This window comes from Scyliorhinus canicula, chromosome 18 (assembly GCF_902713615.1).
Source record: "Scyliorhinus canicula chromosome 18, sScyCan1.1, whole genome shotgun sequence".
In the NCBI taxonomy this organism is placed as follows: Eukaryota; Metazoa; Chordata; class Chondrichthyes; order Carcharhiniformes; family Scyliorhinidae; genus Scyliorhinus; species Scyliorhinus canicula.
In genome coordinates, this window is record NC_052163.1 from 45289353 (window position 1) to 45577710 (window position 288358).

At 44.7% G+C, this 288358-nt stretch overlaps 2 protein-coding genes across 2 annotated transcripts; both read right to left on the reverse strand.

Moving 5' to 3' along the window:
- Positions 1-8698: 8698 nt before the first annotated feature.
- LOC119953058 (heparan sulfate glucosamine 3-O-sulfotransferase 3B1-like) lies at positions 8699-33580 on the reverse strand. The gene is made up of 2 exons (XM_038776862.1): positions 32810-33580; positions 8699-10006 (listed from the first exon to the last, which is right to left on the reverse strand). Exons 1-2 carry the CDS (start codon positions 33361-33363, stop codon positions 9388-9390), a joined length of 1173 nt encoding a protein of 390 aa, XP_038632790.1. The 5' UTR covers positions 33364-33580; the 3' UTR covers positions 8699-9387.
- Positions 33581-72062: 38482 nt separating this feature from the next.
- Positions 72063-228681, reverse strand: LOC119953193 (protoheme IX farnesyltransferase, mitochondrial). Its single transcript, XM_038777185.1, has 7 exons — positions 228521-228681; positions 204794-204933; positions 180382-180697; positions 163874-163998; positions 93357-93427; positions 78420-78652; positions 72063-73974 (listed from the first exon to the last, which is right to left on the reverse strand). Exons 1-7 carry the CDS (start codon positions 228549-228551, stop codon positions 73550-73552), a joined length of 1341 nt encoding a protein of 446 aa, XP_038633113.1. The 5' UTR covers positions 228552-228681; the 3' UTR covers positions 72063-73549.
- Between the last annotated feature and the right edge of the window lie 59677 nt (positions 228682-288358).

Consider the following 288358-nt stretch of genomic DNA (forward strand, 5'->3'; position numbering starts at 1 on the left):
CCAATACTTTTCACTGTACCTCAGTACACATGACAATAAACAAATCCAATCCAATCCAAAATAAAACAGCAACCTCTTAATGCACCCACATGCACGGTTAAATTGAGACGTTGCTGTCACAGATACCCCAGCCCTCCACAGGGGGAGTTTGTCCAGTCCTTGTCAATAGACTCAAAATTGAAACGGATGTGGAGACATAGACTTGCATCTGATTGGTTGAAGAGTTTTGCTGTTATTGCTTACAGATAACCTGTAGAATCCAACCATGCTGTATCAGACACCAAATTCGATGAAGTTTCTGCCATAAAGTCTGAAAATTCTTTGCAGCCAGCTGTCAGTGAGATGAACGTTGAGAAACATTCCTTCACTGCTGACCACAAAATCCAGGCCAGGATACTTGATGGGTGTTGCAGTGTTATTCAGCAGTGAGTTCTTCTAACCTACCCCATAACTGTTAGAAAGATCATTAAACCCTGTTCTCATTAAAAGGAAAGTCGAGTGGGAATATTTTCTGATCAAACTTCTCACTCAGAATATATCTGGGGGCAAAAAAATAGCAGAGCAATCAGCAGCCGGTAACGTTTGCCCCAGAATGAGGCAGCTCTAAAGACCAGAATCAAGTGTCAGCACACATGGAAATGAATAAGGCTCATCTGAGGCTCGAGTAATCCTGCAACTGTTCTGATAAGAGGATGATTGCAGATCCAATTGGTGGATCTCTGGGGAACCAACAATATCGATGTCAACATAATGGTCTAAGTAGGTATATTGAAGAACCAATTAGAAAATAATTGCTGAGAAAAAGTTTTTTGTAGAATGCCAAACGCTTATAAATCCTGGGTTCCTGCCAATGGGGAGTTTATTATAGTCAGAACAGCTTCTGGTATTGCCTAAGGCACTTCATTATTTTGAAATACTTTAGACACTTTGAAATGCACAAGACAGATTGAAATCTCTATCTGTCTTGAGTGACTTAAGTCAGACAAACACGAAGAGTGAGAAAGTGCTTTGAGCCCAAATGTGGCTCCCTGCACTTTCATATTCTCTGCCTTTTCTTTCTGTGAATTTTCCGAACTTGCATTTGCCTTTGTTGAACTTCTTATTTAAGTAGAATCCCTATATTGTAGAAGGAGGCCATTTGGCTCATCAGGTCTACACCGACCATCTGAAACAGCATCCTAACCTGGCACCCTTCCCCACCCTATCCTTGTAACCCCATAACCCAACCTAACTTTTGGACATATTGGCAATTTAGCATGACCAATCCACCTAACCCACACATCTTTTGGTGTGGGAGGAAACTGGAGCATGCAGATGAAACCCATGCAGACACAGGGAGAACATACAAACTCCACACAGAGAAGTTATCCGAGGCTGGAGTTGAACCCGGGTCCCTGGCACTGAGGCAGCAGTGCTAACCACTGTGTCGCCGTTCTTCTTAGAATTGTTCTTCGAATTATTTTACAAGATGACAGGATGCAGTGTGAATAGTAAGCATCCCATCCTGTGAACTAACAGGTATCAGACTGTATGAGTGCAGATGACTTTCCAGTGTGTTTTATTCCTTTCAGACACCTAACCCACAGTGCACAGTGTGTTTGGTTTACTTTGCAAAATAGTTTATGTTTATCTCAGAGTTAATTTGGTGTGTTAGACTATCTTGCTACCAGCTTGTACTTTTAATGAGAGTTTGACATATGGCTGTATCGTGGAGAAGGGAGATTATGTAGGTGTGGCATCGTTGCGCTTAGCCCTTGGTAATAAAAGCATTGTCCCACAGTCACAAGATATTTATCACTTGTTTGGTCATATTGAGTTATGTTATTTAGAAATATTATTCTTGCTGATTTTGGGCACTGAGTTTGTGATTCCTTCATACAATTTCACTTTTGAAAATTTCAATTCTCAAAGCAACAGAAACGTCACCCTGGCTGTCTATTTAAAGAATTATATTGAATGATCAGTATACAAAAAAACAAATCAAATAGTTACACATTCACAATAAAATTCCAGAATAAAAGAATATCTGACCTAAAAATCTAAATGGAGCCATGAAAGAATTAGAAACTGAACCAATTACTAAAATCTGTAGGTATTTGAAAATTGCATTTTAGGCTCTGTTTCAAGCTTCATCCAAAGACAATACATCCACCATCATTCTAACAGGAAATATCTCATATAAACACTTGGTTCTAGCCAGCTGTCAGAGTCAATGCATAATAACTGAATTTTAGCTATTAAATCAAAACTTCGAAGAAAGTATCTCACTTTTCTCACTATTCTATCTTTAGTGTTATTTTATTTCATTCTCTCAATATATTGATGAAGTTCTTGAGCAAGATATAGCCCTATACTGGTCAGATAGTCCGCTATATTATCTATGATTGATTGTAATTATGTAATTGGAATCGTATACAGATATTATTTTGAATATTTTGATCAGTACGGAGAATGGGAACACACTCCTGCTTTGAACAAACATCTTTGGTTAACGGACCCTTTTTCAATTAGATGAATAATCACAGACATCAATCTAAATTATTGTCATGATAGGGAGGAACTTGGGTCGAGAAATGGAAGTGGCAGATAATTTTGGGGTTAAACAGACTGAGGGAACAGACTGCTAGCAGCAGAGTCAGAGGATATGCCCACAGCCTGAGTTACCTTGTCCCATTCAAACTTAACCTCGTTAGTGGGAATACACAGAATGCCCCTGTTCAGCTGTGATCATCCACTCAAGATCCATTGTCATTCAGGACAACCACCCATCACAGTCTGAGGACCCACTGTCCATTAATAGAAGGTTAGTTGCATATGAATGCATAACTCCGTTCTTTTGTAGAAACAGGAGTGGGAATTCAGACAGCCAAGAAAGCAAGGGTGGAGAGAGCAAGAGAGAAAGAAAGTGAGAAAGAGTGACAAAAAGAGAGAGAGAGAGAGAGAGAACACTGTTTTGATCAGTTACAGGCAGAAGGCTGTGGCAATTGACCAACAAGGTCGTGAAAGTTACCACTAAGGTAGACCTCTGAAAAGGGTTCTGAATAAATCTCCCTAACAGTAGAAAAATGTATTCGTAAATGCAAGTATTACCTTGGCCTGTATTTGTAAGCAGCATGTTGTAAGTGGAGGCATGGTTATTTAAAGTGATGTTTAATGGGTACTAGTGTATTCAGGTTAAGGAACTGCGTGCAATCTGTTAGTTTTAGAGCTGAAGGAAAAGTTTAACTATTGTTTTCTTTCCTTTTGTTTTAATTAAGTTTGTTTATAAAATAACCAACCGTATATTTCATGTTACCACTCTTGGAATGAATCGATCTTTCAGCACCGCATTAAAACTTTAAAAAAGTTATGACATCTGGTCCAGACTCTGTTGAGAGCTGACGAGGGGCGGAATTCTCTGACCCCCTGGGGGGTCGGAGAATCGCCCGGGGCCAGCGTCAATCCCGCCCCCGCCGTGGCCCAAATTCTCCGCCACCCGGGAATCAGCAGGGGCGGGAATCGCACCGCGCCAGTCGGCAGGCTCCCCACGGCGATTCTCCGGCCCGTGATGGGCCAAAGTCCCGCCGCTGACAGGCCTCTCCCGCCGGCGGGAATCAAAACACCTCTGGTGCCGGCGGAATTGGCGGTGCGGGCGGGTTCCGGGGTCCTGGGGGGGGGGGCGGGGGACGATCTGACCCTGGGGGCTGCCCCCACGGTGGCCTGGCCCGCAATCGGGGCCCACCAATCGGCGGGCGGGCCTGTGCCATGGGGGCACTCTTTTTCTTCCACCCCGCCATGGCCTTCACCATGGCGGGGGCAGAAGAGACCCCCTCCCCTGCACATGCGCCGGGATGACGTCAGCAGCTGCTGACGCACCGGCGCATGCGCGGACTTCCGCCGGCCGGCAAAGGCCTTTCGGCCCCAGCTGGCTGGGCGCCATAGGCCATTCACGCTGGTCGGCAGTGCGGCAACCACTCCGGCACGGGCCTAGCGCCTCAACGTGAGGGCTTGGCCCCTAAATGTGCGGAGAATTCCGCACCTTTGGGGAGGCTCGATGCCGGAGTGGTTGACGCCACTCCAATACGCCGGGACCCCCCTCCCCCACCCACCCACCCACCCCGGGTAGGGGAGAATCCCGGCCCAGGTGTCCACAACATTATAATATCACATCATAATACAGTACTCATACAATGAGAGTTCTGAATGACAGGTGTATTTTCATAATGCTGTTAAGAAACTAGTATGTACTTCACCATCAGTGAGGTGTGTACACGTTTCTTACTGCAGAGTTTGTCTATCCTTGCATACTGGTTTCTCGGTGAGAAAGCCAGTCCACTCTGTGCTGCACATGTCGAGCCATACTCTGCACCCACGTTACATTTTGCTTTATTTTGTGGACCCCCTGGAAAGTAGACCCCAGTTTGAAACCATTGGGGTAAAGTATATCAATCTGCCCCAAACCACAGAAATGTACATCATATTGAACCTATTCAGCTGCTCTGAATGAATGCCAATTGGGAATAAAATTCAAGCTATGCTTCTTAGACCTGGGGAGACAAAATTCATCCCAATATTTGAGACCGAGTTCAAGGCTCGAAGACTCGACACTCAAAGGTCACAGAAACCAGAAACGAACTGTACCACCCAATTATCCTTTCATCCGCAGAAACATTCAAATCCTGAAGAAATGTCAATGTACAAACAACAGTTAGAAAATACCATCCAATGAATAGTTTTAGTCACACCCTTGCAGTAAATACTAACCTGTTAATTATTTATCTAGCTTCCAGACTCTTGCCAGTGTAAACATGCTTACCTCCAAAGCCACTCCTAAATTGTCCTTTGGCTGTAAGTCAGAAGGTTTTGATGTAACTTTGACTTTCTTTTCCTAATCTTAACCCTTCAGGGTAATTCTTCAGCACCAATAATAAAATAAAGCTGAATTTGAATGACGTTTTAACATTTTATTCAAAAATACCAGGAATTAAGAAAAATTCTTTGGTTCAGTACAGTTCTCCAATTTTACTCCAATAACATTTCAACATTAGGGTTTAACATTGTCTTTAAAATACACAACAGACTTTACACATTGACAACTGTAAAGTTATTTTAATATTTAAAGGGTTGAGTGTTTACTCCTAATCTGAAGTCTTCCAAATGAAGAGATGAATAGCAAACATAAATATGTAGATGTTTATACAATTGACAGTGGACAACCCTTGATTACCTTGAACAGGAAGAGACTTGCAATACTGATTCAATTCATAGCATACGTCAAAGAACATAGTGTGCTAGAAAAAGGACCTATTTGTCGGCGTGCTCTAATAAACACGCATTGCAAAGTAAACACGTAAAGAAATCTTTAAAGGGAGTCTCTCTGTCTCAAACACTTGAATATATAATTGGAGCTAACTTTACATAATTTCCTCTTTCAATCAATCTCTTGTATAGATAGATGATTAGGTTTGGAGGGGAGTCACTGGTCCTGGAAATGCAATGGATCTGAATTAATACTTGCAAATATTTGTGGAGATGCAAGCAGTTAATCTCAATAATTCCTCAAAGCTACAAACACATAGCAGAGAAATTAAGCATAAAATGCTTTCAGATCTAATACTTCACAATTAATTATCTTTTAAATCTGTTTAAAAAACTTTTTTTTTTGTTGTTGTGCAAAATTGAACCGCTACTAGCTTATTTCATCCATGCTCAAAGTCCATCCATTTTTGTTTGGCTAGCCATTTCTCAACTCTGATAAACAATCCCGTTCAGTGAAAAGAAGCATTTCACATTACTAAAACCGTCTTTTGTTAGGGGGAAAACAGTGATAAAACCCAAACCTTCTTGTAACTAACCAGGCACTCAATGCATAACAGAATAATATTTAGCAACAGCTTAAAAGCCTATTTCTTTTTCAGTAAGCCAACTCCATCATCTCCCTTCTCAACACATCCTTTATCCCCTTCACTTTTTAGAAGTGAAGTCAATGATAGCCTTAACTTATCAGATCTAATGCCTGTTTTACATCCTGGCCCATTTTACTTTGTTTATTTCAGATAAGGGTATAAAAGAGGGGTAGATCCAATTCTGTCCATTTCCCAAGGGGTTAAGATTACCCTTCTGAAAGTGCAGCATACGAGGTTCAGTTTGTGTAACTTCTCTTCCCCAGACTACCAACAGTAATGTCGGGTATTATAGCTAATTGTTTTTGAACTTCGAGGCCAGCATTCATGGTCTTTTTGATTAACTTTTTCCGCAGCAGCGCACTCCCGCCAGTTTGTTTCCCAGAAGCATGGAGGGGCTTCAATGGGAAATTCCATTGACAAGCAGCAGAGTTATAGAGTCCCACCGCCAGCTAAGGTGTACCGCCAAGAAACACGCGGTTGGGGGATTGGAGAATCCAACCCAAAATCTCACTTCACCAAATGCTTGGCAAACATTTCTATGAGTAAACTTCACTGAGCAATACTACCACATTAAAAAAAGAGGACTTTAATGAGCTTTGTTCACGAAAGTGTCTATTTATTATTATTTTTTTAATTTCAGCAAGGAAACTGCTGGTGAAAGTGGAGATCAATTAGGTTGGAATTGAGTTGGATTTGGAATTATGACATTGGCATTGGAATACTATATAATATCGCAGTAACTTTGATTTATTCAAGTTTTTCTTCTTTGAAATGGAGGCAGCACACATCAAAATGTCAGGACAAAGAACTAGTTTTTAAATAATTGTACATCCTCCCTTTTACCTGAAAGTCTATGCGCAAACTTTTCATATTCAGAAAAAAGAAAGACCAATGGTTTGGTAAAATATATTTTATTTGTTTCTTCATAATAAGAAACAGTATGCTTTTATTCAATATCCTAGAAAGAAATATTTTTATCTGTGTAAAATTAATTTTCTGTTGTACATACCACAAAATACTTGATTTACTTTTTTTTTTACACATTAACTATTCTAAAGTACAATATTATCAGAAGAAATTTGCTAATATCCGTACTTTTGAACGCAGGCTGAATAAAACTCAACCACATATTTATTATTACAAACTGATAGCTAACCACCATTTTAAGGTATAAATTTACCCTTCGGAAGACAATGGATTGGATATGCTGCGACATTACGCATCGGGCAGAACTGAACAGATGTGTGATTCATTTCAATGGCAAAACTGCTACAGAGCACTTTGCTGCTGCCTCAGTGCATTCGACACCATAGCATGTTACAGATAGCTTCCATTTTGTACAGAAACAATTGTTGTCACTGAAAGGTGGCATTTTGGACAAGATTTTCTGCTTGAAAAGCAAGAATGATTTTACTTTCAAAAGAGAAAACCTGAATCTATGGGTTAAAAGAGGATAGCATGCAAAGTGAGAATCCTAACAAAATTAAAAATGAAAAAAAAAAAGACGTGAAAAATTGTGCTTCGTTCATTAACAAAAATATTCTAACTAATCTTAATAGATCAGTGTGGTTGTAGGCTAAATAACAGACATGTGGATTGAAGCTCCCCTTTTTTATAAAAAAAGGCAGCATATTATTCGTAGCACAACACAGAAATGAGTTTGAATAACATTGTTGCAGATCTCATCATCGTGATCCTTATGGTTTTGGTTTCATGCCCAGAACCCAAACAAGGCACTCAGATCCAGTAAAGGTTTGAAAATAGCCAAGACCCACAGGAACACACAATGGACGAGATCTTCCGGCTGTTCGTGCCAGCATGATCATCCGGTCCCGCCGATGGTGGACTCCCGTCGTGGGTTTCCCAGCGGCGTGTGGTCGATTCAATGGGAGATCCCATTGACAGCAATGGGACCAGAACATCCCACCGCCAGCCAATGGCGGGCTGCCTCGGGCCACCGAGAAACACGCCGCGGGGAAGCCAGAGAATCTCACCCCATAAGTCATGTTTTAGTACAGTTTGTCCTCCCGGTTTCAACTTTCCTGCTTATGAAAATGTATGGACACAATTTGAGCTAAAGTTCGAGCCTGAAAAGAACATCTCGATTACCAGTTGCTAAAGTATTTTGAGTTGTTTTGTGATCAATTTCAGAAAATTTCTATTCCTTTCACTGGTGCAGATCAATATTTAGATTTGAACAAACTGTTCCAGCCAGCAAATGGCTCATGTTTCATTTTGAACTTTCGGTACCAAGTCGTCCTCTTATTTCAAAACCATGTAACATTTTAGAATTGTTGGAAAAAAATAGGTACATCACCACACCCTAGAGATGAGGGTGCCTGCAGTACCAGAGCTGGACAACTCTGTTTTTCCAAAATCATACAGGCATTTATGGCAGCCCCATTGCTGGCCATTAGCAAATGACAATATCTTCCTGCCATGGGGTCAAGGGTATTAGGGTTAAAGAAATGAGGATTTTTTTTTTTAGTTTACAAGTCACAACCCAACTGATCAAAGTTAGTGATGTGGATGTTGAAATACAATCAGGGAAATAAATGGGTGCCTTTCCAGACTTAGCCCCAGGTTTATGACAGAGGGAGTTTGGAACCAGTATGTAGATCTCCATTTACGCAAACATCACAGAATGATCATCTAATCTGCAGTAATTCATTTTGTGAAATGAATAGAACATGGCTGTCTTTATGATCTTAGTAAGAAGTCTTACAACACCAGGTTAAAGTCCAACAGGTTTGTTTCAAACATGAGCTTTTGGAGCGCAGCTCCTTCCTCACCGGAGGAAGGAGCTGCGCTCCGAAAGCTCCTGTTTGAAACAAACCTGTTGGACTTTAACCTGGTGTTGTAAGACTTCTTACTGTGCTCACCCCAGTCCAATGCCGGCATCTCCACATCATGTTTATGATCTTAAAGAGAGAAGACAAAGCAGTGGACTCAAGCAGCAGGATACTGGTAATTATCTGTTCATTAGAGAGGCCTTGAATACAGTTGCTCGTGATTTAAGCAAAGTATGGAAATGAGTTGATTACTTTTACCTTCTTGTTGTCAAGAGGTAAACAAGATTTTCTTAAGTTCAATGGCTATGTGTAGGTTCTGCACTGACTCGTACCATGTGACCACTGTTTCCTTTTTTGATGGACTTTTACAGCAAGAACTTTCTACCTGAAGCCAATGTAGACAGGCAAGGAGCCAAATGCCAAATTGTTAAACCATATGAATACTGAATACCCGTAACAAAAAGTTGTGCTTTTGGATATTAAATCTTAATTGATGAGTGACAGCATCATCAATGAGTAATGCAGTTAAAAACAGTGGAATGTTAGAAGATATGGGCTGATCTATATACAGTGTGGTTAGGCAGCTTAGTGAATTAATTGCTTAAGAATTAAAAATAAATTATTATAAAATAGATTTCTGTACAAGTTACATATATATATAGCAATAAATTCACATGTCTTTGTCATAATTACATGAGGTTAAATTGACCTTAGTCCCAGCCAAAGTTCTGTCCCGTCATTTGGTAAAATTTCATGTTGAAAGGCCGGTAGAAGTCTCTCAGCCTCTGAACCACCTCTGGGTCAATGTTGGGATGGGTTCTGCCTTTTGTTTTGCCCAGGCAATGGGGTTTGCTGCTGCCCTCTGGCTTCTTCAAGCAAGGGAAGCCCTTGGTCTTGTTGAAATAGAAATGTTTGTCTGTGATGATCCTTTTCAGACCCAGAAAGTCTTGAACTTTGCCGAGTTCTCCTGCGGGGTCACTGATCAACCTCTCTCCACTCACAAACAGAATCTGGTGCATTGGGAAATACTGTAGCCAATTCTCCAAGTGCTTGGCATAGATACCAATCTGAATCGCACTCCATGACGTGTCAATCAGGCCTGTAGTCCTGTTTTTGAAGGTCAAGCTCTCAAAGCTCGGGATATCAGGTTTTTTTGAGAGAGTTTGCGTGTAGTCAGAAATAGCTCGAGTGACGGGGTCCCGAACCACCACTATTAGCTTGGCATCCTTGGACATTGCATAGATTCGGGCAGCTACCTCCTTGGTAACAAAGTAACTGGGAGTTTTCTCCATGGTAATTTGTCCATCCAGTGTTTTAGGCATCAGATCTCTAAGTAAAAACAAAGATACTTTGATGAACAAAATTGTCTGAGGAAAAAGACCAGAAACATAAAAAGTCATAAAACTATCTAAACATTTATGGCAAATTTAATCATACAGAATATATGTAGTGCTGTCAATACGCAGAAAAGACAGCATCTAACAGACTGTTAGGCAATTGATAATTTATTAACCTCAGAAATTTAATTTGCAGGTGTCTCAATGGACACAAAAGTATGAGATGATCAGGCACAAATAAGTACCTAGTAAAAATGGTTCTTGTCTAAATCATCTGGAGAGGGTTAAGCACGAGTACACGGACCATGCACAATTTCAATAACTTGTGTATAAATTTTTACAGACTGTAAAATAGCAAAACATCCCAAGGTGCCCAATCCAAAATGCATGCAATGTTATTTGCTTCATATGGTAAAAAGGCAACTGCTTGAGATTCTCTTGGAGTTTACTGGATTATCAGAAGGCCCTTGATTCCGAGACTGCCTCATGTTATTGAAAGATACGAACACATATTAAAACCAGAACACTGTTGTACCAAATCACATTGTGACTATCGTGGCTATTTAAAATCAATAGCAACTACAGCAGTTCAACAAAAAAGGCTAAAGGGATTTAAACAATTCTGGTCCCTATTTTCAATGTCCAGATTACTGTAGAATTCTTTCCTGCCCAAAAAATGAAACTTGAATGCTCTGACAATGCCATTGTGATCTTTTTTAAAGTTCCTGGAATATGACTGTTAAAATATATTCTCTAAGTATGTTCGCTATTGGGAGTTCACACATATTGCCAAACCATTGAGACTGTATAACCAGTAACTGCTCTTTTGTAACAGAAAATAGCCATTTTTGTTCAAATAAATAAGATACAACTTATGGAAATATTATGCTGAAATGAGCAACAAAACGTGTTTATTCATGTTGTCTGTATCACTGCTGAAAGTTTTAGTCCTTACTGTGTGCACACATAAGTGATTGGGAAGATTGTCGAACATATGTGCCTGGAATTTTCTGGTGGCTAATCATTGGAACTTCCTGAGGAATGGCGCAAGTAGCATTTTTCACCAGGATTTCTACTGATCTGTCACCAAAATTATAGCAGGAGAATTGCATGGAAATTCAGAGTCATGGTACCAGTCGTTCATTTTTTCTGGGTCAAAACCCTAGAACCCCCCCTGCCTAAAATCTTAATGGGAACACCATTAGTGTAACCATAGCAACTCAAGGAGAGTCCACCACCACCTTCTTAGGACAACTAGTGATAGGCAATAAGTGCAGCACCCACCCTAATATTGTAACATTCTGTCGCTGTTAAGTACATTTGGATGAGAATATCTATTCATTGGAAAGGTGTTTTTGGATTGGAGTTTTGGGTAATATACGAATTTCTTGCAGTTGGACTTTTCACATGCCCATGATTCGGTTATTTAGGCTTATGCAATTCAGATTAGGTACACACCATTCCAGTTACATCGATTAACAATTTGTATCAAAACCCAATCGTTTGAGGCAAGCAAAATGGGAATATAGCACCCAATAAAATGTAGTCATCAGAGTTTAAATTAAGCAACCTTGAATTTAGAGGAGTGGACTGCATCTGTATATTCCCAAAATGTTTTAATCTATCAAGGTAATTTATGCTATTGACTACATAGAGAGTAACGACTGGGACATGAGTTCTATTTCAATCATTATGATTATTCTATTGCACAATTTGTATTGCCTTTGCGAGGTTACTAGCTATTATATTTAGGGATCAGTCACATACTACTATCTTTCAAGAACAGTCTCATAATTTCATGAGGCTTTCTTTAAAAAAAACAGCTTTTCTGCCAATACCTGTAGAGACCTGTCTAAGAACAGATTGACCTGTTTTGCACATTTACCACAGTACTTGGGTTGGGCTCATTCCACATAAAGCCATAAAGTTTGGAGGAAATAAAATGCAAAGTTTAGGATGCAATATAAAATGAACAGTAAGTCCTGGATGTTTAATTACTGGAGAAAGGGAACAAGCATAGACAAAGGTCTATCAATTGCCCGTGGTCATTTTATAGTCCAATCCCTGCTCTTTAATTCTGTCTGTACAGAGGGTCACTGTGCTTAGCTGCTAACATGTCTCAGAAGAATATTCACTGACGATAGTCAACAGGTGAGTTGGGTATTTACAAATGTTTCATTTTTTAAATTCAACTGCAATAAGCCATCCCATATAGAACAACTTCTGCATGTGTTTAATGGACAGGTATTCACTGGCTCCCTCAGATTAAAGAAAAAACTAGCAAGTGAATTAATGTGGAAAAACTGATGAGCTTAAAAGTACTCCCAGGGACAAAGTTAGAAAAGAGTGGTTAAAGTTCAATGAGCTTATTTTTAGCAGTCACTTATATTTTAGAACACTTAATTCAAAGTAAATATCATTCTTACAGGAACACAATTATAGAATTTTGCACAACCTGAATTAGCTGAACTTTAGCAAACAGAAGATCACTGAGAAATATTCCACTTGGATAGTAATTCAATAAAACGCAGATAAAATTTGCCAGAGCTTTGTATCATGGTCTACTTGGTTCAGTGATTCAATCTAAACTAGACCACATACCGTGTACAAAAAATAAATTTGCTGTGGGATAACTAATGCCTGACTACTATTTAAAACAAACTGCAACATTTAATGCAAACAGGAATATAGAGGAAGAGTTTGTTAAGTTACTGCCTAGGATCTTTAGGCATTAAATATTTTTCTCATCAACATTGAAAAATATATTTTGTTTCAATCTTATTCTATTTATTTACTGAAATCTTGGGTTACAGCATGACCCTATGCAATGATATAAATTAGCTTTCTCAAAATCACTATGATCAGCTACTTAAAGCATTGGAATTTAAATTTAGGGTTCTGCATTACAGTAGATTTACTAATCTCTTTTAATGCTTCATCTCCACCCTACAAAATATTCCATGTAAGATGCCTTTCGACATCCAAGGGAGTGTTTTCATACCGAAGACTTGCTTGAACAGGAAAGGTTTTAACAAAATGTACAACTTAATTCACAGCCCTCTTACACAATCATAATATCAGTCCTCAGCACAAGTCGCTTCCCTTGCCATCCAGCTGTTACCCAATTCACATTGTTGCGAAAGAATTTCAGCTTTGCAACAAATGTGGCATTCAACTCATGCGTGACCACACCCAAATCAAATATTGACAGGCAATGCAAGACCATCTGAACATGGGCATTACACATAGTTCAATGTAATTCCTAGCACTATATAACAAAGCTTCCAAAGAGCTTCCATTGGCTCTTCCGTGATATTAAAACTGAAATGAAGTGCAGTTGGCAGCATAACATGAGCCTTCTGGCTCAAGTGTGGCACCAAGCAGCTAGCATAACTCAAGAATAAATTGTACATGAGAACCTCTGTTGTCTTCATAAGGCTCAGCCAATCCAACCAAGATTGTATTCTGAGGACACAGCAGTGACCCAGCATCGACGACATACAGGAATATTCACGCACCATCTGCAGCTAACACCAAAGATATTCGCTGTTTCAGGATAATATTCTTAAGCAACCAGAGAATATATGTTGTTCACAGTTGACTCAGCAATAAGCTATAAAGAAATTTTGTACAGCTTTCAGTACAGTATTGCAAAGTAGATGTTCTGTGTGCTGTGCACAGGCTAGGCCATCATCTCATATTACCCTGTTATTGAGAAGCAAATGGTCAAAATCGCCGTTGGAAGCAGGAGTTCTAGCAAAGCTAACTGTTCACAAAAATAACATCCTGTATCATGTTGGACAGAGTTCTTTTTAAACACAATGGCCATTTGAATTTAGATCAACACAAAGTAAATGATTGCATAGGGGATTGCGTAGGGGAAAATGCGTGTAGTCAGTAATATATGCCTGATTGTGATTTCAATAGTTTGAAAGCAACAAAAGAGTAAGCAGCTTGATTCACCGTTAAATGAAAAGGGAGATTGCATCAATATGATTTATATGGTATAGGTATTCTGAGATTTCATCAGCAAACAGATTTCCTTTCACATTACATGAAAACGTGGTGTTTTCAAGTCTTTTGTTTGTTCCATTTACTTTTCAACTTCAGCACACAAAGTTGGAAGATCTAGGGCAGGAAGCAAGCAGTAGATCTCATTATCCTCTTTTAGTCTGGAGTATCTTATACCTGTTTCCACCAACAATTGGGAGGCAGCGAAACCTCAGCCTATACCTAATAAGTGCCATGCACCATTCAGACTTCTAAAAAGATGCACTAATGCTTTGGAGATGTTCCCAAACCAACCAAATATCAAAAGACAATCTTCACAATCAGTGTCAAACAAAGGTTCTTCTAGCCCTAACCCTAACAAAAGCAAAGCATGGTTCTCTAAACATAGATTACAGCTTTAGTCAGCTGAACAGAAAGACCCGATTAATGGTTTTGCAGCCAAACCATCTTGTTGCCCGTTGAAACGTTAAAATATTAAAAAGGAAAAAATATTAGGATTCTTAACTCACCAGCTATTGTTGGTCCTGATTAAAATCAGTGCTCAGCCATTTTAATATAAATTATTAAAATTAAATCAGGTATGATACTCAATGAATCAAAGAGTCTAACGTAATCAGGATCTAGTTTCTAAATGAGGGAACAGTCCAGCCACACCATTGCCATATGGACCATTACACAAAGATTGTAAAGCATTTGCAATATACAGATGGTTTTGAACTAACTTATCTTTCAGACATTGCCAAAACAATGAAGTTGCTGCGTCATTCATTGATTTGTACATCTAACGGGAATAAGGAACCAAGTCTCCTGAAAGACACTTTACCATGCTAACCGTTCCCTCACAAGATCTTCAAGTCTTGTTGGTTCAACCAGTCTCCAAACAATAACCTAGCTTCCCCACTCCCCAAATTAACATATGAAAGTCAGCTTCATCTGAGCTCCTATTTTTACCCGAATCCTTGAAATCATTTCAACCACTGCACCATCCATGTGTGAGAATATTACTGACCTCTCTAGACCAATAAAACAGTACCACGGTCCTGTTTTTCCAAGTAAGAAGTCTTACAACACCAGGTTAAAGTCCAACAGGTTTGTTTCAAACACGAGCTTTCGGAGCACGGCTCCTTCTTCAGCCGTGCTCCGAAAGCTCGTGTTTGAAACAAACCTGTTGGACTTTAACCTGGTGTTGTAAGACTTCTTACTGTGCTCACCCCAGTCCAACGCCGGCATCTCCACATCATGACTGTTTTTCCAAATACATTTATCATTTATCTTTTAATGGTACTATCAGAAATATGAATTCACGTAATAGATCTATGGCAGCATTGTGTTTACGGAAAATCTGTCCAGACCACTTTGCTCTTCCGCTGCTTTAGAACATTGCTATCCTGGCCAATCAGAAAAAATGAACTTTAAATTAAATTCTTGTTAAAAGTAAACCTGCTTCATCAATCTATGCCCCAAATGCATGACATCAAACAGAGCATCGAAAGGGAGATTTATCTTTCTTAAATATGGTTTGAACGAAAGGTAACGATCGACACGTGAACAATCACATGGCGGCCACATAAGAAAGTCTCCAGTCATGAGGCACGGGTTGTATAAAATTAGAGCATGCCACAGCTTGTTCTGGAAAGAATCTGCAATGGATGAATATCTTGTGCTTAACTACTGTATAAATTCAATTAAGGCAGATTAGTCTTCCTCGATTCTGCCGTATTCAACTTGTACTGTCCTGTCAAACTTGGAAACACCTGTGCATTTCATTTATGTACATTGTTACCGGATTAAGTGTATTAATACACATTCTTTCTCCAAAGCAGATATGGCAAAGCAAAACGATTCTAGAGAAGCCGCATTACGAACCCCCATGTTCATGGGTCCACATGTTATATATTGTTAAAGTACAGAAACACATTCCCTCTCTTTTCATGATGGACACCAATAAATTAGTCCCTGTAGGTTCCAGCGGGGGTTGACAGACATAGTAACACCATGTAAACAGAAGAGGACTATATTGCAGGAACCTCATATGGCGACACTTGTCAAATTTTACCTCCCACCCTATTGGAGAGATCTCTGGTCTCCATGGGCTGAGAGTATTGATTTTGGAGGCAAATATGTTGGGGACACATCTGTCACAAGTGTGCCCCACCACTCTATGCCTCGTCTCTCTCTTGGGCAGTCTCTCACGGAAAGGGATAACTTCCTTCCACTCCGGGGAGGTGGGTTCTACAATGGCTGAATAGTTCAATCCTGGATTGGTGGCGTTTGATGATGGGACGCTCTGGATTCTGCGCTCCCTTCCCGATGTTTATGCTTGTCCTCCCGCGTGCTCCATCCTGTGACACTCGAGGTGATTGGCGCCTTCCCAGATACTTCAATAGTTTGTGTGTTCTAAGGCAAATTATTTCCTTATGTCGATGGGGATGGTGCATTCATTTAAGCCAGGATTTCAGGTCTCGGGTCTTTGAACACTGTTCCTCAGGCGTCCGAAGATATTGACTCCATGCTGCTGCTCTCATACATGGCGCCATGTGCAGATGGATTACTGATTGAATTTACAGCATATTTCTTGGAAAATTGATTGCTGCCAAATTCCAAATGATGAACAAGATTTTGAGTACAATGAGTTTGGATTTCTACAATGCTAAGCCAAGGTAAAATAAACTGTAGTTCCTCAAAATTTCAAGAGGATCCAATAAGAATTACTCTCAACTAGGTTGATGACTTACTGACATTTTTCCAAAGTCTTGGAGGGATTCTAGAAACTAAGCAGTATTTATTGAAGTCAAAAAATGTTTAAAGCGGTCAAGTGAACCATTGTCTGTTTCTTGAGGTAAACAGCTGTGTTTTAAACACTGACAGACCATTTTCTCAAGTCTATGTGTTTAATTGAAAGTTTCAAGGGGTTTTTCAGTCAATGCATTGAGGGAGGGCTCTGTCACAATTTACAATTGATGACTTCTAATAGAGTTCAAAAATCCATACTCCATTCACTGCTGGAAAGGACATTTTACTTTCCCCCACAGCGATGAGTTCCTTGCAGTAGTTCATAGCATGACTTGAACTCACTGAAGCATCTGTGAGGGGAATATCACGCCAGTGTTGTCCAGGCTGCCATATAGCAGTTATGCAACCTTCCTGAGGGAAAGGAGGAGGAAATAACTCAGCTGGATGTCTCACGCACGAGAAAATTACACCATGCGCTGTGGGAAGGGTGTTGACAGAGGCACCTATTGTACAAACAAGTCTCTCTTCTCACCATCCCCCATCTAAAGAATGCAAAGTGGCAGGGAGTTTCACATGATTGGAAAATGGGCTGAAATAAAAGCTATTAAGGATATTTATTTGTTGAGGAATCTTAAGGAAAATGTAAACAAACGTAAAACTGCGTGCACCGGTTAATGCTCTTGTCTACTTTTAAAATGAAATGCGCAGAGTGAAATTATCGTCCAGACCATTACGAGAACCAAAAGGTTCGGTTTGTGTGGTAAATCAGCAATACCTACTTAGCACTGACTTTTAAAGGTTAGGTGATCAATCTATTTATCTTGGGTGTTTGCCAGAGGTGTTAGTAACCTGTTACTGACCCATCTTATCGCTGAAGAAAAACAGGAGCGTATCAAAGTGACAGTATTTTGGGGCCTCAGTCAGAACAAAGCTCTTAACACTCTTTAAAAAAGGTTACTTTTATAGCACCTGATCAGTCTTTCAGCAGGTGTGCACCACCCACCTCAGGAGGCTACGATGTGCTGGTCATGCTACACTTTTGAGAACAACGTTCGGTTGACATTTGTTGAAATTCGATCTGCTGAAGCGCAATCTAGCTGCTCCAAACTGTGTGGCAGACAGTGCAGTGCAGCACCTTGTAGTTCTGTCACAGGAAGCCGACTTCAACTGCTTCTGCTTTTTAAAATGCATACCTTAGCAGGCTGTGCAATGAGTACATTTATCACGCTATTGGGTGTGAGCGTGAATTATTCCATAATACATTATGGAATTTAACAAAAACGCACTACCTGTCTTTGAGTCAATTTCAATGAATCCACTACTTTTTCTTCAGCCTGCATTTAATTAAGGAGTTTCAAGCAACCGCCGCCATTTTACCAATTTGTTCCTGTTTCCCACATTGCAGCACGGTAGCACAGTGGTAAGCACTGTGGCTTCACAGCTGCAGTGTCCCAGGTTCGATTCCCGACTTGGGTCACTGTCCGTGCTGAGTCTGCACGTTCTCCCCGTGCCTGCGTGGGTTTCCTCCGGGTGCTCCGGTTTCCTCCCACAATCCAAAGATGTGCAGGTTAGGTGGATTGACCATGCTAAATTGCCCCTTTGTGCCCAAAATGGTTAGGTTGGGTTAGGGGAGTAGGGTGCAGGTGTGGGTTTAAGTGGGGTATTCTTTCCAAGGGCCGTGCAGACTTGATGGGCTGAATGGCCTCCTTCTGCACTGTAAATTCTATGATTCTATGATTTGATATCTTTTCTGAAAATGAATTTCAAAAAATGGATTAATCCACACCTTGTAATCTTAAAAATTATGGTCACCATCTTCTCTCCAAGGAATGCTGTATGATAAATACCAAGTAATCAACTAAAATGAAAAATTCACACAGTGTAAAATAATTTCTACTGCTCACAATAGGAATTTCAATTCAAGTGCGTCCAGAGCAGAACTTGACACCATTTTGGAGCCTGGGCACCAAATATTATTATTATAATAGAATTAGGTTGAATAGAATCCGTTGCGGCTATCCACACAGGTAATTCCTGTGCAATCTTCTGATATATACTGATTTTGTTGGGCAGCACGGTAACACAGTGGTTAGGACTGTTACTTCACTGAGCCAGGGCCTCAGGTTCGATTCCGGCTTGGGTCACTGGCTGTGCAGAGTCTGCACGTTCTCCCCATGTCTGCGTGGGTTTCGTCCGGGTGCTCTGGCTTCTTTCCACCCGTCCCGAAAGATGTGCTTGTTCGGTGAATTGGACATTCGGTGTACCCGAACAGGTGCCAGAGTGTGTCGACTAGGGGATTTTCACAGTAACTTCATTGCAGTGTTAATTTAAGCCTACTTGTGACAATAATAAAGATTATTATTAAAGCCACTGATTGGGTCAAAATTATTTTGATATCAATAATTGGTCTGAATTTTAAAGTGCAACTGACTTCAATCCATTTCATGTCTTGAAACCCTCCTTAATATTGTAACTGTTCATAGGTTTCATAGTACCCATGAGCTGTAATTAAGTTTTGTGAGTGCAGAATCTCAGGATACTGTTCCCATTTATGGCCCACTGACACTATGGATGCCATGCAGTTTGAATTGCAATCGTATGCATTCATGATTTCTGAACAGTCACATTCAAAATTCCTCCTGCTGTATTATATGATCAAAAAAATTGTCAAAGTATTTTTATCATCCAAGATCCGAGAGTTAATTATCTCCTTTCAGACATTACTTTACAGATGCTGCTCCTCAGAAGGTTTCAGCTTTCTTGAGCCCAGCCAGGATTATTTTGGGAATGGGTCGGGTTAAGAGCTGAGGAATTCACTCCAGAAGTTGAAAGTAACCACATGAGCCAATATACTGAGGGAGCATTGTCCATTTATGCTTTATTTGGTGTGCCCAACTACTCCCCAAATTTGTCACTTGTGTCCAGAGTGGTCTCCTGAAACAGGCCTTATGTGCCTTGAATACACAAAACAGTGGGTCAAAAGTCAATTTAAGACCCCGTTTCAAATTTGTCATTAACCTGGTGGAGCATGGACCAGTTTTAGAGGATTAGTGAGCCTTCTTTAGAGATGTCACTGGTGACCGTCCTCAAAGATTTTTTTTAAATGTTATTCTTTGGTCTGTAAAGCTGGGTGGCAAAGGAGCACTGCTCCTGGCTCCAAAAGAAAACACCGCAGGCCACTGCCAGGCCAGGTTCACCAGCTGCAGTATATTCTCACTGCACTTCCTTGGACATTACCTGCAAGCCAGCTCAGGATCATTATTGCCCAAGGTCCTAAACCAGTGAGCCAGATTGCAACCCTGGATTTGTGCCCACAGCATGGCAGGATTTTGGAAGTGAGGCTCAAGGCCCAAGTTTTAGTGAAACTAGAATCACTTCTTCAGGGGCACATTCTGGATACGGCATGTATTTTGTGCTAGTTTCCAACATTGCACAAAAAGTCTCAGACACTGTATTTTAGACAGGCATTCCCATACACCAACGTGACAGTCAGAAATTGTTATTTTGCTTTTGGATTCCCCATACTTCATGCATGCCAACACATTCTGCTTATTAATTGGGAGGCACTGAAGGCATTATGACATGATTCAGTAATGTGCACTTACCTTCATTGCCAGTTATGAAACATATGATGGCATGATATTAAAGATGGCAGCAGACAAAACAATTTCTACAGCAGCCGTGTTCAGTTTTGGTAAGAATGCCACAGCAGTTCCATTTTTTTCCCCTTTCTTGTGCCGTAGATTTCTTACCCGAGAGTGTTGCAATTTCCAAGTCAAGCTGGAGTCTTGGAAATCCCTAAGTCCATGCAAAATCTTCCACATGTGTGGATTTATTCATTTACATCCTGGACCATTTTATCTCATGCTTGGAAGGTGGGAGAATTATCACAAGTCTATGGGATATTTTAACCGTGGTCAAACTGTGCTGGTGTCACAGTCAGAGGGAGTGTTGACGTTCAGAATCCGTTGTTTTAACAAGAATAACTTAAGATTATTCTCTGCTGCTGTTCCTTTGCTTGGCTGGCATTGCTGTGGAGAAGTAACCAATTAAAGTCAAATGTTTCCAGTTACATAATTGCACAACTGTCTGTTGCTTGTTAGGAGGCATTTCAGACTCTAAGAGACATACCGAAATGAGCTAAGGAAAACATTAACAGCCTGCCATACCTTCAATGTCAAACAGTTTGCAGTCAATGAAGAGTATCATAAACCAAATAAGTCATTAACTACCAACATATACGAGTAAAACCACACAATTAAAATGTTCTCATCTGCATCTGATTAAAATGGAGACCGCAGTATTTAATGGGAAAAAATTGAATTGTTCCTTGATGTATCTCAGATATTTGGGAACTATTGCGATGACAAAATTAGCGGGAACTAATTATCCACATTGGTTAAGCCTCAGTAGCAATATTTTACTTGGGAAACATCAATCTACACACAAAGTACTTTATCGACTAAGGATCTTCATGGGAAGAAGCCCTCAAGGTGTCAGATGCTATTATAACTTTATTGCCAAAATTAGCATGCACCAATTTCCTGGTAGAATAAAATAAGCTATTTATGCCAAGTCTGTGCCTCTTGGTGAATCGCTGGGTCACTGGAGCATTAAGAGTTAATAATTGATATGTGTAATGAAAGTAGTGTAGTCCTGGCTCTATTCTTTGCTCTGGGTGTTTCTTTCCTTCCTCCTCAATTTTGCCAATAAACATATTTGCAGGCTAGCATATTGTTAAATAAGTGTCTGACATAAAACTTAAAACCCAGAAAATAACCCTTCCATTTGGTTCAAAGCAAAAGGAATCTTGCTGAGCATTAGACCTACAAGATCAACTGGCTTCTTTTGATCCAGCTGACTTCAGCTACAGGGGAAAGAAAACCTTAAAAAGGAAGAAAGAATACGTGTAAAAAGAAGTTTGATGAGGGGGCTGTTTGAATGGCCCTGAACAATAATTGGCAGTACACCATGTGTGCAAAGCTTACTGCCAACATGGGTGTTTGACATGAAGTTCCTGTTGGACTGAATCGCTTTTGTTTCCACCTTCAGCAGGAGATTCCTATCTCGCTCAGCCATGTTTTCCCAACTGTTGTGGCCACATTCAGTGGTGGCCGGCAGGGGCCAGGCCACCCCAGTAGCCTCACTCCTCCCCTCTCCCCATGCCCCCCTTACAATTAGTCTCTGTAATTCAAAGTGAAAACAATCCACTGCTTCCCAGTGCAAGATGAAAGGAGTTTGTGCAGCAGAAGTAATTTTGCTGCTGTGAAGGGGCCACTCCAGGCATTGTGTCCGCTTAAGGAGTTGGAACGGGATTGGCTGGCAGGGGTTGCCATGTGATTCTGCTGCTACCTACTGTTTTTATGGTGCTTAGGTAGAGCTTGTTGGGATAACGGTTACAATAGAATACAGGAGAGAAAGTAATCTTTTAATGCACAGAGGAAAGTGTTTTATTTATACAACACAAGTTCCTCCAATGCTTTTGAACCTCATTACACTCACTAAAAAGTGCTCCTCATGCTGAACATCTTCTAAAGAAATCCATTGTCCTTTGCCTCACAGTGGCCTAATTACCTAAAACTTTAAACAAGCACATTTTATGGTTTGAGATCACAGCTTTTAGGACAATGATACGCTGAGCAAACCACTTATGCTTGCAAATAGTACATAAAGGTAGTAATGTTGTCAAGCAAAAAAGGGTAGATAGGTAATTCACAATAATTCTCATTTGGAATTTCAATCTTATATTCGTGATTTTGCAAAAATTAAAAATTATTACAAATAAAGGTGAAAAACATGCAATAGAAGTCATTTTGTATCTAAAAATCTGCCAGTTCTGTATATCAACATCCATAACATCTTTCAAAAAAAAAGTTTGAAACTCAGACGATGACCAAATTCACGCTCTACAAACAAGCCTAAACTTAGGCTTCTAATCATTTATCTCGGTGTGACATGTTTCAGATGATTCTGTTCTGGTTGAATCGTTCTACAATTTACATTGCTTTTAAACCAAAGTAACTAACTTTATTCTGCAAACATAGTCCCAAAGCGAAAGAGTAACTGTTTTGTAAACTAAATGCACTCAATGTGCCTCCAACAAACTATCAGAATGACGTTGGCATGTTGCAACCCCTGAATGCTTTTTAATGCAGTTATTTCCAAAGGCAGAGAAGCGATGTGTAACCTAACATTAAACCTGTCTAGCCTTAAAGTCTGTTCAGAGCAGAGGAGGTGGCAGTCAAGCAACTAAAGAGAAAACGAGGTTTGGTTACTTTGTTCTTTAAACTGCAGGATATTAGCCTGACCTTTCCCAGAGTGCTGCTGGTCCAGTTGTCCATTAAAAAATCCAGAATGTAAGGCTAATGAGGCATTTGGGTCAAGAGCTTGCAAACTAGAGAAACAGTCAGGGTCAAAAACTCCGCTAACATTTAAAAAAAATCTTCAGTTGGTGTATAACAAAGACAGAAATGCAGATCAAGACAAACAAAAATGGGCAGCTGCAATCATGTTTTGAACCCAAAAAGATCCTTTGCCTTATGGATTGACTGAATGACACAGAACTTGCACATCAATGGAAAATAGAAGATTATACAGTATTTGTATCATTACTTCACAGTTCCAAATTCAACAATATGTTGGTACCAATATCTGTGAAGCCATTTCTTCAATGGTCTGGCTAATTGTAAGAGGCAATAATCTTTACTTCACACTGAAACCTTGCATCGGTTTTCAAAATGCATGCCAATGCCTACTATAGTAATGCTGTAAATTTACTGGCTGACATTAAGAAAGCAGTAATTATGCTGATAATAAAAATGAAGCATAATTGGATAAAAATTAAAGCTCAATACAAAAACAGTAAGCCAAAGTAAGATGCAATATTGCATTGATCTCATTCTGATGGTCCTTGCCAAATAAAGCATTAAATGATAACAATTCATTCAGCAAAAGTCACTGGATGATAATGGTTATAGCTTTGCAATTTTGATATAATTCAATGTGATTAAATATAGTTGAATTGCATTAATCTGGCTGAAGACTTGGACACTTTATTATTAATAATAATCTTTATTAGTGTCACAAGTAGACTTACATTAATACTGCAATGAAGTTACTGTGAAAATCCCTTAGTCGCCACACTATGCCGCCTGTTCGGGTACACTGATGCAGAATTCAGAATGTCCAATTCACCTAACAAGCGCATCTTTCGGGACTTGACAGAGAAATGTGAAGCACCTGGAGGAAACCCACACAGACACGGGGAAAATGTGAGACTCTGTACAGAGTGACCCAAGCCAGCAATCGAATCTGGGACCCTGGTGCTGTGAAGCAACAGTGCTAACCACTGTGTTACCTTGCCGCCCATAGTAGCTTAATTGAAGAACTAAGGATGCCGTAACTTATTCCAAAATCTTTCCTAATGTCAAATCTGCTTTTTTATTTTAACAGTTTCACCAAAACTAACTACTTACCTTGGTGTGTTTAAGCAGGTTTAGCATTGGGACCAATTAATTTACAATAGAATTTCTCAAATTGGGCGAGTCGAATTATTAAAGCTTAACTGGAAAGGAAAATCCCATGATTAAAGTTTTGTATCATAGGTGACCTGGGTTATGAGGGCATTAGTGCAATAAAGTATGAAACCACAACAACCATTGTAATCCTCAACTGAGAAACTGCCACACACACAACTAAGTCAGAATTGCACTGTCCATTGCATGGCACCTATGCTAATCACAAAGTGAACATGAAGGCAAATGTATTATTGTGGGAACCTTATGCCAGCATTAAGTGCAGATCTGAGTAATAGATTTTCTGGTGCTGCACAAGCTTCAGATGTTTGATCAATTTTGGGGTAACTGCCTCAGGGGATATTCAGCAGAGTGGCATTGGACATCTACAGTTAGAAAAACACCCAGTAAGTCACTGATATGCAGATAGTGAAATAATTCATTCCTTTGGTTGCACAAATATTTTCCTGGTCCTTACACAAACTTGCAGATCCTGAGGTGGTGTCCTTCTGGTTGATAAATTGTGGTTGTTAATGGTAAGGCACTGACAGTTACTTTATCATCTACAGAAGGAAATCTGAAGGTTTTGAAAGTCTCTTTGCACTTCTTACCTCAATTGCGACAAGCATGTTTCCTTTACAGTATATATAGTTCAGTTGGTCATTAAATCAATACAAGAAATTTATTAGGAGGTATTGATCACAATTGGTGCACTTGATTGACTTATGTTTTGGTGTCTTAACCTAATCTGTAAGACACACGTTGTGAAAAGTTCTGAATGCACTGTCCAGGTAGTTATGTAAAATAAATGTTGTAGTCAGGGCTGCCTCAGCCATCACTAAGAAGTCTTACAACACCAGGTTAAAGTCCAATAGGTTTGTTTCGAATCACTAGCTTTCGGAGCACAGGTCCTTCCTCAGGTGAGCTGCACTCCGAAAGCTAGTGATCCGAAACAAGCTGTTGGACTTTGACCTGGTGTTGAGACTTCTTACTGTGTCCATCCCAGTCCAACAGCATCTCCACATCAGCTATCAATGGTTAGGAACAGGTATATGACAATTTAAACAATGGTTGTGGGGGAAAATGTGTTCAGCTACAGCTAGAAAAATTCCTCTGAAACATTTTTTAAATGAAGGATGAATTCTGCATATCAATTTCTCTTGCAAATTTGTTTTTAGGTTCAGTCACTACCTGTGTGCTTATTTCTTGACTATCAGGACAGTTCAGAAATACTGCGTGATCCTGTTTGAAATGCTGCAGCTGTCAAAAACAAATTTCCTTGATTTTGAAGGGAAATTTGTTTCACGTTTTATGAAAGGTCATTGGAAGTGCAGCAATTGAGCATTTTGTTCCAATGTCCTTCTGTCTCTTTAATTGCAACAGAGTTGAAAAACATTTGAATACTGTGCCAAGTGGAGTAATAAGAATGAGAAACAGCTTTTGCTATTCACATTCCCCCAGCAAATCCACCACAATTAATGATTCTGTCTCATTAAACAATTTATACATTCTTTGACTGGTTGTCCTCATCTTATCTATAATTTTGAAACCAGCTCATGTCCTGTATTTTACTTTCCCTGTCAGCAGAACACTGGTTCAGGCAGGTTAATTAATTATAACTGCAAATAGAAAAGCCTCAATTCCTGTAAAACAAACACCAGACTCACTCTGGTACAGATTCTTGATATGCAACTCATTAAATGGACAATATCTGGGCTTTTTGCTATAACCTGCAGATAATCCGACAGGCTAATTGCTCTGAAATATGATAAACTAAACTGAAGTACATTTCAACTGTCTTAGAATTGCTGCATCCCTCAAGATGAACCTCATCAGATTCTTGTTCACAGTCACAATGGAAACATTGCCACATCCAATGGTAATCATTGGGATTTTAAGGAAATACTGAATTTAATGAAAAGAAAGTCAATAGAACACTGCAATGGTGCAATTTGATGAAAAACTTAACGTGCAAAATTATACTTTGTTACCCCTTCTCGTTGAACAAATGTAAAGGGATCTCTAATCATTCAGGTGACTATAAAATATAGGTAAGTTGCCCAATGACCTATCTGCATCTATATTTACAAAACATGCATGCAACGGTACCTTCTGTAACTTCCTTGACAATTAATAGCAGGTACAGATCTAGCTTACTCTCAAGGGAGTGATCGTCTTTAAGTACAAGCAACATATTGAGCATACCTATTGTTAGTCTATAGACGGGCAACACAGAAGTGGGAGTATGGCAAGAACTGTGAGATTGCGTCGTGTACTGCTTTCTCAGGGGTACTCGCTTCAAGTGCTTTTCCTCGGGTGATTAAAAAATGAATGTTCGCTGAATCAATCGGGAAATGCTTGATTGGTTGACAAATTCTGCAGAGTTTCAAATCTTCTCTCTATTGATGTTAGTTTGTACAAGGATGTAGATCTCAATAAAATAATTGCCCAGAAATGGGTACAAAGATCAGTTTGGTAGTATTAAACGCCCCTCGGTGCAATCAGAAAACAAACTTGAGCTTAATTTCAAACAAAAACGCTTTGCTTCTGTGATTTTATACTGAGCACTTCGACTGCACACCAGGAACCTTGCTGGCTCAATACATTCTGACTTTCCTGTATCCCTTCCTCTGAGATTGGGGAGGGGGGGGGGGTGTTATTTGTGTGTGTTTTCGGACAAATTGAGTCAATCTGGGTATGGACCTGGTTGATGTAATCTCCTTGGGTCTAGATTACAATGGGAATCTGATCATGAATCGGTACAGAAAGGCTCCGTGTTCATACGCGTACATCCATTATTTGCAGAACGGAAATCCCTCAGGAGCAGATTCACTTATATGAGGTTCCTGGACAATAAGAATGGTGTCATTTGCATGGAGCCCGACTTGCGGGGGTTTATTTACCGACGGGATTCCAATCGAGAGATAGCAGCTGATCTTCCTAATTAAACAAGGAAGCCTCCCACTTTCTTTTCCTGGTCCCTTTGCTCCATATGTTAAGTGACAACCACAGCCATGTCTTATCAATTACAGCCCCCACCCCCATTCATTCACAGGGCACAGATTCTCCTTTCGGAATCTGTTGGGAGCAAAAGTGGACGTGGCTTTGTGAAAAATGGCTTCGTCCTCCCTATAAGACTTGGAAATTTTTAATTAAAGGCGATTATTTTTAATTCCTCCCTTCCCCATTGCCATAAAGAGAAGAAAATGGTCAGACAGGGAAGGAATAGCAACGGAAGAAAAGCGCTTTCCCCCCAAAGTAAAAACCTACATTTTGGTAGTTATTCAGAAAGTCTACACATGTTTGCGGGGAACATTCATGGCAAAAGAAAGCGTCGTTCCTTCCAACTGTGATAGTGCAGATGGATTAAATTAGACAGACACCGCTGAACACGACCAGTCATGTTTGTTTGGTTCTTGTCTTAAATCCGGTGAAGTTACTGTTTACTAATTCCTAACTCCTCAACATGAATTGAAGTTCTTCCAGTTCAACTGTTATAAAACTTCCGTGGGGTTTTTTTCTGTTTGGAATGAACTGGGTGTGTAGAAAGGGGGATTAGTTTTACATTGGGCACAGTATTTACTGAATGTTTTGACAATTGGAATCAATTGCACACGGTGGACCAGAAGGATGGGAACGAGAAAGTGGGTCCCGTTAACAATGGTGAAATCTACCAATGAAATACCAATTCTCTTGAGAAACTGAAGAAGAACTTTAACTGCAGATACGGTGGGTGGTTGAGTTCTAGTTGTTACACCAACGCTAGATTCACAGAATCCCTGCAGTGAAGGCCGATCTGCCCATCGAGTCTGCACCGACCCTCCGAAAGAGTACCCTACCTCCGACCGCCCCGCCCTTAAAAAGTTGAAGTAGGCGACAGAAAAGTTTCGAGCCGCACATTTGTGTCTTCCACTGGAATATTATATCAACGCGGCAGGATTAGGATCCCCACGTCTTTTAAATGCCCCCTGATGGATTTGTGTGGAGTGAGGTTCGAGGGCCCAGTCGGGTGAAGCAGGGAAAAGAAAACAGCCCCTTGTTTGCAATCTTGCTGAGATTGGGCCACCACTTGTGTGAGTTTAGCCTGTGAGACTGACATAAAGGCAGAAGAGAGGAGCCGGAGCTCGGGAACCTGGTGGTGGCAGCACTTCACACGGAATGAAGTTGACCATCTGTCTGGGCAACTCACAGAACCTGGCCAAAGATCTGCCTCTCCTCCCACTATCTGATCGTCAGCTATTTTTAAATATTGGGAAAAGGCCGAAAGTTTAACCCGCTTACACCCCCCCCCCTCCCCCAAAGCTCCGGAGCCTCAAAAAAGTTAGAATAAGCATTTCCTTTTTCATTGATTCAATCGACTGCACTTTGAATTTCTGACGAAAACTTCCAGTCCGCTACGAATTTTGATAGTCATGATTTTTTATATAAGAAATGTGGATCAGTAGTTACTTTCTGGGAGAAAATGCCGGTGAGTTGTCTCGAGTGGCGACTGAAACCGGATGGAGCAAACACAGGGCGATCTGCAAACTCTTCATACAGAAAAATCCTAAATGATAGGAAACAGCCTTCGAGTGTACACTACTGTGGTTTAACTAAACTACCATTGATTAACTTCAGGTCAGAGCACCCTGGACTTTCGGGTGTGGATTTATACTAGATTAGAAGCCCCAAAAAGATAAATGCTCATCAACATCGAGGTAGCCTTTTCGCTCTCTTTTTTTTTTGTCAAGTCGTTCCTTGAAACTGCAGAAGAATGACGCCAAGGGCTAAGCCATCATTATTGTCCTCACCCCCCCCCCCCCCCCCCCCCTCCCTCCCTCCCTCCCCTACCCCCGCAGTGTCAGAATTAGCCGGTGCTTGAGCCGCAGTTACAATTCTCTTCTGACCAAACCAGCCAGCGACCTCCTGGCAGATGGACTCTTGTTTGTTTGTTTTTGATTCCATCGTCCAAAACCTCAGGGGTTGGAGAGGAGAGTGTGGGGGGGACTGCAGATATTCGATAGCGAATGGGAAAGGGAACGAAGTAAACAAAATCATTTGCACCACTTTATTCGGTATATTAAATTTGAGCCCAGTGCTCAAGTCATCTGAATACTGAAGAGTAAAATTAACCAGATTCTCTCGATTCTATGGCGGGAATCAATTGGAATCTGAATTCATTAAAAAAAAACACAATTCAGAACCTGCTCAAGGTTTGTCATCGAAATTCATGTGCGGCCCTGGCTTCAATGTTAGGACATGGTCATTTTTCTACTTTATTGGTCAAAGGCTACTTGATAAGGACGGACATTTCAGAAACTCCTAAACTTGGCTCCCTTATTAACATTCTCTATTAAAGGGACGTTCAGGTTTCTTCAGTGTAAAACTGGGAGGTGTTTTTTAAAAATCCATTGACAGGACTGATAATTAGATGTTGCTTTCAGGAGGATCTGAACTTGTCAAACACTCCCCCAGGACTCTGCAGATTGGTTTAAGACAAAGTGCTGATAACACCGGGGAAGGATGCACACTTTTTTTTGTGAGTTTGTTTTAATTTCCTCTTGGTTAACTTTGATTTGTTTCCCACACGATCCAAACGGCGCAGTTTGAGGCCAGCGCCCAAATGAACCGGATTGAGAATAAGGGTTGCAGCATTTACAAGCATTGGGTGGGAGAAATCCTGAACATCTGTTTGGCTTCACTCATTGACTGTTGTGACTGAGTAAAATGCAACCCAGAATAAATAAAGGACAATCTATCCACGTTTAATATGCCCCAATGTACCATGTACTCAACGATCCAATGTCGTGTTCTAATAGAAATGCCGAAAAGAGAGAGATTTACAGAGACGTTTCGTGGCCAGCAATAAAATCCAGCATTGGAATCCCAACAAAATCATACACAAGCCACAAGCCTGTAAAAAGGTATGAAAAGCTCTTTCGGCCCCTGATCAACTGCTTCGTCGATTCGCTCTAAACGCTGGTTTGCGGTGAGTCACTGGGATTTTATGACTCATTATATACCCATTTTAAAGACGCTAAAATCATTGAATCGGCGGCACCAAATCTCTGGTTACATTTCTTCTTGATTTTTTAAAGATTCTTCCCTTCGGGTCAATTAAGGAAATAATCCATAAATCCATAACTGTTTAAAAAAAAAACCAAATCGGATTTTAACGACTTTTAAATTGTACAATTCATCACGACATTTTAGAAGGTTCCTCTTCGAGCCACTGCAAGGGTAGGGTAGAAGGATTTTTTTTAAAAACCTGACATTTTTATTGTCGAGTAGTTAAAAGCGGGGATAATTAAATCAAGAAACTTTTTCAAACTCCCCATTTCTTTGAAGAAGTGGAGTATTTTATCATCCAGAAAACTTCACATCAATGTCTTCCCTCGAGGCGAGGCAAGTCTGTGTGTGTGTGAGAGAGAATAAATCTCCATCAGATCTCGCCAGCTCGGATCTTCACACCTTTTTACCTTATCTCAATTGAAACAAATCTTTCAGAAAGAGTGCATCAAAGGAATGGGACATTTCATTATCAGGTGAAATTAAATTAGCTCTCCCTGCTGTTTTTTTTTTAAACGAACAATCTCTCATTCCCTTTATCGCCACAATCCCAAAGGTTGAAGAAATCCACAAAACACAAACGTTTCAAATAGGGAAGGAAACAATTCAACTTGATTCGTAACTCGCGCCCACCCGACACAAATGCCGGACCGAAGGAAGGAAAGCTTTAGAAGACCTTCTCAAGAGGATTAGCCTCACTGGACACAACTGTATTTTCAGTAATTATTGTCAATCATCTGATCAGGAGACACATAGAGTCATTAGCTGAGCTCATTCTAAAAAGGTGGGTGTTTAAGAAGTGTCTAATCAGGAACATGTGGATGAAAACTGGGCTATCATCGGTTCAACCTGAACTCTTTCGAAGTTGGGACATGGGGGAAAAAAAACGACATCCGAGGCAGTGAAGGGAATAATTGTTTTGTTTGAGGGTCGGTGAGGGTGAGCCGCCATGGTGCCTTTCTCTGTGCATGCATGTGTTTAACGTTAAACCATCCACAAGGTATACATTGCATTCGGTCATCCCACCAATTGCAGCGGGAGTCAATATCTCAAGCGGCAAATGGGTCGTTTGGAAGATTTTCCAACTGCTGCTGCCCCCCTCCCCCAAATAAGGATGGAAAGCAGAATTCTCTTACAGCCGGCAGTTACTGGAAAATCTCTTGTTTCTGTGCATCCCGGTTTATTCCCAGGGTTTGTATTACCGAGCCCTTCCCTGGCTTGAGGGATTGAAACTAAAAGTCTGCCGGCTTTCACCTTTTGAACCGACACAATATCCCCCTTTTCCTGGCCCACTATGGAGATCTATAAAAAATGAAAGCGCACTGCCCTCGGCTCCCTACAGTTTGAACCTGACGAATTTTGCCCCATAATTTATTTTAATGACCTTTCGTTCTTACACCATCCCTACCAACCCATACACGCTGCAGTCACTCGAAGATTAAAAGGGTGGCTATTTCAGATCAACTTGGGCTGAAATTCCAGACTGAAGCTCAAAATCAAGCAGTTATTTACCAAACTCTCACCCATCGTGTGTCAAGCGGTGCGATTTCCGTGTACTACACATGCTGACACATTGCAGTTCAAATTCTAATTTCAGATTCGAGTTTTGCAGTGGAGTTTAGGGGGTACATTGTTCAAAAGCGCGTGGCGGAGTTTCTCCGATCCCCTCTTTGCATATCCTGCAGCATATCTACAATAATTTTATTTAATGTCGCATTTCTTTTTTCTATTATAACTGTGGCCCCCATTCGCCAGTCGATTTGTAAAGTATATAACTTCTCTCGCACGGCTGGGTAGATCGCTTGGAATATTGTCAGAAGTGTACATTTATGTGAGCCTTGTGAAATTGAGACAGTGAAAATAATACACACACATGTGGTAGAGTTTACACACATTCTATATTATATATTCCAAAGAGGTCGCCCTCCCAGTGACCAAACCATAACTCCCCCTTGTGAGAGCGGACATATAAAATGCCATGCATCGTAAATCGGGTGTGAGAGGGTGAGGATCGAAGCTGAGCTGTTATTACAGCGAGCAGAAGAATGATCTGTTTAACTCATTTAAACTAAACCATGCTCTCTACTGATTGCTCAGGACAAGGTGTAATAGGTCGGCCTTAAAGCTTTCAATGATTTCTGTGGGGCTGTGTGTGTTTGGGGGGGGGGGGGGGGCGGAAGTTGTACATTCTAGGGGTTGGGGAGGTTACCAAAGAAATGGGAGTTTGCCCCCAGCTCTCTGAAATTCGGATTTTGCTTCTACAGAACCAGGCAGAAGCTCGCTGCATTTCACTCTGCGGTGAAACAGCGATTCAGGCGAATTTCGCGCGTCCAGCTCCCGGCGGGAATCACTCGTTGTCCCGTGTGGACAGGGAATTCCTCGCAACTCACTCTTTGGGAGCTGGGATCAGCCTCCTTTGATTCAGCATCATCCTACTCTCCCTCTCCCCACAAAAGAAAAAACCCAGCAGCAAACCCGCAGACACTTACTTGTACCACGCCATGCCCTTATCGTAGTGTCTGTCGAAGAAGTGCGGCTCTGCCCCCACCGCCCTGATGTCGGGATGGACCCGGAGGAACTCGAGCAGAGCCCGGGTGCCCCCTTTCTTCACCCCGATGATGATGGCCTGCGGCAGCTTCTTGGCTCCGTAGCTGCTCAGGTTGACATCAAAGGGTTTGAGCGAGTGGCCGCTGAGGGCGGTGGGGCTCTCCTCGGTCAGCTCGATGGTGTCTTCCTGCAGCAGGTCTCTGGAGGCGGATCGGAAGGCGAGTTCGTCCCGGGCCAGTGGCCCGTCCTCTGCCTCCTGCCGCTGGCCTCGGAGCAGCAGCTTGGCTTTGAGCTCGGAGATGCCGGCTCCTCCGGACCTGTGGCGGGCTGCCCCGTGCTCCTCCTGGCCCAGGCTGGGTACGGAGAGGCAGAGGGCGGTGCACGAGTAGAAGATGTAGACCCACAGCAGCAACATGGTGAAAAGCAGCAAAAGTTTCTTTCGGAAGGCGGCCGGGGAAGGGAAATCTGAAGGATAGCAGCTCAGGCTACATTCCATTCCGGGTGGAAGCGACTCATTGTTAACCAGCCACAACTCCTACACAAAGTGCCGGAAGATGATCAAATCCGTTCCCATTATCTACAAACCCAGCCTGTGAGCGCTGCTGAGACTCAATCCCATCAGAATGTTCATTGTGGCCACTTATTGAGAAGAGCTCTCCGCCTCTGCCGGCCCGCTCCCCCGTGTATCCACCGCTTGATGCTGTTAATTCCGAAAACTCAATCCCCGCCGCAGCCTCTCTTGATATAAAAAGTGTGCTGGCGGCTGACTGACACCTCCACCCACCACTCAGCAACCTTCCTGCCTATTGAGCCGCTCAGGGGCCATCCAATCAGAGGGGGCCGAGGGTGGCCCCGCCCCCCGGACGGCTTTCCCGCCTTCCGATTGGCTCCCAAGCCATGGGTCAGGAACATCAAAGGCAACACACCGAAATGTGAGAGAGGGAGAGATCCACCTGGTTCTGGATCGCCTCCACCTTCAGCACCCTGTCCCACACCCGGTAAATGACTGGGAAGGGGGAGATGGTCCAATTTGCTGACACTCTGGTTGACACCCCCGCCCCCTCCTCCCCCCCCCCCCCCCCCCCACCACACACACACTCAGCGAGCTGGTGCTAGAGAACGAGCGGAGAGTTCGAGAGCTGCACTTTTAACCCATAAAATGCCAGCCTTCAGCACCCATTCATTATTGGGTGGCGGATGATGGATTCGCTCCTGAAAGGTCATTTCGCCTGGGGCTTTCACCCCCTTTTCCACCTTGCGAAAGCCCAGACGGTGGGATTCCTCGCGGAGGCGTCTCAAAAGTGCAGACGCGTCTCGGGAATTGATGTGGAAACAGGCTGGCCGGGATATTATGAACAGGCTGGGGGTAAACAAGGTGTTTCAGTTCAATAGAACGGGTTGTAAAATTCTTTTCTGGTGGGCCCCATCAGAAGGACCTCTGACACCGCCATCTAGTGTACCCAGTGATGACTGTGGGGGAGAGAGGGCGAGAGATGAACTGTCTCAATCTTAACAGTTGTTGAAGTGGGCCACGGGGAAGAAGAATTGAAATTTCAGATTAAAGTAACATTGGCGCACGTTACAGCACAGCGAGAGGCTGTGACGCCTTTATCCAAATGTCCCTATTATTGAAACATAACATGCACAGTGTATTCAATGTTAATGGATTAACTGTGTCTGCGTGGACCATTCTAAATTGCCCCTTAATTGGAAAAAAATGGGTACTCTAATTTTTTCCAAATTAATCCGTCATCATTCTAGAGCCCTGGAAAATCTGGCTAGCCCCAGTGTCTGTGGTATTTGGGACAATCATTTCATAGCCTATATGAGCAGGTTTCGAAGTGAATTACATAGATGGAGAGTTACCGTAATATAATAAACGACATTGTGTGGAATAAAGTGGTGTGACTATTAACTTGTCAAATTGAGGTAGATTTACCAAGTTTGATAAATAAAATGTAAAAAAAAGTTTTGTGGTTTATTTACAAGTACTTGGGTTGGACGGCTATGAAAGAGATCGACGCTTTTGAACTTGTTATTAACATTTTGGGTGGTTCACGGTTCTCATGTTGTCGGCGGGTTACAAGGCAGGTTCGTCTCCACCTTGCAATCGTTAAATAATTTCCAACTCTTTAAAACAAAACGCATCCAATTTGAAATGCCCCTCAGTCACAGAGAGATTCGCGTTTTCAAAAAGCTCCCAAGGAAGACTCGAAACGAGTTTAACTCTAGTTTCTCTCTCCGCAGACGCTGCCGGGCTCGCTGAGTTTCCCCAACACATTCTGTCTGTATTTGTAATTTGGGGGAGATGGCTCCTGTTTCCCGCTTGGGGTGGGAGGTGAATTGAATCACAGTTTCGATAGGGCCGAGCCTTCGGAAATGTGTTCAAATTGACGCGAAGTCCACCAAGCCCAGTGTCCCGTTATATCCACCACCACTCCTCCCATGTCTGAGCTGTTTCGTTGAGGCTCAATGTTCTTGACAAAGTAAAGCTTCTCGAATAATTTAGCATCAATCCCATAACAGCGCAACCTGTAGATCGCCTTTGGGACGGTGTGGGTTATACTGACAAACGTTGCCCTTGTCACTTCCCCCTACTTTTTATCTACAGTACGGCGGTTGATAAAAAAATATAAAACCTTGTAACTTCGAAATTGCGGAAAAATAGTTGTAAATTAAATAAAGTTAAAACTTTCTTCAAAGTGACACTTAAGAAAATCTTTGACCGCCTCTGAACAGCTTCAGTGAATGCATTTATTCTTAGCTTCTGTTGGAGAGAACCGTTTTGTTGGAGTTACTGTTCCGGGTAAAACAGTGGTCAGAAACAGATCGTTTTATTGTTTAATAAGCGATGCGGGAACACATTGTACTGAAAAAATAAACTTCTAAGAATATCACAGTCGTTCTTTGGCATCAGCACATGGAAGAAACTCACAACCAGGAGACAAGTGCTGTTAACTGATCACCGTCCTCTTTGTCACTCGGGATGTCTCTGCTTGCGGGTCAATAAAATATTCATCCGACTGTACCCCTGTCCCGTCCCTCCTTTAACAGGCGTGCAATGAAAATCTACATGGAAATGGAAGCAGACACTCTCCGTTTTGTCTCTCACCCCCCCCCCCCCCCCTCCCCGTCGCCTCATTTAATTCCCCCAATGAATTTAACTGATTCCCCCCTTGCTCTGTGGATCCGCCGCGGCTGTACGGAAATCGCTCGCCAGTTCATTTATAATTCATGAAACTGACATGAAATTGACGCGTGGGCGCGAGAGCGACCCTGACGCCTTAACACGCGTGACTAATAAATTTCGGAGATTGGCGACGCATTTCCCGGCAAAGTAGACACTCGGTGTGGAAACGCGTGTGGCAGCCGTTTTCTCGGTAACTAGCAAACCCCTCCGCAGTTTTTATTGCAGTTCTTCGCCATTCTTGCAAGTGTCGCAACACTGTTTACTTGCTGGGGGGGGGGGGGGGGTTGGCCAGACGAGAACCAGTTTTTGCTGGAGCCAGTGAATCTCTCAATAAAGTGCAGTCCATGGAACGTTTAGTCAAACTGTTTGTCAAGTGGATACAGTAATCGGTCGCAAATTGATGAGTCTACGGGACAAGTTACATTTTCCCTTCATAATAATCCAGGATTAAATTAACCGGACATTTTTGTTTTGTAATTGATGCTTGGGGTTGAAGCAAAACAAGTGTTATTCTGCTGGTCCCCTGGAGCGAAAAGTTTGTCATCCTGGATGTGGAGTTTGCCACTTTATAAGATCTCTCTCCCCCCCCCCCCCCCCCCTTCGCCCAGGCGATAAGGAAGTGATAAAGTTTATTGAGACCTTGCTCCATCTCACGCCCCAGATATTTCACCGAAAAAGCCTTGGACTCCTGTCAACTCACAGCCAGGAATCGTTACAACCTCCTGTCAACCGCCGTTCCTATCTCTTTTTTGGTATAGAAATCAACAGAATGCAAGAGGTTGCAAACTTTTGATCAATTACATTTAAAGCCACGACGCAGAGCGACTGAATGCGTTGTTGGAATTCTGAATGTGTATGTTTGCGCGAGAGAGTGTGTGTGTATGTCTGCCTGCATATTAGGAACTGGAGGATGTAAAGTGGATCCAATTGAATCTCTCCCTGATATTCAAAGCAGAGTTACAGCGAGTCATTTTGCCCTGCACATTACGTTAGGGATTCACAGAGAATTTGATCAACTCCACGTACATCCCTCCCACAGTTAAATGAGGATGGTCCGAGCCAGGCCATTAAGTTATAGCCGAGCCTGTTTTAAATTCTGTATTTATTTGGAGCCCGCAAATCAGGCTGACAAAAATAGGACGCAAGGTGCCATGCTCTTAATCTCAGAGGAGCCCAAATTCGAACACTAGAAGGTTCTTGGCGTCGTATTTAACATTTCGAGATCGTGTTTTGCTGGGATTGAGAGCAGGCGTCCTAATAAACCTAAAAACAAGACGGACGAAGGCTGGCGGTGGACACAGTGCCGCGGCCCAGTGTCAGATATTCATTGTGAAATTGCAAAAAGCAGTGTTCCCGGTGAAATTGTGTTGTTTCCCTCTTGAAACACATTTGTTTACAATGGTAGAGGCTACTGAGATAAATAAAAGAGCAAATGTTTACTGACTGATGAGCAACGCGGCATTCAAAAAGCTCGGTTAATGACCGTCAGTTGGGGAGGGGGTTTTCTATCTCGGAATTTACAGCGAACAGCGCGTTCTCTGCGCCGGGGTCGTGCGAAAGTGTTTCAAGTTCGTTGGAGAGTGAAACTTTTCATTTTCAAAACACACGTGGCAAAATCAATCACGTTAACATAAAAATGTGAGACAAGAGTTATTTTGTTTCCTTCGGCTGAAATGATGAACTACCTGATGGTATTTACAACAAAAAAAACTTTTTTAATTCTGGGCTCAATATCAGAAAGGAACATCACTTCACCAGAATTTATACTTTACACATTTCACTGGTTTGCACCCCCCCCCCCCTCCCCCCAATCTCTCTAGGAAAGTATTAACATTCAGGAAGAAAGAGGGTTAGGCTTCAGTTTTCCGAATTTTCTGTCAGATTACACGGACTATTGTTTTTTTTTAATACTTCCGAAATTGTCAGCATCTACACGGTTAAACGTAAGGTCGGAAACTGGCGTGGAGAGTTCATAATCTGCTCGGGATGTGGTCAGGAACCATTACACACACACACAAAAAAACCTTCCTCCATTTCCCAAATTCCCCAAACACTCGTCCGTCTTTCTGTGCTCCTTTGGACAGATTCATTATTCCTTACAAACTCGACATCCATTCTAACCCTGAAATATGAAGTGCCGGTGAATGGTGGAGGTAATATTTAATATCCTCCAGCCTTCTCCCCCTGTTTTTCTTCTCACTGACAAGTGAACTACAACCCAACCAAATGGTTCACATCTGTGTGGGCGCTTCTTCAGTGTTTGCAAATTAGCATTAAAATATGGGTAAACAATACAGGGAAGCCGTTTCTAGATCACAGGGCACAGACAATGATTACTGGACTAAGAACCGTGCCAAAAGCATCTGACATGGTCCGACCAGATGTTTTTACATCTCCTATAGATTCCTCCCTCTGAAGAGAATAATAATCCACGCACACACATACACACGCACGCAAACTTCTAAATTTGGATTTTTCTTAAGGAAATTAGCAAAAGGCACCTAAAGTTAACTGTGACCCCTTCTTATCATCCATCCTTCTCATGCCTTTTCCATGTATATATAAATATATACACACACGCATAAAATGGTCTAGTGTTGAATGGTTCACCAGTGGTGGAAATTTTCCCACAGAACAGTGAATCTTAACAACCCGAACACCCATTTCACAAGCTAGGATGTCCACGGTGAATCATTTCTGTGCAGGCTGTCTAATAAATGTTTACATTGTCTCCATGCCAGTGACCCACATTAACTGGAATTCAGCTGAAAATTGATAAAGTGATAACCCAGTATCCCGAAAAATGTTACGCTTGGGGCTTGAATTCCTACGAATTGCTGATAAGGCCAGCTCATTTTCAAATCTCCGTCCTACCCGCTCATTCAACCTTCTGTTCAAGAACCGATGTGTGAATTAAAAACAAAACTCCAATAAAATCTATATTTGGGGTGGGGGGGGGGGGAGCATTAATTTCCGAAATGTGCTGTTATTACTCGGGCATTTGGCAGTAAATGGACCGTGGGCTGGCCATTAAAATGGGTAATCTGGGAACATCTTACATTTGCCTAATCTTTTCCTTTCCTGGACCCCCCCCCCCCCCCCCCCCCCCGCCCCCGCAGTGGGATTGAGCTGACCACCACGGGGCTGATAGAGTAGATTCGGCCTTTCTGGTGCTAAGATTATTTTGGCAGCTGTAATGTGAAGGGGGCTGAGAAATAAAAGGGAGAGTGTAGGCAGGATAGATGTGCTGTGATTAAACCGAAAAACTCCATATTGTAACCAGGCCGCCTGGGAGGGCAATGCTGGTAACTCTCCCCTTGGCATCAACTCTAACAACTGTGTGACAATCTCAGTTACCGGGTTGGCGGCATGCAATGTCTGTTCTTTTCCATTCCTTTGGTGTCTGTCCTACAAATTCACCGAAAAGAAACAGTACACAACTTGACTTGTTATAGTGGCGTTTGTGTGCCATAATTCTAATAATTTAATTATACATTTTCAAGTACATCGACCACCGGTGATAGTCTCTTCAGTTGCCACGCTCCGGGTTCTGAAAGTGTCTCCCCAGACATCACATCCTCTCTTTACTCTTTGATGACATCCTTAAACGCCGCTCTCTCCACCAAGCTTTTCGTCATCTGATCTAAGGTTGTATGTGGCTGGGTGCCGTACTTGCCCCCCTGAAGCGCTTCGGGACTGAGCTAAAGGCACCATACATATAAACATTTTTGTTGAGGGATAAATATTGGTCAGGACTCGGGTGTATCCTTATGTTTTTATTGCCGGGATCGTTTACATCTAGAATATCATAGACAACTCATAGTGCAGAAGGAGGCCACTCAGCCCATCGAGTCTGCACCTAACTTCCCCCAACCAATCCATCTAACCTGCACCCCCGATAAATTCACCTAACCTGCACGCCCGACAAATCCGTCTAACCTGAACCCCCGACCGATCCAACTAACCTGCAGCCCCGACCAATCCACCTAACCTGCATCTCCGACCAATCCATCTAACCTGCACCCGACCAATCCACCTAACCTGCATCACCGACCAATCCACCTAACCTGCATCCCCGACCAATCCACCTAACCTGCATCTCCGACCAATCCATCTAACCTGCACCCGACCAATCCACCTAACCTGCACCCTCGACCAATCCACCTAACCTGCATCCCCGACCAATCCATCTAACCTGCATCCCCGACCAATCCATCTAACCTGCACCCGACCAATCCACCTAACCTGCATCACCGACCAATCCACCTAACCTGCATCCCCGACCAATCCACCTAACCTGCATCTCCGACCAATCCATCTAACCTGCATCCCCGACCAATCCATCTGACCTGCACCCTCGGCCAATCCACCTGACCTGCACCCTCGACCAATCCACCTAACCTGCATCCCCAACAATCCATCTAACCTGCACCCTCGGCCAATCCACCTAACCTGCACCCTCGGCCAATCCACCTAACCTGCACCCTCGGCCAATCCACCTAACCTGCACCCTCGGCCAATCCATCTAACCTGCATCCCCGACAATCCATCTAACCTGCGCCCTCCACCAATCCATCTAACCTGCATCCCCGACCAATCCACCTAACCTGCATCCCCGACCAATCCACCTAACCTGCATCCCCGACCAATTCATCTAACCTGCACCCTCGACCAATCCATCTAACCTGCACCCTCGGCCAATCCACCTAACCTGCATCCCCGACCAATTCACCTCACCTGCACCCCCGACAATCCATCAAACCTGCACCGTCGGCCAATCCATCTAACCTGCATCCCCGACCAATTCAGCTAACCTGCATCCCCAACCAATCCACCTAACCAGCATCCCTGACCAATCCACCTAACCTGCATCCCCGACCAATCCACCTAACCTGCATCCCCGACCAATCCATCTAACCTGTATCCCCGACCAATCCATCTAACCTGCATCACCGACCAATCCACCTAACCTGCATCCCCGACCAATCCACCTAACCTGCATCTCCGACCAATCCATCTAACCTGCACCCGACCAATCCACCTAACCTGCACCCTCGACCAATCCACCTAACCTGCATCCCCGACCAATCCATCTAACCTGCATCCCCGACCAATCCACCTAACCTGCATCACCGACCAATCCACCTAACCTGCATCCCCGACCAATCCACCTAACCTGCACCCTCGACCAATCCACCTAACCTGCATCCCCGGCCAATCCACCTAACCTTCACCCTCGGCCAATCCACCTAACCTGCATCTCCGACCAATCCACCTAACCTGTACCGCCGACCAATCCACCTAAACTGCACACCCGACCAATCCACCTAACCTGCACCCCCGACCAATCCATCTAACCTGCATCCCCGACCAATCCCTCTAACCTGCACCCCCGACCAATCCATCTAACCTGCATCCCCGACCAATCCCTCTAACCTGCACCCCCGACCAATCCACCGAACCTGCATCCCCGACCAATCCACCTAACCTGCATCCCCGACCAATCCACCTAACCTGCATCCCCGACCAATCCACCTAACCTGCATCCCCGACCAATCTCTCTAACCTGCATCCCCGACCAATCCACCGAACCTGCATCTCCGACCAATCCACCTAACCTGCATCCCCGACCAATCCACCTAATCTGCACCCCCGACCAATCCATCTAACCTGCATCCCCGACCAATTCCTCTAACCTGCATCCCCGACCAATCCATCTAACCTGCATCCCCGACCAATCCCTCTAACCTGCACCCCCGACCAATCCACCGAACCTGCATCCCCGACCAATCCATCTAACCTGCATCCCCGACCAATCCCTCTAACCTGCACCCCCGACCAATCCACCGAACCTGCATCCCCGACCAATCCACCTAACCTGCATCCCCGACCAATCCACCTAACCTGCATCCCCGACCAATCCACCTAACCTGCATCCCCGACCAATCTCTCTAACCTGCATCCCCGACCAATCCACCGAACCTGCATCTCCGACCAATCCACCTAACCTGCATCCCTGACCAATCCACCTAACCTGCACCCTCGGCCAATCCACTTAACCTGCATCCTGACCAATCCATCTAACCTGCAATCCTGACCAATTCACCTAACCTGCATCCCCGACCAATCCAGCTAACATGAATCCCCGACCAATCCAGCTAACATGCATCCCTGACCAATCCACCTAACCAGCATCCCCAACCAATCCACCTGACCTGCACCCCCTGACCAATCCCTCTAACCTGCACCCCCGACCAATCCACCGAACCTGCATCCCCGACCAATCCACCGAACCTGCATCCCCGACCAATCCACCTAACCTGCAACCCTGACCAATCCACCTAACCTGCAACCCTGACCAATCCATCTAACCTGCATCCCCGACCAATCCACCTAACCTGCAACCCTGACCAATCCACCGAACCTGCATCCCCGACCAATCCACCTAACCTGCAACCCTGACCAATCCACCTAACCTGCAATCCTGACCAATCCACCTAACCTGCATCCCCGACCAATCCATCTGACCTGTACCCCCCGCCCAATCCACCTAACCTGCATCTCCGACCAAGCCACCTAACCTGCATCCCCGACCAATCCACCTAACCCGCACCCCCGACCAATCCACCTAACCTGCATCCCCAACCAATCCATCTAACCTGCAACCCCAACCAATCCACCTAACCTGCAATCCTGACCAATCTACCTAACCTGCACCCCCGACCAATCCACCTAACCTGCATCCCCGACCAATCCATCTAACTTGTATCCCCGACCAATCCATCTAACCTGCATCCCCGACCAATCCATCTAACCTGCATCCCCGAACAATCCATCTGACCTGTACCCCCGACCAATCCACCTAACCTGCATCTCCGACCAATCCATCTAACCTGCACCCGACCAATCCTCCAACCTGCATCCCCAACCAATCCATCTAACCTGCATCTCCGACCAATCCATCAAACCTGCATCCCCGACCAATCCACCTAACCTGCATCTCCGACCAATCCATCTAGGCTGCACCCCCGACCAATCCACCTAACCTGCATCCCCGACCAATCCACCTAACCTGTATCCCCGACCAATCCACCTAACCTGCACCCTCGGCCAATCCATCTAACCTGCAACCCCGACCAATTCACCTAACCTGCACCCCCGACAATCCACCTAACCTGCATCCCGACCAATCCACCTAACCTGCATCCCTGACCAATCCACCTAACCTGCATCCCCGACCAATCCATCTGACCTGTACCCCCCGCCCAATCCACCTAACCTGCATCTCCGACCAAGCCACCTAACCTGCATCCCGACCAATCCATCTAACCTGCATCCCCGACCAATCCATCTAACCTGCATCTCCGACCAATCCATCTAACCTGCATCCCCGACCAATCCACCTAACCTGCATCTCCGACCAATCCATCTAGGCTGCACCCCCGACCAATCCACCTAACCTGCATCCCCGACCAATCCACCTAACCTGCATCCCTGACCAATCCACCTATCCCAGGCCAATCCACCTAACAGGCATCCATGACCGGATGCTCCGGTTTCCTCCCACATGTTCCGAAATATGTACTATTAGGTAATTTGGGCATTCTAAATTTCCCCCGTGTACCCGAGTAGGCTCCAGAATGTGGCGACTCGATGCCTTTCACAGTAACTTCATTGTAATGTAAGCCTACTTGTGGCAATAATGATTATTATTGTTATTCCTGGCCAATCCACCTAACCTGTTTCCCTGACCAAGCCACCTATCCTGCATCCCTAGCCAATCCACCCATCCTTGGCCAATCCACCCATCCCGGGTCAATGCCCCTAACCTGCACATCTTTGGACAATGGGAGAAAATCCGCAGACAGGAGGAGAACGTGTAAACTCCACGCAGTCATCCAAGGTGGGAATTGAAACCTGGTGCTGTGAGGTAGCTGTGTTAACCGCTGAGCCGCCCATTTATTTGAGATGTTTTACAAAAATAATTGACTGTGTATGGACATCGCTGGCTAGGCCAGCATTTATTGCCCGCCCCTAGTTGCCCTTGAGAAGGAGATAGCGAGGTTCCTCTTTGTACTGCTAAATTGCAGCCAGGGCCTCGGTTTAACATTTCATAGAATTTACAATGCAGAAGGAGGACATTCGGCCCATCGAGTCTGCACTGGCTCCTGGAAAGAGCATCCTACCCAAGGTTAACACCTCCACCCTATCCCCATAACCCAGTAATCCCACCCAACACTAAGGGACACGAAGGGTAATTTATCATGGCCAATCCACCTAACCTGCACATCTTTGGACTGTGGGAGGAAACCGGAGCATCCGGAGGAAACCCACGCACACACGGGGAGGATGTGCAGACTCCGCACAGATAGTGACCCAAGCCGGAATCGAACCTGGGACCCTGGAGCTGTGAAGCGATTGTGCTATCCACAATGCTACCGTGCTGCCCACAATGCTACCGTGCTGCCCCACAATGCTACCGTGCTGGCCCACAATGCTACCGTGCTGCGGCACTGTGGAAAGATGGCATTGCTGCCAATGCAGCACCGCAGCGGAGTGCCAGTCTGAACAATGAGACCAAGTCTTTGAGGTGGGATTTGAACCATACAGAGCCCAGTGTCAAACCTGACATCTAAAAACAAATAATTCCTTGAACCATTTCACAAATCAAACATGCGTTAAATATGATCTAAACAAATTATTTGAAAAAAAAACAAGTGTTTAATTAAAACTCAGCTACACTACACTATTGTGCCCTTAATCAATAAAATGAATTCTTTGAATGTAATCGACAAAGATACAGTTAATTCTCCACAGGCACGTCTTAAACGGAAACTGAAATGTTAACGCAACATTGATGGGTCTCAAAGATAGTCGGTGACTAGAGTCACTTCTCAATAACTAACTGCGACCGGCGTCAATAACTAGAGGCAGTTTAAGGACTTTTAAAACGTCACCCTCAACACTCCCGTTAAGAGATGATGGCACTGGAAACGGGAAAATGTCAGTTTAAAAATATTAAATACCTAATTCAGAATCGTACCTCGTAAATGATTGAATTGTCTCTGTTTATGTGGCCATGAACATACACATTATTATGAGAGGGACATATATAGCCCTTGGGTCAAGCCCTCCACCTCCCCAAGTGTTAGCAACTTCTTCAATGACATAATCCTCGCTCAACAAGGAGTGAAAACCATAACCAAATTAAACAATCGATTGGTTGAATGAAAGCTTATAGATGGAAGGAGAGTTGTTTAACTGCTACAACAATTAGATGGGGGCGGCAGAGATTGTTTCTCTGCCCCTATTAACTAGGGAGATTTGTACAGTTACAAAAATAATTACCTGATCAATGGGTAAACTTCAAAGCCATTCTTTTTTTAAAATCGTGCTCACGTATTAGCCAACCAACCTTCCAAGATACAGTCCCTAAACTATGCGAGTTCTTCTCAATCAGCTAGTCAGGCACATCCTGGGAAGAGTTAGATAAATGGACGCGCGTTGAGTAGGTTTATACTGAGTTGCCTTGTTTGTATCACTACAGGTCCTATAGCATTACTGTTCAAATGATTGAATTTGAACTACGGCGACCAGTGTACCCGTGGATTAAAATGCTGCATCTGTCATCTATTACTGAGATTAGAATGCTCGCCCTAGGTCCCCTCTATTGCTACACCGATAAAGGGTTAATAGTGAAATAAAACCTCCCTTGGCCAGCTGCGTGCAGTCCTTTGCACCAACCATCCGCCCAGCTGTACAGAAACTAACCCTGAATGAATCTTAATTGTTGGTGACCTTCAACCTGAGGAGAGTTTAAATTTGGGATTAATTACCCTTTAGCAACTCCTCCAAGTATAATCCACACAGCGCTGCAAATTAATCAGAGAGCCAGTTGCTACCATCAAAGAGATTTATGTGCACATTGGGTTCAAGTCAGATTTTTACTTTCCAGCAGGACTGGGAATATTAAGGAGGCCGCATTCATTTAGCTTCTGCTATTCAAAACGTCTTGGGGTTTAGAATTTGCAGGGTGTTAGTTTAATAAGATTGTTGCATTCAGCTGTAACGACTGTGTGCATTTGGGCAACATCGGAGCAAGTGTAACTAACAAAGGGAAAATGCATCAAACAGTCATTAATAATGTTTCCAAAGTCAGGCTGGCTGAATTTATAGGCGGGACTGTGCTGTGACAACAGTTACATTCATATAACCTTCTAAAGGCGCCTCCTGGTGATACAATCAGACTAAAATTATCCAGATGTTGGATATGTCTCCGCTTGTGTGGAGATCCCAAACTAGAGGCCAGGATATAAGATAGTGAAGGGTAAGTGTAAAGGTGAATCCGACAGAAACATCTTTACTGAGGGACTGCTGAGGATGGGGATAGGATTGTCACAAGGAGTAGTTGAAGCATGGATACTTTTAAGGCAAAGCTAGATGTAGAGGTTGGCCACATTAAGGGGCGATTTTCTGAAGGCTCAAGTAACCCACTCATCTCTTCAGTAGCTAGAGCATGGGACTACCCGAGTAGAGTGCAGGCTTTTGCCCAGTTCAATCCAGGAGGCAGACTGGCAGCACTGAGGTTGCACTACATGTAAATAGCATGTTGTGCAAATAAACATGCATTGTTTATATCTTAACCAAGTCACTACATGTGCCAAAATTGGGAGAGCTGTCTCACATACCTGTCAAACAGCCTGCCATCCACCGTCAACTGATGAATCCGTACTCCTCCATGTTGAACACCAGTTGGAGGAAGCACTGAGGGTGGCAACGGTGCAGAATATGCTTTGGGTGGGGGACTTCAATGTCCATTACCAAGTGTGGCTCGGTGGTACCATGACTGGCTGAGTCCTACAGGACATAGCTGCCAGACTGTGTCTGCGATGTTAAGTAATGGGTTAAGAAACATTCCAATTAGATGTCTCATTGATCCAATAATTGGCACTGATATATAAAGAGGCTACAGGTGGCCTTGGGAGCGTGTGATGTGATGATAGAGTTTGGTGCTGAGTGTGTTCATGGAAAAATAAAGATGTTTGGGAAAAGGAGCAGAACTCTTGACTCTTTACTCAACAGCAGCCTGAGGCTAGCAGAGGTGGCAGGGGATGGTTGCTGTATAAATGTAAAAGGTTGAAAGATACTTTTCCAGGAAAAAAAAAAATTGAATGAAGGAGTGAGTGAGAAGGAAAAAGAAAACATGGCTGAACGTAGGATAAAGGTAGCCGGATATAACTATCCACCATTACTTTCTGAAAGGGGATTGTATGACCAACGGAGAAGTGCAGTTGTGATGTGGACAAACGTAACTGCTTTGGGAAAGAGGAAACAAGGTATGGCATTGGCTCTTTCTCTGCCTTATGAGAGTAAAATCAGAAGCAAAGTGTTTTCTGAACTTTAATTGGAAGAGATAGACTCGGAAGAAGGTCTGGAGACTCTATTACAGTTTATGGATAAGATTTAACGAAATTATTATTGTTAAGTGCGTATGAAGCCTGGTCAGAATTCAATAGATTCCGGAAAACAGAGGATATCTCTATTGTGGATTGTATAATGGAATTCAGCAGACTATACAAAAGGCTGCACAAACACTGCCTGGAATTTCCACAATCTGTGTCAGCATTTAAGTTACCACACTGTGTTAGAGTGTCCAATATGGATAGGCTCCTCATTTTGACAGGAGTTAAGTTAGTGGATAATGATATCTTATTCGATCAGAAGATAGAGGCCTTCAAGACGTTCCTGGGGAAACATTCAATTGCTATGGCTCTCATGTCACAAATGGGTCAGTCAGCGATAAAGCAGACTATGGAAGATACACTACTGACAGGATGGCGAGATTGTACGGTTATGACCATGTTACGAGAACATGGAAGGAGATCAGAACCCAGAAATTATGAGGACAGAAACTCATTTAAAACTTATAATAGAAGGAGGGACATGGAGAATAGAAATAGGAAAATGAACCCCAGAAATGCCCAGGGTATGGTAAATCAATGTTTTTGGTCTCAATTTTATTTGACTCTCGATACCATTATGCTTTCAACTGTCCAACATATTATAATAGAGTGTTTGAAGCTACATATGAGAGTCGGAAAAGGAAAAAGATAGTGACCAGAAAGAAGACATTGTCCTCTTAACAAGCAGTTTTACTCTGGTAATGAGGGTATTGGTTGCAGAATCCTTCAATTGTGCTGTATTGGACGTGGCTGCACATCTACTGTGTGTGGAATTGACTGGTTAAAATGTTACCTGGACTCTTTGAATGCTGAAAATGGTAACAAGGTTAAGGAATTTGAAAGTTCCACAAGTTTCAGGTTTGGGGATGATAATACTCTGAAGTCACTGAAAAGAGTGAGGATCCCTTGCAATATTACCGGAGTGAATCATTTCATTAGCACGGATGTTGTATCAAGTGAGATATCTTTGCTTCTGAGCAGACCGTTGATGAAGAAAGCACACATGAAACTGGATATGGAACAGGATAAGGCAACAGTTTTTGGAAAGATGGTGGACATACAATTTACACAGTCGGGACACTATTGTATTCCATTAATGGCAAATAATATTTCATGTGCAGTTGTTATGGATTTGTAATTGGCAGCTGGAAATGGGACTTTAGCCGATAAAAAGCATGTTGTATTAAAGCTGCCTAGGCAATTTGTGCATCCTTGGAGTCTGAAAAAATTATTAAAGGATGCAGGGGTAAGGGATGAAGACTGAACAAACCTGATAAAACAGGCTAGTGATCGCTGTGAGGTTTGTAGGAAGTACAGAAGGACACCACCATGACCGATAATAACCATACCTTTGCCCAGGGAATTTAATGACATTGTGGCCATGGACCTTAAGATCTGGGATAAAGCTAACAATATATTTATTTTGCATTTTATAGATTTAGAAATCAGATTTAGTCAATTAATGATTGTACAAAGTAAAGAAAAGAGAGTAATCCTGGATCAGATTGTGGAAAAATGGGTAGGGACAGGAATGGGCCCACCGGCAAAATTCCTTACAGACAACGGGAGGGGGTATTTGCTCATGATGAGTTTAGGGATATGTGTGAAAACCTAAATATCACAGTTATGAATACAGCTGCGGAAAGCCCATTTAGTAATGGTGAGTGTGAAAGAAACCGTGAAAGAAGCAGTAATAGATGACATGCTCCGGAAACTTTTGGCAGAGAGACCAAATTGCAAGTTAAATTCAGCCTTAGCATGGGCGGTACATGCAGAGAATTCATTGCAAATGGTTGGGGACTATAGTCCCTATCAATTAGTGTTTGGTAGAAATCCTAAAATTCCATCCATTTTGGATGACTAGCCTCCAGCTTGGGAAGGGACTACAATTATCTCTACCTTTGCTGAGCATTTAAATACATTACATAGCAGTAGAAAAGTTTTTTTTGGAGGCAGAAGTCTCTGAAAGAATTCGCAAGAGCTTTAAGGCATAGCGTACGGCCATCAAATACAGTTTTCCAGCAAGGAGACATGATATACTATAAGAGAGACAATTTTAATGAATGGAAAGGCCCAGGGAAGATCACAGGCATAGATGGCAAAACAATTAATTTGTAACATGGCAATCAGACTGTTAGGGTCCATTCATCAAGGATAATGGGTACAGATTACAAATTTCCAAGTTTTGACAGAGCTGACAGGCATGATAAGAAACCAGGGCCATCTGGTACACATGTGTTACAGAACTATGAGGACCAGTTAACTGATATAGACAGGGTTTCTGTAGAGGAACACAATACTTCTGATGAATTAGAAAAGGCCATTTTTCTGAACGGACAACTGCCAAATGTTGGTACAAAAGTGACATACTTGCCTGAAGGGTCTAGTCAATGGAAGGATGCAACTGTTGTTAGTAGAGCAGGGAAGGCCATTAGAAAGTATAAACACTGGTTGAATGTACAGCATTCAGGGGAGGGTGTCAAGACAATGGATTGGGAACACAAAGTTCAAAAATGGAGGGCACAGAAATGCAGTGCCAGTTCAGATAGTACATCGGATAGTGAACAGGTTCGCAGGAAAAGGTCGAGAACTATTGAAAGGACATCCCATAGCAGAAGGGAAAGATCAAGCAGTAGCAGTACAGAATGAGGTACCAGGTGGGATAGGGGACATAGCTTATCAAGGACTCTGAACATGGGTAAGACTATGAATGCTACTAGGAGTAGAAGCCCACATGCACGTGAGATTTTGGTGGCCTCCAACAAATTAGATGAAAATGTTATCAAAGATGGCAAACAGCAAGAACTGCATAGCTGGAGTGAATTTGGGGTATACATGGAAATACCGGATAGGGGACAAAGAGCTCTATCCCACAGGTGGATTTGCATGGAAAAGGTTCTTCCAGGTAGAACTTATAAGGCAAAGGCCAGGTTTGTGGCAAGGGGATTTGAAGAAATCTTAGAAAATCAGGATTTAAGGGTAGATTCACCTACGGCAGGAAAGGTTATTTTAAAGATCTTCTTGGCTCTATTAGCCACAAAGGCATGGGAATGCAAATCTACAGATATGAAAGCTGCCTTTTTACAGGGGCAGCAGCTTCAGAGAAACATTTTTCTCCGTCCTCCTAAAGAGGCAGATAACACAGAAGGGGTAATCTCGAAGTTGAACAAATGTGTATATAGATTAAATTATGCGTCCAGGGTCTGGTATTTTTCGGTAAGGTCAGTTTCGTTAAATTTAGGCTGTTGCCAGTTGAAAGCAGATCCGACAATGTTTTACTGGCACCATAAGGGAAATCTTTCTGGCATCTTTATGATGCATGTCGATGATTTTGTGTGGGGTAGGAGGAGTGATTTCGAAGCTCTTGTAATCTCCGGGTTGAGGAAAGAATTCAGGGTTGGAAGTCAGGCTTCCGGTGCATTTAAATATATTGGACTGGAAATCAGACAGACTAAGTTAGGGGTAACTTTACGTCAACAGTCTTATTTGGAGAGCATCAGCCCAATAGCAGTTTGTCGTAGTTGGGTTTCAGAAAAAGATGCAATGGTTTCAAAGATGGAAAAAGAGCAACTGTAAAGTTTAATTGAGCAACTGAATTGGTTAGGTAGACAGACTAGACCGGACCTTAATTTTTGACGTCTTAGAGTTGAGTACAAAAATAAATGATCCTAAAGTGGAAGACATAATAAGGGCAAATAAAGCGTTGGTCAAACTAAAAATGCAGGAGTGTGTTTTGAGGTTCCAGTTTTAGGTGAACCTCATAGTTGAAAGCGATGCATCCTATGTAAATTGATGTGATGGGGTTTCAAGCGCAGGAGGTTTTATAATTTTCCTTATGGGGAACAATGGTAAATGTTGCCCTTTTGTGTGGGAAACAAAGAAAATAAAGAGAATGGTCAAAACCATTTTGGCTGCTGAGACTTTAAGCCTTGTAGAGGCGGTGGATATGGTCTTTATACATCGCAGATATTGACAGACATTTTGGGATTAGGGGATTTGGGTAGCATACCCATTGAGTGTCACATTGACAATAAATCCCTGTGGAAAAATGTACGCTCTACAAAAAGTGTCAATGAGAAAAGGCTAAGGATTGACATCACAAGTTTGAAGTATATGTTTGACAGAGGGGAGATGGCAAAAATTAAATGAGTCAACAGTAGCTATCAAATATCTGACTGTTTAATGAAAAGAGGGGCTAGGTCACAGAAACTTTTGGATATTGTTAATGAAGAGCGCCTGTTTCTGTGACTCTTTTAGTTTTTTACCTTCCAACAAAAAAGAAAAAAAAAGGGTGGAAATTGCGTGTATTTTTGAATTTCTTGCAATTTTGTTTTCACCAAATTATATTTTTTCTCCAAGGACGGGGAGACTGTTAAGGAATGGGTTAAGAAACATTCCAATTAGATGTCTGATTGATCCAATAATTGGCACTGATATGTAAAGAGGCGACAGGTGGCCTTGGGAGCATGTAATGTGATGATAAAGTTTGGTTCTGAGTGTGTTCAAGGAAAAGTAAAGATGCTTGGTAAAAGGAACAGAATTCTTGGGCGACCCCCCCCCCCCCCCCCCCGCAGGGTCGGGGAATCGGCCGGGGTCGGCATAAATCCCGCCCCGCCTGGCCGGAATTCTCCGCCACCTGGGAATCGGCGGGAGCGGGAATCACGCCCCGCTGATCGACATGCCCCCTGCGCCGATTCTCCGGCCTGCGATGGGCCGAAGTCCCGCCGCTGACAGGCCAATCCCGCCGACGTGGTTTAAACCACCTCTGTGCCAGCAGGATTGGCGGCGCGAGCGGGCCCCCGGGGTCCTGGGGGATGGCGTGGGCCAATCGGACCCTGGGGGTTGCCCCCACAGTGGCCTGGCCCGTGATCGGGGCCCACCGATCGGCGGGCGGGCCAGTGCCATGGGGGCACCCTTTTTCTTCCGCCGCCACCACGGCCTCCACCATGGCGGAGGCGGAAGAGACCCCCTACCGTGCATGTGCCGGTGGTGATGTCAGCGGCCGCTGACGCTCCGGCGCATGTGTGGACACACGCCGGCTGGCGAAGGCCTTTCGGCCAGCCCCAACGCAGGCCGGCATAGCGCCAAAGGCCGTTGGCGCCAGTCGGCGTAGTGGGAGCCACTCCGGCGTGGGCCTAGCCCCTAAAGGTGCGGAGAATTCCACACCTTTGGGGAGGCCCGACGCCAGAGTGGTTAGCACCACTCCGCTACGCCGGGACCCCCCGCCCCACCGGGTAGGGGAGAATTTCGCCCCATGATCTTTACTCAAAAGCGGTTGAGGCTAATATGTGACAGGTGGTGAGGGAACCAACAAGAGGGAAAAACATACTAGACCACGTCCTCACCAACCTGCCTGCCGCAGATGCACCTGTCCATGACATTATCAGTGAATGACCACAGCACAATCATTGTGGAGACAATTTAGGACACCATCCATCATGTTGTCTGGGTGTCTGCACATTGGGGTTTAGAAAGATGAGGGGGTTCTTATTGAAACTTACCAGATACTGCGAGGCCTGGATGGAGTGGACGTGGAGAGAATGTTTCCACTTGTAGGAAAAACTAGAACCAGAGGACACAATCTCAGACTAAAGGGATGACCCTTTAAAAACAGAGATGAGGAGGAATTTCTTCAGCCAGAGGGTGGTGAATCTGTGGAACTCTTTGCCGCAGAAGGCTGCGGAAGCCAAATCACTGAGTGTCTTTAAGGCAGAGATAGATAGGTTCTTGATTTATAAGGAGACTGGGGTTATGGGGAGAAGGCAGGAGAATGGGGATGAGAAAAATATCAGCCATGATTGAATGGCGGAGCAGACTCGATGGGCCAAGTGATTCTGATTCTATGTGTTCTGGTCTTAAGAACATAAGAACATAAGAACATAAGAACTAGGAGCAGGAGTAGGCCATCTGGCCCCTCGAGCCTGCTCCGCCATTCAATTAGATCATGGCTGATCTTTTGTGGACTCAGCTCCACTTTCCGGCCCGAACACCATAACCCTTAATCCCTTTATTCTTCAAAAAACTATCTATCTTTACCTTAAAAACATGTAATAAAGGAGCCTCAACTGCTTCACTGGACAAGGAATTCCATAGATTCACAACCCTTTGGGTGAAGAAGTTCCTCCTAAACTCAGTCCTAAATCTACTTCCCCTTATTTTGAGGCTATGTCCCCTAGTTCTGCTGTCACCCGCCAGTGGAAACAACCTGCCCGCATCTATCCTATCTATTCCCTTCATCATTTTAAATGTTTCTATAAGATCCCCCCTCATCCTTCTAAATTCCAACGAGTACAGTCCCAGTCTACTCAACCTCTCCTCATAATCCAACCCCTTCAGCTCTGGGATTAACCTAGTGAATCTCCTCTGCACACCCTCCAGCGCCAGTACGTCCTTTCTCAAGTAAGGAGACCAAAACTGAACACAATACTCCAGGTGAGGCCTCACTAACACCTTATACAATTGCAGCATAACCTCCCTAGTCTTAAACTCCATCCCTCTAGCAATGAAGGACAAAATTCCATTTGCCTTCTTAATCACCTGTTGCACTTGTAAACCAACCTTCTGTGACTCATGCACTAGCACACCCAAGTCTCTCTGAACAGCGGCATGCTTTAATATTTTATCGTTTAAATAATAATCCCGTTTGCTGTTATTCCTACCAAAATGGATAACCTCACATTTGTCAACATTGTATTCCATCTGCCAGACCCTAGCCCATTCACTTAACCTATCCAAATCCCTCTGCAGACTTCCAGTATCCGCTGCACTTTTCGCTTTACCACTCATCTTAGTGTCATCTGCAAACTTGGACACATTGCCCTTGGTCCCCAACTCCAAATCATCTATGTAAATTGTGAACAATTGTGGGCCCAACACGGATCCCTGAGGGACACCACTAGCTACTGATTGCCAACCAGAGAAACACCCATTTATCCCAACTCTTTGCTTTCTATTAATTAACCAATCCTCTATCCATGCTACTACTTTACCCTTAATGCCATGCATCTTTATCTTATGCAGCAACCTTTTGTGTTGCACCTTGTCAAAGGCTTTCTGGAAATCCAGATATACCACATCCATCGGCTCCCCGTTATCTACTGCACTGGTAATGTCCTCAAAAAATTCCACTAAATTAGTTAGGCATGACCTGCCTTTTACGAACCCATGAGTCTGCCCAATGGAACAATTTCTATCCAGATGCCTCGCAATTTCTTCCTTGATGATAGATTCCAGCATCTTCCCTACTACCGAAGTTAAGCTCACTGGCCTATAATTTCCTGCCCTCTGCCTACCTCCTTTTTTAAACAGTGGCGTCACGTTTGCTAATTTCCAATCCACCGGGACCACCCCAGAGTCTAGTGAATTTCGGTAAATTATCACTAGTGCATCTGCAATTTCCCTAGCCATCTCTTTTAGCACTCTGGGATGCATTCCATCAGGGCCAGGAGACTTGTCTACCTTTAGCCCCATTAGCTTGCCCATCACTCCCTCCTTAGTGATAACAATCCTCTCAAGGTCCTCACCTGTCATAGCCTCATTTCTATCAGTCGCTGGCATAAGGTCATAATCTACCATGCTAAATTGAATCGATTCAGAACAGATCTAGCAACTCAAGACTGAGCGTGCATGAGGCAATGTGGGCCATCAGCAGCAGAAGAATTGTACTCGGGCATAATTTGTGACCTCATGGCCCGGCATATCTCCCACTCTACCATTACCACCAATCCAGGGGATCAATCCTGGTTCAATGAAGAGTATAGGAGGGCATGTCAGGAGCAACATCAGACATAACGAAAATGAGCTGTCAACCTGGTGAAGCTACAACACAGGGCTACTTGTGGGCCAAACAACATAAAAATCAAGTGATAGATAGAGCAAAGCAATCCCACAACCAACCGATCCGATCTAAGGCCTGCAGTCCTGCCACATCCAGTTGTGAATAGTGGTGGACAATTAAACAACACAATGGAAGAGGAGACTCCATAAATATGACCATCCTCAATGATGGAGGACCCCAACACACAGTGCAAAAGGCAAGGCTGAAACATTCGCAATAATCTTCAGCCAGAAGTGCTGAGTGGGTGATCCATCTTGGTCCCCCCCAGAGGTCCCCAGCATCACTAATCCCTGTCTTTAGCCAATTGGATTCACCCCACATGATATGAAGAAATGGCTGAAGGCACTGGATACTGCAAAGGCTATGGGCCCTGACAATATTCTGGCAATAGTACTGAAGGCCTGTGCTTCAGAACTTGCCGTGCCCCTAGCTAAGCTTTTTCAGTACAGCTACAACAGTGGCATCTACCAGGCAATGTGGTAAAGTGCCCAGATATGTCCTGTACACAAAATATAGGACAAATACAACCCAGCCAATTACAATCCTATCGGTCTACTCTCAATCATCAGTAAAATGATGGAAGGGGTAATTAACAGTGCTATCAAGCGGTACTTACTTGGCAATAATCTGCTCAATGACATTCAGTTTGGGTTCCACCAGGGTCACTCAGCTCCTGACCTCATTACAGCTTTGGTTCAAACATGGACAAAAGATCTGAACTCCAGAGGTCAGATGAGTGAAATCAAGGCAGTGTTTGATTGAGTGTGGCATAAAGGAGCCCCAGCAAAACTGGAATAAATAGGAATGCGGGGGGAAACTCTCTGCTGGTTGGAGTCATACCTGGCATAAAGGAAGATGGTTGTGGTTGTTAGAGGTCAGTCATCCCAGTCCTGGGACATGCAGGAGTTCCTCAGGGTAATGTCCTAGGCCTAACCATCTTCAGTTGCTTGATCAAGACCACCCTTCCAACATAAGGTCATTTGGGCATGTTCACTGATGATTGCACAATGTTCAGCACCATTTGTGACTCATCAGACACTGAATCAGTCCATGTGCAAATGCAGCAAGACCTGGAAAATATCCAGGCTTGTGCTGACAAGTGGCAAGTAACATTTGCGCCACACAAGTGCCAGGCAATGACCATCTCCCTTTGATATACAATGTCATTAAGATCACTGAATCCCCCACTATCAACATCCTAGGGGCTACGATTGACCGGAAACTGGCCATATAAATACTATGGCCACACGAAGAGGTCAGAAGCGAGGAATCCTGCATCACATGGACTGTGGTTCAAGAAGGCAGCTCAACACCACCTTCTCAAGGGAAATTCGGAATGGGCAACAAATGCTTACCTAGCCAGTGAAGCCCACATCCCATAACAATGAATTTTCATCCGAACAAATGGAGTTGGAGGAGAAGGCAACATTGTTAAGTGAGTTTGGGACCCAAACCTATAATTTAATCATAACCCTAAATGTGTCCGATGCAAGCTCGTTCATAGAGATTGTGGATTTGGTAAAATTGCACTTCTACCCAAAGATCTCAGTGAAGATGCAATTATTTAAATTCAATTCCATGGGGAAAGCCCCATATATCAATGCCCTATATATCAAGACTTTGGTAAATTGGTACACACTGTGACTTCAGGACAACACTAAATGATATGCTGAGGATTGCTAGGTTTGTGAAGTCAATGATGAGGCCATGCAGAGGAAGCTGCTTGCAAAATTTTATAAGGACATTGAAAATAGTATTAGCAATGGAGAGCGCTGTGAAGGGCACCCAGGGATGTCAGAGCAAGCAGAATGATATGGTCAACCATTTAGTATGGGAGGCTGAGGACAGCAGTGGCGCCAAAAAGCAAATACACCAGTTTAAATGAGAAATAAATATAGAAGCTGGTAGAGTTAAAAGATTCAGGAGAATGAATCAACAGACTAGGATAGGTACAGAGTGTTAGAGGTGTGGGGAAAAAAACTCCCCGGAGATTTACATATTCGAAGAAGTGAAATGCTTCATGTGCCACTGGAAGGGCCATTTGAGCCACAGATGCAAGAATAAGCAGAAACTGCCTACTAGCAATAGAATGAACAGTTCAGCATGGGTACATAGTTTTGTAGATTTTTCTGCAAATTGATCGGAACGTTCTTCAGATGAATAATGCGAAAACAGGCAAGGTAGCCCCCATTACAGTTGTGTTATTCATAGAATCCCTGCTGCGCAGATGGAGGCCATTCAACCCATTGAACCTCTGAACTCCCCCACCTTCTCCCAGTAACCCACCTAACCTGCACATCTTTGGATGCTAAGAGTTAAGTTAGCATGGCCAATCCACCTAACCTGCACATTTATGGACTGTGGGAGGAAACCGGAACACCCAGAGAAAACCCATGCAGACACGAAGAGAACATGCAAACACCACACACACAGTCACCCAAGGCCACAATTGAGCCCAGGTCCCTGGCGCTGTGAGGCAGTAGTGCTAACAACTGTGCCACCGTGCCACCCATTATTGGTCAATGTCAGACCATTAAGAATAGAAGTAGACATAACAGCAACTGCTACCATAATAGGGGAGCTGACCTACAGATATCTTCAAGAAGGGGATCAGCCGCTGAAGTTGCAGAACAGATCAAATAGATTGGCAATCGACGCAGGAAGGCCATTAAGATAGTAGGAATGACTGTAGTGCCTACGAACTATGTACAACAATCTGTCCAACCGCCAATACTGTGGTGTCTGGGTGAGAACCAAGTCTAATGGGCCGTGACTGGCTCCAAAAAAATAGACTCAACTGTTTGGAAATTTTCAGAATTAAGGAAGGGGCCCTACATTAAGAAATCCAGAAGTATCAGACCATTTTTCAAGGTGAACTTGGAAAGTTTACAAGGTTTAAAGGCAACAATTCACGTAGACCCAGGAGCTACTACAATTTTTTTCAGGGCTAGACTTGTGCCCTCTGCTTTTTGGAGAAAGTCGAGTCCAAGCTGAAAAGGCTTGGTGAACTGGCCATCATCCAGCCAGTCCAGTTTGAAGAATGGGCAACCCCATACTGCCTGGGGTAAAATCAGAAACAACAGTCCACATCTGCAGAGACTATAAAGTAACAATAAACCAAGCAGCAAAGCTGGACAGATATCCTAACCCGAAGATAGAGGATTTATATGCAAGACTGGCTGGAGGGCACTCATACGAAATTGGATATGAGTCATGCATGTCAACAGTTGGAGTTAGATGGTGTTTCCAGAGGCTAAGTGACTATTAACACCCATAAAGGATTATATTAGTATACACGCTTTCCCTTTGGCGTTTCATCAGCTTGTGCCATATTTCAAAGAAGCATGGAAAGTGTATAACTGGTCTTGCTGAATGTCGTTGTATATTTGGGTGACGTATTGATTACTGGTGCAACTGAAGAACACTTGGCTAATCTAGAAGAAGTGCCTAATCTAGAAGAAGTGGGAGGCACAGTGGTACAGTGGTTAGCATTGCTGCCTCACAGCACCAGCGACCCCACGTTCCATTTCTGCCTCGCGTGACTGTAAGTGTGGAGTTTGAACTTTATTCCCGTGTCTGTGTGGGTTTCCTCCGGGTGCTCCGGTTTCTTCCCACAGTCCAAAGATGTGCAGGTTCGGTGGATTGGCCACACTAAATTTCCCCTTTGTGCCCAAAGATGTGCAGATTAGGTGGGGTTATGGAGTTACAGGGATAGGGTGAGGGCGTGGGTATAGATGGGGTGCTTTTTCAAAGGATCAGTTCAGACATGATGGGCCAAGTGGCCTCCTTCTGCACTGTAGAAAATCTATGAATCTATAATCCAAAATACTGAGTAGATTTCAAGAGGCGGAAGTTTGCTTAAAAAGGGAAGAATGTACTTTCCAGGCTAGCGAAATACCCCAGGGCTTGCATCCTATGAAGGATAAAGTAAGGGTAATAAAGGTGGCACTGGCCCCCCAGAAATGCCTCAGAGCTTAAATCATTCCTGGGGATGGTTAATTACTCTGGACGTTTAGTTCCATACTTGTCAACACTATTGGCTCCTTTACACGTATAACTGAAGAAACATCAGAGATCGTTCTGGAAAGCACCACAGAGAGAAGAATTTAATAAGTTCAAGCAATTAATATATTCATCTTTCCCAAGGGTATATTTTGACCCACCCAAGAAGTAAGCGCTAAGGTGAGACGCCTCCCCATACGGAATTGGGGCAGTTTTATCTCACAGAAGGGATGATGGGTCTGAGGGGTTATTGCATAATTGACAAGAAACCTTTCAGAAGCTGAGAAAGGTTATTCGCAGATAGAAAAAAGGACTGGTGTTTATGGAGTGAGAAAATTCTGCCAGTATGTCAATGGAAGGCGTTTCACCGTGTAACAGACCATAAACCACTGTTGGGTCTTTTCAAGGAGGACAAAGCTATTCCGCCAATTTCATTGGCTAGGATTCAGCACTGGGCATTGTTCTTATCAGCCCATGAATATAAATTTGAACACCGACCAGGACATAAATAGCCAATGCAGACGCCCTTATTTGCCTTTCACTGCCAGAGAGTACAACCCCCCCCCCCCCCCCCCCCCCAATCCTCCACCCTTGGCAGTGATGCAAGAAACCATGATAGTACTGAATTTTATAGACACTTTGCCAGTATCAGCACAGCAAATAAAATTGTGGTCCAGCAGATATCCGCTGTTATCAAAGGTAAGGCACAAAATATTGGCAGGTTGGCAGAATGAGATGATTTTCCAAGACATGAAGCCAGACCACATTAGGAAAAACAAGTTAAACTGTGAGGACAGCATCATCCTATGGGGAGTAAGAGTAATTGTCCCTATGCAAGGGAGGGAATTGCTCTTTGCAGAGTTGCATAGCGCCTATCTAGATCTGACAAAAATGAAGATGCTTGCCAGGAGCTATGTTCGGGAGCCAGGCATTGACGCCAATATGGAGAGATTAGTGCAGTACTGCGATCAGTGCCAGTTACAGCAACAGGTACCTGCTACAGCCCCTGTGCACTCTTGGGAATGGCCAGGTTGCCCATGGGTGCGTGTCCACATAGATTATGTAGGAACTTTTTTTGGCAAGATGGTTGTACTATTGTTAGGTGCCCACTCCAAATGGCAGAGTATTTGAGAGGAGTTCCTCAACCGGACATGCCGCAGTCAAGAAGCTTCACCGGTGTTTCACGCTCCATGGATTACCTGAAGTACTCATATTAGATAATGGAAGGGCTTTTACAAGTGCCGAATTTCAAAGTTTCATGTCTTCCAATGGGATAAAGCCCGTCAGAGCCGCGCCATATTATCTCTCAGCCAATGGACGGGCTGAGCGGGCAGTCCAGACTTTCAAGGTCGGCTGAAAGAAACAAACATCTTTGAAAATTCAAATATCTCAGTTCCTTTTAGTGTACAGGACCACCCTGCACTCGACCACAGGTATATCCCCGGTAGAATTATTGCTATGTCGACATTTAAGCACCAGACCGAGCCTCGTATTCCCAAAATTGGCGGGGAGGGTAGGAGCAAGAGAATGCAACCATGATACAACTAAAGATGCAAGATCGTTCCAGATAGATGGTCTAGTTTATGTGAGAAACCTCGGAAAAGGCCCTCGCTGGGTTTCAGGATTTGCCATGGCCAAGAAGGGAACATTATCCTACGCTGTGAGAGTACAGGACAGGATTTTGAGGAAACATGTGGACTATTTACATGAATGAGAGTCTCCCGCCCCCGCCAGTGTTACGGCCTGTTTTGTTGTTGCCAGCTGGAGGTGTTGTTGGCTGCTCGAGCAGTGACATTTCCAATCAGCTTGTGACAGGCGGAGTGTTGTTCGGACGGGAAGAGAGGAGGTTGAAGCATGGGTCCATGAAAAGAGACCCAGTGTGACAGTTTGTACAGTGCGCACCCTAGCAGAAGCACCCCAGTCGCACCGCTCTATGAAGAAGCGAAAGCCACCAGAGTGACTGAGTTTTTGATGGACTGATTAAAAACATTAATTGTTGTAAATTATGGGGAACTGTATAAATTAATCATCAGTTAGTAAGGAACTTGTCTAATTGGGAGCTAGCGCCTGGGATTGCCTGAACAGAGCGGGGGCTTTTACCCAGTTCGATCCAGGAGACAGACAGGCAGCATCATTGGATTGGATTGGATTAGTGCACGGCTGCACTACTTTGTAATGTTGCGCAAATAATTGTTAATTATTTGTATGTAACTGCTGGATCCAAGTTATTATAATAGATAAGTATATGAGGGAGAAAGTAATGGAATGATATGTTGATACGGTGAGGTGCAATAAGATGGGACATGGCTCATGTGGAGCATAAAACGACCTGTAGCGCCAATGACTTGTTATTGTACTGTCAACCTAATGTCCATTTCATTCTATTTATTTTTAAATGGCAGAGAACCAAAGGAGGAACTAGGATAAAGGGTGGCATGGTGGCACAGTGGTTAGCACTGCTACCTCATAGCGCCAGGGACCAGCATTCAATTTCGACCTTAGGTGACTGTGTGGAGTTTGCACATTCACCCCAAGTCTGGGTGCTCCAGTTTCCTCCCACAGTCCAGAGCTATGCAGGTTAGGTGGATTGAGTATGCTAAATTGTCCCTTAGTGCCCAAAAGGTTATGTGGGGTTATGGGGATAGGGTGGGTGAGTGAGCCTGGCTAGAGTGCTCTTTTGGAGGGCCAGTGCAGACCCAATGGGCTGAATCGCCTCCTCCTGCACAGTAGGAATTTATTGGGTCGATAGATATTTGGATAAAATAGGTTCTAAGTGGTGTCTCAAAGGATGAGAGAGTGGAAAGGTTTAGATCTGTAATTGCAGAGAGTGGCCTCCAGGCAGCTGACAGCAGAGCCACCAATAGTGAACAAAGGGAGCCCAATGCTGAATATTAGCAAGTTATAGGACTGCAAGTGGGCATAAAGTTAGGGAGGGGAGAGTTCATGGCGGGATTATTCACCATTTGAATGTGATGATGAAAATGTTAATAACAAGGATTTGGTGGACCAGAAGCCCTTTAGCACTGGGGATTGTGTGAGGGGCACTTGGTGTAATGGGCACAGAGTGTTAGATCAGCTTACATTTATGGAGCATAGCCAACCGAACATTGGAATAGTTGAGTTTGAGTAGTTGAATATTGGCTCATAGTTGAGAAATGTCTCAATTTTAAAATTCCCATCTTTGTATTCAAATCGCTAACTCTATAACCTCTTCCAGCTCTACAAATCTTTGCGACATCTGTCCACTCCACCTCTGGCCTTGTGCGCATCCCTGATTTATATTGCATGGGTGTCAGTAATGGACCACTTGCCTTGGAGGATCTGAACATGGTAGCACAGTGGTTAGCATTGTTGCTTCACAGCGCCAGGGACCCAGATTCGATTCCCGCTTGGGCCACTGTCTGTGAGAAGTCTGCACGTTCTCCCTGTGTCTGCGTACGTTTCCTCCGGGTGCTCCAGTTTCCTCTCACAAGTCCTGAAAGACGTGCTGTTAGGTGAACTGGATGCTGAATTCTCCCTCTGTATACTCGAACAGGCATCGGAATGTGGTAACTAGGGGATTTTCACAGTAAGTTAATTGTGGTGTTAATGTAAGCCCACTTGTGACAATAATAAAGATTATTATCGGCTGTTTCCCTCGCCCGCCCAGCCCCAACTCAATGCCTTTCTTTCCTGCTTTAGAACATCCCTTAAAACCTATTTCTTTGACCAAGCTTTTGCTTATCTGCCCCAAAAGCCCCTTATGCCGCACCATGTTATAGTTGCTTTGCTGATGCTCCTGGGAAGCACTTTGTGATGCCTATGTTAAGTGTGCTGTATAAATACAATTGGTTGAATAAATCTACCCATTGGCCCCAAAACAGCAGCTAGCATACCTAATATTTGAATAAGTTTTTCAAAGTGGAATCCTGATTTGTTTCTTTCTGGGCACTTACTGCCCTGATGGCTTTCAGTGATGTCTTTATGGAACAGTTCTTATTGAAGCCCCTAGGTGGAGCACTACCTGTTCGCTCCAGGAGCTCCCAGGCATTGTGTGCACTGCCGAATGGTTGACCAGTGCAGCAATGATGCTCGTTATCCCATTTCACTCCTTTCAATACTAAACAGACTTACAGGTATATTGAATACAGAATAGTAATGAGAAATATAAATCTTTTAATGTTGAGTTTTTCAACATGGTGTTTCAGCTGCATTAAAAAAAAACATGAAAAGAAATACCTGGGAATAATTCCTTTGGTAGAAATTGAGAAAATCGAAGCAGAGTACAACTGAATCAGACCACAGGATTCAATGCAAGAGAAAGCACAGGCGGAAACATTGAATTAGAGATGGATTGTTAATCAGTGGCATGTTGAGCTTCCAAAACTGATAGAAATAATAATAATAATAATTGTTTATTGTCACAAGTAGGCTTGAATGAAGTTACTCTGAAAAGCCCCTAATCGCCACATTCCGGTGCATGTTCGGGGAGGCGGTACGGGATGCAGAACAGTTCTGATAATGCAGAGGCATCTATTATTTTGCTTGATTTTTTTCCCAATCAAAATAAAACATTGAACAACACGTGTATCCAGAGGCATCCATTTATAGTAGCACTTGCCATTGCTGAAGGTGATATGGCTGATATAGCACTTAATGGTCAGAAACTCTGTTGTCTGAAATGTATTATTCTGCTGCTAAAATTGAAGAGTGTATTTCTAAGGTCACAAATACTATTAAGTAAATACAGGGTGAAGTTTGAGCTTAATTTTAGATTCAAAGGTTAATTTACGATTATGCCAATTTATCTTCAGAAAGATTCTTTCATATTAGAATAGTGATGTTTGATGTGAGGCATAGTTATGGTCGATAAAATCATTCTCTACCTCCTATATGTATTGCTGTAAGATGTATATTCTAAAAACAGAAGAAAAAGGAACACTTTTGTGTTAACCACCAAGTGGAGCCCTGGTGAGGATTGAACCTATGTTCAATAAAAAAAAAGAAATCCTGAAGAGTTAAGTGTCATGTGAGAGTACCTTTAAGAACTGGGTGTTTCATAAATAGCTGTAGTGGATATACCTTTAAGAAATGGGTATTTAGCAAATAGATGCAGTGATGTCAGAGTGTGGGTGGAGCTGGGCTGGCTGTCTTTCACTTTTGCTTTGAACAAAAGCTTGTGTGTGTCTGTGGGTTTTTTAATTTCGTTTTGAGAGCTGGATAGCTGCAGGAAAAGCAAGCAGCTGTATAAGGACCTCTCTGCAATCTAAAGATTGTCTCCAGATCATTTGGGTGATTTCAAAGTGATAACTGCTCTCAGTAGAGAATTTAAACCAGATCTGTGTTAAAAAGGGTCTTTTATCTTGTGCATGTTGCAAGAAAGAATAAGGGTTACTTATAGAATATTGCATCTGTGGGGATGATCAGTGTTGATAGTTGTTAAGATGTTTACGGTGGGTTTATAAAGTGTTAACTAGTTTCATAAATAAACATTGTTTTAGTTTAAAAGTTGTGGGTCAGGTGAACTCCATGATATGCTTTGGGGTTCTCTAAACCCGGGCCCATAACATGAGTCAATTTGATTATGCTCAAAGGACTGAGTGAAAGGGACGTAAAAAAAAAAGGATGCTGGAAGATTCACTCTGGCAAAGCAAGGACAATAGATCCTTTTCGAGTTTGGAAAACCTTTGGACTTTAATCACAAGAGTACAGTTATGCAGAGTGCAATTAATGTATAAATGCACCATGGGGCTTTTAAATATGTTAAGAAGTTACCAAGGAATACTTCTATGTAGTTTATTTCATCAGTTGGCCATTAAGTAATGTTTAGTCAATGTTAATTTTAATTTGTTGCAGTAAAAATCCTAAAACATGAAATCTTGTGATCCTTTGCATATCTTACTGGGAAATCTATATCTACTTTTTGAAAGTTACTGGTCTTTTCAAGGATTTAAACAATGTTTTGTATGTCACATGATTAGCTGAATTATTCTATCCAAAGAAGGGCATTTACATCCCCTTTTGTGTCCTCAGGACATTCTAAAATACTTTTCAATCGTCAAAAGTGTAGTGACTATTGTCATGTAGAAAACAGGGCAGCCAATTGGTGCACAGCAAGTTCCCATAAACAGCAGTGAGGTAATTACCAAATAATCTGTTCTTACTGATGTTAGCTGAGGGATAAATAATGGAGAAGGATACTTGGGTGAACTCTGCTGCTCTCAAATAACATCATGGCATCTCTCACATGCAACCGAGGGGGAAGATGGGACCTCAGTTTACCAGCTAATTGAAAAATAGCACCTCTGACAGTGCAGCACCTCCTCTCTCAACACTGGACTGTCAAGCCTAGAATGTGTGTTTCCAGTTTCTGAAGTGGAACTGAAAACATAAAACCTTGTGATATAGAGGTGAGAGTGCTACCACTTAACCAAGAATGGGGATGAGAAACAGATTAGCCATGATTGAATGGCGGAACAGACTCAATGGGTTGAATGGCCCAATTCTGTTCCTCTATCTCATGATCCAAGGCAGTAGCCAATGACAATCTAAGATAAATCATATGCAAATAATAAACCTACTTGTGGGGAATTACCGAGGAAAAACAAGAACAATCAAACAAGCATGGGACCATCAATAAACTGCACTTACAGGCGAACCTGTAAGAGGCAGGTTGTTTCCACTGGCGGGTGACAGCAGAACTAGGGGGCATAGCCTCAAAATAAGGGGAAGTAGATTTAGGACTGAGTTTAGGAGGAACTTCTTCACCCAAAGGGTTGTGAATCTATGGAATTCCTTGCCCAGTGAAGCAGTTGAGGCTCCTTCATTACATGTTTTTAAGGTAAAGATAGATAGTTTTTTGAAGAATAAAGGGATTAAGGGTTATGGTGTTCGGGCCGGAAAGTGGAGCTGAGTCCACAAAAGATCAGCCATGATCTAATTGAATGGCGGAGCAGGCTCGAGGGGCCAGATGGCCTACTCCTGCTCCTAGTTCTTATGTTCTTATGAACCACAAAACTCCATATAGATTTTGAAACTATTTTCAGCCGCCATCTTAGTTTTTCAGATGAGATAAAGATTTCCTCACCAGCTTAACAGAAAATGCTGAATTTACATGAAAATGCTAAAACGGACATGCATTTCCTGTGTTTGAAATGCCGCTCAACACATTTTTGATTGGAGGTCTGTGCCTCTCTTGAGAAGGGCGAGGCTGGAGTTCATGGCAGTTTCCAGACTTGACAATAGCAACTGAAGAGATTAAATGGCAAACGACAATGTGTGTGCCAAGTCTGACTGATACTAAGCTCTGTCTCCGGTGCTGTCAATTATTGAAGACCAATACCTCAATTAACCATTGTAGGGCACTGAAATCAGTTCAAATGTTATGTAAGAAAAGCACTGAAAAGTGAAGACTGACTATTTCAACTTTCCCCTGGCTAAAAGTAGGCAACTACCTTCAATGGGCTGCTTACCAAAGCAGCAGGTTATCTGTGGGAGAAATCACAATTTGACATTTGATTTTTATTCTTCGCAGTGTAATGGATATAGCAGTTTGATTTATTTATCTCCAGATTAGAATAGCTGACAACATCAAAAGTCTTGCCCTCACTGAAATTTGGTATTCTTGCCTTTGACCTGATGAGTGAGAGACAAAAAGCTTTGGTAACATGTTTCTCTTTTCCGCAATGGTCACGTTCTGTACCACCAAGTGATTGTTCACGCAAAGTACTGAGCACTAACAATATGTCCTGTTAGGAATGTGGGAAATTAATGAGATTAACAGTGAACTTGAGATGAAAGTAAAATAACAAGTTACAAGACGAGCAGGCATCTATGAATGAGGTGTGATTTTCCCAGTAACAAGAGTAGCAGGAGCCTAGAGACATTGGGGTGTGAATGACTATATCAGAAACATTGGGCTGGATCTCCCCTGCACTCCACTGGTAGTGGGTTTCCGATCGAGCAGAGAATAGAGTGTCGACCCAACACCTATCCTGTTCCGGTGCTCTGGTCCCCTACCGGCGGCCAGAGTGAGCTACATGCCACCCGCAGGTAGCACCATGCAAAACCACATTACATCATCACAAAGGGGCTGGGGGAGGGGGGTCGCGGTAGGACATTTTGATGGTGACGCTGCAGTCAACTCAGGGTGACCATGTAACCTGGTTGCATTGAATCGTCAAGGAAATCCTCATCAATGCCGATATTCTCAGTCTCTCCCTCCTCCCCCAATAGAGACGTACATTTCAGACTATAGCCAGCTATACTCAATATCTACATAGTGCTTCTGATGCCTGGACCGCTCTTGTGAAACTCGCCAATATAACCCCCTGAGAGTCTTCAGCATTGTGTGGCTTGCTGTATCCTTCATAACATCAGTCAGCAGAGGGGCGATATCCTAGAGGAAGAGGAAGAATAGCAGGCTTCATCTGACGAGGAGGATGAGGATGGTGTCCAGGAAGATCCGGGTGTGGAGTCTGAGCTAACAGGGTTGCCTGCCCAACATGTGATTCAGGGCCACCGCACATGGGACAACCTCATCACCACCTGATTTACCAACTAGGCTAGGCCACCAGCAGCTCTGTCACCCTGTCCCACCTCTTTCCTCCACCCCTTCAACACCCCCCCTCCACCCCACACAAATTCCACCTTCCCCCGAACCTCCCACCCTTTCCTTCTCCGTTAGTCCTTCCATCTCTTCCCTCTCCCTTTGTTCTTCACTCCACCTTCCTTCTAGCCTTCCACTCCCTCCAACTGGAGCCCCTGTCCTCACCACCGCCGAGGGTCATACCAGCACATTGGCAGTATCAGCAGGTCTTGTCCATGGGATGGAGGGTGATGAGGACTCACTGTGAGATGAGCTCTGGTGCTCCTCATTGTCTGACAAACTCTGACTTGGGAAGATAACTTAGCACTTTCCACTCAGATGGTCCCTGCATGTCTGCTGGTAATTCCTTCTAGCTGGCCCAAACATGTTGGCGGGGAGGGAGGTTGTTTGCAGAAGATGGTGAAAACATTCTGGGCTCGCCCACTTGGGATGCTGTCAAACAGGGCAGCCTCGCACTGCTAATTCTATGCTCTGCCACTTCTCGGTCATGGTCAACCATATGGGATTTTCATGTGTCATGGGTGCCTACTGTGCCCCACCATCTTTCACACCTATGAGACAGAGTTTAGAGGCAGATCAGACTGGTGGTGCAGAAGTGTTTAATGGTGAGTATTTATAATAAGTGTGCCCTTCCCCCTTACAATCGATGACACCCCTGCTAACGTGTCATTTATCTTCCTACCCTTGTGGCTACCGTTTCTTTTAGGCCTTAACCCAGACAGCACATCAGACGTGGAGGCGGCCTGCTGCCCCTCATGCCCTCTAATGCCCTAGGCATTAGTCCTCTGGAGGGTATGGGCCTGGATCAGCCCGGCTGATTTTCAGATGTCTCCAGGGTCCCAGGTTCAATTCCGGCCTCGGGTGACTGTCCGTGTGGAGTTTCCACTTTCTCCTCGTGTCTGCGTGGGTTTCCTCTGGGTGCTCCAGTTTCCTCCCACAATCCAAAGATGTGTGGGTTAGGTGGTTAGACTATGCTAATTTCCCCTTAGTGTCCAAAAGGTTAGGGGGGGGGGGGGGTTACTGGGATGGGGTGGATGCGTGGGCTTAAGCTGGGTGCTCTGAGGGCCGGTGCAGACTCGATGGGTTGAATGGCCTCCACCTGCACTGTAAATTCTATGATTTCACAGGTGATGTGCCAGCCTGTCCTGCCCATGAGGTATGCTAGTGTCAGGTAGCAGGAAAGGGTGGATTTGTAAGCGCTGAGGTGTTCCCATGCCTCCCATTATGGTACTCATTACTTCCTTTCCAATCAGGGTATTCACTGGCCAGAGGGGAGGCTGGAGTGAGCTCTGGATGCGCGTCCTTGTCTGAACCATGGTTTTGTTGCCCTCAGTCATCAGAGACGGAGATTGGATTATGTCCTTCAGTGAGCGAGCCATGTCCCTCATTTCCCTCACTGCCACAATAATGCTGCCCTTTGCCTGTGACATGGCCAGTCTAGCCAAGGTCAGCACCCAGCCAATGCTCTCAATGCCCCCACTTTGGAGAATCAAGGGTTATGGGGATAGGGTGGGAAAGTGGAGTTGAGGATTATATCAGATCAGCCATGATCTCTTTGAATGGCAGAACAGACTCGATTGTCTGAATGGTTTATTTCTGCTCCTACATCTTATGGTACCAACTATGACAATAGACGTGGAAAGATCCAGGGATAGGATTACACTAGTTTAGTTTCAAAACCAACGTTGGCCCCGGTGCAATGGACAAACTCCCTAATTGTAATCATTATTTCCATGATCCTTCAATTCAGTAATTTAGATAGAATTTACAGTGCAGGAGGCCATTCGGCCCATCGAGTATGCGCCGGCTCTTGGAAAGAGCACCCTACCCAAGCCCCCACCTCTACCCTATCCCCCATAACCCAGTTACCCCACCCAACACTAAGGGCAATTTTGAACACCAAGGACAATTTAGCATGGCCAATCCACCTAACCTGCACGTCTTTGGACTTGTTTGAAAAAAAAATGGGTGCTGCAAACATTTTTGACCTATCTTAGTTTGATAGACAATAAAAGTACAACGCCTCTCCGTGGTACTGGGAAATTTATTTATGTAACTGTGGTATGAGGGAAACAAAGGTATTTAGCTGCCTGCAGTGAGTGAAGGGAATAGGTATTTATTTTTCTGGAACACATCTAAAAACACTTACTTCACTGCTGCTAGAAACCGCTTACAAACCTCTTTCCAGAGAAATTCACCCTGCCCTCGGCAACAGTGTAACATCTGACTCAATGCGAGACCTGGTAGCAATTATGCATTGAATTACAGGTTACTTTTAATCAACGTATTTTGACAAAGGTTGCCAAATATCTGATCTGGAGCTAGTAGTTTTCGGCGACAAATGTTTACCCTCTCATTTCAACAAAATCCTCCAAACAATGCACGTAGTTCTAACAATGGTTTGGATTACATAACCACAATGAAATTTACGTGCTATAATGAATCTTTTTACACCATAATTCCCCTTGCCCTACTTGGCAATAAAAAAGCAGAATTGACTACTTGTTCTGTTTTACTCATTTATTATGGACTTTTAAAAAAAATCATGACAATATAAAACAAATATTTCATTTGTTTAATACATTTATACTCTGACTCCAATCTTTAATACAATCAATTGTTACAGGTCAAAATGGCAGTGAACAATAATTTGAGGATTATTCTGCACTCTGACGAACGACACTTTGCACTTCTAATTTTATTTTTATTCTTTCATGGGATGTGTGCCTTGTTGGCAAAACCAGTATTTATCACCCCCTTCTATACAATGGCATGCCCTGGTAGGCTATTCCAGAGGGCATTAAAAGTCAACTATATTGCTGTGAGTCACATATAGGTCAGACCAAGTAAGAAGGGGACATTTCCTTTCCTAACTGACATGAATGAACCAGATGAGCTTTTGTGACAATCCAGTCCGGTGTGCCAATTACTGATACTCACTTTTTAAAGAAATTCCAGACTTATTTAATTAGCTGAATTTTAATTCCCTAGCTGTCCAGGTGGAAAGTGAACTCAGACTCCAGGTCTCTGGACTACAAGTCCAGTAATATAACCACTGTGCAATTTACCCCCTAATACAACTACTGGTACATAATTATACATATACTTAAAAAAAAGTTCTGCATTAGGCAGCACTGTTGACATAAATAACATTTTTAGTCAAGTGTGATGATGAATGTGTACACCTTTTGTTGTATATCCACTTGGAAATATGAAATTAGACTAAATTGGGGGTTCAGTTGCAAACGTTACTAAAATGCCAGGAATAAATGCAGAAAATAATCAAAAAGGCTAATCGAATGCAAGTCTTTATATCTAAAGGATTGGAATATGAAGGCACAGGGGTTATACTGCAGATATACAAAACCCTGGTTAGACCCCACCTGGAGTACTGTGAACAGTTCTGGGCACCACACCTTAGGAAGGATATTTTAGCCTTGGAGGGAGTGCAACGTGGGTTTACAGAAATGATACCTGCACTACAGGGGAGTTACGAGGCGAGGTTACTCAAATTAGACCTGTTTTCGCGAGAATTTGGAAGGTTCAGGGGTGATCTGATCGAAGTATTCAAGATATTAACAAGGAAAGACAGGGCACATAAGGATAAACTATTTTCACTGATTGTAGATTCTAAAACTAGGGGGAAAGTCTAAAAATTAGGGCTGGACCGTTTAGGAGAGATGTTAGGAAGATCGTCTTCACTCAAAAGGTGGTAGAGGTTTGGAACTCTCTCCCACAACCAGCAGCTGAAGCGAGATCAGTTGTTAATTTTAAATCTTAGATAGATTTTTGTTAAGCAAAGATATTAAAGGGATATGGGTCAAAGGCTGCAGGGGCAGCACAGTAGCTCGCACTGTTGCTTCACTGCGCCAGGAACCCGGGTTCGATTCCCGTTTTGGGTCATTGTCTGTGCGGAGTCTGCACGTTCACCCCGTGTCTTTGTGGGTTTCCTCCCACAAGACATGCTTGTTAGGTGAATTGGATATTCTGAATTCTCCCTCAGTGTATCCGAACAGGCGCCGTAGCGTGGCGACTTGAAGATTTTCACAGTAACTTCATCGCAATGTTAATGTAAGCCTACTTGTGATACTAATAAAGATTATTATATGGAGTTAGGTCACAGATCAGCCATAAGCTCACTGAATGGCGGGACAGGCTTGAGTGGCTGAATGACGTACTGCCGTTCCTATGACTTATTTATACGTGGTGACCTTCCAAACTGTGCAGAAACAATCTTTGAGCTTAACTGAGGGGTTGGAATGGTTATGGCTGTTCTGTCCTTTGTGGTAGCAATTTCAGATGAAGAATTAAAAGTATCAGACATAGTGTACCAATTGAGCTGCAATTATTGTTTTGGTACAATGAATAAGCCTGGTGATAACAGGGCTCGTGATTGAGATACTATTTCTTTAACATAGTTCCATAATGTAACTCTCAACATGAGAATGGGATGTTTCTGGACTATCAGTTTCAAAGCGCATGTTCAGCAACATCAACTGTAGTTTAGTCAGACTTACTATGTGGAAAGAATGCAGTTTGGGGCACAGAGACATGAAATAATATTTCTAAACCAATACTGAAAAATTAACTTTAATGTGCCATATAAACTGTCACAACACTCCTGAACAAAGGTGGCATTGCTAACTGCAAACTTTGAATTGGAAGAGAAATGCCTTGAACATGCTCTACTGTGTGGCCGGAAGTCTCAAAGGTTCCCAAACAGCAGAATACCTTCACAATAAGTTCAATTCAATGACGTGTCACAATTCTAGGAGAATTTATTTATTTTTTCTTGAAGAGCGCATCTGAATAAAGTGTTTTACAATTAATTTTAAGAACACGCAACATTTGGTGTGCAAATCACAGGCCTTGGATTTTAAGAATTCTCCTTGGTGATGAAAAGTATTACTGACATTTTAATTTGTTCTTGGGTGTGTTTACTTCATGTGATTAAGGGCTACCTACAGGATCTAAGACCATAATATAATGTCAAACGGCATAATTTAGGGAGAAAGGGCACAACATTGGAGTTGAAAACATAGAACCTACTTGAGGTAAGATTGCATAAACCTGGCTTGTATTCTCTGGAGTGTAGAAGATCGAGAGCTGAGCTGATCAAGATATTTAAAATGTCATGAGGATTCCATTGGGTATTTACAGATAAACTACTTACCCTAATGAGTGAAGAACAAGGGGGCATAAAATTGGAGCTAGGCCAGTTTGGAGGAAAATCAAGAAGCATTTTTCCACAGAAAGGATAGTGGACATCTGTAATAGTCTCCCCCAAAGGCTGTGGATTCTCAGATAATTGGAGCCTCCAAGACTTAGTTAAGGGAATCAATGGATATAGAGTCACAGCGGTAAATGCAGTTGAGGTACAGCTCAGCAGAGATGTATTGAATGGCTGAGCAGGCTAGCGGGCATGAATGGCCTGCTTGTGTTCCTATGACAATGAAAAAAAGTTTTTTTTTTTATATAACATTACAGAATCATAAACAGTAGCACAACTTCCAGGAACAAATCATCCCACTGAAGGAGGCCATAGAAACACGATACAGAAATAGTCTTCATCACCGTCTGAAAATTTCTTAATAAAAATGAATGCTACGCTTGAACTTTTGTTTCTGCTTTGTGATGGGCTCCTCCCTCATTCGTAAATAGAGATTTCTTGCATGTCAGCATGAGGAGCAGTAACATAGGGAGATGCCAGAGGCTGCAAAAGAAAAGTTTTCGAGCGCTGCTGCGATTTGAATCCCTGTAAAATCGATAGCCGAGGTAGCTGATATACAAGTTGATTGGGAGCGAAATGAGTGGAAAAGTCCATGTGGTTACATCAAATACAGGACACAGTGTTGACAGTCCAATGAGAGCAATGCAGTGGCGGAGTGCCACCCGCTTGCATAGCAATGGATGTGTGACTGACATCATGCGGTAGCCACCTCGTGAGTAATCTTCTCGAAGGTTCCAGCTTAAAGCATTGAAATGTGGGAACTGCCAGGAATACAGAAGACCACCTAATAGCAAGGCACCTAAACAGAGGGACAGGGGGGTCAAGTATAAGTTTCCAAATAATGACAAATTCCGGTATTCCTAAAATGATTAAATTCAAAGTTTATCTACTGCACATTATGTGAAAAAAAAACATTAGAAAGCTTTTACACTCAATTCCTTGCAAAATAAATCCTCAATCTTATGGCATCAAACAAAGTGACAGGTAAATCAATTTGGAGCATTCTTTCACACATTCCAATGCCCATGTGCACATTGGTTTCGGCACTGACTAACATGCCATACTAGGATATGAAAATCAGAGAAAAATATACTACTAATTACAGTGCTTAAACGTGTGACTAGATCATTAATTGTTAAACCTTTAGATCCACAATTTAATTTTGGGGAAAAAAAGTCTCAAGGCGTTAGAGGAATTGCAGCAATGTGTGTGTTGGCAGTGCACCTTCGTCAATCCTCTTACATTTTGTCACTGGTGCAAGACCATTAGACAAGATAAACTGATGCTGCTCTGTTGAACTATTCCTAAATGCAAATGATTCGAAGATCACTAAGTGAGCATATCACATTTTGTTAACTATATTATCACTGCTGCAAAGATAAAAATATAGGAACAAATGAAGGTGGTTGTGTCTCCAGGGAGCTGTCAGAAGACCCTTACTGCACCAGTACCCTTATTGTGTCTGCAAAACATGGGAGAACCTGACCAGTCAGTATTACAAGAAAGGACTGTACATTGTAAATCATGACAATTTGTTTAGTCTGCCTGACTTGAACACATCTCCGAAAGATAAGGGTTCAAAGTCCATTGTCTCGTGTAGTTGGACTACCTCAATAATCTATTACAAAACTCCCAGCAGATAAGAGATCGATTACACATTAGATCCTCATTACACAAGATTAAATCTATTTCAACTGTCACAAATATCAAGGAATGATCCAGAATTATGGTAAAATATGCATTGTATCAAAGTGTCTTTAATTCTGCACACAACAGGCTCCCATCGAATTTGGACCCTCGGGAGAAAGCACAAGGCTCGAGGTCAAGTCTTGCTGCCTAGTGAGGGAGGGAAATCCAAATGCAGATTCAGTGTAGGCTGATCTTTGTGCTATACCTGGGCAGAGATGCAACTATCATCTAAGGCAAGGACTGGTGTGCAATATGATAGAGGCAGAAGCTAGATCAAAAGTAAATTATCACGGGTAATACAACACAAGCATGAACTGAAAATCTAATGGTTGACTTTAGGAAAATGTCAACATCCTGTCCAAGTTTCTGTCACTTAAGATATAGCGTCAGCAATACCAAAATGAGGACCTCAAGAGGCAGAACTAATATAATCCCCACTTTCGTCACATATATAAGAAATTCCCTAGACAGGATTTTGATTTTATGCTGACTTGCAGTCCCACATTTATTTTTGCGTCCATTGACCCAGCATGGAGAGCTTAATTGTACCCTTGTAAAGGTCTTGTAAAGAAACTAATGCCACGCGTTGGAACAAAGTGCAAACTTCTTTCTGTTGTGACGGATCTGTCGGTAGGCAAGGAGTCTAAAGTGCTAATACATTCAAGTGAACAGCTTTAGAATTCTGTTAAGTTAATTCTGAAATAACTCAATTTTAATTTTGCCCTGGTATGATTTTCAGTTCTAGCAGCCAAACATTTCAGAGTGTGCAGTAGACACCTCAGAATTTCATGGAGTATAGAATTCTAACTAATACGGTCTTAAGTAACACTTTTTAACATGAAATAAATAGTGGAAATAGAATGCTTGACGACCAATTATAGAAATACTGCACGTTTGAGGACTAATTTGATAACCCAAGTCATTTTATCATAACTTTCCAAAGGATATTCTGTTCGTACTCATGGACTGTCCTCTTTACAGCTCAGCACGGAAGTGACAGGATAGACAAGAGTCATTAGCCCTGTTTACATTAGCAGATGGAACGACTATCTGGTCAGTGGGGTTGACGGAGCCTGGAGCTGCCCTGTTTACATTACAATCTCAGATCAGGGCAGCTCTGATGACAGATTATGAGTTGCATATGCTCGTTTCACTTGGAAATGTGTCAAAGGCTACAATATGGCAGATACTTCCAACAGTATTCAGCTGGCTTCGCAGTTGCTAGGTAGCTCAAAAGGCCATCACAGCGAGGCCACATGAGGTAGCAGTTTATACAACGCTTATTTTGATGTCAAACTATTACAAAGCTCTAGGAAGGAGAATACTTGTGGTTTCAGAGTGATTATACCACACTTGTGGCATTGAATGGAAGTAGAATATGACCAAAATCAGTTGAAATTCAACCTTGATGTTAAACAATTTATATCTGCCGAGTTAGTAACAGTTTGATATTATTTTATTATATTTTTAGCGGGAGGTCAGAACAATGTCCCTACACTCTACTTGCTCTGTTCTGGTAATTTTAATTGAAACAAAATTTATGATAAACCATTTATACACATTGTTCAGGAGGCTTGTCAGGCTGAGAGACAGTACCAACTGTGATCAGCTCCACTCAAAACTTTCTGCACAATTTAAGTAGAGTTCCTGGGATCCCAGCAGAAGCAATTTCACCCAAGCTTGAATTCATATTGTATTCACTTTGCAACAAACATTAGAGCTCGAATGAGACAATTGACAATGAATGGCAAGACTGGGCAGGAGGTCCTTTATCAACGTACTTCAGGCTTGGTTCCAAGATTGAAAACTGCTGCATTAATATCAATTCACATCCGCAGTAAAACAGTGCCACTTGAGTACTGTTGATCTCAGGCCACCAAGGCAGCACACTATCTGGTGCTTTCCTACTGAGTCACCACCCACTATGAGAAAATCTCTTTATCTGATTAACAATTAATGATAAGGGCCATCATGTGTCCATTGGGACCACCTTAGATCAGTTACTGGGTGGTTTGTGCATTTGTTATAAGCCCTCAATTTGTGCCTCGCCCAATTCACTAGAGTTGGTCCAGCAATGACGTGACATTTAGCAACAAGTGGGTCAAGTGCAATCTATGATTTTTATTCATGCCAGGAGAATATTAATTCATCTGAATAGTCACATTGTTCCTTCTAAACCTCAACTCAGGAAATAGGCAGGTTAAGAAACAATTAAAGGATGACAATTAACTGAACGATCATGTTTATCCTCACAGGAACAGTGGTCTAATGACATCTGGCATAAACATCTGAATGTGAACTAATTGGTTTTATCATAAAACAGTTGGCTGTTGAATATACAGAAAAGGAAACCTAGAATTCAGAAGCTACAACCGTTCTGCTAAAAATTTGGGGAATGTGATTCTTTGCTGTGGACTGCAGGAATAAAAATCTATTCAGTCTTAAAAAATGGCTAAATTAATACAAACTAGATAACCATTTGCTGCTGCTAACTGCTTATTTTACTGAAATAAATGCATGTCTGCATGATTCTCAATAGATCTCAAGATAATTATGGATGAGGAAGGTTGTTTTTAAAAATTCAATCTTGTGATGTGGACATTACTGGCTAGGATTTATTGTTCTTTTCATTGCCTTCGTGAAGAGCTGCGTTCTTGCAGACCATGTGGTGTGGTACACCCGTGGTGTTGTTAGGGAGGGAGTTCCAAGATTTTGACCTAGTGACGGTGAAGGAACAACAAAATATTTTAAAGTCAGGATGGTGGAGCGGCTTCGTGGTGTTGCCTTGTGTCCTTCTAGATGGTAATAGTCGAGGGTTTGGAAGGCGCTCCCTAAGGAGACTTGGTGACTTTCTGCGGTATATCTTGTAGATGGTACACCCTGCTGCTGCTGTGCGCCAGTGGTGGAGGAAGTGAATGTTTGTGGATGGGGTACTAACCAAGGGGTTTCTTTGTCCTGGATGTTGTTGAGCTTCTGGGGTGTTCTAGAGCTACACTTATCCAGGCAAATGGAGAGTATTCCATCACACTCCTGACTTATATCTTGAAGATGGTGGACAGGCTTTGGTGAGTCAGGAGGTGAGTTACCCACCACAGGATTTTCAGTCTCTCACCAGCATTTATATGGCAGGTCCAGTTCAGCTTCTGGTCAATGGTAACCCCCAGGACGTGGACAGTAGTATTTCAGCTATCCATCATTAATCCATCCATAAAATCCCTCCACTGTAGCTTTTACTTGGTTTGTAAGTAACTCTAGGGGTTCTCCTCTTTAATCCATATGTTAATCGCTCTCAATATGAAGAATGTCCGATATAGGTTTAGTTGTGTTCCTAAATTATTCAACAATTATCCTGGGTTAGGTTAGTTTTACTGCCATGAATTAATGAACAGCTGTGTCCAGTTGTTTGAAAAAGAAATACCTGCCTTAACTGCTCTTCCTAAAATGATTATTCATATGTACAACTAACACAGATACGTTTATCAGAAATGGAACTCAACATATACTCAGTACACATCCTTGCTTTCTCCATATGCATTTTTTGTAGGATAGACTTACCTACACCCATGGTACCAGTAGCTGCTGTCCAGCCCATGACTGGGGGAATGGCTCCAACCACGGACCCCACCCAAGTGTTAAGTATGCTCAATCGTTTCATTGGGGTGTAGCAGCATGTGTAGAGGAAAATGTTAAAGGCTCCCAAAGCTCCAGTCAGTGGATTCACTCCAAGGGTCAGTAGAGCTATACCGGGCACACTGCAGGCAACGGCAAAGGACACTGCATGGAGAGGGCTGCGGGTTTAAAATAAAACATAAATCAGCAATTTGCATAAGTTATGCTCCTTATACAAATCCAAAAGTTTTACAGAAAAAAAAAGACATCAGTTAATGCTGTTCTCAGTGTTAATGCTTCAGATTTCTGTGCTGTAGTTAAACGTCTACATACCAAATGAAATGTTGCCAGCTCTTTCTCCACTACCACCTTCTCTATCCCCCACAATAGTGTGGTTATAGGTAAAGTCACTGGACACATTCGTGTCAGGTATTTTTGTCTCGTCTGCTATTAAAGCTGCCACATCACTTTGAGTTTATGATGGGGCAAGTGTATTTTTTGCACATCGATAGGTGGATTGGGTGGAATTTGATCAATTAATAAAACCAGCGTTATAGTCTCCTAAAGCGACCATTCAATCCCACCGAGGCTATGCTGGGTCTTCTGCAAATTTCTTACAGTAAAGATTAGCTTGGGATTAAAAAATATAACAATGAGAAGCGCTGACTGGATATTAACTCAATGGTGACTAAATGAATGATAGATGCCACTCACATGAAGGTATTTCTCATGCATCATGTTTTACTATGTATACTACCCGTAGGGCTTCAACAAAATCTAATTAAATTATACTTATAATTCCCAGTTGCATTGACTTGTGGACAGACTATTTTCACTTCCGTTGTTTTTCCATTGAAGTGTTACAAGTAAAGTTTTGATAGCCTCAAAAATAGTTATTCTCCCAATGCCTTGAGTTTACAAAGCGAGTGAGTGAACCATACAGACAGTCCTAGGATTAATTCCTGTTCTATGCTGAGTTAGCTTTTTTCAGTTGGCAGGGTTCACACTTTTCATCGTCACCCAGTGACCCCAGGTTAAGGGATTTGAGTGTTATCAGAGGGCAGGATACACCTCAAATATGAACCCTTGCAGTTAAAACCCTGTTCGCAATTAATGTTGAGGCAGATGTTTGGCTGGAGCAAAGTTTCACTAAAGTTGTTACCTGGGACGAGGGGGTTGGCCTGTGAGGAGAGGTGAAGTAAATCGGGTTTATATTCTCTGGGGTTTAGAAGAATTCGAGGCAATCTCATTGAAACCTTCAAAATCCTGGAGGGGCTTGAGAGATTGGATGCTGAGCAATTGTTTCCTTTGGTCGGGATCCTATAACATAGGGGGCCAGTCATTTAGGACTAAGATCAGGAGAAATCTCTTCACTCAAATGGTGTTGAATCTTTGGAATTTTCTACCCAAGAGGGATGTGCTTGCTCCATTGTTGAATATATTTAAGGCTGATGGACTGATTTTTGGCTCCTCAGGGAATTAAGGGATATGGGGAGTGGGCGGGAAAATGGACTGAAGCCCAAGATCAGCCCACTGAATGGCAGAGCAGGCTTAATGGAAGGTGTGGTCTACTCCTGCTCCCATTTCTTAGGTTATGTCCTTATGGAGTACTCAAATGCAATTAACTTTTAACAGCGGACAAAATATTTAAAACATAAGGTATGTAAAGCCACTGATATAGTAGTCACTGGGGTTTAACGAAAGACAATGTTGATTAATAACTTTTACAAAACTTCCACTGTAGCAAGCAAATTACTCCAGTTCAATGCAAATTTGGAAAGCTGATTTATATCATTGTCACTGATTCTTTTGGAATCAGTGGTGTGTATCCCCATAAGATTTCAATGCAATGATATTTGTGTGCCATCATGACATTTGAAGTGCACAGACCCAAACATTGAAAGAAAAAAAAAATTGAATTTCTGAAGCACCTTTCATAACCCCAAGAGCTTGGCTGCCAATGAAGTACTTTTGAAATTTTAAAGCAGGACACATGACAACCAACTTGCACCGTCCTCTGTCCCAAAAACAGAGATGTGATACTGACCAGATAATCCATTTTTGCGATGTTGATTAACAGACACACGTTTGCAATGCAGGTCAAATATGAAACCATTAGATGCCAAGGATTCGACATGAGTTTGGAACTCAATGTGACCTCAAAGTGCTTCACTCAAACTGCTAATGCACCTTTGGATGCTGGATTTAATATCATGTGCACTTAACTCAAAAGTAAATACAGAATTACATGCCTTTAATGTGCAAGTCAATTAAATGACTCAAATGCAGGCTTGTTACTCACTCAGCACATGTTCTCTATGTAGCATACCTTTAAAACATATTTCCCTACATTACAACAATGACTCCATAAAAAATGCAATGGTTGCAAGTACTTTGGGCTGGATTAAGGGCAGAAAAGATGCTTTGTAAATATATATTCTGTTATTCAGTCAGTCTGTCCTTAAGTACAGCAAAATATGTACGTGGCGGTTTATGATTGCAAGTCCTGCAAGTTATGATAAACTAAGTTGCTTTATCTTAATTTGAATTTTACTGTTGCAGACATTACTTCGGAGTAATGAACACACATGTTCTGCATAAAGCAAAAGACACTCACTATTACACAGAAAGGATATAAAAATTAATGATGATTTTGACATATATTGTGTAAAACTGAACAGATTAACTTGCAACTAAAGAAACCAAGAAGCAGCTTGCTTTCAAACTGTTTGCCCAAAGGTTGCTGCAACAATCCCAACACTTTTTCTGACAGTCTGATTCTTTCATTATAAAAGAAGTAGTTGAACATGAAAAGTAACAGAATGTGGGGTTAATGAAACAAAGAAATTGAGGCGGTAGAGCTCTCTTGTTGATGACAATATCTTTTACAAAGGTTTCTTGGGGGCAGATGGTGTTACTTCACAATTGCATAGCGTGAACAGGTTCTGGTGCATGGCCAGGCGTGATTCCCTATCCATCATCCCAGAATGAGCCAGGAACATTGTGGAGTTTCACCAACCTGTCAAGCTAGGATAGTAAGCAACTTGCAGCAAGTGAAGGATGGACACAGAGTGCTGCGATGATAGAGACTCAGTTCATTCAGAGCAGCCACTTATCCTTTATCATGCAAGATTCCAGAAATCACAGCGGGGGGAATGTTAACGTTTAAACTCGTCGACAGTCAAGTAACACTTCAACCCACTTAGTAACAGATCTTTACACCTGTAAGCACTTTATACCAGGACTTGCAGCATTGCAGTACCTTTACTGTTTTCCTTTTGAAGTTTATTCCATTAAAACTATTAGCAATATTTTATTTATAGGTCCAAGGATACCAAATCAGTGTGCAAATTGGTGCGCATTTTGATAAAACATTAAAATTCAATGTGGGAAGCTTGCAATTCCAGTGGTGCTGTAAGGGAGCGTCACAGGGTGGGATGGTGAGTGAAAAGAAATGTTCTCATGCAAAAAGTGAATCTGAGCCATTGTATCTCATACGTGGGTGGGGAACATCAAGATCGTAGCTTGGGAGCAGCTAGCTTGTTCACTCTTTCGGCTGGGAAATGCTGAGCAGGAAGAAACCGATTGAGATGGGGAGAGGGGTGGTGGAGAAAGAGTCTAAAAGTTACAAGAGTCAAATAGAACTTTCCGTTATAAATTAATCCGTTGTTTTGTTAGATCTGAAGTCATGAGGACATTTCAATAACTTGTAGCAATTCCAGTTGGCGACTTGTTTTGCTTAATCACACGTAATACCACAGGTGAAACACCACTTTTCAGGTGCCACACAGGACCTAGCTGGATCTGATTACATTTTCATAAACTTTGCATTTTACAAGATAGAAAATGCAAATCCATAAATTTTCACTGGATTTTTTAAATTTATTTTTTTATTTACACAATTTGGCCATCAAACCTTCTGCTGTCAACCGTATTTAGGGCTAACTTCCAATAGTTTACAGTACAGCTGTCATATCATGGCCAATATGGTAAAGAAACACAAATTATCATTACTGAAATGATTTGCTGACTCCTGCATGCATAGATTATCACTCAAAGCAATATCATTCAAAGCAAGACTAATCATTTTGGAATAACTGTTTTTGTGAAGTCTGCAAACGCTCATCTCGAAATGCCTTCCAACCCATCCATCACGTATCCACGATATTTGTAACTGAGACAGATAACTGGATTAATGCGTGTAAGGGGATAATATTTTCTGCAAATAATAATGGATGTGGAGTCAAAGTATTTGATCAAGTAGAAGGCATGTCTGGGGTCAGGCGGATGTTGAAATGTAGTGGGAAAATATCCGCGAAGAGGGAAAGGTGTAACAAAGCCAGGGATAAAATGGTCACTGAATGCTTCAACACCCATTCTTCCCCATCATCTCACCATATACTGAATAAAATAGTCTTCAAGACCAGCACTGCCCACTTATAGAGTCATAGAGGTTTACAGCATGGAAACCGGCCCTTTGGCCCAACCTGTCCATGCCTCCCAGTTTTTACCACTATGCTAGTCTCAATTGCCTGCATTTGGCCCATATCCCTCAATACCCATCTTACCCATATAATTGTCTCAATGTTTTTTTAAAAGACAAAATTGTACCCGTCTCTACTATTGCCTCTGGCAGCTTGTTCCAAACACTCACCACCCTCTGTATGAGAAAATTGCCCCTCTACATCCTTTTCTATCTCTCCCCTCTCACCTTAAACTTATGCCCTCCAGTTTTAGACTCTCCTACCTTTGGGAAAAAATGTTGACTATCTACCTTATCTATACCCCTCATTATTTTATAAACCTCTATAAGATCACCCCAAAGTGCCCTATGCTCCAGGGAAAAACTTCTTAATGGAAAGCAGATTGAATTGAACTACCATCCACAGAAGAAATTTCTAGGCTAGCTTCTCCTTAAAGAATTCTTGAAACAGAAGTATACGATATTATGTTTTCTATTCTATAAAATAGTTCATGCAAATACAATAATAATCTTTATTGTCACAAGTAGGCTTACATTAACACTGCAATGAAGTTACTGTGAAATCTGAATATCTTTAGTTTCTAAATGCAATTGACTGAGCAGAGTAAAAATACAGCATAGGCTTAATGAATAAAGTGTTCATTGAGAAATGTGCCAACTTACTGTATTCAGTGCTCAAGGCTATGAAATGGGATTCGACGGGAAAGTGGTGGACGTACTTGCAACAAACATTAAATCAGCAATATTTTCAACAGCTTCATAAATCATTTTTTTCAATAAGGTAGTTATGTTCTCTTCAATAAATCATTCTCAAGCATTATAATAATAGGTTACGAAATATGGCCTTATGGGAATATATAATGAGAAGATTTATCCAAGTTTGTGAAATAATTTTTCATTTATTTTGCTTTAATTGGTAATTTTTTCCCCGAAAGATGTTTATACTGATGTTGCTGATGTAACTGAACAATAAAAGTACTTAAGGACAGCACAATGGTACAGCACATTGCATGTGAAAAATAAAAAAATAAAGCTTGCATTTATACGAGTACCTTTCCTAACCTCAGTGGTCCTAGCGTGCTTCACAGCAATGTCTGAAGTGTAGTAATTGTTGTAATCAATGAAACAATCCCTGAAGTGTAGTAACTGCTGTAATATAGGGAAATGTGACAGCCAATTTGTGCACAGCAGGGTTCTGCAAACATATACAGCGAGGTGACTAAATAATTAGCTTTTGGAATACTGCTCGAGATAAAGAATAAACAAGCGATTGCGAGAACTCTGGTGCTTTTTTCTGAGGAATGTCATGGGATCCTTTGCATCCAAGAGATCGTGCATCAAGCAAAAAAATGTTCCGGTCTTGGGTGACTGTGTGCAGTTTGTACTTTCTCCCAGTGGCTGCATGGGTTTCCTCTGGGTGCGCTGGTTTCCTCCCACAGTCCAAAGATGGGCAGGTTGAGTGAGGTTACGGGGATAGGATGGGGAGTGAGCCTAGGTAGGGTACTCTTTCAGAGGGTCGGTGCAGACTCAATGGGCCAAATGGCCTCCTTCTGCACTGTAGGGATTCTATGGTTTTCGATGGTGGCAGATTGGGCTTCGATTTAACATCTCGTGCAAATGAGTAGACATGCATTTATATTACATCTTATGATCTCAAGACATGGTGAAGTGCTTCACAGCCAATGAAGTATTTTGAAGTGCAGTCACTGTTGTTATGTAAACAAACATAGCAGCCATTTGCACAGAAGGCTTCTTGTAGAGTAAAATTACATGTTAAGTTATTTTTTTGCTTGATGCTTAAGGGATAAATATCTAAACAGGTAGTTGGGACCTCAGTTTAGCAGCTGCACTATTGCATTAAAGTTTCAACTGTAATAAATGTTGAAGACCTGAGGCAGAGATGAGTGTGCTATCAAATGAATCCAGGTGACTCCAATTACAAGATAAGCCAGAGTGTGAAAGTTGTGAATTTTTTGGAGGACTGGACAAAAAGGAAAATAATTGCAATTTGTACAGTAGGGATTACACTCCCATTGAGAGATGATTCCATCCAAATATTCAAATATCCAGGGTAACACAGTGGTTCGCAGTGCTGCATCACGTCAGGGACCCGGGTTCAATTCCGGTCTTGGGTGACTGTGTGCAGTTTGTACTTTCTCCCAGTGGCTGCGTGGGTTTCCTCTGGGTGCGCTGGTTTCCTCCCACAGTCCAAAGATGGGCAGGTTGAGTGAGGTTACAGGGATAGGATGGGGAGTGAGCCTAGGTAGGGTACTCTTTCAGAGGGTCGGTGCAGACTCAATGGGCCAAATGGCCTCCTTCTGCACTGTAGGGATTCTATGGTTTTCGATGGTGGCAGTAAGCAAAGTCGCAATCAGGTACAGTGACCTCGCATGAACCACTGGGGAGCTCCCAAAATAATGTCTTACAGCTTCAGTCAACCATGTACAACTGCTGGATAGAACACAGGAAAGCAAAACAATTTGTTTGAAAATTACTTAGATGACACGGTCATGAACTTTGGTTTCCTATTTAAAATTTACAGTTAACAATGACTGAAGAGCTCAGTATGACATTTTCATTGTTAATGAGATGAATTTAAATTGGTTTTGAAATATAACTTCACTAATTCAGATTAATGCAAAACCAAAAGTGCTTCATGTTCAGGCTCACTACCAACCTCAGTCCAGTTTGTTTACTGTGAATCCTGTATAAGTGAGACAAGTAAAATGGGTAGCTAACAGGAATTGGGCATCTTATCCAGTGACACTAAACTAGCTAACTAACACTAATTAGACTTAACATTGAACTAATTTTAATTATTATTAGGAGGTATTTCCATTTGGAAGCAAGTTTTAGTCACATAGTTTAGTGCCACATTAACTATAAGATTAGACTACAATCCTCAGCAGTTGGTGAAATAATGTAAAATGGAATTTTAGGATTGTGACAATCGATACCTTCTCTACAAGGAAAATCAGAGATGTAGAATGGAGTCCTGGTAGAGCAGTGGAAATGAAAATCTAGCATAATTTACAAAAACAACAGGCTCCAGCAATGGGGAGCATTGTGGGGACTTTCCAGATGAACCAGTTAAGGAATAATGGCCTTCCTCATACCAGTTTGTCTTGTGCGGCTGGTGCCTTTGAAACATCCATTGTGCTGTTTAAGAGGGCGACGCAAACTATGTTACTTCTAAAGGAGTGGGGATGTAGGTGGAAAAAGGATATTCTATATCCAGGGCACTGAAAATAGAAATTTGGAACAAATGAAATCCCCTCTCTTACAGACAGTGGAAGTGGACGAACAGGTTACAGCTCTCTAGGTCAGACAGTGGTGACTTGCTTTCAAAGAAGAAGAATGAGGGCAATGTAAAGGTAAGATAAATGGAATGTGCCTTGGAAACCATCAAACTGATCTGCCTAGTCATGGACATATAAAAAAGGCTCTGTGATAACAGCGAAGCTAGGTAGCTGAATTACAATACATTGATGGCATTTCTCCATTTAAATACAAATCAAAGTTAATTATGTGAAATATCACATTTTTCTGTGGTTAAGATTTTCATATCATAAAATGTATTTACAAGTATTTTATCGGTCGGCTAAGTAATTTTTGCTCTGGATTGATGCTGATCTAATATGACACAATTCTGGAATTAGGGACTGACCTGACTCTTGATCTCCTTCGGTTTCATTCTGGAGTCAGGTGGAGCTCTGACCTTGGATTTGTGCTGCCATTATACACTAACTTTGGAATGGCACGAAGCAAAATCATTGGCTGAATTGATGTTACAGCAATAGCACGAGGCACCCTTAAATTGAATCAGCTTCAGGATTTAACATTTATCATTTGATGGTGTTTTGAGCTCTATGGAAGAAAACACTCAATCAGTATTGGGACCTAGCAAGTATGCAGCGATTCAATGCTGTAGGGTTTAAGTTTGCGATTATCCTTGCTGCAAGTTGTCAATTTAAGCTGTGCTAAAAAGGTAATGCAGGAAAAGGAAGAGATAAAATTGAACAGTGAGCCAATCCTAGCCTCCATTTATGCACTTTGTATCTTAACCAGTTCAAAAGAGACCTGACCCTGCGTCACAAAAATGGAATGTGCCTTGGAAACCATCAAACTGATCTGCCTAGTCATGGACATATAAAAAAGGCTCTGTGATAACAGCAAAGCTAGGTAGCTGAATTACAATACATTGATGGCATTTCTCCATTTATATACAAATCAAAGTTAATTATGTGAAATATCACATTTTTCTGTGGTTAAGATTTTCATATCATAAAATGTGTCTGCAGAGTCCAGAGTCCTTACCAGTCATGAGTGTCATTTGGGACTCATGTAACCAGCAGTGCAGTTTCCAGACTTTAATACTTAGAAAAAACAGGATCACTGCCAGTTAAGCATCTCTAGGGGAAGTCCGAGACCTGAAATAGCAGGTGTTATAACACTGCACTTCAGTTGGGCTGGGCACATTGGTGACATTGTAAACAATGATTTTTTTTTAAATAAATAATTTTTATTGGAATTTTTTACAGAAAATATAAAATATACCAACAAACAATGAAATGCAACAAAATAACAACTGTCACACCCCCCAGACCGTATCAACGCATGTATCATATCCCCCCCACCCCCCCAACCCCAACAAGAGAACTTAAAAATAAATTCAAATTAAATAAACAAACATAGTCATCGTTCCTCCCCTTTTCCCTCCCCCCCCCTTTTCCCTGCCCCCCCCTTTCCCTCCCCCCCCCCCCCTTTCCCCCCCCCCCTTTAGGGAGAAGTCCCTAAAGACCCCATTTACTTCTGTCCCCTTTTGCACTACATTCCCACCCCCATCTGTCACTCCACCAATTTCCCTAGCAGCATCTCGCCTACGGAGCTGATGCGCGAACATCCTGCTCACCTTCTCCCCATACTCATATACCGCGCCCTGCGCCCTCCTCCACTGTGTCTTCGCCTTTCTGGTGGTCAACAAGTCAAATTTGGCCTGCAAACTACGCCGTTCCCCCAGCAACCCCTCCTCCGGTGCCTCCGTGTATCTCCTGTCCACATCCAGGAGCTCCCCCACCAGTCTCTCCCTCTCCTTCCTCTCCCTCCTTTCCCTGTGGGCCCGGATGGAGATCAGCTCCCCCCGGATCACTGCTTTCAGAGCCTCCCAGACCATCCCCACCCGGACCTCCCCCGTGTCATTGGTATCAAGATACCCCTCAATACTTCTCCAGACCCTCCTACACACCTCATCAGCCAGCATCCCCACATCCAGGTGCCAGAGCGGGCGCTGGTCCCGCGCCTCCCCCATCTCCAGATCAACCCAGTGCGGAGCATGGTTTGAAATCGCTATGGCCGAATACTCGGCATCCTGCACCCTCGGGATCAATCCCCTGCTCAGGACGAAAAAATCTATTCGTGAATAAACCCTATGGACATGAGAGAAAAAGGAATACTCCCGCGCTCTCGGTCTCCCAAACCTCCAGGGATCCACCCCTCCCATCTGGTCCATGAATCCCCTCAGTACTTTGGCCGCCGCTGGTCTCCTACCTGTCCTTGAACGGGACCGGTCCAGTGGGGGATCCAGCACTGTGTTAAAGTCTCCCCCCATGATCAGGCCCCCTGCCTCCAGGTCCGGAATGCGGCCCAACAAGTGCCTCATGAAGCCAGCATCATCCCAATTCGGGGCATATACATTAACCAGCACCACCTTCTCTCCCTGCAGCCTACCCTTCACCATAATATATCTGCCCTCCTTGTCCGACACCACCTCAGCCGCCTCGAACGCCACCCTCTTCCCCACCAGAATCGCCACCCCCCAAGGATTAAAACGTTTTTTAAAAAAAGAGTACCCAATTCTTTTTCTTTCTAATTAAGGGGAAATTTATCATGGCCAATTCACCTACACGGCACATCTTTTGGTTGCGAGGGTGAGACCATCGCAGACATGGGGAGAATGTCCGTGTGGAGTTTGCACAGTCACCTGGGACCTGCATCTAACCCGAGTCCTCGGTGCCGTGAGGCAGCAGTGCTAATCACTGCCACCGTGCCACCCTTAATATCAAGGAAATTGGGTAACAAATGCTGAGCAATATACTCACAACTAACCTGAACACTGTGTATTCTTTAAGATGCTGCATCATTTACAAACATTGTCATTTTTCAGCCTACAGAATGTGGTACAAGATAGGTGGTATTTATTTTGTAAGACTGTGTAAAGGTGCAGTAGAGGAACCCAAAGAGTACTGAATTTGTAGCTTTACCAATGCAAGCCTTTAACTGAACACTTATACTGAAAAAGTATAAGTTGTCAGAGATAAAGGGATTCAAGAACTTTTAAACAGTGCATGATTTAGAATAGCTGCCATGAATTACAACTGCCTATCGAACGTCAAGTCAAAGCAGAATTATAAACTGTGGTTTGCGCTGAATAGGACATTAGTAAAAGAAATTTACAATGGTATCCGTTCCATCAAATTAACAAAGCTTGACCTCTGGAAGAAGACGGTAGCAACAGTGAAGACAGCTCCATTAGGAGTCCATCTCTCTTTGCAGCTCCCCACCAAAAGCAGATGGAGCCTCCTTTTAGCAAAATGCACCGTGACTCCAAGTTTATAGATGAGCATCTGGGATGTTTCCTCACGCAGTGTGTGGTACAACACAGTCAAATCTATCAAGTGCCCAGGCTTTTAATTAATGAGTTGGAAACCTGCATTGTACACCTCTAGATGCAAAGACCCCGAGCATCAAAAAAAAATGAAAGAATGCCTCGAGTTGTGAACGGTCAACAACATGTGCGCAAGAATAATGTTTAAGAATCAAAGCTCCTGAAAGTTCTCAAATTCTGCACCATAATTTTACAGTTTTATATGTATGAGACAGAAGCACAATAGAATATTGCAGAACACTGTGCTAATCATTTGGGAGGGCATGGATCAAAATAGAAAAGTACATTCAGTTAATGCACAGCAAGAATTCTGTCATGAATATCCGTCATAGCCCAGTTTACATTTTAACAATATTAGGTCTATGCACAAACATTTAATTGACTCTAGTTCCCTGTTGCGGGCGGGACTTCAACCATTAATTTCATTTTAACCAGAAATCATTTTTACAAAGCAGTACTCAGTCACAAGTTGAAGCAAATGGCTAAATTAAAGAGGCAGCAGATTTCATGTTGTCTATAATTGTCAAGTACCGACCCGTAGAATTATACAAAAAAAGTAAATATCAATATAAAATGAGGAATACAGTGACTTGCTCGCTGATCTATTTCATTAGAATGCATATGAAATATACTTTTGCTGGCCAGTTCTGGCTTTGTATTTGACCTCAGTGTAGGAACAGGAACTGGTCATTGCGTAACTTTGGAGTATTACTGAATTGCTAAATTACAGATTTATTTGTAAATATTACTAAAATTGTACAAATTCCATCCATAAAGTGGTTCAATGGTAAGGTAACAATATTACATATTTGGACAAAAAGTAAACTGGAATCAGTGTGGAAAATATTTGGGTTAATATCAGTAGCACTGATATTTGATCAAATGTTAGTCAAGGTAGGAGCTGGTGAAAGGAAGACAACATGCGCTTTTGCAGAAAATAAAGGGTCTCTTTGGAAAATAATCCCTGAACGAGAGGAACATTCAAAAACTACACTCAAAGAGATGGATGGTACTGGCAGCAACGTAAATGTGACAAGTTAAAAATAACAACCTAATGAACCACTGAAAAAATTAGTGTACATGCTAGAAACATTGCAATTTTCCAACATTTTTTGTGGTTTTGTACAGTTATTGCATTAAAACACAGAGCAAGTTATCACGTACTGTATGAGTTGCACAAACAATTGTAAAGAGCAGAAATGATCACTAATGGGTGCGTGATTCCAAAATTGGATGACATACACAATGCTCTATTTGAATGGAGCAAAACTCTGAGAAGACCATATTGTTTTTCAATTCAGTGAAAGTTCAATAATATATTTTCTAATTGAGTTGTCAAGTGACTGCTCAGGGTTGCATAGAATCAATGCCCCAAATGATCCTCAAGAAACCTAATCAGATCACTCATTTATTGCTTCTGCAGTCTACCCCTCCCGAGTGTTATACACTGTTCCATCAATGGCCTCTTCCAACGGTGCACTTAACCCACTCATTGAGGAACAGCAAGTGTGTCAACCAATGTGATTCATCCAGTTACTTACTCTCTCTCTTTTTCCATTTAATAGCACACGAAGCTCTTCAAATTATCCTAAGGGGAATTGCAGTTGCCAAATTATTCTGACAGTGGACATTAGGTACCACAGTGGTATGGTCTGCACAACAACATACTATAAGCTGCGAATACATGGAAAATATAAAACTGAGAGAAACAAAAGCTCCAGTGATTAAAATGGGTGCAGATCAATTTGAAAATACTGCAATAATTCTTAAAATATGTAAATGTAAAAACTAACATTGTTAGTTATTCTTAAAAAAAACAACAGGGACATTGGAACAGTAGTCGGCTCCTACTTTCGATCATGGCTGATCTGTACCTGAACACCACATGCTTTGATAGTCTTTCCTTAGCAATAATTTGTCAATCTCAAATTTTCAATTCCCCCAGCACCTACATAACCTTTTGGGGAACAGGAGTGTGGATGGGGGTGGTGCAGAGGGAGAAAGAGTTCTACATTTCTACTATCTCGCAAATGAAAAATATGCTTTCTGATTTCACTCTTACATGGCCTGGGAACAATTTTCAGATTGTATCTGCTTGTTCCGGAATTCCCTCACCAAAACAAATAGTTTCCCTTTATTTACCTTCCTGAATCTGTTCATTATTTTGGGGCTGTACGGCAGCAGTGGTTGGCACAGTTGCTTCACAGCACCAGGGTCCCGGGTTCGATTCCCAGCTTGGGTGACTGTCTGTGCAGAGTCTGCATGTTGTCCCCGTGTCTGCGTCGGTTTCCTCCGGCTGCTCCGGTTTCCTCCCGCAGTCCAAAGATGTGCAGGTTAGGTGGATTGGCTATGATAAATTGCCCTCAGTGTCCAAAAAAGGTTAGGTGGGGTTACTGGGTTACGGGGATAGGGTGGGGTGCTCTTTCCAGGGGCCAGTGCAGACCTGATGGGCCAAATGGCCTCCTTCTGTACTGTAAATTCTATGATTCTATCATTTTAAACACCGTAATGGTTTATGTGAGCTGTCTTCATGATTTAACATCGCAACAGTTATTAGAAGCCTAATATTCGAGCCTGCTCCACCATTCATTATGATCATGGCTGATCATCTAGTTCAATACCCTGATCCTGCCTTCACCCCCATATCCCTCGATTCCTTTAGCCCCAAGAGCTATATCTAATTCCTTCTTTAAATTACATAATGTCTTGGCCTCAACTATTTTCTGTGTTAGCAAATTCCATAGATTCACCTCTACCTGGGCGAAGGAATTCTCCTCACCTCAGTCCTAAAAAGTTTACCCCATATCCTCAAACGATGACCCTTAATTCTGGACTTCTCCACCATCAGGAACATTCTTTCTGAATCTACCCTGTCTCATGCTGTTAGAATTTTATAAGTTTCTAAGAGATCCCCTCTCACTCTTCTAAACTCCAATGAATATAATCCTAACCGATTTAGTCTCTCCTCATTTGACAGTCCCGCCATCCCAGGTATCAGCCTGGTAAACCTTCGCTGCACTCCCTTGATAGCAAGAATATCTTTCCTCAGGTAAGGACACTAAAACTGCACACAATACTTCCCCCAGGTGTGGCCTCACTAAGTCCTTTAAGACTTAGTGTTATAGTGTTAAATCGGTTGCGTACCCACTCACTCCAAGTAGAATATGGCCTTCATGAAGTGCAGTGCCCAAAACTGAATACAATATTACAGATAGGGTCTGACCAAAGCACTGTGCAACTGAAGCACAACTTCTTCCTATTTGTACACTAACCCCATTAAGATAAAGGCCAACATTCTCATCTGCTTTTCCGATTGCTTTTCATCCCTGCGTACTAGCTCTTAGCGCTTTGTGTACAAGGACATCCAAGTCTCTTTGCTCCTCCACCTCATCTAATTTCTCACCACTAAGAAAATGTTCTTAGTTTTCGAATCGTTTTATCCTAAAGCGGCAAGTTCATTATTTAGATTCACAGGGCCTAATGGCGTGAGGAAGTTGACCATATAGCTGAAGCAATAAAGGATTCTTCTACTTTCTAGCCTTCCATTAGCCCAAGATTCAGTAATTCAGCACAGATGGGAAACCAAAGCTCGTATTTTTCTAGTTTTTGTTGCTCAGTATCACGCTGTGCAGTTAATACGAACCATGTGCTAAAACCATTTCAAAGCTTACAAATTTTTTTAAAAACTGTTGACATTCTAAAGAAGTAACAAGTACAATATTGAACGGAGACCAACCTAATTTGTCCTCTGACCAGGGGTCTGTTCTTCGTCCTGTTCATGTTCGAGTCAAATGGCACCTCAAAGAACTATTAGAAAATACAATGGGACATAGTATTAGACACAGTCAATTTGATGAAGCAAGTTCAAGTTTGACATAATAGAGAAAAATGTGCTCTGACAAGATCAACCTTCAAACACAGCGAGGAGTTAAACTTGAAATTATGCCGAATATAGAAAAACACTTTCATACCTTTGAGTGCGTTCTCAAAAGGTTTAGTCTCTGCTTTAAGATAGCAATTGTTTTTATTGATTTCACTTGAGGACCACAGAAAGTCAAAATTATACTTATGTTTTCATATATTCCAACACTGCAACCTAAATAAAATGGTTTCTGAATCCATTAATTATATAAACAGTAACATTCCTAAGTTAACATCCTGCAATAGGAAAGGAAGAATATTATTTGCTTTCCCCTCTCTATCGAATTCTCCATTTAAAAATCACCATAGTAGACCAATAGAGGGCCTTCTGTGGTCAGGTGGGTTTGAATTGGATTCAGGATGATGCAAAACATTGCCTGTGATGACAGTCAATGTAAATCTATCAGGAAATGTGCAAGCCATGATTATCTCATGCAGTAGAATGGCACAGAAACAGAAATAGGTAATATGATTCTCCACAGGAAATTTTTACCATTTACCTGACCGTCATCGCCCCATCATCACCTACCACCTGGTGTCAGTATCCAGTATTGTCTGGATGGGAACCTTTCCAACCTTTGTTATTTCAGGCAAGAAATATATTGACTACAACGGACATCCATGACCTTCAGTTTGCGGATGATTGGGATGATTGCTGTGTGATGGCTCATTCTGTGCAGGGCATGCAAAGGGTGCTTGACCGCTTCAATGTTGAGCATCCCTCACACCGTTAGTGTAGATGGGGTAGCTCTGGAGTATGTGCAGCACTTCCCATATTTCGGCAGCCAACTCTCCAAGGAACTACCATCAATCAGGAAGTCCAGCACAGTCAACTGTGCCAATGCTGCCTTCTTCAAACTGTGCCAGGGTGTCTTGGACAACAAGGACCGTACGAAATCAATAAGGGTCCTGGTTTATAGGCCTTTGTGTGGACCACCCTCCTTTACTGTGGCAAAATGTGGATTGTCTGTCAACATAAGATCATTGAGCGCTTCCATCAGTGGTGCTAGCACTGAATTCTGGGGAACAAATGGAAGGACTGCCAGGCCAATGCTGAAGTCCTCCATGAAGTTGCATCTACCAGTGTCAAAGCACTGCTCCTGCGGAACCAACTCCAACGGATGGGCTATTGTATCTGGATGCCCGGAAACTGTCTGCTTCAGCAGGTTCTCTTTTCCCAGCTCTCCGCTGGTCAACACTTTAAGGGTGGTCAAAGGAAAAGGTATAAGAATTCACTCAATGCTGTCCTAAAGCATGGAAGCATTAATACCACTGATTGGGAAGAGAAGGTTGTGGACTGCTCAGTATGGCTTGATCTGGCTCATCAAGGTACAGGCTGCTCAAAGGCTCAGCAACTTGACAGCGAGGCTGTGTCAGAGGAAGGAGAGGGAAACCAACCTGGGGTTGCGAGCCTGACGGATGTCATTCTCGATTTCAAGAGGCGGCTGCCGCTGATAACCTAAGAATTATGATATTTCAGCTATGGTTATACACATTGATAGATAATTGGGATTGAATTCCATCAAATATCACCATCCCCCTCCTACACTGACCTTCCCCTTTAAATTTGCTGTATTTCCCTAAAATAGACCATGTTCTTTGGAAACAGGTGGTTTGCATTTAACGACTAATCGCAGCTCAAACCCAGTAAAAGATGAGACCAAATGCAAAATACCATGTTGTGTAAAATATGGAAGTGAAAATTCCTTAAATATTGAAGTTGCGCCATTGCAAGTAATGGTATTGGCACTGAGGTTACTTTATTTGAACTGAATCCAGGGCAAAAATGAATCACTGTAATGGACAATTCTCATGAAATATAGTGAAACAGACGGAGTGATGCTGTTTTCAACACACGCCTGATATTAACCTTCATGTGTACCAGGCTAGAGCCTGGCACACTCATGATAGTAGCATCTTCCCCAAGTCTCAGTAAGTCAACTTTAACTTGAGAGTAATCTTGCTACAATTTGCTATGATCAGTGACCGTTCGGCACTCAGGCTGCAGTCTGTGCAAAACCTGAGCAAGTCATAAGCATGGGTCTCAGTTCAAATGTAGGTGTTTTTATTATGAATTGTTTCAAAGAGTTTGCACATGCACGATGGACCAAAAGGGCATCTTCTGTGTTGCAAGGTTCTATGATTAACAATTTTCATTTCCTGGCATCGTTTTCCTTTGCTAAGCGCAATAAAAAAAAATCCACTAGAAACAATTCTGCAAAAAAAATGCAACAGACTAAATTGGAACACTGCTGGTAACTGCTCAACTCTTGCGCTGTCCTTTCAAGTCCTTTGTGGTGCGACAGGGGTTATTTATAAAATGCATCCTCCACTAGCAACACTTTGTATTTTCTTTGAAAGGGTCTTGGAGGACAGACTAAAGTAGAGTTCTCGGCATAGATAATTGGATCATGTGCACTGGATATTCAATGGTGATTGCTCTACCTCATATTACACTTGATATTAGTTTTAACTGAAATTGCATATATTGTGTGTTCGTCAATGCACTTTTATAATGATTCACTATGCATATTCAAGTTGGTAATGATCAAAAATTGCTTTCTAAATGCATGTTTCTTGGATGCATCTTAAACCTACTTTCCAGGAAGACTGAACATACAGAAGGATTCAGACTATTCAAGGGGCATATATAAATAATGGTTAAAATGTGCTTGTGGCGGCTGGTTTTGTTACTTCAAAGCCCAAATGTTAAATGAAAATCCCCCATAAAAAGGCACTCCCTTTGACAGCTGACCTAGTACAAGGCACAAAACTGACTTAGGAGCTGCTGTGCAATGTATTTGGATGTAATTGACCCAGAAAATTGCACAATCACTGACTGGGTTGCAGCTATACTACTGACACCAGGTGCAAGTCTACAGCATACTTTATTTTAGACATTGCTGCAAGCCACACCTCCGAGCTGTTCTGTTTATGTCAGACAGCTAATGAATCAAAGTACTTCCAGCACACATTGTTTTGGGTACAGCTAGAACAGAATTTTGTTGCTTTGAAGCCTCATTCAATGACAAGGACTTTGAAGGTATCTTTGTGAGTCTGTGATGCTTCATGTTGGTGTTACCATAAGTTAATGTATTGTTTCTTTCCCCAAAGCCTGTGTATTTTAGTCTCATTCAACTGAACATCTGAGTGTTCACGTCCACAAATGCCCAGATGTTGCTCAAGGGGTGTGGTGAAGATTTGCCCTTAACAGGGAGGGACGCAAGAGTAAAACATTAACAAGACAGCTGAAAACTGATGTTTCTTTGACAGCAAAGGACCAAAACAAGAACATAAAAGGAATTTTGTCCAAACATATCAAGCAGGAAGTTCTTTATCATCAGTAATTATATAAGAGCAAGAGTTTTGGCAGACAAAGGTCAGTGTAACAGTCTTGTACAATTTTAAATACAATAAAATGAAAGCCACATAAAAGCAATATACAAATGGCAGCGCCGGGGGGGGGGGGGGGGGGGGGGGGTGAGAATTGGTTGGTGGTGGTCCACCCAGCTAAACAATTTTTTACACCTAGTTTATAGTAATAATAGTAAATGGCTATTAACATGCAAGCCCTTTCATCATTACTGCTAGATGGAAATTTAACTCTCAGACTTTTTTCTATTTGCTCGAGACACGGATTCTCAGTTAAATAGAAAATTCAACATATTTAGAGTTAATGAAGTGTATCACAACTGTAACAGCTGTTTTCAAGGTGAGAAAATCTACTTATGCAGGTTTTATTTCAACATAAATTGACATAATCAGATGATCATACTGTAATTATGGAGAATAACATGGTTTAAATGTCAAAATTATTTCTGGGATAAACTTATAATTTATTTACACAAATCACTGAATAATTGAACAGGAAGGTTTGCTTGAAATTATGACCTAGGTATATTATCAGGAACTATATGATAATGGAAACATACAATGAGGTTATATGCCATTCCTTTATTTGGATAATTTTGCACTTGTCCTAACACGATGCTCTATTGCAAGTCAATATACTTAATGTTGACAAACTCAGTGCACCCTGCTGTAATTATTAACCACATTTCTCCCTCTTTCATTCAGAAACAGTGGAACAAAAGGTGTCTTAGTGGCGAGTCTCGACAAAGAGGCAACGCTTAGACCTTTAATCAAGACAGCAGGGTGAGAAGGTGCTGAATTTAGAGTACTACCTATTTTTCTGACTAACTTGGATTACCTCACAAATGAAATATTTCTTATTTGAATAGTTTTACTGCCACCATATACATCAGAAACTTAAAACAAAATTGTATTTGACTTGGTCAGCTTCCGAAATCACTCTGCTGCATTGCACAGCTGAACTTTATTCATCTAAATTGAGGCTTTTGGGGGGGGTGGGGGGGGGGGGGGGGGGGGGGGGGGGGGAGCAGGTGCAAAAGCATAAGGAAGATCAAAGGCATAGACTAGGTAGTGGAGAAAATGACAGATCAACACTTAATGCAACGGAGAACTAAAATGTGGTCCCATGAAGTGGAAGATTGCAAGTTTGATTCCCTCTCCCATATATTCTGATTTGCAGAGTTGCTTGTTCTTAATGTTAGGTAACTGAAGAACAGTTGCTACAGTAGCTTATGAGTCAGTTGCATGCCCATACACTTTGCCACAGGCATTTGCCCTGGCAAAAACTCAGGATTTTGTTCCTTTTGAATAGAAATTATGGCAGCTTCACAATTCTGAAAACGGATAAAACAGAGCTCACACAATCTTATAAAAAGAGTCAACTGTACTTAAAAGTTACAAACTTCACAAACTGGTTCAATCAGAACTTATGAAGCACCTTGCGAGGTCTATGTTGATGGTGCTACACATGCAAGTTGTCGTGAGACAAAATATTCGGTTATATTTGCTACATGTGAAACTACAATACACTTTATCTACCAGTTGTTTGGCAAACACATTATAAGTTGACTTGTTTCTACCAAAAAGATCGTCACTTCCATTTTTCTCAAAACTGTATTTGTCAATACAGTGATGATTAGAGGATTTTAGGAATTTGGATTATAAATGGGTTAGAAGTCTGCAAAAGGATTTTTTTTTAATCTTGAAGATATGGTCAGTGATGGTCGGTGCAGACTTGATGGATCGAACGGTGTTCTGCACTGTAATATTCTGTGATTCTGTAATGGGAGGAGATAAGAGAGCAGAGGGCCATTTTGTAAGAAGCCATGAAGATGGTCAGGGGCTGGAGAAAGATCTGATGATCTGGCAAGCCATGTTTTTCTTGAGACGACAAGTAAAGGCGGAGAGGAAGTGAGCTTAGGGAACCTTTGAGAAAAGAGAAGCCAAGTTCCCATCTGCCTGAGCGTGAGGCCACAATTCGTTTCCAAGTAAGATAAGTCACAAAGTGATACTATCTTCAAAACAGTGCTGCCTTGTCTGGAGACAAGGGAAAGATTGAAACAAATCAAGTGAAGCAGCCATTTGGAGAACTTTCAGACAGAGTAAGAAAGGATTTTTTGTAAGAGCCAGGATTTGCTTTGTAATGTGAGTATCACTGTAAGGGCCTTGCTTGTTCAAGCTGGATTGGGAGCTGTATGTGTATTTTCTTGTTTAATGGGAAATTAAATGGTAGCTTTAAGGTGCACGTGTGTGCTGTTCTTTTCAGGTTTGAAGTTAAATAAAAGGTTTAATATTGTTCTTTATAATAAAGTTTTCTTTTAAAATAATCAAGCCCTATTTCTTCATTCAATCACTCCTGGAGCAAAAATGATCTTTCTACACAGTCTTAAAAAATGAAATAAAATTTAGAAGTTTTCGGTCCATTATCCTAGCCACTGTTGGGGTCTGGTTAGGGATTGTAATAGTACATTATTGATTCTTTGCAGAGGAGCTACAAGCTGTGCCTCAATTAAACAGCAAGAAAAAAACATTTACAAAACTGCATTTCAGTGACACAGTAAGAGGTAGCAAGATGGCAACACATTAGGGACACAATTGTCTTTAGGTATATTTCTCTTTGATCTTGTAAAAAATTCTACCTGCTGGACTTTTATTAGTTTAATAATATAATAATAATGATAATCTTTTATTGTCACAAGTGTGAAGTTACTGTGAAAGCCCCCCTCGTCGCCACATTTCGTTGCCTGTTCGGGTAAGCTGGTACGGGAATTGAACCCATGCTGCTGGCCTGGTTTTGCATTACAAACCAGCTGTCTAGCCCACTGAGTGAAACCAGCCCTACATTGGTGATAATTTTAAGTCTTTATAGATAATTTCTACTAGGTCAATATTCATAACTTGTGTTCAGATATATTTACAGCTACTTTAGCACTCTTTAACCTGCTGCTCCCTTTCAGCTATAGTCTCAGCTGCTCTTAAACTGATACACAATCTGCAGTTCATACCCATTTCTAGCTCGAGAGTTCCTGGGCTGATGCCACTCATCCAGGTCCGGAAGTCATGGGTTCAGCCCCTTCGGCAGACGCACATATCTCGGCTGATATTGCAATACAGTATTCAAGCAGTGCTGCTACTGTCAGAGGTGCTGTTATCTTTCAGTTGTGTTAAAAGTATTAAACTATGGTTGTCTGCCCTCTCAGGTGGATAGAAAAGGGATTGTTCAATTCCCGTACCAGCTTACCCGAACAGGCAACGAAATGTGGCGACTAGGGGGCTTTCACAGTAACTTCACACGTGTGACAATAAAAGATTATCATTATTATTATATTATTAAACTAATAAAAGTCCAGCAGGTAGAATTTTTTACAAGATCAAAGAGAAATATACCTAAAGACAATTGTGTCCCTAATGTGTTGCCATCTTGCTACCTCTTACTGTGTCACTGAAATGCAGTTTTGTAAATGTTTTTTTCTTGCTGTTTAATTGAGGCACAGCTTGTAGCTCCTCTGCAAAGAGTCAATAATGTAATATTACAATCCCATGACACTTTCAGGAGGAGCACGGAGTTCTCCTGGTGTTCTGGCCAACATTTATCCCTCAAGCACCACCACCCATATACGGCTCATTTATCTCATTGCTGAGCTTTGCTATGTCTAAATTGTCTGCTGCATTCCCTACAGTTCATGTATGTTTGCATTGACAAATTCTCTGTTGCTGGTGAAGCACAGTCACAATCTCTGACAGTGTGAAAGGTGCTGTAAAATAATGCCACTGATGGGTGGAAAGGAGCAGTTTTACTTCAGAGTCAAGATAAATCGTTCTAAACAATTAAACAGGCACCCCGCTGAATGGACGACAAGTTTTTGATGTAACACAATGTGCGGGATTCTCCGTTTCTGAGACTAAGTGTTGACACCAACGCAGAATTCATGGACTTTCAGGATAGAAAAACGGGCACCACACCTGGACTGATTCCGTTACTATTGAGGGGCTAGCACCGGTGCCGCGTGGAACACAATCGATTCCAATGAAAAATGGTGTGGGATTCGCCAGGGCTGTGATTGACACTCAGTAGGCTGACAAGCTGCAGCCGCATATACACATTGCAATCTCCACACACACTTATCCCAGCCAACAAGATGGCACTGGTTGTGCTGGAGCACACCCATACAGCTGATGGGTCGGCTGGGGCCAGAAGGCACCTAGGGGGGTGCCCTCGGGGAACATCTATACGTTCCATGGCACTAACATCAAACTGGGCAGTTAGCGGTGCGCGCAGCTACACGGATGCCTTGCAGGCTGCGGCAATGGTGTTCATGCCCGTCCACCCCGACCCCACAGCCCACCTCCTGGCCACACCCCCCCCCCCCCCCCCCCCACCCCCCCTGTACCTGGCAGAAGCTACACGGCCAGCGACACAACTGTCAGCAAGCTATGGAGATGTTGGACACCTTCCATACCCGTACTCTCTCTCTCTCTCTCCCACAGCAGCTGCCAGGCCGGTTTCACAAGTTTTAAAAGAACAAGTGAACCGTGGCGTCGGGAACTCGGCCCATCGGAGGTGGAGAATCTCGGAGGCTCTAGAGAATGCTGGGTTGGGCCCGCTAATGATATGCAAACGGTGTCTACTGTACGTACTTTCCGGTACGCATTGACGCCACTGTCGAGGTGATTTGCGATTTGGTGTCAAATCGGCACATGCTGCATTTTTAGCATTGGAACTGATTCTCCGCCCAATCGCCTTTCTGAATTTTGCCGTCAGCCAATGGAAAATCCTGCCCAATGTATAAAATCCCCTCCATAAAGCACAAATGAACATAGCGGGCAGCACGGTAGCACAGTTGCTTCACAGCTCCAGTGTCCTAGGTTCGATTCCCAGCTTGGATCACTGTCTGTGCGGAGTCTGAACATTTTCCCCATGTCTGTGTGGGTTTTCTCTGGGTGCTCCGGTTTCCTCCCATAATCTAAAGATGTGCAGGTTAGGCAGATTGGCTATGCTAAATTGCCCTTAGTGTCCAAAAGAAGTTAGATGGGGTTACGGGGACAGGGCGGAGGTGTGGGCTTAGCTAGGGTGCTCTTTACAAGGGCTGGTGCTGACTCGATGGGCCAAATGGCCTCCTGCTGCACTGTAAATTCTACGATTCTATGACTACCCAACACTTTCCATTGAATCCTCACGGTTAGATCATCATTGAAACATGAAGACGCTAAATCCTGAAGCACATTGAAAGACCTATTGACTTTGTGATTGTGAGAACCGACAGTACATACATTGCTTTAAAATATATCTTGAACAGATGATGATGTTCTGACTGAATTATGTACTACAGTACCGTTGGAAACTTTATAATGCATTAGTGGATGCTTAATCAAATCAACGATCTGAATGCCTAGACAGTGACTATTAATCTGTAGTAAAAGCTGTTTTTTGCTTCAGAAGCCTTTTGTTTGTGATGTCATCCATGTTAAGAGACAACTTGGTGCCATTAGTGGTCAATGTGCAGCACTTAAGTCTGCATTATGTGGGCAAATAAAGAGGAGTAAAGCATTAGTAAAACATTATTTTAATATGTTCCTATCTTTGGATAAACACACCATTATTTCTGTAATCAAATCTACTGTCTAATTTCTTATTTATATCAATCTGTACTGACAAATGGTGTTGCTTATACTTTCCACGTTATTTGTTTCACTACTTCAAGCAATACAAATGTTTATCATGCACTTCTAAATGAAGCAGGCAAAGTCCAAAGAAACAAGATAAAAGTTCATGATGCATCAAATTTCTGACCTCCACTTCAGTAAAATATACAAGAAAGCTCACAACTGCAGAAGAACATTTCTATGGCCATATTTGATATAATAAATGTGAAATATCATAGCTGTTTTTGGCTGTGCGTTGCCCAATTTGTCTTTGCCATGTTTCTGTTACAAATACTGCCAGTGGAACGTGCGGACACATTTCACTCAACTCATTCCTGGGATGAAGGGCTTATTTTATGAAGAACGGTCGAACAGGTTGGGCCTATACCCACTGGGGATTAGAAGAGGGAGGATGTATCCTCCTGTGACACAGTTTAAGAATAAGAGGTCTCCCTTTTAAGATGGAGACGAGGAGAATTATTTTTCTCTCAATCATTACGCTGTGGAATTCTCTTCCCATGAGAGAAGTGGAGACTCCGTCACTGAATTTATTCAAGGCTGAGTTATAGATTTTTGACACACGAGGGAGTCAAAGGTTATGGGGCAGATAGAAAAGTGGAGTTCAGACCACATGTTCTCCCTATTTCTGCTCTTAAGCCCCATGTAGTTTGTGATCCATGTTAATCTTAAATTCTGTGTGTAATTGTTCAGCTAAGAGGGAGTAAAGGAGTATTGTATCATTGGGCAGCACGGTAGCATTGTGGATAGCACAATTGCTTCACAGCTCCAGGGTCCCAGGTTCGATTCCTACTTGGATCACTGTCTGTGCGGAGTCTGCACATCCTCCCCGTGTGTGCGTGGGTTTCCTCCGGGTGCTCCGGTTTCTCCCCACAGTCCAAAGATGTGCAGGTTAGGTGGACTGGCCATGATAAATTGCCCCTTAATTGGAAAAATGAATTGGGTACTCTAAATTTGTAAAAAAAAAAAAAGAAATACTCCTTATTTCACTCAAAACCCTGTGATCTCTCATGGCGCTGAGGATCTGTGTTCAGTCCCGGCCCCGGGTCACAGTCCGTGTGGAGTTTGCACATTCTCCCCGTGTCTGCGTGGGTCTCACCCCCACAACCTAAAAGAGGTGCAGGGTAGGTGGATTGGCCACACTAAATTGCCTCTTAATGAGAAAAAAAAACCATTAGGCACTCTAAATGTGTTTTTAAAAACTGAGATCTGAGAAACAAAAAAAAAGGGTCAACGTCGCAATTTGGAGGACAAGAAATTCAACACTGGATACCCCACCCCCCCACCCGACAATTCCTTGAAGTTCTTACCTTTTCTTGGAGCCAATATTTGCCCAGCCAAAAACAAGTCCAGCTCTTGCCTGAAGGAACACAGCGACTTGAGGCGTCCACCGTACAATCTGGCAGGCTATTCCAGAGCTCAATTATTCTCTGGGGCAACAAACAACTCAACATTTACACAGATCTGAGCTGTGCAAACATTTATTTCCTCTATCTCCTGAGTATTCTCCAAAGGCTGCTCTTTCTGGCTTCATGGGTGCACCCATATACAATCGGTGAGTTAAAAATCTTTTTTAAAAAATCATTATGGAATGTGGGCACCACTGGCTATTCCAGCATTTATTGTCCACCCTTGAACTGAGTGACATTCAAGAGTCAACCACATTGCTGTAGATCTGGAGTCACTTGTAGGCCAGACCAGGTAAGGATGACAGACTTTGTTGCCTAAAAGACATTAGTGATTAAATGGGCTTTTACGATAATCAACAATGGTTTTTTGGTCATCATTAGACTTTTAATTCCAGACTTTTTACTGAATTCAAATTTCCGCCCTCTATCTTGTTGGGATTTGGACCCAGGTCTCCAGGGCATTATCCTGGGTCTGTGATTACTGGTCCAGTGACAACACCACCACCTCCCAACTCCAGCTCTGCTCCCTCTCTCCCAGACGGACCTGAAAGCAACGCTCCTCAAAATGCTTTGTAAGGATTTCTGATCAACCCCTGAATCCAACAACCATCTCCATGTCTGATCCAGTCAGCTCCCGTCCATACAATTGAATTTCTAGTACTGGAACCAGTTAGCTACCTGACCAATTCTCTGTGCAAATTACCTCTCGAGTGCCATCTAACTCGAAGTAGGCAACATAAATATCAGGTAATTAGTTAAGATCATCAGAGACAGGAGCAGAAGTAGGCTATTTTGCCCATCAAGCTAGTCAATAAGATCATGGCTGACCTCATTGTTGCCTTAACTCCAATTTCTTGTCTGTTGCCCACATAACCCCAGATTCCCATGTCAATCAAAAATCTGTCCAAGTTAGTTTTGATTATATTCAATGACCCCAGCCCCCTCGGAGGAAGAGAATTCCAAAAACTAATAACCCTTTGAGAGACAAAATGCCTTCTCATCTCAATCGTAACAAATAGGAGACCCATTATTTTTAAACTGTGCCCCCAGTTCTAAATTGCACCACGAGAAGAAACATCCTCTCAGTATATACCTTGTCAAACTCCCCTCAGAATCAATGTTTCAATAAGAACACCTCTGATTCTTCTGAACCCCAAAGAGGCTAGAACACCTCACGAGATGTTGCAATCTGGATCTCGGCTTCACTTGGCGTGATCCAGATTCACATATTTAAGTGAGCCTAAAATGCGTTGGCGCTAGATTCTCCCAAGGCCCGGGAGCGAATGGCCGCGTCTAGGAGACCTTACCATGGCGGCGTTCAGCTCTGGTCCACACCAAAGTGGACCAAGCTAATGGCACCTGTGGGGACCTCCCAAGCCATCGGGGATCCCTGGGTGGTCGGGTTTTGGGCCGGGTTGTATCCTAGCACGCCATCACCTGGGCACTTTGACATTGCCACCTCGGCGCTGCCATGGTGTTCGTGTGGCACGATCAGGCTGGCTGTGGCACTGCCATGGTGACTGGCTGGTAGTGCCAAGGTACCCAGGTTGCCCTTGCTGAGGATCGGGCCCAGGGGCGTCCTGTCCTCATGAGGTGGGGTGGGGGCTCGAGTACCCTCTAGCAGGTACGTTTGGTCTCGTTTGATAGCGGGGTCATCCGTGGCTCGCTAGGCGGCGAGAAACACTCGGCCAAATGCTCCCAAAACAATAATTTTTTTCGTCCCCCCGTTAAATCGCGCCCCAAAGCTGTAAACCATATTCAAGGTGCGGTCTCATCAATGCCCTGCACAGTTTAGCAAAACCTCACTACTTTTATATTTCATCCCCCTTGTAATAAAGGCAAAAATTCAATTTAAATTACATGCATTTAAATTCTGTTTAAACTAAATAGCATTTATTTTAATTATTGATAATTTCTTTAAAGACCAACAATGTTTACATCCTTCTGGGTTAATATGTATTTATGTTCTTGGTTTACATTTTCTCAAATCAGTTTTCCATCCCTCCCCCAGCATCAAAGTGACCCGAGACAAAGTCACAAATTATATTCTGAATTGCCCCTCCTGAACTTACCCAAATCAACCTACTCCAATGCCCATCATCTGCTGCCCAGCCTGTTGGGACTGCTCCTGTTTGGTTCCACTTATACACGTCATTTAATCTTTGATGAATAGCAATTTCCTCTAACCAACAACCCCACACCTTAACCAGCACCTCAACTGCCCTCCTTGGTACTTGTAACAGGGTCAATTGAACTGTTCACAACCTCACCGGCCTATTCAAACCGGAACTGAGATTCTGTGCCAATATCTCATCAATCCCAAAAACCGCCTCAGCTCATCTGCCATAAAAGTCCTGTTCCATGGCCATGCCAGTACTCCCCAGGCCAATCATCCATCTTCCAGCACAAATCCAGTTCAGCTAATCCAGCATTCTGCTGCCCATATCCTCTTGTGAATGCCCATCTCCCCAAGCCTCAAATATAAAACTCTTATCATTGTTTTTTAAAACCCTTTATCACTTTACTGCTCCCCATCTGTAACTTCTTCCAGTGCCACAGTTTCTTCACTTACTTGTGAGAGTCTTTCATGTTTATTTCCTTTTGTTACCATTTTCTTTTCCTTTATTATTTGCGATCTGTGGACCCATAGCCAGAATGTGCCTTTAAGCAGAGGACTCAAGCTGAAGTAGCCCGCTTGTCAGGACATTGTGTTCCTAGGATTAATATTTTGGAGAGGAGAAACAGACTTGTCGGCACCGAGTGGAGCTTTGGAACTGGTTTTGGAGGACGTTGGCTCAATTAGCTAACTGACCACCTGTAGGTTGGCTAGGGACAGTGTTCTGCCTGACAGTCAGTGATTGGTTCCTGCATGATGTTTTTTTGAGAGAGCTTGGCAGAAGTGATTAGACTTTGGAAGGAGAAGGAACAGTCTCTCTCTTGCTGAAGAAACTGCTTAATTGTTATAAAACCAGTGAGCGCCAATGGCACATCTTTGCTGTAAACTTGAAATCATCCTGAATCTAGAGAGAAATTAGGTAACCTTGCCAGGGAAAACCATCTCAGGCCTAGAAAAAAATACCACCGAAATGAAAGCTGAAACTCAAAGACATTAACTCGAAGTCATCCCGGTGCATCAAAGATCCTTTATCCTTTTATTTTTTTTAAACCTCTCAACCACCCATTTCCCTGTTAGGAATTACGTTACATATGAAATCAAAGCACAATGGGTCGATTATTTATACATATTAAAGAAAATTTGCAGAGTCACCTTCATCAATATGCATTTATTTCATGCCTTTGGGGGGGGGGGGGGGGGGGGGGGGAAGAGAGGAGGAACGGATATTAGGTGAACTGTCGTCTTTTTCTGCTCATTTAATTTTCATACTGTAACACAATAAAACTTTTATTATGTAAAGTTATAAACTCGGTGACTGCAGTTTATTGGGCTCAGCCAAATTCTCAGGTATTTCAAAATAACATCTAATTTTCCATGTTGGGAGTCTGGGTCAAGTGGGGTTAGAATTGGCTGCGCACTAGCCCAGGGTGTCGTAACATACTGAACTCACTATTTCTCTATTTCTAGCTTCCTTGGTCTAAGTTTTGTGGGTTGAACATTTAGCGAATTAGCCTCTACATTCTACAAATGATCAAAATCGCCACAATTCTCTCTTCGTTTAAAACTACTCTGAAGCACTTTGTGCTATCTTTCTACATTAAAGACATGAAATAAATGCAGTTTGATGATGGTGATTCTGCAAATTTTCTTTAATATGTATAAATAATTGGCTCATTGTGCTTTGATTTCATATGTAACATAATTCCTAATCAAATAGATGTGGTCATTAACTGCCCATCATGTCCCACCAGATTAACTCTCTCCATTAGAGAGACACACACACACACACACACACACACACACACACACACACACACACACACACACACACACACACAATTGGGTATATAGCTTAAGAGGTACCACTCCATAAATGTGATCAAGGTGAGGAGGCTGGCCTCCACGAACCACCCCAGCTGGTAAGGGGGTTGAACCCATATTGTTGGCATCATTCTGCATCACCGCCTAGTCATCCAGCCAATTACCTATAATAACCAAGACAAATTCCACCCCCTCACTCCTGGCCTAACTGTTGTTCTGAAGGCAACCACTTCTTCCCAGTGCCTCCTAGCAAGATCCATCAAAGACAAAACTATACAACCGTCCACCCTGCTAGCTTCAGGCAACTTATTCCCTCAAAGGCACCGAACACTGAAGCCCCTGCTCAACTCCAGCCCCCTTTCTTGCTCAGCTTTCATTTACCCAGTCTCTCCACTCCTGTCCCCCTTTAGCTCTATCCGCAAATGTACCAAGATAGCACAAACCTTGGCCCCACTCCAAGAGGGCCACTGGTCCGTTCTGAAGCAATTAAAAATGAAGGGCAAAAAGAGCACGAAAGGAACAGATAAAGTCAGAAAATATGTGAGTGGCCAACAGAAGACAGCACACGAGTAATAAGAGAGATTTACGTAATGGGAGAAGTTGAGCAGGCATCACCGATAATGATACCAGAGACTGTCAAAGGAAGGAAGAAAAGAAGAAAAACAGAAAACAAACATAAAGACAGAATTTATCATAAAAAATGATTGAGAAAGCAAGAGCAGAGGAAAAATCACATTGTTTAAACATTTTTCAGACCCTGAGCAATGCTACAGAACAGGAGGAAATACATTCCTGATACTTTTATAATGAGGGGGCGAAAGGGTTTCACAAGCATGGATCTTTAAGTCTTCCCAACAAAAACTTAAGTGAGTTGAGGCAACTTTAAATTTGACTTGCAGCTGGCAACATAAGCTGCAATTGGGGAACTCGGTGAGGGTTTTGCACAACACAAACAGTGCTGTACAATGTCTATATTCTTAGTGTCTTCTTTTTAAAAAATAAATTTAGAGTACCCAATTATTTTTTTTTCCAATTAAAGGGCAATTTAGCGTGGCCAATCCACCTAACATGCACATCTTTGGGCTGTGGGTGTGAAACCCTCGCAGACATGGGGAGAATGTGCAAACTCCACGCTGACAGTGACCCAGGGCCGGGATTCAAACCCGGGTCCTCAGCACTGTAGTCCCAGTGCTAACCACTGTGCCACGTGCCACCCCATTAGTGTCCTTTAACTAGGCTCTGATGGACAACAAGCTCGTGACATACATAATAGCTCAGATTTTGTGGTGAATGGTGAACTAACAGTGCTCACCACACTTATACTTTCTTCCAAACCTTCTGTGGCCTCTTAACTGCAATTAGCAGTACTCTGTAAACAATGCAGTGCTGTCTATTGGGGATATGAGACTTGTGAACAAGACAATCAACTGTGTCTCTCTTCAGTCATCAGACTGAAGAATTCTTTACTGAGATGGGCAGGGCTAAAAGAATGGATACGCCTTGTTTGCGGGTATGGGGATCTCAATGTTCTATGCCCAATTGAGTTGCCACAGGCAGCGCCATGATGTTGCTGTGGAGCTCAAAGCTGCACGTGCAGTTGAGTGTCTGCACACTAAGGAGGGGGCCAAGGTTTGCGTGAGGCTAACACGATTTAAAGTTAGCCTGAAATACTCAAAGCCAACTTTATGCAGCTAAAAGGGAAGGTGCATTCTGGCTGCAGGTCTTGTAACTACTTCCGAAAGAGGAAGGATGGAACAGCAAGCCAGATAGACAGAGGAGTCTGCCTTTCTGTTTTTTCTCTCCTCTCTTTCCTCGTCCCCAATAGTCTTTCATATCTTTATTTGATGCCAGCTCACGTTCTTCCTTCATTTAAATCACTCTGTGACCTCTCTTCTGTTTGCCCCTTTCACATTTTCTGACTGCAGTCTTTAGTGCAGGAGGTTGAAAGGAGGAGAGATGTCCTGTTTCTGCAGGCGGCCCTGTTTCTGCAGTCTCTGGTATCATTATCGGTGATGCCTGCTCAACTTCTCCCCTCCCATTACGTAAATCTCTCTTATTACTCACGTGCTGTGTTCTGTTGGCCACTCAAATATTTTCTGACTGTATCTGTTCCTTTCGTACTCTTTTTGCCCTTCATTGCATACACTGTAAAGGGAGTGGAAATAGATAGCTACTGAGATCCATGCAGGGAATCTGGCCACAGGGATGCTATGCTGGAAAAAGCTCAATGCCCTCGTGTGTGTGGTTAAGGTCAGTGAACGTATCTTCAAATGCCACATTCTGCACACACCACCAAACTCAAACTTTTCGAAGCATCATCACCATTCTGCAACAATTCCGAGCAATCAGGCCTCATGCCCAACATTCACTTCCCTGTTCTTAATCTCGTCGTAGTGTATGCTTAGCGGGTCTTCTGGCCCTGTGCGGAAGCATGATACCTCTTCTACTTTCTACTTCCTACATCAAGGGCTCATTGGAGAACCTGGGAGCCCTCTTCTCTGGCTTGCTGCTCCACCACATCCTCAGTTAGTAATACTGCAAATCTCATACACACCTTGCAGCTTCTACATAAATCCAGCTATTTAGCCATGACAGGGACATCATTCAAACAAACTGTAAAAAAAACCTCACTGACATTCTTTCCTTTCTCTTGCAGGGTCGGCTGTCACATAACAGGAGGGAGCAGCAGCAGAGAACTATTTGGGGACAGCAATGCTGCGTCTCCTGGGCTTCTTGGAGGAAATGGTGCTCATAATTATTGCAGGGGCACTTCAGAAGGCCTTTACAACCACACTGCTAAAGCCATCCAGGATGACTAAATGTTCCTGCCTCGTGCACATTTTCACCTGTTGACCCATGCCCCGAAATCTGGTATTAAGAAGTGCAACTTGCAGACAGTGTGAACATGCACCTTTTGCTTCCACCCACTGCCTCTCCTTCCCTCAACTCAATCCCCCCCTTTCCATTTATGTTTTCAGATACTCAAGAACCTCCACCTGTCCAGCCAGTGCAGCATGAAGATGAAAGGCAAGAAGCAGATATCTGCTGAATAACTATCGTCACTGGATCTGACAATCACAGGTAACAGATAAGATACTGGCACTGTGCAATTTTTTCAAGAGTAGCACAGAAGCATGATCTGCACATGGGAAGTCACTGGGCACAAGTGGGCTAGGGGGCCAGTGGAAGGGATGTCACTTGTGCAAGCCTCAGCCCGGGGGATGCGGTCATGCGAGTTGCTCTGCAGAGAACTCAGATAAAGACTTTGATGAGGTGGTGTATGGGAAAAGGCTGATGAACATGCAAACAATAATTCTTGGTGAATTGGCAGGAGGGTCACAGAGCCTGCTGTCACAGTCAAGGAACAATGGGGGGGGGGGGGGGGGGGGGTTTGCTTTCAATGTTGCACAGAGTACAAAGTTTGTAGCCCATCCTTTCTAGTATGGAAAGGTCCTTGACAGCACCTGCAGACCCAGCAATAATACAGCATCTGGTTTCATAGCTTTCATTGCAGGCCAGGAAGTGCTTTTGACGGCTAAATGCTGTTGTGCAAGCTCAGACTAAGGTTATGGGATCTTTGTTTGTTTTCGTGCACGCCCAGATTGGTGCCACAAAGGCTTTGACTGCTGCCATTATGGTTCTGGATACTAATGCTCAAAGGTACTTGCAGGCTCCCACAGGAGTCCAGTTTTCTGTGCTCTGCTACATTACTAGAAGTGCTGAAATGTGGTGCATGGGAAGGAAAGCGGCTCCCTCATGCACAAACCTGCTGTCCGCTCTCAGGATGTATTCATGCTCTTAGCACTGCTACTCCACCTATGCCCTGACCACTGCCCAGCAGACAGCCAGCCCAGGCTGCCACCTCCCGCCCGTGTCAAGGTGGTGCAATCAGAAGCAGAGCACTCGAGGCTCAGAACTGCTTGGGGACGTCCTGCAGCCTTCTCAACTCAAATTAAACAATCTTCCACTAGCCATGGCCTTCCTATTTTTGAATGTTTAGTCCGTGAATAAGAAACCAGTGTAGCAAAGCTTCTGGAGCAGTGCAATGCAGACAACCTCCACATTTAACTGAATATGTGCAGACACCAAAAGTTGCTGTTCCATCCACCCCTTTACAACGATGGCCTCACTGTTATTCCCACTGTAAAATCCAAGCAAGCAGTATGCTCACCCCTTTCTGCCTCAGAAGGCTTTGGTTTGTCACAAGCAGCCTGCTTTTTGAAGTAGTAATTAGCATATACAGAGCAAAGATGTTGATAATTACCATGCTCCACTGTTATCCATGTTTAAGAAAAGATGGAGACATTTTTCTTCAGTTTCAGCTAATTTCTGTTTTTTTGTCTGTGAGAATATGGAGAATGCTCTGTTAATTGTTGGCCTGCGGTACTCACAAGCCTGTAAAAGTATAGAGGACTCTTATTTTGGGCACCAAAATGGCCAGAAAACAACTACCTACTTTACATACATTCATTGAACAGCAAGTATTCTTTTCTTTAAAAAACTGAGAAACCTAATTGAAGACTACGGGCCAGAACGTAGCTGAAGGTTGAAAGGAGCAAGTCCGAGTACTTTTGTAAATAATAGTGTTTTCCTGTAAACAGACAGCAATCAGCCACCCCCCCTCTTCGCCAAACAAACACATTAGCCTAATGATAACTTCTTTGCCACTCTGCCTGTGTAACACACCTTCTGCTTGGTGTACTGATGGAAAATTACTTCAAGGCAGACATTCTACTGCAAGGTTCTGCTGACCTTTTAAAAATGAACTTTGCTTTTTCAGCTTATGATGTCATTAAAGATGTCCAATTGAAGTAACAGTTTGTAATTCACTGCAACACACCACAAGTACAAGGTCAATTCCATCATGTTTATACTGTAGCCATTAAACGTAAAACCCTGCTTGATCGTACAGGTTCCTTTTAAGCCACTAAAGCTCCCTCTCATTGAATTCCATAGAAACCACATTTGCAGCACTTAACAGTCTAGCCACGTAATGTGCACTTAAAATACCAGATTAATAGCAGCCCTCATGCTCATCTTTTCAACCAATACTCTGCTAACTGTTTAATTATCCATGTTGATTCAAAATTGTATTATTTACTACCTACAGAGTCCAATTGCGTAAATAATATCCAATTTATTTACAGGAAAGTCCTACTGCAAAATAAAACTGCAAATACATTGTTGTTCTAAATTATAGTTTGGGTCCTTCCATGTAGTCCAAATAATCAAGCATACAAAAAGTGAGCCATACTGTTAAAACGCAATAACCAAGATAGGGCATTATACTTGCATTTTTCAATTTCTATGAATACATAAGCTTCATCCGCAATGGTGCAGATGAATGCAATCAGTGCATCTCTTTAAAGACGCAGACCATACAACACTAAAAGGCCAGTTTAGCTCACTTGTCTGGACAGCTGGTTTGTGATGCAGAGTAAGGCCAGCAGCACGGGTTCAATTCTCACACCGACATCCTTGCCCCCTCTCCTGAGGTGTGGTGATCTTCAGATTAAATCACCACCAGTCAGCTCTCCCCATAAAGGGGAAAGCAGTTTATGGTCATCTGGGACTAAGGTGACTTGACCATTCAATGCAATAACAATTCTTTCCTATACCAATTTGAAAAACAGCTTTTATTATATTTTAAATTAAAGCAGAAAATGCTGGAAATACTCAGCAGGTTTGGCAGCCTCTGTGGAGAGGGAAACAGAGTTAACATTTCTGCTCTTGCGATCTTTCAGATTTTGCTGGCCAGACCACATTGGTGAATATTCCTTCCTGGGGATTCTTTATATGGCCTGATCTGGAGCTTTGAACTGTTACCGCATTTGGTAGTAAAGGAGCTCTTTCCTTTCATTTGAAATGGATGCAAGACTGCAAAGATCTGAGAAGTCCTAGAAATTGTAATCTCTTACTCCAGGGCAATTCATAAAAATTGAGCAACTGGCTTGGTTTTCTCGTTCTTTCTCAAAGTTACCATCATTTAAACTAATGTTCTCCTATAAATATGAAGCCAGGAAGCTACACCACTGATCCTTGCCCAAGCGCAACCAAAAGGAACTCAATACAATGCTTCTGAACCTGTGTGCCAACAAGCTATAATGAAGGTGGACTCCTGCCTTAAACAAGCTGTCAAAACAAGCAAAACTGAAGATCCATTTAAATGCATCATCCTCTGCTGATAATTGAAACTGTAATTTCAGTTGAGCATGCACATCTTGGAATACATTGTTCACTTTCAGCCAGGTTAAATGAGAGTTCAAATAAATAAATGAATAAAAATAAAAAGAGATGGTAGGGGCAAGAGGAATGGGGATACAGGAGGTTATTGGAGAGGACGTAGGGGAGCAAAGGGGATAGGGTGGGATGGAGAGGGCATATCTGGATAAGATCATGGTGGCACAGTGATTAGCATTGCTGCCTCACAGTGCCAGGGACCCAGGGTCGAATCTGACCTTGGGTGACTGTTCGCCCCATGTCTGCGTGGGTTTCCTCAGGGTGCTCCGATTTCATATCACAGTGCAAAGATGTACAGGTCAATTGCCAGCAGGTTAGGTGGGGTTACGGGGACAGGGTGTTCTTTCAGAGAGTTGGTGCAGACTTGATGGGCCAAATGGCCTCCTTCTGCATGGTAGGGATTCTATGGTTAGAATGCTATTTATTCTGAAAGACAGAGAGGAGCTGGTTTAGCACAGTGGGCTAAGCCAGCTGGCTTGTAATGCAGAACAAGACCAGCAGCATGGGTTCAATGAACGTACTGGCCTCGCTGAACAGGTGCCGGAAAGTGGCGACTAGGGGCTTTTCACAGTAAACTTCACCAAAGACAATAAGCGATTATTATTATTGATCATTGCCAGTCAGTGATGACCAGTACAGGGACAGTGTCCAAAAACTGGCAATCTCAGGATAAGAGTTGGTGCCAGACTTTGGATCCTGCTGGTTTTCAGATTGGGTGGTTTGGGCTGGGTTGGGTCAACGGTCCTTCAGAGCATTCAAGAGAGTGGGAAAATACAGGTGTGCAAAAGCTGAAAAAGGCGGCATGCCATCTGGTCAATGTAGCACCTAGCTGAACAAGCCGGTATGTTATTTTGCTCATTTAGTAAGAATTAATATTCATGAATGACAGCGTAAAAAATTGGACATGGAAATTATGATCAACGCATGTTTTCAGGTAGCAGGATTTGTGTACCTGTATTGACTTTATAATAAAAACTCCTGAAACATGTATTGCTACAAATGTTTCACTGCAAAAATGCAAAATCAAAGGAGGTATTGGAAACATTTTATGCATTGTATTTCTTTTCATAAAAGCATATTTGATTACTCGTCCATATCAGCAAATAGAAATTTAATTTGCAGCTATTTATTCAATGTACAAATGCTACAATTTCAAAACTTGTTTCCATTTAGATTGCGCAGAACCTGAATTTGCCAAGAAAGTTAATCTGTAATAATGACAGGTACAATTGCACAATTCCAAGAACACTTGCAGGAAAATAATGCCTCAAGTTTATGCAATAATTACCTGAATTTGACAGGGCTTTTTGAGAGCTTAACAATTACATTATTTTTCTAATACAGACCTTATCATAAATATTTTGTTTTACAGCTGCAGTATTTTATAAGCTACTCAACATTATTTGACCCAGAATTATAGACCTCAGCAGACCCCCTCCATGTTAGAAACGGTAAAGAAAATGTAGAATTCTCCAAGTAGATCTGAACAGGCCTCTCCATGTAGAATCATTTGAAATGCTGGAGGCTGCAGAGAAGGTCTGTAATTTGTATCGACCTGTCCCACTTAAATATGCAATAATTGTGTAAGTTAAATTAAGAAAATGTTTTTGGGCAGACTCTGGTGTGCCAAGAAGACAACATTCTTTCTACCTTGTAAAGCTTAATGAATCATTTGCTTTTATTTCAAAACATTAATTAAAACACTGACACAGTTAGATGGGAAGATGCTCGTGTGACGCATGCACATCAACAGAGAGACCTGTTGAATTTAAAGACCGGGGCTGCACTCACTTTATTTACCTGCAACATTAACATGTATAAACATCGCCTGGATGAAAACCATGCTCATAATATCACACTGGCATTTATCTGATCAATGAATACATTCTTGTCACAGTACGTCAAGCTGATACATGGTTGTTTACTTGCGGTTCATGGTTGGGAGCTGTTATGCTCTCCACACCTCAGACGTTTCAGAGCAAAATGTTCAACCTGAATTTTGCGCAGGGTTTAAAAATTCACATCGAAATTTATACCCCATTTATTCTACTGCACTGCTGCAATTTAATTGAGGCAGTGCACATCACTCTAGAGGCACAGGGTGCCTCAAAAGGTAGTCTGCCCTTCAGAGTTAAGTTTAGGTAAATGCCCACCACCAATGGCGACTGGTACTTGGATCACCATTGTGATTTCCGCATTGTTGGCCCATATATCTGGAAAGTTTTTTTAAACTAGAAATGTAACTCATAAATGCAACATATGAGTAATTAAAACATATGAGTAAAATTTGGAAGACAGGCAGCTTCTGGACGATCCATTTCCATTAGAAGGTGCAATGTAAATGGGCATCGAAGGAGCGTGCCGATAACAGTTGACATTTTCCCCTGTGCAATTTAACAGTTCAGTTAATTCTTGGCTTACTTTTATTCACCTCAAGGGCATTTTGCTGTTTTTATATTTGGCTTTTAATTCAGATTTCAGGATGCTGGCATTGTAAACCAGCTTCCAGCATTTATGCCTTGTTCTGTAGAATAGCAGAGAACCGTAGATTCATAGAAGGTCACCCATTGCTGGAAAAAGGATTTAATTGCATAAACGCCATGAGCTTGTTCCTAGATGATGGATTTCAGAAATTGAATTAAGTAACCAATCAAAAAGAGACCCTTTAAAAGTCTATTATTATGGCTTAAATCATTTACTAGCAAATGGTTTGGTTGTTGCAGTGCAACAGCAGATAAGTTCTGAAAAACCAATCACCAACTGTTATATAAATATAGAGTGCTTTTGTTGACACTTTTTTTTGTAATTAACAGAACCCACATGGTGTACCGGAATTTCCTGGTAATCTATTGAAAAGTCATCAGTAAAGGTTGGTGACAGGCCTGGATCAAATTCCAATGACAGCAAATTGCTTTTGAAAAGTACAGTATTTATAGAAGAGCATATACAGTAAACATAAAGAATCATTCTTCACATACCACAATCAGCAACCATTTTTAAGGCCTGGTGGCTTTTTATCTCAGTCTACGTCTATTTGTTAATCGCATTATTGTGAAAAGTACAGAAAAACCAGATAGGTTTTGCTCATTAAAGGTCTTTGTTGCCTCGTAGCTATGCAGACTGGAGTCTGAATACAGGTAACTATCCATATCAATTTTGTTTTGGTCTAGGACTCAAAGTATGTGGGCATTGTCTGAACCGGGGTTAACTCCCAACTTATGTATAGAGCGAACTAAATTTTTAGCTACTGATCTACTCTGGTGTCATTTCGAATGATTCTGCCAGCTCAGTGCATGCATCCATAAACACACATGCAGAGTTTTGTTTGATAGTATCCAAATGCTTATCAAATCCTTATCAAATGTTAACAGATGGCAAACACCAGCAACTGATTTATCTATCGGCCCGTTACTGCGGTGGAACGTTTTAGCGGATTCGTTGGGCAATTCTGAATCTTTCAGTAAGAAATGTTGACTTGATAATGCAGTCATATTGGAAGTGGGTACTCCAGTGTTATTCAGTCATTGGTTAGGCTCCACAAAAAATGTACATCAAACAACATTGTGATACATTGGTTTCCAGCAATTCTGTGTAACTGTGCTGAAGGGATTTGGTACTTCTGCACAAAAGACATATCTAGTAAGGGGCTAATTTGGTCTTGCAGTAGCATATTATACTCTCATAGATCAAAGGTTTCTTAAACACCACTTTCTAAAAAATAACTAGGGTCCCAAGTTCACCTCCCAAACCTCAATTGTTTTTGAACTCTAATCTGAAGATAAATGTAAAAAATAGGGTTCACTAAATATAGCTGTGGCCTAGACCAAACCAACTTCTCACCTGAAAACGGAACAAGCAGAGTTGAGAATATAAAGGGCAAGAATATATGCACACAATACAAAAGTATGCTTTTGGCACACATACATAAATGCTATTATTTCTGTTTCTAGCTTTATGTAGAGGCAGGCAGGTGGTTTTGTTAAATGCAAAACAACTCAAAAGTATTCTTCTCGAATATACTAAAAATAGTCAATTTAGTTCACAAGGTTAACACAGTTACGAGCTAACCAACTAGATTTTTGTAGTTTTCAAAATTTGCAAGTGGATTTCAACAAACAGATGCTGAAGTAAAACTCGTACAAATTGCAATATCACATCATCGCACTCACATCAAAAGACTCTGTATATTTGAAATCCTGGCTACTATTAGTTTGGGTTGTGTAATATACTCCTGGACTTAACACCAAACAGCCCTTGCAGTATGAGCAGATAGTTTTAATAAAACTTCCATAAAATCTTAAGAGCTCTGATAGACAGCAGTTATTTCATTTTAAAGACAAATTGTTGACATATCTGCTCTGATCCAAAAAGCTGACTATAATCATCTGGCAGCAAGATCTGACAAGCAGCGAAGGAAGAGCCATGGTGGGCAGATAGGAATCTATGTATAGTCTACAGCAGACAATATCAGAGTGGCAGATATAATTTCTGCTGGAATCTTAATTCTCTACAAGTGTTATGCTGTCGTTTGCAAAGTTAGTGAAACATGAAAGAAGCTTTATTTTGTGGAAAGAGGCAAAGGAAAATGGCAGTAAAAGGAAAATAAAAAGAATGGTAAATGCATTTCACATGGCGTTGCAATATTTTCTCTACCTTTCTCCAAAACTCAAGTGTACCACACACACACACAGACACACACGTGGCATGTCATGTCGATTCCTACAAATATGATGGTACATGATAAGGACAATGTGTTCAATCCAATATTATAAAGACTTCAACAAAATAATTTTAGGGCACACATTTAATATACAAGAGACATTGGGCGCGATTTAACTAAACGGGAACAAAGTCCCATGGCAAGCACGTTGAGCTACGTGTTTCCCGGCGCTCACAGCGCTGAGAAACAAAACGCTATAAAACCTAACTTGCGTTCGATAAGGGGCCTCAATGGGGAACGCGCCCGAGGCTGCGCATACACTGAGGAGCTCTGCGCGCCAGAACTCCTCAGTGCAGGGTGAGATCGGGACGCCATTTTAAAATGGCGTCTGATATCCGAAGTCCCCAAAGCGAACCAGGCCTTCTACGAAGCCTGAACACGCTATGGCATCTTGACACCAACCTGGCAGTGTCGATACCAGCTGGTAGTGTCAGGCTGGCACATCCAGGTGGTACTGCGATGGTAGTGTACCACACAATGTGTCACTACATTTACTTATTTAGACTTAGTTCCTCTAATCCTGTGCAGGACAATCAATGGGCAGCAAGACTCTGCCACCAACCCTGGTCCCTCACAAATTAATTTCGCTCCGGCACAGATAGTGTCCCACTTTTAAAGGTGCTCCTTAAATGTACCTCACCAAGGGCAGGAATTTCCATTCCCTGCTACCAAGATCGGGCAGAAAATCCCACAGTGGGGAAAAACCAGGCGGAAAATCTGTCGCTAGTCACCGTGGCCCCCGCATCGGCCATAGCGAGTTTTGCGACAGCTCAGCTGAGCTTCCTGCCCCAACCTGGCGGGACCATGAAAATAGCCAATTAGACCTCATTACAGCTATTTTTCAGGTCATTGGTGGGCAGTGGGATTCACCAGCCGGGTGTGATGCATTGCAGCAAACCCCCACCCCGGGCCAAGAGTCCCGCTGCTATGGACCTGGCGGCTTGTAGCCTGACGTGTGGCAAGTACCTTCCCAACAATTGCTGCCAAGATGCGGAGGGGACTGCTTTATAGGAGGTGGGGGTTAGGGGGGCTTGTGGTAGGCTCGAAAGCTCAGATTCGGGGTCTACCCTAGGATAGGTCCTTTGGTGGCTCTCCAATCTGCAACCTTTCACCTGGCCATACGCTCAATCAGTGGGGTTGCATGGTGGCACAGTGGTTAGCACTGCTGTCTCCAGCTCCAGGGACCCGGGTTCAATTATGGTATCCTACAGTCCAAAGAAGTGCTGGTTAGCTGGATTGGCCATGCTAAATTGGCCTTTAGTATCCAAAAAGTTAGGAGGGGTTGTGGGGATAGGGTGGAGGTGTGGGCTCAAGTAGGGTGCTTTTTCCAAGGGCCGGTGCAGACTCGATGGGCCAAATAGCCCCCTTCTGCACTGTAAATTCTATGATTCTAAAACCATTAAACAGTTAGTCAGTATGCAACAGTTAAAGTTTTCCCATAATAAAGTGCAAATGTGCCCCTATACCATTTAAACAGCCACTCATTAGCTCATAAATACATATGGGATCAGTGGCCAGCTGGGACCAGTCACGATTCTCCGCTGGTCACAGCACTTCGAACCCGAATGAGTATCCCGGCCCAATTCTGCTCCCATGTCTTATGGTCTTATGTAATGTAACGGCAAAGTCAGCATAGTCTTAGATGACCATAGGTAGCTTTCACCTTTGAGGGGGACAGCTAACTGGTGGTGGTTTAACCCGAGGATCACCACACCTCAGGTGAGGGACAAGGTTGAGAACATGTAGAGTTGCAGCTTCATGGGCGTGTTGATGGGGATGGATGTTCAGGCCACGTGGAGCTGTTGGATTACTAATGCTGGTTTGGAGATTCTTATGTAGACATCGATCTCTGCATTATCATTCATTCCTGGAGATGTTACTTCCGAGATAGGAGAAAGTGGTCAATACCCTTGATGTTCTGCTGCCTGATGATGATATAAGGGTCTTGTCATCCAGTCATCGTTGTCTTAGTCTTCATTCAATTGACACGCAGACCACCCTTGGCACCGTTACTCTCAAGGCGGTTGGTCGGGTCTTGGAGCACAGGCACGATTCTTCAGCTTGCAAGACGATGACATCTATGAAATCTAGATCCGTCAGCTGCAGGTGTTGTAACAGGATCCAAATTCTGCATCCACCATCGTCGTCCTCATGATGAAATCAATAACCATGCGGAAAAGAAAGGGGGATAGCATGTAGTCTTGCTGTTCTTCTCTGAGGATGCTGAAGGAGACTGGTGCTGGTATTAATGCAGCAGCTGGAATCATGGTTCAAGGCCTTGAAGATGTTAATATATCGCTCTAGGGTGCAGTACTGTCTTGTGTTACCAGAATAACTACATCGCAAGACAGAATTTACTCAGATTCAAACTACATGGTCTTTACAGCTCTTTTTGGCATTGTGTTTTGCAGGGTCACATTCTGTGGGAGTAATGGATCAAGTCTCATTTGAGGGAATCTCATGTTGAACACAGGAAGAAAGTTTGGAAATGCCCAGGTGCAATATTCACAAATGGATTTTTTCCAAAAACAATATGATTCCAAACACTTTGAAGAGTTCTTGGCCACTCAGCAAGGCAATTTAATCTGCTTCCTATGTTAAGAGTTTTCTATTTCCTTCCCACCTCTCTGCTACACAATATTCCATGATTTGAGGAGGTATATAAACCATGACCAGTCCCTTGCAAATGCAACGTTGTAACTCGTCCTAGGATGTGCACAAGATATTCTGCTCAATTTGCCCTCTAACTTCCTCATCTGATGAGAAATGCCTTCCCCACCATTCATGACTTTGTTATGTCACAGTGGAAATCGGGAACTTAGCACAAGAGCAACTGGAGTCAGAAGCTGGGAGCACACTGCAATGGAGTGTCAACCGCCAGTAGCTTTTCATATTTATCCAGCAGAAATGGAGCAATATCCTTATTAGGGGAAATATTAATATATATGTGCAGGTTTCCTATTGTAAATGATGAAATCTAAGAGATGGTATTTTGTACCAAGTTCTGCTCTCCTGCCAGTATGGATTGTGGGATCGACAAGGCCTGCACTTCGTTATTTTATCAAGCTGCATGTCTATGCACAAGTTAGGGCGGCACGGTGGCGCAGTGGTTAGCACTGCTGCCTCGCAGCATGAGAACCCAGGCTCTATCCTGGCCCTGGGTCACTGCCCATGTGGAGTTTGCAGTTCGCCCCATGTCTGCGTGGGTCTCACCCCCCAACCCCAGAGATGTGCAGGGTAGGTGGATTGCCCCTTAATTGGGAACAAATTGGGTACTCTAAATTAAAGAAAATGCCTATGCACAAGTTACCTCTGGCCTACATAATAAGCTTTCTCCAGTAGCATCATGAGTAAACAGAACACCCACTAAGTCATAGTGGAAAGTCTGGCTTTGATTCCCAGTCTGAGTTAGTTGTTCGTAGTCGAGGAGTAAGGCTACCAGAAATAGTCTCAGTGTGCCTGGGTGAATGGATTCAAGAAAAGTCAATTGGAGTTCTAGATCCCGATTAGTATGATCGCAACTTCAAACAGGAAGTGTTATGATGCGGCAGGTGATAATTTGCCAACCAAACCAAATACAACAAGCTTATCAAAATTCTTTACTTTGTATTTTGACCACAAGGAGATATGTGTACTAAAGTCAGAAGCCAGAAGCCACAAATTCTAGGAACACATTTGGGGATTTAAAATGTTAGAATAAAATATTAAACAAAAGAAAAGAAAACTTAAACACACAAGATTACATTTACACAACTATAATTGGTCTTACAGAACATTCCCGCCAAAGAATTTCTCATTTGTTAGATTCACAAATAAACAACCCTTCATGCAACAATCCCTTGTAGATATTTAATCTAGAAAATTCCAGTAATATTACTGTAAGGCAAATTCAATGTTGCTGTAGGGAAGGCATGTCATCAGTTTCACTCCCTCCCACTCTGCTGCTGGTTGGAGTTGCATCAGTGTGTCTCTTCATAGCACTTTTCCCAACGCAGAGCAGCACTCCAGGTATTTATACATGGTCACTCCCACCCAGCTTTCAGCCTCTCCAGTAGTTTTCAACCTCTTTAATCTTTATTCCATTGTCCTTATCCTTCCTTTCCCAGAATATAAAAATATTTTATCTTCTCCCCACCGCTCCCAGTTTTAGGTAAAATCAAATTTACTTGTAGAAAATTGAACATGGCCATTTTTACTTCAAGTACCTGGTTTTCACACCCAGACCCCCTTGATGTCCTAAACCTTGCAGCCCAACTATCCTCAGTTTAATCAAATTAGTCCCATACACAGACACACAAACAGACAAACAATCGTGCTTCACAGAATAACACAATAAACTATTAAAAACAGTACCATTTTCCTTCACAAAAGCTTAATGGCAACTCTGGACATGAGGCAAGCAGACAAATAATTTGTCAGGTTTCACGATTTGTGGAGATCTAGACAGTAGAACTGACGAAGGATGGAGTAGGTGCAGCTGGACAATCTTGCCTGAGGGCTCAGGAAAAGGCAGAGGGAAAGCTCATATCTCACAAATTGAAAATTGCCCTAGATAAAATGTCTTTTTAACTTCAGTTAACATCTGGGAAGCAGGTCTGCACCACAACTTCAGCCAGATAAGTTAGCTTTCTGTGTCTTGGTTGCTCACTCCAAGTCTTCCCACAAAACACAGGTGGCACAGGGAACAACCTTGTCTGAAGGGATAGATTAGGTTTGAAGCCATTGGCAGGGACCCGAGGCGATTCGGCGGTGGGATAGAATTGAAGATGGAGCTGCTGCAGTGCCAGTAGCAGCACTCTGGTGAGTCACTGAAGAGAACTGTGGCAGCGGGAGGGTGGGGGGGGGGGGGGGGGGGGGGGGGGTGAACAGGCTATGAGGATATAAATGGTTGCGAGGCAGTGTGTTGTTGTGGTCATCAGAAAGGGTATGTAGCTGAAAAAAGCCAGGATCAGGAGTCAAGAGAGGAAATCAAGATAGAAGTAAGTCTGCAGAGTGACTGGGGTGTCATTTGAAGATGGGGTTGGGAGGAGCACTCCTGAACACGTTCAGGTAGATATATTTTTAACACTGACCTTGTTGATTATGACATGCAATGGTCCTTTCAAGGACCACATGGCTAGGCTGCATGTTTTCCTGAATGGAGTCAGCATGGCTGCTGGGTGTGTTTCAGGCAATCCAGTATGGTGGATGCAACATTTATGGCTCTGAGCGAGCATAAACCTCCTGTTTGCTACTTTAGAGACCTGGGAGATGGTTTAGTGCAGCATGGTTTACTGACCAAACTTTGCGCTCTCAGATAGAATCCACAATGAAATTTCACAAAGTATGGCCCTTTCTTCATTAAACAGTGATTGCACATAATTATTTTTGCCTTTTTTTTGGTAAACTGTTCCAAACATTGAACATACCTCAGTAAAGAGTTTATATTGCTGATTGTGTGTTTTAAATTCAACTTTGCTAGTTTCCATTTATTTCCTGATTCTCTCAAATCCTTTTTTTTTTATAAAGTAGTGCCATTAGATCAATCCTGTTGCTCTTTTCGGTTAAATTCTGATTCGACCGAGAGAACAAAACTAAACCGAGTTAACACAGCTTTTTTCAAAGTCTTGGCTCAAGCTCCTAATCTCAGACAAAACTGTCAAAAACGACTTTTGTGGCAAACTGAAACGGCTATTACAATACATTTCTAATTATACTCAGAGCTGAGGGGGTACATGCCATTAGATGTGACGTAGTTTGGACACATTCTGAAAAACCACATAAAAGGTGGCTGTATATTGATACTAATTCTAAATACAGTTAAGAACAAGCTCCGTTCATCAACTATTTCTCCAACAAATCAAACTGCTGCTAAGATTCCCGCTTTGCATGAAATATTCTGTACATTCAGTGCAAGGACTTTCCCCCCCATGCCTCAATTTTTTTGTCCAGGCAGAATTCCAAGTCAAAATGTTTTCGTTAACAACTTTCTGCTGGAAGTAACAAATGGAGCCAAACCAGGGTTCAATTGCCAAACGCGATTTATCTTTTTTCCAAGGCAACAATAGTTGCATGTCAAGCACTGCTCACAGTAGCTCATTGGCAGATACAGATGATTTTTAACACAAAGCAAAATGTAACCAGAAAATGTTAAAAGGTGGCAGAAAACGATACTGAAAAAATGATGAGGGTTGATCATTTGTAACAAGCATTTATTGAATCTAACAGTCATGTACGATCAAGTTCCTTTACATTCCCGGTGGATGCGGAATTATGGTCAGTGGTAGTCCAGCAGACAACCACAATTACAGAAATTTGTTTCAACATTACACACTTAATTCCCACACCACGTGCACATTTTTTGGGAAATCACAGCCAGATTAGCTGGAAATAATGCTGTTTTGCTGTAAATCACTTTTTAATTGTTAGTCAATGCCGGCAGGAAGGGTGAGCAGAAGAGATAATCGCAAACACTCTTAGCTCACGAAGTGATTCGTGGCTTCTGAAGTAAATACCCAACATGAATGCATTGCCAACTAAAGTAATTACCAATACTGGTCCCCACAAGCTACGGGTTTCAAAATCATGCTCATCCGGGTGAGGCAAAGCATTTAGCATTTTGGGGAACTTCAAAACATCAGTGTGATGAAGCCTTGGCCTGCAGATTCAAGGAAACAGTCCTCATCCTTTGGGCTTTCAACAATGTATTTCTATTTAAACGGGTTGGCCCAAGCTTTCATATTTTATTAGGGACTTGCTGAACACACACAAACATTTACAGGATCACACAATATGCCCTCTGTGTCTCTCCAGGCATACAGCCAATCAGCTCGGGGGTACCCAGCGCTTAAGCACCTGTTGATTTTATTGATAACAGATGCAATTCTGTTTTCCATGTCAGATGCTGAAGAAACAGTCCCTTCAAAAACCTGAATGCTGAACATATAAGGGACTAAATGTCTGCATGTACTCTTACGTTTATCTCAACCCGTCAGGAAAATAATTACAATGTGACTGGTTAATGGTATCTTTTCATTGTACAACATGGAAACGTTATTCAAATTGTAACAATGGGTGACATTTTCACAATACCAGACTTTAACGGTTCAATTTAGCTTTCAGGTAGGAGTCATTAATATAGTTGTGCAATGCAATAAAAAATGCACTTCAGACAACGTTCAGCTGTCACACTTGGGTAATAATATTCTGGCTGAATTATTACCTCTGGAAAGTATTGAAAACTTTACAGAACAACATCACGTCCTTTCACTGACCGTTGTAAATAATTATCTGCCCTTAAGGCTAAAAAACAAATGACTTGTTTCCAAAGCAAATCTCTGGTTAAGTTCTTGTATTTTCATTACATCATTGATACTTAATTTGAACTTTAAAGTTTTATAAAATAGCAATTTCCTGCAGCATTGCCCAGAACACAGAGTTCTTTTGGGGAGGGACAGGAGCCATTGATAACTAGGGTTAGATTCTCCTGGCCCCAAATTTGTGAACACGTTGCCGAAGGGATGGAGAGCATGAACGATAGCTTACCCGATAAAAGGACATTCATCTACTGGTTATGTTGCACAACCTTCCCACTTCATTTCCAGATGGAAGCTGGCTGGTCTGCACTACTAGGGGTGAGGCTGCGAGACACATGCTCTCACCTACTCTTGTTGCCACCCAGTCATCAAACAGGGCCTAATTTCTCTCTCTCCCTCTAACAGACTCACTACCTCTCTTCTCTAATGTAGTAGCAAAACCAGGGAATTGGTGCCAGGTTCAGTGCCAAGGGAGTGATGCAAGTCGGCCTGTTATATCAGCAATTGGGAGGCTGGGTCAAGCTGTAATGTTTAAATGAAGTCTGGGAACGTCAATACCCAAATCTGGAGTAAGGTGACTGGGGCTGCTTCTGAGAACAGGAATTAAGCAATGTGGTCTGGGACTTATCTAGCAAGACAGCAAGGCAAGTTGGCAGCCAACAGAGATTGACCTCCAATTTGAAAGCATGACTCGATCTCTGATTTAGCGGTGATGAGGAATCCATGGGCCAAAACATAGGCCGGAATTCTCTGGCTGTTTGCTGATGGCAGGATTCTCTGGTCCTGCTGGCAGCTCACCCTGCCCACGCATTTCCCTACGATGTCGGGTGGCTTCAAAGGGAACTCCATCGACAGCGACAGAAGCAGAGAATCCCACTGCCAGCAAACGGCGCACCGCCTCCCGAAGAACCCAGCCCATAATATGCTGAGAATATTATTATTTATTTTTTTTAAATCAAAACTGTTATGCTCACCAAGATGGTGATAATGTGTTGCCAGCACACTGTAATGAATAAGATTTAATTTATCAGCTTTAAAAGCTCAGTCATTCTTTTGCAATTTCTCAGTGCCTTAATTCAAAAACAAATTCGCTATATCCCCATTTCTTATTTGTATGCAACACTATACTGGCTACAACAGCAGGTCAGAGGCTGGGAATTCTGCAGAGGATAACGCACCTACTGACTCTCCAAGACCTGTCCACTATCTATGAGGCACAAGCTGGAAGTGTGATGGGATACTCTCTACTTACCTGGATGAATGCAGCTCCGAGTCAAGAAGCTCAAAACCATCCAGGTCAAAAGCAGCCCTCAATTGATTCATATTTCATCCATCCCCTTAAACATTCACTCCCTCCCACCACCAAAACACAGTGGCAGAAGTGCATACCATCTACAAGACGCACTGCAGCAACTCGCCAAGGCTTCTCTGGCAGCACCTTCCAAATCTGCGACCTTTGTCACCTTGAAGGACACTGTATGAGTTGCAACAACACATGAATTGCAGCAGTTCAAGAAGGCAGCTGACCACCACCTCCTTGAAGACAATAAATGCTGGCTCAACCAACAACGCCTGCATCCCTTGAACAAATAATTTTTTAAAAAACAGGCAAGAGAAAGTTTCCCCAGAATAAAAAATTAAACATTTTTCAGAATAGTTGAAAATTTTTAAAAAATCTTTAGTCCAACTATTCGCAGGAGAGAACAGCATATTAGAACAGTACAGCACAGAACAGGCCCTTCGGCCCTCAATGTTGTGCCGAGCAATGATCACCCTACTCAAGCCCACGTATCCACCCTATACCAGAAACCCAACAACCCCCATTAACATTATTTTTTTTTAGGACACTAAGGGCAATTTAGCCTGGCCAATCCACCTAACCCGCACATCTTTGGACTGTGGGAGGAAACCGGAGCACCCAGAGGAAACCCACGCACACACGGGGAGGACGTGCAGACTCCGCACAGACAGTGACCCAGCCGGGAATCGAACCTGGGACCCTGGAGCTGTGAAGCATTGATGCTAACCACCATGTATATGTTGTAAAAGTTGTCTGTGGTCAGGAGGATGAAAATGGGGCTATTCCTGAAATGATTCAAACTACAACATGGATTCTTAAGAATGTTACATGAAAACTCATTTCATTTACTTTGGCATCATAATGAACAGCTGCAGGTTAATTTAAAGAAAACATGTAGCCTTTTAGTTACAAGCGCACTATAATTGGTTGACATGTGACACAGTCAAGCAGTGATATGAATTTACAACACAATACCTGCATTACTGCCCGATAACACTGTAACGGACATGAGCTTACAATAGTGAGTAATTAGTTTTATGACCAGCATTGGTAAGTTTATTTAACAGTAATGACTTCAAAGCCAAGCATGATTAATACCTACATTTCAGCAGTAAAATTATTGTAACATTGCAGCTGAGGAATTTAAGAAAACGCCCATGGGTACTACTTCTTCTGGCCCCATTTATGGTCAAGATGAAATGTACTTGTTCCAATCATCTACGCAATCCTGACATACAAAGTTTATTACAATTATGCTTATTGTCCAAGATGAACAACAATGCAACTTTTAAAGCTACAAACATGATGTACTTCAAACATTTATTTGTTTATTCATTGTACTATATTGCCCAAAAACACTTTATTGCGGAACGACAGTTAGTTCAGTCTTTCAAACCAATTTATTGGAAAGCCTGTGGAAACAAAATACTTTAAACATCACTTTGCCCTCTCAGTATTCAAAAAGGAGTAGGCACATTAAGCATATTTTACCATTTTGGGTCAGTTCATTAGTAAGTCAGAAAGGCTGTCATAATACAAAACGGCAAGCACCGACACAGACTCAGTCAGCACAAAACGTGACACATTGTAAGGGACACCATTGTTATTAGTCAAATACCGTACTGAAACGGTAACCATATGGTAAATGGTACCATACTGATACAGCAGTCTTACAAGTGTTCTCCAGGTATATTCCTATTTCAAGTTCTTGGGGTAAACCAAAAACAAACAAAAAGCGGAGCACAACTATTCATACACAGAAAGAAGAACAGGGGACTTAGAAAGTGGCAACAAGTTCTAGTCAAGACTTTGAATTTGCTGGGCTGTTTTATAATTTGTGTAGATTAACAACTCCAATTCTTACATTTTTTTTTACAATATAATGTTATAGAAACTACAAATGCCTTGTTTGTTCTTAGAGGTGAAGATTACCAAAACAAATGAAAAAATGAATTGGGTACTTTAAATTTTAAAAAAAGATGACCATGTTTATTATCTGGGGTGTTTGGTTGGGTGCCATTGAGTAATTAGGAGACTGCCAAGGCCGATCTATGCCCGGAAGGTTCTGCTGAAAATAGGACAGGATACCGCAGACAACTGAGTTTTGGACAGGTTACTGGCACAGACTTTGTTTTCTCTCAACTTCTGTTGTGCTCTTGTTTTTGAAGGTGGCAACATAACTTTTTATTTGGTTGTACCAAGTGCAGCAACCCTGGGTGAGCTTCCCCCAGGACACAAAGTCAAAATTCCGAAGTGAAGCCTTCAGATTGTCCTTGAAGTGCTGCCTTTAACTGCCCTGAGAGCATACCCCAGACTCAAGCTCTCCATGGGAGGTTCAATTTGATAAGAGAGTGTCAGGCGTTCTGGTTACGTGACCAAGCCAACTCAGCTGTGACTATCTCAATATGGCATGGATGCTTGACATGCCAGCTCGGGTGAGTGCATCAATGTCTGGTATTTGGTCCTGCCATCTGATCTTCAGAAGGTTCCAAAGGCAACTCAAGTCAAAGTGCTTAAGCTTCTTGGCAGTACACCAGTACACAGACTAAGTCTTGCATTTGGATATGGTTGAGCTGCAAGCAGGTTTTGATATGCTGTGCACCCATTGTTCCCAATGATATGATCTGATCTTGGCCATTAATGTGGACCAATTGGAACCAGCTTAGTGGTTAAAAACTGGGAGGCAGGGACAAATTGGGTGAAGGGCCCATTTCCATGCTGTAAACCTCTGTGACTATCAGGATGAACCAGATGTCACTTTTTAGACAGTATGCACAGTCTCGCTGGTGTACCGTGCAAACATTCTGAAGATAAAGCACGCTTGGGTTTTGAAAGCATTCGTCAATGTAAAATGGTGCATATTCTTTGCAGCAAATTACACCAAATATACAGTTAGTTATACAGACTACATGCCCAAATGGCTTTTAAAAGCATGACAGCAACAGTAAATATATTTTTTAAGAAATCCTTTCCTTGCGACTCTTCTCTAGTGCTCTCAAGTCCACCCCATTCCAGGTGTTTATGGGCAGCAATCACTTAAGAATAGGCCTGAATTAATGTGCAAAACCGTAAAATGGGAGAAATTACCATTTTAAATGTGTTGGCATCTAAATTTGGATTTTAACAATAAAATAACCGCACTTTGTCTTTCATGTACCAAAATAATTCATCTTGGTCAAACTACTGACCAGCTTTGGCCAGCGATGTGGTGTACTGAGGGAATCAGGTTGTCTGCCCTGCACATATCAGACACATAGCTGCAAAAGGGAGACACAAATAAAGCTGTATTAACTTAACATAAACAATGCGGCCTCATTGGTGGATACAAGACAGTGGTGGCAAGTAAATTGGCAGAAGGCTTCACAGTCTAAAACAATTACTGCTGTGCACAATTAGGCCAAACTGCTTGTTTTTAACATTTTAGCTGATGCCTGCACACCAGGACTTCAAAGAATTCGCATTTACTTAAATTGACACTGAACACAGGGAGGCAATTTAAATTAGCTATTGTGGAAACTTCCATTTTAGAGAAAATATAATGCTGCTCAAGTGCTCAGAGATGGCTCAATCTTTACATGGCCTGCAGATATGCAAGCCATGGCCACGACATGTCAGTTCATGCATAAACTAAAACATTTCATTTTGTTTAAACTGCTGTCTCTTCACTGCAAGGGAATTCACAGTGTCAATTCAGGAGTGCTGGAGCGACAGAGAGAAGAAAGATAAATGTAAGAAAATGCTCACAGAAATATCCCGGAACGAGTAGGGGGCATTAAGAGTATCTCAATGACTTCCCTACTCTGTCATCCCTAATTATTATGGGAATAAGACACACCATTCTTGCATCCTTTGAACTATATCTGCCCTCCGCAGGATAATACAAAATAGTTTCAATTCATTTTCTGCATCGTGCTTCAACAGGGATTATAAATGTCGCTTTAGCAAATGTGTATATCACTGTTACGAGTATTAATCAGTTTTTCTGTAAACAGATAAAACACAGCAACCAAAGCTCAGGTGTAGTGTCTTAACTTTTTACTGGTGTCACAGTAGGCTCAAGGAGATCAAAGGAACTATTTTACAGTGTTTTACACTGAAAAAAACCTGCCTGGAACATCAGCAAGATATGCCACTGCCCATTGTATTGGATATACATGCAGCTCTTTCAAAGTTGTTGCCCTAAAAGGACCAACTGAATGAAATACTTGAACTGCAATAGGGCTTGACCATATTGGTGTACAGTGAACAAACATTTCCAGCTGTCCACAGTTAACTAAAGCATCCATTTTGACAAGTGACCATTTTCCACTAGAATTAATGTTAATTCAACCATACACCAAAGGCTCAAATAGAGAATTTATGTGCAATTGGGCACTCGAATTAAGATCCAAAGCGTGCGTGCTGAGCAATATAATGAAAACATCATAAAAGCATTTACTAAGTACTATTATGTTTATGAAGCGGAAGTACGAAATTGAGAGAGAAAATAATGTGTCATCTTCGGCTTTCCGCTACTCTGACTTTGTGAATCCAACAAGGATTTTTAAAAAAAAAACATGATCATACATAAGAATTTGAAGGGTTTCTTGAATAGTGCTGGACTTAATGCGATCATGGTCGAGTTGCCCCTTAATTTTTGATGCACCGTTTATAGATCGACAGAAGGGTTGTGCCTCACTGTCGTTTATGCTTCAGCACAATTCTACTCAAATAGCTCCAACCTTTACAGCTCCTTATTTATGTAAGTACATAACTTGCAATTTTCTTCACATACCCTCAATTAGAAAGGCAAAAATATACATATTTATGCTTTACTAAGGCCTAAAATCAATCATTTGTCTTTCAAATGGGCAAAATGGCTCAGTGGTGTGGATTCCAGCCCTGAAGCATTAGATGTGTTAATACCACAACCCACAAAAGAGTCAATCTCCATAGAGAAACATGTTGCTGTGATTTAAAACATAATATACTGGCAACCTATTATTCTGTGTTCACTGTCAGAACAGCAAAAGATAATTATGCAAACTCTCCTGGACATCACCTCAAGTGGTCGGTGGACACAATAAAAATCCCCGCATTGCACACTTTATAAGAGTTGACACCGCTCAAATAAACTCAAATAAATTTTGTTTGAATCAGCATTTCAATCAGGGATTTTTTTTTTAAAAACTGCTCGACAGTTCTATCACACGGTTGATTTTTTATTCTGCAAATTCAGCCAAACTTAAAAAGAATGTTATAACATCTATACGTACTTCATTTAAAATGCTGACTGTACATTTAATGTGCCAAGTATTACGTGTAAATTTTACTTGGGAACATTTCATGTGGATTCAATTTTTAAGAGAGAGATCACTGTAGCATCTTTAGTGTGGAGAACGATCCCAAATATATTTTATAGCACATGATGAAAATATGGGGAAACTGGAAGGGAGGGGCCAATGCTTGGCTGACAAGTTTGAATTGTCTTAAAGAAAGAGAGGCAGAGCAGTTTCGGAAGAAAGCTCCAAAACAACGGTATCTGCGTGATAAAACATAACCATGAATGGCAGGACAAGAGAAGCACAAGAGGCTAGAGGTAGAGGAACCTTTTTTTGTATTCATTTTAGGGATATGGGCATCGCTGTTAGACCAGCATTTATTTCCCATCCCCAATTACCCTTTAGGTGGTGGTGCTGTGCTGCCTTCCTGAAAGACAAGAGGAAAAGACAAGCCTTTCAAAACTCGACAACAAAGTAGCTGGAGGATGCTGTGGTTGATCATGTGGCTGCAAGTCAAGGAGGGATAATGCGCTATGACCACATTTACTGAAACCGTAATTGTTGAATTCAAACAAAGGAGGTAAGGAAGGAGGCTCAATGGAGGTACTCAAACAGCAAGTTGTAGGGGAGATGGACAGAGCTACGAGGCTACAACACCTGCAAAAAGTTTGGAAAGGAAGTGGCGTTTGAAGATAGGGATGTAGTTCACACTAAGTGTTTGAGGTGGGATTGAGAGTGGGTTAATTTAGAGTTGGAGGGAATAAGATCGAAGGAAAAGTAAATCCAAGAGGAAGAGATCCAAGTTAGAATGGGATACTTGAATCAAAGTAATGTTTGATCAAATTATCCATCTATCGGAGGGCGCACGGTGGCGCAGTGGTTAGCACTGCTGCCACATGGCACTGGGTACCGGCCCTGGGTCACTATTCGTGTGGAGTTTGCACATTCTCCCCATGTCTGCGTGGGTCTCACCCCCACAACCCAAAGATGTGAAGGCAGGTGGATTGGTCACGCTAAATTGCCCCTTCAAAAAAACATGATACATCTATCTGCACTGGACTATTTAATCATCCTTTTGGTGCAGGAATTGTAGAACATCAAATAATAAAGCTTTACTTTGCCAGCTAATTTTCATTCTGATTTAAATACAAAGTATTTATGATAAAACTCAATTTAACAAGGGAGTCAAAACCTATTATTAAGTATTGAACACCAATGATATTGGACAGTAGTGTGGTTGAGTTGCTTCCAACGAAGAGTGCTGTCCTTTCAGCTAATTTGGTCTGATTATGGTACGAGGCCCAATAGTAGATTAATTGTATCTGTCTAGCGCAAATCTCTCACGGTGCATTAAATGTCAGATTTCCTTTCAAATCAACTGGCCATAACCAATGCCACAGATATTGCACTACATTAACTGACTTTTGTTCCAGACTTGCTCATCCATCTTCCAAAATTGTCCAATTTCCTGGTCAGACAATAACTTGGCTCAACAGTTTCAGGTAGAGCTCCCATGGCTTTCCTCAAGTTTTATCAAAGACCCAGAATGCAGTTTCGGCTCCCAAATTCCACCTACTTTCTACCCTCTCTGATGAAACCATTGACTGACCACTGCAACTGGGGCCATCCTCGAGTCTGGTACATCCAGTTTTACATAGACAATCGGAGCAGGAGGCCACAATTCAACCCTTCGAGCCTGTTCCACCATTCATTATGATCATGACTGATCAACCAATTCAATAGCCTAATCCTGACTCCCCCACCCTCGCCTTCCCCCATATTCTTTGATCTCCTTTGCCCCAAGTGCTACATCTAACTGCTTCTTGAAAACAATAATACAATATTTTGGCCTCAACTACTTTCTGTGGTAACGAATTCTACTGGCACACCACTCTCTGGGTGAAGAAATCTCTCATATGTGTCCTAAATGGTCCATGCTGCATCCACAGACTGTGACGCCTGCTTCTGGACACCCCCACCATCAGAAACATCCATCTTGCATCTACCATGTCTAGTCCTGTTAAAATTTTATAGGTTTCTATGAGATTCCCCCGTTATTCTGCTGAACTTCAGCAACAACAATTCTAACCGACTCAATCTTCGGTCCTTCCATCCCAAGAATCAGTCTGGTAACACTTCCTCCAGAGCAAGAATATCTTCCTCAGATAAAGAGACCAAAACTGCACACAACTGCTCACCAAGGTCCTGTATAATTGCAGTAAGACATCCCTGCTCCTGTACTCGAATCCTTTCGTCATTAAGGACAACACGCCATTTGCCTTCTTTACCGCCTGTTGCACCTGCATGCTTATCTGGAGTACGAGGACATCAAGGTCTCGTTGAACATTCCCCTCTCCTAATTTATGGCCATTCAGATAATAGTCCACCTTCCGATCTTTGCTACCAAAGTGGATAATCTCACATTTATCCAAATTAGGCTGACATTCATTTGCCCACTCCCTCAACTTTTCCAAATCACACTGAAGGATCTCTGTATCCTCCTCACAATTCACCCTCCCACCCAACTTTGTGGTATCTGCAAATCTGGAGATATTACATTTTGTTCCCGCATCTGAATAATTCATGTATATTGTGAATAGATTGAGTCCCAGCATCAATCCCTGTGGTACCGCACTAGTCACTGCCTGCCATTTGGAAAAAGATCCATTAATTTCTACTCTGCTTCCCGACTGCCAACCAGATTTCTATCCATCTCAATACACTACTCCCAATCCCATGTGCTTTAATTTTACATGCTAAACTCTTATGTGGGACTTTGTCAAAAGCCTTCTGAAAGTCCAAATAAACCACAGCCAGTGGCTCCCCCTCATCAACTCTACTACAGTAGTTACATCCTCGAAGAATTCTTAGGTCAGTTAATTGTTACAACTGTTTACCGACTTTATGAAAAAAATGGAGATGAGATGAGCCAATTTCTACCTTTAGTGAAACAAAATAAATGTGCGTTTTGCTCTCCCAATTGATCTTTGTGTGTGTAGCTATAACACTCTCTTCAAGATCTCACATTTTTTGACCCCCGACACTCTTTTTAAAAGTTTGACAGGATAGGCTACTTCACGGTTATTTCTACTTTGGGTTCATCCGCAATCCAAACCTGTGCTGCCTATTTGATTATACTTAGTGACCACAGCACGTACTACCAGAAAGAAAATTACATAAAGATTTAAAATAGTGCACACACATTAACCATGCAGTTAATGCAGATCCTTCAATTAACTCTTTCCCCAGATACTCTACACTTAGATAAGAGTCATGCACACTGATTAAACAGATTCCACAAGTCTAATTTATAACAAACTTTCTCCATACTTCTCCACTGCATTTGGAAGTACCAGCATTATAATCAAAGCATTTCAAAAACTGAGGCCCTAAGAGGAAGCAGCCCAAGAAATGGGTCATAACATTGATCTAAGTGCTCATTCTCATACATTAAACACCTGATCTACCAAAGTGAGCATTAACTCTTCTACACAAAACTCCCAGTAATAGTTAATGTGCCTATTTATTAAAAGATTTATAGTATTCAAGAATTAACGATGACTATCCTTTCAGAAGGTCTCGAGGCACTAACATTTTAAGAGTGCGTGTAAAAATCTTCTTTGGAAACAATTGCATTTCAGTGTTACAACATATTTTATTCATAGTAACCTACCACAGCAGCTCATCGATTAGTTTAAAAACAGAAACAAAACTCAATTAGCAATTTGCATGTTATTAGCATGTTTAACAAAATCATTGAACTTCCTAACAAACACATTTATATTGATTTCTAGATGGGTTTACAAATATTAGAGGCGTGACAAATACGATTTAGTTACTGGTGCACTGAATTGTTATAGCTGGTACAACACACCGGTTGCCACTCTGAAACATATGGCAAATGATGCATGAAGAAATTGCCCTTGACCGATACATTAGCACCACTCATGCAATAGATTAATTATGTATTCAAAATGTGTTAGGAGATTGCATTTAATATGATTAGTGAGGCTGTCAGAATTACTTAAAATTGACCTGCGCTTTCAAAATTGCTGCAAATTGTCTATGTGCAGATTAACTCGATGGTTTGGACTCATGACTTCCGAACACAAAAGTGACACAAAAATAACCATAGCATGAACAATAAAACCAGCAACATGACATTTCATTTGAGAGCATAAATAGGAAGAAAAGAGCTAAAGAGAAAGGTCAGTCATTAATCTGAGGAATGGTTTGACATTTTGTCACTGCCTTTGTCTCTGTGACAGCAAGGAAAGACAACCAGAATATAATCTTTCATGTATTCTAATGGCAGTACTGTTTTATGTTTCATTGTCTGGAGGCACTCCTTGACAGTGGGTTGAAGCAACTTTATGTATGTATATGTTCTTTCCAGGGAAACCAGGTTTGATGCGTCATTTCCTTGTTGGAGGAAAAAGGCAAACGGGCAATGTATTTTTTTTTAAAAGGATGAGAAGCAGAAAATAACTACACAACAGAAAAGTTTGAATATAAATGCAAATTGGTGCCAAATACCCAATTTATTTGATGTGTTATTAAATTTTACAAAAAGAGCTGTATAATATTATCAAATTCATTAAGAGGCAAACAATGCTACAAAGACTCAGAAGTGAAGTTGCGATTATGGGCGCAATTTAACGGGATACAAAACAGAGTTTTGCCTTGGGCACATTTAGTGGGGTGATTCTCAGCACCTCCAGTGCCAAGAATGACACCGCTATCAAACAGGACATATTGCCTCAGCCAGAAATGCCCGTGAAACCAGGCCAGAAACAAGTTGTTCCGAGCGTGGTAAGATTTAATGGCTTCGCCCCATTACCGAGTCAGGTGCAGAGACTGTTCGATCGCGCTCGATATTTCAAACACAGCTCGAGGATTGTGCATTCCAGCTCTTCAAAACGCAGCCCGAATTCTCAGGACATCTTCAGTCAATTAGACTGAAAAATACACTTCTTAATTGTTCAATGAAAAAGTTACACTATGTAATGTATCACAGGAATTGTTTTTTGTGCTGTTCTTCTTTACAATCCTGATATTACACATAATTTCTTCGAGCTGTATGAATCTGGCCAAATCAAGCACCGTTGCAAAATACTTTGAAATATTTTGTTATGTTAGGAAGACCCGAACAATCATTTTTAGCCTCCAGAACAAACCTTTTAATCTAGTCACCCATTCGAATCCCTTTCTCAACTACTGTCTCAGGCTGAATCAGACTATTTGCAACCTCTACATTGTGTGTGACCCTAAGCGGAGATTCCGATCATGAATTGTCTCCATCGCAACAACTTACTTACACCTTTCCATTGTCTCCGTACAAGTCTTTGCCAGACTTAATTTCTCTAATGCTGCCCTGACCAGCTCCCCGCCAAACCTTGCATTATTTAATCTATTCTGCGCCAGTTCCCATTTGATCACCACTGCCATTTCCCTTGACCTCCATTCTGTTGCCACAATGCCTCAATGTAAAATTTTTCCACTTGCATTTAAAACCTTCCATGCTCTCATTACTTTAGTCCCCATCAACCCCAGTTGCTTTCTCATTTCATGCAAGTCTGGTCATTGACTGATTAATAGTAATATTAGACTGGTGACTGCACATCCATGTGACCACCATGTGGCATACATAATGAATATATTGTGATTATACGCAGACAATCTTCTAAGGAACAAATGGATAGCTGCAGAGGCTGCAGCATGTCCCATTACATTAAGAGCCATTATGAGTTATTGGGAAGAAAGAATGCTGTATTTTATCATTACTGTTAGTTTAAAATCCCAGTTTTCTTTGGGCTCAAGAAGTAAAGCTGAAATTGGAATATTTAAAGCTATGCTGCATATGATACTTTCAAACAAGTTCCATTCTCTGCCTACCCAGCAGCTGGCCAAGGCATAATAAGCATGAAGGCAGAGTATTAATGATGATACAAGATTTGTTTTGGCATGACTTGTGAATTTAAAAAAATATATATGTAAGCAAGGTGGGCTTCAACATCAGTAGTCTTCACTCTCCCCCTACTTTGTTCCAACTACAGTGACATGCTGAGAAATTGATCCATAAATATCAGCAACCTTTTCCCAAGTCCTCAAGATTGCTTATCCTTTGTATGTAATCTACACTGCGACCACACTATCCTCAGGTTGCATTCGCACACAGATGCTATTTCAGACTGTTCTTTTGGTTCGTCAAAATTGAGGAAAATAAAGGCCAATTTTGGCATCATCAATGAAGTGTACATTTCAGGAACAAGAACAGTGGACAAATAGGGGCTGATATGTTCTTTCATGGTATTTGGGCATGGTTGACAAGTCCAGCATTTGTTACCCATCCCTAATTGTCCTTGAACGGAGTGGCTTGCTAGGCTATTTCAGAGGGCAGTTAAGAGTCAATCACATGGCTTATGGGCAGTGGGAGGTTTTGAGGCGCAGAAAAATGTGTTGGCCATATCATTCTAAATCCATTCTGCTGTTTCCTTGCACATTACGCATTTTAGTCCCCAAACAACAGCAAAAGTATGATTTTTAAGTAAAAAATATTAGTACAAAAGGCATTTTATGAAATGAAACGAAATGAAATGAAAATCGCTTATTGTCACGAGTAGGCTTCAATGAAGTTACTGTGAAAAGCCCCTAGTCGCCATATTCCGGCGCCTGTCCGGGGAGGCTGGTTCGGGAATCAAACCGTGCTGCTGGCCTGCTTGGTCTGCTTTAAAAGCCAGCAATTTAGCTCAGTGAGCTAAACCAGCACCATTTATTTCGAATGGTGCAATATTTTGAAACATTAGTCCTTAGAACAGCTAGAATTTCATTAAGCAACAGTCTAATTATTTAATTTAATCCTATTAAAACATGAATTACAGAAAACTTTACTTACTTATGACTGGGGGATGGTGAATGGAGGGATCACAGCTTTTCTTGATTTATATTTATAACCTGGAGTTTCTCACCATTTACACTATCGAGACATCTCATGATTCTGCCACTCAGTACTTTGTGTACTAACTGAAAGGTTTGCATTGCATCGTGACGAGAGCCGCTGGTCCCTCGGTACATGCAGAAACTAGGGTCATATGTTTTGTTTAATTGTTTCAGCGAGACATTAAATCTAAATATCAGTGTTAATTAGCTGCTGATTCAACTATCTTCTCAACAACTGCCGACCAAGTATCTTATAATTTTTTTTTTTTTTAAAGTATAATTTCTCTTAGTTGTTGCAAGAACATACAGACTGGGAGTGTTCACACACAAATCTTTGAAGATGGCAAGCAAGGTTTACAAAGCAATTAATAAAAGTATTGGGATCCTGGGCCTTATAAATTGAGGCATAGCTGGTTTAGCTCAGTGGGCTAGACAGTTGGTTTGTAATCCAGAACAAGCCAGCAGCGCGGGTTCAATTCCAGTACCAGTTTACCCGAACAGGTGCCGGAATGTGGCGACTAGGGGCTTTTCACAGCAACTTCATACTTGTGGCAATGAAAGATTATTATTATTATTAAAAGCCACAAAGTAATGCTAAATGTGGGAGTTAAAGAAACTAGTTCTGCCTCAGTTGAGGCATTATGTCCAATCTTGGACCACATGTCAGGAAAGACATGAAGGCTTTGATGAGGGTACAGGAAAAGTTTGCAAGAACAGTTTTGTGGGTGAAGGATTACAGTTTAGAGTAACAGGGTAGAAGGGTCGATATTAGGAGGCCACAAAATTAAGTCAATTGACAAAATAACCAGAGGTGACACAAGGGAAAATTCCTTGCACACAAGTGGTTCGGAATTAGAAGCTTGAAAGGATGGGGTTGGCACCAAATCAATCACAGCCTTCGCAAAAGAATTAGACAAATCTGGAGAAAAAAATCGCAAGGGTACAGGGCAAGAGAAAAGGTGAACGGAGCTAAACAGACTGCTCTTTGAAAGAGCTGGGGCAAATTTAATGGGCAAAATGTCTTCCTTCTTGTTGTACTATTCTATTCAAGAAAGAGGTCTGGTCAATACAGTTTGCACATTAGAATTACAAAGGAAAGGGAACAAAAATAGCTAAAGTCCACAACTAAACTGAAATACATCTCCAGAAAACAAGAGTGAAAAAGAGTTGATACATGTTTGCTCCATGTTCTTTTAATATTTTAATTCGCTGCAGCTTTATGCAGACTGAATTTGACAGCACCCGAGATGAATTAGGTAATGCTTGGTTTAATCCATTAAATAAACTGCAGAATCTCCTGCCAACTCTCTTATCTGCCTCTCCCATCTATTCTTTAGGTGCTTCATCACAAGACTATAACCTAGATTCTTCATCAAATAGGTCTGACCCTGAAAGGGACTGGACTCCATTCCAATGGAAACCCTTCACCATAAGTAGTGACATATTTACATTCTCACTATTAGTCTTAGACAACTGCACCTGATTTCATTGCAAAGTACAACATCACATTAAGTGAGGGTTAATGTTTGTCTTGACAGTAATTGAGATTTAACGATGAAAACATCATATTCTCATGAGGAACCCATTGTCACAAACTTTCAAAATACCTTGCATCACAAGCAACAGAACACTTGAATTGAAGTGCAACCCGTGAAATATAATAAAATGAAACATTTAAAACTGTTAACTCAGTTAATACAGGGGTTCAAAGATCACCTTAGATGCTGCTGTTGACAACCGCAAAAACAAACCAAGCAGAACAATTTGTTTCAAACCAATCATCCGCTCTGAAGCAGAACTTAATCTGAAAGAAACAAACATGGAAAAGGTTTGGCAAATGTGTTCTTAAAGTGTTAAATCACGCCATCAAGAAAAAATGCATGCTTTTATGGCAAAAAATGGAGTTTGGGAATTAAGGTTTCTGCACTATGTTGATATTTGAGAACCACGACAATCTTGCTAAAACTGATGAAGAACCTGATTACAATAATTTGATCTGCTCTGCTTAGTGTTATGTATTACACTTTATCTCAAAATATGCCGTTCCAGGGCAGCACGGTGGCACAGTGGTTAGCATTGCTGCCTACGGCAGAGGACCCGGGTTCGAATCCCAGCCCTGGGTCACTGTCCGTGTGGAGTTTGCATGTTCTCTGTGTGTGTGTGGGGTTTCACCCCCACACCCCAAAGATGTGCAAGGTAGGTGGATTGGCCACGCTAAATTGTCCCTTAATTGGAAAAAATTATTGGGTACTGTAAATTTTTTTGAAAAGATATGCCGCTCCATGTTGTGAAATTGCGTGAACAAAGTCACAAGGCCACAGATCCAGCAGTAATATGTAGAACTAAGTGTATTTTCGTTCATCCATTGGTGTTCCCAGAAGGTAGACTGCCACCTCTGTCTGCCCTATGCTGCTCTTAAACATTCTGCATAAGTCAACTGCATCCAGATCATTATAGCCACCATCCATTTTCTCCGCTGCTTCCCTCAATGTTTTCTCTCGATCTTCCCCTTCAATAACCGTCTGTCTATCGGCAGCTTGAATGTGTGACTCTCTTTGATGTTATGCACCAAATTCCTCTTTATTCCAGCCATTTCCAGCACTTCCACACTTGCCTTTCTATCTTTTTAAGATATGCTGAAGGGGCTCCTAAATGTCCAGATCTTGAATGCATTGAGTTTATCAATAATCTCTATGTTTTTTGTTCTCGTCTCCAAGGCACATAACATTGATGACAAAATGTGCTACATCAACATTCTTTTCCCAAGGTCCAGGTTCAGTTTCTTTGAATTTAACATGTCCTTCATTTTGACAAAGCTAGTCTTTAGTGATCTCAATTCTCCTTTGGATCTCACAATCATATTTCCCGTCATCTGTAATAATCTGTCTAAGGGTATTTGAACCTTTTCACTTGCTCCAGGACTGGCCCATTTCAATTTTTGCTTCTGGGGTTAGGTCTCTGTTTATCACCATTGCCTTGGTCTTCACTTCATTCTTAATTCAGGTTCTTCATCCCTGGCTTTCACTTAATTTACAATTTCCTGTAATGTCTCTTCCCACGCTGCAATCAGTGCAGTGTCATTTATGCATCTAAAGTGGTTGACACTCCACCCCCAGTGTTGCAATCTCATAGATTATCAACATCTCTGAAGACAGTGTCAGTGTACAGGTTGAGCAGTTGTGGGTATATAACATATCCCTGGTGCACTCCCCTTTTGATTGGCAAGCTGTCTGACAGGCCGCTACCAAGTCTTGCCACAGTGCAGTGTAGAATAACTGGTGAGTAACCTAATCTAGGATTAGTTTAGGAATGCCAAGAATAAATCTAACGATCAGCGCATTCTGCTTGCCAAGCGTTGCATGTTACCCTTCAAGCTGTACAATATCAGTTTTATATTTGGCCAAATTTCAAAATCTTTGCACATTCAAAAAAAAAGTTTTATTGGTAATTTAACTTTTTAAAGAAACAGAATACAACTTTTCCGATCAAGAAATGATTTACTTCTGTCATTGCTGAATGATTTATGTTCTATGCTTCTAGATTGAAGATAGAGATGAAGCTTGAATTTGAACACCTCTTTGCGTTTATCACTACTGGCGGAAGACTCGGTGCTTAAATTCAATTCAAGTTTAATTTATTGCTCATACAGAAATTCATTTTGTGCACACTGCTTGTTAACTGGGAGTGGCACGGTGGTGCAGTGGTTAGCATTGCTGCCTCATGGCGCTGAGGACCCAGGTTCGCCCCAGGCCCCGGGTCACTGTCCAAGTGGAGTTTGCACATTTTCCCCCGTGTCTGCAGATCTCACCCCCACAAACCAGGGTAGATAGATTGGCTACACTAAAATTGCCCCTTAATTAGAAAAAAAGAATTGGGTACTCTAAATTTCTAAAACAAAATAAAGCATTGCTCGTTAATTAAAAAAATTACTTATAAATGAATAATAAAAAGAAAGTTACCCTGAGGTCTAACTATTCCAGTGCATTAAAATAATCTGCCAGAGAATCCCGCTTGAGATTCTGATGAAATCAGGAGGGCACAAAACGCATCAGAATTCCATACTTAATTTGACTACGGGGAAAGTTTCATTGTTAACCAAAATCCAAGCTGATCAGAGGGGACGATAACCAAGTCCAAAATACTCTGTTCCCAATGCCCAAGAGCTCATTTCCGCCAGAGATTAATACAGCCAACACAGGAGAGGAAACTAAATACCATAAACCTTAAAATGAATAAGACTCATACTCAATGCCCTGTCTCACTCATTCATTCCCCCATTCAGATCCTTTTGAAAGGCACTCGGATTTGGATTAAGGTATTTCCTGTTTAAAAGATTCCACGCAACACATGCGACATACGAAAGGGAAAACATTCATTCGCTTCTTGGCCCATTACTGGAATAAAGCCGATTGGAATGCATCAGAATTCATAGCTTCCACAAAAATCATCTGAAGTTTTTAGAAATTAAATAGAAACTAATGTATTCATAAGTCTTGCGTCATTCTCCTTCCTCACACTACTAAAGATAGCAGATAATATATTTGGAGCAGAAGGAACATTGGCTGCAGTGTCTTCAGTTACCTAGGACCCACCACTGTACAATTCCTTCTCTAAACTAAGAAGTCTTACAACACCAGGTTAAAGCGCAGGTTTGTTTCGAATCACCAGCTTTCGAAGCACAGCTCCTTCCTCAAGTTCTCGCCACTGCACCACCGTAATATTCATCTCATTGACCAAGCTTTTGGTCACCCCACCAAAGATTGCCCATGGCGCAGCGCCCAAGATTTCTCTGATTCTGCATTTGTGAAATACCTCCAGACCTTTTTCCACATCAAATAATGATTGTTGTTGGTGAAAGCATGTAATTGCATTTTACCATGTCAAGCTTATCAGCACTGACAATGATTTGAGTAAAAAATAAAAGTAAATCACTATAGTTCCCAGATGACTATAGGCTGCTTTCCCCTTAGCGGGGGGGGGGGGGGGGGGGGGGGGGGGGGGGGGGGGGAATAACCTCAGCCGGACGGGAATTGAGCTCGTGCTGTTGGCCTCGCTCTGCATCATGAACCAGTTGCCCAGCAACTGAGCTAAACCGGCTTGTTAATCTTAGTACTGCTTTGAAATAACCTGACCACCAGATGGATTAACAAATAAACGATTAATTAAAGTAAGAAACAATGTATAGAGACAACGATAAAAGCTACGATGCTCCACGACCCCAAACTCCTAACCGGCTGGGAACCCCAGGGTCATGCACTCTGTTCCCAGTGACTGATTGGGTCACATTACCTCCCGGGATTCGCTCCCCCCCTTAAAGGGGTACACTACCACATGTTTTACGAATGCCACAACTCTTAAAAAGGACACCATTATTACAGAAATTTGTGCCAAAATTTAATGCGTATTTAGAACTCAAGTACTTCAGATTCGAGTAGCTGGTTAATTTTAGTTTGCTTTATAGAGTCCCACTACTCTAAATAGGACACCCAAGAACTTTGATAAAGGTGGGTTATCTTTTATTGTAAAATGTGAAATATACAGTCAACTTTGTTCATAGTAAGACAACCACAGTAGAGAAACCTCAATACAGTTGCGTGCATGTTTAATTGTCTAGAACATTTGATTTTCTATAATGGACTATGATTATGAAGATCACAGAGGAGACATAGGTGGTGCATGCAGAATGCATGAATCTGGGCAATGCACATGTTAGATATAAGCAGTGTTTTTGACAAACTGTACTGTTGCTAGTTTGAGAATTTTTTGTTATCATGACCAGCTGCTGCAAAATAATTCAGGAATAAACTTTTGAAATGGTCGTTCAGGGAAAAATTCTGTAGATACTATAAAAATCATGAGTTGATTTGTGTCCTGCTAAACATATTATGGGATTGAAATGTATGCCAAGATGTCTTTTGCATGGATACAATTTTGTTCAAATAGTTGAAAGTTTAACTACTCAGCAGCAGCATCACACGAAGTATGTTGATGTAAAATGGCTTTGGCTTTGCATGAATGAAGACTGTTTCATGTATTTCAGATTCTAGTAACCTGAGACGCATTTGGTAAGAGGCCACCACAGGAGATTCTTGCACAATTTATGCACAATTGCAAACCAGTTTGCAGCAAAGCTTCAGGTGACTGCTGGCTAACTTCTTGAAAATTAATTTTAAACTTTCTAGTGTTTGTTGAGAGTGGAACAGGATAGATGGCCCTTGCTAATATTTAAGCAATATTTGTGTGCCAATGAGTGGAATTCTACAGAACACAAGCATGCTTGGATAAAGCTCCGATATTCATGACCAGAGAATAATGCAGAACCACCAATGCAACTAGCGTCTGCTGGGATCATGTCATCTGAGACAAGTTCTGTTTCTAAACTGGTACCTGTGGATGAAGCTTGCAGCTTTTTCCACTACCCCCTTCATCTTTGTCTTGTCAACATTGATCAGGAGACTGTATTTTTGGTTAAATTGATCAAGACGATGAATCAAATCCTGTAGCTCCTCCACCGAGATAACACATAAATTATCAGCATATTGAAAATTTGAAACTTTCTGCCCACCAATGGGTGTTGAGCCTTTGTATCCATCAAGTGTCTCTCTCAATCATTTCTATGAGAATGTTGAATAAATATGGTGAGAAGACACATCCCTGCCCAATGCATATTTTGGCTCTGAATCATTCTGAGATGGTGCCAGCAATGCTGAACTTAACTCATTGCTTATGATAAAACTTGGCTGGCAAGGTGATTAAATGTGCTCGGCATCTTATATCTAACATTGCTTTTTCTTAAATTAATTTCCCAGATGTGGGTGCCGTTGGTTAGGCCAGCATTTTTTTGCCCATCCCCAGTTGCCCTTCAGAAGGGGGTGGTGAGATGCCTTCTTGAACCGCGGCAGCCCCAGAGATGCAGGTACACCCACAGTGCTGTTGGGGAGGGTGTTCCAGGATTTTGCCCCAGCGGCAGTGGAGGAACTGCCAAGTCGGGGTGGTGAGTGACTTGGAGGGGAACCTCCAGATAGTGGGGTTCCCAGGTATCTGCTACTCATTCAGGCAAGTGGAGAGTATTCGATTACACTCTTGACTTGTGCCTTGCAGATGGTGAGCAGGCTTTGGGGGTCAGGATACGAGTTACTCGCCATAGGATTCCTAGCCTTTGACCTGCTCTGGTAGCCATGGTATTAATATGGCTAGTCCAGTTCAGCTTCTGATCAATGGTAACTCTCAGGATGTTAATTGTGGGGAATTCAGGGATGGTAATGCCATTGAATATCAAGGGGCGATGGTTAGATCTTCTCTTGTTTTAGATGGTCATTGCCTGATATTGGTGTGGTGCGAATGTAACTTGTCACCAAGTCTGGATATTGTCCAGGTCTTGGGGCATTTGGATATAGACTGCTTCAATATCTGAGAAGTTGTGAATGGTGCTGAACATTGCACAGTCATCTGCAAACATCCCCCACTTCTGACCTTATGATGGAAGGGAGGACATTGACGAAGCAGCTGACGATGGTTGGGCCGAGGACACTAACCTGAGGAACTCTTACAATGATGTCCTGAAGCTGAGATGATTGAGTTCTAACCACCACAACCATCTTCCTTTGTGCCAGGTATGACTCCAACTAGCAGAGTTTTCCCACTCGACTCCCATTGACTCCAGTTTTGGGAGGGCTCCTTAATATCATACTCGGTCAAATGCTGCCTTGAAGTCAAAGGCAGTCACTCTCACCTCGCCTTTGGCATTCAGCTCTTTTGTCCATATTTGTACCAAGGCCGAATGGGAGAGAAGTCTGATAGGGTGGTAATCGGATGGGTTGGATTTGTCCTGTTTCTTATGTACAGGATACACCAGGTAGATGCCGGTGTTGTAGCTGTACTAGAACAGCTTGGCTAGGGGTGTGGCAAGTTCTGGAGCACAAGTCTTCAGTATTATTGCCGGAATATTGTCAGAGCCCATAGCCTTTGTAGTGTGCAGTGCCTTCAGCTGTTTCTTGATATCACGTGGAGCCAATCGATTGGCTGAAGACTGACATCTGTGACGCTGGGGACCTCTGGAGAACAAGATGGATCATCCACTCGGCACTTCTGGCTGAAGATTGTGGCGACTGCTTCAGCCTCATCTTTTCCACAGATGTGCTCGGCTCCTCCGTCATTGAGGGTGACGATATTTGTAGAACCTCCACTGCCAGTGAGCTGTTTAATTGTCAATAAGAGTTTGTTGTGTGACACTGAATTGAATACCTTCACAGAATCAATGACATAAATGTATATTGGCTACTGCTGGTCTTGGACTTTGCACCTTACGATTCAAAGTGATGTAGTTCCTCTTTCAGGTTGAAACCAGTTTGTTCATTAACAATCTCACTCTTGCCTTTTTCTGGATCTGTTCCAGGATGATCCTGCACAAGATCTTTGTTTAAACAACTTTTCTATAATTTGTGCACTGTTTCAGGTCACCATTCTTCAGAAGAGGGAGAACGGTAGAGTCAGCCTAGCCCTCCTGCCAATCGCTGGTCTCCCAAGGTGCCGCTCATATTCTATACATCCTGTCCACCATGATTCTCTTCCCATCTCGAGTAATTCTGCCAGTGTATTTTCCCGGCCTGTGGCCTTATGGTTGGCTGTAACTTAGGTCGAAGTGGAGTAGGCTCACATTCAACTTGGTTTTTCCAATTCTGACTCATACTTATAAAGGTATTCACACAGCATTTTGAATGCAACAAATATTTGTCTTCTGAAAGCCCTTGTATAGCCGATGACAATGTATGGCTGTGAAAACTGGACCATCGAGCAGTGTGAGTAAGCTCCAATAAGAGCACTTGAAATAAAAGGATTCAGACGGATATTATGTGTGCCATAGACGGCTAAGTGGTCAAAACCAGTGGTGCCAGAGAAAGCTGGTATTAAGAGGAAAGTGCCTGAGGCAGTCGATATCAAGGAAGTTCAAACATTTTGGACATGTGATACAAACAGGAGGGGAGAACTTGGAGAAAGGTAATGAAGGTAAACAGCTGGAAAACATGCACAAGGACCCATAATGACGTGGATGGATAATATCTGAACATCTATATTAGCGAGAGGCAGCATGGTTTTGTGAAGGGGAGGTCGTGTCTCACTAACTTGATAGAGTTTTTCGAAGAGGTCACAAAGCTGATTGATGCAGGTAGGGCAGTGGATGTTGTCTATATGGACTTCAGTGAGGCCTTTGACAAGGTCCCTCATGGCAGACTGGTACAAAAGGTGAAGTCACACGGGATCAGGGGTCAGCTGGCAAGGTGGATACAGAACTGGCTAGGTCATAGAAGGCAGAGAGTAGCAATGGAAGGGTGCTTTTCTAATTTGAGGGCTGTGACGAGTGGTGTTCCACAGGGATCAGTGCTGGGACCTTTACTGTTCGTAGTATATATAAATGATTTGGAGGAAAATGTAACTGGTCTGATTAGTAAGTTTGCAGACGACACAAAGATTGGTGGAATTGTGGATAGCGATGAAGACTGTCAGAGGATACAGCAGGATTCAGATCGTTTGGAGACTTGGGCGGAGAGATGGCAGATGGAGTTTAATCCGGACAAATGTGAGGTAATGCATTTTGGAAGGTCTATTGCATTTTGGCAGGTCTAATGCAGGTAGGGAATATACAGTGAATGGTAGAACCCTCAAGAGTATTGACAGTCAGAGATCTAGGTGTACAGGTGCACAGGTCACTGAAAGGGGCAACACAGGTGGAGAAAGTAGTCAAGAAGGCATATGGCATGCTTGCCTTCATTGGCCGGGGCATTGAGTATAAGAATTGGCAAGTCATGTTGCAGCTGTATAGAACCTTAGTAAGGCCACACTTGGAGTATAGTGTTCAATTCTGGTTGCCACACTACCAGAAGGATGTGGAGGCTTTAGAGAGGGTGCAGAAGAGATTTACCAGGATGTTGCCTGGTATGTAGGGCATTAGCTATGAGGAGCAGTTGAATAAACTCAGTTTGTTCTCACTGGAACGACGGAGGTTGAGGGGCGACCTGATAGAGGTCTACAAAATTATGAGGGGCATAGACAGAGTGGATAGTCAGAGGCTTTTTCCCAGGGTAGAGGGGTCAATTACTAGGGGGCATAGATTTAAGGTCTGAGGGGCAAGGTTTAGAGGAGATGTACGAGGCAAGTTTTTTTTACACAGAGGGTAGTGGGTGCCTGGAACTCGCTGCCGGGCCGGAGGTGGTGGAAGCAGGGACGATAGGGACATTTAAAGGTCATCTTGACAAATACATGAATAGGATGGGAATAGAGGGATATGGACCCAGGAAGTGTAGAAGATTTTAGTTTAGACGGGCAGCATGGTTGGCACAGGCATGGAGGGCCAAAGGGCCAGTTCCTGTGCTGCACTTTTCTTTGTTCTTTGTTTTGTATGGACGATCCTCTCTGGAGGACAGGTAGCGAGGGCATCAGGGAATAGAAATCAGTGGAACATGATCATTAATAGTGCAGCCAACCCACGGAACGAGAACAGATGAAAGACAGCAGGCAGACCTATAGCTGGCAATATTATATACTGATTTCCAAGGGAGTTTGTATAATCTTAATTGTTTCGGATAACTTTTATCATCAACTTACACTGTCCAAACAGATAAATCGGGCATTTACATCATTCAAGTTTGTGAGACGTTGAAGTGCGCACATTGGTTGCTGCATCTACCTACATCGCAACAAGTACACTTTGAAAGTACTTCATTGGCTGTGTCCTGAGGAATCAAGAGGTGCTACAGAAATGTATGCTTGCCTGTATTTTATTTAAATCTTAAGATTCTCCTGTATCCTTCGATCTGTTAACATTATTCATTTGTTTTCTGTTTGGGGTTGTTTATGGCAATGACATCATCAGACCTGAAGCTACTTGTTTTACATGGCTGGATTCGTGGTTATTTAACCTAGCTGCAACAAGCAAAAAAAATACCCCTAGGAGGATCCATGCCACTTGCATTATAAACATAACAGGGTAAGCGATGTGAAACAAAACCATTGGTTGAACTGGATAATTTTATGCTGTTTTCTTTTCATCATCAAGTCATCTCAATGAGATGTAGAACATTTTAGTGTGTTCACTTTCTATTTAGTAAAAAAATATATTTTACTGATCAATGATAGATGTTATTTAACTGAAAAATACTGAAACCTGTGAACAGATTGTTGAACAATGCTAGATTAAATGCTTTGTGCTCTTCTGAACTACAGTTATGTCTTGTCTAGCGCACATAACATTTTCCTGCAAACTAGCATGCTAAAGGAGAATGTGCTAAATATCATAGATTATCATAGAATTTACAGTGCAGAAGGAGGCCATTCGGCCCATTTAGTCTGCACCGGCTCTTGGAAAGAACACCCTACCCAAGCCCCCACCTCTACCCTATCCCCAATAACCCAGTTACCCCACCCAACACTAAGGGCAATTTTGGACACTAAGGGTAATTTATCATGGCCAATCCACCTAACCTGCACATTTTGGACTGTGTGAGGAAACAGGAGCACCCGGAGGAAACCCACGCACACATGGGGAGGACGTGCAGACTCCGCACAGACAGTGACCCAAGCCGGAATCGAACCTGGGACCCTGGAGCTGTGAAGCAATTGTGCTGTCCACAATGCTACCGTGCTGCCCCAAATATGAGAATAGCTTTCCCGTAAGAAGCCATGCAAGGGCGCATTACATTCCCACGCTGTAATTTTTAGATTAAAACCTATTGTGTGTGTTAATTTAATGTAGTATCCTTTATGTAATAATTGTACATGATAGTGACTGGCCATCAATTCCAAAGAGCTTTGGAGAAGCTAAATTACAGGACATACATCCTAGAGTCATATTGTACAGTGTACACCACTTACTTGTATTTTGTTAAGAATAGTATCCATGAGGGAAAGAGACTCTGCCCCATTTTAAAGCAGAATTTGTTTTCTGATGCAGGTGAGGATAGCAAAGGTTGAAGAGCAATAAGAGAGAAACTGCAATTCCTCTAATAGGCCAACACTGTCAGGCTGGTAAACCAACTAGCCAGATTTTGGCTCCTGATAAACTGCACATTTGCATTCCTTCACACACAGCTTGGCTAAACCCTCTTGCACGACAAAGAATACTTGAAGGTTTGGGGGTGTGGGTTGCGGGTTTTCCCAGAGCAGACTGTACAGCCTGCAAAATGGAAATGCTTGGACCTTACTCACCATCATGAGGCTCCTAGTGACTGGGTCCTTACAGCCTTCATGGGTTGGGTCCAAAAGGTAATGAAGACGCAGTGTCTAGACTGAACATTGGCATGCTTCTGGGTACATGCGCAGTGATGAGTGATCAAAAATGCTTCCTGATGAATGCGTAGTAACTAAATCCAAAATTGAGAGCGGGCATTGCTTTTTTTTAAACCCGCTGTGAAATGAAAACATATTATTAGAATGATTTGTGAATGGGCTATTGCAGTAAAACAGATCCATCAAGGTTTTACAGAGTCCTCAATGAAGATGGTATGGAACAAAAGCCCTGATGGTTGAACCTTCATTTGGCATAGATTAGCCCATGGACACGTGTAGGGCTAAACAAATAAGAATGTCACCTGCACTTTAAAACACCGCAAAAAGACCAGTCCAAAACTAGGTAAGCCTACAACGTGAAAGCTCCATGGACTTTAAAATTTCAGAACACTCAAACATGCCAAGAATACACTTTCTAAACGGCTCACGTTTAATCAGTACATCTCATGTTAATGTTTACACAGTAGGTAAAAGCTATTATTATGGCATAATCAAAGAGTTCAGATTGATGCCAATTGCCATTGTCACAAATAAAGAGCTTTTTCTGCAATTTAACTTTTGGCCAAATTTTTTTAAATGACCTCAAACTTAGATCCTTACTGATGTAAAACCAACAGTTCAAGCCAAGACACTGGACATGGAACACAGCTCCTGCCAACCAACACAATAAGTGCTATTTATTCTTCTTTAAAAAGTGTACTCTTGCACGAATAATGAGCCAGACTTTCTTTTCTAACATAAAACACATACATCGCCTTGAATTACTCTTATAGATCAAACTAAAAATTATTTCCACTATAAATTTCTGACCCCAATATCTGGTGCTTCAGCTTTTCGTACTGGAGTGAATTATCTAAGTGCATTTAGCTAATAGATTCATGTACAAACATAGAAAATAGGAGGAGTAGGTCGTTTGGCCCTTCGAGTCTGCTCCGCCATTCATTATGATCGTGGCTGATCATCCAACTGTTCCTGCCTTTCCTCCATATCTTACAGAAATGCGAATGGTACACACTGCTGCTACTGTGCATTGGTGGTGAAGGAGTGAATGTTTGTGGATAGGGTAATTGTCTGGCACTTGTGTGGTGCAAATGTTACTATTAACATTGCAACAACTTAAAATTATCCTTCTGCAATGAGTCTCTGCTAGGTTATATTGCTCAGTTGAAGTGATCTTTCAAATTTAATGCCAATACTTCCGCAAGTCTTGATATTTTTGCTCACTGCTGAGATTTATAGTTATTATTCAAGCACAATCACAAAAGGAGGCAATGTTTCTTTGAGGCCACATCAGCTTAGAGCATTCCATATCTTAAAAAAAATTAGAAAGCAATTTGAAACTTACTGCACTTATTCTTGCTGAACTAATTAGTGCTGCTTAGCCTCCACTCTCAGTGATGCCAGCGATATTGCTATATACTAAATGCTTTCCGTTCCTGCAGCACATCATGAATGTAGCTGCTAAATGACCATACTCAACAATGAAGGATAAAACTACCTGATGGATTTGAGCAATACAATGAACATTTCAGACTTTGATTTTCCAAAGCAAATCTTTTACCTCTGATTGTTTTATGAGTCACACTACGCAGTGTGTGGGAAATAGTGATCCAGCAGTTTTTTCCCAAATTGATCACTTGGAAGGAGGCCTAAAGTCTGCCTGGAGCGATGGCCAACCAATTCGGTCACTGGGAGGCAGGCAGTCTGGTCCCTGATACCTTTTGTAAAAATAAATTTAGAGTACCCAATTATTTTTTTTTTCAAATTAAGGGGCACTTTAGCGTGACCAATCCACCTAACCTGCACATCTTTGGGTTGTGGGGGTGAAACCCACGCAGACATGGGGAGAATGTGCAATCTCCACACGGACAGTGACCCAGGGCCGGGATTCGAACCCGGGTCCTCAGCGCCGCAGTCCCAGTGTTATCCACTGCGCCACATGCCACCCTGGTCCCTGACACCTTAATAGGTCTTTAACGAGTTCACTTGGCTAATCGAAAATTGTGGGTGATTTTAACCCTTCCATCCCCACACCATATCCAGGAAAATGACCCAAGAATGGAATGGCACTGCCAAAATCAGCATGCCAGCCAGCTTCCTTGCTCACCTTATGCGGGCTAAAAATCCTGCTCTAGGTCTTGAGAAATGCATTAATTACAAGTCAATAATCAATTACCAGAATTAAGTGTTTAGAAGGTAAACAAAAAAAATCCACACGGTGTTAAGTTAACAAGGCAAATGAGCATTTTCCTTCTTTTAAGCTGTTGCTTCAATGCAGTACTAGCACTTTTATTCATTTGCTTTTACCTTCTAACAAGTTGCTTTTTTTAAGTTCAGCCTTCATGAGGCACTGATCATGAGTTGGCTCCCTTACCCGGACTGCAGACTTGTGGAGCCCATCTTTCATAGTGTATGTGTATGGTGCTGGGATGAGAGAGAGAGAGAGGAGGGAAAGTTGGGAGCTGACCTGTTGATACCAGTCGTTCAAAACCTGCCCGAATCCAAAATATAGCAGCACCAATATAAAAGTGCTTTAATAAAAATTCCATTTATATAGCACCTTAACACAGAAACACCACAAGGCACTTCACTGGAGAGTGGGAAGAACAGGTGACAGTCCAAGTGCTTGGTTGTAAGGAGAGAGAAGTGGAGAAGCAGGGAATTTTGGAAGAGCATTTTTCAGTTATTAAAACCAAGGAAAGTAATTATACTGCCCTGATTATTCAATAAATAGCAATCCCTGTTGTTACCTGTTTGGCAGCAGGGTAGCATGGTGGTTAGCATAAATGCTTCACAGCTCCAGGGTCCCAGGTTCGATTCCCGGCTGGGTCACTGTCTGTGTGGAGTCTGCACGTCCTCCCCCTGTGTGCGTGGGTTTCCTCCGGGTGCTCCGGTTTCCTCCCACAGTCCAAAGATGTGCGGGTTAGGTGGATTGGCCATGTTAAATTGCCCATAGTGTCCTAATAAAAGTAAGGTTAAGGGGGGGTTGTTGGGTTACGGGTATAGGGTGGATACGTGGGTTTGAGTAGGGTGATCATGGCTCGGCACAACATTGAGGGCCGAAGGGCCTGTTCTGTGCTGTACTGTTCTATGTTCTACTCTGCACGGCAATTAGAAAGGTAGAACTTGCAATGATGGCTATCATATAAATATTTTATTAGAAACAATAACCATTACATTTGTACAAGGCCAAATGGTACAAACACTAAAATTCTGCGTTGGAGAAACTGTCCCGACGAATGGGGGTACTAAAACGGTTAACAACACAGCTGTACAAAAACAAACCGATACAAGCACAAAACTTTGTGCTGGAGAGACCAGATACCCTCGCCTCTGTACCAACAGAAGGGGGAGGAAGGTGGGTAGTGGGGAGAGAGAGGGAAGGGGGGTGGTGGGGAGAAAGAGGATGAAAGGGTAGTGGGGAGGGAGGGGAGAGTTGGTGGAGGGGGGTCCAATAGGGCGCTGCCTGAATTATTTGTGGAGGCAGAAAAATAAAAGAACCTTCAATTATGATGTGACAGATTAACCTCTGGTGCACCAACATACGTTATAGCCAAGTTAATTTTGAAGTACAGTCATTGTTGTAAGTAGGGCAACAGTTTGATTTTAAAACAGGGTACTGATAGTAATGTCCATTCTTCAAAGGTAATTCAAGAGTGTGCATAAGAAAGAAAGGCAAGAGAAATCAAAACATTGTATTCTGTTGTTGCTGTTAAAAGACAGATTTTTCAATACATTGGGTAGACTAAAAAGAAAAATTTGCAGTTTGCAATCATAATCCAGGATACACTGTATTAATAGATAACAGGATAGTTGCGTGATGGGAGTAGATTGCAGTGCATACTCAGAACGGCAACCTTAGAAATACAGGAGACACAAACATGTCTGTTGTCTCCTAATTAGTATCAGACCTTCCCATTTTAAAAGTTCATTTGGAGATATTGCAGATACGTGGAACATTCCTGGTGCATCCCAATAAGATAATAAGTGCAGTCTAAAAATGTTTCATCTGAATAGCAGAAACATGTACAACAGTAAGAGACAGTTCGCGTTGCATAATCTTTCTTGCCCATTGCGTGTCGCTTACAGCCACCGTTCATCTTTCAACATTGTAGAAAGAATTGATTACACAGTTACCCATGTTAGTGGGTTACCATTGGCCAGAAACTGGACTGGACTGGCCATATAAATACTGTGGCTACTAGTGCAGGTCAGAGACTCGGAACCGTGCAGATAGTAACTCACCTCCAGACTCCCCAAAGCCTGTCCACCACCTACAAGGCACAAATCGAATGTGATGGAAAACACTCCACTTGCCTGGATGACTGCAGCTCCAACAACACTCAAGAAGCTCAACACCATCTGGAACAAAGCAGCCCGCTTGATTGCTACCCGTTCCACAAACATTCAATCCCTCCACTACCGACGAATAGTGGCAGCAGTGTGTACAATCTGTATCTATTATTTCGGAGGTAGTAGCAAGACATTTAGAAAGTCAATTAAACAGAGCCAACATAGTTCTGTGAAAGGGAAATTGTGTTTGACAAATTTATTAGTGTTCTTTGAGGTTGTAACAAGCATGGTAAAGGGGAACCAGTAGATATGGATTTTCAAAAGGCATTTATTAAGGTGCCACATAAAAGGTTACTACATAAGATAACAGCTCCTGGTGTTGGAGGTGATGTGGTAGTTTGGATAGATGATTGGCTAACTGGAAATGGGTCATTTTTTAGGTTGGCAAACTAGTAGAGTATCGCAAGGATCATCAGTTGGTGCTGCAACTATTTACAATCTTCATTCATGATTTGGATGAAGGAATCAACTGTATTGTGGGCAGATTTGCTGACGATGCAAAGATAGGTAGGAAAGCAAGTTGTGAGAAGAATACAGACACTGCAAAGGGATATTTATAGGTTAAGCAATTGGGCAAAAATTTGACATATAATGTGGGAAAATGTGAGTTTGCCCACTTTGGCATGGAGGATAGACAAGCAGAATATTATTTAAATGGAGTGATTGCAGAATGCTGCAGTAAAAATCTTTTGGAAACATAAAGGATTCTGAATTTGACAAGGGGGAGATGTTTCCTCACGTGGGGAAACTAGAACTTGGGGGCACAGTTTAAAATTATGGGCTCTCCCCATTTAAGATGGAAACAAGCAGGAATTTATTCTCTCAACGGGTTGCTAGTGTTTGGAAGAGAATTCCAAAGAGAGCAGTGGAGGTTGGGTTGTTGAATTTATTCAAGGCTGAGTTAAACAGATTTTTGACCGACAAGGAAGCCAAGGGTTATGGGGAACAGACAGAAAAATGGACTTAAGGTCACAATTAGCTCAGCCGTGATCTTAGTGAGAAGCGGAGTAGGCTCAGTTGGCCGAATGGCCTGCTTCTGGACCTATTTCTTATAAACATACTTGACCTCATGACTTGATTCAGAAAGAAAACTCTGCCATTGAGCTGTGGTGTTAATGAAATGAACAGAACAAAAGTTGTGGCACGATCAAGTGACAATGCACCCGTATTAAAAGCTAAGAACAACTTAAACAGTACGATGTTCAACTTAAAGCAAATAACAGGGTTTCAGAGAGTTGCTGGATTAGTCATGAAAGCTAGCTTGACAAGTCAAAGACAACAATTGTACTTTTAAGTGTAACTCACAGACAAACCTGAAAAAGATGGCTTAAATGATAGTCTTTTCTTTGTTCTATTCCTTAACTTTTCTCATTTTGATCATTCTGGAATGCTTTTGTTCACAGTGTGATGATTATTTGCGAACCAAGACCTTGGCAAGAGATCCGTCACTTATACATACAGCTGCTCAGATCAATCAGACGCGTATCCATGTAATCTTAAAAATTATGATTCAGCCGGAGAAACAGCCACTAATGCAAACTACTTGTATCAATTCAAACTCACCTGTCTTACTTTAAAAAAAGATCTGTGGCTAAATTAAACAGTATTTATTATGATGCTCAAACTTTGATCTTGCGCTATTCATACACTAAGTCCAACCAAGTAAACATTATGGGTGATGTGCTTGGGGCAATTGTGCTAAATTGGATCACTGAGTGACTATCTTATTATTATTTATGCATTCAATCTGAAGTGAACTATTTGCCATGACTCTGTCAGACTAACTTAGTGATCTCCTGGAATTTAGCCAAATGAGTCGCGAAAAAACAGACACTTCACCACCATCTTTTTGCTGTCGACAGTTTTTCTGCAGAGCCAAAGGAAAATAAATATTTTGTTTCTCCTCAAAATGCCAGCAGTTTTGCTCATCTCTGAGTAACGGCAACGGGACAGCCAACCAGTAAATTCAAATCAAATGAATTGACTGACATTACAGACAAAAAAACTAAGCAGGTCATGGTTGTTAATTGAGCAGTGAAATTAAACAATGGCCTAATAATATAATAATAATAACAATCTTTTACTGTCACAAGTATTAAGGTACTGTGAAAAGCCCCTAGTCGCCACATTCCGGCGCCCATTCGGGTAAGCTGGTGCGGGAATTGAAACTGCGCTGCTGACCTTGTTCTGCATTACAAACCAGCTGTCTAGCCCACTGAGCATAATCAGTGATTTATCATACATTTCAAATCTTTACTTCACAACAACCTAGTTAAATACCACAAATTGTGATGTATATGATGACCCAAGTGTTCTGGCTCCAAGAACCATGGGCGTAATTCTCCACTCCCCACGTGGCGGGGAGAATCGTGGGAGGGCCTCCCGACATTTTTTACGCTACGCCCCCCCCCCCGCGTTTCTCTCCCCCCCCCCCCCCCCGGCGCGTTTCTCTCCCCCCCCCCCCCCCTCGCCCTCGGAAAAATCGGCGCTCGCAGTGTTTCACGGCGAATCTCCGAGCCCGATGGGCCGAGCGGCCGGCTCTTCATGCCCGTTTCACCACAGCAGCAACCACACCTGGTCGCTGCATTCGTGAAATGGGCGCCGGATGCCCGTTTGGAGCATCCAGGGGCCTGATTTGGACGCGAGCACCGCGACTGTGCTTGGGAGGGGACAGGCCCGTGATCGGTGCCCACCGATCGTCAGGCCTGCGTCCATAACGGACGCACTTTTTCCCCTCCGCCGCCCGGCAAGATCAAGCCGCCACGTCTTGCCGGGCGGCGGTGTAGAAAGACGGCACCGTGTATGCGCGGATTTCGCGTCGTCTGCGCGCTGATGTCATCCGCGCAAGTGCCGTTCGGGCGTCATTTCCGGCGGCAGAGGTCACGGCCGGGAACCCGCTCCTAGCCCCCCGGGTGGGGGTGAATTAGGTTTGGGGAGTGGGCCCCGAGGCCGTCGTGAACCTCGGCCGAGTTCACGATGGCCTCCGCGATTTTTGGAGCCGGCGGAGAATACCGCCCCATATCTTTGCATATACTCGGCATGCAAGTCGACTCCCCCTTTTCAGCCACAACATGTTGTACTTGCATTCGGAGTCAGTCTTAATTTATCACCTCACAAGGGCGCATTTCAATAACTGAAACCTTACAACTAGCTGCAAGAGATAAAGCAGATGATACGGGCTGCGTTGCAAATTTTGGAAATTTAAGATACGATCAGTCTTTGGACGCGATCTTCTGGCCTCGTTACATTCGTGGCACCACAATGCCAACCTCTGGATCCCAACCCTATTCAGGGTACAACCCTTGTCCCTGCCTGTCTGCCCCACCGATCACCCATAATCCCCACTGACTGCTGAGGCCTCTGGCTGCGCAGCTGAAGGCTATCGCTAATAGGGAATTGGCAATTATGAGTAAGTGAGCACTTGACACATGCCAAGTGAATTCCCATGGGTGGGTGGGCCATGTAGCATATGGGAGTTATTGCCTAGTATTCCAATCATACCTTGATGCCTGAACACGAGAGGCTCTCCAAAAAAAGTGGCGTTAGATAGTGTTGCTGTTCCCGGCGCCTTCCTGTAATCCCGCCCCGAACAGACTCTTTTTTTCGTTAGATCGCACCCCTGATCTTTCCAATGCTTCACTGGGAGAAATTTCTGCTCATTCAGAACAATGTGTTGGACATGCAGTACGATAATTTACCAACTGGGATGAGTCAAGAGAGGTATCGGTACTGTAGAGTTGGGTGTTGTCAGCATACTTGAGAAAACTAAGGTGATGTTTTGGATGATGTTGCCGAGGGGCAGTGTGCAGATTAGAAGATGTGGAGATGCCGGCGTTGGACTGGGGTGAGCACAGTAAGAAGTCTTACAACACCAGGTTAAAGTCCAACAGGTTTGTTTCAAACACGAGCTTTCGGAGCACGGCTCCTTCTTCAGGTGAAACTCCGAAAGCTCGTGTTTGAAACAAACCTGTTGGACTTTAACCTGGTGTTGTAAGACTTCTTACAGATTAGAAGAAGCCAAGGATAAACCCCTTTAAAATGTTATTGTTTTGATTTTTACACCTGACTTCAATCTGCTTGGAGTTGTAATAACGACGACAGTGACACTGTTGACACAGGTGAAGTGAATTTTATGTGCCTTCATCTCCTGTATTGTAAGAGTTTTATTTGGAGATGCCTACAGCTCTGACTCTAATAAAGTTATTCTTTATCCTGGAGTGAAGTAAATGATCATATTGAACTGAAGTTGCTCGAAATGCATGGTACGTATGGCAGTGATATGCTGGAAACTGGCAAGTTTAATTTCTTGCAGTTACAAAAGTTCCATTAATTTCATTTAAAATGACATACATGTGTAAAAAAGATATATCTGCAGAACTGCATGCTATGTGTCATCAAAAAGAACTGGAACATAATTTAATTGATCGTAGGATTTTACGAGGTTTGCAGTAAAGTTAACTCTGGTTTAAGTGGTTTACTGGCCCTTGCAAGTTTATACTCTGGTTTGAATTATTTTGTGATTTATCAAATAAGCCTCATTTATTACTAATTAAAGACATACACCGCACCAGCTCACAAATTGTAAATGGCAGTAATATCTTCCTATGTAGTTCTAAAACAACACCATGAAACCAGCAAGGAATATTTTGACATATTGCTATCAGAATCACTTCATCAACCAAGAGATGAAAGACAGCACCACTGCTCAAGGCAACCTACCTAGCTGAAACCAAGCAGACTTCATAGAGGCCAATCGGGTATTTATACGCCACTGCTGTGGAATGTTGCTCTCCAGCACATGCTCAGATTGCGTAAAGTCTGTCAAAACGTTTCCTTGAAAAACACAAATCTATATTTGTTGCTTTGCGTCCTGCTGGTGACCATTGTTTTTTCAACAGCTGAAAAATAACACCGAGCAAGTCCACTGCGTATTTGAGAGTGTAGTTCCTGTGGCAAGGGAAAAAAGGGATACTATCATATGACTGTCCAAAAAAGGTTAGATGAGGTTACGGGGACAGGGTGGAGGTGTGGGCTTAGGTAGGGTGCTTTTTCCAAGGGCCGGTGCAGAATCGATGGGCCGAATGGCCTCCTTCTGCACTGTAGATTCTATGATACGTGAAATAAACAGGTTCTACCTTTCTTCACATGCAACACATTTGGAGTAAGAAGGTGCCACAGCAGGATTTGATACAGAAGTAACCTCAATTTACACCGAAGAACATCCTATTCAGTTAAATCATAGAATCCCTGCAGTGCAGAAAGAGGCCATTCGGCCCACAAAGTCTGCACTACCATCTAAAAGAGCATCCTCTCGAGGCTCACTTCCCTGCAACCCCACCTAACTGTTTGGACACTCAAGGGCAATTTAGCGTGGCCAATCCACCTAACCTGCTCGTGTTTGGACTGTAGGAGGAAACCGGAGCACCCGGAAGAAACCCATGCAGACACAGGGAGAATGTGCACACTCCACACAGTCACCCAAGGTCAGAACTGAACCCGTGTCCCTGGCGCTATGGGATAGCAGTGCTAACCACCCCAATGCAGTTCAATCAACGTCTATATTGGTCTAGAATTGGCACACCATGAAACGTTTTCAGGTTACAATTAATTTTGAGAATTTTAACTCTTACTAAAGCTGAAGTGTTGTGAACTCAGCAAATCTAGCATCAGAGAAAGAAAACTGCAGAGCTCTGCACACAGTACCAGTGCAAGGTGGCTACTGCGAAACAAATAGTTACATGAGTAAATAAGTGGCAAACCTAATCGTCCCAGATATTCAGCAGGGAATCTAGCAGGCCATGCCTTCTCATTGGAAAAAGAGCAAAGTAAAACACAAATAGTCTCAAGCAGTTCTCCAGGTTTTTTCTTTTTAAAAAGAGAAGTTCAATGACAATTACAAAAACAAAAAAGTTAAAAATGCTTGAGAATAGTTAGAACTCATCTTGATTGAGTCAACTAGGTTGACACACTAATGCTCAGAAGCGTGACATGTTTGTATTGTTACACAATAAGATGCATAGATTGAGCACTGTAGATGGGTCAATGGGCTTGAAACATTCATGCTGTTTCTCTCTCCACAGATGCTACCTTACCAGCTGAGTTTATCCAGCATTTTCTGTTTTTGTTTCACATCTCCAGCATCCGCAGTATTTTGCTTTTTATTGAATTAAGTGTGCTTAATTAAAACTGGTGCTGTGTATTCACCTGTGAAATAAGGCAACTTATTGACTCGTATTAAACCATGGTGTCACCAAATGCTTGGACAGAGTGATTAAAGAAGCATATATGTTAAGAGCATGAAACTATTCAGTTCAGGTCATAAGGGATACGCTTGTCACTCCCCAGAGTTACAATCTTATACAAGTAGATATAGAATCGTGTGAGTCAGCTTCTATAAAGTACAACATTCATACTGCTTATTGGAGTAAAGTTACCCATCGCAGATCCAACACTCGGGTCCTTCTCCAGGACTTGAACAAAAAAATTTATTTTGACTTCAGTATAGTCATGAGGGAGTGTTGCATTGTTAGATATGCCATCTTCCAAATGAATTGTTTCATAGAGATACCATCCAGCTATTCAGGTGGATGCAAAATATTCCATGGGATTATTCAAAGATGACCAGGGAGCTTGATGTTGGCATCTCGATTTTTGATCTCAGGGAACAGAGGGGTATGGAAGGAGGTGGGAAAGAGGGAGTTAAGGCAGAAGATCAGCCATGGTTGTATTGAATAGTGGCATATGCTTGAGGCACGGATGATCTACTTCTGATCATATTTCTTATGTCCTTATGTATTTGGCACTAAACTAAACTAATTGGCCATTTATCTTTCTTGCTCTTGGTAGGACTTTGCAGAGTGCAAACTGCTGTTGAGTCAGGCTTGATAACACTGAGACTTCAAAAGCACCTAGTCAGCACTGAGGATTTTAGGGCATATCGAGGATGTGATAGATGTTATAGAAACACAAGTCCCTCTTTAATGTCAATATTTTTTCAAACATTGAATATATAGGAATCAAAGGCATACATTACAATATCTATTGATATAATTTGACATCAATGGTCAAGGTTACAAGCCTTCAGCAGACAGTGAGGTACCAATTGTGAAAAAAGATAAATCACTGCTTCAAAGTGTACAAATGGTTATACTGTGGAATCCATAGACGCGAGCAGATTCCTCATTACTGATCAGTATCCCAGGTATAATCTGTACCCGAGATAAAATTACCTAGTGTATAAAGTCTGTCAATCAACTTTAAAATAAAAATTAAACCCTTGTTTTTGATTGCCTAATTTGATATACATATACATTTGTTTATTTAACTTCTAGCAGAATTCCAAAGCCTTTTTAATTGACTTCTTTGCCACTTTTGTTCATAAAGATTTTCTTTACTCCAACTAAAGCATTGGAGATTTTACTTTGCTGGTGGAGATTGCCCATTTGCAAGTGCTTTTACCAGACAGGAGTAAAATGTTTCTTACTCAGGAAAGGTAGTGAAGCTCACATCCTGTTCAAATGTGCTCAGCTTTTGGCCTGGCTTGTGTTAAAATTAATAACTCACCTGGTTAATGGAGTTGGCAGCGCAGGAAGCAAGGCCGGTTCCAATAGTGGCGAGAAGGAAACAGCTCAGGTCAAAGGGTACAGGTGCCATTGCAAATCCAGCAGATGCAGTTGTTGCAACTAAAGCTGAAAGCAACGAGAAACAGGAAGAATGAAATCATATACAATTCCAAAAAATGTCACTATGGAGTGCTTTTCTGGTCATAATTGAATAAGTTTCTGTCTTTGAGAATGGTTGGGGGAAGAAAAAAAAAATCAGACATCCTTTAATGACACTTTCTGTAGCTGTATAATTTTAATGTGACTCGTACATCTTCTGTGCCTTACAGAGGTGCCAAGTAAGTCACCATACAGAGACATTCTTTTTAACAAAGATGCCAGGACTGGACAGGATGCAGTCTGGATGATTTAATGATGATCTATTCTCTTTAAATTATATGTTGATGTACTCACAAAATCAATAGATCGCCTCTGCACATTAACCTGTACAAAGCCGAGAATGTGTTAAGTGCAAGAGTTTGTTATCAGAAGTGTTGGTAGCTACCAGGACACTACCACTGCCACACACTCAAACTCCCCCGCTCCTCCAACCCAGACCTCAGAATGGGTTATAAATTTGAAAAGTATTGTCATTTGTATTATAATTAAAATCAGGTTGTATGAGATTTGCTTGAATTAAATCCTGTGTTTAAGATTGAGGGAGCTTGATTAAATCTTTACTTCTAAAGGTACGTGTTTTCTCGTCAGCTATTCAAGGGGCCCTCATACTCAACAGTTCAAAGTAATTTCTCTGGTCAACAGGTCTGGTACAAAGGCACTGCTGGGTGCTAGGTTTCTATCTTCCACAATCCACTTTACCTCATTTAATTCAAAACTTCTTCTTTTCATGCATGAAACAGATGAAAAATGCTGCAGAGCAAAGGATCAGAGTAACTTCAAGGCAAAAGGTAATCATGGGAAGTGGAGGACAGTCAACACTCCAGGAAAATAAAACTAAATATCTCATTGGTCAAGTTTATTGATCAAGGTCCAATCAAATCTTCCTTTGAGTTTCAGTCCTTCAACCTAATATAGCACATGAAGGCACTCGTTATGGATAGTAGGGACCACTGAGCTTGCGAGAGACAACCAATGCTAATTAACTGGCTCAAAGGTAGGACTGATTCAATTTGGTTTGAATGACCTAAAATGTTTGTTTTTCCATGTATACAGGATTTCTTGTGTCATATCTCATCAGGCTGGCATTCTGTGTCTTTATATATATATATGGTACAGTTCCTTCAAAGCCACATGATCTGACGGATGTTAAGTTTCTAATTTATTTAACCAGTTGATCTCTCATGATGTTACTCGGTGAGAGGCAGAAAATGCATAGTTTTATAATATAGATGTCAAGTTCCAAAAGCAATCAATCCCAGTAAGTGAGAAACCTTCATAACAGTGTTATGCCCCATCCTTGCGCTCAAAATATTTTCACCTCCTTGCAAATCTTGCCATACTTTCTTTCTCCATGCTTGCCAAGGTGTCCCTGCTCAATGTTTGCCCCTTCATTCCAAAAGGTCTCGTCCCCAATGGGAAATTCAGCCAGCATGCCAATACAATGACAAAAGAAAATGGTCTACATGTGAGTTACGACCGGCTTGACAAGAATGATCTGGTTGTAGGTAAATCTTTATCCCAAAGCATTCCCTCATCATTTTATTAGTTTATGTCAGTTGTCCAACGAGAGACAGCTGCATCAGCACAAAGCAATCAAGATACAGAATTGGCCCCGTATCTTAAATTATGTCTGTGGTCATATCGCTTAGGCGGTGTCTGCTAAATCTGGTTACAAAATTAAATCAATGATGCCTCACATGAATATTATTTTTCATCGTTTATACAATAACACAAATGCACAGCATACACTGAACTGTTTCTGGTTGGAACACATTTGAACAAAACAATAACCTGCCTTGTATCAAATTGATGCAATGCTCAAATACCTGGGTCAAAATGACACAAACTAGGCAGCCTTTCATCAGTTTTGCCAATTAATGGGTGATGTTTGTGTAAACATTATTCCAGTTCAACTCGGGCCTTTCCATACCTCCGCAATTCATCCCTCATTCAACTAATACTTGCAATATACATGCAATTTCTCTCAATCCTGCTAGGTTTCGACAAGAGGTTCATGTAACAGTGAGCTTCAGGCAATAGCTTCCACAGTGACTGAATGGAGCTCTCAAAGCCCTAGAACATAGAACATAGAACGATACAGCGCAGTACAGGCCCTTCGGCCCTCGATGTTGCACCGACATGGAAAAAATCTAAAGGCCATCTAACCTACACTATGCCCTTATCATCCATATGCTTATCCAATAAACTTTTAAATGCCCTCAATGTTGGCGTGTTCACTACTGTTGCAGGTAGGGCATTCCACGGCCTCACCACTCTTTGCGTAAAAAACCCACCTCTGACCTATATCTATTACCCCTCAATTTAAGGCTATGTCCCCTCGTGCTAGCCACCTCCATCCGCGGGAGAAGGCTCTCGCTGTCCACCCTATCTAACCCTCTGATCATTTTGTATGCCTCTATTAAGTCACCTCTTAACCTTCTTCTCTCTAACGAAAACAACCTCAAGTCCATCAGCCTTTCCTCATAAGATTTTCCCTCCATACCAGGCAACATCCTGGTAAATCTCCTCTGCACCCGTTCCAAAGCTTCCACGTCCTTCCTATAATGAGGCGACCAGAACTGTACGCAATACTCCAAATGCGGCCGTACTAGAGTTTTGTACAACTGCAACATGACCTCATGGCTCCGGAACTCAATCCCTCTACCAATAAAGGCCAACACACCATAGGCCTTCTTCACAACCCTATCAACCTGGGTGGCAACTTTCAGGGATCTATGTACATGGACACCGAGATCCCTCTGCTCAGCCACACTACCAAGAATTTTACCATTAGCCAAATATTCCGCATTTCTGTTATTCTTTCCAAAGTGAATCACCTCACACTTCTCCACATTAAACTCCATTTGCCACCTCTCAGCCCAGCTCTGCAGCTTATCTATGTCCCTCTGTAACCTGCAACATCCTTCCGCACTGTCTACAACTCCACCGACTTTAGTGTCGTCTGCAAATTTAGTCACCCATCCTTCTGCGCCCTCCTCTAGGTCATTTATAAAAATGACAAACAGCAACGGCCCCAGAACAGATCCTTGTGGTACTTTACTGAAATCCATATACACCACATCAACTGCTCTACCCTCGTCTACCTGTTCAGTCACCTTCTCAAAGAACTCGATAAGGTTTGTGAGGCATGACCTACCCTTCACAAAACCATGCTGACTGTCCCTAATCATATTATTCCTATCTAGATGATTATAAATCGTATCTTTTATAATCCTCTCCAAGACTTTACCCACCACAGACGTTAGGCTCACCGGCCTATAGTTACCGGGGTTATCTCTACTCCCCTTCTTGAACAAAGGGACCACATTTGCTATCCTCCAGTCCTCTGGCACTATTCCTGTAGCCAATGATGACCTAAAAATCAAAGCCAAAGGCTCAGCAATCTCTTCCCTGGCTTCCCAGAGAATCCTAGGATAAATCCCATCCGGCCCCGGGGACTTATCTATTTTCACCTTGTCCAGAATTGCCAACACTTCTTCCCTACGCACCTCAATGCCATCTATTCTAATAGCCTGGGTCTCAGCATTCTCCTCCACAATATTATCTTTTTCTTGAGTGAAGACTGACGAAAAGTATTCATTTAGTATCTCGCTTATCTCCTCAGCCTCCACACACAACTTCCCACCACTGTCCTTGACTGGCCCTACTCTTACCCTAGTCATTCTTTTATTCCTGACATACCTATAGAAAGCTTTTGGGTTTTCCTTGATCCTACCTGCCAAAGACTTCTCATGTCCCCTCCTTGCTCGTCTCAGCTCTCTCTTTAGATCCTTCCTCGCTTCCTTGTAACTATCAAGCGCCCCAACTGAAACTTCACGCCTCATCTTCACATAGGCCTCCTTCTTCCTCTTAACAGAGATTCCACTTCTTTGGTAAACCACGGTTCCCTCGCTCGACCCCTTCCTCCCTGCCTGACTGGTACGTACTTATCAAGAACATGCAATAGCTGTTCCTTGAACAAGCTCCACATATCCAGTGTGCCCAACCCTTGCAGCCTACTTCTCCAACCAACACATCCTAAGTCATGTCTAATGGCATCATAATTGCCCTTCCCCCAGCTATAACTCTTGCCCTGCGGGGTATACTTATCCCTTTCCATCACTAACGTAAAGGTCACCGAATTGTGGTCACTATTTCCAAAGTGCTCACCTACCTCCAGATCTAACACCTGGCCTGGTTCATTACCCAAAACCAAATCCAATGTGGCCTCGCCTCTTGTTGGCCTGTCAACATATTGTGTCAGGAAACCCTCCTGCACACATTGTACAAAGAACGACCCATCTAATGTACTCGAACTATATCTTTTCCAGTCAATATTTGGAAAGTTAAAGTCTCCCATAACAACTACCCTGTTACTTTCGCTCTTTTCCAGAATCATCTTCGCCATCCTTTCCTCTACATCCCTAGAACTATTAGGTGGCCTATAGAAAACTCCCAACAGGGTGACCTCTCCTTTCCTGTTTCTAACCTCAGCCCATACTACCTCGGAAGAAGAGTCCCCATCTAGCATCCTTTCCGCCACCGTAATACTGTCCTTGACTAGCAGCGCCACACCTCCCCCTCTTTTGCCCCCTTCTCTGAGCTTACTAAAACACCTAAACCCCGGAACCTGCAACAACCATTCCTGTCCCTGCTCTATCCATGTCTCTGAAATGGCCACAACATCGAAGTCCCAGGTACCAACCCATGCTGCCAGTTCCCCAACCTTATTTCGTCTACTCCTGGCATTGAAGTAGACACACTTCAAACCACCGACCTGAACACTGGCACCCTCCTGCGAAGTCAAATCTGTGCTCCTGACCTCTATACTCTCAATCTCCCGTACCCCAAAACTACAATCCAGGTTCCCATGCCCCTGCTGAATTAGTTTAAACCCCCCCAAAGAGCACTAACAAATCTCCCCCCCAGGATATTGGTGCCCCTCAGGTTCAGATGTAGACCATCCTGTCTATAGAGGTCCCACCTTCCCCAGAAAGAGCCCCAGTTATCCAGAAATCTGAATCCCTCCTGCCTGCACCATCCCTCTGGTGAATTTTGTCAGGGGGCAGTCTTCAATGATGCGAGTCATTGATTGGGGTCCACCACAGCTGCAATCCAGGCTCCTCGCAAGGCCCCACTTGTGTCGATTCACTGCACAAAGGCCTTGGCCAGTGCGGAAACGGTTCAGGAGTACCTAATGTTGGCATGGCAGTTTGTGTGGCCTGTGCTGAGAAAGTGTTTTTTTAATGGTGACACATTGGTTCCATTTGTGCCTCCATAGCACCTCTGCTGATATTTCTTGGCATTGTGATCTTAGTCAAACCAGCTGGTGATGGGAGACAAGCAGTGGGTGGATTGGTAAGGTCCTTGTATAGCAGCAAACTTGGGTTTATGCAAACCTTCTCCAGGAGCTTTCTTGTTACAATCTCCCACCTTAAATGAGGGGGCAGGATGTTGCTCAGGACTGGGAGTCAGGGGAGTTGAGTTGAGTTGGTCGGAGGGTGCCAGAGATGATAAGCACGTTGTGTTGTGCTGTATCTACAAGACCAGTGTGGAATAGGTTGTACAGTACTCTGCAGCCAAGGAGAGCTGATGTACTTAAGGTTTGAGCATCTACATCCCATGAAGAGCCAGCAAGTTTCCCGAGGTGGTTGATCTTTGCCACTATCTTGCTAAGATGCTTTTGCATGTCAGTGTTTGGTCATGGGCAACACCACAATGAAAGGGATGTTTGCTCATGATTCAGTCTCTTGCCCTTCAAGGAGGTGCGGAGTTCCCTCTTGGTGTTGGCATTATGGAGGTGGAATATAATGGAGACAGATTTGTTGCTGCTGGGCTGAAGACCGTAAGAAGTCTTACAACACCAGGTTAAAGTCCAACAGGTTTGTTTCAAACACGAGCTTTCGGAGCACGGCTCCTTCTTCAGGTGAAGAAGGAGCCGTGCTCCGAAAGCTCGTGTTTGAAACAAACCTGTTGGACTTTAACCTGGTGTTGTAAGACTTCTTACTGTGCTCACCCCAGTCCAACGCCGGCATCTCCACATCAGGGCTGAAGACCAGCTTTGCAACATCATTGTTTAGTGTTGCCTCTAGTTCAGAGAATGTCTGAGCCTGAGATGCACATCAAAGTGAGTGACTGTATTTATGAATAAACAAAACAATACATCAAAAATGTTGAGGAGACAAAATTACACAGTAAATAGAAAATCACAGGTTAAATTACTTTCATACTCTGCTACGTAAGAGAGTAGTTTTTCGGAGCATTTTCAGGCAATACAAAATGAATATTTACTGCTGGAACTGATGTTGGATATGTTTTATAGTAAATCACGCAAACAACCCTTGCATTAAAACAGGGTAGATAAAACAGCACTTTCCGGCATCTACACATATGTAGTAACCATGAAAATATCAAAGCTGCTGTCAGAGATGCCTTTCTCCTCCATGAGGTGTGCTATTGGAAGCCTCGCCAATAGACTTGGCATTGAACTGAATTAAATAGCACAAACTTACTGTACTTGCCCACTAAAAATAAAAATTTAGTTATGGCTAAGAAGGGTAGGGTTGGTGAATTCAGAAGTGGGTTTTCAATAGCATGATGAGTGATGATTACTGAGCAGCCCCTCTGGCCCTGAAAAATTAATTTTGTATACATGGAGTCTCATTCCCTCAGAAGAAAGTGTGTGTTGGGCAATCTAATTTTTAAAAATCTCATTGGCTGCCTCTCCTGAATCCCATCTGTGTTTCGCAACCTTTATTTTGCTTTACGTACATAATTCAAATCTAACTTAACTTATATTTCCTGCCTTATATTTTCATGGTTCAAATGATATGAGCATCAGTAAAAACTTTTCAACTTGATAGGTTTGAGAGACATTCCGTTCCATTCTCTTCTCATAGATGCTTAGTAGAGAGGACTCAGGATCAAATGCTGGATTAGAACAAATCTCCGCTTTGGAGTCCAAGAAAATTTGAAGGTAGCAGCCAGTGGGGTGAATGATGAGGGTTGCCCCTTCGCCACTGGTTTCATTGTGTTTTCTGCTATCTTTTAGTGTCCCTTCTGTCCCCAGCAATACTGTGCACAAGGACAGACTTCTACTTTTGCCATCTTTTTAACAGAGAACCAAGTATCCTCTTGCAGTCTGACAGAGTACCTTCCCGAAGAGTCCCTTTTGGGAGACTATAAGAACTAAGTTTATCGTGGCAGCTGGGGGAATTTCAATTCAATTAATACAATCTGGAAACGAAAGCTAGTCTCAGTATTGGTGACAATGAAACTGTCGTTGCTTGTCATAAAACCCCATCTGGTTCATTAATGTCCTTTCTGGAAGGAAATCTGCCATCCTTAGACTTATATGTGACTGTAGAATCACAGCAATGTGATTGACTCCTTACTGCTCTCTGAAATGACTAAGCCACCCGGTTCAAGGACAATTAGAGATGGCTTTGCCAGTGATGCCCACATCCCATGTAAGAACACATTAAAACCCATTATATATCACAGCATGTTAGCATTGTTGACTACTAGGCTGCTAATACAAACTTTTTGTTTAGATAACTTACTCATTACCTCCGCTGGACTTTTGCCAATACCAGATAACAACAAATTTCTGGACTATTTTTGCAGTATAGATTCATTACTTGATTAATTACTAAATTGCCTTTAACAGATGCAATTTAATTTTGTTTAGATGCACATAATGTAATTGTTAGTATCCATTTACTACCAAGCTAATAGAATAAGGTGCAGTTAGTTCTTTATAAGTATCAGATGTCATCTAATACCATAAAGTTTTGTAATGGTTGCTCATTAGTTTCCAGGTTCATAATGGATTCCGTTATATAGATTAAATATAGCACTGACGTATGGATCCTGATGTTCTTACTGCACATGGTGCGTAACTCCACTATCTTAAAAAAAATGGGTAATCAGTTCGGCGATTAAAAGGAATTGGGGCAAATAACTAGAAGAGTTAAATGTTTCAGACACAGTTTCAAATAAAGTCCATTGTGCGGTTTTTGGCTTTGGTTAGCCACAGATGTGACGCCTGGAAAAACCTGTCAAAATGTTTAACAATTTCGAAACCGAATTACTCCTACAGAAAATGCTGAAAAATCTCACCAAGTCAGGCCGCATCTATGTCGAGTGAGAGTTAACGCTTCAGATCGGACAGAGGTGACGTTTCAGATCGATGCCCTTTCATTAAAACTGTTCATTAAAACCGGAAATGTTAACTCGGTTTCTCTCTCCTCAGATGCTGACTGATCAGCTGAGTATTCCCAGCGGGCGTGATCTTCCCAAAAGAGAATAAAGTCCCCGAGCGAGCCCTTGCAGTGCCGAGAAACACATGGCGATTCGCTTTGAATAAGGGGCCTGAACAGGGAACGTGCAGCCAAGGCCACATATAGCTCCCGTTTTTTACAATAGGAAGCTCTGCTTCCCAAGGGATCAGGATGCCATTTTCAAATGGCGTCCGTATCTTTGAGGCCCTGAAAAGAATCCCCGACCACCCTCCCAGCCCAGCCCGAACTCAACATTGGAAGATCCCCCAATGAGGGAGGCCAACGAGGGGAGACCAAAAATGAGATCCGTGCCTGGCGCCAAACAGTTTGCGATGTAACTTGCTCACTCCCATAGGTGAAATCAGGATGTTTCAGTAGTGTGGCGAGAAACCAATTATCACCACTTAAGCCCTATTTCCATAAAATTAATGAGAGCCACCCCTTATCCAACAGCCTCCTGTCATTCAGCGGCCTCCCCAGCAGGTGCTCACGCTGACACGATTAGTACTCCTTTTCAAAAACATGAACCTGGCAGAAGGGCTCCTGTGGGGAGCTGAGGTGACTAGTCATATTTGCCCAAAGCGCCAGGCCGGACCCGTCCCATGGAGTGATGATGGTGGGCACCAGCTCCCCTGAGATTCACCCCTCTGTCGAGGCCATGTCTTGAGCTCAGCACAAGGGACAGGGACGGCACGGCTGAGCATGTGCCGCCAAGTGCGCTGGGACACTCCGGCCCCAGAGCCCCCAGGGGATGGCCGGGGTGGGGGACCCTTGGCTGGGGATGGGGAACCCTCCACTGTGTTGTGTAATGGGCCGCCATGTGGCTCAACCTCCGGGACCCTCGAGGGATAAGGACATCCCTCCTGGCCTCAACCAATTCCAGGAGCCTCCCTAGGTCAGCGTTCCCGAATCTTGGGGCTCGGCTGTTCTGTGTCATCATTGCGAGATGGCTGGGGTTGGCTGAGCAAGTGCTGTTCAAACTGCTTGGCGGGGCGCTGGCAAGCGCGGTCCCAGCGAATCAGCTGACGAGTCGTCATTTGCGGAGAGAAGCCTGTGAGGCCTTGTAACTGGACCAATTAACGTTGAATAGTTTGCTGGCCTCGCTGGGTCGAGAAGTTTGCGGTAATTCCCACTCTCTACCACACTTGGAACTTTTTCTGGAGAATCGTGCCCTATAGGGGAGCCTACTAATCTGATCCATTGATCGTGTGTTCTAATGTGGAGGAATGGGGCATTGCCTTTTCTACCAGCTCACTAATCTTAAAATTTGAAGACTCGTAATCATCAGTCATCCATTGGTGTATCCCTTCAGTTCGAATTGGGTATGAGATCTCCTCTAATCATGTACGACAAGTTAAAAATTAAAGCACTTTAATTTTGTGTTGGGTGCAAAATACCATTAACTATCCGTTAAGCAAACAGCAGAAAACAGGCAGATTAGAGTGCTGGTTTTGAAACAAATTATAAAAGTGACTTGGAAAACAAAAAGTCACATCATGAAACTGGCCTTTTCCATTAACATTCCTTGAACACGGGAAATTAATTACTATGCTGTAACTGAAGTGGCCAGTAACAGATGGGTAGTTCATTAAATGTCAAACTTAGAATTGCTTTGTTCATTTGTTACAATAATTTTGCTAACACGATGATCTGTGGAAAAGGCATTGGAGAACAAGTGAGTTGTTTAGTTGCCACGATTGACCTCGAAAAGATGTATTCCATCACATAAATGCAGTTCCAATAGCAATTAAATGTTTTAATGGATCCTTTTAATTAATTATTATAAATGGTAAAATAACAGAAGCACCATATACCTCTTTTCGTGCCATAGTGACTGAAAGTTACAAAATAATCTCTTTCCATGTTACTGAAATGAATCGTGTAGCATTCTTTTAGTCACAGCAGTGAATAAAATCATCAAATTTTTATAAAAATAATAAATTAGTTGTACTCAATAGGTATAAAGATCACTGTAAGTGAAACCCTCTATGTCATCTTTGTTAGAAAAACAAAAATTTTTTATATCCAGATGTTGTGTTTAAAGCAAAATCATAGAATGCAAGGGCAAAGAATTGGTGCTGGACAAGAATTACCGTTAACATTTTCAATCCCTGGATACTTAAAATTGATTCAAGCCAAAGAAATGAAATTCACCAATGAATAGATAATTTTTCCTCTCAGTTTATGAGTCCTAACATAAAAATTTATATTTGTTTGAAAGCGTATAAAAATGAACAATATAACCAGACTAGAACCTTAGTTAGGCCACACTTGGAGTATAGTGTTCAATTCTGGTCGCCACACTACCAGAAGGATGTGGAGGCTTTAGAGAGATTTACCAGTATATTTGCCTAGTATGGACAGCATTAGCTTTGAGGAGCGGTTGAATAAACTCGGTTTGTTCTCACTGGAACGGAGGTTGAGGGGCGACCTGATAGTGGTCTACAAATTTATGAGGGGCATAGACAGAGTGGATAGTCAGAGGCTTTTTCCCAGGGTAGAGGGGTCAATTACTAGGGGGGCATAGATTTAACGTCGGAGGGGCAAGGTTTAGAGGAGATGTACGAGGCAAGTTTTTTTTACACAGAAGGTAGTGGGTGCCTGGAACTCGCTGCTGGGCCGGAGGTGGTGGAAGCAGGGACGATAGGGACTTTTAAGGGGCATCTTGACAAATACATGAATAGGATGGGAATAGAAGGATACGGACCCAGGAGGTGTAGAAGATTTTAGTTTAGGCAGGCAGCATGGTCGGCACAGGCTTGGAGGGCCGAAGGGACTGTTCCTGTGCTGTACTTTTCTTTGTTCTTTGTAACTGTCATCCAAGATAACAGCCTACGCTGTGATTTTATATGAGACATTAAACCAAGGTTGTCTCTGTACTCTCAGGCAGGTGAAAAATAGAATTCCTGGCAGAAAGCAGGAAAATTCTCTTGCTCCTGCCAAGGACTTGGAAGATATTTATCTCTCCACTAACAAATCACTAAATCAGATTGTTTTGCCATGCACCTTATTGTTGTTAATGGAGTCTTGATGTGTGTTAAGTGATTGCAACATTTCTCTACATTATGACAGTAACTATATTTTCAAAGAACATCAGAGGTAATGGATCTGTTTTTGGGGCATGGGAGGTCACAAATGGAGCTATATACTGTCCTTTCCCTTTAATATGTTGACAATTTGATTTCTCTGCCCCCCCCCCCCCCCCCAATCCCTTTATCGGCACAGTGCATTTATGATGTTGCAAAATACATAATTAAATCCTGGAAGGGAGAAGTAGCAACTTTTCATTAACTATATTCATAAGCAAATTGTTGGCTTTGGGGCATTCTGAGGATTAACAAAGCACCATGGTGCAAATCTTTTTGTTTGTTTCTGATGAGACACTGGTTAGCTGTGCCGGCTATCTCAGTCAGCCATGCTGCAAAACATTCTCGTCTTCCAGTCAAATTACTTAAGAGCTGCAAATAAAAATTCAACAGCAAGGCACCATCTTCTCTGGAGGAGGCTCTTGAGAAGACAGTTTGAATAAAGGGATATTGGCAAAGCTCTGAAACAGTGGAAAGACTGACAGCTTAATCAAAACTATTTTTCATAGCATATCCCCAAGCATTAACAACAGACTGGGATGGTGCAGTTTATTTAATCAGCGCCATATTCCTTTTCATCAACAATATTTACAGTTTCAGAATGTGAGAGCAGCCGATGATTTTATTTTTGCTTCAACAACAATTGCATTTTAAAATTGTGAGGTGGGGTAGCACAAACCTCTGATCTCTACACTTGTAGTTATGCCAGACATCAAAATTCTTAATACAGTGGCAACACCTCATTTAGCCTTGATTTCTCTGTAATTTGCACCAGCCTTTAATGATATATGCCATATAATGAAAGACTTGTGCAGTCATAAAAGCAACAGTTAATGGCCCAGCTAATTCTTGTTCATACAGAAAGTGTTCCAAAATGCATCCAAGGAAAGCTACAAAAACACACCGATCAAAACAGATAGAAAAACTGTATTCTCTGAAAACTGGGTGAAACAGGAGAGACGAGGAAAAATTTCATTTGACTCGCTTCTGTGACTGTTTACCCCAAAATACAGCTGACTTCTTTCAAATTAAAACTATTTTTGGTGATTTCACAAAATTTCAGCAAAGGTAGAGATATTCAATCAAATCTTCCCCAAATCTTTGTACAATTATTGTGCTCCCAAATTGAATTGCTTGTTAAAAATAAGAGTCATTCTCACAGTTTTAAGTCTGTGACTTTTCTACCCAGCCCTTTTCAAATATCTCCCGGGGACAGTTTTGGTTATTGCCAGAAACCTAAGAGCACCTAACCCAGAACCTAACCCAAACAGATAGCCTTTACATGTGGGCTGAGACAGTGGAATAGTCCATAAAAACGCAATTTTATCCAAAGGCTTTTAATTGTGTATTTTTGCTGAAAACATTAGTTTGTTGGGGATATGCTATGAAAACAATGTTTTTAACATTGCATTATTTAGATTTTAAAATATTTTTTCAAAATATTAACTTGCACAAACTTTGGGGAGATGGAGTGGGACAGAGGAGCACACTGCTAAGACAGGTTTGGTGTTAAATGTACTAAAATAGACGATTCTCATCTGCTAAGTTACTGGAAACATAACCATGAAGTTGAGCAGTCACATAGCTTCAGCAGAATAGGAACAAGTGAACAAGAACACATGAAAATTAGTTCTGCCGTGACAGATTTTTAAAAGAGGTCATGAGGCATTTTGGTGTCCTTGGGAGACAAGAAGTGAAATTAAAGTTAAGTTTGGATGAACCAAAATTGCACTCTCTTTTGGCTAAAGTGATAGGTTTTAGAACGTAACCTAGGCTGACACTTCAAGGCAACACCGAGTGTGCTGTTATGTTGCAGGTGCCATCTTTCAGACTAGGTGTGAAAATAAAACAGTCTGGCTGTAGCGTTGGGCAAAGACTGTTCCATGGCACAACAAAAAGAGGTGAGGGTTCTCGGTGCGATGGCCAACATTTCTCCCTATAACCAAAAAACCCCACCATAACTGGCCATTTATCATTTGTTTGACCTTATGGTGTGCAAACTGATTGCCAACGTAAAACATGGACTGCATCTCAAAATGTATTTCATTGAAAATGAAATGTGTGTTGGGATATCACGAGGATGCAACAAGGGTCTATAAAAAAGGCGTGTTGGGAAGATCAGCAGTTGACCAAGCTACATCAGCTATTTTTCTCCCAGCCAAATTTGCAGGCCTGATCAGCATTCTTCTCAATCTCTAAGACAGCTGTGAGCAGAGCTTTACCTTTTCCTGCATGCAGTTAATGTGCAACATCAGATAGCCTTGAGGGAGGCAGTGGTGCAATGGTTGCTGGACTAATAATCCAGAAACCCAGGATGTTGCTCTGGAGAACCGGGCTTGAATCCCGCCATTACAGATGGTGAAATTTGAACACAATAAAAATCTAGAATTAAAAGTCTAAAAATGAACCCACTGTTGATTGTCATAAAAACCCATCTGGTTCACTAGCAAGGAAATCTGTTGTCCTTACCAGGTCTGGCCTAATGCGACTCCAGATCCACAGCAGTGTGGTTGACTCTTAAATGTCCTCTGGGATGGCAATAAATGCTGCCCAGCCAGCGAAAACCACATCCCATGGACAAAAGAAAAATAAAGTATTGCAAAGGTTTTTGAAGAGCATGTTATCTTGCCTTTTTGTCCCCAAAGTTATTGCAAACTGTTGCCCAATTGGAAAGATACTCTGGAATGATGAAGAGTCTTGCAAAAGGCTTCAAATATTTTCTGAATCTTTCCAAAATCTGGAGGAAATGTTTTTACATACACGGTCACTTAACTTACAATTTCACTTACCCAATTTCCTAAGCACCCCATGAAGCTAGCATTCTGTATAAAGCTAAATAAAGCTGCACCGAAAATTGTTGAAATAAGCTGACCCAGGAGAAAATGCATGTCAGTACACTTTACTCCTGGTTAGATTTGGACTGAAACTGTAGCCACCTGGGGTGGCCACTGCACAACACAAAATGGAAGATTGCAAGGAATGCAGGGAAAATGGATATGTTGTAAAGCAAGCAGCTTGCAAAGCGCTTGTATATTTGGACTGCTGCAGAAACCAGTTTTGACTGCTGCAGAAACCAGACAGCACTGTGAAAAGAAACCAGTTAACATACTAATGAGGTGATACCGGGCGATCCCCAGATACAATGGAAACAAGTTAAACACAGATCGATATATTGAATGGAAGGCCAGACTTTTAGGCGCCAAAGAAGCCCAAAACAATAAGTCCCAAGAACCGCCCCAGTGACCGAGGAACTGCCCCATTATTGGGGGTTTCAAACATATCGATTGGGAAGAGACCCAATCGATTCCAAGCAGGTAAGGGAGTCCACCCAAAGGGGCGCGGATCCCTGGAACCTATAAAAGACAGGTCCCACACATAGTTCAGTCTTCTGATCCAGCCCTCTTTGACCAACACTCCTCCGTGGACCAGCACCAGCTTTTGCCAAGAAGATCTTGAACGAGAGAGAGGAGAGGGTTCGGACAGCAGCCGCCAACAAGTAAATGCCTCACAACGATTGCTACCAGAGATAGGCACTCCTGACCCCTTTTAACTTATACCAACCTGAAGTCTGCAGACCAGAGCAGAGCAAGAGGCCTTGTTCCCTGACCCAGCAGTTCCTTCGAGATAAGTATTAGTTTATTTAGCGGTAGGAATAAGTTTAATCCTTTTAGCGTGTGCATGGGTAGTTATTATAATTGTATTATAATAAACTCAGTTGTTTGGACTTACTAATTGGTGTATGGTTTTATTGTTTTGAACTTCACCTTGAAGCTTGTGGTGGTGTCTTAACGACACCTGGCGACTCCAGAGCTAAGTAAAGAAACAGAGCCAAATTGAGTGTTAAGCACACTCACCCAGAACGACCAACAAAACTTAGTCACTTTCAACAGAAATTTGCAGTGATCTGAAAATATACCATGTAATATTTATATCTAGGAAGACTGAGAATAAATGTTGTGTTTGGATTGCAGGGTTTGAACCTTCTGGAAGAGATCTCACACCTCAGGGGGCTTTATTGCACTTTGGTACGTCTACTGCATTACACTGCCAGTTTTGTCTTTCAAAGTGCCCAAAATCATATTGTACTGATGGAAATGTGGTGTTAAAAATATAGGGCGCGAACATCAGGACATGCTTTGCCAGAAAAGCAACTCGCCATGGTGCAGCATGGCTAGAGAAAGCCAGGAGACCTCACTCCCAGGATCCAGCCGGCTTGCAACATCTCGCGAGATTCAATGCAATGTTGCGAGGCGTTGCAAGGAGAATCCCACCCACAATGAGCAGGGTCAGTTTTCGGCAAATCTGCATATTAGAGCGAGGCAATAAGCCTCATGTGTAGATTTCCGAGGTACCCGTGACTTTGGGATTCAATCCCTTCGCATCGGGGACCTTGGACGTGTGCCGTTTGGCACTGGTCCCCACAAACGGGGACAAGACGGAACAGCACTCGTGGGGGTTTCCAAGGGGGTCTTAGGCCCACGGTAGCATGCCCTTTGAGCAGGGTGGTGCCCTGGCACTGCTGGTGCCACATGGGTACCCTGGCAGTGCCACCTGGATGCCAGTCTGGTACTGTCAAGGTGCCCAGGTGGCACTGCCAAGGTGCCTGGTTGGCACCATCAAGGGGGCAAGCTGGCATTTTCCGCACCCGATTGGGCTGGGATTGTCCACCGTGGGTGTCACGGGGGTATCCTTCCATGTTCCGTTCGGTTTGGGGATGGGGGGGGGGGGGGGATTTTCTTTGTGGGCTTCGGAGATTGGGACGCCATTTAAAACGTTCCCGTTTAGGCTCCTTTTTCAAAGTGAGTAGTGTTGAATAGCCACGTGTTTCTCAGCACTGAGTGTGCCGGGAAACACACGGCTAAACACGCTCGCTAGGGGACTTTGTTTCCTTTTGGGAAGATCGCACCCGTTGTCTCAAAAGACTGAAATCAGCATCCTTAGTGTTCACCGTAGAACCAGACAAAAAATAAACTTTGAAGTACCTGTGAGTTTTATTTTAGACAGTCTTGCATAGATCCCTGGTAGATCCGGGAGTTGCACTTTCACCTCTTTCCACTGCTTTGCTTCCCTGATGTCTTGGGCAGTCATTTTATCCTCAGCCATTGGTGTCTTCCCTGTTGTGCTGTCTTCACTCTCTTGAAGACTGGACGGATGTGGCATAATTGCAGGAATCTGTTGTACTGATCGGAGGACAGTTTCATCATTGATCAGAGGTTGTTTCTCTGGAAAAGATGATTCTGATGGTTCAGCTTTGGGTTTTGCACGTTGGTACAAACCTTTATCAGCTTTGGTTACGTACTGCAAGAGAAAGGAATAATAGGGTGAGTCTTAATTTAGACACCCAAATATATTTTTCTGCTTAATGCACACATATCAGAATAACAATAAATAAATTAAAGTTATAGTGGAATGCTAAGTGCTGGTTGACTTTTCGAATTGAAAAAGTATTCCACTTAATCTAAATTGGTCTGTCTGGTATTCAGCTTTCAATGGTTGCAACTTGATCCCAAATTACATGGACTTCAAGTTAGCAATTTACATTTAAATAAAGCAACATGTAAAATGCTGAAGAATACATATTGGAGGTTACATTCAACAGTATAATTATCAACCCAATGGACTCGTTTTGTGTTTCATTTTTGAAATAAAGGCTATTATTTTTAACACAACAGTGTCACATGTATTGCATATCAAGGACTTGAACCTTCTTGATCTTACCAGAAAACCAGAACTGGAGAGAAATGCAGAGATTTAAAGTGGCCAATTTTGCTGGCTGTACACAAATATTGAGCCTATTACAGCTGAGCGGTGAAGCAGGGGAAAATTACCAGGCTTTTCACAGAAAACCTTGACTTAATTTGTGTTTTAGTGGGAAAATAATTTTTGCTCAAAAAAAACGTTCCGCTCGATTGAAATGCATTTTCATCTCTACAGTTCTCTTAATTCTGAAACTTGAATACAAATCTTTCCAGCATCTTGCAACTAGTAATCATATCCACACTTGAAGGCTCGGACCAAAGGTCGGGAGAGAACTGAAACTCGTGTCCCTTCCCAAACCGCCCATAATCACTGTTTTTAAAAAGAAAGGTGTATATCTTTCTTCACTCCACTAGAGTGTGCGCGGCCAATTTAAATAGCAGCAGCAAGCTTTGATGTGTTAAATAAAAAGGGTTATTTATTCATACATTCGCCCGAAAAGTCCAAATGTTACGTCACTCTCTCTCTCTCTCTCACTCGCACACACCCGAGAAAGATACAATTCGAGAGAATAATGCACTTTTACCAATTACAAACAAAGGAACATTTCTTAAGAAACAGTCTTTGCGGCCTGTTAAAAACTGGTGTTTCACTCCTGAAGAGTTAGCCTAGATAAATTCAAATTGCCAGTTGTATATCAGAGTTGTTACAGGATTCCCACAGGTCACAAACTTAGGCACTTGTGGTTTTCCTATCAGGAGGTCAAGATTCTTACAGGTGGGCTTGGATTAAGAATCAGGCTGGGAGACACTTTAGTTATAACAGCCTCCAGGTTTCAAAAGGCATGGGTCTGCTGCCTTTTCTGATGTCTTGCAGCTGGTGGTCTGTGTAGACCAGGGGTGGGCAAACTTTTCCGTGCAAGGGCCACATTCAGAAATTCACAATTTTAAAGGGCCGCATAGTATATTAAGTAAAATAATTACTTCACCCGGTTATGATTCTGGGCGCCTCATATAGAACATAGAACAGTACAGCACAGAACAGGCCCTTCGGCCCTCGACGTTGTGCCGAGCAATGATCACCCTACTCAAGTCAACGTATCCACCCTATACCAGTAAGTAACCCAACAGCCCCCCCATTAACCTTAAAAAAAAATTTTTTTTTTTTTTTTAAATGACTTGGTGGGCCGCATAAAGACCTCGGCCCGCGGGCCGTAGTTTGCCCACCCCTGGTGTAGACTGACTGACTTCTCTCTGGTTCCGGAAACAATAAAGGAATTGGTATCATAGGCTAAGTTGGGGTAGCACGTAGCATAGTGGTGAGCACTGTGGCTTCACAGCTCCAGGGTCCAGGTTCGATTCTCTGCTGGGTCACTGTCTGTGCAGAGTCTGCACGTTCTCCCCGTGTCTGCGTGGGTTTCCTCCGGGTGCTCCGGTTTCCTCCCACAATCCAAAGACTTGCAGGTTAGGTGGATTGGCCATGCTAAATTGCCCTTAGTAAAAAAGAAAAATCATAGGCTAAGTTTTAGTCACACGATGGCAAGTTTCAGTGCCTTCTACCGTCCACATAGAACATAGAAAATACAACACAAAACAGGCCCTTTGGCCCACGATGTTGTGCCGAACTTTTGTCCTAGATTAAGAACAAATTAATCTACACCCCTTCATTCTACCGTAATCCATGTACCTATCCAATAGCCACTTGAAGGTCCCTAATGTTTCCGACTCAACTACTTCCCCAGGCAGTGCATTCCATGCCCCCACTACTCTCTGGGTAAAGAATCAACCTCTGTCATCCCTCCTACATCTTCCACCATTCACCTTGAATTTATGTCCCCTTGTAATGGGTTGTTGTACCTGGGGTAAAAGTCTCTGACTGTCTACTCTATCTATTCCTCTGGTCATTTTATAAACCTCTATCAAGTCTCCCTTCATCCTTCTCCGTTCGAATGAGAAAAGGCCTAGCACCCTCAACCTTTCCTCCTAAGACCTACTCTCCATTCCAGGCAACATCCTGGTAAATCCGCTTTGCACCTTTTCCAAAGCTTCCACATCCTTCCTAAAATGAGGCGACCAGAACTGCACACAGTACTCCAAATGTGGTCTTACCAAGGTTTTGTACAGCTGCATCATTACCTTACGGCTCTTAAATTCAATCCCTCTGCTAATGAACGCTAGCACACCATAGGCCGTCTTCACAGCTCTATCCACTTGAGTGGCAACTTTCAAAGATCTATGAACATAGAGCTTTCTGCTCCTCCACATTGCCAAGAAGCCTACCGTTAATCCTGTATTCCGCATTCATATTTGTCCTTCCAAAATAGACAACCTCACACTTTTCGGGGTTAAACTCCATCTGCTACTTCTCAGCCCAGCTCTGCATCCTATCTATGTCTCTTTGCAACCGACAATAGCCCTCCTCACTATCCACAACTCAACCAATCTTCGTATCGTCTGCAAATTTATTGACCGACCCTTCAACTCCCTCATCCAAGTCATTAATGAAAATCACTAACAGCAGAGGACCCAGAACTGATCCCTGCAGTACGCCACTGGTAACTGGGCTCCAGGCTGAATATTTGCCATCCACCACCACTCTCTGACTTCTATTGGTTAGCCAGTTCGTTATCCAACTGGCCAAATTTCCCACTATCCCATGCCTCCTTACTTTCGGCATAAGCCTACCATGGGGAACCTTATCAAATGCCTTACTAAAATCCATGTACACTACATCCACTGCTTTACCTTCATCCACGTGCTTGGTCATCTCCTCAAAGAATTCAATAAGACTTGTGAGGCAAGACCTACCCCTCACAAATCCGTGCTGACTATCCCTAATCGAGCAATGTCTTTGCAGATGTTCATAAATCCTATCCCTCCGTACCCTTTCCATTACTTTGCCGACCAACAAAGTAAGACTAACTGACCTGTAATTCCCAGGGTTATTTTATTATAGTGGAATGGTTGGCAACACATCAACATACCAGCTACGATTAGCTGCCTGGAAGATCTAATGTGATATTCCATTCACAGGTCTGCAACAAGTCTGTCAGTCATGGTTTGTTAGGTCTCTGCCATTGAACTATTCCGGATGGTCCTTCAGCACCTTAGAAACCTATTAATATTGGAGAACTTTCCTGGGGTATTTTCAGACATGAGTTAATCCTGTGTCTGTACAAAGTTGCAAAAGTCGCTGTCCTTTGGCAGTCATCTTAACAGTCTTGTCAGGGTCCATTTTCAAATAAAAGACATGTTCCAGAAAATTATACAAAGTGCAGTCCACATTTCAAGCAATGAATAAGACGTGCCTGCACTAGGCATGACATAAGATACAATTCAAAATTAGTTGACTTGGCAAGGTCAACTAACTCCACTGACTGCACATTATGGTGAGACTTAAAAAGAATTGTATGCTGAAAAAGCAGCTTGTCTTCCTGTTTCTAAAACGCCTTGAAACAGAATAATTACAATATTCAAACCATTTCAATGTATAACAACCCAATCATAAAATTAAAAGAGAACAAAAAAAATCAAAGCAAAACATAAAGGACGCGTTTTAACTAAATTAAATCAAAGTCCCATAGCGAGCGCGTTTAACCGCATGTTACCAGTGCTCACAGCGCCGACTAACACATGACTAAAATGCCACTCGCTTTAAATAAGGGACCTCAGCGGAAAACGTGCAGCCAAGGCTGCTCCTAGCCCCATTCTCTACATTGAGAAGCTCCGCTTGGCGCCCAGATCTCAGAGGCCACTGACATGACCCCCGACCTCCTACAAACCCCAATGCACTATGGAAGGGTCCCAGGCAAACCCCCCCCCCCCCCTCCCCCCGCAAACCCTCCCTAAAACCCTTGCAGGGCACTCCCCAGTTCGATTGCCAGCAAACAAAAATGCCAGCTTGGCACCTTGGCAGTGCCAGGCTGGCACCCAGGCAACACTGTCAGGGTGTCAGGCTGGCCCTGTCAGGGTGCAACCCTGCCCAAAGAGCATGCACCTAAGGGCCTCCGAATCCTGGGAGACCCCCATAAATGCCATTCCGTCTGGGACCGTATGTGGGGAGCAGTGCTGTACAATGCTGCCCGAGGTCTCCAAGGTTACGGAGATAGATCCCAACGCCTCGGGTACCTCGAGAAACTAGGGGCGTGATCCAACAGCCACAGTGCGCCGAAAAGCAACTCGCCGCAGCTCAGCGTGGCCAATAGAAGCCGGGAGACCCCACTCCCAAAATCGACCCGGTTTGCAATACATAGTGAGATCTAACAAAATCTCGCAAGAGGTTGCAATGTAAATTCCGCCAATTGTGGGTGGGATCACTTTTTAGCAAATTGCATATTAAAGCATAGCAGCTGGTCTCACTTTAATGGGCAGATTCCGGAGCTACCTGACACGCAAGATCTATCTCCTTTGCCTCGGAGACCTCGCCCGAGTGCTGCTCAGCACTGGTCGCCACAAAAGGGGACCAGACGGAACCACACTTGTGGGGTCTCCCAGGGGATCTGATGCCCCAGGTGCAAGGCCTTTGGGCATGGTGGTACCCCGGCCAGGTTGGCACTGCCAAAGTGCCAAGCTGGCACCGTGTGGGCAGGCGACTGAGCCAGAGTGCCCTGCACGGGTGTTGTGGGGGGAGAGATAGCAGGGACCCTCCGGGAATGCGTTGGGGCTGGGTGCCTCGGAGATCAGGATGCCCTTTAAAAATGGCATCCCGATCTCTCGCTGCACTGAGGAGTTCTGGCGAGCGGAGCTCCTCACTGCACAAAACGGGTCTATGCGCGGTCACGGCCGCACGTTCCCCGCTTAGGCCCCTTATCTAACGCGGGTGGCGTTTTGTAGCCTCGTGTTTTCAGCGCTGCGAGCGCCGGAAATCACGCAGCAAAAAACGCTCACTATGGCACTCTGGTCCCTTGGAGTTGAATCACGCACTGCATATTAAAGTGAGACTAGCTGTCTCCCTCTAATATGCAGATTTGCTAAAAAGTGATCCTGCCTTGGTGGGATTTACATCGCATTGTCTGGCAAGATCGCTTTAGATCCCACAAGGTGATGCGAGCCGGGTAGATCCTGAGAGTGGGGTCACCCAGCTTCTTTTGGCCAAGCTATTCCGTGGCAAGCTGCTTTTTGGGCGCAGCGTGGCCGTTGGATTGCGCCCATAGTTTAAAAAGCTATTATTGCGATCAGAGAGAGATTTTGAACAGCATGTAAATGCTCCAACTTGTATCGTCACTAAACAATCCAGTTTGTACTGTAATTGGTTCACTCTTGCAGCAGGTGATTAAAACCTTGAGGATGTTGCCAAGTAGCTGATGATCGGAGTCACAGGGCGAGATTCCCCGAGACCCCCCGCCAGGTGCCACACTTGTTCTATGCAGGTCCCGCTGCCTAAAATTAGAGTTGGTCCCTTACCAGCGGGACCTGGCGGTGCGGGCGGGCTCCGGGGTCCTGGGGGGGCGATCTGGCCCCGGGTGGTGCCCCCATGGTGGCCTGGCCCGCGATCGGGGCTCACCGATCCGTGGGCGGGGCTGTGCCGTGGGGGCACTCTTTTCCTACGCGCCAGCCGTGTAAGCTTACGCGATGGTCGGCACGAAGGTGACCACCCCCTGCGCATGACGTCAGCAGCCGCTGACGCTCCCGTGCATGCACGGACCCGCGCCGGCCGGCGGAGTCCCTTTGGCTCCGGCTCGCGCGGCACCAAAGGCCTTCCACGCCGGCCGGCGGGGCGCAAACCACTCCAGCGCCGGCCTAGCCCCTGAAGGTGCGGAATCCTCCGCACCTTTGGGGCGGTCCGACACCAGAGTGGTTCACACCACTCCGTCCCGCCGGCATCCCCGCCCCGCCAGGTACGGGAGAATCCTGCCCACACATTCAGACGTAGCAAAGATTGTTGAATTCGGACTATTCACTGAAGGTGACAGTCACCTGCAAGGTTATATGTGCACCCAATTCAAATTGAGATGAGATGCTACAGCGAAGCATAACCCAAAAAGGAAATGCATCAGCAAACTTGTGTTGTGTGTGGCAAACGTAGACAGAGCTACTTTTTAAAAAATACAATTTTGCTTTAAAGAGTAGCCTGAATCTCCAGTTAAATCCATTGAAATAGATTGTTTTTTTAAATCTCGTGACCAAAAAAAGTGACATCAGCACTAAGAAATGCAATGCTTCACCATAACTTTGATGAAATCCCAAATCAGGTAACAGTGAATGCCAGGTAAAGCTCCCTCTACTGTGCCCCATCAGTTAACAGCAATTCCATTCTCTAAAGAGCACTCTCCACTGCACCAATGGAATTTTTTTCCTACTTTCCACACAAGTAACCTCTTTCAACAAGATTGCCAATTTAGTCCTAATCAGTGTTGAATTATAGACAATTTTCTCCACTATGAACCTGATTACAAATACCCACTCATTCCATGTAGAACCTTTACATCTGGCAGGCAGAAAGCCTTCTCCACATCTTTAACGTTGGATTTAAACCCAGGGTTCAAGAATCAAAAATGCCAGATGGGAAAGGCGCCTGAGACGGCACTCTCTCAACAAATCTTCATTTGAAAAGTGAAAATGCGGAAGAAACGGAGCAACAATGGGCTGTGGATTTACACATTTCAGACCGAAGAACAGAATATGAAAGTTCATTCACGTTCTTGGTCATTAGTTTCATATTCCACTAAACAGTCAATTCAAATTTCACATGTAAACTGGAGCACTCACATAGGCGAAAATAAATTTATGCAACCTGCACACTTCTAATTGTTATTCATTTTGCTTTGTGCCAACATCAAATTGATTTCTATATGCAGAAGCAAATTGCACACAGGTTTCCAAATTGCCTATTTTCATCTGCAGTTAATAAAAATGTGAAACCAAGCATTAACTTTCTTGGCAAACTGGTTTATGTTCTTATTACAATTGGGCTGCACTCAAAGTATCTTTTCCATGTTTCCTTTTGTAAAGTATCACAGGCTGAAATTATATGATAGAATTATTTAGCCACTTGTGTGAACGAGGCATCCAAAGTAATACCCAATCATTAACGGAAAGTAACAGAAAACAATGGGCTAGTCAAGTCCTTAGAACCACAGCGTCAAAACCAGTAACTTATCTGCAGTATTAAGCGAGACAGATATTGTAAATATAAGAGATTGGCGATTTGCTATGAAAGTTACCAATTATCAAACTTTTGCAGTCTGCAATGGCATTTCTACAAGGCCTGGCCCAAAAGATTATTCGGATAAAACATTGTTTGTTTAAAAGACCATTTGTATAAAAGATTATTTGTATAAAAGATTTACAATAGACTCCTACACAGAACAATTGTAAGGATCAGAACAAGCAGACGAGTTCTGATGAAGGGTCATCAACATTAACTTTGTTTCCCTCTCCAGAAAAAGCTGTCAGACCTGCTGAGCGTTTCCAGCATCTTCTGTTTTTATCCCAGATTTCCAGAATCCAGTGCTTTGCTTTCCTTTTTTAAAATTTAGAGCACACAATTCATTTTTTCCAATTAAGGGGCAACTTAGCGTGGCCAATCCACCTAGCCTGCACTTCTTTTGGGTTCCGAGGGCGAAGCCCACACATACACGGAGAGAATGTGCAAACTCCACACGGACAGCGATCCAGGGCCGGTGTCGAACTTGGGACCTCGGTGCCGTGAGGCAGCAGTGCTATCCACTGTGCCACCGTGCTGCCCGTGTTTTGCTTTTCTAAGCATAGATCGGGAACTGCTCTATAAATAAGTTACCCTTTCTCTAGATTCTAACTCCAAGGAATAAATTCTTCCCAAACAATACATTCCAGTGAAGGGCCCTATTTCTTAGAGAAGTTATTGAATAGAAGTAAAGGTCTCACTCAGCAAATTCTTGGTCTTTTCCATTAGTTGATCTGAACTGAAGTTTAAAGCACATTTGGAATTACCCAGAGTGTAATCCTCTTCAAGGCTAGATTTCACTGGGTGGTCAAGTCATTGGGTAGAAAATCCAGCCCGTCACAAATTTGGAAAACTATTTGCCTGGAGCAAACTGGTTCTTGGAATGGGATTTACTCAATTTTACTGAGAGAATTTATATTAAACCACCATGAAAACTGCAGCATTGCTTACTGGAATTCATAACAAACATCTCATTGACATGACAGAAGATTATTCAGAGTTAGCTTGTCTCCTCAATGGTCAATCCCCAGATAATTGTGTTGCATGGGTTAAAATATTTGTGCTTTCATCTGCAGAGTAAACCTTATTCAAGAACAAAGAGCCATCAAGCCCTTTAGTGATAGGGTGAAATAGCCAGAGGTACTTCATGTCAGTAAAGCACTTCTGGGCAGTAATGGTAAATCTAACCCAGTAATGGTAAATCTAACCCAGTAATGGTAAATCTAACCAGCAGATTTTATTTTTTGCAGAATAAATTCAATCATTTTGCCCAAAACTAAATCTCTGCAGGAACAGGGACAAAAAGTAAATAATTTTTTTGAAATAAGCATTTCTGCAGCTTTGTGAATATACTCACAGCAGATTAGAAAAGGCAGTGCCAATTTGAGTCTAAATGTGGAGGGGGCTGGGGGTGAGGGGAAAGAAAGTGGTTATCTACATACATGGCTATATTGTCCCTCATGATCTGCTCTATGTTGGTTTTCCACCTGTGAAATAATTTCACCAAGGATGGTGGGGCCAGCAGCAGCACTGAATGCATTCATATCAGCTTGAATATCAACTGCTCCCTAACTTTGTTGCTGTAACACTGTCTCTCGTTACTCTCAGCCAACCTTTCACTGTTGGTTGAAAATTAAAGAGAGCCCAGAGTGGGGAGATAAAATTTAGTTCCAAGAACCTTGAATTAGGGACCATAAAAGGAGAGCTCCTTCAGTGCTGTTCTGGTACAGTCGAGTGCAGCTGGAATTTGGTGAAACAGAGAGGTGGTGGTCAGTCCCTTTTTTCTGATTGGTGAACACTTCTGCACTTTAAGTAACTTTTACAGTAGGCAGCACAGGAGGTCAGAGAGAGACCAGAGAGAATCTGACGAAGAGCAGCAGAGCAGAGCAGTGGGAAGCAGCCCAACGTATCCCCCACTCAAACCGGTGGAGCTCCTGAGATCATGACCAGCTTCAAAAGTGACGCGGGACAAGTGAAGCTGCCGATTGGGTAAGTACAGACGATGATTATTTATACTACTATTATTGCTCATATAGTTTGTTAAATCTTTATTCTGTGGTTTATAGTTTGCAATCGCTAGATTCTGTATTAATGAGGTCAAGAGAAGAGGAGCCCTGGAGTAATGAACTGAAACTGAAAATCGCTTATTGTCACAAGTAGGCTTCAAATGAAGTTACTGTGAAAAGCCCCTGGTCACCACATTCTGGCGCCTGTTCGGGGAGGCTGGTACGGGAATTGAACCGTGCTGCTGGCCTGCCTTGGTCTGCTTTCAAAGGCAGCGATTTAGCCCTTTGCTAAACCAGCCCCAATTAATATTAATTGATTTGAGAGTCCTTCAAAGGTTGGGATAAGTCATGGCAGGAGGGCTCAAAACTGTGGTTTTCTCCTGCTCTATGTGGGAAGCCAAGCACATGTCCAGTGCTTGGGGCAATCATGTGCATAAGATGTGCCTCCAGTTGTAGCATCTAGAAGCCTGCGTTTTGGAGCTGGAGTGGCAGCTCGGGACATTGTGGAGCATCTGTGAGGCAGAGTGCATTGCGGATAGCACATATAAAGACGTGGGCACAGCAGAGGCTAAGAGTCTACAGGCAGGAAGAGAATGGGTGACCACCAGGCAGAGCAAGAGGACTAGACAGGCAATTCAGGAATCTCCTTTTGGCTATTCCCCTGCAAAAGATACCATTTTGGATACTGTTGAGGGGAATGGCCTCTCAGGGGAAAGTAGCAATGTTGGCTCTGCTGAACATGGGAGGAACAAAAAGTGTGGGAATGCAATAGTTTAGGGGATTCAGTTGCAAAGGGAATATGTAGTAATTTCTGTGGCTACAAACAAGGCTCCAGAATGGTAAATGGTATGTTGCCTCCCTGATGCTAGGGTCAAGGCTGTCTCCGAGCGGCTACAGGAAATTCTGGAGGGGGGAGGGTGAACAGCCAGTGATCGTGGTACACATGGCTGGAAAGATGGTGCAAGGGGGAGGGTTTCAGATGCCTGGGACATTGGGACCGGTTCTGGGGGAGGTGGGTGCAAGCTGGATGGGTTACACCAGGGCAGGACCAGGACCGATGCCCTCGGGCGGGTATTTGCTGGTGTGGTTAGGGACGATTTAAACTAGATTTACAGAGGGATTGGAACCTAAACAGGGTGATAAGGGAAAGAGAAACAAGGACAGGAATGAAAGAAAGAACACTAAAATGCAAAACCTGCAGACAGGGTAATCAAGGGCGAGTGGCAATTAGCGCCACAGAACAAAAAAAGTTATTAAAAATGACAAGGCAAGCCAAATAGCTTTGTATTTTATTGCACGGGGCATTCAGAATAAGGTTTACGAACTGATGGCGCAGAGGTAAATGGATATGGTCTCATATTCATTCGGGAAACATGGCTACAAAGAGCTAACAACTGTGAACTTACCTTTCGGAACGACAGGAGGAAAGGAAAAGGTGGTGGGATAACACTGTTAATTAAAGATGAAATGAGGACAGTTTGAGAGATGATCTAGACTCTGACGATGCAGAGTTAATTTGGGTGAAATTAAAAATGGCTGGGGAAAGAAGACATCAGTAGTAGTGTATAGACCCCCAGGAATAGCCACACTGTAGGAAAGGGAATAAATTAACAAATAATAGGAGCATGTGAAAAGAGCAATAATTATGGGTGACTTTAATCTTCATGTTAATTGAGCTAATCAAGTTGGAAAGGGTCGCTACGACAATAAACAAGTTCATAGTGCGTTCGGGATAGTCTTGTAGAGCAATATATCATGGAGCAACCAGGGAACAGTTATCTTGGATCAGTAATGGGTAAAGAGGCAGGATATATTAAGTGACCTCCAGAGTAAAAGATCCCCTTGGAAGTAGTGGTCATAACATCATAAAATTGAACAATCTTTTTGAGTGTAAGAATCAACTGTGTTTAACTGAAATAAAGGGAATTACAATGAGCTGAAGATAGAGTTAGCTAAAAGTGGATGAGACAGTGACAGGCATTTAAGGTAATTCATACCGAATAAAAATATATAGAATCATAGAATTTACAGTGCAGAAGGGAGGTCATTCGGCTCATAGAGTCTGCATCAGCCCTTGGAAAGAGCACCCCACTTAAGCCCATACCTCCTATCCCTATAACCCAGTAACAACACTTAACCTTTTGGACATTAAGGGGCAATTTACCATGGCAATATGTGCATGGCTAACCTGCACATATTTGGTGATTTCCATCTGTGTATTTGTTTACTACCAGTATGACTGAAGTGATACGAATGTAAAACAAGGGCAAGTGAAGTGCATGCTGATTCCTCACAACATTGACTGTGAGAGCCATGTGCTTCCTCTGCACCCAAAATCTAAATATTTATTTTGTTTTTACCATTGACACCAGTTCTACTAATATGAATTATTAAGCATTTTCTATAACTCGTTATGAAATATTTGGCATGTATTCAATCTTATTTATGGTATCATGGTTAATGAGCAAGTCTGATTTCAAACTTGTTGCCCATGGAGATGATCCCAGTAAGGAGGAAAGATTCTAAGAGGGATAAACCAACCATGGCTAACCAAGGAAGTTAAGGAGCATATTAAGTTGAAAGAAAAAGGAGGGAAAGGTCACGATGGCCCCGAAGGCGGAGATAAATTCCGAATCTAGCAAAGGAGGACTAAAAAGATGAGAGAAAATAAAACACAAGGGGCAAAATAGTGAGGAATATAAAAACTGACAATAAGAGTTTTAAAAAATATATAAAAAGGGAGAAGGTCAAAGTCAACATAGGCCCCTCAGAAAATCAATCTGACGAGGTAGTTAATGGGAACAAGGAATTGGCACAGAATTTAAACAGCTAATTTGCATCAGTCTTTACAGTGGAAGATACTTTGAACATCCCATTAATATTGAAGAATATGGGGGAGGAATTAAATACTATCACCATCTAATGGGGCTAAAGGCAGAGATGGCTTGCATTCTAGGATCCTAAAAGAGGTAGATACAGAGGTAGTGGATGCATTGGTTGTAATCTTCCAAAAATCTGTGGACTCTGGAGAAGTACCAGGGGATTGGAAATTTATATCAATCACTTGGAAGAAGATGTGCTGCTGCCATATTTTCAGACAACACAGAAATAGGTGGAAAGGCAAGTTGTGAGAGGGATACAAAACGTTTGCAAAGAGACTGATAAGTTAATCGGGCAAATTGGGTATAATGTGGGAACATGTGAAGTTCATTTTGGAAGGGTGAACAAAAGAACAGAGTATTATTTGAATGGAGAAAAACTGCAGAAAGCTGGAACACAAAGGGACTTGGGGTCACGAGTGCACGAAAAACCAAGCTAATACACAGGTGCAGCAGGTAATCAGGAAGGTTAATGGAATGTTGGCCCTTATTGCAAGAGGGTTGAGGTATAAGAGTTGTGATGACTTGCTGCAACTGTACAAGGGAGACCACATCTGGAGTACGGAGCAGTTTTGGTCCCCTTATTTAAGGAAAGATTATTTCATTGGAGGCAGTTCAGAGAATGTTCACTCGGATGATCTCTGGTATGAAGGGATTGCCTTTATGAGCAAAGGTTAAACAGGTTGGGACTCTACTCAATGGAGTTTAGAAGAATGACCATCTAGGACCAGAGGGCATAGACTCAGAATAAAGGGGTGCCAATTTAAGACTGGTGAGGGGGAATTTATTTTCCTGAGGGTCGAGAGTCTTTGGAAGTCTTTGTCAGAGATCTGTGGGGGCAGAGTCCTTGTGTATGTTTAAGCCCGAGAGAGATGAATTCCTGATCGGGAAGGGAATTCAGGGTTTCGGGGTAAGGGCAGGAAAATGTACGTGAGGAAAGTCAGATTAGCCATAATCCTATTGCATGGCACAGCAGGCTCAAGGGGCCAAACGGCCTACTCCCGTTCCTATTTCTTGTGGTCTTGTTGGACAGATCTCTGACAAGGCTTTTGAGGTCATCTTGCATTTGGACCGAAGTACAGAACATCTAATGTACAGCTGAAGAGATAAATTACATAAATCTGCGGATAAATTGGTTAATCATTACAAGGACCTTGGATTGATAGTTATGTAAAATTATAATTTGTCTGTCAGTCGTTCTCCATTTTCTAGCAAAAGCAAAATTCCAGATTTTATCCAAATCACTGGCAGTTTGGATGTGCATTGCTTAAGGTTCCTATTATTACAACGATTAAATAGCTGTCCCATGCAATTAGTCCACTAAATCACTACAGTATTGGTCTTTTCTGAACATGATTGAAAGCAAAGTCGTAAAAACACCAAAGTATTCTTATGTTTAATTTAAAAACCATTAGAGATTCTTCAGTCCTCAAAGGATTTACTTTTTTCTCAAATGCGAACATGTCATGCAATGAAAATAATAATTAAAAATGATTACTTGCATAAAAATAACAGGTTACATAATGCAGGTGGGTTTATTTACTTCAAATATCAAATATAGCCTTGTCTTGGTAAAACATAAGCTTCTTAATAATAATGTGAAATTCAAAGTCCTTGCTTAAAACCACAGGTGAAACATAAACTATTACTGTACAGCACATTTTCTAACAATTTACAGGTCAAAACATGATGGCACCCGTTTCGTGTTTATGCATTGATTAGAGCAGCTGTCGCTCAATCCTCCCCCTTAATTATCTCAGTCCAGAGCAGGGACAAAATATTATTCCCACTGATCTGAAAACATATGAGGGGCAAAGTTTTGACTCATAGGTACCTAAAATACTTTTCATATTTGCTTGGAAACTCACTGTAGCCAATTAAATATCTCAGTGTTAGCACTAAAAGGAGCTTTTTGTCCTCCAGTTTTTAGAAAGGATAGGATATTACCCTCCCCTACAGTACAGCTTACCAGGCAAGCTGACAAGAAACTGGTTCTTTTCCCTAAAATCCTTCAACATTTTGTTGTTACCAAAATCTTGTCCTCCTTTTCCGCAACTCCTCTCAACTGTCCCCAATTAGGTTTCTGCCACAAAACCAAGTCACAAATAACATCCTCTCAGCTAAGACCTTGGTGCATTGTCTCCTGGTACTGCTGAAGTCTTTGACACAGTTGGCCACATCATCCTCTTGCCATCAAAGTCCATCTTGGTGGGATTATCATCACCTGGTTCTGCTCTTACCTAGTCACATCACAACTAAAGTAATAATAATAATAATATTTATTGTCACAAGTAGGCTTACATTAACACTGCAATGAAGCAACCGTGAAAAGCCCCTAGTCTCTGCAGACAGTGACCCAAGCCAGGAATCAAACCTGGGACCGTGGCGCTGTGAAGCAACAGTGCTAACCATTCCCAGGAATGGTTTCTCTGCCGATCCCTGCACCATTACAACTGGAGCTCTCTAAGAATCCTTTTTTGCTCCCCTCATCATTCACATCTTCACAGCTTGGAGTGCAACATGTATGTCATCTACCTCCACCATATTTTTTGACACTTCTACTGCCTCTTTGTTAGACTGTTTGAGCCATAATTCCCTCCTGCCAAACAAACGGAAACCATTTTTTTCAGTCTCTGCGTGAATTCTTTACCTCTACCAACTTCATCCCTTACCCAGTCATTGTTTCAAACTAGATTTGTGCCCATTCGACCCCCAGCTTAATATATGACCTCCTAATTCTTTCCATCACAATGACCGCCTACAATGTCAACTTTACCCATCCTTGGTCCATCTGTTCCCAATACCAACATCCATGCCTTAGTCATCTTCAGACTTGGCTATTCCAATGCTCTGCTGGTCAAATCTCCATCCTCCATAAACTTGAGTTATTCCAAACTATCCGACTGCATCATGTGCCATATCAAGGCCTACTTGCCCATCGTCAATGCTGTCAATATCCTCCTGGGGCTTAAAATTTAAAAATTTCATGGTTGCGTTTAAATCCCTCTGTAACCATCGCCCCTTCCCACCTCTCTAACCATCGCTAATTCTACAACGATCCTCACCTCTACGCTCCATATATCGGACTCGGGCATCATTGTGCACAATTTCCTCCGTCTACCTTACCCCAAGCAGGTGTACCTTCAGAACATAGAACATTACAGCGCAGTACAGGCCCTTCGGCCCTCGATGTTACGCCGACCTATGAAAACCCTCTAAAGTCCATCTACACTATTCCCTTATCGTTCATATGTCTATCCAATGACCATTTAAATGCCCTTAATGTTGGCGAGTCCACTACTGTTGCAGGCAGGGCATTCCACGCCCTTACTACTCTCCGAGGAAAGAACCTACCTCTGACATCTGTCCTATATCTATCTCCCCTCAATTTAAAGCTATGTCCCCTCGTGCTCGACATCACCTTCCGGGGAAAAAGGCTTTCACTGTCCACCCTATCTAATCGTCTGATCATTTTGTATGCCTCAATTAAGTCACCTCTTAACCTTCTTCTCTCTAACGAAAACAGCCTAAAGTCCTTCAGCCTTTCCTTATAAGATCTTCCCCCCATACCAGGCAACATCCTGGTGAATCTCCTCTGCACCCTTTCCAATGCTTCCACATCCTTCCTATAATGCGGCGACCAGAACTGCACGCAATACTCCAAATGCGTCCGCACCAGAGTTTTGTACAACTGCAACATGACCTCATGGCTCCGAAACTCAATTCCTCTAGCAATAAAAGCTAACACACGGTACGCCTTCTTAACAACCCTCTCAACCTGGGTGACAAATTTCAGGGATCTATGTAGATAGACACTAAGATCTCTCTGCTCTTCCACACTACCAAGAATCTTACCATTGGCCCAGTATTCTGTCTTCCTGTTATTCCTTCCAAAAAGAATCACCTCACACTTTTCTGCATTAAACTCCATTTGCCACCCGTCAGCCCAGCTCTGCAGCTTATCTATGTCCCTCTGTAACTTGTAACATCCTTCTGCACTGTCCACAACTCCACCGACTTTAGTGTCATCTGCAAATTTACTCACCCATCCTTCTACGCCCTCCTCCAGGTCATTTATAAAAATGACAAACAGCAGTGGCCCCAAAACAGATCCTTGTGGTACACCACTAGTAACTGGACTCCAGTCTGAACATTTCCCATCGACCACCACCCTTTGTCTTCTTCCAGCTAGCCAATTTCTGATCCAAACTGCTAAATCATCCTGAATCCCATGCCTCTGTATTTTCTGCAATAACCTACCGTGGGGAACCTTATCAACGCTTTACTGGAATCCATATACACCACATCAACTGCTTTACCCTCATCCACCTGTTTGGTCACCTTCTCAAAAGAACTCAATAAGGTTTGTGAGGCATGACCTACCCTTCACAAAACCATGTTGACTATCTCTAATAAAATTATTCCTTTCCAGATGATTATACATCCTATCTCTTATAAACCTTTCCAAGACTTTGCCCACAACAGAAGTAAGGCTCACTAGTCTATCGTTACCGGGTTTGTCTCTACTCCCCTTCTTGAACAAGGGGACAACATTTGCTATCCTCCAGTCTTCTGGCACTATTCCTGTAGACAAAGATGACTTAAAGATCAAAGCCAAAGGCTGAGCAATCTCCTCCCTAGCTTCCCAGAGAATCCTAGGATAAATCCCATCTGGCCCAGGAGACTTATCTATTTTAACACTTTGCAGAATCGCTAACACCTCCTCTTTATGAACCTCAAGCCCTTCTAGTCTAGTAGCCTGTATCTCAGTATTCTCCTCGACAACATTGTCTTTTCCTGTGTGAATACTGACGAAAAATATTCATTTAGCACCTCCCCTATCTCCTCGGACTCCATGCACAACTTCCCACCACTGTCCTTGACTGACCCTACTCTTACCCTAGTCATTCTTTTATTCCTGACATATCTATAGAAAGCTCTAGGGTTATCCTTGATCTTACCTGCCAAAGACTTCTCATTTCCCCTCCTGGCTCTTCTTAGCTCTCTCTTTAGAGCCTTCCTAGCTAACTTGTAACTCTCGAGCGCCCTAACTGAACCTTCACGTCTCATCTTTACATAAGCCTCCTTCTTCCTCTTGACAAGTGTTTCAACTGCTTTAGTAAACCATGGTTCCCTCGCTCAACCACTTCCTCCCTGCCTGACAGGTACATACTTATCAAGGACACGCAGTAGCTGTTCCTTGAACATGCTCCACATTTCCATTGTGCCCATCCCCTGCAGTTTTCCTCTCCATCCGATGCATCCTAAGTCTTGCCTCATCGCATCATAATTGCCTTTCCCCCAGATATAACTCTTGCCCTGCGGTATATACCTATCCCTTTCCATCACTAAAGTAAACGTAACTGAATTGTGGTCACTATCACCAAAGTGCTCACCTACCTCCAAATCTAACACCTGCCCTGGTTCATTACCCAGTACAAAATCCAATATGGCCTCGCCTCTCGTTGGCCTATCTACATACTGCGTCAGGAAACCCTCCTGCACACATTGGACAATAACGGACCCATCTAAAGTACTCAAACTATAGTGTTTCCAGTCAATATTTGGAAAGATAAAGGCCCTCATAACAACGACCCTGTTACTTTCGCTCCTATCCAGAATCATCTTTGGAATCCTTTCCTCTACATCTCTGGAACTTTTCGGAGGACTATAGAAAACCCCCAACAGGGTGACCTCTCCTTTCCTGTTTCTAACCTCAGCCCATATTTCCTCATCAAACGTCCTTTCTGCCACCGTAATACTGTCCTTGACTAACAATGCCACCCCTCCCCCTCTCTTACCACCTTCCAAGCTTACCGAAATATCGAAACCCCGGCACCTGCAACAACCATTCCTCCCCCTGCTCTATCCATGTCTCCGAAATGGCCACAACATCAACGTCCCAGGTACCAACCCATGCCGCAAGTTCACCCACCTTATTCCGGATGCTCCTGGCATTGAAGTAGACGCACTTTAAACCACCTTCCTTCCTGCCGGTACACTCCTGCAACTTTGAAACCTTACTCATGACCTCACTACTCTCAACCTCTTGTATACTGGAGCTACAATTCAGGTTCCCAATCCCCTACTGAACTAGATTAAACCCTCCCGAAGAGCATTAGCAAATTTCCCCCCCAGGATATTAGTACCCCTCTGGTCCAGGTGTAGACCATCCCGTTTGTAGAGGTCCCACCTACCCCAGAATGAGCCCCAATTATCCAGGAATCTGAAACCCTCCCTCCTGCACCAATCCTGTAGCCACGTGTTCAACTGCTCTCTCTCCCTATTCCTCACCTCGCTAGCATGTGGCATGGGTAACAACCCAGAGATCATAACTCTGTTTGTCCTAGATCTAAGTTTCCACCCTAGCTCCCTGAATTCCTGCCTTACATCCCTATCCCTACCTATGTCGTTGGTACCTATGTGGACACAATCCGAGACAGTTGCCTTGGTCCCATGTTCTGGAACACCTTCTCTCATTCGATTTTCCACCTCCCTCCTCTCCCTCAAGAGGCTCCATAAAAACATTTTGATCATCCCCACTAATATTTCCCTCTTTGCTTTGACTGCTCAATAAGGCAACTCACCACCATATTCTCAAGGGTAATTAGGGGTGGACAACCAATACCAGCCCAGACATAACACCCACATCAAGAATAATTAAAATCAGGGCATGCTAGTAACTAAATGATTCTGCTCATGGCAACATGTTTATTTTGAAAACATGTTAAAGAAAAATAATGGACTTGTAGTTATTCAATACCTTTCATGTTCCAAAATGCTTCAAACGCTTGTATTAATATAGAATCTTTAACATCAACAAACCACCAAAAACCGTTTAAAAGAGTGTCATTGAACAAATTTCACGTTGAACCACGTTACATCATGGTCAAATGACTGACAGCTTGGTCAAAGAATTGAGTTTTAGAGTGTCTTGCAGGAGGAAAGGGGTAAAGTGATTTAAGAAGGGAATTACATAGATTAGGTACTAGCAAAAGATACAGCCGCCAATGGTGAAGTAATTCAAATAAGCTGCTAAAGAGGCCAAAATTAGTTAAGCGCAGGTATTTCAAAGGGTTGTGGGACTCGGGGCGGTCACAGAGGTAGGGCTTTGAAAACAAGGGAATTTTAAAAATGAGGCACTGCTTTGCTAGGACTTTATGTAAGTCAATGTGAGAGACTTGGTGAGAGTTAGAATATGGGCAGCAGAGTTTTGGATGCACTTTAGCGATGGAAGATGTAATATGGGCAGCTAGCCAACAATGTTGGAACAGCCAAGTCTAAAAGTAGCAAAGGCATTCTGAGACAATTAGTTATTTTTTTATGCACAGTTGCAGTCTAACATGGCAAGCAATTTGCATAAATAATGTTTTATGGACAGATTACATCAATAACCATTTCATCGTTTTTGTTGGTGTTAATGGAGAAAAGAATAGTGGCCAGGACACTGGCCGAACTCCCTGTTGTTCTTTATTTTGTGCTGTGGGATCCTTCCTGCCCATTTGAATGAGCAGATGGGTCCTTGTTTAAATGTATCATCTGATACACAGGACCTCGGACAAAGCATCACACCCCCAGTACTGCATTGGAAAGCCACCTTGAAATATATGCTCAAGCCATGGAGGGAATTGAACAAACAATGGTTTGACTTAGGGAGAGTTCGCTTTCTCAGGCTGACACTTGAAAAGTCAATATTTCGAATTAACAACTTAACTAATCAACAAAATCTACATGCCTTGTAATGACTAATAGTTTCATCAAAGGTATTATATCTAGAGAACGATTACATTTGCAAGGTGGAGGGCACTGCTGAAATTTACAACCACTATGTTGCCTCAAGTTAGAATTCTGATCTGGTAACCAAGTTTACCGATGTTCAAAATAACTTCTTTGAAGAAACTTTGGTGGCTTGGTCAATCGCAGTTGTCACATTATTTACCACTTATTCACATACAATGGTCAACCAGAAAAGTAAGCAGTTGATGGGTAGAAAATTTATCAGTAATTATCAATTGCCCAGTTATGATTTAAAGCAAGATCAGCCCACGATAGCATCTCCGACTGTGACCAAAGGATAATTATTTGAATACTGTATACATAGTTTGTTCACCACTCAATCACGACATGAAAGACTGAGAACACAAGTAGGCAACCGCAATAACAAGCTTTATTTTTTTCTGACCTAACCAGCTAATATTTTAAATTAATCACAATATGAACTAAATAATTTAAGCTCAAAGTGGGAGACCTGGTGCACAACTCAGCTATTAAACAATTACACCCACTTGATACCCAACACAGCATATTGTTAATCCTCCTGGAATGTGGCAAAGGATGAAATAGGAAGTGACACTACTGCTATTGCCAAAGGCACAAACATTTAGTACACTGCCAGCCTCTGCAGCTGAAACATGAGCCTGGAATAGAAGCACTGCTTAAATTTGTGAGACAGAGGTACTGCCAATTACTGCAAAGAAGGGATGAGAGAGATGGAGAAGCAAAAGAAGATGAATGTCAACAAGAAAAGTGAGAACGAAACCGGGAAGGAGAACTGAATTAGAACTGTGATGAGGAGGGGAATTTGTGGAACTCGCTGCCCCACAGTGCAGTGAAATCTGAGTCATTAAATAGTTTTTAAGAAAGAGTTGAGATATATTTTTGATTTAAAAAAAAGAACAGGTTAAAGGGATATGGGCAATAGGTGGGGAGGTGGATTTGAGACCAGGAAGAGATCAGCCATGATCTGATTGAATGGCGGAACAGCCTCAAAGGGCTGAATTGCCTACTTCTGCTCCTAATTCCTACGTTTAAGAAACAAACGAAGGAGGAAATTCAGAAATAGGGAACAGGAATGAGAACAGTTAGTAAAAGTGCATGTTAAAGTCCCACTGAGCTAGCTTTCAAGGTTATTGCCTGGTATACTGTACTACAATAGGAATTTCAGTAAGCCAAACGGTATGCTCAACTGACAGAACCCCATTGTTCCCCGATACTGTGCTACACTTACCTGGCCAGTACTATTTATTTTAAATCTTTTATGATTGGGCCTTGTGCTGTACAACATATAAAGACGGCTCATTTCACAGTTGTGCCGGATAAAGGTCACAGCTGTTACTTCAAGTTGAGCTAAAAGCAATAGTTGTTTCCCCTAAATTTTAATGGGAAAAAAAACTTTAAAACTTAATTTTTCCACCCCCCATACAAGGTTATATAATCAATATATTGCCACAAGAATACACTTGCTCCAAGACTCAGTTTCACATCCTCTCATGAGGCTGTAACATTTACACTTCAGGTGCTGTCTTCTAGATTCATGTAAAATCTACTGCAGTTTCAAGATACTCCCCTGTACTTATAGTCAGACCGCATAACAACATATATATATATATATATATATATATAGTGGAACATACATCTGTTACTGCAGAATACGAGCAGCTCTATCTTAAGGTGTGTCACCAAACAGTTTCTTTTTTCAGGTCTACAACTGATTTTACAGAAGAATTTCTTTCATTGGGATAAGAACCACAGTAGTTTGTGTTTCAGATCATTGCCTCTGTAAAAGGCATCAAGGGAAGGGAAGAATTCACAATTTGGAATTAAGTGGCAATGAAAACCTTTTCAAGGGTCAATGTTGAAAGCTAGTGCACAATTTTCCGTGCTTGTACTAAACTTATGAACACAACTGAGGAACTCATCCAGAAAGGAGCAATGACTAGTGTCAAGCACATCAATAATCAATAGTCAAGATAACAGACAAAGGAAGGAATATTTCTGTGTGCACAATCGCTTCAATACAGGCAGTATAGAACCAGTTTGATACCACCACAGAACAGATTCATTAAAGGGGTTGGTATGGCAATTGCTCGGTCCAAGATCGCAAGAAACTGCAGTGTGGTGAACTCAGCCCAACGCATCACACAAGCTTGCCACCCCCACATTGATTCTGTCTACACCGCGTGCTGCCTCAGGAAGACAGACAGCATTATCAGAGACCCCTCCCACCCAGGCATTGCGTTCTTCCAGACCCTTCCATCAGGCAGAAGGTACAGAAGTCTGAAGACTCGCACATCCAGACATTGGAACAGCTCCTTCCCCACAGCTACAAGACTCCTCAACGACTCCCCCTCGGACTGATCTGTGCCCTGTAAGAACACTATTCACGACACCCTATGCTGCTCTTGCTCATGTATTTGCTTTGTTTGGCCCCTTGTTCTGCACTGTAACCAATCACGGTTTGTCGATGTACCATTTGTCAATGTTCTCTGTTGATTATTCTTTTGTCCACTATGTACGTACTGTGTACGTTCCCTCCACCGCAGAAAAATACCGCAAAAAAACACTACTTCGGTACATGTGACAATAAATCAAATCAAGGAGAGCATTGTTTCTTGATTTGCCTACAAAAGTGATAAAATAGCTCAAAGCATGATGTTCTCTCTGCTTTCTGGACTCTGTAGAGGAGCTGTTCAACAAAGGAAACCAAAAAGGAGATCCTGTAAAAATAGTTGAGGGAACCAGTCCACTGAAACCTGCCATGAATGATTTCCTTGGCAGCACGGTGGCGCAGTGGGTTAGCCCTGCTGCCTCATGGTGCCGAGAACCCAGGTTCGATCCCGGCTCTGGGTCACTGTCCGTGTGGAGTTTGCACATTCTCCCCTGTTTGCATGGGTTTTGCCCCCACAACCCAAAGATGTGCAGGCTAGGCAGGTTTACCACGCTAAATTGCCCCCTAATTGGAAAAAAAATAATTGGGTACTCTAAATTTTTTTTTTAAATGAATGATTTCCTTTGCATTGTTAAATAAATTACCATTTTCCTGGGAGACCAGACCAGTCGCAAATTGAAGATAACACTATCTAAGATAAGAGAACAGTCAGTGTGAACAGTTTTCACAGGGAATTCAACTTCTCCAGAAAACTGCTGTCTCTAGTCTCCCTTTATTTCTGCTTCAGGATGCCTGCCTTTCCTCACCTGTCCAATCATAGAATCATAGAATTTACACTGCAGAAGGAGGCCATTCAGCTCATCGAGTGTGCACCAGCTCTTGGAAAGAGCACCCTATACAAGCCCACACCTCCATCCTATCCCCGTAACCCAACCCAACCTTTTTGAACACCAAGGGCAATTTATCATGGCCAATCCACCTAACCTGCACATCTTTGGACTATGGAAAGAAACCGGAGCACCTGGAGGAAACCCACACACACACAGGGAGAACGTGCAGACTCCACACAGACAGTGACCCAAGCCGGGAATCGAACCTGGGACCCTGGAGCTGTGAAGCAACTGTGCTAACCAATATGCTACAGTGCTGCCCGTGCAGACAGGTGCTTGTTTCTTTTTGGTACAGTAAAACCTTCAGTGATTGGTCAGGCAGCATCATCAGTGCGAGAGAAATCCGACAAAAAAAAATGCAACTAAAATTTTGGAAACCAGATGAGAACTTACTTTCTCGTTTCAGATTAGTTTTAGATTCCACTTTTTCGTTTTAGATTCCAGCATCCACAGAAATTTGCTTTCACTTAAGTAAACTTACTTCCCTCCCATTTGCTTTACCATCAACAATACACTCAATCTTTCTTCCTACATGGGCAAACTGTGCTTAAAAAAGCACTCGTGTCCCAAAAATATACAAATCATCAAACGCTCAAGATGCTTTTACTAACCTGGCATTTCGGAAGGGTAAAATGCTGAAATGTGAGCCATTCATGTTTGCCTGATCTGTAATGGTGGACAATAACCTTTGGAAATCGCTTGATGATTGTTACTTTTTGAAGAGTTTTGAAAACACACATACCCAGCCGACCTAGGAAGGTAGGGGAAAGAAAACAAATAATGTATACTTCAGGATATGGAGTTAGATATTTACTTAGGTTCAGAAAATACATAAGTGCTCAAATGTGCATTCAGAGCATCACTCTTTCCTTTTGTTAGGCACACATTACATGCTGCACTGTAGATGGTTGAGAACATTTACCAGCTGCTTTCCCATTGGGCTAAGTGGAGTTCTAGTGCACCAGTTCCTGATATGCAGAATCCTCACAGTCAACAGTAATTCCAATGGAAAATGAAAGATTTGTTAATGCTGACAGTCAAAGGATCTGGAAATACAAGTCCTTCCTAGCTTTTGGCACAACAAATGTGACAAGTTTACTTTGGATGGAGTGTCAGCTTCACAAGAATCATGCCCTGGGAGGTAGCAGCTGAGGAAAGCCAGTATGCAAGCAGAAACATCTCCATGTGCCGAGACCAGTCTGGACCTGCTACCCAATAACTTTTAGTTTGTTCTCAAAATCAAGAACCTCTCTGCATAATTACAGTAATTTTAGGAGTATCATAATTTATAACTATTTTTAACCTCACAATATCAGATTAATCTCTTTAATCTATTTTATACGTAAACAAACATTGATTAGCCTTGGGCCAATGTATTTATCTGCGCACTGCAACCACTTAGTAAAGTACACAGAGAGATGTTAACGCAAGAGTCCTTCAGTGTAATATATATTTTTTTTGCAAATATAACTTCTGAACTGATGTGATTTATTCCAGTATATGAAACATTATGTACTCTTTCTGGGAGAATTTAATCAGTTTAACATGGATGTTATAATGTTAACTGTATCATTACATGCTGCAAATCCCAAGTCAATCAAAACTGAAAGGTTTGCTGATCGTGTATTGAATAAAAATAAATGATTAACGCTAACTTTTTTTTTTACAACAGGCATGATGCAACATACTCAGTGGGGAGAAGAGAGAGAAGAGGAGGAGGAAAAGAGAAGAAACCACAAGGGAGAGATAGGTAAAGAAAGATGGAGGGCATTAGGCTGGCTGCAACAGGCCATGCACGACGCCTTGGCACAAAATGGCGCTGCAGCAACCACTTTGGAGGGTCCCTGAACAAAAGGAAACCCTCGGAGTGCAGGGGCTCACCCACATGGCGAACTCATTTGGTGGCCATGTTGGATGCCCCCTGGACAAAGGGAAACCCCAGCCCAACCTCATGGGGAGAACAGTGACCACGGCCATTTTGGACGGCCCCCTAATAAAGGGAAACTCCGGAGTGCAGGGGTGCGTACACCAGGTCAGTATGGCTGATCTCGCAGGAGCTGGGGCACAAAGAAAAACCATCAGGATAGTCACCTGGAACGTCAGGGGACTTAACGGCCCAGTGAAAAGATCCAGAGTCTTCGGCCACCTGAAAAGTATGAATGCCGACATAGTCTTCCTCCAAGAGACGCACCTGAGAGAGAAGGACCGACTGTGGGTAAACCATGACCAGGGCGGTTACGGACCCAGGGGGACGGTACATCATGGGTCAGCAGTGTCCTAAACGGGGCACTGGTAGTCTTGGTGAATAGGTACACTCCCAACTGGGATGACAAAAAGATCATGGGAGAAATCCCCGATATAGACACACACCAACTGATCATGTAGGGAGATTTGTGTACAGGACCCACAGACGGACGGGTCAAACCCCAAAATCGGAAAACCTCCAATATGGCGAAGGAACTCAGCCTATTCATGGAACAGATAGGGGCAGTGGTACATGGCGATTTGCCCACCCAGGGGAGACTGAGTTCTCCTCCTTCTTTTAAGTACATAATGTCTATTCACGGATTGACTTCTTTGTAGTGGGGAAATCTGTGCTTCCAGGGCTGGTGAGAGTGGAATATTCCGCGGTCGTAATCTCCAACTACGCTCCACCTTATATGGAGGCGAGGTCGGAGACAGGTCATGCCCAACGCCCCTCATGGAGGTTGGACACGGCCCTCCTGGCCGATAAGACTTTCTGTGAGAAAATATCACAGGCCCGAGACGAGTATATTACTAATAACCAAAATGGGGAGGTCTCACCCTCAACACCACCCTGGGAGGCGCTGAACGCTGTGATCAGGGGTGAAATTATAGCCTACAAGGCACGGAGAGATAGGGAAGAGAGGGTGGCTAGGCAACAGCTAGCCAGCTCCATACTGGAAGTGGACTGGCGATACTCCCGAGGCCCAGACCATAGAGCTCCTGGCGGAGAGGAAAAAGCTACAGATAAACTGTGTCCTGCTCTCCATGAGGAATGATGTGGAGATGGAACGGGCATCGCACAACAATTGCAGGAATGTTCCCTTCCAGTCGAGGGACACTTCAGCAGTCCAGGGCATTCAGCCTCTGATCTTCAGGTAAGTGTTCTCCAAGTCGGCCTTCAGGACGCGCGACAACGCAGAATCGCCAAGGAGAAACTTTATAGCCAAGTTCCGCACACATGAGTACGGCTTCAACCGGGACTTTGGATTCATGTCACCCCCCACCATCTGGCCTGGGCTTGCAAAATCCTACTAACTGTCCTGATTTGAGACAATTCACACCTCTTTAACATGTGATTATCCCTCTCTCCAGTTGCTCCAGCTGGACCTGTAAAGACTTAATTACCTGCAAAGACTCACATTCAAAGTATCATCTTGCATCCTTGACTTTGTCTATATGTATGTTGCTGGAACCCACCTCTTCATTCACCCGAGGAAGGAGCAGTGTTCCAAAAGCTAGTGATTCGAAACAAACCTGTTGGACTTTAACCTGGTGTTGTTTCTTACTGTGCTCCACAAGGAAAGCAGAGCACCAACTCCGCCAGTCATGGGGACCCTGTAGACAAGGCCAGCTGCCCGCTGTCTCACCAGCTGAGAAAGCAGGCAGCTGCGAGGGAAATACCCCAGATTAGAGATACCAAAGGCAAATTAGTAGCGGAGCAGGAAAAGGTCAACAAGGCATTTGATACATTCTACCGGGGGCTGTACATCTCAGAGCCCCGGCTGGGGAACTCGGGGATGAAGCAGCTCCTCGATGGATTGGACATGCCAGTCGTGGGGGAGAATAAGAGACTGAGCCTGGAAGCACCGCTAGAACTGGGGGAAGTTATGGAGAGTATCAGCTCCATGCAGGCGGGGAAGGCTCCGGGACCAGATGGTGTCCCGGCGGACTTCTACAAAAGACGGCACTGGCCCCGCACCTGCTGGAGATTTTCACAGATTCACTAGCAAGGGGCACCCTGCCACCTACGTTAGCACAAGCCTCAATCTCGCTGATACCCAAGAAAGACAAAGGTGGTGAGGATCAGAGTGGAACCCTGCCTTTAGTGGCAGGCTTTGGGGTATCATAACAGCCAGATCTCTTCTTGGGGAGGAGGGCCTGGCGCTCTTGCATTTGTCTCCCTTATCGCCCGCCAGAGAATCCTGCTCGGGCCGGCAGTCAGCAGCATCACCCAAAACTGCCGACTGGCTCTCCGACCTGTCGGAATTTCTCCAAAATGGAGAAAATTAAACTCGCCATCTGAAGGGCAGAGGAAGGCTTTCACAAAACATGGGAGCCATTCACTTGGTTGTTCCAAGACCTTCTTATAGCCAACAACTAAGAACCCAAAGAACAGGAGGGAGTAGCCACAACACAGTAAGGAGTGGGGGGGGGGGGGGGGGGGGAGATCGGGAAGCATGGAACCCAACAATGCCCAAAAGAAGCAAGAGAAACAAGGGAGGATGGGGCAACAACCTGACCAAGGGGGAAAAAACGAGAAAACTGGTGAGGAACAAGACACAGGAAACCACAACCACCACTATAAATAATGTAAGGGTGAAAGAAAATAACTGCGATGTATGTATGTAAATAGTTGAAACTGACCGATGTGCAAATAGCTCTACTATACTTTTTCTTTGTGTCCTACTGTTTGTTCATATTTATACTTATTTTGTATACCAAAAACATCTATTTTAAAAAATGAAGTAACATATTCAACTCAAAAGAATCTGAAACTAAATACTCAGACACAGATGTCTGATCTATAAATGTCCCATAAAGTTATCACCAGAAACCAGCCAAAAAGCATCAACACAAAATACTTCTCCTGCAACAAAAAAGCTGCTCTGTGTTGAGTTAATTACTTTTTCCAGGATTCCACATATCTTTACAAATTACAATACTGGCTCCTGTCACAACCTTTGACCTAGAAGCAGTACAATAATAAAAAAAATTGTAATTAAAAAAATGTCTGTGGAATCTAATTGTTTTTAAGAATATTTGAAAATGACTAAGAATGAGAAATTGGCACGGGACTATTGCCAATTTCTTAATAAAAGAAATACTGGTCCATGTGTTCTGACAATTCTTGGTCTGGAATGAAGCCAAGATACAAAAGCCGTGAAAGCTAACAGATACCAAAAAAAAAGGGAGCTGGAGACAGAAGACAATCAGTATACAGATGTAGAAGCTCTTTGGAGACACTGTGCGAACAAGCTAAAATGATCTAAAAGCTGGAAGCTGAGAGTAGCCTGAAGATGCTAAATAGTTGGGTGTTTTACCAGAAGTGGCCACAAGGACTTCTAGATAGCTATGCCATCAGAACTGTCATGGCCCAATGGAAAGAGGATTCATAAAAGTGTGACTCGTTGATAATAATCATAGCCCTCAAACTCAGAGGTGAAGGCTGTTGTCTCCTGATTCTGATCTCCTGGACTCCTGATCTAACCTGTGTCAATAAGAACATCACATTGTGGAACTGTGTACTTACATTTCTACAAAGCGATGAATTGGGAATAGGCTATTTCCCCTTGAGCCTGCTCTACCATGCAAGGTCACAGATGATCTGCTGCCAGCTTCAACTCCACATTCCGCCTACCCTCTATAATCTTTGATACATAGCGTTACATGCCAGCTGGGAATGATAAGAGTGCTTGTGGAAAATGTATCTTTGTTGTATCAACTATTTCTATTTCAAGTTAAATGTACCTTTTGAAGGATTATTTGCCTATTAATTAGTGTTCACTTAATGTTGGTTCTGATTTATGTAAAAGTTACAAGAGTATAAAAGTAACTTTGTTGCAAATTTACCAACCACGGGTCATTTAGCAAATTTAGTTACTTTGCTTTACGGTTTCTCCATGGGGATCGTACACCACACAATTCCACGGTAAAAAAATCAAATGAACATAGTGACCCGGATTTTGCAACAGGAATTATCGGGAGGCAAATAGTTCTCATTGCTCATTGCAATTATTTTTTTAATTTTTCCAAGTAAGGGGCAATTCAGCGCAGCCAATCCATCTACCCTTCACATCTTTGGGTTGTGGGGTTGAGACCCACGCAGACATGGGAGAATGTGCAAACTCCACAGGGACAGTGACCCGGGGCCGGGATCGAACCCAGGTCCTCGCCGTCATGAGGCAGCAGTGCTAACCAGTGCGCCACTGTGCCGCTCCCTCATTGCTCATTGTAAATCGGATAGCTCCAGAATCTACACATCTGCATTTAAACACAGAAATCCAGAGTTGCTGCCGAATTTTCTTTACTTCCCCACAACATTTTGCTAAACCAGCACCTGTTAAATTTGACGTTAAAACACATGAAAGGTGTGAACATAGAATCCCTACAGTGCAGGAGGCTGCCTTTCGGGCCATCGAGTCTGCACCAACCCTTTGAAAGAGCACCCAACTTAGGCCCATTCCCCCGCCCTATCTCCATTACACCACCTAACCTGCATGTTTGGACGGTGGGAGGAAACCAGAACACCCGGAGGAAACCCAAGCAGACAGGGGGAGAAAGTGAAAACCATACAAATCGTCACCCAAGGCCGGAACTAAACCTGGTTCTTTGGTGCTGTGAGGCAGCAGTGCTTACCACCGTGCCACCCATGTGAAGTTGTATTTATCTTCCAATTATGCACTGAACTCCGGAAAAAGTTAGAAGTGGCCCAAGCATTTAGGTTTAAGTGTGCTTTTATTGCCATAACATGTCTTGATTATTGCAAGACAACCTCTCTGAATGTGAAAGTTGATATTTTAAAACATGAAGATTCATTCCCAAATAATTTAATTATTTGAGTTTTTCTTTAAAAACTTTTTCTTTCTCTTATCCCATTTTACATTCCCTAGCTTTGTTTTACCTATTGTACATGATTTTACATTGAATTATGCTAATTTATGTTATATCAAGCAGTAGGATTTGTTGCAATCATTCAAGTAGCCCATTCAATTCAAAGTGAAACATTAAACTCAGAACATTCGCTCACTTTTTCTGGTCCACTGGACAAAAGATCTGCAAACCAGGTTTCTGTTTTCAAAGCCCATCATCTTGTCAAGCTTTCTCATTCTCAGTGTGGCATCAATGAGTGTGAAGATAAATGGCACGAAGGAAGACAGACATCCTGGAACATTAAAACAATTCTAGACCATAACAAGCTTAGGTCTTGCCTTTGTTATTGCCGTGGGCAGCACAGTGCTAGTCATTCCCAAGCTGGTTGGAGTGCCTTTTTTATTTGGTTATGGGATATGGGTATCAATGGCAAGGCCAACATTTGCTGCTCGTCCTCAAGATGGTGATAGTGACTCGTCTTCTCAAATTGCTACATTCCATGTGGTGTAGGTAGACCCACAGTGCTGTTAGGGAGGGAGTTTTGACCCAGCAAGAGTGAAGGAACAGCATTATAGTTCCAAGACTGGAACAACTTGGAACAAATTGCAGGTGTTGACATTTCCACGTGCTGCCGCACTTGGTATTCTCGATGGTGGAGGTCTCAGGTTTGGAAGGTGTCGCCAAAGGAGCCTAGATGTGTAGCTGCAGTGGTTCTTCTAAATGGTGCACACTGCTGCTATTGTGCATCGGTAGAGGAGGAGTGGGTAAGGTGGCTAATAGGGTGCCAATCAAACAGGCTGCTTTGTCTATCTTCAAGGGTGTGGCAGGAGCTGCATTCATCCAGGCAAGTAGAGAGCATTCCATCACACTCCTGATTTATATCTTTGGGGAGTCAGGAGGTCAGACTCTTGCTGGAAAATTCCCAGCATCTTGTAGCCACAGTATTAATATGGCTGGTCCAGTTAAATTTCTGGTCAATGGTGACTCCCCCAGAATACTGATAGTAGGGGATTGAGTGATGGTAATGTCAGCCAAAGTGAAGGGAAGAAGGCTGGACTTTCCTTGTTGGAGATGATTATTGCTTAGTGCTTGGGTGGTGTCAAGATAACAGGAAACTGGGATTGAAATCTACCTACAATGTCACCAGCTAACCACAGACATATCAGGTGGCAGGTTAGCACAACAGTTAGCACTGTCGCTTCACAGCACTAGGAACATAGGTTTGATTACAGGCTTGTGTCACTTTCCTCCAGGTGCTCCGGTTTCTTCTCACAGGTCCCGTGCTGTTAAGTGAATTGGACATTACAAATTTTTCCTCAGTCTACCCGAACAGGCACTGGAGTGTGGCGACTGGGGGCTTTTCACAGTAAATTCATTGCAGTGTTAATGTAAGCTTACTTGTGACACTAATAAAGATTATTATTATTGAAATATTTAAAGGGCAGTTTAAAAAATGCAAAAGGTACTGATCAGAAATGGCTGACTCAAGACACCGGACGTCTGATACTGTAAGTTGACCGCCTCTCTGGAAAGTTTCTACACACATTACACTGCAGACCTGTTGCATGGAATTTTACACCTGGGGGTGACAGGGTTCACTTCAAAGAAGGGCTCTATTTAAAGGAAGGTATTAAAATGCAGGTGCTGGACTTTGATAAGCTGGAGCTTTAAAAGTCAATGGAACTAGCTAGATACTCATCTGACAATCAAAACTCTTTGTAGAGGATGAAATCACCCCATCTCTTACTGATTTCTATTACTGCATCAAAAGATTTGAACATGAAAAGATTTTTAAAAAGGGATTAAAATGAAGGCAAATTACTACGGATGCTGGAATCTGAAACAAAAACAGAAAATGGTGGACAATTTCAGCAAAAATAGGATTATTTGGTCTGCAACAATGACCATAAGACATGATAACTGCATTTCTCTCTGGGAGGATACAGACAAGAATTGTAAAAACTGAGGAGAAAGAAACAAAGTCATCGAAAAACGTCACTGCAAGATGGCAGAAAAGATTTGTCTCCCTAAAGCTAAAAGCTAAAGAGCGTTTTCAAAAAAGTACAGACAAGTCAACTCCAGACTTTTAGAGGAAACCAACCAACTTCAAATTGGGTGGCACAGTGGTTAGCACTGCTGCCTCACAGCACCAGCGACCCGGATTCAATTCCGGCCTCGGGTGACTCTATGGAGTTTGCACTTTCTCCCCGTGTGCGTGGGTTTCGTCCGAATGCTCCGGTTTCCTCCCCAGTCTAAAGATGTGCATGTTAGATGGATCGGCCATGCTAAATTACTCCTTAGTGTACAAAGATCGACAGGACGTGGGCCTGGGTAGGGTGCTTTTTCAGAGTGTCGGTGCAGACTCGATGGACCAAATGATATCTTTCTGCACTGTCGGAATTCTATGGTTCAAATGGGCACAACGTTCAACAATTTACGCCTCAAAAGACTAGCAAAGGACTTAACAGTACTTTCTTTTAACTTTACATTGGTATGTGTGTGTGTGTGTGTGCGTGCGCGCGCGCGCGCGTGCTATTTTTTCCCTCAGGCTTAATAATTAGTTACGTTATTCTATGTCTCAGGAAAACATGGTTTAATTGGCTCCTTGTCAGCAAATTAATAATTTAGGATTGGAAAATTTACAGGGAAGTTTATAAATCTTTGTTGCAACCAACCAAGGGGCTGAATAGAGGGGGAGGTAGGTTACCCCGCCTCACCTGGTCGTTACAGGACCGTGAGTGTTATTTACTACTTGCATGCCCCATCTAGATGTTATCCAGGTCTTGCTGCATGCAGGCATGTGCTGCTTCATTATCTGAGGAGCTCAGAATGTACGAACAGCAGTGAACATCCTCCGTCTGACCTTACAACAGAGGTGGCATCGCCCTCTATAAGCAACTGAAGATGGCTGAGCTAGGTCACCATCCTGAGGAACTCCTGCAGTGATGTCCAAGGGCTGAGATGATTGGTCCCCTACATCACAACCATTTTCCTTCATGCTAGGTACGACTCCAAACAGTAAAGTTTTAATTTTAATACTTTTCCTTGATGTCACACTGTCAAATGCTGCCTTGAAGTCAAGTGAAAATACTCTGACCTCATCTTCAATTTAGCCTTTTCCCATGTTTGAATCAAGGTTGTAATGAGATCTGGAGCCGAGTGGTCCTGGCCGAAAACTGGGCATCGATAAACAAGTTACTGCTGTGGAAGTACCTCCTGATACCACAATCGACCACACCTTCTCTAACTTTACTGCGCATATTGTTGGAACATTAATTGATCAGATTGGACTTGTTCTGTTTTTTGAAGACTGGACATAGCTAGGCTATTTTACACATTGCCAGATAGATGCTGGTGTTGTAGCTGCACTGGAATAACCTGGCTAGGTTTGCACAGATTCTGAAGCACAAAACTTTCATATTAGAGCCAGGATATTGTCAGAGCCCATAGTCTTTGATGTATCCAACACCTTAAGCTGTTGCTTGATATCACATGGAGTGAATCGAATTGACTGAGGACTGACTTCTCAGATTCTATGGACCTTTGGGTTGGGGGGGGGGACCTACACAGACATGTGAGAATGTGCAAACTCCACAAGACACTGACCCGGGGCCGGGATCGACCCCGTACCCCCAGCGCAGTGAGGTCGCAGTGCTAACCACTGCGGCACCTAATTTTTAGGTTTGCCTAATGCTGCTTCTGGCATGTTCGCCTGCACTCCTCATTGAATCGGGGTTGGTCCCTGGTTTGGAGGTAATGGTAGATTGAGGAATATGCTGGGCCAAGAGTTACAATTTTGCTGCTGCTCATGTCGAACAATGCCCCATGGATGCCCAATTTTCAGCTGTTCTGAATTTACCACATTTAGCACAATGGCAGTGCCATACATCATGATGGAGGATGCCCTCAAATGCAAAGTCAGGATATCATCTCCACAAGGACTGCACGCTGGTCCCGCCTACCAACACTGTAACGGACTGTCACAAATATGGCAGGTAGATTTCTGAGGATGAGTCAAGAAGGGTTCCCTGTTATTGGTTCCCTCACTACCGTTCATTGGCCCATTCTGGGAGATGTCCTTCAGGTCTTGACCAGCTTAGTAAGAGGTCTTACGACACCAGGTTAAAGTCCAACAGGTTTATTTGGGATCACTAGCTTTCAAATCACAGCACCTTCATGATTCCAAATAAACCTGTTGGACTTCAACCTGGTGTCCTAAGATTTCATACTGTGCCCAACCTGGTGTCATAAGATGTCTTACTGTGCCCACCGCAGTCCAACGTCAGCATCTCCACATCATAGATCACCAGCTCACTCAATGGTGCTTTGAAGCCACTCTTACTGATGAACATTGAAGACCCCCACCAAAAGTACCATCTGTGCCTTGCTACCTCTCAGTGCTTCTTCCAAGTGCTCTCCAACATGAATTAGCAGTGATTCATCAGCTGAGGCAGGGTAGCAGGGGGCAATCAACAGAAGGCTTTCTTGCCCACTTTTAACCTGAAACCATGGGACTTCATGAGGTCCAGAGTCAACATAGAATGCTTCCAGAGTTAATGTTCAAGCCACATTCCTTTTTCCCCCCTTTCCCCCCCAACTTTGTTGTGAGATATTATTGGATCCGTAGTAAATGGATTATAGCCTTGTAGATCACTGCCACCTACTGAATATTAATCTGCGACAACCATTCAAGGATTGAACACTAATTAATAGAATTACCCTTCGGCAAATCAAATATGCATGATGCCAAGACAGGTGGTATGATTTTAAACTGATGTCTCAATAAGACCATAATAAACATGCATTACCTTAGGACTACCTAATAGTACTGGGGTTTGCAAGCAAAACATTTTTGGCTGGGTTTGCTTAAGATATTAATTCAAGGGTAAACAAACTCTCTTTTTCTGAAGCTTGTTACATTCTAAGCAGCATCATTTCATAAAAAGATAATCATCCGGTTGTGGAACGCCAAAGCTTAAATAAATATAATACAATGCAAATAATTACATGGGAGTAAGAACTGTCCAGAACCCAGATGGCTATAATTTGGTTTTGTCCTGTATAAATACAATCTAACCAGCACAATAAATGTTATTTTCATACCAGTGCCTTAATTCAATAGGTGAAAAGATAATCCATCTTCCATTTCAGACATTTCCCTTACCCAAGAAAACATTAATTCAAGTAACCAATTAAGATATTTACACCTAATTTCCTTTCACAGAAAATTCACAAATCATTAGACCATCGATGCATTACTTTAATGTCCTGCACATTTATCACAAAAAAAAATCACTTAAACAACAATTTACTCAATTTTCCAGAACACTGATGCACTTGCTTTAATGCAAACACATCGAGGATTTGTCTTGAATCTTACAAATGCAGATCAATTTTCTCATTATTCATGCTCCACACAAATACTTAGCAGAAGCTCTCCACAAATACCGTGTTTAATTCTGAGTGCCTATGTAGCCTTTTGGCACCAATTACACAAGAGATGCTGGAAACCCGGGCATTCAGAAGTGATGTGGGAAATGAAAGGGCCATCCTGCCATGATTCATTTGTTAACAGTGCAATATTTAATCCAGCTACCAAACTCCAATGCTTCCAAACCAGAAACTCAAAAAATTGGTTTTAGAAAGGAAAATTTAACATATTGCTACGATGCCTGGGAGCTGAGCCAGGACAGAAGGCTGCAGTTGAAGTTCCCATTTTGCTGCTGTCTAACCCTATTTCCTTGGCAGCATATTGCATTGGAACAGGAACAATATACTCAGCTATTCCCTTTGCCTGACTTGAGAAAAGAGTATCCATTGATAAAGCAGTGTTATCATATTCTCAGGATGTCTCAAAGTACTTCACAACCCTTGAATGTATTTTTCAAGTGTAGCCACCGTGTCAGTAAATGTCAATTTTGCACGTACAAATACTACAAGCAGCAAAGGACATGAATGATTTGTTAATTTGTTTCTGGCCATGTTGCAGAGGGAAGAAAGTTGGCCAGGACATCAAGAGAACTCTTCTTCAAGCAGTGCCAAGGGATACTTTTCATGCACCTGAATGGTGGGCAGGATCTCAATTTAATGTCTCATTCAAAAGACAACAGAAGTGAAAATGATGTTATTTCAAGCTGTACGATTGGCAACACGTCCAGAGAGCAAATAAAATTCAAACAGGGGAAAAATGACAGAGGGATCAGGGGTAGAGACAAAACTCACAAAGTGGCAATGCAAGTTTAAAAAGGCCATTAAAAAAGAAGGGAAGCACTGGGGCTAATCTCTCGAGGAAGAGAATTGAAAAGCAGAGAAATCTACTGTATTAGACTTATACAGTACTTTGGTTAGACCACAGAGTACTCTGAGGAGCACTGGTCTCCATGCCCTAAAAGGATTTAGAGGCAGTGGAGAAAGTGCAAAAAGGATTTACAAGAATTTTATAAGAATCATAGAATTTTACAGCACAGAATGAGGCTATTCGACCCATTGTGTCTGCTCCGGCAGAACTTGAAGATTATATGTATTAGGCAAGATTGATTAGGTAAGATTCTCCAGAAAACAGTAGACTGAGGGGTAACCCAATTGAGATATTTAAGATTATGAAAATGTTTGGTACACTGATGCAGAGAAAATATTTTCACTTTATGAAGGGCAGCACGGTAGCATGGTGGTTAGCATAAATGCTTCACAGCTCCAGGGTCCCAGGTTTGATTCTCGGCTGGGTCACTGTCTGTGCGGAGTCTGCACGTCCTCCCCGTGTGTGCGTGGGTTTCCTCCGGGTGCTCCGGTTTCCTCCCACAGTCCAAAGATGTGCGGGTTAGGTGGATTGGTCATGCTAAATTGCCCGTAGTGTCCTAAAAAAGTAAGGTTAAGGGGGGGGTTGTTGGGTTACGGGTATAGGGTGGATACGTGGGTTTGAGTAGGGTGATCATTGCTCGGCACAACATCGAGGGCCGAAGGGCCTGTTCTGTGCTGTACTGTTCTATGTTCTATGATGGAGACCAGAACTAGGGACCATTAATATGAGTCATTAATAAATCAAATAAGGAATTCCAGAGAAACTTCTTTATCCAGAGTACTATCATAAGAGAATTTTAAGTACCCAAGATGTATTTAAGGGAAAGATAAATAAATTCATGAGGGAGAAAGGAATACACAATATGTTTGTGAAGTTAGATGAAGTGTGGGATGAGGCTTCTGTGGATCATAGGTATCTGCGTTGAGCTGACTGGCATGATTCTGTGCTGTAAATACACTGTAATACTATGTGATCAGAAACAAAGCGACCAATTTTGACCCAAATTAAATTAGCAATTGTAAGTTTTGAAGTTTTAAATCTTGCCTTTGTTTACACATACCCCAATCTTTCTTCCATTTGGGGGGAAACACTTGCCCCCTTAAGTTTTTTTACAAGGCAGGCGAGAGATTTGCAGATTAAATACTAAAGGTTTATTTTTCTATTAAAGATATTTTAGGAGGTAGCCCAAAATGGTGTTGCATGCTGTGTGTCCTGCGTCTCCAACATGGCAATCGGATGGCAGTATTAGATGAGCTCAAAATTCTCTGGTAAGGTGATGAATGCAGTCAATAGCAAGAAAATTCACTTCCTCTTAATGTTCGCCTCGGTGACTTCCAATCCGCCAACCGCTTCTGACCAACTCTGCTGATATTAAGTGTTTCTGGTCGAACATTTTGCCCTCTTTTACAACCTCACTGCAGGCCTGACTAATCTCTCTTGCAGCTTGGAGCAGCACTTTCTGTTTCACTGTTTCTCACCTTCCCTTGAAAATCACCTCACTACTTAAATGAGTACTTAATTTAATGTTTCACTTTCAGATAAAAGGAAATGGTTGAAACAAAATTGGATTACACAGCCTGCGATTCATCTTAAATTTCCAGCACCGAAGCTGAACTTTTATTTTCGGTCATGAACCACACCATAATATCCAAACTGTTTGTTGTCATGCCAAAGCCAAGTTATAGCAGCTAGCTGTTTTAGGCAAATTTATAGTGGGAGCTTTCTCATTATTCCATAGACACCATCAAATCTGGAGAGCTCATTTTGTGTCGAGCTTTATTATTGCCTACTGTGGCCTGAAAACTTTCAGTCTGGGTTTTTCTGTGACATACTTAATTGCGGAGAAAATACTATATAAAATTAATCATTAGGCAGCTGGACATCACAAAACTGAGTAACTAAAATGATAGCCAATTAGAAACCAAACTATTTCATACACATTGACTCACAAAAGCTCTCCTTAATCATCGTCTAGACATCCAAGTACTGTACAGGTCATCAGAAGTACCAAGTCAGCTGCATATTCCAGCACATACAGGAATTAACAAATTGCTTTTGGGCTCTAAACGGAGTACATTTGCTAACATCTTCAAAATTTAAAAAAATATTAAAAAGTCAAATAATGGATACATTGAAACAGAATATACCAACTGGAACTCATCCACCTTGCTTCTCATGACTTAGCATTCATTTTCTTTGCCCCTATTCAGGTTTTCTTCAACCACTTCCTGCTGGCAACGTCAGACAGACAACAACCACTCACCACAGCCAATGAACTACTTTCTGCATCAGAGAGATGACTTATTCTTCAAATGTTCTCATTTCCTTTATCTATATCTAGTTTCTAATTTGCATGACACAGTACATATAAAAATTGAAATTTTATCACTCAAGATTTACCACATTAATACATCAAAAGGCTACCTACATCCTGGACCATCACCAATCAGCACAGTCTTACACGTTTGATTATTAGTCACAAACATCTTGCCTGCTTTATTACCTGCTCGCATCCAATCACCAAATCCTCACTAGATCAGTACAACATTGAAACTTCTCAAATTAACTGTTCTCATGGCCTATTGTGAGACTAATTTAGTGCAAATGATGCTCGTTCTCCAACTTTATGTTAAAACTTATGCTATCAATATCTGGGTTGAAACAGCCTAAATCTATTTAAAGTTGTCTTCTAATAGTCATTACAGATGAGATTTCTAGCCCATCAATTTGGTCTGAAAGTGTGATAATGCACTGTCCTTCACTATCGCCCTTACATTAGCATCATTATGATTTAGTGGCTGGTCTTCAGAGAGCACACTGTAATTAAATTTGGCTAAATCAGATGGCATGGCTGACCTGGGAAAGCTTTCTGGAAAATAAAAACACTGAAAATGTTTTCTTCGCCTTATGTCACATATGCGTTGCAAAACCCTGAGTAAATGTAACAGCAGTAAGCATTGGCATCCAGTTTGATATGTACCATAAGCAAGATGTTAGGACACAAAATAAATCAGACCAGATTATCCCAAACACAGACATACACAAAAAAGGATTTTTCTATCCAGTTTAAGATGCATCATTCCATTTAGTTTCAAAGGACCATGCAGCCCTTTGTTCTATTAAGTGGTTAGATGTGGATTGCCCGCATGAAAGAAAATCTTGATTTTAATTTTGCTGTATTATAGAATAGAATCCTTACAATGAAGAAGGCCATTCAACCCATCGAGTCTGCACCGACCCTTCAAATGAACACTCTACCTATGCCCACTCCCCCCTATCCCTGTAACCCCACAACCTGACCTGCACATCCCTGGATACTAAGGGGCAATTTATCAGGGCCAGTCTACCTAACACGCACATCTTTGGACTTCGAAAACAGTATTTTTCGAGTGGAAACAAGAGGGTCCAGACAATGGGTCATAAGGGCAGCAGGGTAGCATGGTGGTTAGCATAAATGCTTCACAGCTCCAGGGTCCCAGGTTCGATTCCCGGCTGGGTCACTATCTGTGCGGAGTCTGCACGTCCTCCCCCTGTGTGCGTGGGTTTCCTCCGGGTGCTCCGGTTTCCTCCCACAGTCCAAAGATGTGCGGGTTAGGTGGATTGGCCATGCTAAATTGCCCTTAGTGTCCTAATAAAAGTAAGGTTAAGGGGGGGGGGGGGGGTTGTTGGGTTACGGGTATAGGGTGGATACGTGGGTTTGAGTAGGGTGATCATGGCTCGGCACAACATTGAGGGCCGAAGGGCCTGTTTTGTGCTGTACTGTTCTATGTTCTATGTTCTAATGCACTATTTCATTGCAAGCCATCGTATATTGCTTCAACCTACTGTTCTTAAAATATAAAGATTGAAAATTATAATTCAAACTGCTTAGATAATGAAAATTAGAACAGTCAACCTGGGCCACACTCAGCATTTCTCAGACAAGACTGGCACAGACAGACCTAAAAGCTGTTTACTGATCCAGTCTGTCAGAAAAAGAGAATGCACAAAAGCCCCATTCTTGCCGCTCCAAAAATAAAACCTAACTTCAGGACATTACCAGAATTGTGATGTGGAATGAGGTATGGCATTTAGAACAGTATTAATAATGGTCAGCTGAAATCAAATAAATTATTGCAGAACCAATATTGGAGAAATGATTGCAGGCCTGGAAAATTCCCATGGGGGAAGAAAATTTCTCCCCAAAATTAAATGGAAACAAACCACATAAACAGGAAGACTAAGAATAGCGCTAAGAGATTCCAATCAGCAGATCACATTCATTGGATATAGAGTTGAAAGAAGAGGAGAAAACTTTACTCCAAATGTAATTTGAGCTCCTTCAGTTCTGAGATTTTGTACACATTTCCTGGAAATTTTGATGAATTTGATTTGACAACACACTCAGTGAATCTGATTAACTGTATAAGAACCATTGAAATCCAATGCAATATTCTTCCCAACTAAATTTCACACGTCAGTTAGCCTTTACTGCACTATTCCTAAAAAAAATTAACTTGCTTTTATCACTCATTCATGGGATATGGGCTTGCTGGTTCAGCTAGCGTTTATTGCCCATCCCTAATTGCATTTGAAAGGCGGTGGTGAGCTACCTTCTTGAACTGTTGCAGCCTACGTGGTGTAGATACACCCACAATGCTATTAGGAAGGATGTCCCAGTATTTTGACACAGAGACAGTGAAGGAGCAGTGACATAGTTCCAAGTCAAGATGGTGAGTGGCTTGGAGGTGAACTTGGCAGGTGGTAGAAGTGGTAGAACTTGGCAGATTTGTAAGGTGCTGTCGAAGAAGCCTTGCTGCAATGCATCCTCTAAAGGTACATACTGTTGTTACTGTGTGCCAGTGGTTGGGGCTTTTGCAGCCACAGTATTTATATGGCTGGTTCATTTTCTGATCAATGTAATCTCCAGGGTGTTGATACAGCCCCTTTTATGACCTCAGAACATTTAACACAGCACAGCCAATTATATATTTTTAAAGCAGACACTGGATATCTTCCAGCAGTTCTGAGGAAAGGTCACAGACCTAAATCATTAACTCTGGCTCTCCACAGATGCTGTCAGACCTGCTGAGTATTTCCAGCATTTTCCATATTTAAGTACATTTAAATATCTGGGGGCCTCACGGTAGCATGGTGGTTAGCATCAATGCTTCACAGCTCCAGGGTCCCAGGTTCGATTCCCGGCTGGGTCACTGTCTGTGTGGAGTCTGCACGTCCTCCCCGTGTGTGCGTGGGTTTCCTCCGGGTGCTCCGGTTTCCTCCCACAGTCCAAAGATGTGCGGGTTAGGTGGATTGGCCATGCTAAAATTGCCCGTAGTGTAAGGTTAATGGGGGGGATTGTTGGGATACGGGTTACGTGGGTTTAAGTAGGGTGATCATTGCTCGGCACAACATCGAGGGCCGAAGGGCCTGTTCTGTGCTGTACTGTTCTATGTTCTATGTTCTATGTTCTAAAGTAGTCACTGGTATAACATGGGTAAATGCAGCTGAAATGTTGCACACAGCAAGGCCCAAAATAAATAACCATCCGCTAGAACACTGAAAAACACCCCTGCTTCCCTTTGGGCAATGTTATGGGATCATTTACATGCAGATCATTGGCAAGGTCCCAATTTAAAGTCTCACCCAAAAAAAGTCAATACACTACTTAAAATCATAAAGTGGTGACAGCACAGGAGGCTGTCATTTGGCCCATTGTCTCCCTGCCAGCTCCCTGCAAGAACAGTCAGCTGTCTCACTCTCCTGCCATTTCTCTACAGTCTTACATTTTTGTGTTTTCAATTCTCTTTTAAAAGTCCCGATTGAATCTACTGGTGCCTCCACCACACTCTCAGAAAGTACATTGCACAGCCTCACCACTCATTGTGTGCAAGAATGTTCTTCCTCATGCCACCTTGATTCATTTGCGATTCAACTTAAATCATCTGGTTTTCAACCATTCCTAACACAGAACAGTTTCTTCTCATCATTAATAGTTTAAGCCGCTCATTAGTTCAAACATCCCCATCAAATCTCCTCCCAACTTTCTCTAAGCAGAACAAACACAGATTCTCCAGTCCATCAATATAACTGAAGTCCTTCATCCCTGGAATAATTCTCATAAATCTTTTCTGTACCCTCTTTTAAGGCTTCTCATCCTTTCCAAAGTACAGTGCACAGAAATGGACACAATACTCCAATTGAAGTTGAACCAGTGTTTTATAAAGGTTCATCAGAACTTCCTTGCTTTTGTACTCCACATCCGTATTGATAAAGTCTAGCATCCTGTATGCCTTCAATGGCTTGTGCACATATAGCTCCTGATCCCTCTACTCCTTCACCCATTTAGAATTGCATCCTGGAGTTTTTATTACCACTCTGTTCTTCCTTCCAAAATGTATCACTTCACATTTCTCTGCATTAAATTTCAACTGTCATGCATTTCCCCCATTTCATCAGCCAATCTATCACTGTCCCACAATAGTTCCAAGTTTTGTGTCATTTGGAAATTATCGGACCCAAGTGGAATTACAGGCTCAAGTCAGTAGTTGTCAAAGTATTGTTAATCACATCTGGTGGTCAGCAGAGCAGCAGATAAAGTAACATAGTAGGACAAACCAGGAGCCCAAAAAATCAACGCCAGGGTTGGAAAGGACTCCCAACTCTGGAAAGGCACCATTTGGGAATTGCAACTCCAACAGGGTTATCCTGCTCACCTAATGTACGGAACACCAGATTGGCATCACTAACACACTGTTCCACCAAAAAGACAAGTTCAAGACTTCCTGGATCCACGATCAAAGCACTCGCACATGATTGACTATGTCATCATCCAATTCAGAGATCAAAAGGATGCCCTCATTACGAAAGCAATGATCAGTGAAGATGACTGCTGGACAGACAACCAGCTTATCCACTCCTCTATGTCCATCAAACCCCACCAGAAGCAGCAAAAGATGATAAACAGCTCAGAAAAAAGATCAGCTTTGAGTGGCTTCAAGAGCCAAGCATGCTAGTGAACTTCCAACGATGTCTTCTCCAAAATCTTTCCATTCTAATGAAGTAGAGGGAAACTGGAAAGAGCTGAAGACAGCCATCATCACAAGCTGAAACCGTCAACTAAAAGACCAGGAATCACCAAGACTGGTTCGACGAGAACGACCAACATCACCCAAGACTTAATTGACAGAAAGAGGAAAGTGCTCCACGCCTGGCAAAATAACACCACCAGCAAAGCAAAGAGTAGAGCTCAATCAGCCAAGGCGGGCGGTACAAAAGAACGTGGAAAATAAAGAACCAATGGTGGACTGAAAAAGCCGAGCAGCAAGTCCTCGTTGACAAGCACGACACCCAGGACTTCTTCAGTCACACCAAGGCAATATATGGACCCTTTTGAGAGACAGAGAAAATATCAGCCTTCAATGGAGAGAACACGTCAAAGAACTCCTAAATTGTGATACACATCCTCACCTATGATTGTTTGAGCAAATCCCCCAACTCCCCATCAAAGACGATCCTGGACTTCCACGAAGCATGGACAAAGTAGAAGCCGCCACTAAAGACATGAAGAACGGAAAGCTGCAGCAGTAGATGGGATTCCAGCAGAGATTTTCAAACTTGGAAGAGATCACCTGTCATTTCCATCATCAGCTGTTCCTGAAAATTTGGACAGAGAAGAAATTCCTGCCGAGCTTAGGGGTGCTGTCATCTCCACCATCTTCAAGAAAGGAGTTGAAGTGGACTGTGGGAGCTACCAAGGAATCTCCTTATTCAGGAAGATCATCCGAATCCTCGCTAGCCACCTTCTTCCAACCTCTAAAGAAATCCTTCCGGAAAGCTGTATAGCTACCAACCAGACCATGGAACAGCAGACATGAATTTCACTGCTCGACAACTTCAAGAGAAATGCTAGGAGCAACATCAACCCCTCCACATGGCCCTCAGTCAATCCGGAAGTGCCATGGAAGACCCTGTCAAAAGCCGGCTGGCCAAAGAAATTCATCAATATCCTCCGGCTCCTCCATGACAAGATGTCAGCAGCAGTCCTCACTGATGGAAATAAGACAGAAACCTTCGGGGTCAAGACTGGCCTCAAGCAGGGATGTGTCATCGCCCCCACCTTTTTCACCATCTTCACTGCCACCATCCTTCACGTTGTCAAGAACAAGCTTCCCAGTGGAGTGGGCTTCATCTACAGGAGATGGAGAACTTTTCAACCTCAACCAGTTGAAATCCAAGAAGAAAACAATCCTAACATCGCTTGTGGAACTTCAGAATGTGGATGTCATCGCCATCACCACTCCCTCAGTAGAAAATCTCCAAGGCATGCTTGTTGCCTTCACGGAAGCATACTGAAGAATCGATCTCGGCCTCAACCTCAAGAACTCTCAAATTCTTTGCCAACCCACCCCAGGGCAAGATACGGTCTCTCTCTCCAGCAAGATATGCAGAGAAACCCTACCAAATGCGGAGCATTTCATCTGCCTGGGGAGCCACCTCTCATCTAAGGCTGACATCAATGCGGAGTTCCAACATTGTATCCAATCCACTGGCGCTGTCTTTGGACACACAGGAACAAGTGTCTTCAATGACCAGGACATTTGTGCTAAGACCAAGATCCTCATGGGCGGCACGGTAGCACAGCGGTTAGCACTGTTGCTTCACAGCGCCAGGATCGACATTCTGAATTCTCCCTCGGTGTACCCGAACAGGCACCGGAGTGTGGCGACTAGTGGATTTTCACAGTGACTTCATTGCAGTGTTAATGTAAGCCTACTTGGGACAATAGGAAGATTATATTATATATAACACAGTCATCCTCCCAACTCTTCTATACAGATCAGAAACGTGGACTACATACAGACACCACCTCAAAGCCTGGAGAGGTACCATCAACGTTGTCTGAGATGATTCTCCGCATCAGCTGGGAGGGCAGGCATACTAACATCAATGTCCTTGAAGGAGCCAAGAGCACCAGCATCAAGGCCATGATCATCTAAAACAAATTCTGCTGGGCCAGCCATGTGCTTCAGAGTCCTGACTGCCAAAGCAAGTCTTCTTCACGCAGCTTAAGAAAGGCTCCCAAATAAGGACAGGACAAAGGCAGTGCTTCAAAGATACTCTGAAGGCTTACCTCAAGAAATGCAGCATAGATGTCAACGCCTAGGAGATTCTTGTTCAGAAGAGACCTGCTTGGAGAAACCGAAGTGAAAATGCTGGAAAATCTCAGCAGGTCTGGCAGCATCTGTAGGGAGAGAAAAGAGCTAACGTTTCGAGTCCAATGACTCTTTGTCAAAGCCCTTGGAGAAACCTCCTGATTGAAGGGACACAATTTTTCAAGAACACCCTGCGGCAACAGAACGCCTGAAAACGAGATTGAGAAAGGCGTATGAGCGACCTAGAATCCAAGGACCAATCCTATTTCCCAGAAACACCTGCCAAGTATGTAATCGAAGATGCGGCTTGAGGATCGGGCTCATCAGCCATGCAAGGACCCACCAAACCGATGACCAGTAACATGGAATTTCTCAGGTGGACAATCATAATTGTTAACGCGTGATCACCAAGGAAGAATGTAGCCAGGATTATATACAAACAGAATTCAAATTGTACTATTTTAAAACCCTCATGTGATAATATATAATAATAATAGCTTACTGTCACAAGTAGGCTTCAATGATGTTACTGTGAAAAGCCCCTAGTTGCCACATTCCGGCACCTGTTCGGGGAGGCCGGTACGGGAATTGAACCCGCGCTGCTGGCCTTATTCTGCATTACAAGCCAGCTGTTTAGTCCACTGTGCTAAACCAGCCCCTGGTTTATATAATATATATTCAAAATGCATTATTGTACTGTATTCATGGTCCTAAATTAAAGTATGCTGTTAGACGGAGAAATAGCTCACATTCCCAAGCTAATGCATTTGAATTATTGAGATAGTGCTTTGAGAAATTATAGCACTTTAAACCTTTCTTCCATTAGGTGTTGCTTTGAAAAACATTACCTTTTCAAGAAACAAGTAAATAAACATAGTATTAAAAACATTTATTAAAAATATTCTTTAGTACCCTAATTATTAAATAGAAGCTACACATTTTAGACACAAACTTCCATCTCACATTATAGAAAACATGTGGATTTGATTTATTTTACACTTTGGAATATTATTTAAGAGGAAATTGTATTTTACTAAACAATCACATTCTGCAAATGTGTAATGTTATCAATGTCAGTCACTGTTCATGATTTGATTAATAGCTTAGAACTGCTGCATGGAAAGTGTCCAATAACAGACTTTTTATGGAATCTTCCCCTTTGGGGTCCCATGACGTTCTGCTCCAATAATTTTATGAATAGGAAGTGAACCGGAGCTTACTTTTGCCATCAGGTTATGGGAAGTCATATGACAAGGTTGTCCAATGTACTAATAGATTGACTACATTAATACAAGTGAATAAAGTCCAAGAGAAAACCATTCAATAAAATGGAGTTTGCTATCAATCTCTGACAGACTATATACATTATCATTTGCTGAATGACATCCCTTGTATGTTTATTATTGTGAAAGACTGAAGCCAAGATGAAATGAAATGAAGGTGTTCCCCACACAGAATTTTAATCAGTGTAAAATTTGACCATTGCCATTACCTTATAATGCAATTATTTGCTACTTACTTCAGAATGTTTAAACCTTTAGTCAAAATGGAAAAGAGATTTAACTGTCAAGCAGTTAAACATACTGGTTATTAATGCATATTGTGTCCACTCGTTATCAACAATTAACAGAACAAAAACTAGTCTGTTAATGCTAATGAGAATTTAATTCCCTTTGAAAGCAAAATGTGCAATAAGTGGGGGGTAACGTTTGGGAGAAGCGTGGCAATGGGTTGTTCTCACGCATTTAAAGTAATGGGAAAAGTAATCAAATCAGTCATTTTCAATCCGACCCACAGGAGACCTCACTACGGGGCCTATTTACTTCAATCCTTGTGTTACTGGTGGATTAATGGTCGTTTAAGTCGGTCTTTACGGGAGAGTCATGTCAGGGGTTCATGTTAAATGTCATTTTAGGGGTAAAAGAACCGGCGATCGGCCGCACGATATCATCTTCCTCAATTCAAGGTTGACAGGGTCAACCGGAAAAAGGTGTTGGAGGGGGGTAATACTACTTTATTGTGTCCTTCCTCCAGACCACTTGCATCTCATCCCCCAGCCAGACACATACCTGGCAGGAGCCGACATAACGCACTGTACATGGTCGCCTTGCCCGAAAGCGACCCGTTCGCCGGCCCCTCTCTCACATTCACATACTGCAGGCCGCCATCTTGTGGCGCTCGCTGTCCTCCCGCGCCACGAGTGCTTCCGGGGTCCTCCTTTCCGGTTGCTCTGCGAGCTCGGCGATTGGCTGGTAGCGCGTTGTCACGACAACCGCGTACCCTGCTGGTACAGGCTCATCTCCACCCGACAGGTGAGGGGATTTTCCCCCACCGCCTGTAACAGGCATCTTATATCAATATTGTATAACACTAGAAAGGTAATAATAAATGCATAATCTAAATATATGAACAAATATAATAATAAATAGATATATGAAAAAATGTGATGATAAATATAAAATCTAGCTGCCCCTTAATTTGGAAGGATAATAAAGTGACGCTGGATTTCCCCCTATTCTCAACCAACAAGAGCCACCACCACAACTGATATCCCATTTAGGATAGGGTGACCAACTACCTCGTATTTTCAGGGACTGCCTCTTATTTTGGCTGTTTGACCCATGTCCCTTAAGCAGGGCCGGCTCAAGGCACCGGCAACTCGGGCTGTCGCCCGGGGCGCTATGTGCTCGGGGGCGCCAGAGACTCGGGTCCCGCGCATGCGCAGTTGGGCCGGTGCCAACCAGCGCATGCGCGGTGGCCGCCCGCCCCCAGGGCAGCCCCCCGGCTCGGTCCACCCCCCCCCCCTCAGTCCCCTCCGCCCCGCCCTCGGGTCTGCCCCCCGCCCCGCCCTCGGGTCTGCCCCCCGCCCCGCCCTCGGGTCCGCCCCCCCCGCCCCGCCCTGCCCTCGGGTCCGCCCCCCCTTCGGGTCCGCGGGGTTGGAGCCGGTGAGATCAGACAGTGTGTAACCCGGGGAGGATGGAGCCAGTGAGATCAGACAGTGTGTAACCCGGGGAGGATGGAGCCAGTGAGATCAGACAGTGTGTAACCCGGGGAGGATGGAGCCAGTGAGATCAGACAGTGTGTAACCCGGGGAGGATGGAGCCAGTGAGGTCAGATAATGTGTAACCCACATTAAATGTGCCGAAAGCATGCAGTAATAATAACATTTTGATGTGTACTGTGGATATTTCCTGGAGTCAGGCAGTTGCAGGCATGAAGTAAAAGAAAGTAACCTAATTTATCCTGTCAATATTTGTCTCCTTTTCACTGCTACGATGATCAGATCAGTGAATGATGGAGTGCGGAGGAATCACATGGTGGTTCGTAAACAGGAATGATAGACCGTAGAACAACAGGATTGTGAGAATGTGACGACATGGAGAATGCAACAGGGAACAATTAACTGCAATGGTTTTGTGCTAATTCAAACCACATTGGTTGTCTCTTGGATTTGTGCACGACCCAGTTCACTGAGGAAAGAAGTCCTGTTTATTCTCTCTTTCACATCTCTCTTCCCACCCCCCCTCCCATCTGAAGGTATTTGCTCTTACCCTTGACTGCGTGCTTCTCCACCCTGTGCTTACTTTGCCTTGAGCCTTTTCAATTCCGTCCCATTATAAACTGTGTTCACCATTTGCAATTTAACCTTGAGATCTAGTGGGAGTGGAATTCCCGTGAATGGTGGGAGTTGACTATTTCCATTTGCAGTTATTTACTCTCAGTAATTTCCTTCATTGCCAGGGGAACAACCTGTGAGATCTTAGTCCAAGAGTTGGTTGTTATAATTTATACGTGAAAGACAGTGAAACATTCAGTGTCAACTCCTGTCTATGTATTCTCTGGTCTGGGAGTGGGACCATCATCTGGAATCCTGGAATTTCCATACCTGTGAAACAGGGTTAGAACTAGATGGTTCAAAGAAGGGTAGTTTGCTGTTTTCTCCCCCCACAATAGCAGATTATTTGGATGACCCCCCTCGGGTCCGCCACCCCCGCCCCTCCTCGGCCTCGCCCCCCCCGCCCCTCCTCGGCCTCGCCCCCCCGCCCCTCCTCGGCCTCGCCCCCCTCCCCCCCCCCCCCCCCTCCCCCCGCGCCCCCCCCCCCTCGGCCCCGGCCCCGGCCCCGGCCCCGCCCCCCTCGGCCCCGCCCCCGCCCCGCCCCCCCGCTCGCCCCCCCTCCCTCGGCCCCAGCCCCGTCCCCCCCTCGGCCCCGGCCCCCCCCCGGCCCCGGCCCCCCCCCCCCCCCCCGGCCCCGGCCCCGCCCCCCCCAAGGGCGCCGAAGTTCAGCTTGCCCGGGGCGCCAGCAACCCTAGAGCCGGCGCTGCCCTTAAGGGCAGGGTGACCTACATCTGGTGGAAATTTGAAGGGACATTTTGGTGCCAGTGCCTGTCAGGGGTAGAGGCAGGGAGACGGTGCTGCCAGAGTGTAAACATAGTGGAGCATTAGAGGATAAGAACCCAGGGTATAGGATGTCATAATATCCACTCATGTATATCATGAGAAGCAGACAGGCAGTGTTTGACACACAGGATAACCAATGAACACACACAACACAGAACAACCAATCACCAGACAGGGCACCACCACTATAAAGCCCACAGGGCATGAAGGCTCTCCCTTTCTCACCGGACACGGCCAGGGAGATAGTCGCAGTGCACAGGCCAATGAACATCATCACCATGTGATAGAGAGCTAGTCTGGTCAAGCCAGTAAGATGATGTGGAGATGCTGGCGTTGGACTGGGGTGAGCACAGTAAGAAGTCTTACAACACTAGGTTAAAGTCCAACAGGTTGGTTTCAAACACGAGCTTTCGGAGCAGGTGAATCACTTGAGGAAGGAGCAGTGCTCCGAAAGCTCGTGTTTGAAACAAACATGTTGGACTTTAACCTGGTGTTGTAAGACTTCTTACCAAGCCAGTAGGAGGTTATCAGTTAGGTTAATAGAGTGTTAACCCACAGCAGATTATGTACAGCAATCAACAGGTTCAATAAAACAGTGTTGGTGTGGTGATCCAACCACTGTATATATGTGTGCTTGCAGTAGGGGGATGTATGGCCGTAGCTGTATTACAGGTTTCTCTGCTAAGCCCCTGCCGGCTAGCTCCGTCCACAAGGAGCTGTATAAATGTTCGTAAGTTTCACTGAGATGCCATTCTACAGCTGCCGCCGGAGGAATAGTATCTCACTGTAATAAAGCCTCTCTTGTACTTCACTCGAGTCTTTGTGTACAATTGTTAGCGCAACAATTTATTACAGTGAGATTTTCCTTACACTATGGACATCAGGATCAAACCTGACCGCCTGCAGCTGGATCCGCAGTCGCCCCACCCCAGGAAAGACTTTGTTCACTGGCTTGCAGTTTTTGAGGCCTACATCTCTTCAGCGGACCCTCCAGCTTCGGAAGCTCAAAAACGACGGCTTCTTTACTCAAGACTCAGCTCCAGAGTGTTTCCGCTAATTCGAGACACGCCTGACTACTCCCGGGCCATGGAACTGCTCAAGGAGAACTACGCACAGTCGACGAACACCCTGTTTGCGAGACATCTACTCTCTACTCGCGTCCAATAGCCGGGTGAGTCGATTGAGGACTTTTGGAGGGCCCTTCTACCTCTAGTATGAGACTGCGACTGCCGGGCACTCACGGCCACAGAACATTCCGACTTACTCATGCGGGTTGCCTTTGTTACGGGTATTGCATCGGATCCCATCCGGCAACGACTGCTGGAAGGCCGCTCTGGCTTGCGGCTACAAAGGCTCTGGCGCTATCAATGATGGCCGCCTCCCATAGTGCGTGATCCTACCCCGCTAGCCACTCGGCCCACCCGTCCTACCCCTCGTGGACCCCGCAAATGGCCCACCCATCCTACCCCTCGTGGACCCCGCAACCGGCCCCCCAAGCAGCCGCCCCCGCCCACTACGCCTGCGCTGCTCGCCGCACCGCGCACCCTGGCGTCCCCGCTGATACTTCTGTGGTCAGCAGAAGCATCCCCACCAGCGCTGCCCGGCCCGCACCGCGACCTGCAAAGCTTGTGGCAAGAAAGGCCACTTTGCAGCGGTGTGCCAGTCCCAGACACTATCGCGCCTGCATTCCCCCCCTCGCCTCAGCCGATCACACAATGGGCCCTGCCGTCCGCTGCCCCCGATCCCACGTGCAATCAGTGGGCGCCGCCATCTTTCGCCGCCCCCGCCATGTGCGCACCATGGGCGCCACCATCTTCACCCTCCGCCTCCATGTGCGTTCCATGGGCGCCGCCATCTTGTCCCGCCCCCACAACGTGTGCTCCATGGGCACCACCACCTTGTCCGCCGCCATCTTCTTCCTCACAGGTACTCCAGACGCCGCCATTTTGTCCTCCCCTCGGGACGGGACCACGGGACTCGTCAGACCCGTCGGCCGATCGCCCACTACTCGCCTCCGTGACGGTCGACCAGTCCCGTCCTCGCAAACTGGCACCCTCTTCCACGACGGTGCTTGTCAATGGCCACGTGACCTTCTGCCTCATCGACTCCGGGAGCACCGAGAGCTTCATTCACCCAGACACGGTAAGGCGCTACTCCCTTGCGGTCCATCCCGCTAACCGGCAGATCTCCCTAGCCTCCGGTTCCCACTCTGTCCCGATCCGGGGCTTGTCTGGTTAAACTCACTGTACAGGGCATGGAATTCGACCGTTTCCGCCTGTACATTCTCCCCAACCTCTGCGCATCCCTCTTACTAGGCCTGAATTTTCAATGCAACCTCCAGAGCCTCACCCTCAAATTCGGCGGACCCCTACCTCCCCTCGCCGTTTGCGGCCTCGCGACCCTCAAGGTTGACGCTCCCTTCCTCTTTGCCAATCCGACTGCAGATTCCAAGCCCGTCGCCACCAGGAGCAGACGGTACAGCACCCAGGACAAGACCTTCATCAGGTCCAAAGTCCAGCGGCTGCTTCTGGAGGGTATTATCGATTCCAGCAACAGTCCCTGGAGAGCCCAGGTGGTAGTGGTTAAAACTGGGGAGAAACACAGGATGGTCGTGGACTACAGTCAGACCATCAATCGGTACATGCAGCTCGACGCGTACCCCCTCCCTCGCATTTCTGATATGGTCAATCAGATTGCACAGTACCGGGTCTTCTCTACAATTGACCTGAAATCCGCTAACCACCAGCTCCCCATTCGTAAATCTGACCGTCCCTACACTGCATTCGAGGCAGACGGTCGCCTGTATCAATTTCTTAAGATTCCCTTCGGCGTCACTAACGGGGTCTCGGTATTTCAATGGGAAATGGACCGAATGGTTGACTGGTACGAACTGCGGGCCACGTTTCCGTACTTAGACAATGTCACCATCTGCAGCCATGACCAGCAGGATCATGACACCAACCTTGCTCCGCACAGCATCTTTCCTTAACCTCACGTATAACAAGGAGAAGTGCGTGTTCCGCACAGGCCGTTTGGCCATCCTCGGCTACGTTGTCCGAAACGGATTTCTGGGGCCCGATCCCGACCGCATGCACTCATGGAGCTTCCCCTCCCCCACTGCCCCAAGGCTCTCAAACGATGCCTGAGGTCTTTTCCTACTATGCCCAGTGGGTCCCACAATACGCAGACAAGGCCCACCCACTAATCCAGTCCACACAATTTCCCCACACGGCCGAGGCACAACAGGCTTTCGCTCGTATTCGCTCTGAAATAGCCAAGGGCGGGATGCACGCAGTGGATGAGACACTGCCTTTCCAAGTAGAGAGCGACGCTTCAGATGTCGCCCTTGCCAGCACGCTGAACCAGGCAGGCAGACCCGTGGCATTCTTTTCCCGCACCCTCCACGCCTCCGGAATTCGACATTCATCTGTTGAAAAGGAGACCCAGGCAATCGTTGAAGCGGTGCGGCACTGGAGGCATTACCTGGCCGGCAGGAGATTCACTCTCCTCACTGACCAGCGGTCGCTAGCCTTCATGTTCAACAACACGCAGCTGGGCAAGATCAAAAATGACAAAATCTTGCGGTGGAGGATCGAGCTCTCCACCTATAACTACGAGATCCTGTATCGCCCCGGCAAGCTCAACGAGCCCCCAGACGCCCTCTCCCAAGGTACATGTGCCAGAGCACAAGTGAACCAGCTCCGTGCCTTGCACGAGAGCCTTTGCCATCCGGGGGTCACTCGTTTGTACCACGTAATCAAAGCCCGCAATCTGCCCTACTCCGTCGAGGAAGTACGGACAGTCACCAGAGACTGCCAGGTCTGTGCGGAGTGCAAGCTGCACTTCTACCGGCCAGACCGTGTGCGCCTGGTGAAAGCGTCCCGTCCCTTTGAACGCCTCAGCATAGATTTCAAAGGGTCCCTCCCCTCCACCGACTGCAACACCTACATCCTTAGTGTGGTCAATGAATTCTCTAGGTTCCCCTTCGCCATCCCATGCCCGGATATGACGTCTGCCACCATCATCAAGGCCCTTGATTCCATATTCGCACTGTTCGGTTTGCCCGACTATATCCACAGTGACAGGGGATCCTCATTCATGAGCGATGAGCTGCACCAGTTCCTGCTCAGCAGGGGTATCACCTCCAGCAGGACAACCAGCTACAACACCCGGGGAAACGGGCAGGTAGAAAAGGAGAACGGGCGGTATGGAGGGCCGTCCAGTTGGTCCTACGGTCAAGGAACCTCCAAGCCACTCGCTGGCAGCAGGTCCTCCCTGACGCGCTCCATTCCATTCGGTCAATACTGTGCACCGCGACTAACCACACACCCCATTAACGTGCTTTTGCCTTCCCTAGGAAGTCTACATCCAGGGTGTCGCTCCCAACTTGGCTCACGACTCCGGGCCCAGTCCTTCTTCGTAGGCATGTCAGGCACCACAAGGCGGAACCCCTGGTGAACAAAGTACTCCTGCTCCACGCGAACCCCCAGTATGCCTACGTGGAGTTCCCTGACGGCTGCCAGGACACAGTCTCGCTCCGGGACCTGGCTCCCTCGGGTGCTGATCCCATGCCCACGTCCCTCTCCCCCCACGCCACCCTCCTTTTCCCCGGCACCCACGTATTCATCCCCACCAGGTCCATCACTCGTTCCCCTGCCCACGCTGGAGGACATGGAAGATTTCGGCCTGCTCCCGGAGTCATCCCGCCACTGGCCAGCACCAACACTGCCAGCACCTGCACCGTCGTCACCAACGCCGCCTGTGCCGATGTCGCCATCACAGCTACATCGCTCGCAACGGAACGTTCGACCGCCGATCCGACTCAACCTGTGACCGGATTGCCTGACGGACTCTTGGTTTTCTTTTGTTTTGCCCTTTTGTACATAGATCACCTGATGTATCATAGTTCCACGTCACACCCGCCGGACTCATTTTTTACAGGGGGTGAATGTGGTGATCCAACCACTGTATATATGTGTGCTTGCAGTAGGGGGATGTATGGCCGTACCTATATTACAGGTTTCTCCGTTAAGCCCCTGCTGGCTAGCTCCGTCCACAGGGAGCTGTATAAATATTTGTAAGTTTCACTGAGATGCCATTCTACAGCTGCCGCCGGAGGAATAGCATCTCACTGTAATAAAGTCTCTCTTGTACTTCAGTCGAGTCTTTGTGTACACTTGTTAGCACCACAGTTGGACCATCTCCTGTGTCGGAAGCCTGTTTCTCGTTTTACTGCATCCAGTTGCAGTCGATGTTAGACCAACACAGATAACACATCATGGTACCAGAGAGCTATTAACTCTAACGAACCTACCTCGAGTGAATCTGCAACGACCAGCAAGCAGCCATCCAGCGGCATGGAAAAGATCTAACCTCCTCCGCAACTCCGGATCTCCGGCAACCTCGGCGTCAACTGGAAAGTCTTCAAACAGAAGTTCCTCCTGTATATCGAGGCCTCTGACCTCGAGGCAGCATCGGATGCCTGAAAGATCGCGCTGTTCCTGTCGACTGCGGGGGACCATGGAATCCACATCTATAACTCGCTCATGTTTGCCGATGGCGAAGACAAGACGAAGTTCAAGACGGTTCTGCTGAAATTCGACAACCACTGCGACATCAAGGTGAATGAGAGCTTTGAACGGTACATCTTCCAACAGAGGCTTCAGGGTAAGGATGAACCTTTTAAGTTCTTCTTGACCCATCTCTGCATCCTAGCGCAGTCATGTAATTATGACTCGATGGCTGATTCCATGATCCGGGATCAGATCGTTTTCGGGTTCCAGTCCAACTCCCTGCGGAGCAGCTCCTCAAAATCAAACAGTTGACCCTCTCCATCGCCATCGAAATGTGCGTTGTCCATGAGCATGCCAGGGATCTTTACTCCTGCATCAGGGCGGCAGAAAATGCAAAACTAGTCTCCTACGAGGCAGAAAGGGTGCAGGCCATAGCAAAAATGCAAGGCCTGAGCATCGAGGAGAGTGGCAGTTTCACGCGCTTTTCTCGTGTCCCTAAGCAAGCGCGCCACGACCGGGTGGACGACGAGGCCGAAGACCCCGATGCGCATGTGCAAAATTCGACCGACCGCATTTCGCATGCGCGATGGCGCACAGAACGCGCTGATGTCAGCATCATGACGTGTGAAAATTGTGGCTCCGCCCATTTAAAGCGGCGATGTCCAGCCAAAGGAAGGCGATGTCTACAGTGTGGAAAGCCTGGGCATTACGCGGCCTTAGGCAGGTCCACTCCACCGACCAACAGCCAGCAATCCCAGCGCGCAGATGTGTCCGCTGCGTACAACAAGGCATGCAGGATTCGGATCCTGACAGCCCAACGGACCCCGATGCTGACTGTCTCGAGTCTCCACATTAGGTGGGCATAATCATCATGTGGGAGTTGGCCTCCACCGTGCCTGCAAACCGCCTTTCAATCCTCACTGTGAATCCTGACGACGAGTGGTGTGCTGTCGTCACAGTTAACCAGTCTCGTATCCGATTTAAATTGGACACTGGCGCATCTGCAAACCTCATATCACAGTCGGACCTCGACAGCATCCGAGACCAACCTAGCATTCTTCCACCAGCCTGCCAGCTCCTTGACTACAATGGCAATGCCATAGCTGCCAGTGGATCGTGTCAGCTAGGTGTATCTCACAAGGCAATCAAAGTGACGTTACGATTGGAGATCGTCCGGCCTGACAAGGCATCCCTGCTCATTGCTCGCGCATGCAAACTCCTAAATCTGGTCCAGCGCGTCCATGCCATGTCCTCGACACCAGCGGCTGCTTCACCCAATGTAAATCTCCAGGCTGAGATAGACAACATTTTCACGCAATACCACAATGTGTTTGATGGAATGGGCACGCTCCCATATCGTTACAAAATATGAAATGAAAATGAAGTGAAAATCGCTTATTGCCACGAGTAGGTTTCAATTAAGTTACTGTGAAAAGCCCCTAGTCGCCACATTCCGGCGCCTGTCCGGGGAGGCTCGTACGGGAATTGAACCGTGCTGTTGGTCTGCTTTAAAAGCCAGCAATTTAGCCCAGTGTGCTAAACCAGTGTGTTCAAACCGAATGCCATCCCAGTCAGCCATGCACCGCGCCGGGTGCCGGCTCCTGTCAAGGATCGTCTGAAAACGCAGCTACGAGAGCTCCGAGACCAGGGTACCATCTCAAAGGTCACGGAACCAACAGACTGGGTCAGCTCCATGGTCTGCGTCAAGAAGCCCTCTGGTGAACTCTGCATTTGCATTGATCCCAAAGACCTGAATCGCAACATCATGCGTGAGCACTACCCGATCCCAAAATGTGAAGAGGTAACCTGTGAGATGGCTCATGCCAAATTCTTTACCAAACTGGATGCCTCCCGTGGGTTCGGGTAGATACAGCTGGACGAGTCCAGTCGGAAGCTGTGCACGTTTAACACTCCGTTCGGCAGGTATTGCTACAACTGCATGCCTTTTGGTATCATATCAGCATCCAAAGTATTTCATTGCATAATGGAGCAAATGATGGAGGGCATCGAGGGGGTGCGAGTCAATGTGGACGACGTGATCATCTGGTCCACGACGCCCGAGGATCACATCGCTCGCCTCAAACACGTTTTCTAGAGAATACATGAAAACGGCCTCCAGCTCAACAGGGCCAAATGCTCATTTGGTAGGTCCGCTATCAAGTTTCTGGGTGACCACATTTCACAGCAGGGTGTGCAACCTGACGCTGACAAGGTGCTGGCAATCAATGCCATGAAGATCCCAGAGGACACTAAAGCGGTCCTCCATTTCCTCGGGATGGTGAATTTTCTTGGGAAATTCATTCCCAACATGGCATCCCACACCACAGCCCTCCGGCATCTCATAAAAAAGTCGACAGTGTTCCAGTGGCTTCCCGCACATCAAGCGGAGTGGTTTGGGCTGAAGGTGAAGCTCACCACAGCCCCAGTACTGGCATTCTTTGACCCAACCAAGGATACCAAGGTATCCACAGACGCAAGCCAGGACGGCATTGGGGCAGTGCTCCCCCAGCGAGACGGCTCCTCGTCCTGGGCTCCAGTGGCATACGCCTCCAGGGCCATGACCCCGACTGAACAACGGTATGCCCAGATCGAAAAGGAGTGCTTGGGTCTCCTGACAGGAATAGTCAAGTTTCATGACTACGTATACGGCCTGCCAAAGTTCACGGTGGAAACAGACCACAGGCCTTTAGTCCACATAATCCAAAAGGATTTAAATGACATGACACCTCGGCTGCAGTGAATTCTTCTTTGTCTCCGCCGATATGACTTCAAATTAGTCTACACACCGGGTAAGAAGCTGATCATCGCTGATGCCCTACCCTGGTCCGTCACCACGCTGTGTGAACAGGGTGACTTCATTCGCCACATTGAAGCACAGGTGCAGCTGTGTGCCAGCAACCTCCCAGCCACTGATGAACGAGTTATACAAATACGTGAAGAAACTGCCAAAGATCCCCTACTGCAGTGTGTGATGAAACACCTCGCCCATGGCTGGCAAAAGGGCAGTGCCCCCAGTTCTTCAACGTTAAGGATGAGCTGATGGTTGTTGAGGGGATCCTTCTTAAACTAGATAGAATCGTCATTCCCCAAAGCATGCAAACCATGTGCTCAGACAGATCCATGAGGTTCACCTGGGGGTCGAGAAATGTTGACGCAGAGCTCGGCAGTCAGTTTACTGGCCTGGCATCAGCCAGGACATTGCCAACACAGTCCTCAACTGCACAACATGCCAGAAGTTTCAACCAGCTCAGCCCAATGAAACGCTGCAACAGCGCGAGATAGAGACCTCTCCGTGGTCCAAGGTGGGGATAAACCTCTTTTGTGCCAATGGGCGTGATTACGTGCTCCTGGTCGACTACTTCTCCAGCTACCCGGAAGTGGTGAAACTGTCGGATCTCACGTCAAAGTCCGTCATCAAAGCTGCAAAGAGATGTTTGCCAGGCATGGGATACCACTCACGGTAATGAGTGACAACGGTCCATGTTTCTACAGCCAAGAGTGGTCCGAATTTGCACGATCCTACCACTTCAGTCACATCACATCCAGTCCCCATTACCCACAATCAAACGGGTGTGGTGAATGTATTATACCAATAATCCACCAGTGTATTTGTATCTATGCTGTTGCCCTTGTATTTGTATCTGTTGTTTTGCTGTTGACCTTGTGGGCTTCTCCTATGGGCCATTGTATGGCATTATCCATAGAGGAACATGTTGGGGCATGTATGGGCTCTGCCCATGGCTCCTCCCCTTGAAGGGAGGTACAAAGAGTGGTCGATCTGTCGGCGGTTCTCAGTATTCGTTCAGTCGCAGGCAGGCACTGTTCTAAGTTGATTAAAGCCACGGTTTACTTCTACTCATGTCTCGAGTGAATTGATGGTCGCCTCAACGGGAAGGCCGAGAAAGGGGTCCACATTGTCAAGCGGTTGCTGTGCAAGGGTGCAGACTCAGCCTCGGATTTCAACCTGGCGCTATTGGCATACAGGGCAAACCCTCTGTCGACTGGTTTGTCTCCGGTGCTGTTGCTCATGAACTGCAACCTGAGGACGACTGTTACAGCCATCCATGTTTCAGACCTTGACCACCTCACGGTGCTGCAGAAGGTGCAGCGATCCAGTGACCAGCAAAAGATCACATATAATCTCATGCCACGGATCTGCCTGCGCTGGCTCCAGACGATGTTGTTCGCGTTCAGCTGCCTGAGGGAGGTTGGTCAGCCCCAGCTGTTGTCGTCAGTCAGGCTGTTCCCAGGTCTTTCATTGTCCAAATGGCTGATGGCTCCATTTTATGGCACAACAGGAGGGCGCTGCGTAAAGTTCCCTGCCCATCACCCGACCGCACTTCTCTGCATGTCATCATGCCTCCTCCGGACGTCTTGCACCAAGAGGCCAGCAAGCTGGCAGCGATCCTGCCTGCCCACAAGGCCACCGAGATAGCAGCCATCCCGCCTGTCCAGGTGCCGGCTTCCCCCCCTCCACCTCTGCGGCGATCAACGAGAATTCGTTGCCCACCACAAAGACTGAATCTATAAATTTAAATCTTGTAAATTTTGTTCAGTTTGCTCTGTATCTGCACGATAGACACCTTCCCATGTACATATGTTCATTCATTCCCCACTTGTACATAGTTATGCATGCATATAGAGCCACGTTCCAAAATTTATTTTAAAAGGGGGAGATGTCATAATATCCACTCATGTATATCATGAGATGCAGCCAGGCAGTGATTGACACACAGGATAACCAATGAACACACACGACACAGAACAACCAATCACCAGACAGGACACCACCACTATAAAGCCCGCAGGGCATTAAGGCTCTCCCTCTCTCACAGGACACGGCCAGGGAGATAGTCGCAGTGCACAGGCCAATGAACATTATCACCCTGTGATAGAGAGCTAGTCTGGTCAAGTCAGTAGGAGGTTATCAGTTTGGTTAGTAGAGTGTCAACCCACAGCAGATTATGTACAGTAATCAACAGGTTCAATAAAACAGTGTTGGACCATCTCCTGTGTCGGAAGCCTGTTTCTCCTTTTACTGCATCCAGTTGCAGTCGATGTTAGACCAACACAGATAACACATCATAGGACGGAAAGCCCATTTACATGACCACCTAGTAAAATCAGGATAGTTGGGTTGATCATCCTGCTTAAGGGACACTCTTGTCCCGCATTTCTTGGACAAACCGGTGGGAGACTGACCTGGGAGTCTCAAATGAGTGATCTCAGCACAACTGTAAGTCAGCCAGCAGAGAGATAATAATAATCTTTATTAGCGTCGCAGGTAGGCTTACATTAACACAGTAATGAAGTTACTGTGAAAATCCCCGAGTCGCAACGCCCCAGCGCCTGTTCGGGTACACTGAGGGAGAATTCAAAATGTCCAATTCACCTAACAAGCATGTCTTTCGGGACTTGTGAGAGGAAATTGGAGCATATGGATGAAACCTACGCAGACAAGGGGAGAACTTGCAGGCTCCGCACAGACAGTGACCCAAGCCGGGATAGAACCCGGGTCCAAGGCGTTATGAAGCAACAATGCTAACCACTGTGCTATCGTGCCGTCCCAGTCAACAAAAGCAAAATGTAGTGGATCCTCGAAATCTGAAGTTAAAACAGAAGGTGCCGGACTGACCTCAGGAGGTCTGGATGTGGGCGAGATTCTCTGGCCTCCCCAGGACTTGTTTCCCAGCCATGGAAGACGGTCCGCCGTAGGCCGGCAGCAGGATTTCCCATTGACTTCACCACATGTGGCTGGGAATCTCGCAGCAGGGATTCACCGTTGGCAGGACCGGAATATCCCACTGGCAAGAATGGGCGGAAAATAATGTTTCAAGTGAATATGGCTCTCCCAAAGAATAGATAGATAATAAGTTGTGAGTTTTGATAGCTGTAAAACACTCCCTCCCCTGTTCAGTTCATCACCAGCAAACACTATAACCTCTCAGTCCCACAATTGAATTGTCCTTTATTTTATTTCAGAAGTGTTGGTCACCTTACATTTAGGTCACCATTAATATAGGGGAAAAAACATATCCAACTAAAAGTAACTCCACATAGGCAACCAATGTTCCAACAAAAGCAAATGGAGCATTCCCAACTAAATCGATCTTGTTAACAGCATCTGTAAGGTATTCCAAACCCTGTGCTATTCACAAGTTGCAGGGCTTTCAAAGAAACATTTACCTTTGCCCCATAGTCACCCAGGTAAATATCTTACAGCATTTCTAACAAAAGATGCAAATATATACCAAGCCAGGCTACATCTATCAAGAGAAAAGATGGGTTATAATTGTAAGCTGTGGGCCCCATCATAAGTATTTCGCTTTTCATTAACTTTCTCCTGATGTGGAAATACCGCTTGTAGCAAACAGGTCTACCACTGAAGGAAGAGGGAGACATCTTCCATTTGGGTTGTCTATTATAAGAATCTTTTCAAGAACTGAGCCAATTTAGATATTTATCATTGAGGGTACTTGACTAAAGTTGCACATTTTTGCATTTTCTAGTAACCAGTATATCATTAGCATGTCATGTAATAAATGCAAAAATATATTAAAAATAGCAATATCATTTTAAATAAAGCATACAGAAAGCGTTTGCAAACAATTATGTTGGCTCCCAATAATGCAAAATGTTTGCGAATAATATGATATTAGAATGTTCCATCTTAGTACAATTTTTATAATCCTCCCATTAATTTCATAAATTTTTGCTAATGTTCCTTTATCTATTTTGCAATGATTTAGAATGCTCAGGGCATTTGAACACAAATAAATTGTTGGTTACTGCATTTTACTGGCATACTATCACTCGTCAAGCACATCTACTTTCTAATTATGTACAGAAACTGATAATTGATAGTGTGTTGCAAAGTGGAATTAAACCATTTCAAATCAGGGTCACATTACACTTGATCAAATGCAGAAAATAAGCTATGAACATATAAAAGTGCAAAAATGTGCTCAACAGTTCAGCTGTCATGTCTGATAAGCTTTCCTTTTGAATTTCACAGCCAGCATTATCACCAAGCGTTATCTAGTATTGCCTAATTGGGAAGCCTTAAGAGCATGTTAACGAAATAAGATTGTCATGGGTAGGACATGTGTGCCATTTGGCAGGAACTTTCTATTGTTGAGAAGATGATAAGGTAGCTCGGAAAATCACATCTGGAAATCCACATTTGAGATGTTGGGGTTACACACGTTGAGATGTGTAACAATAGCTCTTTGTGCAGTGGGCTTGTCTCTCAGATGTTGGGAATTGAACTTTTCAGAGTGTGTCAATATTTGCTGATGTATCAGTCATGAAGAATGGGTGATTTCATACTTTTCATTCACAGCCCTTTTTCAGAATTCAAACTGAAGGGAAAATTAAATGTTATTCATAACGATCACATAATACGCAGTTTGGAATATTTGGGACCAAGGCATTTCCAGATTTTGGAATTTTCTGGATTATAGAATGGCACTAAAATGTCTAACCACAAGTGTGTGTCGAGGAAAACACCATAGATTTAAATATTTACCTGAAATATTAAATACTGATAAAACAATATAAAGAATTAAAATGGTTTACTTATCCAAATATAACATCTTCCATATTTCTGCTCCCAAAGTGCTGCACTAAAGTGGTGCTTTATGTTGCTTGGGTCTGCTCAAAAAATCTCCGGACAATTGGTGTTTCCAAACAATAGGGCTGGATTCTCTATTTTTGGGACAAGGTCCCCATGCAGTCGTCAGAACTGTGGACTTTTATGCCAGAAAAACTGGCGTGAAAGAGCCACATATTCCTAGCCCTGCAGGGGGCTAGCAGGGTCCTGTCGTAAATCTAGCAGCTTTTGATGCAGATACAGACCCCCGCACTTCCGGGTTGGAGGCCGTGAATGTGCACGGCAGTGGCCTCCAGCGGCCATGCAGTGCTCCATGGTGGACTCAGACTGGGAACTGGACACTAAAAATAGACCCACCGATTGGCCGTGTGCCCGACTGTCCGCCCGAACATTGCCCGACCGAGTATAAGACCACCCCCTGCCCTCCGATCGGCCCGCCCTCGACCAAGACTGAGTCCACAGCCGCCACGCTAGTATCCCGACCGGCAGGACCATATTAGGTCCACGGCGTCAGGATTTCGGCCGGTCAGGGGTGGAGAATGGTGGGGCGGGCCTCCATCAATGGCCTCAGGTAGGTACTTTGCGGTGCGGCATATTGCTTTTCGGGGCCCGGAGAATCGGGCAACCGACGCCGGTCCCGATTTCATGCGCCGAAATGGATTCTCTGCCCGGCATCAGCTGCGATTTTGGGGTCAGGGTACTGGAGAATCCAGCTCTAGATTTCTGGACTGCAGAGGTTATAGTCTACGGTGAAACCAAATGTAACAATGCATTAAAAACATTTAATAACTAATGTTTATTAAAAATGAGTATAATATTAAATAATATTGAAACAAGTAGTATAATTGACTGTTTGAGATTATCTCAGTAAATAAGTTAAATTCAAGTGGATTTTGATTACCCTCTGAGTTAGATTGTTATAACATGAGATTACAATACATATTTTAATAAACATTAACACGCTTTGATTTCCCCCCCATTGTTTTTGAATCTCCTCTAAACAATGACTTTGCATTTGGATCTGGATGAGAGAAAGAATGAACAGTAGTTTTGGTCTGCTTTAATTGTGTATACTGCACTGAGAAACGGCACCAAATGATTTTATCACATTGTAATCTGGGGCCTCTGGACTATATTACATATTTTATTGTTGCACACAATTTTCCATTTTTGTATGCCACACCCCAAAGAATAATTTTTTTAAAGCAATTTGATTCCACAGATAGAAGCTGCGGTCTACTGCTATGTCCCAATGATCACTCTTCATACACGAACTTACATGACAGGCAACATGTTATTTGCTGATGTATATAGAACATAGAACAGTACAGCACAGAACAGGCCCTTCGGCCCTCGATGTTGTGCCGAGCAATGATCACCCCACTTAAACCCACGTAACCCGTATACCCGTAACCCAACAATCCTCCCATTAACCTTACACTACTGGCAATTTAACATGGCCAATCCACCTAACCCGCACATCTTTGGACTGTGGGAGGAAACCGGAGCACCCGGAGGAAACCCACGCACACACGGGGAGGACGTGCAGACTCCACACAGACAGTGACCCAGCCGGGAATCGAACCTGGGACCCTGGAGCTGTGAAGCATTGATGCTAACCACCATGCTACCGTGAGGCCCCTTTTTTTTTTTTTTTTTTTTTTGCCTTCTTTAGATCTTCTAATTTAATCTTCTTGGGTTTAAAATCAACATCATCATCTTCACGGGCTCTCTTCACTGGCTTTTTTTCCACTTTAATGGATGAGGTGTAATCATCATTTGGCATCATATGTGTGCGCTAATCAAAATTAAGCAAGGTTCTCTCTTGCTCAACATCCATGCGTGCACATTTTTAAAATAACTAGATAGTGAAAAGGAGGTAACATGTTAAAATTCCTTTCCAAAGCCCAAATGCATTGAAGCCGAATGCAGGTGCAGTGATCCTCAATGTTGTACGCTACTGAGATTAGCTATGCACCAGAGATGGAAGTGGAGCTCTCCTGATCTGGACAATTCAGTTCTGTACTATGCAGTAAATTTAGGTACGCACTATCATGGAAGCACTGCCTACAAAACTCTTTGATAGTGGGACTCATAGTTCCAAGTACTGAACTACAATAGCCAAGTACAATAGGGATAGCACGGTAGCACAAGTGGTGGGCAGCAAAGTAGCACAAGTGGTTAGCTTGTGGCTTCACAGCGCCAGGTCCCAGGTTCGATTCCCCGCTGGGTCACTGTCTGCACGTTCTCCCCGTATCTGCGTGGGTTTCCTCCGGGTCTTCCGGTTTCCTCCTACAGTCTAAAGACGTGCAGGTTAGTTGGATTGGCGATGATAAATTGCCCTTAGTGACAAAAAGGTTAGGAGAGGTTATTGGGTTACGGGTATAGGGTGGAAGTGAGGGCTTAAGTGGGTCGGTGCAGACTCAATGGGCTGAATGGCCTCCTTCTGCACTGTGTGTTCTATGTTCTACTTCAGTAAGTTGATAAGTTCCTCATTACAAAACTTATGATAGAAACAAGCCCTGGATATCTAACACATGACTGTCAGAAGGACAGCTCAAAGTTTAATTTTAGTAAAATACAAGGTTATTTCCTTGCTTGTGTATTTATTACATCAGAATTATTAAAGTGTTATCCCAGCCAACCCTCAGTCTGGAGTGGAACACCATTGGCTTATATCCAGAGAGGGTGGAATTTAATCTTCTCAATTCTGCAAACAAAACAATTTTTTGTTCCACTACAGTTAATGTCTAACTAATATATAGAGGATAATGCATGTCTACTTTCTTGTAATTACTATGTTATAACATGTACTTTGGTTTATGTGCAAGTGAGGAAAATAAAATTTACACAGGGCAGTTTTTTTCCATTTATCATAGCAATGAAATGTAGGTCTTTCTGAAAGATCCCTAATTCCCCAGTAAGCAATGTTTTTTAACACTCGTCGTATCGGTATGACAAAGTGACATTAGTGCTGAGGAGAACAACAGGACCTTGGACTACGAGGCAGCATAAGGCGGGATTAAGGTTAAGCATGCACTTTGAAAAGGTATCAGCAATATTGGGGACACAGGTGAAAGCTAAGTTACAGAAAGGAAGAAGGAAAAGAAGCAAAGCGCAGTCTCAGGAGGTCAACCAACATTCTTCTGTAGTGAGAATCTGAACTGAATCTGTGAGAAACAAATGTGTTGGAGTTATAGATAAGGAGGAGCTACATTGTTGGGATGGACAGTAAAGAATTGGGATAATGTAATTTTTGAAGAAAAGATACCCCTGGTGGGCGTCCTCTGGGGGCTCTGGAGCCAAAAGGCCTTGGCTCACTTGTCGGCGGCCTCATCAGAGGTGTGGAACTTGGGAAAGCTGGTGGCCACCCTCGCCGCCACGTGGGACGGTGTTGGCACTCCTCCCGGTCGGTGCCCAAAGGGCCCTGGGATTCACCTTGGGATGGAGGAGCATCTGGTTCGAGCTCCGGCTGCCCCTGCTTCATCTGCCTCTGACAGTCCTGGTGGTTCCCCGTGGTCTGCACCATTGTGTCAACGCCCTTGGCCATGCCCCTCAGTGATTGGGACACATCCGCCAGTGACCGGGCCATGCTCTGCAGTGCCTCAGCCATGCCTACCTGCGACTGGGACGAGCTCCGCAGTGCCTCGGCCATTCCCATCTGAGAGAGAGTCATGTCCCGCAGAACCCCATCAAGCTTGGCCTGATATTGGTTGACATCTCCAGTGCAGCAGACATACTACCAGGACCACCAGCCATGGCCGCCACTGACCGAGCGACGCCTTGGATACCTTTACTCATGATACCGATATCATGCACCAGGCTCTCCACTGCAGTCTCCACCGTGGCAGTGTTGGCCCGGTGCCACTCATTGCCGGCGCCATCTCCTGCGCCGGTAGCCTGTGGGACTCCTCTAATTGGCCATGGATCTGCTGGAGTGACACTGACATCTCCCTCTAAATGTCCCGGTTGCTCCCTAATGTCTCCATCAGCTCTGGGTAACCCACGTCCAGAGGCTTGATGTATCATCAATTGGACTCGAGTTGCGAAGAAGTTCCAAATATCAGGCTTTAATGAACTAGTTGTGTGCCGGCAGTCGACTTACAGAGAAAGGCCTACTGCCGGCTGCTACGGGTTCTTATACCCCACCTCGTAGGAGGGGCTACTGGCCTCTTGGCCAATCGGCGCACAGTCACATGACTGACCTCAGCCAATTGGCAGAGAGACACATGACCTGCCTGAGCCAATGGGCAGTGAGTCCTCTGCACCAACGGCAGCACTACTCTGAGGTACCGTAAACCTCCTAGTCATACCACCACATTCACCCCTTGTGGAGAAAAAAGCTGGGGGGGGGGGGAAGACGAGGAGAGGAGAAAAGGGGGGGGGGCGTCGAACTCGTAGTATGACTAGAGAGAACAAGGTGTACCGAGATGTCTGGTGGCTGCCCACTGGCCCGCGATGAATGTACAAAAGAACAATAGCACGCACAATTCACTTATGAACAATCGAGGAACAAACAAGCAAAAAAAACGAAAAGGAAGATGCAACAGTGTACAAGGGAACGCTGAACAACACAAAGAGTCCGACAAAAAGTCCAGTGGAACATCAAATCGACTCGATCAGTCTGACGGGTGCCTTCAATGCCCTGCTGGACCTGCGCAGCGGTGCCGGTGACGTTGGAGCGGTGGTTGTCCGTGACTCCGGGAGCGGCGGTCGTGGTTCTGTGTCCGTACCCCTGGTCGGTGCTAGTGAAGCTCTGGCCGGGGGAGAGGGTTCCTGTGCGCTGGATTGCGGGGGTGCTGGGGGTGCCGGGGGGGGGGGGGGGGGGGGGATAGGACTGGGGGGTGGGGGGGGGGCGTTGGGATTGGGGGGGTGGGGGGGGGTGTTGGTGTGGGGGGTTGTGGCCGCATGCCGGCAGGTGCCAGGTCCCGAAGGGAGACTGTGTCCTGCTGTCCGTCGGGATACTCCACGTACGCGTACTGCTGGTTAGCGTGGAGTAACTGGACTCATTCAGCCAACAGGTCGGACTTGTGCACCCGCACATGCTTCTGGAGCAAGATGGGCCCGGGGCTGTCCAGCCAGGTCGGGAGCGGGGATCCTGAGGATGATTCCTGGGGAAAACAAGAAGACGTTCATGAGGTTTTTGGTTCGTGGCGGTACAGAGGAGAGACCGAATCGAGTGGAGGGCGTCTGGGAGAACCTCTTGCCAGTGGGAGATAGGGAGTTTTTGGACCATAGGGCCAGTAGGACGGTCTTCCAGACCGTACCGTTATCCCACTCGACCTGTCCGTTACCCCGGGGGTTATAACTGGTCGTCCTGCCAGAGGCGATGCCCCTGCTGAGCAGGAATTGACGCAGCTTGTCACTCATGAAAGAGGACCCCCGGTCGCTGTGGATGTATGTGGGGTAACCAAACAGGGAGAAAATGGAGAGGAGGGCCTTGATGACGGTTGTTGTGGTCATGTCGGGGCAGGGGATGGCAAAAGGAAAGCTGGAGTACTCGCCAATCACACTTAGAAAGTATATGTTGCGGTTGTTGGAGGGGAGGGGACCCTTGAAGTCCATGCTGAGACGTACAAAGGGGCGGGACGCCTTTAGCAGATGCGCTTGCTTGGGGCGGTAGAAGTGCGGCTTGCACTCCTCGCAAATGTGGCAGTCCCTAGTTACAGTCCTGACCTCCTCGATGGAGTAGGGCAGGTTGCGGGTCTTAATGAAATGGTAGAAGCGGGCTACCCGTGGATGGCAGAGGTCCGCGTGGAGGGTGCGGAGGCGGTCTATCTGCGCGCTGGCGCAGGTACAGCAGGACAGGGCATCAGGAGGCTCGTTGAGCTTCCCAGGACGATACAAGATATCGTAGTTGTACGTGGACAACTCGATCTGCCACCGCAAGATCTTGTCGTTCTTGATCTTGCCCCTCTGTGCATTATCGAACATAAAGGCCACTGACCATTGGTCTGTGAGGAGGGTGAACCTCCTGCTGGCCAGATAGTCCCTCCAGTATCGCACAGCTTTGACAATGGCCTGTGCCTCCTTTTCCACCGAGGAATGGCGGAGTTCAGAAGCGTGGAGGGTCCGGGAAAAGAAGGCCACGGGTCTGCCCGCTTGATTCAGGGTGGCCGCCAGAGCTACATCGGACGCGTCCTCTCGACCTGGAATGGGAGAGACCCGTCGATAGCACGCATCGTGGCCCTTGAAATGTCTGCTTTGATGCGGCTAAAGGCCTGGCGGGCCTCCATCGACAGTGGAAACATGGTGGATTGGATGAGGGGGCGGGCTTTGTCGGCGTAGTTCGGGACCCACTGGGCATAATAAGAAAAGAAGGCTCTGAGGGAGTTGGGGAGACGGAGTTCCATTAGGGGGCACATGCGTTCAGGGTCGGGGCCTATCACTCCGTTACGCACTACGTAGCCGAGAATGGCTAGATGGTCGGTGCTAAACACGCACTTATCCTTATTGTATATGAGGTTAAGGAGTTTTGCGGTACGGAGGAATTTTTGGAAGTTGGTGTCATGGTCCTGCTGGTCGTGGCCGCAGATGGTGACATTGTCGAGATACGGGAAGGTTGCCCGTAAACCGTGTTGGTCAACCATTCGGTTCATCTCCCGTTGGAAGATCGAGACCCCATTTGTGACACTGAATGGAACCCTTAGAAAGTGGTAGAGGCGCCCATCCGCTTCGAACGCGGTGTACTTTCGGTCACTCGCGCGGATGGGCAGCTGGTGATAGGCGGACTTAAGGTCCACTGTGGAGAAGACTTTGTACTTCGTGATCCTGTTAACCTGGTCGGAGATATGGGGGAGAGGATATGCGTCCAGGCTGCGTAAACCTGTTGGTGGTCTGACTGTAGTCAATGACCATCCGGTTTTTCTCTCCAGTCCTAACCACCAGCATTTGTGCCCGCCAGGGACTGTTGCTGGCCTCAATGACTCCTTCCTTCAGCAGCCTCTGGACCTCGGACCTGATGAATGTCCGGTCTTGGGCACTGTATCGCCTGCTCCTAGTGGCGATGGGCTTGCAATCCGGGGTGAGGTTCGCAAACAAGGAAGGGGGCCCACTTTGAGGGACGCAAGGCTGCAGACAGTAAGGGGGGGAACAGGGCCGCCGAATTTAAAGGTCAAGCTCTGCAGGTTGCATTGGAAATCCAGTCCTAAAAGTGCTGGTGCGCAAAGGCAGGGAAGGACAAGGAGTTTGTAATTTTAAAAAACCCTCCTCTGGACCGTGAGGTCCGCTACGCAGCACCCGGTGATTTGGACGGAGTGCGAACCTGAAGCCAGAGCGATTTTGTGCTTAACCGGGTGAACAGGGAGCGGCCAGCGTCTTACCGTGTCAGGGTGGACAAAACTCTCTGTGCTCCCAGAGTCTAGTAGGCAGCTCGTCTCGTGCCCGTTTAGGAGGATTTGCGTAGTCGCCGTGGAGAGCGTGCGGGGCCGCGATTGGTCCAGTGTCACAGCAGCGAGTCGTGGCAGGAGCTCTGAGTCATCTTCTCTCATGGAGTATTCACTGGTGGGGTCCTGCGACCCAAGATGGCGGCGCCCGTCGGCCGCACGTGTTGTCAGGGTCCCAAAATGGCGGCGCCCGATGCCCGCACGTGGAGTCAGGCCCCAAAATGGCGGCGCCCGTGGCTCGCACGTGGAGCCGGGGCCCCAAAATGGGGGCACCCGGGGCCCACACGTGGCGTCAGGGCCCCAAAATGGCGGCGTCCGTGGGTCACTCGTGGTGGCTGGGAGCGGGGGCAGAGAGGTCTGTGGGCCGCCCGGGGCCTTGGGGGGACGCGGGGAGGCGGGGGGGGGGGGGGGGGGGTGTGATCCGCGATCGCTGCATGGAACAGAAGCAACTGACCTGGACTGGCAGACCACGGAGTAGTGGCCCTTTTTACCGCAGCTCTTGCAGACTGCGGAACGGGCCGGACAGCGCGGGCGGGGGTGCTTGGCCTGGCCACAGAAATGACAGCGGGGCCCTGTGGGCTTATCGGGGCGCACCGCAGCGCAGGCCTGGGGGGGGTGTCGGAATCGGCCGGGGGTGAGGGGAGGTGCGTGCCAAGTTGCCCAAGGGGTCGCCGCACGGCCGGGGGCATATGCGCGGGCATTTCGGTCGGCAACCTCCAGGGAGGATGCGAGGGTCCGTGTTTCAATAGGCTCAAAGTGTCCTTCTCTAGTAGCTGCTGGCGTATCTGAGAGGATTGCATGCCCGCGACAAAGGCATCCCTGATTAGCAGTTCAGTGTGCTCCGCCGCGGTAACTTGTGGGCAGGCGCAATTTCTCCCCAGGACAATGAGGGCCCGATAAAACTCATCAAGTGACTCAACGGGGAACTGTTGCCTTGTTGCCAGGAGGTGCCGCACGTAGACTTGGTTTACAGGCCTGAGAAAATGTCCTTTCAGGAGATCCATGGCTGCATCATAGTCCTGTTCATCCTCTATCATCGAATAAACGGCGGTGCCCACGCACGAGTGGAGGATGTGGAGTTTCTGCTCCTTTGTTGGTTGACTGTCTGTAGTGGTGAGGTAACTATTGAAGCACGCCAGCCAATGTTTAAAAGTTGCTTACGCGTTTGCAGCATGCGGGCTGATGCGGAGGGAGTCTGGTTTGATCCGAAGCTCCATTTCCAAATTCTAGTTCATTAAATTGATGTACCATCAATTGAACTCAAGTCGTGAAGAAGTTCCAAATATCAGGCTTTAATTAACTAGTTGTGTGCCCGGCAGTCGACTTACAGAGAAAGGCCGACTGCTGGCTGCTACGGGTTCTTATACCCCGCCTCGTAGGAGGGGCTACTGGCCTCTCGGCCAATCGGCGAGCAGTCACATGACTGACCTCAGCCTATTTGGCAGAGAGACACATGACCAGCCTGAGCCAATGGGCAGCGAGCCCTCTGCACCAATGGCAGCACCACTCTGAGGTACCGTAAACCTCCTAGTCATACCACCACAAGGCTCAACATCAGGCTGGGGCCCAGCTGGGTCCTGGTATCCAGCAGCCCTCCAGCAGCTGTCTCGCCTGGGTTTCCTGTGACCACCAGATTTACATCAGCAGCAGTGTGGTGCTCACCAGATTGTGCCCCAGATGCCTGTCCACTAGCATGTCCCACCGAGGTGTGTGTATCTGCCCTGGTGGAGGGTGGGGATGATAGCTGTGCCACGGTCACAGTGGCATCCTCGGAGCTCTCCTCTGAGGTGTTCTCCTCGGAGTCAGGAGAGGGGGCAGCCTGGGATGGGCCGGCTCCATCGGAAGGTGGACCTGCGGGAAAATGGACATGTGGTCAGTGGGAGGGATGGATCAGTCAGTAAGGTAATCACTACTCACGTTTGACAGGTCCTCTGGGTGGAGCCTGGTGATCCCTCACCTCTGTGGCTTCTACCAGTCTCCGCATGGGTGACCGCCCTGTCCTCGGCTACACTGGACACCTCCAGGGCATGCTCCTCGTCGGAGGTCAAGTCCTGCACCCCACCACCAGTATGGGCCCTCTCCTGCCGATTATGGGAAAGATTTTCCTGTGGGGATACATAGAGGCATCATTAGCCACACACTTGGTTCACAGTTGTTGAGGGGGGGTATGAAGGGTGAGTTGGGGGTGGAGGGACTGCTGACGTGGGAGGGGGGTGGAGGGAGGGTTGGCGGTGGCCTGGGGGACTGCTCTCTTGGCAGGTGGGATATTGGTGTTTACTTACTCTGGCTGCCCGGTGGAAGTCATTGACTTTCTTCCAACACTGGAGGCCAGTCCTCCTGCTCACACAGCCCGGGCTGACTGCAGCTGCCACCTCGTGCCAGGCAGCACTGGCGGCCTTCTGGCTCACCCTCCGGGATCCTCGGGGGAACAGGACATTCCTTCAGGTCTCCACCGCATCCAGGAACCTCCCTAGGTCAGCGTCCCCGAATCTTGGGGCCTGTTTCCTCGGCGCCATTGTTGCGAGCTGGCTGGGGTTGGCTGAGCAGGTGCTGCTCGACCATGTTTTCATAGAATTTACAGTACAGAAGGAGGCTATTAGGCCCATCGAGTCTGCACCGGCTCTTGGAAAGAGCACCCTACTCAAGGTCAACACCTCCACCCTATCCCCATAACCCAGTAACCCCACCCTACACTAAGGGCAATTTTGGACACTAAGGGCAATTTACCATGGCCAATCCACCTAGCCTGCACATCTTTGGACTGTGGGAGGAAACCGGAGCACCCGGAGGAAACCCACGCACACACGGGGAGAATGTGCAGATTCCGCACAGACAGTGACCCAAGCCTGAATCGAACCTGGGACTCTGGAGCTGTGAAGCAATTGCGCTATCCACAATGCTAGTGGGGGGCTGATGAACGCGGTCACGGCAAATCGGCTGGCGAGCCAACATTCAGGTCGGGGAGCCCGTGAGGCCTCATTAAGTGGACCAATTAACGTTGAATAGTGTTGCCGGTCTCGCCGGGCCGAGCGCTGGGAAACATGTGGCAATTCCCACTGGCTACAATACTTGGACATTTTTCTGGAAAATCGTGGCCCCGGGTTACAATTTCTATTGCTGACTCCAGTTGAAAAGAGGAAACAGAATGAGGAAACAATTGAGCTCAGTTGTGATGCCCTCATAATTGAACATAGTACCACCGCTTAAGTACATACATGCAGTACACTGTACCCTTGAGCCAGATACTGAAGGACTGCTGCTGTTGTCTAGCGATATATTAATGATATCCACTGCCATGAGGAGATGATTTAGAAATTATAAAATTATAAAAACTTGAAGACATATTCATAAAATCTAACAAGATATTTTAAGTACATTTCAAGCGCTCAAGAACACTTTAAAACGGAGATCCCTTCTGCTGTCATTCGGACTAAATTAAATAGTCGCTGTAAATTTTGCCACTACATTTAATAGACGTATACTTAAATTTAAAAAGACACAGGGTGTGGGATTCTCTATTTCAGAGACTAACTGCTGACACCGGGACTGAATCGGTGATGTTCTATGATCATGGGAGCAGTGCCGGACCCGGATCAATTCAGGATCCGTTAAATAGCTAGCACCAGTACCGCGTGGAACTACTGTCATGCCAATAAAAAAAGGTGTCCGATTCACCGAGGTCAGGATTGGCCCTCGAGAGGCTGACAAGCTGTAGTCGCATATCTGCTCTCCACTCCCCGCACATACTCATTCCAGCCAACAAGGTGGCAACCCGGAGAATGGCACCCCATTTTACAGATGCAGAGGTGGAGACTCTGCTGGACGCCAAGGAGGAGAAGCGGGGCACCTTGATCCCCTGGGGTGGGAAGGAGGCTGCCACCCGCTACTGTACACCGGGCCTGGGCTCAGGTGTCAGAGGCCGTGACCGCCGGTGGCCCAACCTCAAGGACCGGCCAGTAATGCTGGAAAAAGCTGCATGGCCTCCTCACGGCGGCCAGGGTGAGTAGCCAGCACCGTGCCCCTTGCACCAACACGTGTCCCACACCCGTAACCGCCACACCCCCCCCTTCGCCCACCAACCGGAGGGCAACCAAACTCCACATACCAGCAGTCTGCTGGTACCCAACCCTGCATCACATGCCAGCACCCATACCGCTTGCCATTGCCGGGTGCCCTGGTCAGAAAGGCCACCAGCTGCCCACCCTGTGCTGCCCCCGTCCGATGTCGCTCTACGCAACCACAGGCCACAGAGGACAATCAGTGGTGTGTGTTGGCCACTGTAGGGCAATGGTGGTGTGTGCCTGGGCGCCCCGGTACCGTGGGACACACCAGTCCCAAGGCCCATCACCTGATCACCGTCGGCTACTCCTCCCCCTGTGCCCCCCCCCCCCCCCCCCCCCCCCGGCCCTGGCAGAGGCCCTGGCCTGTTTATGATATGCCAGCATCCACGCTGCTGTCGAGGCACCGGAGCATGGTATTCTGTTAGGCGCCTGACGTCGGCCTCAACCTTCGGCTGACACCTTATTCTCCGCCCGATCGTGCCTCATGATTCCAGCATCGCTGGATGGAGAATCCCCCCCGCATGCTTTTGGTGACATGAGAGTGGTACAATTCCATTACTGTGATATTGTACATCACTAGTGAGGATTACAACGTGTACTTGGGGAAATACTAATTTGCACATAATGGTTTCATCAAGAGAGCGCTCCTTTAAGAAAATTACAGGAACAGTTTTTGTAATATCAGTAAACATGCAACTGAGCATTGGTCCCTGCTGTGTGACTCCAAAGGGAATCACTCTCTCCCCCATGAGATCAGATGGCGATAGAATTCAATTGCTTTCGAGCATCAATGACAGAAGATTTAATTCTGCTGAAGTCAATTTAGCAGTCAGTGGTAAAAATTATTTTCTCTCCCACATTTAGCTTTCAGCCATTCACATTTCTAACCTGAATTGAAGGGTATTAAAAACCCCTTGGTGATGGGGCCACAAATAATCTTAATGATCAGAACGTCTGAGCATTCCTATTTTTAGGCTGATTAATTACTTTGAACACAGGAGCAGCAACATTTGATCAAATTGGGAAATTCTAGATGTGTTTGCAAATGACTGAAAACTTCCAAAATCTATTTGGTTGTCACAATCCGCCAGCATTTCTAATCACTGCATAAATGATTGAAGCTGTATCTGTTCAAATGAGGAATGAACACAAAACGGATAACTGAAGAACATAAAATCTGTTGGCTTTAAGTCTGTGACAAAACTGAATTATGGACATGTGATCTGGCAAAATAGGTCGAAGCAAACAGGACACAGTTACGAAGCATTCCTGTCAAACTTTTGATGGGCTTCTAGGGCCATTTACTTTGAAACTGTAAGTTAAGGGAACGGTAGGACATATTAAAATAGTTTAATATAAGTAATAGTGTTAATTTAGTGAGCTTTTGTAAATTTAAACAAGAAACATGTGCCAACATAATTTACAATTTAAATCAGGGAAAACCTACTGTTTCCTCTCATTTTCTCACTGGCACAGCTAACGCCCAACAACCTGTCTTAGATCCATCCTCCTGCTTTTATTGCCACCCAGACATCTTAGGCATTATTAATGGAACTTCATATTTGGCTGCTCTAAGTGAATGTTGGTGATATATGGTGCAATTACAAGGTACTGTGCATATTTTTGTGAGATTTTCAGTAGTAGCAACATACAGACAAAGCAAAGAACACTCTGGGCTGGATTCTCCGATTCTGTGGCTATGTCCGCAGGATCCGTCTGGTCTTACGACCGGAAATTCGGCTCCACCCCACGCCGATCCTCCGCCCAGTGGGGCGCGAGCAGCCGTGCAGTGTTCCCTGCGGATACAGCCGCAGAACGGCCAGGTCCATGGTCGTGCATGCGCTCAACGGTGGCCGTGCCGCGCAACATGACGCCGGCCGCGCACGGACTCGGCCTGCCAAATAATGTCCCCAAGTTCCCCCCCCACCCTCGCCACTCCTGGACAAACCCCACCAGTCCCCCCCCCCCCAGCCCCCTCCTAAGCCCCCCTTAACTCCCCAGCCAGCGGAACGGTTCCCCCCGACTGTGACGGCGCTGGACACAGTCCGCAGCCACCAGCGAGGACCCAAACAGTGTGAGCACACGCGGACGACGCCGGCGGTAACTCGGCCCATCGGGGGTAGAGCATTGGGGGAGGGCCTCAGGGGTGACATCCTGAGGCTGTCCATACGGCCTGCGGTGTACTCCCTTGAGTAAGCCAGTTTTGAGGGGGCGGAGGATCGCAAAAACGGTGCCGCCCGCGATTCCAGCATAAACGTGGATTCTCCGGCCGATCAGAGAATCCCGCCCCCTGCTTATTTCACATTCTCATTGGACTTAATGTGTTGAAAAGCAAAAAAAATCAATCTCTACAGACGTTGTCAGTTCAGAGGGTAATTGGGTAACTATAGTGTGCTGATCATCCGTGGTGATAACATTTTGTTTATTCATACATGGGATGTGGACATCACTTGCTCGACCAGCATTTCTTGCCCATCCTTAATTGCCCTTGAGAAGGTGGTGATGAGCTGCCTTATTCCACCATTGCAGTCCATGTGTTGTTGGAACACTGACAATGTTGTTGGGAAGGGAGTTTCAGGATTTTACCCAACTGATGAGACCATCAATTCACGTGACACGTGGTTAGAAGTGAACAGTGGTTTTAATCGTCTTACAACAGAGCCTGCTTGTGACAAGGTGAACTCCAGATGAACTGACAGGCAGGCTCTCAGCATCAACCTTTATACTTCCGGTTAGGGGGAGGAGCCGTGGGTGGAGCCAAGGGTGGAGCCCAGTACAAACCCCCGTACACTCCCAGTGCATCTCCCCCTAGTGGCAGAGCAGCGCAATTGCTCATGTGCCGAGCTTACAGAGACATAGTACAACATGTGTAATACAGTGTGAATTACGCTACTGTGATTCACCACATTCACCCCCTGTAAAAAAATCAAGTCCGGCGGGGGTGGTGGCTTACAGATTGAGTCTGTCCGGTGGCCGAGTTGTCCGCTGTGATCGGCGGAGCACCGGGGTTGCAGCCCTTTCTGGTGGCTGGATGAGCACAGTCGGTTGAGGTACGATGGCGGACTCCGGGGGCAATTCTGCCCGAGCTTCGTACCCGTCTGGTTCGACTGTGGACTGGGGGCGCTGGGAGCTAGCTGGCGTGGCCGCGCGACAAAAATGTAGCGAACTGGTAGGTGCGGGGGCTAGTTGGGTGGGATGTAGTGTGAGGGGTACCTCAGCGGTGGTAGTGGGGGTGTTGGATCCTGCAGGTGCTAGGTACTGGAGGGATACAGTGTCCTGACGGCCATCAGGGAACTCTATGAAGGCGTACAGTAGGAGCACTTTCTCTACGAGTGGGTCAGTTTTGTGCGCACTGACGTGCTTCCGGAGGAGTACTGGACCCGGTGTCTTCAACCATGCTGGGAGCGAAACCCCTGTGGTAGTGCCCCTGGAAAAAATAAAGAGCCGCTCGTGAGGGGTTTGGTTGGTAGCGGTACATAAGAGGGACCTAATAGCGTGGAGCGCGTCGGGGAGGACTTCTTGCCAATGGGAGATCGGGAGATTCCTGGACCAGAGGGTCAGTAGGACGGTCTTCCAGGCCGTAGCATTCTCCCTCTCCGCCTGCCCGTTCCCCCTGGGGTTATAGCTGGTAGTCCTGCTCGAGGCGATGCCCTTGCCGAGCAGGTACTGACGCAGCTCGTCGCTCATAAAGGACGAACCCCGGTCGCTGTGTTCATAGCTGGGGAAACCAAACAGGGTGAAGATACTATGCAGGGCCCTAATGACTATGTGGGAGGTCATATCGGGGCACGGGATAGCAAAGGGAAAACGGGAGAACTCGTCTATGATGTTCAGGAAGTACACATTCCTGTTAGTCGAGGGGAGTGGCCCTTTGAAATTGATAGCGAGGCGTTCAAAGGGCCTAGAAGCCTTGACCAGGTGGGCCCTGTCTGGTCTGTAGAAGTGCGGTTTGCACTCCACGCAGATCGGGCAATCCCTGGTGATGGCTTTTACCTCCTCGGTGGAGAAAGGCAGATTTCGGGCTTTAATGTAGTGGGCGAGCTGGGTGACCCCCGGGTGGCAGAGGTCATTGTGGATGGCTTTTAAGCGGTCGCTCTGTGCGCTGGCACACGTCCAGTGGGACAGGGCATCTGGGGGCTCGTTGAGCTTCACCGGTCGATACATAATGTCGTATTTGTTGGTGGAGAGTTCGATCCTCCATCTCAGAATTTTGTCATTTTTAATTTTGCCCCTTTGCGAGTTGTCAAACATAAAGGCAACAGATCTTTGGTCGGTGATGAGGGTGAACCTTCTACCTGCTAGGTAGTGCCTCCAGTGACGAATAGCCTCCACAATGGCTTGTGCTTCCATTTCGACCGAGGAGTTTCGAAGTTCCGAAGCGGAGAGGGTTCGGGAGAAAAATGCGACTGGTCTCCCTGCCTGATTTAGTGTGGCTGCAAGAACTACCTCTGAGGCATCGCTCTCAACCTGGAAAGGGACGGATTCATCCACCGCCCGCATGGCAGCCTTGGCGATGTCCTCCTTGATGCAGTTGAAGGCCAGGCAAGCCTCAGCTGACAGGGGAAAAAGTGTGGCCTTAAAGAGTGGCCGGGCTTTGTCCGCATATTGAGGGACCCACCGGGCATAATACGAAAAGAATCCCAAGCACCGTTTGAGGGCCCTGGGACAATGAGGGAGAGGGAGTTCTAAGAGCATACTTAGAGCATATGGCATACTAAGAGCATACGGTCCGGGTCGGGACCCAGGAGTCCGTTTTCCACGACATAGCCAAGGATGGCTAGTCTGGTTGTGTGGAAAACGCATTTCTCCTTGTTGTATGTGAGGTTAAGCTTCTGGGCCGTCTGGAGAAATCGATTGAGGTTGGCATCGTGGTCCTGCTAGTCATAGCCGCAGATGGTGACGTTATCCAAGTACGGAAACGTGGCCCGCAGTCCGTACTGGTCCACCATTCGGTCCATTGCTCGTTGGAACACCGAAACCCCATTCGTGACGCCAAAGGGGACCCGGAGTTGGTGGAAGAGGTGGCCATCGGCCTCAAACGCCGTGAAGTGGCGGTCCTCCGGGCGGATTGGGAGTTGGTGGTATGCAGACTTCAGATCCACCGTGGAAAAAATCTGATACTGGGCGATCTGATTCACTATGTCTGCAATCCTGGGGAGGGGGTACGCGTCGAGGAGCGTAAACCGATTAATAGTCTGACTATTGTCTATGACCATTTGGAATTTTTCCCTGGTCTTGACGACCACCACCTGAGCTCTCCAGGCACTGTTACTGGCCTCTATGATCCCATCACGTAAAAGCCTCCGGACCTCGGATCGAATGAATGCCCTGTCCTGTAGGCTGTACTGCCTGCTGCGAGTGGCTACGGGTTTACAGTCCGGAGTGAGGTTGGCAAAGAGAGGAGCGGGGGGGATTCGCAGCGTGGCTAGGCTGCAGATAGTGAGTGGGGGTAGGGGTCCGCCGAAGCTGAGGGTGAGACTCTTGAGATTGCACTGAAAATCGAGTCCCAGTAAGAGTGGGGCGCAGAGTTCGGGCAGGACGTATAGTTGGAAATTAGAGTAGCTAGCGCCTTGGATTGTGAGCGTCGCGGCGGTGCGCCCTTGGATATAGACAGAGTGGGAGCCCGAAGCGAGGGAGATAGTTTGCCGTGCAGGGAAGACGGGGAGCGAACAGCATCTTACCAGATCTGGGTGTACGAAGCTCTCAGTGCACCCGGAGTCGAAAAGGCACGGTGTACTGTACCCGTTGATTTTGACCGTCGTCATCGAGTTGTGGAGCTGCTTTGGGCACGATTGGTCCAGTGTGACTGCGTTGAGTTGCGGGTAGTCAGCGGCTCGGTCGGCTGCACTGGGATGGCCCCGCGATGAGTGCCCGCTGAGGTCGCAGTCTTCAATCGAGTTTTCTGAGTGTGGAGAGGATGGGGCCCAAGATGGCCGCTCCCGTGGATCGCACGTGGCGGGCGGCGAGGAAGATGGCTTCCAAAATGGCGGCCCCCATGAGTCGCCCGTGGTGGACCGCGTGGTGGGGGCCCACCAAGATGGCGGCCCCCATGGATCGCACGTGGCAGGTGGGGGGGAGTCGGGGCATAGGCCGCTGCGTTCCGGGGCCTGCGGGCCTGCGAGTGTGGAGGGCGATTACTTTGTGCCCTGGAGGTTTAGGGGCTGGGGCTTTCCTTGCCAGGCACACTCTGGCGTAGTGGCCTTTTCGCCAGCAGCTGCTGCAGGTCGCGTTGCACACCGGGCAGTGCTGCCGCGGGTGCTGGGGCTGGCCACAAAAGTGGCAGGCTGGGGCAGCATGGTGGCTGGGTGGCCGCGCGGCGCAGGCCTGGGGGAGTCGCTGGTCGGGGGCCCATGATGGGGTCGCGCAGTCGGCAGGAAACGAGGTGAGGCTACAAAATGAGATCTCCATAGTTGTAGCGAGTTCAACAGTATCTTCTAAATTTAGCGCCCCCTTCTCCAGCAGTCGCTGGCGCATGTAATTCGATCTAAGGCCTGCAACAAAGACATCGCAGACAGCAGGTTCTTTTGTTCTGCAGCAGTTACAGCTTGGTAATTACAGTCCCGGGATAAGGCTTTTAAGTCTCTGAGGAATTCTTCTAGCGATTCTGTTGGGCGCTGGCGGCGAGTAGTAAAAACGTGGCGCGCGTAGACCTCATTGATAGGCCTCACGTACATTCTATCGAGTAGGGCCAGGGCCTTTGTATGTGAACCGGTACAGTTTAGCTGAGTAGATATACGATGGCTCACCCTCGCATGTAGTAGACTGAGTTTCTGCTCCTCCGTAGTTTCTGTGGTGCTTGCTTCAGCCAGGTAGGCCTTAAAACATCGGAGCCAATGCGAAAAGATTTATTTCACCTCTGCATCCTGCGGGTCGAGTTCCAGTCGATTAGGCTTGAGGGCTGATCCCATGGTCATTCCTTACTGTTTCTTAAGACGATTAAATTGATGAGACCATCAATTCATGCGACACGTGGTTAGAAGTGAACAGTGGTTTTAATTGTCTTACAACAGTGCCTGCCTGTGACAAGGTGAACTCCAGATGAACTGACAGGCAGGCTCTCAGCATCAACCTTTATACTTCCGGTTAGGGGGAGGAGCCGTGGGTGGAACCAAGGGTGGAGCCCAGTACAAACTCCCATACACTCCTAGTGCATCTCCCCCTAGTGGCAGAGCAGCACAACTGCTCGTGTGCCGAGCTTACAGAGACATAGTACAACATGTGTAATACAGTGTGAATTACGCTACTGTGATTCACCACACCAGCAACAGTAAACGAATGGCGATATAGTTCAAAGTTAGGATGCTGTGTGGCTTGGAGGGGAACTTGCAGGTAGTGGTGTTCCCATGCATCTGCTGCCCTTGAGCTTCCAGGTGGTAGAAGTCATGAGTTGGGAAGGTGCTGTCGAATAAATCTTGGTGAGTTACTGCTGTGCATCTTGTAGATGGTACACACTGCTGCCACTGTGCATCGGTGGTAGAGGGAGTAAACACTGCCCCCACCCCTGCTCTGTTGGCTGTTGGCTTCAAACAGGTCCTGGAACAAGTTGAATGGCTTCCACATCTTGTGGAAGCCCTCTTCTGATCCCCGGATAGCAAATTTGATTTTCTCCAAGTGGAGAAATTCCGATAGGTTGGACAGCCGGTCTGCAGCTTTGGGTGGTACTCCGCCCCTGGCTCCACCCCTTGTGGGGAGGTATAAAGAGCAGTAGCCCTGCAGCTGGCTCTCAGTAGCAGAGCAGTCGCAGGCAGGCACTGTTCTAGTCGATTAAACCACAGTTTACATCCACTCTCTGTTTCACGTGAATTGATGGTCGCATCAATTTAATCGACTACAACACCACAATGGAATCGGCCCTCAAACCTGACCGATTGGAACTCGACCCGCAAGCCGCAGAGGCGAAAGGGATGTTTTCGCAATGGCTCCGCTGTTTTGAGGCCTACCTCGCCGCCTCCTCCTCACCTTCCGTCTCCAACAACCAGAGGCTGAGCCTCCTCCACGCCCGGGTGAGCCATCGAATCTCTGTACATCTCGAGGAAGCCTCCACCTGTGCAGACGCCCTCGCGATGCTGAAGCACCTATACGTAAGGCCAGTGAACGAGGTATACGGGCGGCATCTCCTCACTACTCGCCGCCAACGCCCCGGGGAATCGCTGGAGGAGTACCTACGCGACTTCAAAGTCCTTAAGCGAAGTTGCAACTACCAGGCCGTGACGGGCACTCAACATATGGACCTCGCTGTCTGGGACGTCTACGTGGCTGGAGTCAGGTCCAACTACATGAGAGAGAGCCTACTTGAGACAGGTGCCCTCGATCTGGAAGAGACGGTAAAGCTAGCCTCCTCGCTAGAAGTAGCGTTCCAAAGCTTCAACGCGTTGCCGTCTGATCACGCGACCCCCTCGTGGACCCCCGACCAGAGAGTACCCCAGGCCTGTGCCGCGCGGCTGCCCGCCCTACCCTGCTATTTCTGCGGCCAGCATCAGCACCCAAGGCAGCGCTGCCCGGCTCGGAACGCGAATTGCTGCGACTGCGGTAAGAAGGGACATTTCGCTAAAGTTTACCTGGCCAGTTCCAAATCCTCAAAATCGCAGGCCCGACTCTCAGACTCACAGGCCCACAGACCCTGCAGTGTGGCAGCTTGCCTGCCGGCTCCGCCCCCACGCGGACGTGTCATCGGCCTCGTATTGTCCGTGGGGGCAGCTATCTTCAAGCCCGCACAACGTGTACGACTCACGGGGGCCGCCATCTTGGACGCCATCTTACTCGCCGCCCGACACGTGCGACCGACGGGGGCCGCCATTTTGGCTGCCATCTGCAACGCCGCCCGACACGTGCGACCGACGGGGGCAGCCATCTTCGGACCATCCCAGCACCTCCAACCATGCTGATTACCCACAACTCAGTGCGGTCACCCTGGACCAGTCGCGGCCCAAACACCTCCGGAACTCCATGATGACCATCCGGGCAAATGGACACGAAACACCTTGCCTGTTCGACTCCGGGAGCACGGAGAACTTCATTCATCCAGACATGGTAAGGCGATGCGCGCTCCCAATCTTCCCTGCACATCAAACCATCTCCCTTGATTCGGGGTCGCACTCGGTGCAGATCCGGGGGTGCACTACAGCAATCCCTGCAATACAGGGCGCAGAGTAATCCAATTTTAAGTTATATGTACTCCCCGACCTCTGCACTCCTCTCCTGTTGGGACTGGATTTCCAGTGTAACCTCAGGAGCCTAACTCTGAAGTTTGGCGGGCCCCGACCCCCACTCACCGTATGTAGCCTCGCGACCCTAAAGGTCGACCCTCCCTCGCTCTTCGCAAATCTCGCCGCCGACTGTAAGCCAGTCGCCACCAGAAGCAGGCGGTACAACATCTAGGACAGGACTTTCATCCGGTCCTAGGTCCAGTGTGATGAATGGTATCGGTATAACTGCTGTAACTGTACCTTGCCTTTAATACATTGGCCCTTTAAGACCAGGCTTGGAACCCTGGGGGACTCCGCCTCTGGCTCCGCCCCAAGGAAACTGCATATAAGGTGATGCTTACTGGGCAGCAGGCTGTGAGCACACTTCTCGGCAGCTGTCTGGTTTTCTGGTAATTAAAGCCTTTGAATTACCAATCTTCTCTCCTGTGTCGTAATTGAGGGTATCTCAGTTTAATTACCAGACACATGAAGATGGACAGCGCTCTAAAGCTGGAGAAACTCAACGTAGACGCTCAGTCGCCGGAGGCCCAGAAATGTTTAAATATTGGCTCCGGTGTTTTGAGGCCTATCTAAATTCTTCAGAGACTGAAGTCGACGGCGCTCACAAGTTGAGCTTACTACATGCCCGGGTGGGCCACCGACTCTCCTCCGTGATCGAGAACGCTACGACATACGAAACTGCGGTCGAAATACTAAAGAACCGCTTCGTAAAGCCGATTAATGAGGTACACGCCAGACATTTGCTCTTGACCTGCAGCCAGCGCTCCAGGGAAACATGAGACGAATACGTGGAGAGACTCACTGCGCTCGCGAGGAACTGCAATCATAAAGAAGTGACGGCAGAAGTCCACATGAACTTACATATTCGTGATGCTTTCGTGTCCTGTATCAGGTCCTCGTACATCTGGCAGCGGCTCCTAGAAGACGGGGCAAAGGACCTCCAAGGCACGGTAACGCTCGCCTCTTCTCTAGAATTAGGGCCCACCGTAACCTCCATACATACTCCGTGGACCTTGCGAACCCCTCTCGATCCCCTCCAGACTCAGACACGCTACAGGCCTGTGCTGCATGGCAATCCGCTCACTCCGGGGGCTCCCCATGCTATTTCTGTGGGCAAGGCCAGCACCCACTTCAGCGTTGCCCGGCCCGCTCCACGATCTGCAACGACTGCGGGAAGAAAGGGCACTTCGCAAAAGTCTGCCTGGCTGGGCCCAAAGGCCGCAAACAAAGGTCTCACCAGGCCCAGAAATCAAGCTCCCGGCCTCACAGGCCCCGCAACGCGGCCGCACAGCGGCCGGACACGCCTACGTCCGACGCGTCATCGACCTGGTGCGAGTCATGGGGTGGCCATCTTGGCGGCGGCCATCTTCGAATGCCGACACGTGCGACCGACGGCGGCGACCATTTTGTGACTCCCGGCGGCCATTTTGTGAGTACGACTTAACCGAGGACTCTGACTACCCGCAACTAGGAGCGATCACGCTCGCTCAATCGCGGCCGAAGCACCTGCGGAACGCAATGATGCGGGTACAAACCAACAACCACTACACTCCCTGCCTATTCGACTCCGGGAGCACGGAGAGCTTTATTCATCCGGACACGGTAAGGCGTTGCTCCCTGCACACCCACCCCACCTCCCAAACTATCGCCCTCGCTTCGGGGTCCCATTCGGTCCAAATCACGGGGTATTGTGTCGCTGACCTCGCAATTCAAGGCGTTGAATACACCCGCTTTAAACTTTACATCCTTCCTCACCTCTGCGCCCCCCTGCTGCTCGGTCTGGACTTTCAGTGCAGCCACTGGAGCCTGACACTGAAGTTCGGCGGACCTCTGCCCCCACTCACGGTATGCAGCCTAGCGACACTCAAAGTTGCGCCACCCCCCCTCTTCGCGAACCTCACTCCCGACTGTAAGCCCGTCGCCACCAGGAGTCGGCGATACAGTACCCAAGACATGACTTTTATCAAGTCAGAGGTTCAGCGGCTACTAAAAGAGGGGGTCATAGAGGCCAGCAACAGCCCTTGGAGGGCTCAAGTATTGGTAGTCCGCTCCGGGGGAAAAGCAACGAATGGTAGTGGATTATAGCCAGACCATAAACCGCTTTACGCAACTCGATGCGTACCCACTTCCCCGCATAGCGGAAATGGTGAATCAAATCGCCCAGTATCGGGCATTCTCCACGGTCGACCTAAAATCAGCCTATCATCAACTCCCTATCCGCCCAGATGACCGCCCCTACACGGCCTTCAAAGCAGCCGGTCGGCTGTTTCACTTTCTCAGGGTCCCTTTTGGTGTCACAAACGGAGTCTCCGTTTTCCAAAGGGCGATGGATCAAATAGTGGACCAGTACGGCTTACGGGCGACCTTCCCATACTTGGGCAACGTCACCATCTGCGGCCATGACCAGCAGGACCATGACGCAAACCTGAGGAAGTTCCTCCAGACTGCCCGGACCCTCAACCTCACATATAACAAAGAGAAATGCGTGTTCCACACAACCCGGCTAGCCATCCTCGGCTACGTCGTGGAAAACGGGGTCCTAGGCCCAGACCCCGACCGCATGCGTCCCCATAAGGAACTCCTCCTCCCCCGTAGCCTCAAGGCACTCAAACGGTGCTTGGGGCCTTTCTCCTATTACGCCCAGTGGGTCGCCAGATATGCGGACAAAGCCCAACCACTCATTAAGACCACGGTTTTTCCCCTGACGGTTGAGGCCCAGTCGGCTTTCAGCCGTATCAAGGCCGACATCATCATGGCCGCCGTGCACGCGGTGGACAAAACCATTCCCTTCCAGGTAGAAAGCGACGCATCATACGTCGCCTTGGCTGCTACCCTCAACCAGGCGGGCAGACCAGTAGCGTTCTTCTCCCGAACCCTCACCGCCTCGGAAATCCGGCACTCTGCAGTCGAGAAGGAGGCACAAGCCATAGTGGAGGCCATGCGGCACTGGAGGCACTACCTAGCTGGTAGGAGGTTCACCCTTGTCACCGACCAATGGTCGGTTGCCATTATGTTCGATAACGCACAACGGGGCAAAATAAAGAATGACAAAATTCTGAGGTGGAGGATAGAGCTCTCCACCTATGTACGATATTAAATATCGCCCGGGGAAGCTCAACGAGTCCCCAGATGCCCTGTCCCCTGGCATGTGCACCAATGCGCAAAAAGACCGCCTGAGAGCCATCCACGATGACCTCTGCCACCCGGGTGTCACCTAGCTTGCCCACTTCATCAAGTCCCGCAACCTACCCTACTCCACAGGGGAGGTCAAGGCCATGACTAAGGCATGCCAGATCTGTGCAGAGTGCAAACTGCACTTCTATCGACCAGGGCTCGCCTGATAAAGGCCTCTGGGCCCTTTGAGCGACTAAGTGTGGACTTCAAAGGGCCCCTCCCGTCCACCAACCGCAACATCTACTTCCTCACCGTTATCGATGAGTTCTCCCGCTTCCCTTTTGCGGTCCCCTGCCCCGATATGACCTCGGCCTCCGTGATCAAGGCACTGCACAGCATCTTCACACTGTTTGGTTTCCCCGCTTATATCCGCAGCGACCGGGCTACATCGTTCATGAGCGATGAGCTGCGTCGATATCTGCTCAGCAAGGGCATCGCCTCGGGCAGAACGACGAGCTATAACCCGCGGGGAAACGGGCAGGTGGAGAGGGAGAACGCGTCAGTTTGGAAGGCTGTTCTTCTAGCCCTACAGTCAAGGAGTCTCCCAATCGCCCGCTGGCAGGAGGTCCTACCTGATCCCCTACATTCCATTAGGTCGCTCCTCTGTACGGCCACGAACGAGACCCCTCACAACCGTTTGTTTGGCTTCCCCAGGAAGTCCACCTCTGGGGTCTCGCTTCCACGTTGGCTGACGACTCCGGGACCAGTTCTACTCCGGAGACACGTGAGGAGCCATAAAACAGATCCGATGGTCGAGAGGGTCCAATTGCTTAACGCAAACCCCCAATACGCCTACGTCGAGCACCCCAACGGCAGGCAGGACACCGTCTCCCTGTGAGACCTGGCACCCGCCGGCTTCCCCACCCACCCCACTGGCTTCCCCACCAACCCCTCCTACCGACGCTCCCCTCCCCGCACCAACTGCCGACCCCGACAGCGCCCCCCCCCCATAGCGCCCCCTGCCCCCCAGCCAGTGCCGGCACCAATCACCCTAGTCACCCCGGATACCCCCCCCCCCCGCTCCAAAGTGGGCAAAGTCTCAGTCAACCGTGCTCCCAGATATACCACCACCGAAACCAACCGTATCAATGGCACCACCACCGGAGCGGAGAAGGTCAGCACGGACGGTCAGACCACCCAAAAGACTGAACTTATAACTCCACTTCACCCCCAACGGACTATGTGTTTTTTTTAAACAGGGGGTGAATGTGATGAATGGTATCGGTATAACTGCTGTAACTGTACCTTGTCCCTTTAAGACCGGTCTTGGAACCCTGGGGGACTCCGCCTCTGGCTCCACCCCCAGGAAACTGTATAAGGTGATGCTCGGACTGGGCAGCATGCTGTGACCACACTTCTCTGCAGCTGTCTGGTTGTCTGGTAATTAAAGCCTTTGAATTACCAATCTTCTCTCCTGTGTCGTAATTGAGGGTATCTCAATTTAATTACCAGACACATCAAGATGGACAGCGCTCTAAAGCCGGAGAAACTCAACCTAGACGCTCGGTCGCCGAAGGCCCCAGAAATGTTTAAATATTGGCTCCGGAGTTTTGAGGCGTATCTAGACTCCTCAGAGACTGAAATCGACGGCGCTCGCAAACTGAGCTTACTACATGCCCGGGTGGGCCACCGACTCTCCTCCATGATCGAGAACGCTACGACATATGAAACTGCGGTCGATATACTAAAGAACCGCTTCGTAAAGCCGATTAAAGGCAAGGTACAGTTACAGCAGTTACCGATACCATTCATCACATTCAGCACCCGCCAGCTTCCCCACCGACCCCCCCCCTCAACCGACGCTCCCCTCCCCGCACCAACTGCCAGCCCCGACAGCGCCCCCTCCCCATAGCGCCCCCTGCCCCCCAGCCGGCACGGCACCAATCACCCTAGTCAGCGACTCTTGCAGCAGGGGATCATCAAAGCCAGCAATAGCCCCTGGAGAGCTCAGATGGTGGCCGTCAGGTCCGTGGAAAAGACCGGATGGTTGCAGACTACAGCCAAACCATAAACCAGTACACGCAACTCGATGCTTACCCCCTTCCCCGGATCGCAGATATGGTTAACCAGATCGCACACTACCGGGTATTCTCCACGGTGGATCTGAAGTCTGCGTACCACCAGCTCCCAATCCGCCCAGAGGACCGTCACGACACGGCCTTTGAGGCAGACGGCCACCTCTTCCACTTCCTCCGGGTCCCCTTCAGCGTCACAAAAGGGGTCTCGGTCTTCCAAAGAATGATGGACCAAATGGTGGACAAGTACGGGCTGCGGGCCACATTTTCGTACTTGGACAACATCACATCTGCGGCCATGATCAGCAGGATCACGGCGCCAACCTCCAGAGATTTCTCCAAACCGCCCAAACCCTTAACCTCACTTATAACAAGGAGAAATGCGTTTTCCGCACAACCAGACTAGCCATCCTCGGCTACATTGTAGAAAACGGAGTTCTAGAACCCGAGCCCAACCGTATGCGCCCCCACCTGCAACTCCCCCTCCCCCACTGACCCAAGGCCCTGAAAAGGTGCCTCGGATTCTTTTCCTATTATGCCCAGTGGGTCCCCAACTAGGCGGACAAAGCCCACCCACTAATCAAGGCCACCATCTTCCCACTGGCGGCCGAGGCCTGCCAGGCCTTCAGTGCATCAAGGCAGATATTGCCAAAGCAGCGATGTGCGCGGTGGAGAGCGACGTGTCAGAGGTCGCCCTCGCCGCTACCCTTAACCAGCCGGGCAGGCCAGTAGCATTTTTTCACGTACCCTCAACGCCTCCGAAATCTGATACTCCTCGGTCAAAATAGAAGCCCAAGCCATTGTGGAAGCTGTACGGCACTGGAGGCACTACCTCACTGGTAGGAGGTTTACCCTTGTTACCGACCAACGTTCGGTAGCCTTCATGTTTGATAATACGCAGCGGGTCAAGATCAAGAATGATGAGATCTTGAGGTGGAGGATCGAACTCTCCACCTATAATTACGATATAGTATATCGTCCTGAGAAGCTCAACGAGCCCCAGATGCTCTGTCCCGCAGCAGGTGCACCAGCGCGCAAGATGACCGACTCCAGGCCACCCACGATGATCTCTGCCACCTGGGGGTCACCCGGCTTCTCCACTGCATCAAGGCCCGCAACCTGCCCTACTCCACCGAGGAGGTCAGAGCCATGACCAGGGACTGCCCAATCTGCGCAGAGTGTAAGCCGCACTTCTATCGACCAGATAAGGCCCACCTGGTAAAGGCTTCCCGGCCCTTTGAGCGTCTCAGTATCGACTTCAAAGGGCGCCTCCCCTCTACCAACTGCAACACGTATTTCCTCAACGTCGTTGACGAGTTCCCCTGCATCCCCTTTGCAATCCCTTGCCCCGACATGACCGTGGCCACAGTCATTAAAGCCCTTACATAGTGTCTTCACCCTGTTCAGTTTCCCCACGTACGTTCACAGCGACCGGGGCTCGTCGTTCATGAGTGACGAACTGCGTCAGTACCTGCTCGGTAGCGGCATCGTCTCAAGCAGGACTACCAGTTATAACCCCCGGGGAAACGGGCAGGTGGAGAGGGAGAGCGTGATGGTCTGGAAGACCGTCCTCCTGGCACTACGGTCTAGGAATCTCCCAGTTTCCCACTGGCAGGAGGTCCTTCCCGACGCACTCCACTCTATTAGGTCCCTCCTTTGCATGGCGACAAACGAGACCCCTCATGACCGCCTGTTTGTTTTCCCCAGGAAAACCAGCTCCGGGGTTTCACTTCCATCTTGGCTGAAGACACCGGGGCCCATCCTACTCCGCAAACACGTCAGCAGCCATAAATCCGACCCCCTGGTCGAGAGGGTCCAGCTCCTTGACACCCATTACGCATATATAGAACACCCCGACGGCCGACAGGATACCGCTTCCCTCCGGGACCTGGCACCAGCACCGCCACCCCAACTTACCCCACCCAACCTATGCTGACCAGCGCACCTGCCCCTACATGGTCCCCTCCCGCCCTCCCTTCCCCCTTCACCGACCCACAGGAACGAAGCTCCAGAAGACACACTCCCAGAGCCCACGTCTGTGCCCGCAACGGCGGCTTCGCTACCCATGCCCGCACGGTTGAGTTCGACACCCGGGCCAGCTGTGATACCAGAGCTTCGACGATCACAGCACACGATCTGGGCGCCGGACAGGCTGAACCTGTGAACCCTTCACCCCCGGTCGGATTTCAATTTTTTAACAGGGGGTGAATGTGGTGAACGTATTGCATTAACCATTCACCATGTATGTCACTGTATCATGCTGTTGCCCATGTGGGCTCCACCTATGGACCATTGTATGATATTATCTGGCATGTATCATGTTGGTGCCTTTGTGGGCTCCGCCCCTGGCTCCGCCCCCTTGTGAGGAGGTATAAAGAGCAGCAGCCCTGTAGGAGGCTCTCAGTAGCAGAGCAGTCGCAGGCAGGCACTGTTCTAGTCGATTAAAGCCACAGTTTACATCCACTCTCTGTTTCGCGTGAATTGATGGTCGCATCACCGCCCAGCAACACAACCCACCTGGAGATGGAAGAACGAAAAATCCACGTGGAGGCCCGACCCGGCCTACTCCAAGACCCGGCCCCAGAAGCGCCCAAGAAGGGAACAGACCACGGGACCCAGCCCAACCTGCCTCAGGAAGCCTCTGCCCATGACCCAGGACCCCTGAAATGGTGGAGACCCCGCGTGAGGACCCAAACGCGCCACAAGGTATTCCCGTGCCCACAGAACACCAGGACCCATCCAGCACGCAAACATGCCCTTCCAGCAACCCCACTACCTCAACCAGCACCCAGGATCCTGCCAAACATGAGCCCGGAATTGTAACCAGCACCCTTTTCCCTGCCAGCATCCTGGACCCCAGCAGACGCAACCACCTACCTTCCACAAGGTCAGACTTCTCCCATCGGATTTTGGGACCATCCGGCCGCAGCCGCCGACCGAGGAAGCGAGGGAAACGCAGCGGTCTGCAGGTGAGACTGAAGCAACACGGTTTCATGTCCCTTCTCCCCAGCATACTCCTGGCAAACGTCCTAGTGATCGAAAACAAGCTGGATGAACTTAAAGCTAGACTTACCTCTCAGAGGAGTGGTTTGCCTCCTCATCAACTCCTCCTGGTGCTTGGATGCGGCGACCCTGGTGACCCACTGCTTCCCGGACCTGGAAAACCTGACCGTGAAGTGCCGCACATACTATGTTCCACGTGAGTTCACTTCAGCCATTATCACAGTAGTCTACATCCCACTCCAGGCAGAAGTGAAGAAGGCGCTGGACGAACTGTACACAGTTATAAACAACTACAAAACAGAACATCCAGAGGCCTTGTTCATCATGGCCGGGGACTTCAACAAGGCCAACTTCAAGAGTGTACTGCCAAAATTCCACCAGCACATCTCCTGTCCCACCACTGCTACACAGAAATCAAGGGCGCCTACCGTTCCATCCCCCGACCGCACTTTAGGAAATCAGACCATAAGACGGTGCTCTTTCTCCCAGCATACAAGCTGAAACTCAAGCGGGAGAATCCCGCTAAGAAGCTCGTTCAGTGCTGGTCCGAGGAAACAGAAGAGCTCCGACATGACTGCTTTGAGACTGAGGACTGGTCCATATTTAAGAACTCAGCGACCAACTTAAATGAGTATGTCACCACCGTAACAGACTTTATCAGCAAATGTATGGATGACTGCATGCTAAAGAAAGCAGTACATACGTTCCCCAACTGGAAACCATGGCTCAATCGCGAGATTGACTCCCTACTGAAGGACAGGTCTGACGCGTTCAAGTCAGACGACCCTGACCTATACAAGAAATTCACGTACGACCTCCGCAAAGCCATCCGAGATACCAAGACAGAATATCAAACCAAGCTAGAGTCACAGACAGACTCTCGGTGGTTGTGGATAGGCCTAAACAACATAACGGGCTACAAAGCGAAGCCGAGCAGTATCTCCGGCAGCAGCACACCCCTCCACAATGAACTCAATGCATTCTACGGTCAGTTCGAGCAGGAAACCAACAATCCGCTGTCGAGCAGCCCATAACACACCCATACCCACCATCACAGCTTCCGAAGTCAGGTCGGCCTTCCTGAAAGTGAACCCTCGGAAGGCGTCGGGCCAGGTCGGGATCCCTGGTCGTGCACTCAGGGCCTGCGCGGACTAGCTGGCAGATGTGTTCGCGGAAATCTTTAATCTGTCCCTACTCCACTCCAAGGTCTCCACCTGCTTCAAGAAGACCACCATCATACCAGTGCCAAAGGAGAACCAGGCAACATGCCTCAATGACTACCGTCCGGTTTCAATTGTAATGAAGTGTTTCGAGACGTTAGTCATGAAGCGCATCACCTCCATACTCCCAGAACGCCTTGATCCACTGCAATTCGCATACCGCCACAACTGGTCCAAAGCAGACTCCATTTCCCTGGCCCTACACTCATCTCTCGAGCATCTCGACAACCCGCAACTGGTCCAAAGCAGACGCCATTTCCCTGGCCCTACACTCATCTCTCGAGCATCTCGACAACAAGGACTCCTACATCAGACTCCTATTTATTGACTACAGTCAATGCCATAATCCCAGCCAAGCTCATATCAAAGCTCCAAAACCTAGGACTTGGCTCCTCACTCTGCAACTGGATCCTCGACTTTCTAACCCGCAGACCACAATCAGTAAGATTAAACAACAACACCTCCTCCACAATAGTCCTCAATACCTGGGCCCTGCAAGTATATGTACTTAACCCCCTACTCTACTCCCTGTACACACATGTCTGCGTGGCAAAATTTGGTTCCAACTCCATCTACAAGTTTGCTGACGATTCGACCAAAGTGGGCCGGATCTTGAATAACAACGAGTTAGAATACAGGAGGAAGATAGAGAACCTAGTGGAGTGGTGCAGCGACAACAATCTCTCCCTCAATGCCAGCAAAGCTAAGGAGCTGGTCATTGACTTCAGGAAGCAAAGTACTGTACACACCCCTGTCAGCATCAACGGGGCCAAGGTGGAGATGGTTAGCAGTTTCAAATTCCTAGGGGTACACATCACCAAAAATCTGTCCTGGTCCACCCACGTCGATGCTACCACCAAGAAAGCACAACAGCGCCTGTACTTCCTCAGGAAACTAAGGAAATTCGGCATATCCACATTAACTCTTTCCAACTTTTACAGTGCACTATAGAAAGCATCCTATCGGGCTGCATCACAACCTGGTATGGCAACTGCTCGGCCCAGGACCGCAAGAAACTTCAGAGAGTCGTGAACACTGCCCAGTCCATCACACGAACCTGCCTCCCATCCATTGACTCCATCTACACCTCACGCTGCCGGGGGAAAGCAGGCAGCATAATCAAAGACCCCTCCCACCCAGCTTACTCACTCTTCCAACTTCTTCCATCGGGCAGGAAGTACAGAAGTCTGAGAACACGCATGAACAGACTCAAAAACAGCTTCTTCCCCGCTGTTAACAGACTCCTAAACGACCCTCTTATGGGCTGACCTCATTAACACTACACTCTGTCTGCTTCATCCAATGCTGGTGCTTATGTAGTTACATTGTGTACCTTGTGTTGCCCTATTGTGTATTTTCTTTTATTTCCTTTTCTTTTCATGTACTTCATGATCTGTTGAGCTGCTCGCAGAAAAATACTTTTCACTGTACCTGAAAATAAACAAATCCAATCCAATCCAGTAGGCTTAGTCTTGTGAACATCTCCCGCAAGTGCGGGGCCAGTGCTGTCACAGGTCTTTCGTAGAAATCCGCCGGGAATCTGTCTGGTCCCGATGCTTTCCAGGCCTGTATGGAGTTAATGCTCTCCATGACTTCTCCCAGTTCCAGTGATGCTTCCAGCCCCCTCCTCCCACCTTCCCCCATGACTGGCATGCCCAGTCTGTAGAGGAAAGGTTTGATACCTGAATCCCCTTCGGGTGGCTCAGAGGCATACAGTCCCCAGTAGAAGGCCCCGAATGCTTCGTTGACCATTTCTGGTTTGGTTACCAGTCTGCCAATGTTGTCCCTAACCTGCGCTGTTTCCTTCGTGGCTCCCTGCTTTCTCAACTGGTGAGCCAGTAGGCGGCTGGCTTTTTCTCTGTGTTCATCGAAAGTCCCCCGTATCTGGCAGAGGTGGTCCACTGTAGCACGGTAGCACAAGTGATTAGCACTGTGGCTTCCCAGCACCAGGGCCCCAGGTTCGATTCCCTGCTGGGTCACTGTCTGTGCGGAGTCTGCACTTTCTCTCCCCGTGTCTGCGTGGGTTTCCTCCGGGAGCTCTGGTTTCCTCCCACAGTCCAAAGACGTGCAGGTTAGGTGGATTGGCCATGATAAATTGCCCTTGGTGACCAAAAAAGTTAGGAGGGGTTATTGGGTTACGGGGATAGGGTGGAAGTGGGTCAGTGCAGACTCGATGGGCCGAATGGCCTCCTTCTGCACTATCTGTTCTATGTTTCCTGGTGAATAATAGGTTAACGTCAATTTGCAGGTTTTTCTCTGCCAGAAGCTCTGTGGTTGGGCCCTGGGAATACCGTCTCTCAACCTCCAGTATGGAGTCGGCCAGCAATTGCCGAGTCAACCTCTCTTCCCTGTCTCCGCGTGCTTTGTATGAATGGTATTGTCTCTGATCACAGCCTTCAGTGCCTCCAAAACATGGAGGGTGACACTTCCTCATTCTGGTTGTTAGTAATATACCCATCTATGGCCTATGATATTTTCCCGCAGACGCCTTGTCGGCCAGAAGGGCTGTGTGCAACCTCCGTGGGGGGGGGCGTTGGGCATGGCACGACTCCAACCTCACACCTATATACTGTGGAGCGTGGTCCTGACCTCATCACAGCCTTGGTTCAAACATGGACAAAAGCGCTGAATGCCAGAGGTGAGAGTGGCTGCCCTCGACATCGAGGCAGCATTTAACCAAGTATATCATCAAGGAGCCCTAGCTGAACTGGGGTCAACAGGAATCAGGGGGAAAACTCTCCGCTGGTTAGAGTCATACTTGGCACAAAGGAAGATGGTTGTGGTGGTTGGAGGTCAATTATCTCAGCTCCAGGACATCACTGCAGGAGTTCCTCAGCGTAGTGTCCTAGGCCCAATCATCGTCAACTGCTTCATCAATGACCTGCCTTTTATCATAAGGTCAGAAGAGGGGATGTTTGCGGATGACTGCACAAAGTTCAGCACCATTCGTGCCTCATCAGACACTGAATCAGTCCATGTCCAAATGCAGCAAGACCTGGACAACATCCAGGCTTGGGCTGACAAGTGAAAAGTTACGGTCGTGCCACACAAGTGTCAGGCAATGACCATCTCCTACAAGAGTGGATTTAACCATCGTCCCTTGACATTCAATGGCATTACCATCGCTGAATCCTCCACAGTCAACATCCTGGGGGTTACCATTGATCAAAAACTGAACTGGGCTAGCCACATTATTACTGTGGCTACCAGGGCAGGTCAAAGGCTAAGAATCTTACAGCAAGTAACTCACCTCCTGACTCTCCAAAGCCTGCCAACCATCTACAAGGCATAAGTCAAGAGTGCAGTGGAATACTCTCCCCATGCCTGGATGAGTGCAGCTCCAACAACACTCAAGACGCTTGACACCATCCAAAACAAAACAGCAAGCTTGATTGCTCCTCCTTCCACAAACATTCAAGCCCTCCACCAAAAACACGAGTGGCAGCCGTGTATACCATCTACAAGATGCACTGCCTTTGTCCAGGGGCCACCCAAGATGGCAGCCATCTCCCTTTGTTTGAGGGCCCTCTGAAGTTGCTGTTTGCGATGCCTTTATTTTCCTTGCCGCCATGTGCGATCTGTCATAGCCACTGTAGTCACCACCCCCCCCCCCCCATCCCTCGGCTTTACCCCTTGGTCTGTCTCCCCACCACCCTTTCACCCCCTTGTCCCCATGAGTTTCACCCCTCCAGCCTTTCCCCCTCTGTTTACTCCCCTATCATTCCCCCCATCTAGAGTATTCTCTCCCCCTATCACCAGGCAACCTTCTCTTGTCAAGAGATGTGCTCAGGTCCCCACTTCGCTCATACCTCCTTGTGCTAGCTCACCCACTAGTGTGGTGCACCCCCCCTTCCCCTGTTAACCTACAACGTTCCCTCCCTACGGCCGATGCGTGTCTCTTCCCCCCTTTCCTCCTCCTCGCCCCCTCCTTCGTCATACTGCTCTCACCCCTCCATTCTCATACACAATGTCAGATTTGAAGATGAGGCGGTTCAATCCCGCACAAATTGTCCGTACATTTTTTGTTACGATGAAGTGTCTGGTTCACTGCGGGTTTCGTTGCCTTCCCAGCCCATGCTTGTGTACGAATTCATCTGCTTCTGCCATTGCGGTGAAATAGTACTCCCGGCCTGGAACGTCACCCAGAGCTTGGTGAGGCACAGCATTCCGAACCGCACATTGTTGTTATGAAGGACCACTTTGGCTTTGTTAAATTCCACCTGGCGTTGGCCCCAATGTCTTGGTTTACCCGGATCAAGTGTCCCTCCCATTTTCAGGACCTTGTATGTCTTGCCAAGCTTAGGATCTTTTCCCAGACTTGGTATCGGTGCAGTTTCTCAACTTTGGCCGAAGTAACCTGTGTGCTCTGTCCAGTTCTGGGGGTTTGGAGAAGCTTTCTCCTCCAACCAATTTGCCAACATCTAGGCCATGTACTTAGTCGAGTTCCTGCCCTCGGTGCCATCCGATAGACCCATAATGCGGAGGTTTTGTGGCGCGATCAATTTTCTTGCCCTTAGACCTTCCCCCTTAGTGCCCTTGCGCCACCACCAATCTTGCCATCTCTGTCTCCAGTGAAGCGATCCAATCACTCTAGTCGGTCGCAGCCTTCTCCAGCTCTCTGATTGTCGCTTCCTGCATCTCGAGACACCGGTCCGTCTTTTCCAGCGCTGCTTGAAGGCTGACCAGTGCCTCCACCACAACCACTTTCATAATTTCAAGTTTGATTGCATCCTTGAGCTCTTGGAGTTCCTGTGTGATTCATTCATCGGGAGGTAGCCCGGCATATGTTCTGGCAGTCCATCCCATTCGGGTGGCGCAGGGGCATCGTCACCCGCCATGTTTGCCATCACCTCAGTCTTTCTCTCCCGGCTTTTACTGCCTCCTCTGGCTCCTCGGGTTGCTGATGCCTGGAATGTTTCATTCGTTGTGGTGGTGTTGGAGAAGGGTAGGAGCACATCCCCGTTACCGGAAGTCTGGGAAATTTGAGCCTTCCATCCCATGGCGAAAATCTGGTCCTAACTGCCCGTTATCCTGACCTAAGATGTGACAAAACAAATAATCAAAATAACCAATATTCTAAATGGACAAAATTGTCAAGTGTGCAAGATTAATATTCCTGACAGTCAGTTTCTAAGATGGAAACGTTGGGTACAGAGCTGCCAAGTTCTCTTCAGTCATGCTGGCATCAGCTGAGTTTAAATAATTTAAAGATCTGCTTCAAATAAAGCATTAAGAGCAATTAATGATCATCAGATACTGCAGCCGCTATCAGTTTCAGTTTAGGTGGGTCTGAAACATAACAATCATTACTCTGTTCTTCATTCATCCCAACAAGATAATGATGCCCCTTCAACACATAAAATCCCATGTGAAGTGTAACAAGTAGTTGCCATTTGGGTGTAGTTTGCTTCTCTCTATTTAGACTCAGAAGTACAGATAAAAGAATGCCAAAATAGGACAGGCAGACAGGGACTGCTTTTAGTCTCAACAAAGAAAGTCAGTTTAGCTTAGAATTACAACACTGCCCTCGGCCATCACTATTAAATGCTTAACAGTAACCTGCTCAGAGTTAAGAGAGAAAAAAAATACTTTTTTGAGACTTGGCGACCAGCCAATCTTTACAAGGAACAATATTTGTGCCCTGGCCCAATAATTCATCATTTTCCAATACTCTCGCTGATCCAATACAGCCTTGCACACATTGACAGTTCAATCAGGCAATTAATATAGCTTTGCTTAGCTGAAAGCAGTGGAAAGTAATGTGAGGCATTAAGCCTCAATTGAATTACTTGTTTGAGTGGTGAAGAGTTGTTTTCTCCTTGCTTTATCACACCATCATTTAACATTATTTTACATTTGCTGTCAGTCATAAATCACTCTGGGCCTTATGCAATCTCTTCCAAAATAGGCATACTAATAGCACAATGCAGAGCACTGACAGTCCTGTTTTTAAATTTATATGCTAAGGAATGGCAATACAAGTAAATGGAATATCTATCTTTTTATGAATGTTATCAATAATAAGGACTTTTATTGCTTTACTTATTATTTGCTACATATTTTATTAATTTTAACAAAGGTGGTCCTGATGTAAGTTATCAAATACCAATGCTAGCACACTAACAGTACTTTATTCAAATCCCCTTAATATTTGTTTTTCCTTCATATTAGTGCCATGTAACTATAATTATGGTAATATTGGTACTCATGGCTAGGTGGAATTTGCCTCTCTCCACGATCTCTTTCAATGTGTCATTGTACTGCTGCTTGTGGCAGTGTGGCATACTGTGTAATTTGTTGTTTGGATCTTTGCAAAGTTGGAAAATGCCTGAGGCAAACTCCAATGAAAGGGAGCAAAAAATGTAGAAAAAGCAAATAAAAAATGGGATCAAGAATGACCAATTTTGCAACAAAAAAATCTAAATGACCAAGTGTTTTTCAAGGAACAACAAATTAAAAATGCTAAACTTACAAGACTGTGGTTGCTGACAGTCAGTTTCCAGGATGGAAACATGGGATGTAGAACTGAGAAGTTCTTTTCAGTAATGCTGATTTAAGAAGAATTTGAATAATCCAAAGATTGCTTCAAATTCAGCATAAGCAATTAATAAATATCAGATGCTGCTGTCACTAACAGTTATACTTTAAGTGGTTTTCAGACATAACAAGAATTGTGCTTTTTTTTATCCATCCCAGTTAAGTAATGATACCTTTTCAACATGCATAAACCCCTGATGAGCCATCAATTGCACGAGAGACGAGTTGCTATACAAAAGTTAGGCTTTAATAAGCTAGAACTTAGTCCTGCGGTCGACTACAATAAAATGGACGACCGTCGGGCGTTCTGACTATTTATACCTTGGTATGGAGGCGTGGTTAACTCAGCCTCTCGACCAATCGGAGAGGCGTCACATGACTGGTCTCAACCAATCGGTCAAGAGGCACATGACCGACCAGGGCCAATGGTAAGCCGGTGTTCTGCACCAATGGCAGACAGCTATGCAAATCATACCACCACAACCCCATTGAAATGTAAAGATTAGTTGCCATTGGGTGGCTTTCGGAGAAATTTGTTTCTTGTCATTCGGGCCCTTAAGTATTGATAAAGGATTACGAAATAGGACAGGTGGACAGGGACTTCTTTTTGTCTCAGCAAAGAAACTCAGTTTAGCTTATAATTGCCACATTGCACTTGGACATCACTATGAAATGACATCCGCTGTTTATAACAGCAAGCTGTTCAAAATTATGAATAAAAAACTTTTTTTTGCAATTTGGTTATTAGCCAAGTCTTACAGGGTCCAATATATTTGGGCTCCACGGGCTCCTGAAATACATCTGATCCCACAATGGCTTCAGATGATTTTAAAGTTTTTTGGGTAGCCACATTTACAGGTCAGTAGCACCCATGAATTCAGTAATGAGGGGCCAAACATACTTAGACTTAAAACATACAGTGCCGAAGGAGGCCATTCGGCCCATCGAGTCTGCACCGACCCATTTAGGCCCTCATTTCCACCCTATTCCCATAACCCAATAACATCTAACCTTTTTGGTCACTAAGGGCAATTTAGCATGGCCAATCCACCTAACCTGCACATCTTTGGACTGTGGGAGGAAACCGGAGTCCCGGCAAAAACCCACGCAGACACGGGGAGAACGTGCAGACTCCGCACAGACAGTGACCCAGCGGGGAATCGAACCTGGGACCCAGGTTGCTGTGAAGACACAGTGCTATCCACTTGTGCTACCATGCTGCCCCAGTTTAAGGAATGATCAGGGAAATCAGTGAGTGTTTTGCTTCTTTATTCTATAGGATTGTCTTGAATTAAGCAAAGGTGTTAAAAAACCATACCTTCCTGTGGAGCCAACTTGTGGGCTTATGGGGGGCTGGTGGTGTCGGAGGGGGGGGGGGGGGGGGGGGGGGGGGGGGGGGGTGGTAATTGACAATAGTACTTGTTCCTGCTTCCACACATTCTTGACAGTCGTTGCTGACCCACGATCACCCCACTCCCATTCTCTTGTCCCTTAGATCGCAGGTCCTGCCTGGTGACGTTTGCTGGGGTGAATGCCAACAGAGCGCTGTAATCATTAAATTACATCTGCGGATGAAACGTTAACATGCTAAGGCCAAAAACTTAATTTTTAATAATATTCAGGTCTCCAAACTTTGCCTATGTATTGACTGTGTACCGACTGTAGTTGAGCAGAAAATTCTGTTCATCACACCAAAGGCTCCCATCTTCCAATAGTTCTTGGCATCCTTTATACGCACTAGAACCACTGGAATAGGCATCTGAAGGGTGGCATCTTCAACAATGCAGCACTTACTCAGCAGAAGGATAACTGGGCGGCACGGTAGCTGCCCACTACTGCTTAGCACTGTTGCTTCACAGCACCAAGGTTCGATTCCCGGCTTGGGTCACTGTCTGTGTGGAGTCTGCATGGGTTTCCTCCGGGTGCTCCGGTTTCCTCCCAAAAGTCCCGAAAGAAGTGCTGTTAGGTGAATTAGACAGTCTGAATTCTCCCTCTGTGTACCCGAACAGGTGCCGGGATGTGTCGACTAGGGGCCTTCCACAGTAACTTAATTGCAGTGTGAATGTAAGCCTACTTGTGACAAGAAAGATTATTATTATTATGCACTACTCCAGGAGAAATTCTTGAGCCACAGCTTTAAGACAGGCTGAGAATACTTGGGCACGATCTAACCACCCATTGTGCCCTGCTCAGATCTGGGCACACCGGATGAATAGCAGGAAAGGCCAAAATCAAGATTCATGCCGGGCGTGAACGAGTTTGCAATTTACCCTGGCACCCCGTGGAGGAGGAGAATACCTGCCCCCAGTGGCTGTGAAGGTCACCGCAGCCCTGAGCTTTTATGCAACCAGCTCATCCCAGGGCTCGAGCAGGGATTTTTACTAGTGACAGCCCCCAGCTGCAACCAAGAGGTGCCCTGTATGCCTGGGGATCCAACTACATCACCTTAGAGCTGTATCAAGCCCACCAAGGTGTCCGAGCTGCAGGATTCTCCACTATCGCTAAGATAGCCCAGGTCCAGGCACTAGATGCATGCATGTTGCCTTGCACCAGGGCATCAGGGAGTGCCCTTTATTAACAGGAAAGGGTTCCAATTCCTGAATGTTTAGATTGTGTGTGACCACTGCCTCCATATCATGCATGTGTGTCCACATTTCCCAGGGAGCGTGCATGACAGCTACATCCTGGGGATCCATAGGATCCATAGGTCTTCGAGGACCACCTCAGGATGACGGGTTGGTTGTTGGGGGGAGAAGTGGTTCCCGCTGAGGTCCTGGCTGATGACGCCTGTGCGGAGGCCTGAGACTGAGGAGGTGACCCAATATAATGAGGCCCATGCCGCCACCCACAATGTCATTGAGTGGTGCATCGGACTGCTCAAAATGCAGTTCTGATGCCTGGACCACCCTGTTGGTGCCCTGAAGTACAAACCCCAGAGGGTCTCCTGCTTTGTGGTGATCTGCTGTGCCCTCCACAACCTGACACAGCAGCGGGGCGACATGCTGGAGGACGAGGGACATGCAGCCTCATCTGAGGAGGAGGTGGAGGCAGACCAGGAGGGGTCGGAGGACGAGCCGGGGAGGAACCTTGGGAGGAGGCAGAGGAAAGAAGACAGGCAGCGGCAAGCGTCCAACACACACGGAGGACCAGAGAGGCCCTCATCCTCATCAAATTATCATAGGATAAGGCTGTGTCTATCAGCTCACCCACACACAATTTCCTTCCCTCCCCAATCCCATCTCCTCCTCCAATTCTGACTTCTCATCCCCCTCCCCCAATTTCTCTCTTTCCCCATCCCCCCTTCCCCCATACCTCCATTTCCCTCCCTCCCCCATTCCTCCCCTCACCCCAAATTCTACGCACTCCACCCCCTTCCATACCCCCACTCCGTCCCCTCCCCGACTACCCTGTTCCATCCCCCAAGGGTGGGTATAACATGACTCCAGGTTGATGGGCATGTGTTGGCACTGTCAGTGGGTGACTATTCAAGGGAGGAGAGTGATGATCACTCGATGTGAGGAAAGCTCTGGTGCTCCTCAGTTTATGCCAAAGTTTGACAGTGTGCATCATGCTCACACCCATCCTCTGAAATGGGTCTGCAACAAAGATGTTTGATCTTGGACCACTGTGCCCGGGACGGGGTTTGTGGGGAGCAGAGGGCAACAGGGAGTGGTGGTGCTGGCATGCCCACTGTGACGATGACCGTGACAGACCCTTCACATGTATAAGGTGTGACACGTTGTAAACTGAACACATGACATTTCCATTCCTTCTAGCCACAGATAGTGATGCCGCCCCCCCCCCCCCCCACACCCATCCCCCCCTTCCCACCTCATTGCCCTCACCCACTCAGTGCTCCTCAATCTTTTTGATCTTTCGTGGTCTACTGCGACATCTAGGTGTGTCCCCAGGATGTACATCAGGGGTGGAGGCAGCCTGCTGCTTTCTGTGCCTTGTGGCCTTTGATGCCCTTGCTGGACGTTCTCTGGAGGTCTTGTAGCTGAAGGGGCCGGGTTGACATATTGGTGTCACAGGCTTCGCTGTGCCACCCTGTTCTGCCTGCTGCCCTTGAGATGTGGCTGTGTCATGACGGGGGGGGATTCAGAAAAACCAGAGACCACCGTTGTCTCATTGGTAACAGGCCCAAGGTTGGCCTCCAGTGCTTCCTCCTCACTGGTGGTGCCCGTAGAGCCCTGGGGGTCTCTGTACCATGGTGTTGACGGCCTTAGAGATGGTCCTCAGTGAATGGGCCATGCTCTGCAGTGTCTCGGCAATGTCCATCTGCATCCACGACTGGTCCCTCAGCGAGCCGGTCATGATGTCAAGGCCCTCAGCTATGGTCGTTACAGACTGAACCATGCCTTGGGCACCATCACTCAAGTCGTAGACATTGTGCTTTAGGCTTTCAACTGCGGTTGTCACACTAGCAGTGTTGGCCTTGGTACTGGTACTTGGTATTGTCAGAAACATCTCCTGCACCTGTTCTTTGGGACTCCTCCGATCAGCTATGCACTCGCTGAAATGTTGCTGGTATCCCTTCCTGAATGCCACTGCTGCGTCCTAACACCTGTATCAGCTCTGGGAGAACCTTGTCCAGAGGCACGGCATCTGACTGGGACCCAGCTGAGTCCTGGGATCCAGCAGATCTCTGACTGCTGTGTCCCCTGGATGTTCCTGCCTCTACCTGGTGTGCATCAGCAACTGTGTGGTGTTCATCAGATTGTGCCACAGAAACCATTCCACTAATGTTGCCCACCGAGGTGTGTGTCACTGTGCTGGTGGAAGGTGGGGATGACAGCTGTGGTGCCTCGATGGTGGAGCTTTCCCCGAGGTGGTCTCTTGGGTGACATGGAGGGGGAACAACTCCAATGGCCTGATATCTTCAGATGGAGATCCTGCAAGACAATGGATATATGGTCTGTGAGAGAGAAGGATCATTTGTCTGACATGAACTACTCACTTGAGACAGGTCATCTGAGTGAAGGACCATGGATCCTCACCTCCCTGGCACAGGCCAACCTTGCTGTAGGTGACTGCTCTCTCCTCAGTTCAACACCACAATTTACAGGACCCGTTCCTCATAGGGGATGAGGACTTGGATCTCTGGGACTCCGTTCTCCATCTTGGCCCTTTCCCTCTTATTATGGGCTATCTTCTCCAGTGGGGGCAAAGAAAGGGCATTATGAGCCGCACGCCTGATGCGTCGGGGGATAAATAGAGGTGGCATGTGTGCATGTGTGGGCATCGCAACTGGACATGAAGGTTTGTGCTGGTGGGTGCCGGTGGGTTCTGAAGAACAAGCTCGAGGGTATGATGTGAGAGGGTGTGTGGTGTCAGCTAGTGATTTGTTGGGTTGGGCGGGGTCTGGGAATTTAAGGGATGGCAGGCAGATCTGATGCCAGGAGAGAGGTGGTAACTTATCCTTGTGGCTCAATTGAGGTCTTTGGTCTTCTTCCGACATTGGATGGTGGTCCTCCTTGTCATGCTGCCCGCACTGACAGCTGCTGCTACTGCTTCCCAAGTGGCATTGTGGACCCTGCTGCTGGCCTCTGACCCCACTTGAGGAACAGAATGCCCTGTCTCGCATCTACGGTGTCGAGAAACCTGGCCAGGTCGGCAGTGCCAACGCGAGGAGCAGGTCTGCGGGTGCCATGCTTGTGTGTTCACTGGGAGTGAGTGATGAGGGATCGTTTAAAAGCAGCTCCCTCTGTTAGTGACGAGAAGCTGCAACGCGAGTCTGGAGAATCAGACGGCGAGGGAGCCAGTAATGGGGGCTCCTTTTCAGAACTAAATGTCGTTAAATACAGGTCGTGATCTCGCCAATGCGGCCATCGGGAATCACCCCGCCAAACCCGCCCAAAATGACACTTGAAAATTTTTCTGTTAAATCGCACTCGTCGTTTGAAACCATTTGAAACCAGCACAACAATTATTCATTACATAATATGGAAAGGAATTAGAATGCACAAGAGTTGAGTGTTAACCAACTAAACCATGCTGATGCAGCCATGTTAAATCAATATTCAATCAATATTAAATCAATATATTCTAGCAGCAGGCCAAATGTGATATAAACCAACATGTAGCACTGGAGAAAAAAGGCAAAATTCTCCCTGTTATGCTAAAAGCTGCATTTAGTTTATGAAGGTCTTCAGGTTTCAAAAATAGCTTTAAACAACGAGGTAATTTGTTTTCCTCAAGTCCATGGTGAAAGTAATCCAAGCTTTATTGAACTTGGAATTCAAGCATATCCATGAAGAGGAAAGGAAGTCATCACCCCTGCCTGCATTCAAATCTAAATAGGTTGTGAGAGGGCTCTCACTTAAAGTATAAAAGTAATCTTATAATAATCTTTATTGTCACAAGTAGGCTTACATTAACACTGCAATGAAGTTACTGCGAAATGCCCCTAGTCGCCACATTCCAGCTCCCGAGGGTGAATTCAGAATGTCCAATTCACCTAACAGCACGTCGTTGGGAACTTGTGGGAGGAAACTCACGCGGACACGGGAGAATGTGCAAACTCCGCACAGCCAGTGACCCAAGCCGGGAATCGAACCTGGGACCCTGGCCCTGTGAAGCAACAATGCTAACCACTGTGCTACTATGCCACAAACTATATCCTTATGCTGAGTAAGTGCTGCATTGTTGAAGATGCCACCATTCAGATGAACGTTTATTATCCTGTCATATTTTGAAAGTCTTGATGTGTTAATGAACCTTCTTGTTGCAATATCTGGGGCATCAGCGCATGCTTCGCAGGATGCACTAACCCAGATTCAGGGGGACTTCTCAGGCAAGTTTCCATATTGCCCAGACCAGCAGCTGATGCACGTTATTGAGGAAGGCTTTGTTAAGCAGGAAAGGGACTGCTTGGACCCGATGAAAGAGTCAATTGAGCGGCTGGAGCTTAGATTGGATGCCCAAGATCGGGCGATCCAGAAGGTAGAGAAGGCGCTGGCTAAGCAGGAGGAACATCAAACTGCGGTGGAGTTGGAGGTGGGGATGCTGGGAGACCAGCAGAAGAAGCTCCTGGAGAAGCTGGAGGATCTAGAGAATAGGTCCCACCGGCAGAACTTGAGAATCGTTGGGCTCCCGGAGGGGTCCATAGGAGCGGACGCTGGGGCATACATTGCGGACATGTTTGAGAAGCTGCTGGGGGATGGGGCATTCTCCCTGCCCTTGGAGGTGGACAGGGCTCACAGAGCACTCGTGAGGAAGCCGTGAATTGGAGACCTCCCCCCCCCCCCCCGAGGGCAATGGTGGTGAGATTCCACAGGTACTTGGATAAGGTGCACATTCTACAGTGGGCCAAGCAGACACGGAGCTGTAAATGGGACAACAGTATCCTGTGGGTCTATCAAGACCTGAGTGTGGAGGTGGCCAGGAGGAGAGTAGGCTTCAACCAAATTAGGTTGATCCTTTTGAAGAAAAAGGTGAAGTTCGGACTGTTGTATCCGGCCCGTCTCTGGGTCACGCATGAGGAATAGCATTTTTATTTCGAGTCGCCTGAGGACGCGCTGGACTTCGCGAAAAATAAAGGACTGGTGGTGGACTGAGAACTTGTGAACTTTGCTGCAACGTTCATGCTTTTGTTTTGTTTCTTTGTTCTTTTAAAAAAAGTTTCTTGTTTTTCGTTTTGTGGAAGCTGTTTGTAATGCCTTTTGCATTGATTTGGGACCAGCGGTAGAGCTGACTGAGTTAAGGTTTTCATTTGCACTGTTGGGCGATGGAGGTGTGCTTGTTTAAATCTTTCGGGCAATTGTGTGGAGTTTGTTTGAT

Excerpts from the sequence above, each read along its gene's own strand:
- LOC119953058 (XM_038776862.1), bottom strand. The coding sequence starts at position 33,363 with ATGGAATGTAGCCTGAGCTGCTATCCTTCAGATTTCCCTTCCCCGGCC. Across the intron at positions 10,007-32,809 it reads AAGGGCATGGCGTGGTACAA|AGATCTGATGCCTAAAACAC; the intron begins GTAAGTGTCTGC and ends GTTTTTACTTAG.
- LOC119953193 (XM_038777185.1), bottom strand. The coding sequence starts at position 228,551 with ATGTACAGTGCGTTATGTCGGCTCCTGCCAG. Across the intron at positions 204,934-228,520 it reads GTTATGTCGGCTCCTGCCAG|GTCGGCTGGGTATGTGTGTT; the intron begins GTATGTGTCTGG and ends CTACCTTCCTAG. Across the intron at positions 93,428-163,873 it reads CTGCCAACTCCATTAACCAG|TTCTTTGAGGTGCCATTTGA; the intron begins GTGAGTTATTAA and ends ATTTTCTAATAG.